The 285,091-nt window shown below is 41.2% G+C and overlaps 4 protein-coding genes and 1 pseudogene across 6 annotated transcripts; 2 read left to right on the top strand and 3 right to left on the bottom strand.

Moving 5' to 3' along the window:
* Positions 1 to 31,533: 31,533 nt before the first annotated feature.
* Positions 31,534 to 32,115, bottom strand: MSGN1 (mesogenin 1). The gene has a single exon (XM_060645984.3). It carries the CDS (start codon positions 32,113 to 32,115, stop codon positions 31,534 to 31,536), a length of 582 nt encoding a protein of 193 aa, XP_060501967.3.
* Positions 32,116 to 62,009: 29,894 nt separating this feature from the next.
* GEN1 (GEN1 structure-specific endonuclease) lies at positions 62,010 to 99,033 on the bottom strand. Of its 2 annotated transcripts, none has more exons than XM_078444961.2 (14): positions 98,581 to 99,033; positions 91,012 to 91,214; positions 90,145 to 90,331; positions 86,160 to 86,336; positions 84,671 to 84,781; positions 81,835 to 81,908; positions 79,523 to 79,614; positions 71,486 to 71,636; positions 71,147 to 71,183; positions 70,975 to 71,055; positions 69,449 to 69,579; positions 68,036 to 68,097; positions 66,524 to 66,664; positions 62,010 to 65,762 (listed from the first exon to the last, which is right to left on the bottom strand). In XM_078444961.2, the coding sequence occupies exons 2-14, from the start codon at positions 91,170 to 91,172 to the stop codon at positions 64,447 to 64,449; spliced, it is 2,721 nt and encodes a 906-aa protein (XP_078301087.2). In that variant the 5' UTR covers positions 91,173 to 91,214; positions 98,581 to 99,033; the 3' UTR covers positions 62,010 to 64,446. The 2 variants fall into 2 exon arrangements, with proteins under 2 accessions (XP_078301087.2, XP_078301088.2); XM_078444962.2 differs by having other exon boundaries at positions 91,012 to 91,187.
* A 136-nt stretch (positions 99,034 to 99,169) lies between these two features.
* SMC6 (structural maintenance of chromosomes 6) lies at positions 99,170 to 178,462 on the top strand. 2 transcript variants are annotated; one of them, XM_078444959.2, is made up of 27 exons: positions 99,171 to 99,339; positions 107,229 to 107,371; positions 109,525 to 109,642; positions 111,826 to 111,931; positions 117,968 to 118,104; positions 118,733 to 118,794; positions 122,185 to 122,265; positions 123,719 to 123,820; positions 126,671 to 126,790; positions 126,893 to 126,991; positions 129,777 to 129,923; positions 130,195 to 130,283; positions 130,464 to 130,628; positions 130,963 to 131,141; positions 132,487 to 132,691; positions 136,297 to 136,411; positions 138,300 to 138,460; positions 144,327 to 144,462; positions 145,892 to 145,972; positions 147,816 to 147,986; positions 161,855 to 161,992; positions 162,988 to 163,133; positions 166,702 to 166,827; positions 170,333 to 170,438; positions 173,166 to 173,318; positions 177,010 to 177,107; positions 177,955 to 178,462. In XM_078444959.2, the coding sequence occupies exons 2-27, from the start codon at positions 107,234 to 107,236 to the stop codon at positions 178,067 to 178,069; spliced, it is 3,294 nt and encodes a 1,097-aa protein (XP_078301085.1). In that variant the 5' UTR covers positions 99,171 to 99,339; positions 107,229 to 107,233; the 3' UTR covers positions 178,070 to 178,462. The 2 variants fall into 2 exon arrangements, with proteins under 2 accessions (XP_078301086.1, XP_078301085.1); XM_078444960.2 differs by lacking the exon at positions 173,166 to 173,318 and having other exon boundaries at positions 99,170 to 99,339.
* Positions 154,965 to 159,308, top strand: LOC132689374 (RAD51-associated protein 1 pseudogene; annotated as a pseudogene).
* A 6,227-nt stretch (positions 178,463 to 184,689) lies between the features above and the next one.
* On the bottom strand, positions 184,690 to 282,151 carry VSNL1 (visinin like 1). The gene is made up of 4 exons (XM_060649093.3): positions 281,835 to 282,151; positions 243,584 to 243,750; positions 187,469 to 187,684; positions 184,690 to 185,668 (listed from the first exon to the last, which is right to left on the bottom strand). Exons 2-4 carry the CDS (start codon positions 243,743 to 243,745, stop codon positions 185,471 to 185,473), a joined length of 576 nt encoding a protein of 191 aa, XP_060505076.1. The 5' UTR covers positions 243,746 to 243,750; positions 281,835 to 282,151; the 3' UTR covers positions 184,690 to 185,470.
* Between the last annotated feature and the right edge of the window lie 2,940 nt (positions 282,152 to 285,091).

Raw genomic sequence — 285,091 nt, 5'->3', positions numbered from 1 at the left:
GACATAGAAAAGCATCTGGACAAGCCATGCATTAACCTATAAGGGGTTCATCATCAGCTGACAACAGTACTCACTCCTCCATAGTTTCCAAAGAGACTCCCAGAGTCAGTGAAGACGTCTCAAGCAAATGTGGGCCCAATGCAGTTTGTCTTCTAGGTTTCCATATTCTTTCCTGCTCTGGACACTCCTTTTTAAGGTCTTTCTCTCTTATCCACTTACCCACTGTCCATGTTCTCCCTCTCCTCTTCCCTCCCAAACCTTTTCCTGACCCTTCGTTGTCTCTAAAATCCAAATGACAGAAACCCAGCTGAATGTCACCGCTGGAAGTAAGGGAAGTACTGATTTGCTTTTTAAATTGAAAAAGGTCTACGTGTGAAAATGAAGGTGTTCTCACCTCTGGCAAGAAGATGGTGAGTGAGGAAGCATTTGTAATAGTGGCTAACATTGATTCCATTGGTTCCGCTTATTGGCTTCCCTTTAGACAGCAGCCTGAGTGTCACTCCAGCCCATCTCAGGATGTGAAACACAATTCCCCCAAAGCGCCAGTGTTTTTCATGTCGCCCTGCACTCACAGTGGTCTCCCTCTGCTTGGAATATCCTTCCCAACCTGCAGCCTTCTTTGCTCAAGCAACTCACTTTCTCTTAGGAGACCATTCAGTTTCTAATCACTACCCTCTGGAAAGCACCCACCTACCCCCACCCCCACCCACCCTGGGTTGTGTACCTCCTCTCCATGCTCCCTCAGTGCCTTTAGCTTCTTGCTTAGGTAGCACCCACCATATTGAATTTTCATTGTTTATCTTCAACCAGGCAATGAGCTCCTTGAAGGCTGAATTTCTAGGACCTTTCATAGGGTCTGCATATTTGTGCAGTGAATTACTGAAGGCTCCATCATAGGACTGCTCAGCTCCATGTGCTTCTGATGGGAAGTGATATGCTTTATTTCTTCCATCAGGTAAAGAGGAAACATATAAACCATCACATCAATCTCTGCTTGGATGCCAGGCAGGTCAAGACTAAATGTAGTTGGGGCACCTGGTTGGCTCAGTCGGTTGATCATCCAACTCTTGGTTTTGGCTCAAGTCATGATCATGGTTTTGTGAGTTGGAGCCCTGCATGGGGCTCTGTGCTGGCAGTGCAGAGCCTGCTTGAGATTCTTCTGTCCCTCTCTCTGCCCACCCCCCACTTGCACTGTCTCTGTCTCTCTCAAAATAAACTTTAAAAAGATACGAAAAAAAAAAGACTGGATCTAGTTAATTAGCTAGAATGCTTTTATTTCAGATAATTGCTACAATGATTTCTCTTCTTTCACAAATTATTTGTAAGCTTACTTTAAATGTCCTGCTATATTATTTTTAGATTGAAAGTACCTTAAATATTTGTGGTGTTCAAGACCAAAGCTTGAATTCTAATCTTTCTCTGCCTCTGATCAGCTCAGCGATATCTCCTCTCAGGTTCTCTGTTTGGGTTTGAACAAGATGACCCCCAAGGTGTTTGCCAGTTCTAAAAGCCTTGCAATTCTATAGATAAAAGGACAAAATTTATAAATTATTAAAGAAAAAATCTCTGTAACAGAATATGGCTTAAGTCTTCAGGCGCAAAGGAATGCTCTTCTCAGGGAATTGGAGGTTTCCTCTGAGGACCCTTGAGCATTTCCCAAGATGAGTTCCATAGAACACCTGTGTCATGCTCAAAAGACTTTGGGCAAACACATACTGTGTTCCACTTGTCCATATTCATAATACACTTTAGCATAGTAAAGGCTCTGTCTATAAAAACACTCCAAGGGATGTGCTCATAATCTGGCTGCAACCTACCTTTTCAGTCACATTTCAAGCTCTTCACACTTTTCTTCCTGTCTCACTCATACCCACAGTCCTCCCCTGCCCTGATGCATGCATGGTCCATTCTTACATTCCATCCTGACACATTAGATCCATCTTTCCACTGTGCTCATTGTGTGCTCTCTGAGCCTTGTTCCTGCCTGAATCCTATTTCTAGAATGCCCCCTCCTCTGCCTGGCAAATGCCAACTTAACCTGCAGTATCATTATCACTAGTTCTTTGAAGCTTTCCTTGACCCACAAATCATATTTAGTTGTTCCTTCTACTGGGTCCCATTATACTTTGTACAAACCTCTAGTTACAGTCATATTCTTATAATATTGTCACCTTTTTAGATTGAGTCTTCTCAATTAAACTGTGGGCTCCTTGAGGGCAGGCACTATGTAGTATTATTTATCTCAGTATCTTGAGAGCTGGGTGCATTACAGATGCTCAGTGCCTACTTTAAGAATGAAAAGGTAGGGGTGCCTGGGTGGCTCAGTCAAATATCCAACTCTTGGTTTCAGCTCAGGTCATGATCTCACAGTTTCATGGGTTCCAGTCCCATGTCGAGCTCTGCACTGGCAACATGGAAGCTGCTTGGGATTCTCTCTCTTCCTCTCTCTCTGCCCTTCCCCCACTCACACTGTCTCTGTCTCTCTCAAAATAAATAAGCTTAATTTTTTTTTAATTTAAAAAAGAATAAAAAGGTGGATGAATGGTGGATGGATGGATGGATGGATGGATGGATGATGGATAGATAGGTGGATAGGTGGATGGATAGATGGATGAACTAAGGCCTTCAGACTTCAAGGAGAGTACAAGAAAGCAAACCCAGAGGTACCAAAGACCAAATGAGTCAACCTCATGGTTTTTCCTTCTTTTGGGGTGTTATACACCTATTTTAATAATCCTTCATTCCTGCAATGGAACTTAGGGTCTAGCCTTTATTTCCAACTAGAAAAGTGAACAGTTGCTGCATGGTAGAGACTGCTAGGCACAACTCCGTGATCTTTTCTGTTTCTTCAGTAATAATATCCCCAGTGGTCACCTGGATCATAAGGTGACGAACTCTTCCTGGTTTCCCTAGGATTGTCCCACTTTTAAAAACCTTAAAATCCAGGGTTTCAGGAACCTAACTAGTCCAGACAAACCAGGGTCTGGTCATCCCGTTTGATGGATGCCCAGGATAAAGTCTACATGTCCAAACCTGTGGGGGAGAACTTGCCACTAGGCGAGAGCACATGACTGAGTTCTTTCCAAGGGGGTGGTGGTGGAAATGGTCTATTCAGTCTCTGGGACGGAAGGAATTTTGTATTAAAATTTCTTTTGAAAAAATATCACAACTTTTTACTGCAATGGTAGGGTGACAAGAAGGAACCAAAAGATCTTTCTGGAGGAGCAAGGTGGAAAATCAGTGCCCTGCTGTCTGCTGGGAGAGCACTCTCTCAAATGCATCCTCCTCTTCCTCTTTAATTGCAGCTGCAACTACCCATGGATGTTGGGCAGCTGCAATGACTTCATGTTTCTTGCCTTTTCCTTTTTTTTCTCTTGGTCACAGAGGATTAAATCCCTCACCGTACTCAAGTATGGCGTATTGTCAGCAGCAGCACACACAAAGCCTCTTTCCTGTTTTTATTATTTATTTATTCCTTTATTCCCCATTCCACACATGCATTGCCAGCCCACTCTCCACAGGCAGCCATTCTAATGTGCTTATTGATAACCTTCTGTTTCCATGTGTCCTTGTACAAGGTTGCTTTGAATGCATGCATTTTTAATTTATGCAAATGGAATTTGTCCTTTATCTTAATCTTCTCGAGTGTTTCACTCCACACTGTGGTGGTTTTGACCTCCATCCTTATTGCTCTGTGTGCCTCTGGTCTGTTCCTCTTTTCCACTGTGCACATCGTCCCCTCCCCAATGACAGGTGCCCAGAATGCGCCACATTCTCCACCACCACCACAGCACTGGACTGGACAACCTCACAGGCGCCCCCTTATGGACCTGGGAAGAATGGGAGAGGTGGATACATACCCAACAGCAGGATTGCTGGTCATAGGGTATGGACAGGGTTGATAGAAATATTGAAATATTTATGTACTAGTTGGTAAACAGTCATGCCCTGAAGCTCCCTCAGTATCCTTCCTGTTGTCTCAGCTCCTTCTCCAGGATCCCCCAGAACTTCCCACCATCCTACAACTAAAGGGTCAATGCCTGGCCCAGCCAGAACTGACAGTCTTTCTAGCAGTTGTTAAATATTTTGACTCTTGCCCCTGAATATGCACATACTTGATTCAATGGTCCCATTCCTTATTTCTTTTTTTTAATGTTTATTTATTTTTGAGAGAGAGATAGAGCATGAGCAGGGGAGGGGCAAAGAGAAAGGGAGACAGAATCTGAAGCAGCCTCCAAGCTATTAGTACAGAGCCCAATGTGGGACTCGAACTCCCAAACCGTGAGGTCACGACCTGAGCTGAAGTCAGACACGTAACTGACTGAGCCACCCAAGCGCCCCATTCCATTCCTTATTTCTTCATAAGGAATGAACAACAAAAAGAAACCCGAGGGTTCAGTCCAGTCTCTTGTCCTATCCTTAAGGAATTCTCAGAGCTGCAGAAATCCTGCTGATGTTTCTATCTGGATTACCAGGCTTGTATCCTTCCCAATCCTGTGCAGAAATGTGGGAGCCAGCAGGCTGAGACCACTCTCCCGCTATCAGGGCCAACCCCTGAGGCAGCGTGCCAGCAAGTGAAGCACCCTTCACTCCACACCCTGAGTCTGACCCTAGCTCTGTTCCTCTCTTGCTGTGTGACCTGGAGTATCTCACCTCTCTCTCTGACCTTCAGTCTCCTCATTGTCTATATGCTCCCTGACAGGGTGGGAGTAGAGTTCAAATAAGATAATGATATGATATAGAGCAATATAGAGGAAAGAAAAAAAAGCCTCTTGGTATCCAACTCAGAGTAAAATTAGCTGTGTCACCTTGGCCCTCCCCGTGTCTCTCTTTCTCCTGTAGAAAATGGGGATAATTATACTGTATTGTGTCCCCCAATTATTATGAGATTCCATGTGCTGCCTTGACATCTTTGAGTGTCACAGGGCCCCCAAGGCTTAGTCAAGATTCCCCTGCTCTGGCCAGATATGTCCCCCACACAGTGGGGAAAGCCTCCCCTTTTGGTTCCCTGCTTTGGTTCTCCCCTTTGGTTCCCCTATTGACTGGACCAGTTGCACCCTATCTGGTCCTCAACCTAATGGGTTTTGCCTCCCTGCCAGCCTGTGGAATTGTTCAAAAAAGCCAATCGCATCCTCCTGCAGGAACCAAGAGTAGCCTCATGCTCTTGTCACTACAAAGTCTGCCTCCTTGGAGCCCCTGCTGGTTCCCCTGTGCTCCCAAGTGCTCCCAAGTGGCCCTGTGGGTTGTGGCGTCCTTCTCCTCAGTGCCCACCCCCAGGAGTACACATGACTAATAACCAGTTGTCAGTCTCATCTGTCCTGTGTCGTGTGTCATGTGTTCAAGGCTCATCCTGTTTATAGCAAGAACCCTCCTTCACCAACCAAGTGACTAGGAGGTGATCAGAATAGATATCTGTCTCAAAGAGTCATAAATCTGGGGCCTCCACTACGTCACGGAACTATTATATAATGCCATATACGGCCAATCATGACCATTCTTTTTTTTTAAGTTTATTTATTTATTTATTTTTGAGAGAGAGAGAGAGAGAGAGAGAGAGAAAGAGAGAGCACGCACAAGCAGGTGAGTGGCAGGGAGACAGGGAGAGACAGAATCCCAAGCAGACTCCACGCTATCAGTGCAGAGCCTGACTCAGGGCTCGAACTCACAAACTATGAGATCATGGCCTGAGCTGAGATTAAGATTCGGAGGCTTAATTGACTGAACCAGCCAGGTGCCCCCTGCAATTCCTTTATCTAAGAGAAAAATAAATAGTTTATTTGTGTGTCAGTGTGTGTATTAAGGCAAGTGATCCTTATCTCAACTGTTACAACAAATACTTCGTATTAATAAATATTACGCATACTATTTTATTTAGCTCTTGAAGATGTCATTAGGTTTTTTAAAAATTGAGATGCTTCATGATCTTTTTTCTTTTTCTTTTTTTTTTTTAGCTTCTGAAATGTCAAGCTTTGTGGTGGTACAGGATTGCATCGCAGACATTTTCACAACTTCCTTTAGGAGATCCAAATCAATGTTCGGGCTCAGGTCATTTTGTGACTGCAAAGTATGGAAAATTCTACCTTCTTCTGAACTAGCAGATAAATTTCAGGCCAGTAAATCTGCTGTACAAGACTTGGGCCCATGTGCACCCTCATTCACATACAAACACACTAAAATGCCCACACCTGCATGGGTGTGCACCTACTCTCAGGAAGTTACACATATGCTTCAAATACACACACAGCCACACACAGGTACACCCTCATATCCACTCTCCAGTGGCTCCCTGAGATTGCGGAGTCCCCACGTCTCTCCTTCATCAAAGCACTAAGCTCTTATGAGTTATTAATTTCAATAACCTTATATACTAGGCTGACGGTAGGATGCTGAGTCATAAACAGCAAGAGCAAGAAAGCCTGATAGTCGATCATTAGTCATGGAGGTGCACTCGGGGAGAGGCAGGAAGAGGGGGATCTCCTCCCAGACACAGTGTCAAGGTCAGAAGAAGAATCCTGATGAGCTGGGGGGTAAGTTGGTCATTATGAGGGCTCACCTTCATGGAGGACACTTCCATGAGAGTGTGAATTAAGCTTCTATCCAAGCCTTAGTTCTCTCTCCAAGGGTGCTCTTCTCGACAAGCTTATCAGTTGACTCAGTCCCTGCTTGTATATTTTGATGTCACTTAGACCTCAACTTCTGGCTCTGATCCCAGTCCTTTGAGAGGCTGCTCAGAGCTGCACATAGTGTTAAGGACTTTGGGAAACACAAAGAAGGAGAAACATAATCAATGCTCTCAAAAAGTGAGCATTCTATCAGATAATCAACTGAGAAATAAATGTTGAGAGCCAGCTCTAAAAATGTATGGCTAATTTAGGAGATCTAAAATAATGCTTACTACCTGTAGAACTTTGGGAATAATAATTTCTGCCCTCAGAAACTTGTGAGCTATTTATTCGGGGATATCTTCTGATGCTCAGCAAGTCTTTATTATTTTTTCAACACTTCCCATAGAACCCCATCCAAATCTCCCTTCTAAGCCTTGGAGTGTCTCCATCTCAACTCAATCCCCAGGTCTCATCCTTAGCACATGACCTGGCCACCTGCTGACTGAGAAGATAGAGGCTGTGGGAGGTGTGGTCCCTCACCTTCCATCTTGTCCACCTCAAAGTCTCTCTGAGGCTTCCACACTTTCTCTCTCTCCTGCTTTGAAGAAAGGTGCTTATACCGAAGTATTTAGGAGAGTCAATATAATGGTGACCAAGACATGAAAGACTATAGAGAAAGAGAATTTTAATAAATGACCACCAAGGAACAAATTATAATCCTAGAATGTCAGAGTGTAATGGAAATATGGAGTTTGGAAATATGTAGGTTTCAGAGGTATTTCCAGGGTCTACCACTTACCACCTATTTAGCCTTGAGCATGTGACTCAACTTTCATTTATTAATTCCTTCAGCCAACATTTGAAGGTCTATTGAGTGTCAAGTGTACTAACCATAGCTACAATTGAGGCATTATAAAATGAGGGGTAATAATAATACCAATTTAAAAGTTTATCTTGAGGCTTGGTGCCCCACCAAGCACAAGAAGGAATAGTAAGTGTGAATTACCTTCCACTTTCCTTCCTGGCTTATAGCACTCATGTTCCTATTCTGTATATAAAGAGGCATTTCTCATAAACAAAATAAATTTCCAGTTGGTTAATGAGAAGTATCGATATAAATCCCACATAAACTTCACACCCTTTTTTCCTCCTAACAATAAAGCACTAGGTTGTACGTAGCTAGTTGAACCACATTCTTATTCTACATAAACCATCCCAGGGACAAATCCTGCCAGATGATGACAGGAGGGACCCCTTAGGCTAGAGGCCTGGCAGCGTGGCTTCCAAATATGTTCTCCCTGACAATCAGAAGAGCTATGTTGTCATTCATTCATTCCCGCAGTCAACAAAGGTTTTCTGAACATTAATATTATACCAGGATCAGTGCAAAGAACTGGGATTCTTGAATGTGAATTTCAAGAACCCAGATTTAAAGGTGCAAATTTTTTTATTTTCTTTATTTCTCTATCCCTGATGGCTCTTGAGAACTCATTTCTGCTTGGCAGCGGAAAACAATATTGGTAATTCCAGGTAAATCTGGTGATTTCTAGAGTTAAATTCCCCACCTCCACCCCCTTCCCTTATTTTCTGAAGTATCTCTATGACCCATGGAGGGCTGTGTGTGCATCACCCCAGCAGTGGGGGTAAGTGAAGTATAGCATCACCATGGGCCTCTGCTGGACTGAGCTGCCCACTGAGTGATACTCCTCCCACCCCATCACACATCTCTGGTATCCATGTTTTCGCTGGGCCCTCAGTTGCTTGTTGAACTCACCCTGTTCCCTTGTGGACCTGACCCCAGCACTTTGGGGCCACCACTCCATCTCAGCATGCCTGCACTATCTCTGCAGGGTCTAAATCTCCTGGTCCCATTTCCTACACTACATGGGGCATGTGGCCCCTGTAAGGTACACCGAGGGCCACATTTTCAGATAGCTTATTCCGCTGTCACTGCTCTCAAAGGCCATGCTGGGAGCAGGTATCTCTATATGGCTTCAAAAATGGGCAGTGGTACCCTTGCTCTGGGGTTCTTCCAAATTTACGTGGACTTTCCATCTTCCTCCCCTTCTTAGGGCCTCCACCAGCTCTCTTAGATCTAAGTTCCAAGGTCTTCCTGCCATCTCTCAGCTTGCTCTATCAACTCTAGGAAAGCTGGTTCTTCATGTATTCCCTTTCCCCTCTACTGGCTATGCCATTTGTGGGGCCATGAAAAGAGCACAGATAGAGGTCCCCAGCGCCTTATCAGATACTCTTGCCTTCCTATTCTAGTTCCTTCTAACAGTATAAGGGAGCCTCACACACAGCCTAATGAACACAACTCATTCATCCAAGATGTCTGTAAGGCCTGGTTTCAAGCCTGTGTACCAAAGGGTTTTTATTTTCTCAGACATGTTATCGTCAGAGACCATGTTTAGGTTAATGTCATGGTGTGGTAGTTCTATGGACCATAAGATAGTGTAAATACAAGTCCCAAACCTAATTGTGAGAGTAGAAAAAAAAAAATTATTCTACCCAGAATCCAAATTGAAACAGACAAGCTTTCTTGTCAGCTCCATTTGTCGAAAAGTAGCTTTTTTTCCTTCTATTCTAGCCTTTTACTAAGTATGTAGTCGTCTGTGCTTTCAGGCTGTATGGAAGGGTAGTAGTTACTTTCTATGTTCATTGGATTTCCCAGGTTAGTCAGAGCAAAAGACAGGTTTGGGGGGCAGGTCTTGGAGACTGCCAGGGTGATCATCCTCCCTCAGGGAAAGAGAACAATTTAATCACATGGAATGGAGCCCTCTGTCTGGCCAGTCAGCCATTCTCTCCCAAGCTGTGTGTTGTAAGTGGGCCGTGCCAATGTGAGGCAGGCGGTGGAACCGGATTCAGATGGCGGTGGTGGCGGCCGTGGCAGCAGTTCTGACATAGCTGCCATGCTTCTGCTTTTTGCTCCTTGACCTTCCAGAATGCCCTTGATTCTTGCTCATTCCCAAGTGCGATCTTTTGGGCTCTCATGAACTCTGTGAGCTCTCAGGAAATTACTCTGATTAAATTGGTCAGTCGCATCTCAGTTACTAGCAACCAGGAGCACAATCGCACTCGCCACGAGAAAGGCCTATTTCCTACCCCACCCCAACACCCCACTATTCTGCATCTTGGAATCTTCTCAATGAGCAGTTTGCCAACCATTGTTCTTCCCTATCTTGGGTCGGTCTGAGTGACATAACTGTCACTGATGTGCACTCAGTCTCCCGCCTGGGTGATATTCCCATGGCTCCTTCTTTGATAGACCAGTCCCTTTGCCATTGCAGAAGCCTGTGGTCTCTGACTGGAAGTGATGGTCTGAGGGTAGGACTGGCAGGACAGGAGTCCTAAGCCTCTGCACCTACACCTGGCTGACGATAAATGCTAACATTAATGGTTACTAAAGTTGGAGCCCAGGGCTGCCCCCACAGCACCCAACTTAGCCTTGATATGGACATAACAACCTATGTCATTACTAAAAGCTTCACATGATGAAGAAAGTATTGGACTTTGCCTTTAGATGAGCTCCCAAAATTTCACAAATACCACAAAGGTTTTCTGCCATCTTCTCTAAGCCTTTGAAGTAGGTACCAGTGTATATTATGAAAGGCTCATGAAGGTCAGCGGACCTTAATGTGGAACCCTTGTCCAGCCATTCCAGTAGAGTCAGACTGCTTCTAACAGGTCTCTATTCATCTGTCTCCTGAGCAAGTGCAAAGGTGTATGTTCCATGCATCCCTTACAGCCCTGCAGACCCCCGGACAGACTGGCTACTGGTGAGAAACCGGGAATTCTAGCTTACTCTTTTCAAACCATCCAAACTCTCCTCTGAACACCATTCCTGATTTATTTAGTTCTCTTGGTTGGTGAGCCCAGTTCACCTGGTGTTGGAAGAATCCATTCCCAATCAGAGCTAACTCCCAGTTGGAAAACTCTCTGCCATTTATTTCTCAGACGTGCTGGAGAATTCACACTTGTCAGGAAGTGCCAGCCCTGTCTCCTGGGGCAGGCTACCACTCAGAGAACCATTTCAAAGGGCCTCCAAGTTCTTCTTTATAAAACACCGTATGCAAGCACAACCACACACTTCATGCTCCCAAGCATTCTCTCAACTAGCTGCTAGAACAGGGCTAGCACTCTGGAGAAGACCAAAATGAAGGGAAAAAATCATCATCATCACCATCATTCTAAGAAAAATGAAGCCTATTCCTTTCTTTTCTTCCTCAACCATGAATTCGTCTAGTAATACTCACACCTAAAACCTGACTCTGAGAGGCACATGGGTGGCTCAGTTGGTTAAGCATCCAACTCTTCATTTTGGCTTAGGTCATGATCTTCTGCTCATGAGATCAAGTCTGAACATCAGCATGGAGCCTGCTTAAGATTCTCTCTCTCTCAAGACAGATACCATATGTTTTCACTCTTATGTGGATCCTGAGAAACTTAACAGAAGTCCATGGGGGAGGGGAAGAAAAAAAAAAGAGGTTAGAGAAGGAGAGAGCCAAAGCATAAGAGACTCTTAAAAACTGAGAACAAACTGAGGGTAGATGGGGGGTGGGAGAGAGGGGAGGGTGGGTGATGGGTATTGAGGAGGGCACCTTTTGGGATGAGCACTGGGTGTTGTATGGAAACCAATTTGACAATAAATTTCATATTTAAAAAAAAAAGATTCTCTCTCTCTCCTTCTGCCCCTACCCTGCTTATGTACACACTCTTAATAAATAAACAAATAAATACATAAATACAAGAAAATCTAACCTTGAAACCACTGACCCACTGCCAAGCAGACTAGGGTATCCAAACCTGGGGACATTTTTAATGCATTTATTTTGTGTCCAATAACTCACACATATTTTAATTTTTCAGATATTTTGTGCTCTAGCATGAGTAGGGATGCATAGGAATTTTAAGACTCACATATTATGTTATTGGTTTTTTTTAACATTTATTTATTTTTGAGACAGAGAGAGACAGACCATGAACGGGGGAGGGTCAGAGAGAGGGAGACACAGAATCTGAAACAGGCTCCAGACTCTGAGCTGTCAGCACAGAGCCCGATGCGGGGCTCGAACTCATGGACCGCGAGATCATGACCCGAGCCGAAGTTGGCCGCTTAACCGACTGAGCCACCCAGGCGCCCCTATGTTATTGTTTTTTTAATATGTGTCCTTAAATTATTGTTTTCTGATAGAATGATTCTCAGGAAATTTTTTCAAACATTGCATGGGATGTATTTATACTAAAAAAATTTAACTGGGATATATGTATAGATATATATATTAGTCAGCTTAGCTACTATAACAAAATATCATAGGCTGGGTGGCTTCAATAACAGACATTTATTTCTCACAGTTCTGGGGGCTGGAAAGTCCAAGGTCAAGGTGCCAGCAGATTCAGTTCCTGGTGAGAACCCTCTTCCTGGCCTATATAAAACCACCTTCTTGCTCTGTCTATACTCACATGGCCTTTCCTTGGTGTGTGCTCTAGAGAGAGAGAGAGCTCTCTGTCTCCTTCTTCCTACAAAGACACTAATCCCATCACGAGTGTTACACCCTCAAGACCTAACCTAAACCTAAATACTTCCCAAAGTCCCCACCTCCAAATACCATCACAGTGGAGGCTGATGAAGCTTGGGAGGTCACAAGTATTCAGCCCATGGTTATTAGGGTACTACATACACACATTAATGTGTGTGTGTATACACACACACACACACACACACACACACACACACACACCTTTCGGGGTTTTTGCTAAATCTGGCAACCTATCTCCTACCAATGCATCCCCTGCATGGCCTCTGCCCACCCCCACCCCCAACTTATGCACACAAATCCACGGCCTTAGGGAACTGCTAGCATCCAATACCACCACCCTGGAACTTGTCCATGTTCCCTGTGTGACCATCAGTGATTCCAGTGGCTGCTCACGTCTCTGCTATATTGCTTAAAAGCTCTCCTCTCTCCTGAAGGAATCCAACTTTCTCTAAAACACCCATGTCGGATACGTGCATTTATAAGATTCTCTGCATAGGTCAGAAATGTATTGCGGTACCCGGGTGGCTCAGTTGGTTAAGCATCCCACTTGGGCTCAGGTCATGATCTCGTGGCTCATGAGCTTAAGCCCCACATCGGGCTCTGCACCAACAGTACAGAGCCTGCTAGGGATTCTCTTTCTCTCTCTCCTCCTCCTCCCCCACATGTGTGCATGCTCTCTCTGTCTCTCACAAAACTAAACTTAAAAAAAATTATTTCTCACGATTCTGGAAGCTGGAAAGTCTAAGATCAAGGTGCTGGCAGATTTGGTGTCTGTGAGAGCCTGCTTTCTGGGTCATAGATAGCCATCTTCTCTCTGTGTCCTCACACGACAGAAGGAAGCCAGGTAGTTAGCATTAGAATTGAATTGACTTGTAGGACATCTAGTTAGTGTCCACAGAGAGTTGGGGACTGGCTTGGAAGGGAAAACACACACATTTGGTGTCAGAAGTGGTATGAGAGTGAAAACTCATTCATAGAAAGTTCAAGATGGGGAGACAGGGATGAAACCACCTGCACTCCTGTGATTTGTTGTCAGAGATGCATGGTATCTCCATGCATCAAGCAGACACTCAGAACATAGCTCGGCTTGGGCCATCTTACAGGTGCCCCACGCGGGAGGGCTGCCCATCCGGCTCAGGGCGAGCACCAGCGAGAGGCCCTGAACTGGGCTCTGGTGGCGGGAGCCGGAGAGGAGGGAAAGAGTCAGGTCTTCCCTGTCAGGGGCTGAGCAGTGGGGCCCCCAGGAGCCAGCCCACAGAGGACATGGGAGCCCATCAATAGCAGCCAGAGCAACAGAGGCAGTCAGCAGAAAGAGGACCAGATCTGTGCCCTCTCAGGTAGATGAGCCCTTTATCCGTCATCCAGGGGTGTGCTCGCTGCAACTCAGCCCACCTCACGCTGGCTCACACCAGCTCACATCAGCTTGGGGGACTGCGCACACTTCTCCCCAACGCCACGTCCAGCAACATCGCATTGGCAGCTTGGTGGGACATTTATCCCACAGAAACAGGCAGATGCTACAAATCATGGAATCTTTTCTGGAGACCTGGTCATTATTTACCAGCACACCGCCGCCCCCTTTTTGCCTCCCTGCCCCAACTTTCTGCTGGATTGAAGACCAGAAGAGGCAGGAGAAGCAAAAGAGGAGGAGAAGAAGGGGAAGAGGAGGAAGAGGACGAGGAGGAAGAAAAGGAGAACATTCTCCCTCCTCCTTCTGAGGCTGTTGAGCATGGCAGTGGCCTCAAAGGGCCAAGGAGAACGGCTCTGAATCTCATACGAGTCTGGCATCATAAACTGGGTTGCACTAGCCTTAATAAAAGAAAAGAATCAGAGTCTATGAAATCCGCCCAGGACAAGGCTACTTGGAGGGACCCGGAGTCAGACACACTTTGGAATGGAGAGGTGTGATTGTTTCCCAGCACCCCCCACACCTTCTTCTCTAGCACCAACACCTCCAGCATATCGGGGCAGACAGGAGAGAAAGAGGGGGAAAAAACCAAGCATTTGTGTGTGTGTGTGTGTGTGTGTGTGTGTGTGTGTGTGTGTAGGGGTATGATTTGGGGTCTTTTCCTTGTTTTTAATGAACTGGCCACTGCTGTGGTCCTCTGTCAGTGGTCATGGCTCCTCTGACCCCCACCAACTGGCCAGCAATGCTCTTGTGTGACAAGTGTCCGATGTGGGTGGAGATGAGGGGTGTGCACCCCTCAGACAAGGTCCTTCCACACGTGCCACTCACCCAGGAGGTTCCAACCCAGATTGCCACCTCTCCCTTCCCCTTGCCAGCTACCTCCTTTTGCAGTTGAAGCCCCTCCCGTAGATGGCTGTCAAGGAGGGCAAACTTGCATGCCTCAGGGTCCTCCGCAGTATCCAGGAGGGCTGTGGGAAACTCATCCTTCAAGCCGCACCAAAGGGTGGCCATGCCTCTCTGCCATCTCTCCCCGGTGGCCTTCCTACTTGTTCAGGATGGCTCAGGACAGGACTGCAAGATCTCCACTCCGGCGGTCGCCCAATCTCACCTTTACCTAATGTCCTACTGAATGCTTGGAGCTTCCTGCGTCCGAGCTTGTGGTGGGCACTCGCCTCTGCTATGGGACTTGGTCCTTCCACTTTGGTTCCCAGAGATGCACAGGGGCCAAAGGAGAAGCCCAGTCAACCCAGGAAAGCAGAGGGGAGGCCTGGTCTCCCGACCCTGAGCCACACCACCTCAGACCTGAGATCGTCTTTCTCAACCCCAGCCTCATTCTAGCATGTCGCCTTCCCTAATGGAGCCAGCTGGTGTATATCGCAGGGCTTAGGGCACGTTTTATTTCAGTGGGGTCCTTCCAAAGACTAGGACTGTCCGAGGCCTACGCCACTCTCATCACCACCTGCGGTGATGCAGAGCCTCCTGAAACCCATTAGAGAGCCCCGGGCGCCCCCGTGTGGCTTGCCTCTGCCATTGCACCGACACAAGATTGCCGACTGAAAATTTTAAGGACTGAGAACCTTGCACACAGAAATCATCACATTACCATTCTGTTGTATTTACTTCCAGTAACCTTTCCATTTGCACAAAAAGAATGCAGATCTATAAGTCTCTTTTTTCTCATAACTTCCCAAGATAATTTAATTTTGCTACTCTTGGGCATTTTTTAATATAAAAAAATTATTGTATAAAACTATGAAGTAATTGCTGAACTACTGGAAATAATGACCTATATTACACTCAGTAATTCTCTCAACTGTCTGTATGTCTGTCTGTCTCTCTCTCTTACACACACACACACACACACACACGGAATCTCTATTCTTCCAGGTAGGAGTTGGGGATGGAAAGAGAGAAGGGAATTTCTTACATGTTCTCCTGAATGTGTATCCATAATTTGCCAGGTGCTTTTTACAGGAGAACATTGTGGCACAGGAAAGCCCTACTTTACAGATAAAGAACTTTAGTTCAGAAGAGTTAAATAATGGGGCACCTGGGTGGCTTAGTAGATTAAGCATCTGACTTCGGCTCAGGTCATGATCTCGCGGTTTGTGAGTTTAAGTCCCATGTCGAACTCTGTGCTCAGAGCCCAGAGCCTGCTTCCAATTCTGTGTCTCCCTCTCTCTGTGCCCCTCCCCCAATAATGCTTGCTCTCTCTCTCTCTCAAAAACTGAATGAACATTAAACATTTTTTTTAATTCTTAAAAAAAAAGAGTTAACTTCCCTAAGGTCACACAGCTGGAGGATATCAAGAGCAGGAATCAAGCACACCTTTCTATGACCCCAAAGCCCCATTACCTCTGAGATGTTAGACCTGCTGGACTAGAACTTCCAGCTATCCCTACCGAGGGGGTCTTCGAATCCCATCTGCTGGGACAGCTTCCAGAGTTGTCATTGCCGTTGTTGTTGTTCATCAATTTTACACATTCAACCAGAATGACTTCAGCGCCCCCACAGACCCCCAACAGGCACTGGAATTGCCTTCCAGGGGTCAGTCCTGGGTCTGCTTTCTCCTGTTCCCTAAAAATGCTCCTCCGTTGGCTTAGGGACGTTCCAAACTCTGGGAATTCCTCCCCAATCATGCTGAAGCACCCGTTCCAGCAGATGTGACCAGCCAGGAGTCCCAAACTGAGTGAAGAAATCCCTCTGTGTCCCCACAGTCCCCAAGCCCTGTTGGATGGCAGCCAGACCCTCCCAAGCCTGTGCCCAAAGTCGTAGTTCAGCAACCAGCGCCCTCATGGGAAGAAGCATCTTTAATGAGAAATCACACGGTGCCCCAGCTAGCAGGACCTCAGAGACCATCCAGCCTGGCTACCTCCTTGCACTTATCAGGACATAGAAGCCCAGCAACCTGAGGGGACTTGACCAAAGTGCTCAGCAGGTTAGGGAGAGAGGCAGCTCTGTAATTGTGGATCCTAAGAGAGTGTCTTAAATGTGAAACAGGTGGTGGGGGGGGCAAGGCTAAACTTCCAGTGTCTGGCGCATCGCTGGCAGCAAATTAAAAACCAGAGCCCGTAACACATTGATTGGGGACAGCTGCCCCCTCATCATCCACAGGGCTGTTAGAAAGGAACCACCAGGGACACCTGGGTGGCTCAGTCGGTTGAGCATCCGGCTTCGGCTTCAGCTCAGGTCATGATCTCATGGTTCTTGAGTTTGAACAGCAGAGTTTGTCAGTGCAGAGCCTGCTTCAGATCCTCTGTGTCCCTCTCTCTGCCCCTCTCCTGCTCGTGCGTGCGCACACACACACACACACACACTCTCTCTCTCTCTCAAAAACAAATAACCTTTAAAAAAGAAAAGAAAAAAGAAAAGAAGAGAAAATAAAAGGAAAAGAAGAGAAAAGAAAAGAAAAGGAAAGAAAAGAAAAGAAAAAAAGAGAAAAGGGACCATCAGCCATGAACTGCTCACTGAGCCTTCTGCCAGCACTGGATGCCCAACCCGGGTTAGCAGCTGAGCGTAGATAAGTCCACACAGAGCACTGAGGAGCTCATGTTTCCTGGGTGTGTCCCACCAGCCAGCTCTGCTTTGAAGGACATCATCAAGAGGATGTGACTGCTGGTTGACCCTCCAGCTTGACCTGGACAACCGGAGGCCCCCTCCCCTGTCCTTGGAATGTATGTGTGGCCCACCGTTCCTGCACTAGGAGCTGGTATTAAGGATGTAGACTTGAGAAAAAAATGTGTGGCTGAGAGCTTCTGGACAGGGTATGTGACTGAACCCGGTTAAGGCCTCTATATAAATTTTTAAGATCCTGGAGGATGGGTGTGGAGATCCCCTCATCTTGTGGTGCCCAGGAGAAGCCTCATAAGTTCTCTTGTGTAGTAAAACTACCATCTACCAGTCTGGAGTGGCCTGCCTCTTTCTTTGGTTTATCCCTGACGTCTGTGTATGAGGCCAGCTTCAGATCTCACCCAGGCAATTCCTGAGGATGCATACCAATGGCGTAGGGGCTAAGTTACCAGTGGGTGAGCCATGAGCAAGAAATTGTTTTATTCATGCCCATATTCCTGGTCTCTAGCACAATCCCTGGTAAATAGTAGGGTTTTCATCCATGACATATTCTTGCCGTGGAAAAGTTCCCATTCCGATGAGTAGAGATGTTTTGGTGTGCACAAACATATTGAGGGTTACTCATGCCCTGGCTGATTTCACCTAGTCTTGGCCAAACATCTCACGGGTCTTTCCTGGTTACCCATTTAATTTGTACATCTGACCAAAAGTGACAGAAAAAAAATTATTTAGTTATATATATATAACTATATAGTTATATATATATAGTTATATATATAGTTAGTTATATATATAATATATATATTACTGTCCATATATATATGAGTTATTCTAGCTCATTCTAAAGCTTTCCTTTTCTACTCAATAAAGCCAAAATCTTTTCAGCAGAGATGTCATGTTTAGCAAATAAACATGAAGGATGCTCTGTTAAATTTGAATTTCAGAGAAACAACGGGCAATCTTTTACTATAAGTATGTCCCAAATATTGCAATATTCCAAGCATCATCTGAAGTTCAAATTTAACAAGGGCATCCTGTATTTTATCTGGCAGCCCTACTTGGGCCTCTATGGAGTGTCTGTGGAACATTCCTAGTGAGCTGAAGGGAAGCCGTAGGAAAGAATCAGCAAACGGTGGCACCTCCTTGCAGGACGGCTCTCCTGGATCCTGTCTTATTGCTGGGAAGGGAGGAAGGGCAGCCGTAATGGTGTCTCCTGATGATTGCAAGCCCCACTGAGGGCAGTTCCATGCTCATAGGCCAAACAGAAAGCAGAGCTTGTCTGCAGAGATAAAAGGCCAAAAGGCTGGGCTTCTTGCTGTAACACGGCTCCACATCTTGTGAGATGAGTGATCCCACCGGGCTCTAACATTGGGGCTGAGAGAGGCCGCAGGACCTCAGGGTTCAGGGTTCTGACCATCTCTCTCTCTCTCTCTCTCAATCTCTCTCCCCGTGTGTGGGTGTGAGTGTGTGTGCGTCCGTCTCTCTGTGCATGTCTGTCCGTCTCTGTCTCTCTATGCATATGTGTCTGTGTGTCTCCTCCCCGCCCCCACCCCCTCTTTCTCTGACTGTTTGGTAAACTTCCCTCAGCACTTCTCAAAGCAGAGACAGGAAGGCATTCGTGTACAGACTTAATGGTCAGATCTGTGCTTTTATTGCATGTTAATTCATCTAGGAGCTTTGGTTTTCAGACATGGAGCTGCTACCGCAGGTAGGTGATAAGACTCTATATCCCCCTGGACACAGAGGGGCTACAAGTGGTATTCAGAGCCCCATCACCCCCCTTCACTTTGCTCCACACACGCAGATGCAGACTTCCTGACTCCGGAGGGGATGCATGACCCTGGAGCCCTGTGCACAGCAGAGACAAGTAAACGGACCTTTATGCAGTTGACGAGTTCAGCTTCGACTGCTCTGGATTCTCAGGGGTATGGTGAGTCATAGCAGCTCTGCTTGGTTTTCATTCTGTCAAAGGACGGCAGCTCAAACCTCCTGTTCCCCATAAATCCCTGGTACATTTTGCCTTTCTTAGCATTAACCAGCCCCATTTGCCATCTGTAGAGTTTTACGTCACTGGGACCTGCACCTCTGGCCATGGAATAATTGGTAGATGTCACATTTGGATGGATGCGTGCTTGTAAATAGTTGACTTTGACCAATAAGCAACAGCTGTTTTGGGGTGGCTCGCCCTTCAAAAAGAAGCTTTATATCTTAGAGAAACCACAAAACATTATGGAGAGCACTTAGACTTGAGTTTGACCCACCACCACTTGAGTTTAAACCCACCTCTGTTCTTCACCAGGTGTGTGGCCTTGAAGGGGACTGACATCAGGGTCGTGCTGTGAGCTGTGTTCACAGCCCCTGAAGCCCTCCAATTGAAGGTGGGTGAATTTCTAAATCTAAGAATATCTTTTCTTCCGATAAAAACAATGTATGAATTATGAATGAAAACTTGTAGAGTTTTTTTTCTCCCTCCCAAGATTAACAAAGACTGTTTTTAATGATAGGAACACTAATTGTAAAGCAGTTTGAATTTGTTATGAAATTCTTATTGCTTGACCTTGTGATACCCCTTAAAAGAACATATATATAGATTGAGTATAGAAAATATAAATATTATGGCATTGTTAAGGGAAGTTTGAAATCTCAGACTCTAAGATTGTTTAGACTATGGTCTCTTCATCATCAAACAGCCATTAAAATACTATTTAGTCAAAAAGGCTTTTAAATGACAAGAGGTGGAATGCTATTTGCAAATAGAAGCAGACGCTATTTCCCATAAAATTCTGAGACACACATTTTGCATAGAAAATGCAAATGGATTTATTTTATAACCACTCAGCAATACAGCTTAGACCTTACAAAAACAAACTTTAAAACAAATTGTCAGGATTCTAACTACTTGTGATTCTTGGCAGATGCCAGGCATTACTTTTACTGTTAGATCATTCTGCTCTAAGCCGTGCTGGATGGTTTTGTTGGTGCACCCAGCCGCAGCCTGCCTGTGGGTAACAGAAAGCGAGCTGTTTGGGGAACACTTGAATCTCTGGCTTTTTTAGCCTAGTGTACTCAACGGATCCCCAGTTGTAACCAGGTCAATGAAAGTTCTTCATTCAGGAAACCGAAAACTTCAGTTAGAGCTCGCTCCCCTTGAGGCATGCCTGACTTAGCCTTTCACTTCATCTTCTTCCTTCTCAGAAAGACCTTCCCTGTCGTGGCAAAGATAAGCCCCGAACAGCATGGGGTCCTCTTCTTCACCTCTAAAGATAAAAATGGCCATTTCTGTGCTTGGGGGTCCCCAGGCCATGCAGGGAGTACATTTGAACTCTAAACTATGCATCAGGCAGAGTCACGGATATACTGTTTCCATAAGGCTCCAAACACATCATTCAGAACAACTCACTGTAATTAGCAAAATTTATGTTATAAATCTTACTGATATAAAAAAAGTCATTAAGAACAATTAGGAGATGAAATAGGTAAATGCCAATTTCTCTGTCTTTCATAAGGCATTTAAACTCATAAGGCAACCTCTAGAGTATAAAACAGTATGGCCGTTGTCTAGGCAATGAGGAAAAGTTTTACTTTGCATTTTCAGTTTGTCCATACTGTTTGAACTTTTTTTTTTACTGGGTTACATAATCAAACACTTAAATAATTCTATCATCTCAAGACTGAAATAAAGGCAGCAGCTTCTTTCTGTGGTTGATCTGGGATCTCTGCCTCCAGGATGGATCATTTATAGTGAGCCCAGTCTCTGACATCATGGGGCCATCTACCCCCTACCCACTGGGGGGGAAAAAGATCATGTACTGCTAACTCTCCTCCACTAAGCTTACTGATATAACTTTTTGATAATTGTTTACCAGATCTCCTTACCTTGAGGGGAAAAAACTAGCATTTACTCCATCAGTCACTGTGCAGGAAACTTAATGCCATTTAATCTTCATACTGGCCTGTGATGTAAGCTTTGATCCAACATGTTACAGATAAAAACTTCATGAACTTTGTAACTTTGGAGACATTGCTATGTTACTTCACTAAACCACCGGGCTTCTCACTGTCTCGAGTTCTCAGACCGTGCAACCAGAGGCTCAAAGCTGTTCCTTTGCCTTGGTAGGCAGTCTGTTCAAAGCCTGGCTGGCAGAAAGGGCTGTCACCTTGGAGCCCAGGAGCACAGCCCCTGAGGTGCATGCTGGAGCCTCCCTGAATATTCCATTCCTTCCGCTCTTGCCTCTCTGCAGCCCAGGACCGGTTCTGCAGGATTGCCTGCTCACCCGGAAATAAAGTTTTCTGAATGGATCCCTTGTTTTGCAGCAAGGGGCCTCCCTGGCAGCCAGAACATCTGTCCGTGCCCTTCACAGTGAGCCTGGGCCGTGGGGCGGCCAGAAGCAATGACTGGATGTCTGGTGGCTCGGGAGACTTACCTGCAGTTTGTTGACAAATGGGACGGGCAGAGCCTTCCAAAAGAGGGGGAAAGAGCACCTGCCTCCAGTTCCTGTTTTCCTGTTTCTACAGAGATGCACTGCACTTCTGCTACTGGGTCCTTGGCACCGTGAGCCTGTCATTCCCCTGGTATTTAAAATCCACACACACAAACAAACAACAAGGCCCTAGCATTTCTCCGACACCTTTTGCTCCTTTTAAGTAGAGCCCTTTATGATGGCGCCTCTGGTCCCTCCAGCCCCCCAGGGGCCCACTTTGGCACCTCCAGCCTGGCTGGCCTGCTGCGGAGAGAGGTGGCCAGGGGGGCTCCAGAGTAGGATAGACCGAAAGGGCCTCCATCACAGGAACCGGGGACCCCGGGGAAGTGACCGGCGCATTTATTTGGTTTTATATATCTATTTCACCCCCTGGGATTTTTGAATGGGCCCTTTCCAAACAGGAAAACTGAAAGATCAAAAGGGGGAGGCATTCGTACTTCCTTAAATCGGCTGTAAACAGAGGACGAAATCTGCCCCTCCCCCTCTCCTGGAACTGATCATTTCTAGTGTGAATCACAGGTATTCCCTGTGTTTAGAACCTGCCCTAAGCAGTTATTCGTCCCTCGTGATCATCATTCTGTAGTTTGTACTTCCAGGTTCTTTGTCTGAATGAGGGTGGCTCCGCTGAGAGGGGCTGGGGAAGCTCTGTGACCAAACAGCCCTTTAGTAGCCACAGGCCCCAGGCAACTTGCTTCCCCTCTGGGAGCCTCATTTTCTCATCTGTAAAATGGGGATAATGGCAGTTACTTCACAGCCTTGCTGGAAGGGCTAGGAAGTGGCAGGCATGCGGTAAGCGGTGTATTAGGGCCAGGTGTTCACTGAAGTGAGTATTTGAGAGCAACATAACGCTCGGGTACAGTTTTCCAGAAAGCTGTCTTTTACACTGGCTTTTCCAGAGCTTTCCAAAACGAGACCTACCTCTCCCTTCCCACCACTTCTGGCCCCTCATTCACTCTGCTCTTCAGTTCTTCTAAGAATGCTCTACCCTCCACTCCCTTTCCACCACCCACCCAGCCTCAGTTCTCATATTCAGGAACCCCTTCAACCCCTCAGTCTGCGCTGCTCATCCCCAGATGAGCAGATACTCATCTCTAGGGTTCCTAGCAGACTCACTGTCCACGCCACAGTCCTTTCTCCTCCTCATGGAATCTGACTCCTCCACTATTAGGGGATAAGCTCCTAAAGCGCAGGGGTCCTGCCTCTCTCCCAGGTACCAGGTGCAGGCTAAGAAACATGCCATGAACTCACAAGTTCTTGTCCAGTGCATAAATTTATCATCATCACATACCCTGCCAGAATGAGCAAACAAAAAATAAAGGTATTTGCCCTTATTTTATAGCTCCAACCCCTTGGCTTGACATTTGGCCCTTCATAACCTGTTCCCAAACGCCCTCAGCCCACATGCCCAGGCGCTCTGCCTCTTGCCGATTCCTGCCTTTCTACCTCTGCTTTGCTGCTCTTCCTGTCTTGAAATGCCCCTCTGCCCTACCGAGATTCCACTTACCCATTGAGGTTCAAGTTCAATGCTGGCTTATCTACGAAGCCAGGTGCCCCCTCAGACAGAATTCCTCTCTCCCTCCCTTATTCCCATTGGTTTTGGACACCTCTTAAAAATGTTTTCTCTCTTTTATTTTTTGCTTATAATATGCTTATTTAGGTATAGGCCTATCTCTCCCAGATCCACTGAAACATCTTGAGAACAGAGACTGCATTTTGCCCTCACAAGGTTATTATGAGGATTGAACAAGACCGCAATGGTCAAGAAAGAACACAATGTTACTTGTGTTTAAATATGTGGCGCCTTGGTCCCCCTCCACCTGTGTGTTGCCACAAGGCCTGGTACTCAGCCAGACATGTATGGTTAATAATCTGTAGCACACAGACCATGAAAGAGACCTTAATTGCAAGCCGGTTCACCCAGTGCTGTCCTCACCAACGGGACAGGACGACCATTGATTGAGTGTAACCTGCCACCAAAGAAGTTTCCGGCTGTGTCTGCTTAGTCTCCCGGCTTCCCCTGCTAGGCTGGGCAGGTGTGGTGCAGAACAGAGGGAGGGGCAAGTACCGAAGGCTGGGGGTGCTGGGGAGACAGAGGGGTGAAGGACAAGGGTGACGTGGCCACACCCGGGAAGGAATTGTTTGCAGGGTTTGAAGGAAAGGAGCTGTGAGAGGCAGAGAAAACAGACACGAGTAGGAAGAAGATTGTAAGCATGATAACTGAGCACTGGATTTCTCTGTCACAGGTACGAAAAGCAGTACTGGCAGAAGTAAAACGGGAAACACTCGAGCATTTAGTGACTGAGCCACGTGGGACGCTGCCCATCGTTCACTCCGTGTGTGTGAGGTTCTACGCCCGTTGCTGTGCCTGGGCCCCGGGGAGCTGGCCCCCCAGTTAGCCCGTGAGTGAGGGGCTGCCCCCAGGCTGAGAGTCGGCTCCTCTCCGTGGCAGCTTGGAGGATGTTCGAGCCCCCAGCATCTGACTCTCCCTGAGCCTCCAGCCTGACCCTGTGCTTGGGCCAAACCAGCCCACAGAGGATCCCCCAAATCCTGCTGCTCGCACAGACCTCCGTGCTTTTACACATGTTTGTTAGTTTCCTTGAACTGAAGTTACTTACATTTTGTCTACTTTCTCTGCTAGAAGTAATTAGATGCACAGTAAAAATCGTGGGGGTGGGGGGTCCTGGGGATGCAAAATCTTGAATTATGAGGGAGAATAAAATTCTGTTCAAGGGTTTAGGATTTCATCAGCCTACCCTACCTGCGGATTTGGTTATTTTCTGAGTGTGTGCTGATTAGATTCAAAAATTCAGAAAGGTTTCAGGCAAAACCCACCTCGAAGAAATGTACCTGTTTTGAGAAAGATGCCTTTGGGGGCAGGCTTCAGGGCACAACTAGATATTCTCAGGAGACAGAAGCGATTAGCCAGAACGAGCCAGACTAGGATTCTGATGCTAGCTTTGCCGTTTATTAAGCGCTGTGATACCTTGTCATGATGAGCCTTAACCTCTTCATCTGTAAAAGGGACATGGCGGTCCCTGTTCAACTTCATGTGTAATGAGGTTTAGATTAGGGTGGAACAGGATGATGTAAGTAAAATGCTTTGTAATCACGAAAGCAGTGGGATGACACAGTGGAGTGGTGGTAAGGGCCAGGGGTGGAGCATGACCACCAGGGATCCAATCCTGGGTCTGGTGCCTCCAACTTGTACCATCTTAGATAAGTTTTCGCCTCTCTGTGCCTCAGCCTCCCCATCTGCAAAATGGGGACAACGTTAGTCCTTGTTTTATAGGGTCGTTCAAGGAGCTGTCTCTTACCTGATAAGGGGTTAAAATAGCTGTTTCCTATAAAGTGCTTAGAAGAGTGCCTTACGCGGAGTAAGCACACGGTAAATATTAGTTGTTGTGGTGGCCATTATTATGATTGCCGTTTCAGTTTTGTCATTTGGGGCGTAAAAGAAACCGAAGGAAAAGAGTGTGTAAGCTGTAGTCCCTATGAACAGGTATTACTTGAAATCTGGTTTATGATACCTCTGGAGGCATGCAAATACTCCCCAAAGTCGTTACAAAACTCCTACACACTTGAATTATGAAGGCGGATAATAATGAAGGAGCACCTGGGTGGCTCAGTTGGTTAAGCGTTGGACTTCAGCTTAGGTCATGATCTAGTGGGTCGTTGGTTCGACCCCTGCGTTGGGCTCTCTGCTGTCGGCACAGAGTCTGCTTTGGATCCTCTATCCACCACCCTCTCCCACCCCTTCCCCACTCATACTCTTTCTCAAAAATAAATAAACATAAAAAAAAACCCTCCCACACATTGTATCTTAAAAGAGAGAATCACAACCATGCTCCACATTGTGTAGGAGGAGAATAGAAAGGGAATCACAACTTAGAATATGCCCTGATCTGTATAAGTCCTGATGCATTCTTTGGACCCTGCAAAAGCACACTTCTTCAAACGAGAGCATAGGCTCATGGGAAAGACTTGACTGCAGAGACCGTTCTGGCGTGTGTGTGTGCCACACTGCTGGCACGCGGAGCCTCGAATGGCCAGAGGAAGGAGTCAAGCAGATCCAGTGGAACTCTGGGCTCTGCACCAATTATGTGACCCTGGGCAAGGTGACTTGACCTCTCTGATCCCGTTTCTTTATTTGCAAACTGGCCTAATAATAACCCTCCGCTATTGTTAGCTGTCAAAGTTAAAGGGGAAAGAGTATGTAGAGAACTTGGCCCTGAGCCTCGCACCTCGCAGGATGGATCCACAACTGGCGTTGGCTCTGCTGGGAATAGCCCGTGGTGGTGCTTTCCTCTTGTGACCCCCGCCCTGCCCCTCTGCCCTCTTCACTCAATGAAGGAAAACAGAAGTCAATAGAGTTCATTTGCAGAACTTGGCGGGAGGCTCTGCTAGGGGAAGGGCAGTCAATAGTTTCCAAACCCAAGAGGCAAACAAATAATTGCCTTTTCCCCCCACTTCCTCAGAAGTTTTTTGCTTTCTTCCAGCTCAGTTTAAGGGCCTTTCTGGAATGAAAATCCAGGCCAGTTTAAGGGCCTTTCTGGAACGAAAATATCAAGATCAAGTCCTTCCAGCTTCTCTAGGAAGCACTGCTTCAGCTTCAACATCTCATTTTTTTTTTTTTAATGTTTATTTATTTTTGAGACAGAGAGAGACAGACCATGAACGGGGGAGGGTCAGAGAGAGGGAGACACAGAATCCGAAACAGGCTCCAGGCTCTGAGCCGTCAGCACAGAGCCCGACGCGGGGCTCGAACTCACGGACCGCGAAATCATGACCCGAGCCGAAGTCGGCCGCTTCACCGACTGAGCCACCCAGGCACCCCATCAACATCTCATTTTTGAGGTAGCAGCCCCTCAGATTCTCAGAGAAGGACAGGAGGAGACTGCCAGACTCTGGGTGCCCTGAAGCCCGTCTGGGGTCCAAGCTCAGCCTGTCCCGCAGCCTGGAGTATGTGTAGGAATCAGATGACACCTTAGAGTTGGCACATAGAAGCTACTCTAACAGGACCTCAAAGGCAGCGACGCCAAAACTCACTTGCATGTGCATTTTCTTTTGCTGGTTTTTTTTTTTTTTTTTTTTTTAATATTCTAAAGTAAAGGCAATTCTGTCTACTTGTCAATTTGCGAAGGATCCCCCCCTACCCCTGCTCTGGCCTCTCTGCTGATTAGCTCGTGGCAGAAACGACAAGAAGAACAAAGAATCCTCAGCCCGGTGTGAATCGTGGAACACTTTATTGAACACAAATGAACAGAAGTGAGGTTTCCTCTGTGGTTCATCCTAGGTGCCAGCAAGGAAGTGAAAGGGATTTTTGAGGAAACATTTGGGGCAGAGGCAGAGGTTCAAAGGGAAATAATTCAGAGGACAAGACAAATGACAGCCTCTTCAGAAATGCTTCCGATGGTGAAAGAAATGAGGGTACCAGAGACGGGGAAGCAGAGAAAAATGGTGGAGAAGCCTGGGAGCGAGCGTTTGCCGAGAAAGCTCTCCACTGCCCAGCACACAGCATCCCAGAGTGAGCTGGAAGGAAGGGCCTAAGCTTTGGAGTTAGAGCTGAACCCTCCAGCCAACTAGTCAACCATGTGCCACTAATCGTGGGGCTTTGCGCTGTTTAGCTGGCGCAAATCTTAGTTTCCTCACCCTCAATATGGGATCAATAATGCCCCCTCCTGGGCTTGTTAGGAGGATTATGTGAAATAATAAATATGAAAATCTGAGGACAACATAACAGGCACACACAATCTGTGGTTCCCTATCCAAGCACCAGAAATAACTTACTCCTATTTATGAGCTTTGCCCGGTCAACTGCCCGTAAATGCTCCCTAGAGGGATCAGGGACCTGATCCAGCTATTTTCCCCACAAGGGAGGCATCTTCGTGGGGGCATTACCGCAGGCCAGAGGAAGGAGTCAAGCAGATCCAGTGGAACCGGCAAACGCTGGTACACAGCTGTCTCTGCCGGACGGGGCCCGGGCTGTGGAGTCTGTCTGGGGAGGACTGCAGCTGTGCTGGGCTCAACCGTGTCTGTGAGACAAGGCCCCACACCAGAAGCCCCCTCCCACAGAGCTCTCACCTTCTCTTCATGTTCCACATGCCTCCCCTCCCATGGGCACCTTGGAGTCCTGAGGGCAGGCCCAGCTAGTAGGTGAGTCCGTGGCTTTCCAGGTTTTTGGACAGTGAGGACAAGCAGTTCCTAACTCATCCACAGTATCTGGTCCCCAGGGCAACTGAAATTACCCAAGCTATTTTTATTTTTATTTTTTTTATTTATTTTTTTTTTCAACGTTTTTTTTTTTTTTTTTTTTTTTATTTTTGGGACAGAGAGAGACAGAGCATGAACGGGGGAGGGGCAGAGAGAGAGGGAAACACAGAATCGGAAACAGGCTCCAGGCTCCGAGCCATCAGCCCAGAGCCTGACGCGGGGCTCGAACTCACGCACCGCGAGATCATGACCTGGCTGAAGTCGGACGCTTAACCGACTGCGCCACCCAGGCGCCCCTACCCAAGCTATTTTTAAACCATTCTTTTTTTTTCTTTATTTTTTTGTTTTAACATTTATTCATCTTTGAGAGCGAGAGAGACAGAGCCATGAACGGGTGAGGGACAGAGAGAATGGGAGACACAGAATCTGAAGCAGGCTCCAGGCTCCAGGCTCTGAGTTATCAGCCCAGAGCCAATGCAGGCCTCGAACTCACAGACCACAAGATCATGACCTGAGCTGAAGTTGGACATTTAGCCGACTGAGCCACCCGGGCACCCCTATTTATAAACCATTCTTAATGCTCGATCTTGAAAAACTCAAAAGCCAAGAGCATTTGGGTCCCACTCTTTTCAAAACAGCAAGGAAAATAGCTAAAACTTGATCAAAGGCTAGACATCCCCTTCCCCATATTACTATCTTCCCTAATCTTCCTCCCCCCACACATTAAACCACACACACACACACACACACACACACACGCACACACACACAAATACATATACATGTGCACAAACATATACTCTCGCTACAAATGCACAGGGCAGAGTCCCTTGAAGAAAATCTTGATATACTGCCCAACACTTTCCTTTTATAAAGTACCAGCAACAAATATATGAGAAGCTGATGAAGGTTTGTAGACATAGAATGACATTTTAGCAACTGTCCCACAACCCACCATCCCTGATGACAAGATATATTTATTCTTCGGTTATAACAACACTAATGAGAAATAAAGTTATATCCCTTCTTTGTACTATAGACGAAAATAAAATGCAGGTATATTAAAGATACATATGTATGTTTTCACTCATATGTGGATCCTGAGAAACTTAACAGAGAACCATGGAGGAGGGGGAGGGGGGAAAAAGTTACAGAGAGGGAGGGAGGAAAACCATAAGAGACTCTTAAATACAGAGAACAAACTAAGGCTTGATGGGGCGTGGGAGAGAGGGGAAGGTGGGTGATGGGCACTGAGGAGGGCACCTGTTGGGATGAGCACTGGGTGTTGTATGGAAACCAATTTGACAACAAATTATATTTAATATAAAAAGATACATATGTAAATAACTATGAAAATATTTGAAAAACCCATAACATTTGGATAGCCTTGGAACTGGGAAAAATTAAGCAAAAGAAAAAAAAAACATAAGTCATAAAAGGGGGAGAGGTTTGACCATATAAAAATGAAAAGCTTCATAGAGCAAAAGGACACCACATTCAAAAGCATAAATATATGATACCATAAACATGGTGCTATGACAAAATGATAGATAAGGAGGAAATCTTTTCAATATGTATAATGTACAAAGAACTTTCCCAAATTAATGAGAAGACAAGTAACCCAGTAGAAAAATAGCAAAGAATATGAACTGACAAGTTACAGAAGAGGAAGCAAAATGAACAAAAGTCACATAAACTAAAAAACAACGCACCGTCTCAAATAGTAGATAGGGAAATTAAAATTAACATAACAGTGACATAGTCATTTTTTTAATCTATTAAGTATTCAGAAGGTTAGCAACATCCAGTGGCAGTGTGGGACAGCTAGTTCTGTTGCATCAGGTTTGGGACCCCATAAATAACTACAAACTTTTATAAAAGTCTTCTAATAGTATTTATTTAAATTTAAAATGTGCATATATTCTGATCTGGGCATCCCACTGGTGGGAAATTTCCAGGCTACGAAAAATTACCATGGATAAATATAATTGTCCGTGATGATTGCCATAGCATTTTGGGGGAGTAAAAAAGTGAAACAACCCAAGTATTATTCCAAAGGTGACTCTTAAATTATGTTAATACCTGTGCTCTGGCACGCTGACCCTCTGATCTCCACCCTGCTCTTCACATGTGTAACTCAGAGCAAATCTGTGCTTCCATTTCCATCTATAAAATCAAGGTAATAATGCCACTTACATCTCAGATTTATCTCTGTTAAATGAGAAGGAATTTACTATGTATTGCTAAGTAAAAAAAAAAAAGCAGTTTGCAGAACTCAAGGTATTTTTAAATGTATGTTTGCCTCTATTTATTTGTAAATGTTTGTACCCACAAAGGAAAAAAAGTGGAAAAGTTATACATTAAACTGTGAACACATATACTGCTTTTGTTAATATGTCATTTTAAAAAAAAAGAAAAATTTTAAAAAAGAGAGAGAAAGAAAAATCACCAATAGGAAAAGAAATGTCAGGAAACATTAACAGACTGTTCACTGGGGAAAAAAAAAGTATCAATTGTTAATAACCATTTGGAGAAAAAGGTAGCCTTAAAAAAAAGAAAAAAAGCCTTTTTAGTTCAAAGGTTTTGAGAATTTCCTTCACTCAAAGCCCCCTTTTGACTGCTTGTGCCACTCACATTAGCCAAGGCGAGAGTGCGTTTCACCAGCCCCCAGACAAGGCCCCCGTGAAGTAGGGATGTGTGTTTGTGTATAGGTGCAGGAGGGCTGATTTGGACATTGGGGGGGGGGGGGATATGCGGAGGAAGAATAAATACCTCTGGAGGGGCTAGAGACAGACTTGAATTCTAATCCCAACACTTCCACTCATCTATAGAACTAAAATAGTCTCTTACTTTTTTTGAACCAATCTCTCCATTTGAGAAAGGATTCCGCGAAGGGACTCCGTGACGTTATTGTCACTGCAGGCCTGGCCCAGGCCGTGCCTGCCCCCCACCCAGCCCTGCTTCAGGCCCACGCTGTGGTGCTGAGTACCCCCTACCTTCCTCCTCCTTCCTACCCGCTCGCTCATACCCCGGCATCGGGCGTGTGCAGCCTCCTGTCCCCCGCATGAAGAGAGGAGGGGCTGGCCTGTACTTCACTGTATCTTAATGAGGTCTGTCTGCCTGTGCCTTGCTATTTACCATGACGCTAATTCCTTCTGCATTTACGTGATTTTGGCTCCTGCAAAAGAAAAGGCACGGTTTTAGTCAAACACACACAAGTACACACACAAGCACACAGACAAAATAAAAACAGGAATGCTATAGCCCTTTACTTGATACACATCTTTCTAAATAAGAATCCAGGTGTCACGCTGGATGCTACACAAAATATGGGTTTAGTCGGCAACAGAAAGAAAGCTCCCACCACCAAAATAAGGAGAGAAGATTAATCGTGACAATTTTACTTTACGGACAAAATGCATTTAAAGTCATCGGCCCTCTAAAATACCTCGGACAGGCAGAGAAGGGCACAGCAATCTGTCTCTTCGAAAAGGCACCGGGCTCCTGAGAAACCATGAGAAAACGAGAAAATACCTGCTTGTCTGGCTGTTAAGTGTTCCCAGTGGGAATTCCCTCGGGACTTTTCAGACCACAAAGTCACCACGCTTACTGTATTAAAAGAATAACTACACGCTGTTGTTCCGTGAGCCAGTCCGGGTCTTGAAAGCTCTCCTGTCCCCTCCCAGGGGCCGGGATGGGTCGTGGTCCTGGAGTGGAGCTCAAGCGCTCTGGGGCCGAGGGTCTCGCCCGCCGTTGAGGAGGTCTGTGAGCTCTCCGATGTACTTGATGGTGTACTTCAGCGTCTGGATCTTGGTGAGCGGCTGGCCCCTCTGGCTGTAGACAGGTGGCAGGTAATTCCGAAGGGTGTGCAGGGCATCGGCCAAGGTCCTCATTCGGAGCTTCTCCCTCTCGCTGGCCTTCCGTCTCCGCTGCACGGACATCCTGACTTTGGCGCCCTTCTGGGTCTTGGGGCCACCAGCGCCCTGCAGATAGGCAGGCTGGAAGGCTAACACGTTGTAGTCCACCTCCCCCAGGCCACCGGTCCCACGGCCACCGCAGGCACCGCTGCCCCCACCGTTGGCACCTCCGTGCCCACAGGGCAGCCCAGCCACAGCTGGACGGGGAGAAGAAGCATAGGACTCCAGCGATGGAGCCGGAGACAGGCTCTGAGTGGGGGATGCCTCGTTCGACTCAAAGGGCCCTGCCCTGTCATTCCAGTCCCAGGACGACAGCAGGCCGGGGCTGTCGGAGGGGCCCAAGGCCTCCTCGAGGCCGAGGAAGGTCTCACGCAGGTTGTCCATGCCTGGGAGACAGCTGCAGAGAGAACGGCTCCCTGGCAAGTGAGAAAGAAAGTTCTGCCGCCAGCCAGGGCAAGCTCCCTTTTATGATGGTGGGGGAGAAGTGATAAAGTGGGAAAGAGGGCCGGGTGGGGGGAGTTCAAAGGAGACACCAAGGACCAAGATGGAAAATGAACTCTTCAGGTGTCACTTTCTCCTCATTGATAATTAGCATCTTCCAGCTAAAATGTCTTTAAACAAAAAGGCCTCCAAGAGAAGAAAAAAGGAATTATCTTGTTGTAACTAAACCAATTAAGGCTGCCTAACTAGACTTAGCATTGTCCTGTGGAACTCATTAATGAGGGAGCCAAAGAAAACAAACCTGGGGCAATTTGCAGCAAGGAGGTGGTGGCCCAGGGCCCTGGTGGAGAGTCCCAGGGTGCCCCAGAGGGCCACCATCCCCATTCAGCAAGACCTCCTAGACGTTTCAGAGCAGATGGGGTATCCTGGTGGAGAAGCAGCGTGGTGTAGGGACAGGGAACCCCTCTGGGTTTGGATTCCATGGCATGTCAAATGCGGACAATTATGACTCTTACTTCAGAAGGCTTTCCAGAAGACAGCACCCAGCAGACACACAGTGAATGCCGATTTCCCTCTTGCCTTCCTCTTCAGCAAATTTTCCTGAGTTGTGCTTCCAACATGCCCACACTCAGAATGACAAAGGCCAGCAGCTCCAGGAAAGCCAGAGCCTTAATGAGCAGGAAATATCCTTCCAGAAGCTTAAAGGCCTTGCTTTAACTGAGCAGATTGGGATTCCCCACGGCAAACAGACACCAGGCAACAGAAAACTCTTTTAAGGCAGGGAGTTTGCAGAATACCTGGCATTTTGCCTTCTGAAGGTCTTTTAAAAATCCAGGGGCAGAATCACACCTTGGTTTTTGAAATGTATAGAGGAAGTGTGAAATTAACTAGGGAGCCTGTTTTCCCCACGGTGGCTCCAAATGCCACCGAATGTGTTAAGTTGGATGGTCCTGCTAGTTTGCTTCACTTCCTACACGCTCTGAGAGATAGACCCTCGGTGTTGGAAAGGGGTCTCAGATTCCCCATTTGTCCCATAAATTTAACTTATTCTCCACGTAACTAGTTCTACGAATTAGTATTAACATCAGATCAAAGCGAGTTACGTAGCAGAGTAACATTTAACATGTCCCTTAACATGATTAAGTCCCTTTGCAATTATTGAAAAGAAATGCCAATGGTCTTAATTAGAACACTTACGGTATTTCTTAATTAACTAGGCCCAGGGAAGAAAAAGCGAAAGCAGCTAATCTGTAGAAGAATGCTCTTAAATTCACCACTTATTAAAGGACACTATTGTGAAGAATAAACATTAATGAAACATAGTAAGTGTGATAAATAACTTCTCTCTGTCCACCGCTGCTTTCTCTTCCTTCAGTTCTTATGGAAAAGCCTAGAATCTGCTAATACTATTCAAGAAACTTTATATATAACTAACCTTTATTTATTTATTTATTTATTTATTTATTTATTTGAGTCTCATTTTACAGATGAAAACGCTGAGGCTCTAAGAGGCTAAGAAACTCAGTTAAGGGGCACCTGGGTGGCTCAGTCAGTTGAATGTCTGGCTTCAGTTCAGGTCATGGATCTCTTAGTCCGTGAGTTTGAGCCCCGCATCGGGCTCTGTCCTGACAGCTCAGAGCCTGGAGCTTGCTTCGGATTCTGTGTCTCCCTCTCTCTCTTCCCCTCTCTTGCTCACACTCTGTCTCTCTCTCTGTCTCTCTCTCAAAAATAAATAATAATAAAACATTTAAAAATTTTTTTTAAAAAGGAAACTCAGTTAAGATATCCCTGGTAGCAAGGGGTAAAGCCAAGAGTCCTGGTAAGACCCCAAAGTCCACTTCTTTAAAAAATTCTGTTTTCTCTATTTTAGTTGTTTGTAGTAGAGGCAGGTGACTTGATGGGGTTCAATGAGATGGAGACTCTCAGTAGACCCAAGGTGGCTGTGATGGCCACTGACACACTAAGCTCTTAGCCCTTATATTCTAAACTTCACAGTTTTCCTTGTAATACTACTTCTGCTCTCAGACTCCAGAGATGTTGTTTTTTTCTTTCTATAGCTTCTTTCTAAAATTGCTTATTTCTTAAACTATTTTCAGAAATTTCATTTCCTAAATGAGACAGGATCCGTCAAATAGTTGGTACATTATAGACACTTGGTAAGTGTAGGCTTTATTCCTGTTGTGACTGTCACTCATGGTCAGACTCACCAGTATCAGAATGACCTATTCTGTTCTGGCTCCTTTACCCCTGACCCCAGACCCCAGCAGTGCCGCTCCCCAAAAAAACTGTTCTTAGAGCAAGAAAAGCTGCCTGGTTTCTATGTTTGTCAGTGTATACTCTCTGGTAAGAAATCAACCAGAACTAAACTTGCATTTTCCTGCTGGTCTCCATGAAGTATCCTAGGCCCCATCTGAGGAAAATGGTTGTGCAGGATGGTAAAACACCATTAGCACTTGAAGACCGTGGCTGGGCACGCGCTAGTTAGGTGTTTTTCTATGTCCGTTGACAATAAGGCAGAAAACTGGACGGTGCTATACGGGACCCAGTAAAACCTAGTTGAGTGTGTGGTGTAGTAGAAAGATGAGCCAGAGTTCATCCCCGTTCGAGCACATCATTCACCTTTTCAGGGCTCTAGGATTTTACTTTGTAAAAAGAGGATAATAGTATCTGTCCTGTCTTTTTGATGAAGAGCATCTGTAAAATAAGGTGTTTGGACCAAGGGATCATTAAACTCCCTTCCAGCTCTAAAATGCAATGAAACAAGTTACTGTGTGTGTGAGCTCGATTAAAAGCACCCACCATACCAGTGTGAAGGGACTTAGAGACAATTAAGTCCATCCTTTTATCTGCATTCTAGAGATGACAATGACTTGTTTAATGTCACATCAAAAGGCTGCGGCAGAAATGGGAACAGAAAGCAAAGTTGTGTGACTCCCAGATTTTTCTTCCCTAGAAAATAATGCAGGTTAAGTGATACATACGCTTTCATATCAGACTACATAGTTCCCACATTACTGAGTTAGTAGGATAAATATCTTTAAAAAAAATTTTTTTTAACGTTTACTTATTTTGAAGGAGAGAGAGAACGTGAGCAAGGGATGGGCAGAGAGAGAGGGAGACGCAGAATCCAAAGCAGGCTCCAGGCTCCCAGCTGTCAGCACAGAGCCCGTCGCGGGGCTCGAACTCATGAGTAGTGAGATCATGACCTGAGCTGAAGTCAGAAGCTTAACTGACTGAGCCACCCAGGTGCCCCAGGACAAATGTCTTAATGTGCATCTAAAGGTCATTCCCTCAGCAAACATTGATAAGATATTGTGACTATGATGGTAACAAACCTAAAAGAAATCCCCAACCCTGAGGCATGTCCCCAAGAGGCCTTGCAAAATTTCCTGGTCCTAGTTTCCAAAGAGTAATGTGGAGGTACAGATTGGCTCTCAAATACCAGGCTCATGGCAGCCTTTTGATTGTAGCTCTCCCCAGTGAGCAGGACCCACAATTTGCCACACAGATTAATGAGTGAGTGTCCCGATGTCTAATTTTCACCAGGATGAGCTTCTGAGGGGATGCCAGTCATATCCCTGATAACAGCAATGACAGAGGCATGGGCAACTAGGCATTTTTCAGTAGCCTGAAGTGGAGATTGTACAGGAGACCGTAGACTTTGGAACTGGCCAGGAAGCTAGGCAGAGCCACTTCTGAGAAACTGACAAACGGGGCTCAGAGAATCAACAGGAAACAGAGGGCAACAGACTGCTCTGATTCGTGAACCTAAAACCACCCATGGTCCCATGTCACTGCTGGCCCATAAGGCACCTCTGTGCAAATTAGAAAAAAAATACCTGGGCTTCTTTCAGTTCCCACTGACCTCCTTGGCCAGGCTCATTGATGCAGGGCTCAATCTCTGCCAAGAGTGGCCCTGGGAGCCCTCTGTGATGTGTCTCCTTTGCAACATTAGCATTTTTAGTACTTCAGTGACTGTTCAGATATTGTTGGACAGATAGACAGTGGCAGTAGTCGCAAGACTGTGTCCACTGGAGTCAGCCTGATCTTACGTTGGCTGTTGAGGAATTGTGATCTTGGAGCCTTTAATGAATCTCTTTTAGCTTCAGCTTTGTCTGTACAGTTGAAATACTAGTACTCACCTCATACCAGGTGTCTACACTGTAAGCTTTGAGTATGGCAACTAATGTTGCCATAGGTGTTAAACCCTGTTCAGTGAGCTGTTGATTCCTTGAATCAAGAGAAGTTATGGGCACCATATGTGGGACTATAAATACATCTCTCCTATTTTCTTTGGTGTCAACTCACCTCGGCTTAGAAATCAAATTTCTTGCCTTCAAATGAAGCTTTTTTTTTCTTTTCTTTTTAACAAAACCAATTTAGAGTTCTTCACCAAAGAGCAGTAGTTGCCCAGAGCCAGTGATGGGAGCCATCAGCTTCCTGTGCAGTCAATAAAGGGATGTATTGCCCATAGATCATTTGAAAACAGAGATAAACCTGACTGTAAGTTGGCCTGTGTTTTACTGTCACATTCCAGTGCCAACTCTAAACAATGACAAAAATAAAACAAACACTCCTAGCTGAGACGGAGCACTCCCACCACTGATCTCTCCTTGGTAACCACTGCCAAAGAGAACTTTAAACTTTGCTCAGAAGTTTGGAACTGTGACCCAAGATGCCCCAATCCTAGTCCTAGTTTTGACCCTGCTTTACTACGGAACGTTGAGTGAGTCACTCACCCTTTACGCGCTGCAGTTTCCTCCCAGGAAAGTTAGGGTCAACCTGTATACCGTGTTGTAAGAAGCTAAAAAGATTTAAAGCTGAAGCTTGCCATTGGGGAAGTGGAAAGGGCTATAGGAATATGTTAAGATGTTTTCAAGGTTAATAAAAGTTACTACGGTCACCCATGAAGTCATCCACTCTGAACCTGACAATTTTGCCATGCCACATAACACTAAGTGAATCAGCATGGAAGCAGGCTTTTTAAAGTCTATCTTGTGAGAAGTAGCGCTGTCCCCAGATCTTCAAGAAACATCGAGATGGAAGGTCTATTCCCCTTATAGCTTCCTAGACCCCTGTACCACATAAGGCAGTTTGGATGGACCGTTTACTCAAGACCAAGGGAGGGCTCAAGTGGATTTCAACTTCTCATGATGTTGCAGAAAGTCCTTCAATAGATCTGTAAACTGAAAATACTAATCCTGGAATCTAATTAAAATGAAAGCTTCTTTGTTGAATTCCTACCAGGTACTGAGAATTACACCTGTTTCTTTTAGATCTATTAGGTCATCTTAATTTTTCCACACTCTGTATGGTAGAGGTTATAATCCACCATACTTAAAGCTTACAATGTAGAGACCTGGTAAAAGTGTGTTCTCTATGAGCTAAGTATTAGTATTTCAATAGTACAGACCAAGCTGAAGCTAAGAGAGATTCATTAACGGGTCCAAGATCACGACTACTCACATGCTAAACATGAGGAACCCCGTGTTCAGAAAGGGACCCAGCGGACACAGCAAGACGACATAAAAGCAGTGTAGGTACCACTTAAGTCTGTATGAATGCCACATCCAGGTTCCTTCCACAGTAGACTCTGGCCCCCAGAAGCCATGTCACCCATGGAGTGTAATCACTGAGAAAATCTGCAAGATGCGGAGCTTGGTTCAAATCCCACCTCCTCTAAGAAGCCTTCCCTGCTTGCCTCAGCCCTCAGAATTTCTTCCTTCTCTGATTGACAGTCCACAGCTTTGACCCCATTCATTTGACACTAATATATACTGCCTGATGTTCTGGTTTACTATCCACATTAGTCTGACTTGCTTTCCCAATTATGTTGCAAGTCCCTTGAAGGTATGGATGATTATTTTGCTGGGCCACAACATGGTGGGTGGAGTTAAGAAGGTGACCATAAATTAGCCTATTTGTTTGTTTGTTAGTTTGTTTTTTGGTACATGTTGAGGGCCAAGCCCTGTGCTGGGTGCTGAGAACAGAAAATTAAATTAAGAAGCTTTTGTCTTCATGTTGCTTAGAGTATTGAGGGTGGAGATAGAGAAGTAAAAATACTGATAAAACAATGTATAAATGCTGTGATAAATTTAACCATAGGGCACAGGCATGACTGTATGTGACAGCCCCCAGGAATCCTCTGTAATGTGTCCCCATCACAAATTAGCACTTACAGTGCTTCACCAAACACTGGTGGGTGGATAGGAAGTGATTACTGTCCAGAGGAGAGCCACTAGAGGCAGACGAAACCTGAGTCAAATCTTATAAATATTCACACACAGATGAGGGGCACAGAGAAGAATCGGGAGGACTTTCTGAAAGACGTGATTTCTACAGCCTTGCTTTGCTTTTTAAGTAACACTCCTTCACGTTCTTAAAAGGATGTTCCTTTAAAAGCAGACCTGTCTTAGCAAGATGAAAGGTTAGGGGAGCTCCTTCTAGACACTGCTTGAAGGTTAGATGTAGCATGAATTGTGCAGGAAACCACTAACTCAGTGTCCACAGGGGGGCCAGTGGAGGCTGAGGTTGGAGAAGTAAGCCTTGTCCCTAAGGGTAAGGCACTTGGACCATAGCTGGCAGGTGACAAGGAGCTTCTAGTCCTCGTCATTAGGTTGAAGTGGAGGCAGACTGGGCCAGCCCAGCCTGGGGCCACCATACCAGCTGCTGGTGGAGATCATGCATAGAGGCCACGGCTGCACGTGGTATTGTTGTAGTTGCTTAATGTAGATTAACTCACATCAGTCCTCACAGGAACCGTACAAAGTAGGTGCCAGAAGCAGCCCTCATCCTGTTTTACTAATAAGAAATTGAGGCAGAGAGGGGTTCAGCAACTTGCCCAAGGCCCCACACCTAATGACTGGTAACCCCAGGATGCGAACCTAAGCATGCCGCCCGTGGTCCAGGCTTTTAACCTCTGGCTAAAAGGACTGAGAACAGCTGCAGGCATCAGTGTGATGGTCTCTGTAGGGCTCTTGAAGCCAGAACTCAAGCTTGAACCTCAGCTCAGTAAGAGAAGACTGGCTGGTTGGTGCCGTTCAGTCATGTCGCCAGGGTGTTCAGAGCACCGGAGATCGGCCCCGGGTCCTAGGCATTGTGGGGGCTGAGAAGATTCAGTAGGTTTAGACTTTCTGTCTTCATTCCTAAATTAAGCACCCATGGAACTCTTTTCTGTCCCAGTGAGTCTCATTCTGGTAGTCTAAGGGGGGTGTCGTGTACGTGTATGTGTGACCCGGAGAAATACCCCTTTCTTGGCCAGACCCAGGGATGATAAGAATAATAAATGTATTTAGTACTAAATGCCTCGTATGACTTATTTAATTTAAATCTTACAAAAATCTTCTCAAGAAAGTACTATTTTTGTTCCATTTTACATAAGAAAAAAACCGAGGCTTAGAGAAGTTGAGAAGTTGCCCCAAACCATGAGATTAAAACGTGGAGGAGACACGATCTAGTCCCGGGTGGTCTGACTCCGGAGCACCAGGCTCAAGGGGGTGATTTTACACCATGAGGGAAGACATGGGTGAGGAAGGGGTTTGGACTGGGCCCTTGTCACATGTTGTAAGGATTGCAGCTGTTTTACAACTTAGGGTTTATAGTTCTAAAATAGAAGGCATCTGTTTCTCCCTACCACTTCCCGGTACTTTCCCTGGCCTTGCACCATGCGATAATTTTTATCAAACAACAAGTAAGACTGATATTTAAGCATATTATCCTATAATTAAAATTTTAGAGAGAATGTCTTATTATTTTGTAAATAAAACACTTTTCCGTTTTAATGTTGATAATAACAGTGCTAATGCTTTCCTTTTTTTATTTTTTAAAAAAATGTTTATTTATTTTGAGGGAGGTGTGGACAGAGAGAGAGGGAGACAGAATTCCAAGCAGGTTCCGCTCTCTCAAAGCAGAACCCAACGTGGGGCTTGAACTCATGAACTGATCATGACCTGAGCCGAAATTAAGAGTCGGACGCTGAACCGACTGAGCCAGCCAGGTGCCCCTAATGCTTTCCTTTTCTGAGTATTTACAGCACCGAGTCTGTGCTAGGCTGAAGATGAGAGCCTGGCACACATCATCCCATGTAATCCTCGACAGTCCAGTGAGGTAGGCGTCACCCTCAGCATACAAGAGAGGAAGCCAAACTTAGACGCCAAGGACCTGGCCCAAGGTCAGCAGACGCAGCTTCTCTTTGCAAGGCCACACCTTCACCCAACAACTCTGTGGCTCGCACACCCTGGGTCAGCTGTGGTAACGCACCCACTCTCCTGCCTCCAGCTCTGTGCTCAGCACAGTACACTCAGAGTGCCCAGTTTTTTGTTTTTTGTTTTTTTTAATTTTTTTTTTTATGTTTATTTTATTTTTGAGACAGGGAGAGACAGCATGAACAGGGGAGGGTCAGAGAGAGAGGGAGACACAGAATCTGAAACAGGCTCCAGGCTCTGAGCTGTCAGCACAGAGCCTGATGCGGGGCTCGAGCTCGCGGACCACGAGATCATGACCTGAGCCGAAGTCGGATGCTTAACCGACTGAGCCACCCAGGCGCCCCCAGAGTGCCCTAGTTCTGACAGCTGTCCTTAGCCTTTGGGGTTCCTGCCTGCTCTGGGCTCCACGTACTCCCCTGACCTCTGTATATTCTTCAGTCCAGCCACAGCCACAGCCACAGCCACACAGATCCCCACTGGCCAGCGCAGCCCACCCCCAGACCTTCCTAGTAGGCAAGTGATGGGCCTAACCTTTGAAAACCATCAGGGCTAAGTTAAGAACCTGGATCTTTTCAACTCTTCACACAATCTTGGCACACAGCTGACGCTCAACAATAACAAAACAGATAATTCTTGTGAGGCAAAGGGAATATGGCGTGTGTATGTACACGTGTGTGTCTGTGTCTGTCTCTGTGTGTCAGTCTGTGTGTGTCTGTGTGTGTGTTAAAACACCTAAGTGCTATTGGATATCTTCTTATGTCCTTGAGCCAGTAAAGAGAAATAAAAGTAGCAATTTCCTACACAGCCCCTGTGTTGTCAAGCTTGTGAGAGTTTTAGCAAAGGCAGCCTGAGGTGCTTGGGAGAATTACTTTCCTGTCACTGCCATTACTTTCAAACGAGGGAAATAATAAGCATTTTTGGCTCTCCTGGTTTGAGTTTGAAGCTCATTGTAAAGCCAAAAACCCCCCAATATTTTGGCCTAACTAATCATAAAGCATTACACAAATGAACGAATAGATTATTTTCCCAGGCTGAGTATTTGACAAGGACAAGATAGCAGGAAAAAAGTAGAAACAAAATAATTTGGCTTATGTCATGGGAGAGATGAGAGACAGAAGATAGATGTGCTGAATTCCAGAAATCCCTTATTTGCAAATGACATATCAGATAAAGGGTTACTATCCAAAATCTATAAAGAACTTATCAGACTCAACACCCAAAAAACAAATAATCCAGTGAAGAAATGGGCAAAAGACATGAATAGACACTTCTCCATAGAAGACATCGCAAACACTCATGAAAAAATGCTCAACATCGCTCATCATCAGGGAAATACAAATCAAAACCACAATGAGATACCACCTCACACCTGTCAGAATGGCTAACATTAACAACTCAGGCAACAACAGATGTGGGTGAGGATGTGGAGAAAGAGGAACCCTTTTGCACTGATGGTGGGAATGTAAACTGGTGCAGCCACGCTGGGAAACAGTATGGAGGTTCCTCAGAAAACTAAAAATAGAACTATCCTACGACCCAGCAATTACATTTCTAGTCATTTATCCAAGGGATACATGTGTGCTGTTTTAAAGGGGCACATGCACCCAACATTATAGCAGCACTATCAACAAGAAGCAAAGTATGGAAAGAGCCCAAATGTCCATCACCATCAATGGATGAATGGATAAAGAAGATGTGGTGTGTGTGTGTGTGTGTGTGTGTGTGTGTGTGTATACACACACATACATACAATGCAGTATTACTTGGCAATCAAAAAGAATGAAATCTTGCCATTTGCAACTACATGGATGGAAGTAAAGGGTACTATGCTAAGTGAAATTGGTGAGTCAGAGAAGGACAAATATCATACGACTTCACTCATGAGGAATTTAAGAAACAAAACAGATGATCACAAGGGAAGGGAAGCAAAAATAATATAAAAACAGGAAGGGGGACAAAACATAAGAGACTCTTAAATATAGAGAACAGAGGATTGCTGGAGGGGTTGTGGGAGGGGGGATGAGCTAAGTGGGCAAGGGGCATTAAGGAATCTACCCCTGAAATCACTGTTGCACTATATGCTAACTTGGATGTAAATTAAAAAGTAAATTAAAAAAAAAAATTTTTTTTAAATTAAGCTTTTAAATGACTAAATAAATAAATAAAAATCAACTCCAGAAGTCCTTTAGAACAGAAAGATAAAACCCTTGTGTACTTCTTAAGCCATTCCTGAGGAGGATTCCCTGACCAGAAATTAAGTTTATCTCCAACCCCTTGCTAAGCCAGGTCATGAAGAACAACAGAATCCTCCCTCCCAAGAATTTGTAAGCCTTCCTTTCTCCTCCAGCACTCAAACAACCTGACCTCAAGATCCTAATTCATCAACCAACTTTATAGCCAAGTGCTGTGTGAATTTGCTTTGCAAAATCAGTGTAGATGGAAGCCAAGGTTGTGTGGCTTTGTCTCAGAAAGAATCCACTCCAAGTACCCATGTCCCTGTGGGGTCCCTAAACTTCTTTCTCTTTTGAAAATACGAGTAAGTATGTTCATTAGGGGGGGGTGGAATCCAGCCACCATGTCTGCACAAAATGGGCATGTAGGTGGAAGACAGGAGGGTTGTAGAGAGACATATGGGTGGAGAATCATCAGAACAGAGGAAAAGGGTAGTAAAAAGAGGAAGTGAAACTAATTCTCCCTTGAGAGCAATGGGCAAGATGTGTTGATTAATCCTTAGTGCAAGGGAATATGAGCAGTTCACCTTGGTTCAAAAATCTCATGTCAACATTTAGCCCCAAATAGCTCGGGTTTTCCTCACAGACCAGAAAGGGGAAGCAGCTTTGAGTGCTTCTCCACTGATTCGTCAGCAACTGGCTAGCAAGATGCAAAAAAAAAAAAAATCTCATGTGTTACATTTACACCTACTCCCCTTTTAAGTTGGATTTTTTATTACCACTGGTACTTGGGGTGGCGTTTTAATACCCATGTCAAAAAAGTTGAAAGCAATTTGCACTGAGGTTGTTCTCTAAGGATTTGCCTCTGTTCTTACCAGCCTGAAGAGCAAAAGAAGTGTGAAATTACTTCCTCAGTCCTCTCCAATGCCAGAAATTAAGATGCCGGAAGTCCTGGTATTAAAATGAATACTAAACATGTTTTTTAGGAAAATATCTGCCTAATGACCCCGCTTATTTTCAGAAACATTGGCCTCTCCTTTGGACCATTTTTTAATCCAGATTTCCCTACTTGCAAGTAGACTGGCACCTAAAAAGCAGATACAAGGCAAAGAATAAAGTAGGGAAAATATTTCTCATAAATATGAGGATCAAAGGAGTATTGTTCTGGAAAACTCATCCTGATAAGAAAAACACAAGCTTGCCATTGGGGAAATGAACAAGGGAGTGAATAAACAACTCACCAAAGAAGTACAAGGGGCTAATAAACAGAAAAGTTCACCTCAATAGTAATCAAAGACATGTAAATGGAAACAACAAGGAGAGGCCATTTTGCACCTTCCAAATTGGCAAAGTTGGCAAAAGGGTGAAAAAGTAGTCCTGTCCACACACTGCTTGTGGAAGAGTAAACTGGCTAGATTTTTAAAAAATATTTTAAAATATCCAGAATGCATTAAAAATTTTTTTAAAAATGTTTATTTACTTCTGAGAGACAGAAAGAGACAGAAAGAGACAGAGCATGAGCAGGGTAGGGGCAGAAAGAGAGGGAGACAGAATCTGAAGCAGGCTCCAGGCTCTGAGCTGTCAGTACAGAGCCCGATCTGGGGCTCGAACCCATGAAACACGGGATCATGACCTGAGCCAAAGTTGGATGCTTAACTGACTGAGCCACCCAGGTGTCCCTAGAATGCATTTTAGATTTAAAACTACCTTTGGCATATGAACTTTATTCTATAGAACCAAACAAAGTCACAGTCAAATATTTATAAAAAAGAATATTTATCATAATATTATGATAGTAAAAAATTTAAAACAACTTTGAAATCTAACAACAAAGGAGGCCCTCTCTGTATGATGGAATACTACATAGTTAACAAAAATCAGATTTGCAAGGAACACACAACAGAGGAGATATAATATAATCGTAGAGTTTTAAGCAGGGCATATAAAATTAATACATTGATTCAATTAAATGTTTGCATATAAAAATGACTAAGTGCTTGAGTGGTTGTTTCTGGTAAGAGGAATTGAGGGTATTTTTCTTTATTCACCTTACTTGCTTCGTTGTCTAATGGTTTGAAGCATGGTTTGAAGCAAAGACTGTCAGCCAGTGTTCCTAGGTTCAAATCTTGACCTTCTCCTTTTACAACTATGCGATCATAAGCAGGTAACTGGATCTGTGTCTCAGTTTCTCTGTTTGTGATATGGGGATGATAACAGTACACACTTCACAGGATTGTTGTGGAGATTAATACATGTAGAGAAATGGCATGATACCTGGCCTTGGATATAGACTCAGGAACCACAGTTGCCCTCAAGTTGAATCAAAGCATCTGGGTAGCACATTTACTCAAAAAGAAGAAAGGACAAAGGAGGAAGGAAGAGAGGAAGGGAGGGGAATTACTCTTGTAAAGATAATAGGACGCTGGCGAGTCGGATACAGTAAGGGTTGCCAAGTCCTTGTTGGAGCTCTATGTTCAGTATGCATGTCATAGAGTTCACATGCACACATTCCCACACTTGTATGATGACAAGATCACCTAGGGAAAGAGGAAGATTTATTTTCAAAAGGAAGATTCCCAGGTCCCTCTCCTGGAGATTCTGATTTGATAAGTCTAGGCTGAGCCCAGTCAATTTCTTTTTTTAATAATCAGGGAAGTCATACGCCGCTGATTTGGACAGACAAAAGACCTCCAGAGGGTTGAAAGCTACTGAGTCTGGCACCAGGAAGCCAAGGGCATGTCCAACGCTGGTCTCTTTGTCTAGAGTGTTAAATAGACATAAAGTACGGGACACAGGGAGCAGGACTGGGTGATGTCTAGGCCTTTAAGACTCCTTGACTTTTTCATGCTATTAAAAGCTTTCCTGATAACTTGTCTGTCTGACATTTAAGGCTGGTTAGGATGTTCTGGCCCATCCTGACCCTTTGAACTTTACGTCCCCCTGGTCCTCGGGCACATTCTCTACCCCACTCCAGGATGGCTCTACACTGTCCCCAGACCACAGTTTCTTTTCTTGACTTTTTCCTGGGTGTGTGTCACATTCAAATGTCCCTCTCCCTCCCTTAACCTAATTCTCTTAATCCCTTTAAGCCCGGTATAAGCATCTCCTCCAAAAACCTTTTGTGTCCTGTCCACCCCTCAGTGACCATTTATACAGACAGCCCAGTTCTGAAGGTTACCGTGCTGTCCTGCATTGCTCAGTAACTTCTTTCACTTGTCAAACTCAGGAACAAGGGCCTTGATCATAACTAATACACGAATATTGCTTTATAGCATGTAAATGGTTTTCCTGTTTATATCTCTGGAGCTTTACAACAACCACATGAGGTAGGTAGTGTTATCATTTCCATCGGAGAGTTGAGTAAACTTATGTTTAGGGAGGCTTTCTCACTTGCCTATGGCAAAACTATCCGTAAATGGCAGAATTACAAGACTATACCACCGGTAAAAGGAAGAGGGATTCCCCCATATGAATATTTCCAATGTGGAGGGTTAATGAATGGCCCTCTTTGTCATCCAGAGCAGGGGGAGGCCAAGCCCCAAGGCTTTAAAGAACAGCTGCATCTCGGGGCTGAGCCTGTGCCATCCACAGACTCAAATGGCAGGCTCATTATTGCAGCTGTTGCCGGCTTTAGGGAGCCACACAGCTGTTACCAGGAGATGGGCTCAAAGAGAACGGGGAAATAGAGCCCTGCGACAATAACTGTGCCTATGTGTGTGAGTGTGCATAGCGTTGTCCCTTCTCACAGCTCAAAAATGTTCTAAAGATGTCGTGTCATTATTCCTTACAGGAACACTGGGTTCGGCAAGTACAAGTGAGAAAGCCATCAGAAGGAAGGTAAGTGTCTTAAACTAGCCTTTCCTGGACATTCTGCAAAATGAAAAGCAGAGTCTTTGCAGGCTGTGCAACCTTCTTAATCATCAGCATTTGTGATAAGCCCTGCAGAAGAATGTTCTTGGCAGAGCTGAGGAGCCCTAGTAGTGTCTGTGCTGAGGAACAGACAATGGATTTGGAGATAAATGTCCAGCTCCCCTCCCCTCCCATGCCTTCCCCATGACACCAGCTGTTGACATCTTATGGATCTTATCATCTTTTTTTGATGCTGAAGAGACCATGCCTGCTGATGAGCCCATATTCTGTTTTCTCTTATTACCCATCTTACTTGTCCCTAAAGCTTCCCTATTCCTTCCCCACATTTCCCTTTCCTCCAGGCTGGACCTCCCCTTCTCACTCTTCCTTGGAAAACAGGCCTCTTTTTCCACTGCTAGGCCTTGGCCAGTGTAGGTTTTCTGCCTCGGGCGAGTGGTGCCACCCCAATTCCTATCCAAACCCTACGTGTTCTTTCTGGTCTACTCTGAATACTAGCTACCACCTTAGTGGCCACTATTGCACCTATCGTGTGTGCTATGCAGGCCAATACAAGGTGTGGTAAATGGATCTGTGCCCCACAAATGCCATCATTTTCCTTCTTTTCTTGCACCAGACCCCTTCCATCCCTCTCTGATCTACAGCACTGCTTCTCTAAGTGTGACCCAAAAACCACCTGACTCAGAATGTAGGCAGATAAGGTCCAACGATTTGTTTTTATAACAGACTCTTCAGATGAGTCCTCTTAAGAAAGCTGGATTTGGGAATGATTGGTCTAGCGGTTTGCAATCCCCATGGTTACCTACCTGGAGTCTGATCCAGTACAGAACATCCCAAGGTATTTCCCTTGTCAACGCTTGTCGGCCTTGTTTGTCCAACCCTCTCTCATTTCTGCAGGAGTGAAGCCTTGCAGGCTTCCTGTGAGCTGTGCACAGTCTCTCAATGCCATTCTTCCTGGGCCAGAATAACAACACCCTCCTTCACAGGGTATCACCAAGCTGGTTTTGCTCTCACAAACTCGCTTCCAGATTGGTTAATGCATCCAGCCTGCAACACACATTTTCTAAGTATTCTATCTATGATGTACCAGAAACCTCCCTATATTCTGGAGACATACCAGGAACCAGATGAGGTCCCTGTACCAGGGTGCTCATTTTCTAGAACAGACATCTATCTGCAGGGTACTAGAGGTCAGGAATGGGCTTCAGGATGTCAAATGCAGTGCACAGCAATGACCGTGTATGTGTCTGGGTATATTTTACTGGTAAGGAGGTCTATAGATTTCATAACGTTTTAAAAGTTTTGCATAACTCAAAAAGGCTAAGAGCTACCAGATGGATGGATAATGATGAGAGTACTTCTAAATAGAGAAGATGTCATCACCGGCAAGCTAACAAAATGATGCCAAATTGGGATCTTTAGTAACCCTGTCATTAACAGGTCAACTATTTACTCCAGAGTGGGTGATATCAAGATGCAGAAAAATTTCCTTAGGTATCAAGGCCCTTGAGGTAAAACTAAATGCCACAGTCTATCCTCCTGGTAGTTATATGTGGGTATATCTCATTTCTGAGGAGAATGAGGTTGGTATTGATGGTCAAGAAAAAAAAATTTGGTGGAAATAAGTTGTAAGTTATACCTTAAGAGCAGATGGGATTGGGCCAGGGCATGCTGGATAAAATCTGAAGTCGTTGGACCAGCATCATCTCGGACTCCTGTTGTCCTGAAACTTGGGCCCCACAACTATGTGTTTGATGGGCAATCATTCAGAAAAGAGTTTCCTCAGGAGCAGCTCAGTCCACACCAGAATCTATCCTGGGTGCTCAGGAGGGGAGATTTCTCCTTCTGTAGCCATTCTTCTGGAGAGGAACCTTACCGAGAGCCTCTATCATGAGTTTGGATTCTATCTGAAAAGAGCAAAAAGGATGCCTCAGACTCCCAGTCTGACCCCCAGCTCAGCACAATCTAGAGGTGTTTACAAGGAACTACAGTGGGGGAAGGGAAGAGGCATTCCCTGTCTGGATTGGAGATGGGATGGGATGGGGAGTGGTGGGGAGGAAGCTGCAGTTTGAGCTTTGAACGTGATCTCTCAACCTCAACAGGAAGACCCAGCACCAGCAACGACTTTCTTATGGCTCCCAATTTGACACTTCTCAGGCCCCCTCTTTGGGCGTGGGGGGGGGGGTGGATTTTCCAAGGAGGAAGGGAACTTGCAGAATCTTCTGACATGTACCGGACAACCTCACGATTCTGGGGGAGAGCCCACCATCCTTGTTTCCCAGGGGAGGCCCTATTGCTCAAAATCTGACTCAGGTTGCTGGTGAATGCTGGGTGATTTTAGATTACAGACCCAACCTCCATTAGTCCACAAAATGATTGCATTCATTGCTTCATTCGGCTGACTCTTCACTCTTCTGCACAGGAACAAATTTCCTAGGCCAGTCACTTCAACCTGGGTGTTGTTTGTGCTTTTCATCACACCCCTCCACCTGCTGTGGGACAGGAAGGGTCTGTGTTACCTGCAGTGCCCAAGTTCAGATCTTCTGATCCCACTAGGTACTCATTAAGAACCTTAAGTCAGTTATTTCTCTAGGCCAGGACTCATCTGTAACATGAGGACAGTAATTAATTGTACCTCATTGGGTTGTAGTGAAGATTAAATACAACAAACCACCTAGCACATGGAAGTGTTAATGTGATTTGTTTCTCTTACCTTTCCTTTTTTTTTTTTTTTTGAGTATACTTGACACACAATGTTACATTAGTAAAAGGTATACAACTCAGTGATTTGACAAGTTTACACATTACACTGTTCCTCATGAGTATAACTGCCACCTACCCACTTTTAATATAGCAAATATATAGTATTCTAATAAATCTGGTGCCGGTTACTCTGCACAAGTCATTGTCTGAATGTCTGTTTCTTGGATGGTTTTCGAGACCCCCTCCAGCTGCAAAAATGTAAGGGTTTGAGATTCTGAGTTTGTTTCCAATAGGCTTTCTTAGGGCTGGAGAGAAACTGCGTTCAGCAAACCCTATGAGGCTGCAGATGATGGTTCTAAACCCAGGCTTGCAGCTGTTGGGCCGAAGTGGTCGGTGCGAAAGATGAGTAGAAGCAAAGGGAAAGTTCTGAGCCCAAGAAGAGCTGCAAAGGAAAAGGCAGCTGCCAGTTTGTCCCAAGTAAATCAAATTGTGACATTTATTGGGCTATTTCCAGAATAACACCAGCAAAACTGGAATGCAGGATAATCTGTTCTGAGAAGGATCTTAGCTAAGCAGCCTGCAAGAACCACCCTTGTCTACTGGAGTCAGCCTGGCTTACTGAAAAGGTCATAGGTTGGGACATACAGACCTGGGTTTTAATTCTGTCTCCACTACTTATTGGTGACTGGAGCAGGATTTTTAATCTCTCTGAGCCTCAGTCTCCCCCACCCCTTAACAACAACAATAAAAGGTAAATCATAAATGAAGCTTGCAGGGGGATTGTGGGGGGTAGGAATTAAGAAAAGCACTTGATATATAGTCAATATTCAATAAATAGGAACTATGTGATTATGGGCACACCACGTCAGTGCACCAGGGTCCTCTGGCTCTGGAGCCATCACCATTTCTTTGATTTGTACCTGGGACAATGCACAGAATCGAGTGGGGGAGGAGGAGGCAGGCAAGTTTCAGGGGGTGGGTGGTAAGGGGGAAAAAGGAGATCAAAAGGCCTATAAATATCTGTCAAACTTTAAAATGCAAATCCCTTGCCTGTGTCCCTGTTGGGACCAAATCTTCCATTATCACCTTTCTGGGAAGATCCTGAGAGGAAAAAAAGGTTAAGCATAGTCTTTCCCTTCATGGAGTGTTTTGGTTTGTTTTGGTGTGATTTTGTGGTCAGGCCTGGATATGTGATAAACATTTTCATCCAACCCAGACCTGGAAGCATGAGTAGCCAGTTAAGACACTAACTGTACATGGGCTTCCTTGTGGGTAGACCATGAATTCCTCAAGAAAATTTTCTCTCCCTTACTATAGCCCCTGAAATTTGCATGATACCCTCTTGTTAAATGAATGGATGGATGGATGGATGGATGGATGGATGGATGGATGTTTATTCTGAACATAGTAAGTCATCTTTACTGGTTGGTGACCTAGTTCTCAAGGATCTCCTTGCTCTACACTTCACTGGGAGCCATGATTGGAGGTGAGGGAATCTCCTCTGAGGGAAAGCTACAGCCCTCTGACAAACTCTAGGATGGTCTCTGCCAATGGCCAGGGCTCTATGCAGCCCCATACCTGGGTATATATGATGCTACAGAGAGGCCTTGCCCTACCATTTGCGCCAAAGTGGTGGCCTCCTCTTATGAGCCCCTACTATTGGTGACTTATTTTTGGAGAAAGCATAAAATTCCAGATGAATTCCACAAAAAAAGAACTTCAAGGGTAAGAGAGCCAACAACTATCTGATACTCACTGTGTGCTAGCTCCGTCTCTCCCCTACCACCACCACAATCAGAAACACAGAGCCTCATTTCCTTTCCTCCTTTCCTCTTCCCTTGTTTGCCTTGTTTTCTTGTGAAATTGTACTTGTATATGAAGGGTGAGTGTTGTTGTTTTTGTTGTTGTTGTTTTTCCTGGAAAAAAGGCTCTAACAAATGTCCCTAGTCTGATATCCTAAAATACATGTCATTGATTAGACTCTGTCCTGGATAAACTCACCGATGCTAGGTCTTAACCAAGAACCCAATAGTCTTCTCTCCTTCTCTAAGTTGCCTCCACCATTCGGAGCTCCTACCAATCACTCACCTCTAGAAAGCCTTTAAGGACTGCCTGGGTCCTCACTGACCATTCTATTCTGCATTCTGATGCCCTCGGATGCCATTCCCTTTACCAAGAACTCAGTGGTATTATTTGCTATCCCAAGAACGCATAAGTGTCATATTACAACTAAATTGTAAACATTTTAAAGGGAGGGACCAGATATTATTCCTGCCTAGCCCATTACTGAATCTATCTTAAGAATTTAATTAAAAATTGCAGCATATTGGTGGTCAAAGCGTGGCCTTTTGCTTCAGGCAGATTTGGGTTTAGAGGTTCACTTCATCCATTTCATTCATTCATCAAGGATGCATTAAATGTGTGCTACATGTTAGGCACTGTTGAAAGCTTTGGGAATATAACAAAGAACAAGATGAAGTTTCTTCTCTTGTGTTGTTATTCCAGCGATAAGAACCAAACAAACCAAAAATATAGTGATTTGTGAAGAAAATAATGCAGAGTAAGAGGTAAGTATGAAGGAGTGCATGTCCAAGGGTGGGTGGAGTGGCTACTTAGCTAGCATGGTCACAAAATACTAGCTAAATGGTGATAAGGAGCTTACTATCCAGAGATCTGTGAGAATTCCAGGCATAGGGAAGAGCAATTTCAAGAGCCGGAATTTGGATAGAGTTTGGTATTTTAAGGAAATTAAAGAAAGCCAGCACCACTGGAGCAAGGTGAGCAAGGGGGAAGAGGTTGGAGACAAGGCTAGGGAGACAGGCAGGGGCCAGCCGTGGTGGACCTCATAGGATCTGTCAGGGATTTTGGAATTTATGCAGTGTCTTGGTAAGTTTTTACATGGGTGTGGGTTGGGGTGAGTGTTAGGTTGTGATTTGCAATTTCAATAGATTTAGCTGATGTGTGCGCTGTGAAGGGCACAAGTGCTTTCAAGCAAGGAGAGCAATTTGAAAACGCTTTTAGTAGTTCACGCAAGAGCTGCTGGGACCTGCCTTTGGAGATAGCAACACAATCGGGGGGTACTGTGTGGCTGCAGGCATGTTGCTTTACTTTCCTCTGTTGTTTTCAAGATCACTAAAACATGTATTTATCTGATTATAACAAGGCCTGGCCCACTGTAGGCATGGGGCACAAGTGATTAAAGTCAGAAATGAATGCTAAAAAGGAGACGCTCCTAACTCATGCTCTGCTGTGAACTTGCGGATGACCAGTCTTGCGGACAGTTGGCCCTGGTGGTTAAAGCTTTGAAGGAAGGGGGCGAACGCTCTGGGAGATTGTGTCCCACTTGTCCCTCACATCCTACTCCTTCCTCACACACCCAAATCCCCCAGTCTCCCCAAGTGTTGACTTTGATAGTTATTTTTTAATTCTGAAAATTAAAGCAACTTTCGTGATCGTTTCTTGAGTATCCACAATACTGCTTTTCAGGGACTCTGAATGACTCTGATTTAGTGGCTAGTTTTCTATAAATCCAATCATTATAGATCATTGCATCTCACTGATGGGTGGTTTCTTGAACAGTGCCACAGCCTTGGATAAATGCAGAGTATATAGAAGCCTAATTTTTACCAAAAAATCTTTGGAGATGGACTAGCTCTGGGCTCAAATCCTGGTTCTGCTGTTTACTGGATATTGACCTTGAATAAGTTCCTCGGCTTCTCTTAGCCTCATATATAAATAGAGGATAAAAGTGCCTGCCTTTCTGAGTCTTTGTGGGACATAATGGAAAGCATTTTAAAGACATCATTTGTGGTCCATCAATGGATTTGATATACCAAAATCAGTAATGCTAACTTTGTACATTAATATATGTCTTTCAAGAGGCCATTCATCGCCAATATGTAAATGAGTGTGAAGAAAGGAGGAAGTATCTTTGTTCTCACTATGAGAAGGAGAAGCAAGCCAGAGGCTGGGAAGGTAGCTAATCTCTTCAGAACTAGGACAATTACTCAGACCACTGCCTCTGAGGTTAAAGGGTGTCCTTTGGTCTGTTTCACAGGATGTAGACCTGGTTGTACTGAGTCCTTTGACACCTCACACAGAACTATCCCAGCTGTGAAGTCGTGGGGGTTTCACAGGGCCTGGACGGGAGATGTCTGTGTTTGGACAACCCTGTAAAATAAGCCTTCTGGGATCTGGCATCCACGGAGTCACCATTCTCCATGTCATAGAAATGCAAATGATTTCAGCAATAACGATTACACTGGAGCAGTTACTGCAACCAGTATTACTTGAAAACAAAGCAAAACAAAAAGGGAAAGGATGGATAGTCTACCTTCCCATGGACACTGAATAAGTCACTCATTTTCATTTTCAGATTCAAAGGGCAGACAGCCCTTTCCAACTTCACTCATGGCCAGTGAGTGGCCAATGAAGAGATTTAAGTTATGATGAGGTGAACACTATAGAAATACTTTCATTGGGTCTCTGATCAAAGAAGTCTAAATATGCAGGCAATTTTTGCCATTTGGGGAGGTCAACATTTACCTTTTCAGGTCTTGGCATAGAATAATGCTGACGAAACTCAGACACTTAACCTCTGTTAAAGAAGTTTTGCCATGGTGCTTACAAAGAGAACTCTTCTGAACATTAGCAAAATATTCAGTCATTCTGCCCACATAAGGGTCAGCCTACTTTACTGATGACTCTCCCCTCCACTGCCAAACAGGCAATTTATTGAATTTCTCCAGCCTGGAGATAGATACACCATCCATTCTGACAGTCATCAGAAAAGACTCCACTTTTTTTGGACTCTTACCGGGGCTGACTCTGCAGCACGTCAGTTTAAAGGCAATGTGGGAAGTCCTTGTAAGAGGCTAATGCAAGCTGTTAGCTGAGCCTGATAAAAGCTTTTCCTGTCTAAGAAGGTGATAAACATTGCCCAGTTAATCTGCAGATGAAAGGAGGCTGCCTTCAGTGATATTATTTATACTGTTTTACCCGAAGTGCTACCAGCACAGCAGAAACACTCAGCAGTTGGTTTAGCCTCTCCAACTTCAGAAAGTGAGGCATATCACCATGGCATCTTACAATGACTAAGGGGGACTAGGGATCAAGCTGATGAAGGGAGCCATCCAACCAGATTTGATCTTTCTCCACGGAGAGTGGAGGCACTAAGACCCTGAATTCACCACCAGGAAGTCCACACCCATTCATTGAAGCTTCCTGTGCCAGCTCCTCTGTTAGGTGCTACAGATTCAGAAGTAACAGGTGCTCGCAGCTGGTGCCACAGACAAAAATGCAAATGAATCAACACACACCTATTTGCAGGTAATAATTTAGAAGTTTATCAGAAATTGTAGGGATCCCTAACAAGCTATATAAACTTTTCTAGAGAAGACCATATTCACAGTGAATCTTGATGGGTAAATGAGAGTTGGTGAAGCAGAGAATCAAACTTTGTGCAGAGTTCTGAGAGCTACAAAAATAAATAAGACTTGACCTCTGAAAGAGTTCTCAGTCTTGCCTTAGAAAAAGATGGACACATTTTTAAAGAATACTGTGCCTCCTACATGGAAGGCACCCAACTAATATTTGTTGAATGAATCAATGAAATGTGATACCCTCATGGAGGTATGCATAGTTTTTTGGGGGGCACAAATAGAGCAACTAGTTTGGGTTGGAATCAGAAGTTATTACGACATTTGAGTTGGTCATTGATAGATGAAGGGAAGTCATCCAGCTAATAAGGAAGGAGCAAGGATTTCAGGCAGTGAGACATTCATGAGTAAAGACATAAATATATGTTTGGGGAATAACAAGTGGACTTAGGCAGCTAGAGCCAAGGTTCATGGCTGAGAATGCCTGAAGCTGAAGCTGGAGAGATGGGTGGGGGCCAGACTGCCCCAACCTGGTGAGCCAGGCTGGGGTTCTGAGACCATATTTTGCAAGGACTGTGAAGCCACTGCTGGCACAGGCTCCCGGTGGGAGGACCATTCACACAGCTAGAAGTTACTATGCTGAGTGCCGTTCCAGTGCTCTGTGAACAAAAAGGACTCAGCCCCTGCCCTCATCAAGTGTGTATTCTGGTTTGGAAAAGAAGCAATGAAAAAGGCCCTAGAAATGTTTATAATGTCAGGTAGTGCTAAGTGTAAAAAGAAGAAATTTTAGATGAGGTCGGGAAAGGCTCCTTGAGCGGACATTTGAGTAAAGAACTCAATGAAGTAAGGAAACATAGGCCATTTCATTCTGTAAGGAATTAGGAGACCTGAGTTCTAGTCCCAGCTTAAACTTTTTCCATCTGGGTGGTTTGGGAAAATTATTTTTAAACTACATAGGCTTCCAGCTAGCTGTTATACACAGAAAATCCTGTACAAAGTAGGTTCTCAGTTAAGTGGCTTATGTTAAGTGGCTGATAAATGATACACGAATTGCCAATTCTATTTGAACAAGCACATTATTTTTTTCCAGGATTGTAACCTTAGCTTAAATGCCATTATCTTTTAGGATCCCTTTTCTGACAATGCTAACATACAGACAGAATTTCCGTTTTCTGAAACCATTTCTCCCACACTCACACTGCTTCCTAGCAGAGTATTATGGTGTCCACATTTTTTACCTGAAGGGCAATGTTTGCTTACACTCAGCTTAAATCCAAATCTGAAAGTTTGCTCTCCTTCCAAATGATGGTAAGTGCATAGCTGACAGCCCATAAGGTGTCAATGGTGGCAGCCATTTTGCAATATCTACAATATGTTGAAACAATCTTATAGTATACCATTTACCACTGTGTCTGTAGGACCCAGAATAATGCTTGTCACATAAGTTGTTGCATAGATATTTGAATAAATGAGTTTCAAAAAAGTTAGGAAATGCCCCCAAATTCACATAGAAAATCTGGAGCAGAGAAGAAAATAGGCATGTCCAAAAACATGATCCATGTGACCCCTCAAAAAGCAGGGTCCTCCTCATTACGAGATGTGGAAGAAAACCCCCAAACTTAAAGACTGATCATTCAAAGCCCAGAGTAGTTACGCCAGAATAGGACCTTAGTGTGAAACCAGTTCTGGAATTCCGGTAGCTTAGAGGCAGCTCTTTGAAACTGGATTTTGGAGTAAAGCAAGGCCTCCCTAACACGACAGTCTATGAAGTGAGGAACACGTACACAAGCCATAAAAGTCTATATTACAAGTGACATCATAGACCAAATCAGCAAGGAACAGGAACAACATAGAAGGCTTTAAAAAGGATTGATAGAATCCGAATAATGAAAGAGGAGAAATCCTTCAGGAGGAGAAACTGAAAACTGACGTCCAAATTCATACATTCATGCCTATATTAGATATTGAGCAAAAGCAACCCAGATCAGTGACTCTGAACTAATTTCATTTCCAGCTTATAAAATCGCAAGTTAAGAACAGCTCTGGATGCTGGGAGTGAACAGATCAAGATAAGCAGGTCCCTGGAGGAATGTTTTAATAAGGATTACTTTTGCTTCTGAATATTCAAAATATTGCAAATATAGTCTTTACAGAGTTAAGAGAATAAAAAGCTTGTGAAAAACCTAGTTTGCACATAGTAGGTGCTCAAGAAATGTTCCTTTTCCCTCTTGCCCAGCAATTTTAAATTCACTGTCTTCCTCCTCCTCTATGACCAGGCTGGGTCAGAGAGGCACCTTCGGTACTTTGTGTGAATTGCTGAACTCGCATATAAACTATCCATGTGTGACTTATACAGTCAGAATCCTTTAGCATCCTGGTCAGGTTCTTTGCTACGTTTTGTCCTGTTCATTTTTCCCGTTGCCCTAAGATACCTTAGCTGGCTTTCTGCTCCAGATTCCTCATCACTTCTCCATCCTTGGCCATTTCTTTGCCTGCGTAGTGATTTGTTCCATGGACACTGGAGTTCCAAGTAAGACTCCACAGTTGAAATGTATTGTTCACCATAAGCATGCCGACTCTTACCCTTTATTCCAAGCCCAGGTTACTTCAACCTATTCCCTCATCCCCTGAAACATCTTCTGCTCGTAATCCTGCTCCTGCCAATCAAATTTCTGCCTATACTTCAAAACCCAGTCAATTCTCATGTTTGCTAAAAGAATCCTCCCTCCTCTGGAAGACTGGTATAGTATAGATTGCCTATTCCATTCATTCAACAGTTAATTCTGTGCTAGCCAATATAACTTATTCTTGTATATAAATATGCCACATTTCCCTATCTTGCTCTAGACTGTCAATTCCTTGCAAGTAAAAATTGGGTATTACGCCACCCTGTATTTCCTGGCAGTCCCTGGCATTTGAATAACTATTGCTGGGGTCAATCAATGTGCACTATCCAAGTGACTTCACTTGGAACCAGGTACCAGTTACAGCAAGACTTGGAACTACATCAAAGTTAAATGAAAAATAAGAGAAGAGAAACTTTCAAAAAGTTCAATAGTCCCAAACTCTGGAGAAAAGTAAATTTGAGACTATTTGACTTTAGTAACATGGAAGCCAAATTGGTGACTTTGACAGGAAAATGTAAATAACGAACAAAGATAAACTACCCAATTTCAAGACTTGCTATAAAGCTACAGTAATTGAGCCAGTGTGGTACTGGAATGATAGATCAGCAGAAAGAAGAGAGGTCAGCAATAGACCTACACTCATGGTTGAATGATTTTCAACAAAGGAGCCAAGGTAATTCAATGAGGTAAAAGGTATGTTTTTGTAACAAACTGTGGTGGCATAACTGGGTATCTGTATGGAGAAAAAATGTTCCTCAATCATTACCTCCTTTCATATGCAAAAATTAACTTAAGATGAATCATAGACCAAAATATAAGAGATAAAAACCATTAAACTTGTAGAAGAAAAAACAGGAAAATTAGTTGGGACACTGAGTTAGACAAAGACATCTTAAATAGGCTACTGAAAACAAAAATTAATAAAATAAACATCAAAGTTTAAAACATTTCAGTCTTTGAGACACACAGTTAAAATGAAAAGATAAGCCAGACTCAGACAAAATATTTGTTTTTTTTTTTAAATTTTTTTAACGTTTATTTATTTTTGAGACAGAGAGAGACAGAGCATGAACAGGGGAGGGGCAGAGAGAGAGGGAGACACAGAATCCGAAACAGGCTCCAGGCCCTGAGCTGTCAGCACAGAGCCCGACGCGGGGCTTGAACTCACGGACCGTGAGATCATGACCTGAGCAGGAGTCGGACACTTAACCGACCGAGCCACCCAGGCGCCCCTCAGACAAAATATTTGTAAAGCACATATCTAACAAAGGGCTTATATCTAGAAAAAATAGAGCCCTTATGATTTAATAACAAGAAGACAAATAACCCAATTAAAAATTGGCCAGAAAAAATTGCAATTTCATAAGAGATATATGAATGGGTAATATGGACATAAGATCTTCACGTCACCAGTTTTCAGGAAAGTGAAAATAAAGCCAAAGGAGATATCACTACACACTTACTAGAATGGCTAAAATGAAAAAGATTGACCGTAGTAAGTTTTGGTGATGATATGGTGTGACTAGGACTCCCACATACTGCTGGTGGGAACACAAAATGATTCTGCACCTTTGGAAAAGAGTGTGGCAGTAGGTTAACAATTTCAACAAATGCTGACCAAAGATCCCTACATCCCCAAACATCCCTAGATGTTTATCAAAGAGAAATTAAATGTCCATCTGAAGACCTGTATCTGAATATTCATGGTTATATTATTCATAATAACCAAAGTAGAAAAACCAACTTTACTTCTCATCAACTGATGGAGGAAAAAATGGCAGCATATTAACACTATGACATACTATTCTGCAAGAAAAGGAAGAGAGTATTAATATACACAACATAGATAAGTCTTAAAAACATGTGCTAAGTAAAAGTCAAACACAAAGACTACATACTGAATGATCCCATTTATAGAAATTCTAGAAAGGCAAAGCATTGTGAAAGAAAGTATCAGTGGTTGTCTGGGATCAAGGTAATCTGAGAGGGTTAACTACAAAGGAGCATAAAGAAGGAAACATGAGGACGATGAGACTTTTCTATAGCTTGATTATGGTGGAAATTATACAACTGTATACACTTAACCAAAACTCATCAGACTTTGCACTGAAAATGAGTGGATTTTAGTGTACATAAACTATACTTCAGAAAAGGAAAAAGTCAGTTAAGTGAAAAAGGAATTGAGTCCTTAGCTAGATCTCTGAGAACATAATCAAGATCATTAGCATGGGGTGTAGGATCAGGTGAGCAGTTCCAAACAAAATCAATTACTCTAAAGTAAAATTTCACCGTCATTGATGAATGGATAAAGATGTGGTTATACCTATATACCACATATATGGTATATACCTATATACCACATCTTCTTTATCTATATCTATCTATATCTATATCTATATCTTTATCTATCTATATCTATCTATATACATATATACAGAAAAAAATATATATAGTGTTACTCAACAATCAAAAAGAATGAACTCTTGCCATTTGCAACTAGGTGGATGGAACTGGGAAGTATTATACTACGCAAAATTAGTCGAGAAAGACAAATATGACTTCACTCATATGAAGAATTTAAGACACTAAACAGATGAACATAAGGGAAGGGAAGCAAATAATATAAAAACAGGAGGGGGACAAAATATACGACTTAAATATAGAGAACAAACGGAGGGTTGCTGGAGGGGTTGTGGGAGAGGGGATGGGCTAAATGGGTAAGGGGCATTAAGGAATCTACTCCTGAAATCATTGTTGCACTATATGCTAACTTGAATGTAAATTAAACAACAAATAAATTAATTAAAAAAAAATTCACCGTCATCTCCTTCAATACTAGTCCTGGAGGGGGCGCCTGGGTGGCTCACTCCACTAAGCATCCAACTTCGGCTCAGTTCATGATCTCGCAGACTGTGAGCTCGAGCCGTGCATTGGGCTCTGCGCTGACAGCTCAATAGTAGTCCCGGGTTGTGCAACTGTAACCTCAGAACATAGAGACAGCTGTACACAATAAGCTGTGCAATAAGGTCCAATTAAAATCAAAAGTATAGTTTCCTTGAAAAAAAATTAAATATGTACATCGTATGGGCATTTAAAATTTAGGTTACTAAAATATGTGAGTGCTAGCTCAAACTTTAAACTGTGGTTATTTTACCAGAAAAATGCCATTCTTGGCAAATACACTGTCAAGTTTTTCTAGTGTCTGGTCTTCGAAGCAAATTTACTATTTTCATGTGTACAGTAAATGCATATCATTTATAATTTTTTAAACTATTAAAGGATATTTGGAGGATTCTTAAAAGGAAACTTACAACAAAATCAATGTGTTTAAGAGGCACTCAGCTGATTTAGTTCACATATTTGACATTCCATAGTTTAGATGGCCTTAGAGACTCAAAAATGCTTCAACTAATGTACATTTACCAATAGTTAAAATCAAACATGACATTCACATCTGACATATCTCTAGGCATCTGGGCAAAAATACACATGGAGTGACATGAGTCATTAAAGAGTAAAACACATCATATTTATTGATATGGAATAATTTCTAAGATACATTAATATATTGGTACAGAACACCTCCGGAAGGATCTACAAGAAATTAGACACTGTGCTTGCCTCTAGATATAAGAACTGGAGTCTGGTCATTAGGGTAGAAAGCCGACTGACTTTTTCACTCTATACTTTTGGACTGTTTCACCTTTTTAATTAACCATTGAAATTCCTACCTTAAAAAATAACTTAAACATACACACACACACACACACACACACACACACACACACACACACAATCTGTTGAATTAGGCTTAGGTGGGATCCTTGAGAGCAGAGGACTGATTGCCTTTATTTAGGATTCCACTTGCCTAGGATTTTATATATAGTGAGTGCTCTACAAACATGACACTTTTCTAAAACAGGTAAACTTGATTCAAAGCATTTTATATATATATATTTAAGGAAATGTTCAAAAAAAATAAAATCACAACCTCAGAAAAAGCACAAAAATTCACAAGTATTCCAAATTTAATTTTAAAACATAGCATAATGTAATAAATACTAGATAAATAAGCCACAATTTCATCTCCAGTCTTAGGAAAACCTCTTTGTTACTCTGGACTTGTTTTCTAATCTATAATATAATGATGCCAGTGTATAAATGGGGAGGTTAGAGTATAAACATTTTAGATATTAAAGAGTTTGGACAGGTATAATGCTGTACAATTCATTTTTGTTTTTAATGTGTTTTTTATTGTGATATAATTAATGTGATATAATTCACATACCACAGAATATATCTATTTAAATCACACCATTCAATGGTTTCAGTAAATTCAGAATTTTGCAACAATCACTGCAATCAACTTTAGAACATTTTCCTTATCCACCCACTTCCCCAAAAAACCATCCCGTTAGCATTCATTTTCCCTTCTCCATCCTCAACCTCCCCTCCTCTCCCACATCCCCCATAGCCTTTGGTAACCATGAGTCTACTTTCTGTTTCTACAGATTATAGATTTACCTATTTACCTATTTGGAATTTTGTACATAGATTGAATCATACATGCCATCTTTTCCAACTGGCCTCTCATTTAGCATGCTTTCAAGGTTTATCATATTGTAACAGGTAGCAGTACTTCATTTTCTTCTTTTTTTTTTTAAAATTTTTTTTTTCAACGTTTTTTATTTATTTTTGGGACAGAGAGAGACAGAGCATGAACGGGGGAGGGGCAGACAGAGAGGGAGACACAGAATCAGAAACAGGCTCCAGGCTCCGAGCCATCAGCCCAGAGCCTGACGCGGGGCTCGAACTCACAGACCGCAAGATCGTGACCTGGCTGAAGTCGGACGCTTAACCGACTGCGCCACCCAGGCGCCCCTTCATTTTCTTCTTATTGCCAATATTCCACTGTATTGATATACCACATTTTGTTTACCCATTCATCAGTTGATGGACATTTGGGTTGTTTCCACTTTGGGGCTATTATGAATTATGCTGCTATGGACATATGTGTAAAGGTTTTTGTGTGGACACAGGTCTTCATTTCTCTTGGGTATATTTTTGGAAGTGGTTCTGCTGGATCATATGGTAATTATGTTTAACCATTTGAGGAACCACCTAACTTTTTCCAAAATGGCTGCCCCATTTTACATTCCTACCAGTAGGATAGGAGGGTTCCGATTTCTCCACATCGTCACAAACACTTGTTGTTATCCATCTTCATGATTCTGGCCATCCTATTAGGTGTAATGTAGTATCTCATTGTGGTTTTGATTTATATTTTTCTGATAACTAATGACTTTGAGTTTTTCCATGTGCTTACTGGCCATTTGTACATCTTCAGAGAAGTGTTTATTCAGATATATTTATTCGTTTTTTTGAGTCGTAAGAGCTATTGAGACACGTTTCCAGTTACAAGTCCTCTATCACATTTATCATTTGAAAATATTTTCTACTTTTTTATGGGTTGTTTCTTCATTTTGATGGTATCCTCTGAAACACAAAAATTGTTGGTTTTAATGAAGTACGATGTATTTACTTTTGTTGTCTGAGCTTTTGGTGCCAGATCTAAGAAATCTTTACCTAATCCAAAGTCACAAAGACGTATGTCTATGTTTTCTTCTAAGAGTTTTGTAGTTTGCAACCAGGTCTTTGATCCATTTTTGAGTTAATATGGTATGAGGTAGTGCTCAAAACTCATCCTTTTGCATATGGATATCCAGTAGTACCAGTAGAATTTCTCAAAGAAAACTGTTTCCCCATTGAACTGTGTTGGTACTCTGGTTGAAAATCAATTGAACATAAATGTTAGGGTGTATGTCTGGACCCTCAATTCCATCCCATTGATCTGTAGGTCTACCTTTATGCCATTATAGCACATTCTTCATTACTGAAACCTTATAGTAAGTTTGAAATCAGAATCAGGAAGGGCAAGTTCTCTCATTTCTTTTTTTTAAAAATTGTTTCATCTATTCTGTGTCCCTTAAATTTCCATATGGATTTTAGAATCAGGTTGTACTCTGGTGCAAATAAATCAGCTGGAATTGATGGGAGATTGCATCGAATCTGGAAACTAGTTTGGGCAATATTGCCATCTTAATATCAAGTGGTCTGATCCAAGAACATGAGATGTCTTTCCATTTATTAGGTGTTCTTTTTTTTGAACAGTATTTTGTAGTTTTGAGTAAAAATTTTACACTTCTTTTGTTAAATTAATTCCAAAGTATTTTATCCCTTTTGATGCTATTGTGAACAGAATTTACTTAATTTCATTAGTATTATTCACTGTGGGTATATAGAAATATAATTGATGTCTGCATATTGATCTTTTAGTTCTAATAGTTTTTAGTGGGTTCATTAGAATTTTGTAGATACAAGATCTTGTCATCTGCAAATAACAACAGTTTTACTTTTTGCTTTCCAACCTGGTTACCTCTAGAGTTTTTGAATGCTAAATAAATTTATGTCAAACTTAATATTTAGAGTTATTGAAGTTAATATTGTACAAATTCACTTTTATTTTTTAAAAAGAAAGGAAATAAAGTGCTACAGAAAGAAAAAAAAGAAAACAGAAAAGCCAATAAATTGGAGGAAAGAAACCTGGTTCCCACACCATTATTAATTAGCTGTGTGATCCTGAGCAAATTTCTAAGTCTCTTCTCATTATACATTCTATCTTGCAGATCTTTTTCCATTTGGCATACTGCGAACTCCCGGGGTTATGTAAGAAGTAGCTTTTCTCAGTTTAGTCAGCCATTATAACCATGATTTTTCCTAATTATTTTGAGCATCTTCCTCCTTTTCCATTTTTGCCCCTCATGAAAAGAATAAGATTAGCACAACTGGAAGAGCACCCTAAATGTATCTTCATATTGAGAGAAAATACAACTCTCAGGAAAAGCACAACAGAAGACATTGAGAAAGAGTAGGCAATTACAAAGAGTTATCCTCTTGGGAACAAGCTGAAATAAAAAAAACAAAACTTTAGAGGTTTGTGAACAAAATGAATAAAAGTGAGCAAATAGATGAAGCATTTTCCTAGTACTGTATTAACATTTTAAAGCTTTACCTAAAGAAAAATCAAGAACGATATAAAAATGGAAAAGTATGTTTTAGAAATGTACATTATCTGAAGTTTTTCTCACAAGGATCACCTTTTAAAACCAAAGTTTTAGGTAACGTCTTTTATTACAATTTTAATTAAAAATGGAAAAGAGTGTCTCATGACATACAGAAGCACATTACATTTTTATGCCAAATGCAGATTACGTGTTTATGGTACTAAAATACTACATTATATTTAAATATTTTTAATTTCATTTCAAGAGTTTTGGAACCTTAGTTTTAATCTTTGACATAAAGGAAGAGGACTACCCAAACAAGTACCCCAGTCACCTTTGTCCTTAGGACGCTGTAGAAAACCCAGAGAACCTTTAGCTGCATCTGGGAAACAGTCTTCCTTTCCAGCTGTGTCATAAGCCTGGGCACACTGTTCAGTTTCTTTAATACGTATTTTAGGATTATTCAACTTGTTGGCATCATCTTTCTTGAACGGGGCTGGATAATGCTTCTGAGAACGAGGCTTCATTTTTTGAGTTGTGTATTTAGCTTTCCCAAACACTGGGACACTTTCTTCATCAGAGGAATGTCTGTCAAGGCAAACACTCTTCTTCATTACACTTTTCTGAGTGGTTTGCACATCAACTTTTCTATTATAATCTAAAGCAGTATTTGATGGTCCAACTCTGGAGGTCTTTACTATTACTGGGTTATTGACAGAATAAGGTACAGAAGTATTCATTTTATAGTTTTCTTGAAATAGATAGTCTCCTTTTAGAACTTTAGATTTTCTAGATTCATTTTGCAAATGATTTCCTAGAAGATCCTCTGAAAGATGTGATTGACAATCAGAACCATCGTTAGCAATACAAGATTCTTTTATGGTAACTAGGGACAAAGTCTTCAGGTCGACATTTGGTTGTGCGTTATCCGGAGGATACGATGATTTTATACGTATTCGTTCCTTTAAAGGCAAATCTTGAAGATGTAAATCAGTAATGCCAGAAAGTAGATGTTCTTCAGTATCATCAATCTTTTGAAGATCCCTATCCAATACTTCATTAATGGCTGTGGTGCACCATTCTGATGCAAAGGACGATTGTTCTGGGATATTTTTAAAATTTTCAGCGATGGCTGTTTCAAGTTCTGATTTTAAACCATGAGAGGAAGTGTTTCTTGGAATAGCTGGAGAATTACTAAAAGAAGTACCTTCCCAGTCAATGGTGCTTAAGTGTAGGTCAGCGATCACCGGTACATTATAGGATGAGGTACTAGGTTGAGTAGATTCTGGAATTAGAGACTTACTGACAGCTGTAATTTGCTGCATAGGCAAAGATCCTGGAGAAAACATTAAATGTTCTTGTGTATTCAAACAAGGGTTATCTTCAGGTAAAAGCAAGCTATTCAATGATGCAGAAATAGATTTCTGGGATAATGGACAATGAGGGGTAATTTCCAAATTTAACTTGGAATTCTGCTTAGAAACGATGTCACATGTGGGGTTTAAAGTCATCTGTGACTGGAAATTCTTATTATCTGATTCTGGCCAATTGTTTTCTTTATGCTTAATTTTCAAGCCTGAAAAGAAAAAAAATACAGCATTATTAAAATCGATTTCATTTTCCCTACCTTGAGTAAATAAATAAAGAGCGCAGATCAGAAGTTTTCTGTATGAGCAATTTTTGCCTTTTTTTGTCTCAGTGTATTCCTAGAAACTATATTATAATCATAACAAAATAATTATTAACAAAATATTATAAAATATTTTCTTTTGGAAACAATGTTATAATTGAATTTTTCTCTCATCAAGTTCTTGGAAATAAAGAAAATGTATTTATAATCCAAAAGATGTTATACATACTAGCTGCTCGCTAAGTGGTTAGTACAATTACTATTAACACTTGGTTTATTTAGCAGTCACAGAGTAGAATGGTTTACTCATGGCTTTAAACGAAATATGTCAAGGGGTGCCTGGGTGGCTCAGTCAGTTAAGCATCCAACTTTGGCTCAGGTCATAATCTCATGGTCTGTGAGTTTGAGCCCTGCATTGGGCTCTGTGCTGACAGCTAAGAGCCTGGAACCTGCTTCAGATTCTGTGTGTGTGTGTGTGTCTCTCTCTCTCTCCCCTCTTCTGCTCACGCTTTCTCTCTCAAAAATAAATAAACATTAAAAACATTTTTTAAAATTTTTTTAAAAGAAGTATTTCAAGACAAAGAAGCAAGAGTATAATCCTAGCTCTTGATTTCATAGAACTTTCAGCAAAATATAGACAAGATAGATTCAAATAGAACATTAAACATTTGTGTGTGGTATAAACAGCTATCAAATGTGATACTTACTTTTTTGTTTCTTCCCTTTCATTTCTAAGTTTTGTTTTTGGTAAACAGCAACGATCTCGGGATAAGCTGCTTCAAACAACGATAATTCCTCTATTGTTTTTAGAACCAATTCTCCATGTTTATCTTCCATAGCATAATGTTCTAAAAGATTAAAAATGCAGTAAAAACAGCCTTAACTGAAGGTTTGTAAAATTCAATTTTTCTAGGTAACTAAATCATGAGCAAATCGACAATTCATTACAAATCTTGCTTTACAATATCTCTATTCTAATAATTTATTGATACTAGTGCAGAATTGATTTTCTTCTGCCTTGCAAGACCTGGAAAATGATTCCTTTCAAAATTAGAACTTTAAATTCTCTTGCTTTAAAGATGGTACTTACAGAATAGAAAACTTTGTTTAGATAAGGTTAGTTGGTTTGAATTCAGTAGGAGTGTTAAAATTTCCAGAAAAAGAGTGGGAACAGACAGTTTCCTAAAACCACAACATTAACTTTCTTTAGTGGTGGCTTCTGAAAAGAACAGAATTGAGGATATATTCAGGCTCACTGGACTCACAAGTGGCTGATACATGAAAATGAGAATGCTTGCATGTTGAATTTACAATAAGGTATATAAATAGTAGGTTAGGTACTTATGTTTATCCTACATGAGTTCAAAGCTGCATGAGAAGCCACACTATAGTGAAAATATTAGTTGATGAGTTTAAAGTACAAAGAGAGGAAACAGGTAACTTAAACTATTTCCTAGTTAAACAGCTTGCTTACATCTTCTCCCTTAAGCAATAGAACCTACAAGAACGATGCTCGATTCTGGACAGAGGAGATATACTGCCGAACTGGGTCAATGCTATTTTCTTTCCTGAAAATATACGACAGTTGGTGGAACTGTTCCTAAACAGTCTTCAAAATTCTTCAGCTATTTTCCTGTTATTGCTTAGAGTAGTTTATCTAGTTCTTTAAAATTTCATTCTTCAAAATCATCTACAACTTAAACTTTCATTGACAAATCTACTGCCTCATTTATTCACATATAGTCACACAATCTAACTTCAAAGCCAGACAGAAATGAATTTGGAATCACTTTCCATTTTAAATGATCTGTGCTTTCCCTGCCTTCAGTTTTGGAGGTAGCTCAGAGTTCACTGCGTTTTTGTCTGCAGCAAAATAAGAGTAATTTGACAACTATACATCCCCATAAAAACAAAACAGAGTAAAGAAGGAGAAGACAGCAGCATTTTCTTAATAGAAATCAAAACTGCTTCCATATTATATTCTTAAACATTACAAAATAAATGTCAACTTAAGGTATTAAAATAAAATTACTTGACATTTTTAATATTTACTATTCATCAAAACTTATTTAAATAGCACAGGTAAACTATGAAATCAATCCTCAATGAATGTGATATGTCTTTATTTTTTACATACATACATGTTTTATATATGTATACAATATTTGCTAAACATATATGATTAAATGTTACAAAGTTTGCCTAAAGTGAATACATACCAGGCTTTTCCCATTCTATTTCCAAGCAATGAATTCCATTTCTGATTCGGGTTTTAACAATTCTGAAAAACAAATTCTTCTAATGAGGTCCAACTGCAGTAGGTATTTGGAAATTTCCAATTTGTAGATTATTCAATTTCCATTGATTTTTATTCTATTTTTATAATATTCTAAAAATACTATAAAGAATTATGACATAGTTATTCCTCCGACTAGTTATTCAAAAGATAATTTTATTGTTAAGTGTACAGAGTTTGTAATTGTTTTACCCTATCAGATTTCATTATTATTCAGTGTTCCTCTTTTCCATAATAATGATCTTTCTTTTAAAGCCTATTTTTTGTTAATAGGGAAGTTTAATCCAGTTCCATTTATTGTGACTACTGATTTAGCTGGACTCATTCGTACATCTTATTTTGTGTTTCTGTTACCAAGCTTTTTCTGTGGTACTTCCCCTCTCCTCCTTCCTGTATTCTTTTGGTTTGACAATTTTACTTTCCCATTTTATGTATTAATTTTGAAGACAGAGATCGTATTTCTGGTGTTTTAGTGGTTACCCTTCAGTGTTTACATGTATACTTTGGAAGTTTTAGTTTATTATCATCATCATATATTAATCATCAAGCATTATGCAGCTATTTATATACATATTTTTCCAATTTATTAAATTAGCTAATACATTTTATTGATTTCTCTTTATTGATTGACCACTGTTTTTTGTTATCCACATCATCCCTCTAGGTTCATTTTTCTTCTTGCTTAGATACATCCTTTAACAGTGGTTTTAATGAGGATCTGTGATTTACTCACCAACCAGTAAATCATGCATTAATGATGTCTAGGTTGCCAATTATTTTTACTCAAAGCTTTGAAATGTTACTCTATCACCTTCTGGCATCTATTAGTGTCATGAAAGATTTGTGTTATCAGACTGACATTCCTTTGTAGTTTATCTTTTTTCTTTGATACTCCCCCCGCCAAACTTTCAGCTTGAAAAATTTCAAACCTTTAGAAAAGTTGCAAGAATAACACAATGAACACTCACATACCCTTCACTGAGTTTCACCAATTCTTAGTTTTTGTTCCTCATTCACTTTACATTTTTGTTCCCTTTCTGGTCCACTGAAATAGTTCTATGGTTAAGCTTGGCTATATCACTTTATGTTTATTTCTTTTAATAATCTGGTATCACTACTTGTTTGAGTAGAAAAGTGTGTGAAGGCACAAACTTACTATGTTAGGTTGACTATAAGCCCTGAATAAGCTCTTAATATTTTCTACTAGACCTTTACTCCAACTTTATATAATGGAGAGTTACACACCCCACTATTAAAGATATTAAGAAGATTATTTTAGATCATAAGATACTCAAATGGAAACACACAGACTTCTTCATTCAATTCTTTATATTACCGAATTGGCTGTAGTTGATTAGAATTCCTTCTACCAAGCTTTCTTTCTATCATGTCATAGTGGGTCAAAAGCACTAACAATTTCTCACATGCATAGTGACTGGGCCACTCCATTTTTTCAAGAGTAAATCTCTGTAAATATAAAACAAAACAAGATTTTGTTATCTCTTGGAGACAAACAGCACTTTTAAGTGGTATTATTTTTTTCCTATTGAATTAACATTAGTTAAAGCAGGATCAATGAGAATATTCATGGAAAGAATAAGGAGTTTCCTAAGGAGGCAACATTGCACAATGATCAAGTGTGAGGGTTGTCAATTTGAACCCTAGTATGATATTTCTGAGATGTTGGGTAAATTACTTAACCTCTTTTAGCCTCAGGATTTCCATCATAAAATATAACCCAGCTCAGAGATCACAAAGATTAAGTGAAGTTACATGTAATGGGTTAAATATCACAGCAAATTTTAATGTTCAATAAATGTTGGCTGCCATTATTACTACTGTGGTTGGTAGGGATAAGCAACAAGTAGTTACAAGTTACTGAACCACTCTGTTTCTCTGGTCACTGTATTAGGGGCTATTATAAATAATATCATTTAATCTTTTTTTTTAATGTTTAGTTATTAATTTTGAGAGAGAGCATGAGTGGGGGAGAAGAGCAGAGCAAGAGAAAGAGAGAATTTTTAAGAAAAAATTTTCAATGTTCATTTATTTTTGAGAGAGAGACAGAGTATGAGCAGGGGAGTAGCAGAGAGAGAAAGGGAGACACAGAATCTGAAGCTTGCTCTAGGCTCTGAGCTGTCAGCACAGAGCCTGATGCAGGGCTTGAACCCATGGACAGGACCATGAGATCATGACCTGAGCTGAAGTCTGACACTTAACCGACTGAGCCACCCAGGCACCCCGAGAGAGAGAGAATCTTAAGCAGGCTCCATGCTCATCGTGGAGCCTGACGTGGGGCTCAATATCACGACCATGAGATCATGACCTGAGCCAAAATCAAGAGCTGGACACTTAACTGACTGAGCCATCCAGGTGCCCCAATCTCATTTAATCTTCACAGTGACTTCATGAAATAAGTAATATTATTTCTATTTTGAGGATAACACATATCCAGGGTCACAGAGTAAGTGATACACTGTCCAAATTTAAAGTTATGTCACTGATTAAAAATCCCAATGTCCTTTGGTGAACACAGCATAATGTATAAACTTGTCACATTCCTAAGTTGTACACCTGAAATTAATGTAACCTTGTATATCAACTATACTGAAAAAAAAAAAAAAAAAATTCCATTGACCTTGTAAACTATACCACCTTTTATAACAACATATTCAATCCTCAAATTTTCTGGGTATGGTCTGCAAAGTATGGTTCCTATGTGGCAAAGGAATGAAAACTAGAAATAAATGCTGAAAAATACATGGGCAGTCAATAGCTGTTTTAAATCTCTTAGACCAAAGTGAGTATCCCTTATCTTCCTAGTATCCCACTACATACTATAAGCTAAGTATTTTCTGATACCTGAAACAATAATAAATCAGGTCTTTGGTACCTGATAACCTTCACCAACTTATCCTTGTTCAGAAGGAATTCTTGAATAACCTAGCAAGAGAAAATAAAATAGGAATTCAGATTTCAAACTTTTTAAAAGAACTTCTGAAATAAAACACACATTTGAGCTATTAGTTATTACCTCATAGAAAGGGAATCCCTCACAACCGCAAGCTTTTCTGAAAATAAATTATATACATGTTGTTAATATAATCAGGCAACTCAGCCTCTAAATTCATCTCATCCAATTTCTGCTCATTTAGTGAAAAATGTTCTTGGATAATATCCTAGTCTTCAAGCTTCTCTTTGAGTAACTATTAAATCACTATCTTCTGAGATAGCCCAATATTTGAACCAAATCAAAAAAAGGATTTTGTGAAATGTTACTAATCTAGACATGGGGGAAGATTATGTGGAAGTAATTTGAGTAGAGGTGTATGAATAGGTAAGGACAGAAAAAATAAGTTAAAAAAAACCTTACTTCTTAATGCTGTTCTCTACTGCACTTAGTTGTCTATCATGCTCTGCACGGTGCCACTCACAAGGACAGCAATATTCATAATCATGTGGTTCACAGTATCGATCAGTTTTACACAGTTTGCAACCATTACGTACATGATCCTTAGGTGAACCTTTACGGAAACACAAAGTATGATTTTCACTGTTTTTTAGATTTACTTTCTACACACTTTTTTTTTTTTTTTTTTTGCCCTTATCCAAATTTTTAAAAACGAATACTGCCTAGCAAAGTGCCTAGCATATAGAAAGGTTCCAATACATTTAGGTTGAACAGAATAATGAACACTACAGTAATTCTTAAGACAAAATAGATCCTGAGCTATTACACTTACATGACACTATTTTTGTTTCTATAAGTTACTCTTCTATCTGAAAGCATTAACTTGTAACCAGAAGTTACACATTTACAATAATCAACAATTAAAACTTTGTGGCTTATTTGGTAGCTATATGCAAGAAAAATGGGATATAATTATTAGCATTAAAAAAGATTACTTAATAGAATAATTCATGAAATGGTTTAATGAGAATATTAAAAGAGTATAACAGTTAATTACCTCTGCTAGTTAATTCAGTTACCTCACAGCTATTTTTATTCATTTATTCATTTATTTTTAAAGATTTTATCTTTTAATTAAAAAAATTTTTTTTAATGTTTATTTTTGAGAGACAGAGTGAGAGTGGGGGAGGGGCAAGGAGCTACAGAGGGAGACACAGACACAGAATCTGAAGCAGGCTCCTGGCTCCCAGATGTCAGAGCAGAGCCTGAGGTGGGGGCTCAAACCCATGAATCTCGAGATCATGACTTGAGCTGAAGTTGGACACTTGACCGACTGAGCTATCTAGTTATTCAGAGTTTATTTTTAAGCAATCTCTATACCCACTGTGGGGATCAAACTCACAATCCTGAAATCAAGACTCACATGCTCCACTGACTAAGCCAGCCAGATGCCCCCCTCTACAGCTATTTTTAAACTGCTTGGAACATGAATATACTATGAATGTGGCACAGGTGTGGGGCCCTAGCTCCCTTAGAACGAAAGCATGACCGGTCCAGGGAAGATGGCGGCGTAGGAGGACGCGGGGCTCACAGCGCGTCCTGCCGATCACTTAGATTCCACCTACACCTGCCTAAAGAACCCAGAAAACCGCCAGAGGATTAGCAGAAGGGAGTCTCCGGAGTCAAGCGCAGACTAGAGGCCCACGGAAGAGGGTAGGAAGGGCGGCGAGGCGGTGCGCGCTCCACGGACTGGCGGGAGGGAGCCGGGGCGGAGGGGCGGCTCGCCGGCCAAGCGGAGCCCCCGAGTCTGGCTGGCAAAAGCGGAGGGGCCGGACAGACTGTGTTCCGACAGCAAGCGCGACTTAGCGTCTGGGAGGTCAGAAGTTAACAGCTCTGCTCGGAAAGCGGGAAGGCTGGAGGACAAAGGGAGGGAGAGCTGCTGAGCCCCCGGACGGCAGAGCTCAGCTTGGCGGGGAACAAAGGCGCCAGCGCCATCTCCCCCGCCCATCCCCCAGCCAAAATCCCAAAGGGAACCGGTTCCTGCCAGGGAACTTGCTCCCTCCGCGCAAACACCCAACTCTGTGCTTCTGCAGAGCCAAACCTCCGGCAGCGGATCTGACTCCCTCCCGCTGCCACAGGGCCCCTCCTGAAGTGGATCACCTAAGGAGAAGCGAGCTAAGCCTGCCCCTCCAGCCCCCGTGCACCTTGCCTACCCACCCCAGCTAATACGCCAGATCCCCAGCAACACAAGCCTGGCAGTGTGCAAGTAGCCCAGACGGGACACGCCACCCCACAGTGAATCCCGCCCCTAGGAGAGGGGAAGAGAAGGCACACACCAGTCTGACCGTGGCCCCAGCAGTGGGCTGGGGGCAGACATCGGGTCGGACTGCGGCCCCGCCCACTAACTCCAGTTATACACCACAGCACAGGGGAAGTGCACTGCAGGTCCTCACCACGCCAGGGACTCTCCAAAATGACCAAACAGAAGAATTCCCCTCAGAAGAATCTCCAGGAAATAACAACAGCTAATGAACTGATCAAAAAGGATTTAAATAATATAACAGAAAGTGAATTTAGAATAATAGTCATAAAATTAATTGCTGGGCTTGAAAACAGTATACAGGACAGCAGAGAATCTCTTGCCACAAAGATCGAGGGACTAAGGAACAGTCACGAGGAGTTGAAAAACGCTTTAAACGAATTGCAAAACAAAATGGAATCCACGATGGCTCGGCTTGAAGAGGCAGAGGAGAGAATAGGTGAACTAGAAGATAAAGTTATGGAGAAAGAGGAAGCTGAAAGAAAGAGAGATAAAAAAATCCAGGAGTATGAGGGGAAAATTAGAGAACTAAGTGATACACTAAAAAAAAATAATATACGCATAATTGGTATCCCAGAGGAGGAAGAGAGAGGGAAGGGTGCTGAAGGGGTACTTGAACAAATTATAGCTGAGAACTTCCCTGAACTGGGGAAGGAAAAAGGCATTGAAATCCAAGAGGCACAGAGAACTCCCTTCAGACGTAACTTGAATCGATCTTCTGCACGACATATCATAGTGAAACTGGCAAAATACAAGGATAAAGAGAAAATTCTGAAAGCAGCAAGGGATAAACGTGCCCTCACATATAAAGGGAGACCTATAAGACTCGTGACTGATCTCTCCTTTGAAACTTGGCAGGCCAGAAAGGCTTGGCACGATATCTACAGTGTGCTAAACAGAAAAAATATGCAGCCGAGAATCCTTTATCCAGCAAGTCTGTCATTTAGAATAGAAGGAGAGATAAAGGTCTTCCCAAACAAACAAAAACTGAAGGAATTTGTCACCACGAAACCAGCCCTACAAGAGATCCTAAGGGGGATCCTGTGAGACAAAGTACCAGAGACATCACTACAAGCATAAAACATACAGACATCACAATGACTCTAAACCCATATCTTTCTATAATAACACTGAATGTAAATGGATTAAATGCGCCAACCAAAAGACATAGGGTATCAGAATGGATAAAAAAACAAGACCCATCTATTTGCTGTCTACAAGAGACTCATTTTAGATCTGAGGACACCTTTAGATTGAGAGTGAGGAGATGGAGAACTATTTATCATGCTCCTGGAAGCCAAAAGAAAGCTGGAGTAGCCATACTTATATCAGACAAACTAGACTTTAAATTAAAGGCCGTAACAAGAGATGAAGAAGGGCATTATATAATAATCACAGGGTCTATCCACCAGGAAGAGCTAACTATTATAAATGTCTATGCGCCAAATACCCGAGCCCCCAGATATATAAAACAATTACTCATAAACATAAGCAACCTTATTGATAAGAATGTGGTCATTGCAGGGGACTTTAACACCCCACTTACAGAAATGGATAGATCATCTAGACACACAGTCAATAAAGAAACAAGGGCCCTGAATGATACATTGGATCAGATGGACTTGACAGATATATTTAGAACTCTGCATCCCAAAGCAACAGAATATACTTTCTTCTCGAGTGCACATGGAACATTCTCCAAGATAGATCATATACTGGGTCACAAAACAGCCCTTCATAAGTTTACAAGAATTGAAATTATACCATGCATACTTTCAGACCACAATGCTATGAAGCTTGAAATCAACCACAGGAAAAAGTCTGGAAAACCTCCAAAAGCATGGAGGTTAAAGAACACCCTACTAACGAATGAGTGGGTCAACCAGGCAATTAGAGAAGAAATTAAAACATATATGGAAACAAACGAAAATGAAAATACAACAATCCAAACGCTTTGGGATGCAGCGAAGGCAGTCCTGAGAGGAAAATACATTGCAATCCAGGCCTATCTCAAGAAACAAGAAAAATCCCAAATACAAAATCTAACAGCACACCTAAAGGAAATAGAAGCAGAACAGCAAAGGCAGCCTAAACCCAGCAGAAGAAGAGAAATCATAAAGATCAAAGCAGAAATAAACAATATAGAATCTAAAAAAACTGTAGAGCAGATCAACGAAACCAAGAGTTGGTTTTTTGAAAAAATAAACAAAATTGACAAACCTCTAGCCAGGCTTCTCAAAAAGAAAAGGGAGATGACCCAAATAGATAAAATCATGAATGAAAATGGAATGATTTCAACCAATCCCTCAGAGATACAAACAATTATCAGGGAATACTATGAAAAATTATATGCCAGCAAATTGGACAACCTGGAAGAAATGGACAAATTTCTAAACACCCACACTCTTCCAAAACTCAATCAGGAGGAAATAGAAAGCTTGAACAGACCCATAACCAGCGAAGAAATTGAATCAGTTATCAAAAATCTCCCAACAAATAAGAGTCCAGGACCAGATGGCTTCCCAGGGGAGTTCTACCAGACGTTTAAAGCAGAGATAATACCTATCCTTCTCAAGCTATTCCAAGAAATAGAAAGGGAAGGAAAACTTCCAGACTCATTCTATGAAGCCAGTATTACTTTGATTCCTAAACCAGACAGAGACCCAGTAAAAAAAGAGAACTACAGGCCAATATCCCTGATGAATATGGATGCAAAAATTCTTAATAAGATACTAGCAAATCGAATTCAACAGCATATAAAAAGAATTATTCACCATGATCAAGTGGGATTAATTCCTGGGATGCAGGGCTGGTTCAACATTCGCAAATCGATCAACGTGATACATCACATTAACAAAAAAAAAGAGAAGAACCATATGATCCTGTCAATCGATGCAGAAAAGGCCTTTGACAAAATCCAGCACCCTTTCTTAATAAAAACCCTTGAGAAAGTCGGGATAGAAGGAACATACTTAAAGATCATAAAGGCCATTTATGAAAAGCCCACAGCTAACATCATCCTCAACGGGGAAAAACTGAGAGCTTTTTCCCTGAGATCAGGAACACGACAGGGATGCCCACTGTCACCGCTGCTGTTTAATATAGTGCTGGAAGTTCTAGCATCAGCAATCAGACAACAAAAGGAAATCAAAGGCATCAAAATTGGCAAAGATGAAGTCAAGCTTTCGCTTTTTGCAGATGACATGATATTATACATGGAAAATCCGATAGACTCCACCAAAAGTCTGCTAGAACTGATACATGAATTCAGCAAAGTTGCAGGATACAAAATCAACGTGCAGAAATCAGTTGCATTCTTATACACTAACAATGAAGCAACAGAAAGACAAATGAAGAAACTGATCCCATTCACAATTGCACCAAGAAGCATAAAATACCTAGGAATAAATCTAACCAAAGATGTAAAAGATCTGTATGCTGAAAACTATAGAAAGCTTATGCAGGTAATTGAAGAAGATATAAAGAAATGGAAAGACATTCCCTGCTCATGGATTGGAAGAATAAATATTGTCAAAATGTCAATACTACCCAAAGCTATCTACACATTCAATGCAATCCCAATCAAAATTGCACCAGCATTCTTCTCGAAACTAGAACAAGCAATCCTAAAATTCATATGGAACCACAAAAGGCCCCGAATAGCCAAAGTAATTTTGAAGAAGAAGACCAAAGCAGGAGGCATCACAATCCCAGACTTTAGCCTCTACTACAAAGCTGTCATCATCAAGACAGCATGGTATTGGCATAAAAACAGACACATAGACCAATGGAATAGAATAGAAATCCCAGAACTAGACCCACAAACGTATGGCCAACTCATCTTTGACAAAGCAGGAAAGAACATCCAATGGAAAAAAGACAGTCTCTTTAACAAATGGTGCTGGGAGAACTGGACAGCAACATGCAGAAGGTTGAAACTAGACCACTTTCTCACACCATTCACAAAAATAAACTCAAAATGGATAAAGGACCTGAATGTGAGACAGGAAACCATCAAAACCTTAGAGGAGAAAGCAGGAAAAGACCTCTCTGACCTCAGCCGTAGCAATCTCTTACTCGGCACATCCCCAAAGGCAAGGGAATTAAAAGCAAAAGTGAATTACTGGGACCTTATGAAGATAAAAAGCTTCTGCACAGCAAAGGAAACAACCAACAAAACTAAAAGGCAACCAACGGAATGGGAAAAGATATTTGCAAATGACACATCGGACAAAGGGCTAGTATCCAATATCTATAAAGAGCTCATCAAACTCCACACCCGAAAAACAAATAACCCAGTGAAGAAATGGGCAGAAAACATGAATAGACACTTCTCTAAAGAAGACATCCGGATGGCCAACAGGCACATGAAAAGATGTTCAACGTCGCTCCTTATCAGGGAAATACAAATCAAAACCACACTCAGATACCACCTCACGCCAGTCAGAGTGGCCAAAATGAAGAAATCAGGAGACTATAGATGCTGGAGAGGATGTGGAGAAACAGGAACCCTCTTGCACTGTTGGTGGGAATGCAAATTGGTGCAGCCGCTCTGGAAAGCAGTGTGGAGGTTCCTCAGAAAATTAAAAATAGACCTACCCTGACCCAGCAATAGCACTGCTAGGAATTTATCCAAGGGATACAGGAGTACTGATGCATAGGGGCACCTGTACCCCAATGTTTATAGCGGCACTCTCAACAATAGCCAAATTATGGAAAGAGCCTAAATGTCCATCAACTGATGAATGGATAAAGAAATTGTGGTTTATATACACAATGGAATACTACGTGGCAATGAGAAAAAATGAAATATGGCCTTTTGTAGCAACATGGATGGAACTGGAGAGTGTGATGCTAAGTGAAATAAGCCATACAGAGAAAGACAGATACCATATGGTTTCACTCTTATGTGGATCCTGAGAAACATAACAGAAACCCATGGGGGAGGGGAAGGAAAAAAAAAAAAAAAAAAAAAAAAAAGAGGTTAGAGTGGGAGAGAGCCAAAGCATTAGAGACTGTTAAAAACTGAGAACAAACTGAGGGTTGATGGGGGGTGGGAGGGAGGGGAGGGTGGGGGATGGGTATTGAGGAGAGCACCTTTTGGGATGAGCACTGGGTGTTGTATGGAAACCAATTTGACAGTAAATTTCATATATTAAAAAAAAAAAAAAAAAAAAAAAAGAACGAAAGCATGACCACCTTTAACACTGGTTTGAGAATATAGAAGAGCACATATAATTGATAGAAACTAAAATTGTCATTTTACAAAGTATCAAAAAACTACGGAATGGAATTTTATAAAACATCTTATAAAACTTTTATTTCTTCTATGATTTTGTCTCTAATTTAACAATGTTTCTGAACATATATTAAGACAAATAGATAAAGAATTTCTTTTAAAAGATGAGCTAATAAGATCTCCTAGTCTCTCCTGGGAGTGAAAGGTGTTTCTGATCCAGCATACAGTAATGACATCTTTTTTTTTTTTTTTATTTTAACCAAGACTAATGAAGAGGAACCAAGCTATTTTCAATAACAACGAACATGTATTAGAAATTAGTGTTAAGTCACTATCTTCATGCAATAAAAACAAATGCTTTCAGTTCGATATTCCCCTAAGACTTAGCAGGATACATTTTTTTGTTTAAATGGATTTCTATATTCAAAACGTAATTTTAACATCTAAGTAATTTGGTATCATAGTTTAAAACTTCACTTATCCTGTATTTATCACTTACATCACATTATTTCAATTAACAATTATTGAGTGCCTACTATTATATGTGACACACCTCCTGACGCCAAGAATTTTCAATCTACTGAAGAAGACAGGTATGTATGTGGGCATGTAAGAAGTATTATAAGATCAGGATGAGGTGCCTGGGTGGTTCAGTTGGTTAAGCCTCTGACTTCGACTCAGGTCCTGATCTCAAGGTTCGTGAGCTTGAGCCCCACAATGGACTCTTTGCTGTAGCAGAGAGCCCCCACTGGATCCTCTCTCCCCGTCTCTCTCTGCCCCTCCCCAAACGGCACATGTGAGTGTGTGCATGTGTGTGTGTGTGTGTGTGTGTGGGAACGCTCTCTCAAAATGAAGTAAAAATTAAAAACAAGAAAACCAGAACAGGATGTGGGTATCAGACACTTATATTCTAGAGATATCACCCCCTATGTCTGCTTACCTGGATGGGAACACACAGAACAATGGGCCAGTTTTTTAATAACTACTGGCTGTGGATCAGAGAAAGAAGGTTTTTCATTCCATTGAGTAAATCTGTAAAGGAAAATGATTTTAAAAGGAAAACAAAACAAAACAAAACAAAAACAAGGTCACCAAAATGCCATGCTCTCAAAGGTCAGGCTATTCTGTTCCCTTACCACCTGTCTCATTTTCCCTTTGCAGGAGATGAAGTTGCTGGCCCAGCGTGTGAAAACTCTCAGTCTATGTACCTCAATTTAAAAATGTGGTTCCAAAGACAACAGAATTGCAACAGGGGGAAGAGAGAATCAGATAGTCACAGAGGAAAAGAGAAGGAGGACACAGGAGGGGGAGGAGAGGGAGGAGGCAGGAGAGAGAGGAAGGGTGAGGGAAGAGAGAAAAAGAGTATGTGTATATGTGTTCACGTGTATACTCTTGTATTCATTTTTTTTTTTTTAAAGAATCCTAAGTTAGGCAGCAATACGTAGAGAGAATGAGATGTATATACCTGTTTGATCTCTCTTCTGTGTGCCAGAGTATAAAGCAAATAGAATCATGTACATGAACATTACCCTGTATCAGGAATTGGGAGCAGGGTAAAGGATAAAACTAAATAACTAAATAGAACATCAAACTTCTGGGTAAAAATTGGTTAAAAAATCTAGACCATTTGAAATTATCATTTTCTTAATCTCTTATGCAAGCAGCAAAAACATTACCTGTTAAATGAGTGATTTTAAAGAAAATGCTTTCTGCTAAAATGTCCACTGAAGAAAAAGTTAATTTTATTTTTGGCCAAAATTCTAGGTAACATAAAACCACCAAGGGGATAGTTAAGTATTCATCATAAAACATAAGTGCTCTGAATTATATTCCTCTGCTTATAGAAGTTAAAGTTCGAATAAAAAGCTGAATTATCTCTTTAGTACCTTGTGCAGGATCTGACACTAGGAGTTATTATTTGGCTTTTGGAATTTCTGATTCATTTATTACAAAGACCAAGTATAAGCTTGCTAAAAATTAGCATTAAGAGATGCTGGAGAAATACACAGAAACTTCAAATGTGGAAGAAAAAAAAAAACCCAGGGGGAAAGTCAGTCTAAATTAATCAGTTAGAATGGCACATAATGATAATGTAATTTTATGTAATGTAATAAAATGTAATTTTATTCTCTTCAAGTGTTCAAACATTTCATAAAATGTTGCCAAAAATACATACTTGCTGAAACTATTACAATAAGAATGATCTGTAGTTAGTCAAGTGCCATACCTTCTTGTTTTTTATTCTTTATATTATTCTTCACATTCCCAAATGATTCCAGGCCAAAGTATATCTTTTTTTTCCTGCTTTGGCATCATATTCACTGATACCAGTAATGGATATATTGAAGTCTTAGATTTATCAGTAGCTTTATAGCTTTCGAAGGAGCACAACAATTTCAAGTTTTTTTCATGGCCATTCCTTCTTGATTTCTACAACTTAATGTTTCTTTTCATGCACTCACCATCTCAAACCTATTGGAGGCCAAGACTGCTTTAAGTCTCCTAGTATCCGAGTTCCTTCTTATTCATTTGACACTTTATCACTAATATTAATTTAAAAATATATATTAAATAATTAATATTAACATAGACTGTTGCTTTCATTAAGTAAACATAATTCACATGGTTTCAAAACTAAATAGCACAGTTGGTAAACTTCCATATATTCTGTACCTTAATTGTCTTGAATCCTCAAATTGTATAGACTAAATCAATTAGAATTTATATATTACTAAATATGTGGCTATAGAAGAAAGGGCACTCAAGGAAAAATTTTGATCAAGTGTTACTTATTAAATATTTGCAATATGTCAGGCATTTCACTTATAGAGTATATGATATCAAAATATTTTATATAGAAAATACTTTTAAATAAAAATTATTTTACAGTTATGTTTACCTTTACTTGGTGGCAAAATAGTCTAAAATAGCCTGTGGTAAAAGCCCGAGGTTATAAATAAACACATTTGGCATCTTACTACTTGTGTTTGTAGTGACCTAATAATGAAAAAAATACAATATGGCTTAGGACACATACTTTCATCCTTTCTTTAAAAAAAACCTCACAATAAATAAAAATCAGTGATTTTGTTTATTTATTATTATTATTTTTTAAATCCGTGATTTTAAATGAAAATATAGAGGAGCTTAAAAATACAAAACTCTGTCTCAGAAAGCATAATACTTTTTGAAATATTTACTATTCAGTTCAAAAAGAATAAATGTCTAATGTCACAAGAAAGTTTTAGTTACCTTTGAAGTAAACTTTGCCCTTTCAAAATCTGTATAAGTTTTAATGCTTGCTCTTTTCCAACTCCAGGGACTCCCTTTCAGAAAGTGGAAAAGAAAGGCCAATGTTAATCACAGGGGAATGGAGAAATAAAGTATGGCATATCCTGCAGTCTGAGATGGTGCAGCTGACAGAATAAGGTAACTAGGTCACGATAGGAAAAGACGTGCAAGGTACACTGCCATGTGTAAAACAAAGATTGCAGAATAGCTCACCCTGTGACCTAGATTTGTAAGTAAAATAACTACTACATCATCCATTAATCTATGCAAACAACAAAGTCACAGGGTTATATACTTAACTGCTGACAGCATTTATTTTAAGGGAGGGAGGAAAAGAATTTTAGAAGGCTTTTACTTTTTATGTTAATTACTTTACTTTGATAATCTTTTAATTTGATCTATTTCAAGTTATATTTGTAATCAGAAAAAGCATGTTCATTTGCTTTGATGAACATTTAATATTTAAAAACTCGGATATCAAAAGAGAACAATGTTCTTCCAAGTTAACTCTTGAAATGAAAACTTAAGAAAAATTAAAACAAGTGTTAAGTGTCCAACACACAATAAAATGTCAATAAATGTATATCTGCAGGACAATTTCTTGTTTGAGTCGTCCAGTTCCTAGAGAAGTTTATGCATGTATCCTTATAAGCAGGGCTGCCATTTAGCAATGTGCACTGGGACAGACACACCAGTGTTAAAAACACTTCCTAATCGGTTAATAAATATTCATGGCACAAGCATCCTAAGTGCCTGCTGGCAAAGGGGTCTCCCCTCCAGTCTGAATCTCCTTCCCAACCCACTTAGAGTCAGGATCAGCTACTAAAAGGGCCACACCTGGCATAAGAGTGGTTCCCAGAAGTCTGTTTCATGGCCACAGCCTATATCTTTGCATACAGGTTGCTACAGATTTTGTATACCACCCTTCTTATATTAGCATTTAGCTACATCTTAAGTTTTTTGAAGGTAAATCATGTTAGTCCATAAGTCTTACAAATCTTTAAGTAGAACAATATAAATGGATAGTGGTTTCGTTACAAAGGATAGAAAACGTCAAAATAGCTAAGGTTAATGCATAATGTAACACCACTATAGCTAAAATTGGTTTCTGTGAGTTTAACTTTGCGAATTTTTTCTTACTTTCAACATTCAGCTGTTTCTAGACTTTAATTATTATATAGTGACATACGGGAAATAAAAATCTTCTATTTCAGAATGAGAACTATAATGAAATAATTATTTTTGTGTTATTTAAAAGTTTCCCTCCTCCTGCTTCCTTTAGTTACTACTTAAAAGAGTGATTTCTCTAAGTCAGTCAGAGACAGATATGGTATGTTTTCACTCATATGCGGATCTTGAGAAACTTAACAGAAGGCCATCGGGGAAGGGAAGGGGCAAAAAATACTTACAAACACAGAGGGAGGGAGGTAAACCATAAGAGACTCTTAAATACAGAACAAACTGAGGGTTGATGGGGGGTGGGGGTGAGGGGAAAGTGGGTGATGGGCACTGAGGAGGGCACTTGTTGGGATGAGCACTGTGTGTTGTATGTAAGCCATTTTGACAATACATTATATTAAAAATAAATTTAAAAATAGTGGTTTCTCTGATCACTGAGGACATAAGTTAGAAATGAGGGTTAATAATTTTAGTATCCTATTTTTTCCCTCTCCCCTAAGCTCTGATAAAAAAAAAATGTATATATATATACATGTATATATATATATATATATATACACATGTATATACATATATATGTGTGTGTGTATATATATATATATATATATATATATATATATATATATATATATATGTCATTCTTCTTTAGACTTCTCTTGGGGATTGGGGTGCCTGGGTGGCTCAGCTGGTTAAGCATCTGACTTCAGCTCAGGTCACGACCTCGCGGCTCGTGAGTTCATGCCCTGCATCGGGCTCCGTGCTGACAGCTCAGAGCCTGGAGCCTGCTTTGGATTCTGTGTCTCCCTCTCTTTCTCTGCCCCTCCCCTGCTTGCACTCTGCCTCTCTCTCAAAAATAAACAAACATTAAAAAATAAATAAAATTATAGACTTCTCTTGGGGATGGAATATGTAGTCTAACAAGGGATTCAGTAAGAATACAGAAATGATCAGTAAGGACATGATGACAGGACTACATACTAAGAACTACAAGACAAATCATTCAATATTTTTAAATATACTTAAGAATGGGGTTATCCTTGTAATGCTTAATTTATCACTCACCTATTAGTATACCTATTTGTTTATTGTGCATCTTAAATAAAATGTTTTCATGAATAAAACTCAGTGCAATGCTAAGAAGCAAGGAGGGATGAATGGCTTACCCCAATAATTATATTGCCTAGCAACAGTAATAACATTGAGCATGTGCAGTTGGAAAGCTGGAAGGAAGACTGAAAACCACAAAATAGACAAAACAGTGATAGAAACTAATATTGGTATGATATGAGAAAAGAGTGATCCCTACACATTTTTAAAAGGGTGGTAAAACTTGAATGTGAATCTCTTAGTCTAGAGTAAGTCTTAAAGTCTTGATCTTCAAGCTGTGGGACTAGTTACTATTCCATTCTCATTTGCAACATTCAGTGTCACAAGGAACCAGCTTTTTAATGCCACTTGAAATGCTGGTTCTTTTAGTTACTGAGTTGTTTATTATGCCTAAAATTATACTCTAAGGTTATTAATCATATAGCCATATTATTTTCATATTTATGCAGCATGTAAGACATCAAAAAAGATACACTGTGACCAGTAAGTAAATACCACAATCTAAGTGTACCTTGGGGAGATAATCACAGCCAAGTAGTATCGCCAGTCCGACCATAGCCTCTCTATCCAAACCTAGTTTACTCTTGATAGATGGCATTGTGTAACAATCAACATGTGGATCCTGGAAGAAAGTACGGATTTAGTTTCATCTTCAAAAAGTAAACATTTATACATTAAGCATTACAAAAACTAATTGGTCAGAGTTCTCTCTAAATGCTTAATTCCTTAAAGTTAAGTGGGAAAAATTGTGATCACCAGGATCTTCAGACTCCAACACTTCAATATCCAGAAATAAAGTCATAGTTTCAAAAATGGCTTAAAAAATAAACTATTATAGTCAAAATGTTCCTCTTCATTATTTTTGATGTTTTACAAAATATTTTCAATTTGCAAAATTACACACTGTAAAGTGTATATTATAAAAAGTAAACATTCCCAGTAAGTGCATCATCTAAAATTAACTATTATTGGGGCCCCTGGGTTCAGTCAGTTAAGCATCTGACTTTGGCTCAGGGCATGATCTCACAGTTCGTGAGTTCAAGCCCCATGTCTGGCTCTGTGCTGACAGTGAGGAACCTGAAGCCCGGAGCCCACTTCAAGTTCTGTGTCTCTCTCTCTCTCTGACCTTCCTGCTCACACTTTGTCTCTCTCTGTCTCAAAAATAAATAAACACTTAAAAAATTAACTATTATTAGTAGTGTAGCGCATATTCTTTCAAAAAACACTTTGACACGTAAATACAAATATTTATTATTAGCTATATTTTTAAGCAAAAATAGAATTATATGGAAGTGCTACTTTGTAACATGTTTTTGCTTGCTAATATATCTTTAATATCAGTAATACGTATCTTTTTAATGACTGCTTGTTATTACATTATAATGGACTCTGAGGCAATGTTTCTCAGTGAGCACACAATGAACATTTTCAGAGAGGTAACAGAATTGTCTGGCAAGAGGTTTTTAGCTTTCCGGGCTCCAATCTACCAAATGTCTGTTGTCTTGGCCAACTTTGAAAAGTTACAACCAAAATTTCCCCTGACCTCTCTGAGAACCATGGCTGTATTCAACCATTCCCTAGAAATGGGCATTTGGGTTGTCTGCCACATTTTTGTAATTACTAATAATGTTGCAATTAACATCCTCATACATCTCTTCTTGCATATTTGGAGGTGTTGTTGAAGATAAATTACTAAAAATGGAAATCTGGGGTCAAAGCAAAACATTTCATATGCATTTTTATAATATATTATCAAAACATTTAGAATTAAACCATGTGAAACAAATCAAGCCCTTAAGAGAGAAATGCACATTTCAAAGAAAATGAACTATGTGTCAATGATATTTGTAACAACAGTAAACATTTATTTCATTTAGCAATTGCTGTGTGCCAGGTATTGTGGTAATCATTTTACATATATTGTTTCATTCCATCATTTAATAATCCCTTTTAAAAAGGTACTTTGTGAAACAAATGCTGACAGAGAGAAACAAAGGTACCTTGGTATTCATAGAGAAATTCCTATAAACAGTCTGGGCTCCATATAGGAAAGCATCCCCATCATTGGTGAGGCAGCCGTCCACATAACCACTGGCATTAAGATAAGCACACATGGCTTCAGCTTCCCCAGCAGCTTGGACCCAGGGAATTCCTAAGCATTCCAGCATATCAAGGCACTGGAAAGAAAACGTAGGAGCAAGATATCTAAGCCCATTTTTATTGCTCTTTCTTTCAGTGTTTAACTGATTTCTATATGACAAATATTAACTATTTAAGTGTTTTACAAATTCTGATATTTAAGAAATAACTGGAAATTTGAATACTGAATACTTTATGGCATTACAGAATGATTGCTTAACTTTAGGTGTGACAATAAGAAATGTACTGTGGTTATGTTTTTGTTTATTTTTAAGAGTCTTTATCTTTTAGACAAAGATAATGAAATATTGAGACTGAAGCAATATTGTGTCTGGGATTTGCTCCAGAACGACATGGGAGAAGGGACTGAGTGGGGACATAGGTGAAACAAGAGTTGATAATTGTTTAAGATTGATGATAATTGTTTAATTACTTTTGTGTTGATTTAAAATTTTCCATAATGAAAACTTAAAAAATTTTAACTTCCATTAAAAAGTAATCCATATTCAGGATGCCTGGGTGGCTCAGTCAGTTAAGTGTCTGACTCCTGATTTTGGCTCAGGTCTTGATCTCATGGTACTCACAGTTCGTGAGTTCGAGCCCCACATTGGGCTCTGTGCTGACAGTGCAGAGCCTGCTTGGGATTTTCTCTTTCCCTCTCTCCCTGCCTCTCCCCCATTTGTGCTGTCTCTCTCTCTCGAAATAAATAAACTTTAAAAAAGCACTCCACATTCAATTAAAAATTAATTTAAAAATATTCAATTTGCATTTTGGTCAATGTTATCTCAAGATTAAAGAGAAATATCTTCTAAATGATTAATAGTTAATCACAGTAAGATTTAATATCTGCAAAATAACAAAAATTCTTCTCCCATGATGGGAGCTCTTCCCATGAGCTCTTCCAAAGAAGATACTATTATCCAATTTTACTTGAGACCTTAAGGTTCTTTTTTCTTCCTCTATCATGTCTGTACAATGAAACTCTCATGTTGTGGGAAACCAAGTAGGAGCCAGTTGTTGATTTGCTCCTAGACGTCAATTGTCTGTGCGAGCGATTTCTTTCTATCAATTTGCTGACTCATGAACAATCCTCTATGAGTTTTCCTTGCATTATGAGTTGAATCTGGATGAACAGCTTGTAATTTAGCCTTATAGCCTACTGCATTGTTTCTTGTCATTTTCACATTCCACATTGAGAAATACTGGGTATGGTGAGGAAAATGGCCTTTTTACCGGTAGTTTTAGAGACTGATAAAGTAAATATCATCCATTGCTTTAACTGATTGCTTGCATGCTACATTACATAATACAAACCTCTGCTAGATGTTGTCCAAGGTGGACAAGGTTCAAAAAGACAAAGTACTGTGTTAGAAAAAAAGAGTACTTTCCAGGACTCTGGCTGGGTGACTTTAGGGAGATAGTTTCATTACAGGGGTTGCTTCTGCCTTCCTTTAAATAAGAATTATCTTTTCATAATAAACAAAAGAATTTGGAAGTTATTTTAGATTCCTGCATTGTCATTCCAATTCTTCAAAAACCAGCACAGAATTTGGAAGACTGGTTGTAGATTTTGCTACCCTAAGTGTCTGTCACGTGGGGTGGTATTGGAGGAAGACTAATTTGTGTTTTCATGCTTATACCTAAGAGACTGCAGTGGGTTAGCAGGAAGTAGGGCCTAGAAACCGAGGGTACAGAAATATAAAAATGAAAGTTTTATTCATTCAGGCAATACTGAACACTCACACAAAATGCTTAAGGACATCACAATTACTACAATAAAGAAACAGAAATGGAACAATTTTCTCAAGAAGAGATGGACATCTTTTTGTTTTATACTGGGTATTAATGCCCTGAGTATACAGACCATGGATATTTCTAGGAACAGACTATACAAGAAATAATTAGAATCCAGTACAGATATTTTCTTCAACTACTGACAGTCATTAAGGTGGAAAAAGTCACCAACTGAAAACTATTTTTTAAAATCTTATGTGAATAGAAAATAAAATTTCAAGAAAAAATGATTAATTTATACAATATTGTTTAAAAGAAATGAACTTTTTAACCATAATTAAAAAGAAAACAGGGATATGAATTAAAAGCAAATATAATAAAAAGTTTATATCCTTAACATAAAGAAAACAAAAGAAAAAAATTTCTTGATCTTGGGGTTGTGAGTTTGAGCCCTGCATTGGGTATATAGATTACTTAAAAATAAAATCTGGGGCACCTAGATGGCTCAGTCGGTTGAGCAACCAATTTTGGCTCAGGTCATGATCTCATGGTTCACGATTTCGAGCCCTATGTTGGGCTTGGGCTTGGGCTTGGGCTTGGGCTCGGGCTCACAGCTCACTGCTGTCCCAATCCCACTTGGGATTCTCTGTCTCCCTCTTTCTGCCCCTCCCCATCTTGCACTCTCTCAAAAATAAATGAACATTTAAAATAAAAAAAAAAAATCTTAAAAAAAAGAGACCAATATATATTAAATATATATTATATGTACTCCTACATATTACATAAACAAAGAAATATCTTTGTTTTTATATACTAAATAATACAAAGATAAACCTCCTACCACCTGATGTTCTTTGGGTGTACTGAAACTGCTTATCTCATATCTGTGCTGATGGAAAGTGACTGGCGAGAGCTATAAAATCATTCCTAAACTTTGGTCTGTCTGTCTGTCTGTCTGTCTGTCTATCTATCTATCTATCTATCCATCCCACTTTGGGTAATTATGTTAAAATCTCAAATCACAAGAAAAAGCTATGTACACAAAAAAATCTTCATAAGTTCACATGTAATAGAGAACTGAAAAGCAAACCATATATGAAATGATGAGGGATGATTTCAGAGCTTTTTATAGTATTTCATACATGTTGCACAACCATTACAAGTGATGGATTTGGAAAGAATGTGGCAACAGGCATACAAGGGAATGATAAGTTAAAAGTCCAAGATAGAGGCACCTGGGTGGCTCAGTCGGTTAAGCAGCTGACTTTGGCTCAGGTCATGACCTCATAGTTGGTGGGATTGAGCCCTGTGTCGGGTTCTGTGCCGATGGCTCAGAGCCTGGAGCCTGCTTCGGATTCTGTGTCTCCCTCTCTCTCTCTCTGCCCCTCCCCCGCTAATGCTCTGTCTCTCTCAAAAATAAACATAAAAGAAAAAGTCCAAGATAAAAATCACTTGTGCACTATTAAAGGCAAGTTTAAAAAGTATATGCATTTGAAGAGAGGCAAAATAATAGTTGGTTTTTATTTTTTTCATTATATATTTCATTATAGATGATCTCTCCATTCCTTAACTTCTATAAAAATACATATTTTGTAATATGTAAGTATATTAAAATATAACAATAAGTACTTTTAAAAATTAGAAAGTCCTAAATATATATTCTATATATGAACTATCATTAATTCTGAATGAGTGAAGTATGAATTAATTAGATCTCTATTCTGGGAATTCTTTAAGTGCTGAAGATGTCACAACAGGTAACATGTATTAACTCCTTACTATGCAGTGGTTGCTTTAAATATCAGATATTTTTAATTTTTCTAATTTTCACCCTATCCCTGCAAAGTGCTACTTTCCTCATTGCACAGGATAGGAAATGAGGCAGATATAATTTAAAAATCTTGCTCAACATCTCAGAATTTCTATATGCCAGAGCCAGGGCTTGAACTTGGTCAGTTTCACTACAGAATATCAACTTGTCTCTATACACACTGGCCTTCTATCTACAGTAAGTTTAGTGAGTATTAAAGATAATTATATAACAACCTTTATCAGAGTAAAATGTACTCACCACTTCATATCACAATTATTGAATCATATCTAAATGCTCACCTCTTTTAAGACTGATTTAAAATGTGATCTCCCTGTTTTCTGAGACCATGTTTTTCCAGAAGGCCCATACCGAGTCTGATTCCTCCTGCTTATGACATCAGCTTTCAGCTCTGGGGGTTCCCCTTCCATAACGAACACCAGCTTTACATCCATTAGCGTTAAATATGAGATACGAAAAAATAAGTTCCTTAAATATAAAAATTAATAATATATTAATCTTCATACATTGATAGTGAAAGTCTACACAGCAGTATGACATAATGGCAAGAACATCAGACTAGTATCAAAAAGGTTACATACATGCAATAACATTTTATTTATTAATATTTTGCTTTAAGTGAACTGAGAAAACACTAAATGTTTTTAAGCAAGAGAGATTTATGATTGTTCTAAGTGCTACATGGAAAACAGTTTGGAGAAGGAGGAGGCCAGGAACTGAGGGAGGAAAACTCATGAGGAGGTCATTTCAGAACAGATGAGAGGATGGTGGCAGTGAGGTGGTGCCTCTGGACATTGACCAAAGTTTATGAACACATGGTATATTCTGGAAGTAGAGCTGGCAAGACTTTCTGATAGATTGGATGTGAGGAGGGGTCAAACAGAGAGAATGGCTCCCAATTTTCTGGCTTCTAGTCGCCAAAGCATCCTAGTGGCTATGTTAAGCAGGCAGCTAGGTCTTTGAATCTGGAGCTCAAAGAGTAAGAAGTACAAATTTGTGAGTCATCAATTTAGAGATGGCAGAGGCAGACATGTTAATATATTTTAAAATCTCAAAACGTAAAGCAACAATAAACAAAGTGGAAACAAAACCAAGATGTCATCTGCTGATACAATCATACATTTATATCCTAAGAACTTTTACTCTACCTGAGGTGGGGCTTCAGGACTGTTCCAATCATTTTTTTGACTGTCTGTGCTTCACATACCCAGAGACTCAGATCAACCGCAATGGTTTTCCCACGAAGATTATGCAAGTGGATGTGTTGTTTAACAGGCTCCAAAATTTGCCACAAGTCATTCACTCCCATTCTGGTGATTATCTGCTGTTATTTGAAACACACTTCAAAAGACTGTTAAAAGACACAGAAGCTCAGAATAGAAATTCAAATAATATATGTTTGTTTAGGATAATTCATAAATAGAGAATTTATTTATTTATTTATTTATTTATTTATTTATTTATTTATTTATTTCAGACGTCAGCCTTTCCTTTGTTTTTTCTTTTATTACGAAATGTATTGTCAAATTGGTTTCCATACAACACCCAGTGCTCATCCCAACAGGTGCCCTCCTCAATGCCCATCACCTACTTCACCTCCTTCCCACCCCGCATCAACCCTCAGTTTATTCTCAGTTGTTTTTTTTTTTTTTTAATTTTTTTTTTTTTAACGTTTATTTATTTTTGGGACAGAGAGAGACAGAGCATGAACAGGGGAGGGGCAGAGAGAGAGGGAGACACAGAATCGGAAGCAGGCTCCAGGCTCTGAGCTGTCAGCACAGAGCCCGACTCGGGGCTCGAACTCATGGACCGCGAGATCGTGACCTGAGCTGAAGTCGGACGCTTAACCGACTGAGCCACCCAGGCGCCCCTCTCAGATTTTAAGAGTCTCTTATGGTTTGGCTCCCTCCTTCTCTAACTGCCCCCCATCCCAACCCCAAGTCAGCTTTTCCAAATGAATCAAGAACATTTGAAACATTAACAATGGTGGTAACTGACCTACTAGCTACAAAAATACTGATGTAACTTTGGCTTTGTTCCAGCTGTTAACAAGGGATAACACAAGCAGCCATGGGCACTGGGGATGCTGTAAATCATATTTGTCTACTTGAGAATTCACTCCTTGATTTACATATCCAAAGCAAGAATAGGACTAGTCCCCTACCATAATCAGGAAAAATAAGAAAACAAAAGCAAGAAAGCAGGCATGTTAAAGTAAACTAAAGAAAAAAAAAAATCCCAAGGGGTCATTGCAGGAAAAGTCAATGGAAGATTGGGGGGGGGGGGGGGACAGAAAATGGAGAGTTGGAAGGATATGCGATATCTTTTTAAAAAGAGCTTTGGCTTTTCAAATTGCAACGCCACACATATTCATTGTAGAAAAATAAAATAAAGTCTTTTAAAAGAACAAAGAATTTTAAATCACCTATAGTGCCACTATTCAAAGTAAACTAATGTTAAACTCTTCTGTGTACAAGACATTTTAAAGACAAAAGTGGCTTGAATTCTGGTATTCTAGCTTAAGTATTTTCTACAGTTGTTTTTCTTTACTAAACACCTGTATCTCTTTTTCTCTTACTTTGCTATTATTTGATAAGAGTATTATGTAGTATTTGCAATGAAAATTCAGTCTGACTCTACAAACATAATCCAGATTACCATCCTCTGAAAATGACCTTAATTCATTCCAGAAACACAAAGTAGGATATAAAAAATATTACAAAAGGCTATCACCATACAAAATGCAAAACCAATGCAAAGCCATTCTAAATTTAAAAAAAAAAAAAAGCAAATTTTCTCAAATTGTACATGGCTGCAAAAATAAATAAATAAAGGCTGGAAGTATTGTTACTTTCTCTGCACTTCTCTGAATCTTAATTTTATAATGTGGCCAGTGCCACAGGTATTATTTTGTGCATTTATTATGAAGAACTGCACCAATATTTGCTGATATGTCACCTTACAAAGAATATACAGATTTAAATGCAAAGGATAAAGCATTAGGTAGTGAATGGTACCTCAGTGTTAATATTTTCTACTTCACGTAAGAAGTCTCACTGGTTGAATGTGGCATTGTGGCATCAATTCAGAGATAGTTTTATCTCTTTGTTAATGTGAAAAGTTGTAGCTAATTCTGGAAAGAGTGGGGACATATATATTTTCTAATTCATTATTATGAAAGGAAACAAGGCTTCTGAGTCTTAAACATCAGAATGCATAAAATTCAGAAGTAGCAAGTTTGAGAGGGAAGTTCTTGTTGACAGTTGCTTTTCTTTCGTGATTCAAGTTGTACACTGGAATGAATTGCTAACTGAAGGAAATTATGAGATTTTTCTCTCGGGCGCAACATTATAACTGATCATATTTCATTTAAATGTACCCCTGGTTCTAGCCTTCAAAATTTTAAATGCAGGTCGTCTTCTGATTAGCAAAAGCTCTCCCAGGAATTTAGGATATCTCTTAGCTGTGTGCAGATTTATATAAAAAGATATCGACCGTAGCACTGTTTGTAACAGTGAAACAATGAGCAGAACCAAATGTCCATCAATAGAGGAGTATCTTTAATAAATTATGGTAGGTTGAAATAGAACAGATGATGCAGCAAAAAAATGGGATAGATCTACATGTACAATCTCCAAGTTTTAAAGTGAAAACAGGTACAACATAGATTATATTTCAGGGATGACTATAGTTCAGGAATGGGGACAAGAATTACTCTTCAAAGTATACTCTCCTTTGTGCTAGTTTTTTAAATAATCATATGTATGTATTACTTCTCAAATTAAAAAAAGTTTTAAAAAATGTAGTCCTATCTGGAGCACCTGGGTGGCTCAGCCAAGTTAAGCATCTGACTCTTGGTTTTGGCTCAGGTCATGATCCCATAGTTTGTGAGTTTGAGCTCCATGTCAGACTCTGTGTTGACAGTGTGCAGCCTGCTTGGGAGTTTTCTCCCCCTCTCTCTCTGACCCTCCCCAGCTTGCTCTCTCTCTCTCAAAAAATAAACATATATATATATATTTTTTAATGTGGTCCTATCTGTAAAAGGTTGGGGAAATAAAACAAGAAATCTTTAGATGGTTTGCATTTTGCCTAAAAATTATGAGACCAAATATGGCTAGAGTTCATGGGTCAAGTCAAAAAGCAAAGTTCTGCAAATATATAATACCTGATATCAAATCTGACTTCAGTATGGCTTTTTTAGGGATGAGAGACTCACATTTTCCGGTTTCTATCATACCATCTAGGAGCTAGTCATGAAAACTTAGGCAAGGTGCATCCTTTCCTCTGGCCTTTCCAGTTTGCAAGTTCCTTCCTTTTTGTCTTACCTCTAAAGCTTCATTACATGATTTTACTAATATTACATAATATTATTCACTACATAATGTTACTAGTATATATGTAATGAACAAAGATTGCCATCTTGTGCAGTGTTGTTTACGGTGGCACACATAAGCATACATTTATGTAAAGGACTGCCATGCATATTGTATTCCTTCCAAAGGCTGTAGAAAGAAAAGAGACATTGATGAGGCAGCCTCTTGATTACACACTGTTGTCCTCTAAATATTTCAAGCACATTAGGAACGTTTTGCAAAGACTTTAATGGAATATTACTCACTAGGGCAGCCATGCCTAGAAAAAAGTAAGCTTGGAATTAATTCTACTAAAACATTAAAATTCCACAGATTGGATCCCTTAAGCAACATAGAGAGGGCTTTTAACTAAGCCCATAAATAGTATTTTCAGTATAATTATTATGCTTAAAACTGAATTCTTCATGCTATTTTATTTTCTTCTGTCAGAATAAACCTGGTTTAAAGGATGACCATCACAGTTATGTCACAAAACAACCAGCACTGGTAGTTGAACAGATACCTGTACCGTCTACCTAGAACATGTTTTAGTTATTCCTTTATTAAAATGGGAGTGAAGACTACAAAATATAACTACAGCTATTTAAACACAACTGTTAAGAACAATGTAGGCAAAAAGAAAAAGAGTAGCAGAATTATCTGTTGGTTCCAGAAAAGCAAAATCTGACTATCTTTGAGCTAAAGTGTTCTCTTCTCCAATTTTCCTGAGTTATGTGGTATGTTCCAGAAAAATGTCTCTTTCGTTGCCAATCTTTTTGGTCACCGTATTTTAAAATCCATCTCAAAGCTTTTAAAACCACTTTGATCCCTTAACCTACAGTCCCTGTGTATCTATTGAAATGGATTTGAAAAAGGTGAATCTCTCTTGTGCTCCCCAAGCACACTCCTATAAAGTAGTAATGCTCTCAGTTTCTTTCATAAGCATGGAAGAATTGCTGCTATTGTGAAATATGCCTTTTTGACCATTTTCTCTGAATGACAGGAATCAAGGGGACATTTTTATAGGAGCTAGACATGCCCCAACAAATCTTTTTTCTCTGAGTAACTTTACATTAATGAACTTCTATTAGACCTTCTTGAATTACTGCAAGGCTCTACACAGCCTTGACTACTTTTAACTACTACTACTACTACTACTACTACTACTACTACTAATGAATTAGAACTATGCCAAGCAACATGTTAAAAGGATTGGGAGTGGGCATGGGATATGGAAAGTGAGCAAAAGGAATTATAGGAAGAATATTTTTAGAATCAGTTAGAGGCAGACTACACCAGAAAGGACATTACTGCTGAGTGTCCTTTGAAGAGTCTATAATGAACTCTTCTAATAATATATAATGAACTCTCCCTAATAATATTTTTCCCACTTCATCGGACATCTCCACTGAGCTCTTAACTAGAACATCTAATTGCCTACTTTGCCCTCACATGGATGCATAACATGCATCCAACTCTTGATTTCATCTCTCCCCAGAACTGTTTTACTTATCTCTCCACAATATCCAGTTGCTTAGGCCAAAAACCTAGCCGTCCTTTTTGATTCTCTTTACTTGGGTCCCCAACACCCATTCCATCAGCAAGTCCTCTACCTCCAAAATATATCCTAAATCCCTATTTCTAATGATAGTCCCCCCCTGCCCTGCGTTTTCCTGTATACAACTGTAACAGTCACCCAACTGGCCTCCCTGCTTCTACTTTTTACAACCTTCCACTTGTATGAAAACGACTGTTTTCATAGAAGCCAGAGTGATCCTGTTTGAAAATCTAAAGCATATGCTTTAAAATCATCTTCCTGTTTGTACATGTTAATTTACTTATGCTGACATCTTATAGCCAGTTATACAATGCAAAAAATATTAATGTAGAATTACATTAAGTGTTCTACATGCAGTACATTATTTTAAAATACTATTTTTAGGATTATTTTCATTAGACCTATGATCTAAATTGGTTAAGTTTAAAATGCATGTTTTTTGAAAATCACTCATAGAAGCAGAATATATAAAAAGAATATCCCAATAGTTCTGAAAGGGCAAAATTATGTGAAATGTGTATTTTATGAAAAACACCACCACCACATGTTTTAAGAATGTAGTTAATACAAAATTTCTATTCTAATCATCTATTGTTTTCCACTTCTTTGCACCAATGCTTCCTCTGAACACTAAGTTGCAATGGGAAGATTGTAAACGTATGTAAAGTTTCAAAAGGGACAGAACGCAACAGTTTTTAAGATATTCAAGTGCAACTACACTCAAAGATAGAACAGATGGTTTCTGAATGAGGTCATGATCAACCTGATGAGGTTACTCTAAAATAGCTCAGCATTAAGTAAAATTTAAATACCACATATTATCAAACTCACCCAAAACTACATATAATTTTCCCTTATTTTTTAATAGGGTACAATTAAAAAAATTTGTGGTGTGGGATTTGGTGTCTACTCCCATATTTTATAATGTGATAATCTTACTGACATCAATCTGATCATGCAGTCAATATAAATTACATATAAATTCTCTTTAACATATTAACAATTGCTAAGAATTAAAGTGACACAAGAATACTTACATGAATCAAAAACATCAGAATAACGCTAGCAAATAACTTTATATAATGTATTAGTGGCTTCAATTTATTTAATTTACTGAAAGAGCATTAGACTTGGGATTGGAAACCTAGGATTTTGGTCTTGGGATACTGAAGCTGTATGACCTTGGAAGACATTTAACCAACCCATCTACAAAATGAGAGGTAGGAAACCAGATGAACTATAAAACTCTAATATCCTTTGAATCTCATGACCAATTTTGGGTCAGTTGGTACTAAAATAAAATCACTCGATATTCGTTAGTATTGCTTGACAGAAAGAACATGAATTTCTAATTTAAAGAAAGGGCTCAAGAATCCACTTCAGGTTAAAACAAAACAAATCCTTTGATGTAACCATATGGTGCCCATAAATCAATTTATGCTCCTAAAACTTCCTTAAGAGCTAATAAGCTTTTATTGGTTAATTATAAAACTGAATGAGGTGAGAAAAGCACAGAACCTTGCTAATTTCACTAATGAATCAAATTTTAAAGAACATAAACAGAGGTCAGTGGTTAGATTTATGCAAAATACACATTTTGTTAGGCCAACAGTTTTCCAATTTTATTTAAGTTTTAAGCAAAAACATTAGGGAAAAAACTTTGTAGCAATAAAGCAAAACATACTTTAAGTTTCCCAATTCTATTTCAAGACTGTTTTCATATAAAGATAGGCAAATAGTTTATTTAAGTACAAGACTGAATTGTATGGGTTTACTACATAATTTCACTAACTGATGCTAGTTTAATTTTCTTCAGTTTTATTTTCATATGAATTTAGCTTAAACTTTGAAGGATAATATACCCGGCTTAACTTATAGTTATCAATAAATCTTTATTAAATGTCCACTATGTACCAGGAACTCTAGATGCTAGAGATACAATAATGAAAGATAAAGCCCTGCATCTAAAGACCCCAGGAGGGCAACTGAGAGTAGAGATGAAAAGAGAATTACAACAATGTGTCAAGTACAGGCAGGGGTATTATGAGTGAGCTAGGGTTTTAGCGTAGTCTGACCAGGTCCTACTTTTCATGCAAGGGCCACACTGGGAATATGATATACATTTGATTATCTTTAGAGGCAAAAGGTGACTTCGATGGAAGGAATTTCATTACTGGGGATGAGAAATTTATCATCTATTTGGGGGTGAAGTGGGGTAGCGGTAAATGCCACTTTTTCCTATCTACAACGGGAGGCTGTGGAGTAAATAAAGTAGATTATTTAACTAGATCAACCCAACTCTTGAAGAGCTGTGTAAAGGCAGAAGAGAAGAGGTAGGTTTAATGACGGGCTGAGAACATCCCTGAAAGTTACGTCAAGGAACTTAAAACTTAATTAGTTCCGATATTTATTGGGTGGGTTTACAATAATAGGCCAGTGCGGAGGGGCGGGGGGGGGGAAGGCTGTAAACAACCACAATGCTTTCAGGTAATTGCTATTATGTATTTTCAGAGCACAACGTTAACAAGGAAAAAGGAACACTCCAGTACGACTTTGCCCGCTTCGGCCTAGAACCGGGCGTGGGCGTTTGCTCCATTGTGCGGGAAGGAAGGACATCCAGGGGCCATCCGCCTCTGCGGAGCCGCCAGCGGCCAGGCACGCAAGGCCAGAGCGCGGTCAGGCGGCTCTCCCACCGTACTCCCAGCCGAGCCTCTGACCAGGGTTCGCAGGAGCGCCCCTAACCCGGCTTTTCAAAGGAGCCAGAGGAAGGCGGGCAGGGCCGCCTCTCCACGGTCCGCGGGACTTACCCGGACAACCTTTTCTCCTTGGTTTTGGAAGACGCCCCTCCGTCATTTACTAGTTTGGCCTGAATCCTAACTACTGCGGCCTCCAAGTTTCCAAACTTTCTCTTCTAAAATAAAAAAAAATTTAAAAACTTAAGTGGAAAAAAAAAGAAAAGGAAAAGTTCTCTACCTTTTTCGCTAAGCAAAGACTAACGTCTGGGACTCAGCACCCCAACCCGGGAAGCCGCCACAATCACTTCTAATTCGGCGCCTTCTCTCAGTGGCCCCGCCTCTTCCGGGAAGTAACCGTCCCCTTTCCGCGACCAGTCTCTCTCTAGGCTTTTCTGGCTTTTAGCCGGTCGGCTCTACGCATGCTTGGAACTGTTGCCGGGGTACTCCGAGTTCTCTTCCCTTTCACTTAGGCAAATCACCCGGCCCCTCAAGTCTCGCCGCAGCCGAGCCCTGCGTGCCTACCAGCTTCCCCGCCCGCCGAGGAGCACTTCCGGCCCCTCCTCTTAGACGCTAGTGGCGCGAAAACCCTGAAACGCGCACGCGCGGGCAGAGCCCTGGCGGGAGGGGGGGGGCGGGGCGCAGGCGCGTAGTGTCCCGCGGTGGGCGCCCGGGCAGCTAGGCTCCTGCCTTCTCCCACCGCGGGCGCGCGGTTCCCGGCGGGCCAACGGTGGCCAGCCGAGGCCGAGACGACCCAGGGTGTCCTTAGCGTCCCGCTGCACCGCGACAGCCGCGCTGATCGTGTTCCTTGGGGAAGACTTCGACTTGTTCGAGGTAAGGTGAGGGCGCGCGCTGTCGCTCTCCCTTGCTCCGGATCCATCCCCTGTCGTTACCCCCTTAGCCGGCGCCCCACAGCCCACCTAGCGGCGGCTCGGTCAGCGGAGCTGCTGCGGTGTCCAGGGTATCCCCGCGGGCCCGAGCGGACCAGCCGGCCGGCGCGGATTTTCGGGCTGTCTCTGCGGGCGACACAGGTCCCCTGAACCGCGGGAAACTTGCCCGTTGCAGCTGAGCCCCTCCTCGGGCGGCTCCGCCGACGGGGCTGAGAAATCCTGGCCCTGGCTGTTGGACCCGGCGCCCGGCCCCAAGCTGCATTCAGGCTTAGAAGACTTGCTCGAGGGGATGGGGTCAGGAGGGAGGGTGGGCTCGGACTTCCGGCTCTTAGAGCGAATCTGATACCCTCACCGGCAGCTACTACGTCTGTTTACGAGATGTATGCAAATAGCACTTAAATTGGATTTGTTGTTAAATCCCAGCTTCATGACAACGCAGGCTGTATTATCTAGAAAAAGTAAAATGTAACGTTTGGAGGTTTTATGATGGCATTTCTTTTCCCCCTTGTGGAAATAAACTGGAGAAGAATCGCGACTGGGAATTGCGGAATACTAGAGTCAAGGATAGAGAAAGGGCTGTAGGACCAATACGACTTGAGATAAAACTGATAATTCTTGGAAAAATCAACTATTTTGTTTTTAAACCCTGAAGGCAGAATTTATGTGAGCGCTTATTACTTGGTGTATGTTTTGTGTATATTTCATTAACAGCGAGTGTTTTAAAGGCAAGGTATTCCGGAATGTATATTCTAAGGGGGGGAAAAAGCGCCCAAACTCCCTAACTTTTAGATGGCTGCTATATAGTCGTTTAAAGTAGTCAATAGCAAAATAAAAAAAAAAAAAATTCAGTATCCTGTACAGTGGACTGCAGGTAGTTCCACGGGCGTGTGGGTGGGAGGGAACATATTAGAACTTCTACTTAGATTTACTTTATCTCGTTCTAGTACTGTGTGAAATACACAGAGTGATAATTTTATGTCAAAATGTGTATTCCAAATTTCTTTTCCTGAATGGGTGGGCGTACAGAAAGTTTGGAGATCACTAGAATATTGCTTTAAAAAACATGTTTTTATATGAGAGAACCAGTGTTGAGTGACCCAGAGTTTATTGGTATCACCTCTTTAAGTTTTATTTCTTATTCTGTAATTGGAGGAAAATAGCTGTAGTACCCAATGGGCCAGATTCTTCAATATGTGTGTTAAATATGTAATGAATATAAAGCATTTAGTATTGAACCTGGCAGAAAAGTAACTACAAATGGTACATTAAAGTTGTTAAAGTAAGAATCTGTTTTTATTCCCCAAAGTTTTATTTTACTGAGTGTCTAGATGTAGAATTTTATATAAAACCTGCCTAAATCTCGACTTACCATTTTTAGACCTAAGTTAGGAAAATTAACCAAAGCTATACTTGACTTACTCTCAGGAATCAATAAACAAGTAACTCAAAATTTTACCATAGTAGTATGCATTATATTTAAGGCATAATTACCTGTTACACTTCTGTATACACATACACTCGTAAGTCCAGGTAACTGAGGGTCAAGTATAGTCACTTACATTAATGTTAGCATTTTGATTCACTAGTACATGAGATACATCTTTTCTCATTCAACATACTTTCCCTAGTGGCCAAATTCAAAATAATTTCTGTAGCTTTCTTAGCAACACTTCCAATTCCACCCCTACTGCAGAGTATATTTTACTGTCTATTGGCTTCACCATCTCAGTATCCTAGGATGGCTTCAAACTCAGTGTTTCCAAATAAAATAAATGTATTGTTTACTTCTTTTCTTTCCAGATCTGCTCTGTCTACTTATAATGGCATTTAGCCTTGTGTGAAGATTGTTTCCAAAAATGAAACACGAGATGGAATTTTATAAAGCCCAATTTTTAATTGGCTCAAATAGCAACATTAGAAGGACACATCACAATAGAATCCTTTTTGTAGTTTTTATACATTAACAAAAAATAGATAAGAAGATGGGTAGATTAATATCCAATTTCACTACCTATAAACAAACTCAGTTGTTCATGCCTGGAGGAACCTGGGCATTGAAGAGGTTTGACTTTGGGTTTTGACAAACTTGGGTTTAGATCTGAGCTCTGATAATTTATAGCTACACAGACCTGGGCAAAATGTCTTATGGAGCCTCAATATCCCCTTTTGTAAAATAAGGACAGTACTTAAAAAATGTTGGGGATTAAAGGAGATATTCAACAAATGTTACTTCTACTTCCCCACTTTACTCATACTTTTAAATCTCTTGATTTCTTCTGTTCCTTCATTACTGATATTGCCACTACTTTTGTTCAGTGCCCCTCATCCTTTCGAGGCTGTCTCTTTCGCCTCTATTCTCCCTCTCTCTTTCATCTTCCTTTTATACTGAGGCCACAGGGATGTTTCTAAAACATATATCTGAGTGTTCACATTTTATTATCTGAAATGCTGTGCTTAGTATTTCCCAGTTTTGCTGATCTGAGTTATTTGATAGGTGGACTTATGAATTTTTTCACTTAAATATTTATCATGTCTTATGATTTTATGATATATCTCAAGCAGTGTGTTTAATGAGTTCATTACATTTAAAATGAGATTGTTTAATGCAGAATTGAGGATGTTGGTGGCGGTGAGAGGGGCAGAATTGGGGATGAGGTAAACACAGTCCACTGCAGATTCAGATACAGCAGCAATTTGCCTTTATTTTTTTTTTTATTATTATTTTTTAACTTTATTTTTGTGAGAGAGTGTGTGCAAGTGAGTGGGACAGGAGCAGAGAGAGAGAGCAGGTGAGAGAGATTCCAAGCAGGCACTGTGCTGTCAATGCAGAGCTGGGTGTGTGGCTCAATCTCACAAATCTTGAGAGCACTGACCTGAGCGGAAATCAAGAGCTGATGCTTAACAGACTGAGCCACCCTGGCACCTCTGCCGTTATTTTTAACCTCTATTTCCTATTGATAATTTCAGTTCTGTTATGTCTGTTCTCACTGCTGTTAGTCCCTACTTGGATATTAATGAGAAGTATGAATTATTATATGGATCACAATAAAATCTAAAATTTAGGAATTTAAAATCCTGTTGAAGTGTATTTGATCCATTAGATTTCCAGTTCACTTATTTGCTATAATGAACTCTTGCTTATTGATTTTTCTTCTTGAACTTATTTTTTATTGATAGTTGCATATTTGTTACTATTCTACTCTGATTTGCTTCCTGTGAGGGAGAGAGATGTTCCTTAATTCTGACTTTTTTTGATTGTAAATAAACACATAATGAGCTTTTATGGATGTATTAAAAGTCCCAGAGGAGATGTTTTCCATTTTGTGTGTATATCAGAATATTAGAAGTATTTTTCTTTGCATCTGTTTTTATGTCTCTTTAGCCTTTTGGAAACAGTTTTATTGTATTAACTTGTATCTAATGCTCAGGACATTCATATGTGTTTTTAAAAATTCATTATCATTAAATTACAAAGTGATTCCTATTTTAAAAGGTAGAATCCTTTGGTGTCTGATGCATGTTACCATGGCAACCTAATAGCAAACTGCAAATCCTAGGCCAAGTGCAGCAAATAAAACACATCGTCATCATGTTGCACACCATCTTCTGTGTAGTACAGAATCTCACATTCATTGTAAGAAGCTTATCACATTTACCTACGTCATCTCCCTCCCCCAGTTTTACTTAAAAAACTGCCATTTTTTTAATGGTAAAATACTAAAAATCAGTCAGCTGATGTCTGAGCGCCTGCTTACTGCAGGATCATTATTGGGCATTAATAAAAACAGTATGTAAAGGGACATTTAATGTGGGGAAAACCAAACAGTAATGCTTCATTTTTGCTCTTCTACAATAAATAAATTATTGCTCAGTAATTAAGGAGATAGAGGACGGGTGGGAGAAAAGAGATATTTTGGGGAAAATAATGGCATGGTGATATTCCAGGAAATGTAAGTTAGCAACAAGCTGAAACTAACAGACATTGACTCTTGTTAAATAGTTTGAGAAATATGTTGGATTTTCAAGTTTTGACTTGTGTGAGAGATTCAACATTAACATTCAATTATTTATAAAAGAGATGTTGACTCTTATGTGATTGTGACTAATGCTAATATCATCTCAGGGATTTGTTTAGGTTAAATGTCCTTCGGATTATCTAATACACCTTTTAGATGGTATTTGTTTTACCATGATTTAATTCTTCATTGCCTTCAGGATAAGATAAAGGCCAAGTTTTTAAATGTTATTTATAACGGTTCTTCTTTAGAATCTCCTAAGATTTTGTTAGAAATGAAGATTCTGATTCATTTGATTTAGGAAGGGGGCTGAGATTCTGGATATCTAATACATTTCCAGGAGATGTAAATGCTACTTGCTGGTCCTTGGACCACACATTGAATATCAAGTCTGTAAGTTATTTGATGGTTGGCTTCTTCTCTGCTGCTCTAACTTAATTGCTTGCTAGCTACGCCTTATAATTTATGGCATCGTGTCATGGATTACTTACAGTATCGTCTGCACTAAGCAGTTTGCAGACTGTGGCCCAGGGACCCTTGAGACTCTTTCAAAGGGTCAACAAAGTCAAACAATTTTCATAATAATAGTCAGATATTATTTGCCTTTTTCACTCTCATTCACTTATGAGTGAATGGAGTTTTCCAGAGGCTATGAGACGTGGTGATGTCATTGCTTTGAGGACTGACAGAATGTGTACATGTGTGTTCTTTGGCTTAACAGTTTCTCGGTTTTAATTTACAGTATGATAGATATTGATAGGCGTAAGCAAAAAGCTCTTTGAGATCCTTAGTACTTTTGAAGAGATTGACCACATCCTTTGAGAACTTCTGCCCTATGGTATTAAGCTGTAGACACTAAGACTCAGAGGTGTAGAACTGTACCAGAGCTCTTTTCTTAGCCATAGTGACTGCTGGTATGAGTGGGAATTTTGGCTCTCCACATGGTTTTCGTACGCTTTTGGGGGGTGGTCTCTTTACCTCTCTGGGTGGTAGTAAAAGGTCTCATGAGACACCATCCAACCGGGAGTGGGAGTAAGTAGCAACCTATTACTGCCTGATCAAGGTGGACACCTAGGCTCTCTAGGCGGGCTCCATGGACACCCATTATCATGACTCCCTATTTGGCCTACGTAACGTTCTCTGACACTGGCCCAAATGGGATATGGAGATGCCTTCTTATGGCATTATAAGGTCCAGGCTACCCACTTGACCTTTGCTAAAGTGTGTGTCATTGGGGGAGTAGAAGGAGGCGCCACAGTTTTTTTTCGTGGTTTTTGGCTGGAATAGAGCAATTATTGTCTAAAAGCTTTCTGTGCTGTCAGGCTGCCTGGTCCTTTGGCTAGAGAGAGGAAGCTTTTATTAGGTCTTTTTTTCCCATGCACCTGTTGGTATTTCCCCAGTTGCTGTCTTCTCCAAGTCTGGGATATTTAAAGCAAAACAAAAACTCTGGGAACTTACCTTGATGTCATTCCTTGGGTCCTGAGGTTCCTAGCCAATCTACTTCCTTCTCATTCAGAGTTGTCTTATGTTTGTTTTATATATGATTTCCAAAGTTTTTAGTTTTACTAAGCAGGAGAAACAGGGAAAAGTGTATCTATTCCATTTTCCTGGAAGTGGAAGTCTCTGATTTCTTTTTTAACTTGGCATTTTGGGAGAAAGAATGAGAGATTGAACTCTAGACTCACACTGAATATCCCTAAAATTTGGTTGTATAAGAAATATGAATAAACATTAAAATATTCCCATTAAAGAAAACCCTTGATTTGATAAAGACCTAATTTTTAGAGAAAATATTTCAAAATTTAATTAAATATAATTTGCATGAAAGGAGTCATGACTACTGATGAGGATTTTACAAAACATAAGGTAATCTTGTCTCGTAAGTGTGAGGGTTCACATTATATCAATGTTTTGAAAATAAAATTACAGAAAAATTGATTCAAGAGGTTATTGTAAACCTGTTAAAACCAGTATACAAGAAAGAAATGTAAATGATTTCATAAAGTTAACTTTCAAACTTTCTACTTACTAATAGCTCTACTTTCTAATAGCTTTCAGCCTACTTCTTTCTTAAGAAAAAATTTTTAATGTTTATTTTTGAGAGAGAGAGACAGAGTGCAAACGGGGGAGGGGCAGAGAGAGAGGGAGACACAGAATCTGAAGCAGGCTCCAGGCTCTGAGCTGTCAGCAGAGCCCTGATGCGAGGTGGGGGTGGGGCTCAATTTCATGAACTGCAAGATCATGACCTGAGCTGAAGTTGGACACTTAACCAACTGAGCCATCCAGGTGCCCCTAGCCTAGTTCTTTCTTACTTTCAAAAAAACATTTAATGTGTCACGCAGTTGAAGTGATTTCAGAGCATTAAAAGGATGGGAAAACCACTTAGTTCATTTAACGAGGTATACATTATCAAAATAACACAGCCTAACAAAGATAGTTCCCCAAACCAGTTCCTCCATAATATGTATAGATATTTCATATTTCTGCCAGATCAGTTCTGTCAGTATAATTTTGGAAAGCAGTGGATTAAAAAATTAAACACATATATGGATATCTCTTTCTCCCTTACCCTCCTTTTGTCGCTCACATACTTTCTCTAGAGGCCCCATTCTGGTTCCTACACATCTACTTCATACTCTCTTTGGAACACCACTCCACTAGCCCCCCACCCTTCTGACACACACACACACACACACACACACACACACACACACACAAAGACTGCTTTGTTACCCTGTGTGCATATATCATCACATATGGCTATCATCTGTAGTGAGGACTGACTGGAATCCTTCAGTCCGAAATCAAGAGAGAGAAAACCTCATTTACTCTCTTGCTGCCCAGGTACCTGGTGCAAACCTGGTTGCTATGGTATACAGTCCTTGGTGGACTTAGGTAGAGACTAGAACCATTCTACATATTCTTTCCTTGTATCTTAGACATTTTTGATTACCTATGTTATGGATTTTCTCTCCATTTATTTAGCAAATAGTTATTAGGTGCATATCATTATAAGTCTTAAGTGTATTTTAGAGAGAACAATGAAAGTAACAATCAAATGACTCATAACATTTAATTTTAATCACAGACCGTCAGCTTTGACTTGAGGTGCAGTATTTATATGTTCAAAAAGTTTAGTCTGATTTTAAATACATTAATTTTCTAGGCATAAATTTTATAGTACATTGGAAAAAATAGCATGGCTTGTTTCTTTAGGGAACAATTAAGGGAAACTACTGATACTAGGCAACATGGCTTCAAGATATACTTCTTTGGGAAATTAATTTAAAATTAATGCTTTTATCTGAAAAATTGGATGATTGCTTTGGAAAACTTTCAGAAGACATTATGGCATCTCTATTAATAGATCTAGGAAACTAGAAAACAGAGTCTCACAAATAAGAGTTTTTACCTTTTGTGAGTTTCAGTAGTTAAAACATTTAGGGAGGCCCATATCCATAAAATCTTGGCCGTGAATAACTCTGAAGTAAAATCAACTAGTGTGGCATGTGCACATGATTTTAAAAAGCCACAACATAAACTTTTTGTCTTATACTTCTGCAGGCTAGAAGTCTGCTGCAGCGCCGAGCGCTAAAATCAAGGTGGCGGTAGGGCTGTTCCTTTCTGGAAACTCAAGGGGTGAATCTGTTTGGTTGCCTTTCCAGCCTCAAGTGGCCGCTTGTGTTTTTTGTCTCATGGCCCTCTTCCTCTGCACAGATGATATGTTTATTTTTTTTAACTAAAAACGAATGGACGTAGTACTTAAAACTTAAGCTTTGTCTTATTTTACTTCATTGTTACTCTAATACATGTTCAGACCTGATGGCCAAAAGAAAGGAAGAAAATTTCTTCTCTCCTGAAAATGCCAAAAGACCAAGACAAGAAGAGTTGGATGACTTTGACAAAGATGGTGATGAAGATGAATGTACGGTTTCTTTCACAAATGGTACCTCTACTTTGGTAAGTGCAAAATTTTTGGATTGGCCTGATTCTCATGTTTGGCTTATATGTCATATTCTTGATAATTCAATGTCAGGAAAAGCAGTATAGTTTTTAAAAAACTAAGGTAAAATAATGTAACTAATTCTGAAGTTTATGTGAATTATTAGAAACATTTAGGAAAACCCTTAAAACAAAGAGCTTATTCTTTGGAAAGATCAATAAATTTGGCAGACCTCTAGTAAGACTGACAAAGAGAAAAAAAAAGAAGGCATTACCAATAACAGGAATGAAGCAGTAGGTATGACCACTGACCCTGCAGGCTTCAAAATGACAATGACATGACAGATGTTCAACATCATTTATTATTGAGGAAATGCAAATTAAGAAGACCACAATGAAATGTTACAACACACCCATCAGACTGACTGAAATTAAAAACAACGACAACTTCAAATGCTGGCAAGGATACAGAGAAACCGGATCATTCATATATTGCTGGTGGGAATGTAAAATGATACTGCCACACTGAAAAATAGCTTGGCTTTTTTTTTTTTTTTTTTTTTAATTTAACACACACCTGTCTACCACATAACCCAGCATTTGTCCCAGAGAAATGAAGATATACTTTCACACAGAATTCTATACATGAATGTTTATAGCAGCTTTATTTGTAATAGCCCAAACTGAAACAACCCAGATGTCACTCAGTGAGTGAATGGTTAAATACTGTGGTACATCCATACCATGAAATACTAGTTAGCAGTGACCTCCTGATGTAGGTGACAATAGACATTTCTTTTTTTTTCAATTTTTATTTTTTTAATGTTTATTTATTTTTGAGAGACAAAGAGTGTGTGGGAGAGAGAGACAGAGCAGGAGCAGGGGAGGGATAGAGAAAGAGGGAGACACAGAATCCGAAGCAGGCTCCAGGCTCTGAGCTGTCTGCACAGAGCCTGATGCGGGGCTTGAATCCATGAACTGTGACATATGACCTGAGCCAAAGTCAGACGCTTAACCGACTGAACCACCGAGGTACCCCACAGACATTTCTATAACATTTGTGAAATGACAGTGTTCTAGAAATGGAGAACAGATTAGTGGACTGGGGGTTCAGGTGGGAGTGGATTGGGTGGGATGTGGATCAGCTATAAAAGGTGACCTAAGAGATCCTTGTGGTGATGGAAATGTTCTGTATCTTGACTGTTATCAGTGTCAGTATCCTGGTTGTGATTTTGTACCACAGTTTTTAAGATACTACCATGGGCAGAAACTGAATAAAGAATTCATAGGATCTCTCTGTATTATTTCTTACAACTGTATCTACAATTAGATCAAAATAAAAGTTTATTTTAAAAAACCTTCAACCATAATTTCTGATATTCTACTTATAAAAGGATATAAATGTTTCTGGTTTTTAATAAGATGGCATCCAAAAGAAGACAGCCAGGGAGTTTTTAAAGACTTTATTTTTTATTTATTTATTTTTTTAAAATTTTTTATGTTTATTTATTTTTGAGACAGAGAGAGACAGAGCATGAACAGGGGAAGGTCAGAGAGAGAAGGAGACACAGAATCTGAAACAGGCTCCGGGCACCGAGCTGTCAGCACAGAGCCCGACGCAGGGCTCGAACCCACGGACCATGAGATCATGACCTGGGCTGAAGTTGGACGCTCAACTGACTGAGCCACCCAGGCGCCCCAAGACTTTATTTTTTTTAAGAGTTTTTAAATGTCCCCTGGGGGACAGCGTCTGGATGTATTTTTGATTGGCACAACTTAGGTAGATGTGTGCTTCTAGCATCTACTGGGCAGAGGCTAGGGATGTTGTTAAAATTCTCAAAATCGCAAAGCAGCCCCCCTCCAACAAAAAATTACCTGACTCAAAAGGTTAGTATCGTCCATATTAAGAAACTATGTAATACAATTATTAGATCCTTTAAGGACTTGAGAATGAGTAGTTATTCATTGAAGGTTCCCATTTAATTTCATCTTACTCATTGAAGTTAAGATTATTCACTTATTATATAACTGTTTTCTTTAGTAACACTGCTGATCTTTCTCCAAATGCTTGGATGAGTATAATGAGTTTATTAGACAGATTAATAATTGTTTTCTCCCTCTGTCTCTTGCTCTCTCTCTGTTTTTTTTTTTTTTTTTTTTTTGGTTAATAGACTGCAGCAGAAGTTGGAATAATTGAGAGTATTCAGCTAAGAAACTTCATGTGTCATTCAATGCTCGGACCCTTTAAGTTTGGTTCTAACGTCAACTTTGTTGTTGGCAACAATGGAAGTAAGTGCTTTTGCCCTCCTTACTTTACTTTGAGTAGTATTTTGAAGTTAGAATGCACTAACTTTTTAAAGTAGGTGATTGTGCATGCTGATAAATCTAAGTTTGGGATCTATAAACTGTGGTCATGAATATTTTCAGTATTTGCTGCTATTCTGTACTTTAAGAAAAAATAAGTTAACTCTAGGTTCATTATTTATGTAGTAGGAATAAACATTTCCTACTTATTGTTTTGACTCCTTTTACCTTGGTGTTCATACCATAGAAGAGTGGACAAGCTAGCCTCATTGTGATTAAGGCAGCCCTGTGTCTTACATCTATTAAATGTTATAATGGAGCACAAGTATAGTGCCATGGGAATCCAGACCAGAAAGAAACTATTTCTCACTGTGGCCAATGAAAGCTTAAGGAGGAGGTGGTATTTATGGTGGCACTTGAATGAAAATTATAGATTCTTTAGGCCTCATTGGGGAAGAGGAGGCTGAGATGTTCCAGGCGAAGATTGCTTATTACCAGAGGTTTGGAGGGGCAGAAATAGATGTGCATGGATGATGGTGAACAGCCTCATATGGCTTTATCATATCCTACATGGTAGGGAGGGGCAGAAGCTGATGCTGGAGGGGCCTGTCGTAGGTGATACTGGTGAGGATCTTGAATGCCACGATAAAGATTTTGGTGTTTTATTCAGAAGTCAGTGGAGAACCAATTACAGTTTGTCAGTAAGGGATGACATGGTCAAGATTTGTGAAACAAAGTGGCCACATTGTGGAGAATGGATTAGAAGGGGAGAGGCATGGAGGTTAGAAAGACCAGTTATGCAGCTTTTGTGATGGACCAGCCAGGCATGAGCTGTCGACAGCTTGACTGACCAGTACATGGAGAGGAAGCTTGCCAGAGTCTATGGCTGGTGACGGTGCTAGAACAGGATAGTAGGTGAATGCAGCTCCACATTCTGCTTAGTTGTTCTTTGTTTCCCCTGCTGTATATTCAGTCCAGAGGAAAGTGTTTTCAGAAGGAGAGAATGGACAGAGGGATTAGTGCTACTGGGAGGTCCCACAGGACAAGAAGTAAGGAAAAACTTGTGGGTTCTGCAATTAGGTCTTTTCTTCTTTTTTAACTTTTGAAATAGTTATTTTATTACTAAAACTTAGAGAAGAAGAAATAATGCAAATAGTGGAGGCAGTGAATTTGGAAACGAAGTTGAGATTTAGAACAGAGACTTGAAAGGCATTCGAGTAACTAAGTCAGGTTAGCCAGTGGTGAATTTTGGTTAATTTAGGGTATGTTGTGGGAAATGATGGGCTGGTAAGAGTTGATTGAATTGGTTGATTGTGGAGTTCAGAAAATGATTGCATATTCTGGGTAATTGTTTAGATATTGAAATTTCAGCTTGTGTTATTTTATATGTTAGAGTCAAAAGAAGTATACTTTTCAGAAAGTTAGCAAATGAATAATCAAATTAGGAATAAGAGTTGTCAAAATATTACATAGAAACATTTATCTGTATGACTGATGATTTTTTTTCATATTGAAGTTCATTTATTCATTCAATAAATACCAGAGTGCCTATTATGGGCCACTATTGGCTGTATCACGTTGAATAAACCAGACAACGTCCTGTCCCTGTGGAGCTTGCTTGCATTCAGCGGTTGTTAAAAATAGTTTCTGGCTTCTGTGAATTTGTGGAAAAGTAAATCATACCTAAATTAGAATAAAATGATAATTTTATTATAAAATTAATTTAATTTATTTAAATTAATTTAATTTATTATTAAATTTATTATAAATTATAAATTATGATAAAGATTAGATAAATTCAGTACCTATGTGTAATTAAAAAGATAACCTCATTTAATAGGCTGATGGACCAAGATGAAACAATGAGCATTTTAGGTTGGAAAGATATCAACCTTTTTTTTTTTTTTTAATTTTCTTATTAGTGGCAAAAATTTGAGTCCTGAATTATACTAATTTTTTTTCTAATTGCAACAGCTAAATATTTCATGATATCTACAATTCTTTTTTTAAGATTGCTGAAAGAAAATGGTAATCGAAGTGTAACACTTCATTTCAGGGTTAGAACTAATTTACATTTTCATTCAGAAATCTTTTTACATCAAATTGTGGGAGCCTCTTCTTTTCTCTCTCCTTAATGAATGTGATTTCATCAACACCTGTTTCCGTAGGTGGGAAGAGTGCAGTGCTCACAGCTCTCATAGTTGGTCTTGGCGGAAAAGCAGTCGCTACCAATAGAGGCTCTTCTTTAAAAGGTTTTGTGAAAGACGGACAGAAGTAAGTGTTTGCTTTCTACATGTATTTTCCAGTTCCTTAGTAAGAAGCGGCTGCTTTAGATTCCCAGTTCATGTAAACATGATAGGAAGTGAATTGGCTTCCCAGAACTGAAACGGAAGAGTCCCATCTTTCCATTCCTTTCTTTTCTCCCTGTTGCCAGTATGGCCCACTGTTGCCTGTTCAGCTCTCCAGAAGGAAAGCTCGCGTAAAGTACTGCCATGTGCCTGCCCTCTTACACTCTTGTTTCTATTACCTTTTTGGAGGAAAGAACAAGCAATGATGAATCTATGTACTTCTGTTTATTTTATTTTATTTTATTTTTTTAATGTTTACTCTTTTATTTTGAGGGAGAGAGGAAGTGCACACAGTTGCACGCACAAGCTGGGGAGGGGCAGAGAGGGGGGAGAGAGAATCCCAAGCAGGCTCCATGCTGTCAATGCAGAGCCTGACATGGGGCTCAGTCTCAACCATGAGATCATGACCTGAGCTGAAATCAAGAGTTGGACACTTAACCAGCTGAGCCACCCAGGCGCCCCACTATGTACTTCTACTTAAAGAGATATTTATAAACATTGGACTTTCCTTGCTCTTGATCCAAACCCAGCCTGAATAAGTTCATGTTGGTGTGTTACAGGCAAAAGCAGAGTCAGCAACCAGCCAGGGGTCCCCGCACAAAATTTCTGCCTCCAGTTCACTAAGAATTCCAAAAAAGTATTCTAGTGTCTTTGATTTTCTGTCCTTTACTCAGGTGGTTTGCAAGTGGATTTGATTTGAGGACTACACCCACACGTCTGTTTGTGGTCCATCTTGACTCTTGGAAAATGGTCATAAAACTGCCTTCATTCACTCTACACCTGTATTTCTTCTTGATATAACTTGCCTTCATGTAACTTCATATAAATTGCCCAATTTGGATCATCATAGACTTAGGGCCTTTTGCCCATTAGGAGCACTCTTCAGGCCGGTCTCCTTATTCTTATTACTGCCTCGAATAACTCCGAAGGGGTCCTTGCGTCTCCTAAAAACTAGAAGTCCCAAACTGTTCTGCTGGCTCGCAGAGTGAGGCTGCTCCCATTGCTCAGTGCTCCTTTGCACACCCCATGCCCAGAACTTCTGGAACTTTGATAATTAGCAGTGAGATCTTTTTTCTCATATAACAGACTTTCCTTCTGCTCAATGTTCTTTCCGTTTAACTTCAATTTTATTACTAAAAAACAGAATAGGGACGGGATGTGAACCAGGATTGCAGTTTTCTCATGTATTTCTCAGAAAGCTGTAAGAATATTAACCCAAGCCGGGGTTCCAAGTGGACTCAGGAGAAGGGAGGTAAAGATACACGGAAAACATTCCCCATGCTGTATGGCCGTGGAAAATAACTATTCGGTAACAATTCTCCAGCATATTTTCTGTCTCTCCTTATCTTATTTGGGCTGCAGCTCAGCAAGGTCTTCTCCCCCTTCCATAGTCCGCAACCAAATGATCTCTGAAATCAAAAATTAGCTATTCTAACCTTTTTAATGGCTCCAGCTCTGTTTCAATTCATTACACTTAACTATACATTTCTTAGTTGTCTAAACAGTCACCTAGCCTACCTAGTCAGATAACACATTGATCTTTCAGATAGAAGCTTCAGGAAAAGAAATAATTTTTTTCTGTAGCCCTAATTGTTTTATATCTCAATAAATAATTTTTTGTTTTTTTTGTTTTGTTTTGTTTTTTTCCATTTGAGAAGTATCTGGACCAAAGCAGAAACTTCTTTCTGAGACTTGTCTTCAGAATACCATTTTTAAAAAGAAAGGAAAAGGCCAGCTTACACAGATCACCAACTTTTAAGGACACAGCTGCCTAGAGGAAATTAATATATTTTAAATAGTTAATAACAGTTAAAAGCCTTAACCTGAACTCAGTCTCCTTTTTACAGACCTTGACTGAAAAAGTAGCTTAAAAACAGCTTTTCCAAACCCACTACTATTTCCCTAGTCATCCCCTTCTGTTTAAAATACTTGATATCTGTGAATCTCTTCATATTTTATAATCTCTGATTCTGTCATCATTTTTTACAGATTCACCTCATGGAGCTTTGCAGTTCTAGTCTTAAGTCAGTTCTACATCTAAGATTTGCGTGTCTGCTCCATTTTCCCTGAAGGAAGTCTGTCTGGCACAGGTTTGGGAGAGTCCTCAGGACTCTCCTTCCCTCCATGTCAAACATTACACTCCCCGTTGGTAGCACCTGGGCTCAGTCTTGTCTTGTTTGGGGTTTTAGCTCTCTGGAGCAGTCTTGCCTAGTGAGATTTGGAGAAGCCAGAGAACCCTGCCCTGAGACACTCTGCCTGGGGGTCACCTCTCTGTCGGCTACCAGCTCTTTACAGTGGTGGTAAATTAATTCACCTAATACAACTTCTCCCATGGAAACCTCTGTCAGTGCCCCAAGGTCTCATGGCCCTCACTATTCAGGTTCTTTTTGAACATATTTAGTTCACTGTTCCCTCCCTTGGCTTTCTAATACTAGCCCTGGTTGCCTTGGCATCTGACAGCTGCAGCATTGGGAGTGAGTTATGGAGGGACAAAAACTCTTACTCCTGCTGTACATTGCTGATGTATTTAGTCAAGGCTACAGAACTTAACTGCAGATGAGCTGGCTATTCAGAGACAGAGCAGATGCATCATATTTTTGTATGGTTCGTGCCTTGTTCGTGCCTATGTTCCTGCTGCTTCCAGGTACCTCTGTGCAGATAGACTTTTCCAGGGTTGAGAAAGAAGCCAAATTCTTTCTGTGGCACTGCTTGTTTGTGATGTCATTCTAAAAGAACTCTTCACTTAAGGATTTCCTGTATTTACAGACATTGGGTTCCCTGGCTCTTGACCCAAATTGAGAATTAGCCACATTAGTAGCCGAGGAGACAGCAGTTAGTGCCCAGCAAAGGTGTCCCTGTCTCCTGGTACAGTTACTAGGAGGCTTTTCTCTTAAACCTTAATTTTTTGAAAAACTTGCTTTTCTTTATTCAGTTCACATCGCAACAGAATACCAGTGCCTCCGAAGTTCTCACAATACTAAAGGTAGCTATTAAATACACAGAGTAGCTAGGAATGAAAATAATAAAATATACGTTTGCTAATCAAGAGAGATGTTTGATGATTCAGAGAGGAAACATATATAATCACTTTATTTTTAAAATGTTTTCATGAAGTACATTCACTTAATATAGGTAAACATACGAGTTAATGAAAAAAAAAATTTTATTCTGTATTGTGGGCAGCTGCCCTTCCCCTATTACACTTTAGTTAACGGTTTTCAACTTTGACTGTTCATTAGAATCAACTGGAGAGCTTTTAAAAATTCCATTAATTGGGGCACCTAGGTAGCTCAGTAGGTTAAATGTCTGACTTTGGCTCAGGTCATGATCTCATGGTTTACAAGTTTGAGCTCCATGTCGGGCTCTGTGCTGACAGCTCAGAGCCTGGAGCCTGCTTCAGATTCTCTGTCTCCCCATCTCTACCTCTCCCCTGCTCATGCTCTGTCTCTGTCTCTCAATAATAAATGTTAAAAAAAAAACCTCCCATTAATTACAACTTGTCTGGAGTATATCTGTCCTAATTGGGTATTTCTGATTTAAACACACACACACACACACACACACACACACACACACACACACAGCACACAGGGGCGCCTGGGCGGCTCAGTTGGTTAAGCATCCAACTCTTGATTTCGACTCAGGTCATGATCTCATGGTCATGAGATCCAGCCCCGTGTGGGTGCTGGATGTAGAGTCTGCTTAAGATTCTCTCTCTCTCTCTCTCTCTCTCTCTCTCTCTCTCTCTCTCTGCCCCTCTCCCGCTCATGTGCGCTTGTGCACGCACGCCTTCTCTCTCTCTTTAAAAAAAAAAAACAACAAAATACACACACCCCAGCCCACTTAGGGTAGCTTTAGAAAACGAGATTTAGGGGCGCCTGGGTGGCTTAGTCAGTTAAGCGTTCGACTCTTGATTTCGACTCTGGTCAAGATTTCACGGTTTGAGTTCAAGTCCTGCATAAGGCTCTGCACTGACAGCACAGAGCCTGTTTAGGATTTCTCTTCCTCTCTCTCTGCCCCTATTCTCTGCTCTCTAGCTCTCTCTGAAAATAAATAAATAAACATTTAAAAAAAAAAAGGGAGATTTATTGTAAAAATTCAGGGATTTGTATATTAGAAGCTGCAGGAGCGAAGAAGTATAGTTGGGTCTCATGAGTAACTGGTACTCAGAGACCTCAGAACCAAGGATCTTTTGTCTCTGGGCCTTTCTTTTCTGTGTCTATGGCTTTTTCTCTGTATTTTTGTTTCTAGGCCTCTGTCTGCCTCTCCCTTCCTTTGGGTCCATGCGGCAACCCTTCTGTTCCACCTCCCTCACCCCCTTGTATAATGGGCTGTACCGTATTGTGCTCCCTTCCCTCTGTCTCCTTATGACAGGTGTGTGGGTTTGTGAGGAGTGTGTGTTCTCTACCTTACAACTTAGCCAAGTCTTCATTACTCTGTGTCTTTGTTTGTGCAGTCATCCAGTCATCCACGTCTAACTGTCTTAGTCTTTGGGGCTGTGTACATTCTCTGTGTCTGATTTACTGCCAATATCTGTGGGTGTGTCTCTTTCACTTGGTCTAGGTGGTTTTCTAAGAGGTTATCTGTTGTGTGCTCTTGCTTCTCTCTGTAGCCTCTGCACATGTTCTGCTTGCTCATCCGAGTATAAAGCCCCAAATTGGTTTCTCTAGTCCTCAGAGGCTTCAGGGAATCACCAGCTCTTAACGTGGTTGTGCCTTCATTTGAGTTTGTTTTTAAAACTTCATTGTGAAATAATTTAGATTTATGGAAGTGTTGTAAAGATAGTACACTTTCCTTTATACCCTTCATCTAATTTCCCTTAATGTTGACATCTCAAGTAACTAAGGTTACTCTTTCTGAGTTTGAATCAGATTTCTATATTTAGCTCCATCCCTGGAGGGCAGGGTGAGGACTGATCAGGCTACTAAGCCCTGTCTTTCTGCTCAGGCTCTGGTGAAGAAGAGGGTGACTGGAGCAGGAGGTAACAAAACCCTTCAGTATGTCTACTGTAATATCAGTTTACAGTGAAGTTTATCTTGAGTATTTTTTTCTGCATTTCCTGCAGATGGGAACAGTTTGGGAATCTGATTATAAATTCATGAAAACAAGTTCTATTAAAGATTTCATTTAATTACTAGTTAAAGCAGTTTTGCGTTAAAGGGCTTTAGCATTTTGGGAGATGTTCACCTGAATCAGAAAAAAATATTGATTGCTTTTACGTTTAAGGAAATTATGAGTGTGTATATAGTAATATACTTCCTTAACACTTTTTGTTTTTCTACCAAGTCTTATTTTTTAAAAAAAAAGTAGAAAAATAAAGATTGATTTTTTTTTCCTGTATAAAAATGTGCATGGCTATAAATGCTCTAAACTTGTTTAAAACTTTAAAAATAATTCCTTTATAATATCAATAGAATTTCAAGAAATTCTGAGCTTCCGTTTACATTTCTTGGTATCAAATACTTTCATTTTTTTATTGCCATACATTTGAAAGATGAAAGTTGCTTCATTTGATTCTAATGTTCTTGGAAGATGTTATTATTTCCCCATAATTGTTACTTCATCATTCTTAAGGGATTGCTGTCAGCATGATGCTTTATTTTATAGTCAGACAGTGTAGTATTCCATGTTGCCTATAAAAGGTGTATAACTTATCTGCATGATTTGAAACAACCAAAATTTTAACGGGTTTTATGTGACCGTGGTATTTCTGTTATGGATAGAAGAGTCAGTATTTCCACAACTCTTATTCTCTCTTTTTTTTTTATTAGGCGTGGTATATTTATTAGGCGTGGTATATTCAGCATTATTCTGTAGTAGCCTATCAGCCATCAGCTACTGGTATAAAGCTACTTTTCAAATGAATTAGGCAAATTATTTTGGAGGTTTTGAAAATTCTAGTAACCTAGTATTGAAATTGCACTGTACCTTCATGTGACTTACCTTAACCTTCTTGCTTTAGCTCAGCAGATATCTCAATAACATTAAGGAACAGAGGAGATGATGCCTATAGAGCAAACGTGTACGGTAACTCTATAGTTGTGCAACAACACATCAGCATGGATGGAAGTCGATCTTATAAACTAAAAAGTGAAACAGGTTTGTTATGAATGTCTTTTCATTTCATATAAAATATTAGTAAATGTTCAGTTAAACAGTGAAGTGATTGCTTAGATATTCATCAAAAGGGCATTTCTTCCTAATCTCTTGAAACCTTTCTCATGTCAGATCATGGGTTGGTTGCATGTATGTGTACATGCACATGTTTATGTACATACATATATACACAGAGTTGTTTCATCCCAGGACATTGGACAGCAGAACCATGATTATCAGAGTTTGGGTCCACTTGAAACAGGCTGTGCCATTTCGTCCTCACCCGCAGACCTCCTTTCACCCCTGTAGTTGCTAGCACATGTGGAAAGATGTGGTTCGCAAAAGGTGGGGAAAAGGTTCGCAAAAGGAAGAGGAGGCAAAGAGGTAGGTGAGAAGGAAGAGCAAGCGTTTAGCTAATGGGAAGAAGAGAAGCACCATCATGGTGTCCGCGCTTCTTCCTCTGCGTGCTTGGGTCATGATTACCGTAGTGGCCAGCTCTCTCAGATGCGTGCGTATTCTTGATGACATCACAAAAATAGTAATGCTTATATTGGTAAATAATTGCTTCATTTTTCTCTGTATTTTTGCCCTAAAAACAGTCTGGTCATTTGTATGTGTTTCTCTTAACCAGGCACCGTGGTTTCTACTAGAAAAGAAGAGCTGATTGCAATTCTTGATCATTTTAACATACAGGTAATTGCTAAATCTGCATTCCTGATTGATGCAACTGGTCACTTTTTCATAAGCTGTCATTTGCAACGTCAAAAGAATTCAGATGGGCTCATATGAGTAAATTGACCACAGGAGGAACATGTACAACTACTGTTAGTGACATTGCTTAAAATTTGCTAATTCAGCAGGAGTTTTCAATGCCTAATATCACACTCGTATTTTGACAGAGCAGTCAAGAACATGTAGTCTGCACCAGTATGGGATAGAACTGATGTTCATAAAAGCTATACAGTTTCTTTGCTTTCTGTTGCCCTAGGCTCCCTAAGCTCAGTTGCTAAGTCATTATAGAAAGGAAATTTATTCCAAAAAAATAAAGCATTTCTTTATGTATTTTGGAGTTCTTGATCATAACTGCAGGAGGTGTGTCAAGTCCTTTCTGCTAAGATAACTTTGAGTAATTAGAAATAGAGCATGTAGTCTTATGATGTGAGCACTGGAATTATCCTGGGCGGTCATCTGATTCACCTATATTTTGTAGGTGAGGAAGGAGCTAGAAAAAGTAAACGTACACCTACAGTCGTCTAGGCATGCTTGCTGGTAGAGCCCGGATTGGGATCCAGGCATCCCTGTTACATTCTGATGTACTACCCTGCCTTATTCCGGGACGAAGAACACCAAGACTAGTCACCAAGGGAAAAGAACAATTACAAGTCTAGGTATCTTTGCCAGTTTGGTTCAGAACAAAGCTATCCAGAAAAACTTTCTGTGATGGTAGAAATATTCTGTAGTATGCTATTCAGTGGGGTAGCCACTGGCATCTTGCTCTTGAGCACCTGAAATGTGCGACTGAGAAATTGAGTGTTTGATTTTATTTAATTTACTTAAGTGTAAAAAGCTCCATGTGGGTAGTGGCTTCCATGTCAGGCAACAGAAATTTAGAAAAATACTTATTAAAATCTGAAGAAAAGCAGACACATCAAATAAATTTGAGGCTAGAATGCAGGACAATTTTAAAGCAAAATCAGGAAAACCAAACGTATATGGAATCATAGATGTTTGGGAGGATCTTGGAGGGCATCCAGTAGATTTCTCACACTCCGTACTTACCCTGTGTGGAATCCTTCACTCTTCAGCAACTACTTCTAAGTGGATTGTGATGGAGGAATCACTTCTGCCTGAGGCTTCTGATTCCTTCTGTGGACAACTCTATTTATCAGAAAGAAAAATTATGGGAAAGTTGAATTAAGCCTGTTCTCTAAGTTCCCGCTTCCTTGGGGAATGTAAAAACATGTTTATTTCTTTTGAAATATGTAAAGATTGTTACAACTCTTCTAGTCCTCTTCTAGTATGATGCAGTTACTAAAGGTTCATTTATCAAAATATAGAAGGTCTAGAGCTGCACTTACCTGTATAATAACCATAGCTACGTGCGGGTATTAAGCACTTGAAATGTAGGTAGTCCAAATTGTGATGTACTATAGTGTGAGAGACATATGAGATTTTGAAGAGTTACTGCAAAGGAATAATTCAATTTTTATATAGGTTATATGTTAATTGATATTTTAGACTAGAAATATATTAAAATTGATTTTCCCTGTTTATTAATATTGCCACTAGCAAATTTAAAATTATCTGTGTGATTTGCATTATGTATCTATTAGACATTGGTGGCCTAGAATAACCAAGTGGGAGGAGAATATTTAATGTCTTTAAGTACCTGATTATTTTGTCCCCTGTGCCTATTCTTCTTATCCTTTCTCTGAAGTTTACCCGTTTGTGCTTGCCTTTTGCTTGTTCTAGAGTCTCGACAGGTAAAGCTACAAGGTTCTTACATAATCCCTAGAGTAGGGTAGGAACTAGGAATCCCATTTCAAAAACAATCAAAAAGTTGTAGACAAAAGAATGTAAGTTTTGGTGAAGTTAACTGATTCAAAGTTGGTTAAAATGTCTTGTCATTAAAGACTAGAACATTAGGTCTTGTTTTTAAGAAGTCAAATGGAATGTGAAATGAAGATATAGGGCAAACTTTGTAAAAAATATGGGGCAGTCTGTGTGGCCTACCTATATAATAGTAGTGATAAAAATAATAAAAAGTGGCATGTAGAAGTTTGGTTTTTGTTTTTTTAATTTGAGAGAAAAAGTGGAGAAAGGGCAGAAGAAGAGAGAGAATCTTAAGCAGGCTTCATGCCCTGTGTGGAGCCCAATGCGGGGCTCAATCTCACCACCCTGAGATCATGACTTTGGCTGAAATCAAGAGTCAGACACTTAACCAACTGAGCCACCCAGGCACCCCTGTAGAGGTTTCTTTATAACTGCATAAATGGTTTTGTTATCTTAGAAGACCCCACATTTTACAGATGGTAAAATGAAGGAGTTTAAATTTTTTTTCATTTATACTGGTCCTGCATATTCCATAACTTTCAAACCGTATTATTTTCTAGTATGTAAATTATTTTCTTATTAATGCCAAAGACATAAATGAGTAATGACCTTGAATTTTTCTGAAGCAAGTTATATGTTTTTTAAACTTTTTCACCGGTACTTTGATGAGTTACTGTACTTTACTGTTACTTTAACTGTACTTTAACTTGCTAGTTACAGATAGTTTAATTCAAGCAATAGCTTATTTTAAATGACTCCTCCTCCAAAAGGTAGAAATAACTCCAGCATTTCGATTTATTTTATAATATCTTCATGAAGAAATAACAAATCTGAAAGAAAAATAATCACTACTTGTCATCATAATTCCTATTAGAAATAACCAAGTTGGGAGCTGCCTGGGTGGCTCAGTCGGTTAAGCAGCCAGCTCTTGGCTCAGGTCATGATCTCACCGTTTGTGAGATTGAGCCCTGTGTCAGGTTCTGTATTATACTTGAGATTCTCTTGCTACTTGGGATTCTCTCTCTCTCCTCTCTCCCTGCCTCTCCCACTGTGTTCTTGCTCTCTCTCTCTCTCAAAATAAACATTAAGAAATAACAAAGTTGGACCTTTTGTATTTAGTTGGAGAAACTAACTTGCCCAGGGCAACACAGGGGGTGAGAGACAAGAACCCAAGTCAGCTGGGAGCTTTATTCACTGTTGTCTGATTTTAACCAGTAGCATAGGAGTGATATTCTATAAAACAGGTGAAAGAAGTAACAACTTTCTAATAAAAATACTTCTTCAGAGATTTCTTGTGCCCTCATATAGTGGCAGAAAAATTTTGACTATGCTATTTATTTTAGTATCATGAAATATTGAAATATTTTCCCTACATTAATAACTAACATTTTTTCTTTGTGTATTTACCCTAATACCCTAACCTTAGCCTTCTTGATGACGCCATGGGTGAATTGTATTCTGTATTTCAGTCGGTTTATCTTAAGTCGTCAAAATGAAATAATCAGAAATAATCTTTCTTATTTATTTCAGGTGGATAATCCAGTTTCTGTTTTAACACAAGAGATGAGCAAGCAGTTCTTGCAGTCTAAAAATGAGGGAGACAAATACAAAGTAAGGAACACCAAAATAAATATGAATTTATCAAAAAAGAATATATTTCTAGATTAAGCATATATACTGAATATAACTTTTGCTCATGTTATAAATACTGAGTTTTTAAAAAATGTTTATTCTTTTTTTTTTAAATTTTTTTTAACGTTTATTTATTTTTGAGACAGACAGAGACAGAGCATGAACGGGGGAGGGTTGGAGAGAGAGGGAGACACAGAATCTGAAACAGGCTCCAGGCTCTGAGCCATCAGCCCAGAGCCCGACGCGGGGCTCGAACTCACGGACCGCGAGATCGTGACCTGAGCTGAAGTCGGACGCTTAACCGACTGAGCCACCCAGGCGCCCCAAAAAATGTTTATTTATTCTGAGAGAGAAAGAGAATGATCAGGGGTGGGGGGGGGAGAGAGAGAGAGAGAGAGAATATTCCAAGCAGGCCTAGCACTGTCAGTGCAGAGCCTGGTGCAGAGCTCGAACCCAAGAGCCATGAGATCATGGCCTGAGAGGAAATCCAGAGTCAGAAGCTTAACCGACTGAGCCACCTAAGGGTCCCTTGAGGTTTTTTTTTTGTTTTTTTTTTTTAAAGCCATTGATTTATAGTAATAGTGTAGGGCTAATTTAGGAAAGTTCTAAGTAGGTATGATAGAAATGTAATTTTCATGGTAAATTCTTGCTTTCACTCTTTGGCTCTGAATTCTGAGAGAGAACGGATTATTCTAAAATTAATCTTTGGGGCGCCTGGGTGGCGCAGTCGGTTAAGCGTCCGACTTCAGCCAGGTCACGATCTCGCGGTCCGTGAGTTCGAGCCCCGCGTCAGGCTCTGGGCTGATGGCTCGGAGCCTGGAGCCTGTTTCCGACTCTGTGTCTCCCTCTCTCTCTGCCCCTCCCCCGTTCATGCTCTGTCTCTCTCTGTCCCAAAAATAAATAAAAAACGTTGAAAAAAAAAAATTAAAAAAAAAAAAAAAATAAAATTAATCTTTAAGAAAATTAAGAGGAATGATTGGTCATGCATAACAACCTTTAAACTTAACTTAAATTATAAAACTAGCCAAGTATTTGACTTCTACTAAAACTTATGCTGTAACTTTTGAATGGATTTCACTATTTCCTTTTCTAAAAATTTAAGATGTGTAAAGATCAAGGATATGGATGTTTTCTCTTTTTTTCATACTTGCTTAAAGAATGAAAGAATAGTGAACGTGAGTTTTTAAGATGGTATTATTATCACACCAAAAGTGTTTTCTTACATAGGCTTTTAAGAGTTCTTTCAAGTAAATGTGTAGATGTGAACAGAGTAAGTGAAATAAATTTGGGGTCTGAAAACATGTTCTTTTGTGTATATGTGTACTTGCTCAAGATTGTTTTTAGTGTCTTTTTACATAATTAGTCCACAATTTTTTTTTTACAGTTCATGGAAGTTTACAGACTCCTAATTGTGTTTTCCTTATTGATACAGTTCTTTATGAAAGCAACCCAACTTGAGCAGATGAAGGAAGATTATTCGTACATTATGGAAACAAAAGAAAGAACAAAGGAGCAGATAAATCAAGGAGAAGAGGTTTGTAAACACTTGATGCAAATATTTTTGAGGTCAAATTGCTATAGTACCTATAAGATAAATGGTACTGTAAAATTACATACTTATATATAAATACGTAGCTATAGAAAACTAATAACACTTTCATGGTACTCTATGAAATATACGAAGGGTGGTTTTTATATTCAGGGTATTTTATTAGCCTTTACTTTGTTATGTAATAATGGGCATGTACCCATTTTCCTCTGTTAAGTTATAAACTAGAGGACAGGGCAATATTTTACATACTTATGCCTGGATATATGACTTACTGGTTCTACAATAAGGTATCACTAATTCTCACTATAAGTCGTTTGAAAACGGTAGTATTTCTTATGATGGCAAAAGAAGCACAAGCCTCAAGCTGATATTAAACGTATTAAATGCACATGTAATTATATATGGTAGATAAGTATTTCATCACAATGGTAAATTGTTAACATTCATTAAGCACTGATAGCTTGGTGGCAACTGTCACATCTGTACTTGCCAGGTTAGCAGCTGTGCATATCTGTGTGAATTTGAAATTACTCAAGCCAGCATGACTTACTTAAATTTGTTTTTACATCTGCTGTATTTTGTTTTTATACTTTCTTCTTCAGATTCCTGAAGATCCAACCTTCTGTCTGATAATCAGAGACCTCAAAGTCATAAGGCTTACGTTTGAGCCTTTCGTCCAGTACATTAAGTCCACCAATTTTTGTGTGATTCTGTATCTTATTCTTTTGTTAGTCAGTTTCATACAACCAGTTCAGCTTTCAGCTGTTTCTTAGCTTGTGCTTTTGACACAGAATTGTACTAATGATTGCTCCAGGTCACCTTTAGTTAGGTGTCACACTGGCCCTTTTACTTCAAGTTTTCAGGATTGCATATGTAAAATTAGGTCTGTGGCTGTATGAAAACTTAAAAAGCAAGGATGGGTATATTTATTTTTATTCCCCACATTGTCCCTTTAAACCGCAGGTATGTGGTAGTGTACAAGGAGGCACTGTAAACCACAGAATTAATACAGCACATTTTCTTGGAGTATCAGTGTTATTGGGGAAAGGAAATATTTGCATATTCAGAAAAAAGTAAAAGTATATGTTACATTTATTATTTTTAAAATAATAAGTCAGGACTTTGAAGAAATTTGTTTGCTTTAGACAGTGGGGGGGGGTTAAACACCCACTCTCTCCATGGTATACTTTGTTATCAACTAGTAAAGATATTTTAATTATGAAGTTAAAGAAGCACTTCCCTATATCATGTAGCAGAGTTCCGTATGTATAATGTGCACTTAATAAGAACTTTTTTCTAATTAATTAATTAAATATTAATTAAATATCCTGTATTCTTAAACTCTGGATTTAAATAGCTAAATCTATAGGAAGAACTTTATATTCTCAAAATAAACTCCGAATTTGAATAACTAAATCTATAGGAAACAGTATGTGAAGGTTAGAAACTAGAAAGCATTCGGCCAACAAATAATAAGTTCCACTGTGTGCCTCCTGGCATTGTGCTTTGTCCGTGGCCATAAACAGCCAATATATACCAGGGCTTGAGGGCTCGTGGGGTCATAGACCTAACTACTCAGCAGGAACCAGATGGTAAATAACTGAGTATGGTGGTCACTACTAAAGGACTTATTTGTGACTGGGTTTGTGCAAAAGCACTTAATAGGGTATTAGTGCTGGGGTGTAGGGACTCGGGAAGGGTGGATTTGTTAAGGCTTATGTCTAAGATGAGAAATGAAGGATGAACAGTGCCAGGAGAGGGATGGTGAGAGGAGGGAAGCAGTCTCCAAGAAATAAAAATGATAGTGGAAGGGAGTCAGTGAAGAGGATAAAGTGGAAACAAAGATGAAAAGATGGGATGAGAAATGAAGTAATTTAGACCTCCCAAGAAGGCAGAAGCAAGTGGTCGCATCCAAAAGGTATAGATAGGGGGTGTAGCTCAGGGGTAGAGCATTTGACTGCAAAAGGTATAGGTAGATGGGGACTGGACTCAGTGTAATGAAGGCCCCTCCTCTTCAGTGTAAGGAAGCTGTGACTGCGTTAGGTTTGTAGATAAGGCTATTGGAAGTTGGAGTTTCCATCTGATGGCCACTAAATTCCCTGAGGTAGGAGGCAGGGAGAATCAGTGAGGATTAGCACAGGGGCATGTGTGTGAGGTGTGAAGAGAGTGATAATGGATTGAAATAATCCTGGAAATTGGGAAAGTGACTTGTAGGGACACCCTTGTAGATCTACAGTGTGAGGCCCTGGTTGAAGATGGTCAGCACCAGTGAACGGGAGAGGCCATCTATCTACCCTGGTGTACAGAATATGAAGTCTAGGAGCTACTTCAGAAGCTGTTCTAATGTCACTCTGTCTGATATTTAATGATTTTATTTACTGTTAAGCGAGAACTTAGGTTTTAAAAATTGTAGCTTACTTAGCTTTTAGGAATAAATGTCTTCTACATCTTCCATTATCTTTGGAAAGGGTGCTGGGTATACGTTGCCCAGAAGAACAGACCATTCTGTCTCTCAGATATGGTGTCAAGAGAAGCGGGAAACTGAGTTTTGTGATTTGTCTGCACTGGTGAGGTCTTAAACCCTTTGTTCCTTTGATCATCATTAGAATAGTATTTGGCCATTTTTATAGTGCAGAAATTAAGAAAATAGTTGTACCTAGTCAAAGCATATCAAAGAACCAAAAGTATTTTTATTTTCATCTTAAAAGAAGACATTTCTTTGCATATCTTTTTTAATACCATTAAGGCAGTACACTTAAAAGAAATACATTTGTAAAATGTCGTGTCTTTCTAATGTCAGTAAGAAATATTTCCTTTTTTTCTTTTTTTAAGCGACTTATTGAACTAAAACGCCAGTGTTTGGAAAAAGAAGAACGTTTTCAGAGTATTGCTGGCTTAAGTACAATGAAGACTAATTTAGAATATTTGAAACATGAAATGGCTTGGGCAGTGGTAATTTTTACTTAATTACTTATTCACTTATACTTTTAATATGCAGAATATATTTGGTTACAGTTAGTCTTCTACATGATTTACTGTGTAATTTCTTTGTAGGTCAATGAAATTGAAAAGCAATTGAATGCTATCAGAGATAATATCAAAATCGGAGAAGATCGTGCTGCTAGACTTGACAGGAAGATGGAAGAACAGCAGGTAATTGTAGTTTTTCTACTACAGATTTGGTAGTTTAATCATACGAGATTACTCATATTAGACTATTTTAAAAGACTTAACAAAAGTAGAAGTGTCAACCTATATATCTGTCTGTGTGTGAATTTATTACCTAATTTATTAGGTGAATCTGACCTAAACTTTTGTTCAAGGACTATTGTGGCAACTCTCTTTTTTAAAAGAGTGTTGTATTTGGACATGATCAGCCAGTTGAGCCCAGTGATGTCGCACTCTGAACTCGTGCTTGCAGACAATGGTACTTTGTTACCAACTAGAGATGCTACAGCCTGAAGCTTTTACTCTGGGTTCATTAGCAGTGGCAACGTAAGAAGTCTTGAGGTGCTAGGATAATAGTGAATTAGAATAGCATTAAAGTTAAGTATCATGAAGTGTAACAATTCAAAACTGAACACAATACCCAAAGACTGCTACCATAACTTACAGGGAACTGAAGTTTAGGGCCCAGAACCATCAGAAGATTCCATGTAGGTAGAACACATGTGGGACAGGTTGTTAGGTCTATAAAGTTAATTTCAAGCCGAGATCTAAGAGCCCAAGTGGAAACTATGCTATTTATGTAAGATTCAAGAAAAACCACAAGTCTTCCACTTGGGCCTAGAGGTAGAAGTTGGTTGAATGGTAAATAAAAGCAGTAATTCTCTGTTGGGGGTGTGCATGTAGACCTTTTTACCATATAGCAGATCCACTCTTTATACTTGTCTTTTCGTTCTTTTTTTTTTTAACAGCTTTATTAAGATATAATTTATATACCATACAATTCACACATTAAAAATTTACGCTTGAGTGGTTTCTTAGTATGTTCCCAAGGGTATGTAGCCAGCAGTGCAGAATTCCTCACATTGTCATGCCAGAAGTAGAAGTCCTAGCCTTTTCTTTTTTATAGATGCCCCATCTGCTCAGTGTGGCTGGCCTAACCTCATAGTATTTTGTTCTACTTACAAATTTTTGGCCCCCAAGCTTAGTTTGTAGTATAGGACGTAATATCCCCCACCTTGCTTTTTCCTGTCTCTCCTCCAGGTATGCAGATATGTTTTTTCGTTTTAAGAATTATGACATTAATCCATCAAAACAGAGATAGATATGTAAAAATAACAGAAATAAGCTGAATTTCGTACTCCCTCTTCAGGTAGTAAATGGAAGTTCAACCCACCTACTTTTCTTACCTTGGATTTTCATTTCTGCAAGAATATTCTAGAATTGTTTATTTTACCAGATTTTCCTCAGCCTCACTTCTTAGCTTATCATAGTAGAGGACTTTAGGTTACTTTTCTCTTTAGATAATCTCCAATCTGAAAATGGAATCCAAGGGTGCCTGGCTGGTTCAGTAGGTAGAGCATGCAGCTCTTAATCTTGGGGTTGCAAGTTTGAGCCCCACATTGGGTGTAGAGATTACTTCAAAATAAAATCTTTAAAGAAATAAAAGTAAAAATAATAAAATAAAAATGGAATCTAGTCTGAGTAATAGATGTTCACCTTTTTTCAAATGGGAAAAGGAGGATCTTGAGGCTTCATTATATTTCAGTTCTATAGGCGTTTGCCCCACTTAAGCATTTGGGCACTTTCTGGAGGGTAAGAACAATCTTATTTTATAATTGTATCCTTCCCATCATGTCTTACACAAAACCTCTCGTGTAGTGTATGCATGGTCATAGATTATAGAATAACTATTGAATGGAAGGATTGCAAAGAAATAGTGTCTACTATACTATCTGGCTCTTGCTGGAAAAAGTTTGCTGATCCCTGATCTAATAGTTCTCTTATTTGTCCCTTCTAATCCATTCCTTTTGTCAGTGCCCTGCTTTGGTTTCTCATTCCTTTTTGCATTGGAATATTAACTCCTTACTGATGTTGTTTCCTGTAATTTTCCCTTCACCCTGCATGTGCTTTCAAAGTGATCTAACATACAGATTTGGTTAATGTCCTCTGTCCCTGTTGTCTGGAGGGTTAAGTTGTAAGCTGATCGTTAGGAATTCACACTCTTTGACTGTTGAGGCTCAGCTCTCACCACTACGTTCTTAGTTTAAATATTTTCATTTCCCAAAGTAGGACTAGTGCCTTTCTACATGCTTTTCCATCTGCCTCTAACACCTTTCCCCAACTTTTCTCCAGGGACATTTTGATTAATCTTTCAAGTCTCAGCTCAAATGCTACTTCTGCTTTGAAGGCATTCTTGACTTTTTTGGCAGACCTCTAGGTTCTTTCTCTGTGCTTCCACAGTTCTAAATAGATATAGCCTACTTAAGCTTTATTGCGTCCAAATTGTATGATCAATTTCCATATCTGTTCTCTGATAAATTGTGCCTCTCTCCCACTTATTGTGTTACCTGAAGACCATTGTTACTGTATCTTTGTATCCCCAGAAGATAGTACTTTTGTTGGATAAAGAAATGTGGAATTAAAATTATATTTTAGAGGGCACCTGGGTGGCTCAGTTGGTTGAGGATCCAACTCTTGCTTTTGACTCTGATTGTGGGATCAAGCCCCGTGTCAAGTTCCATGCTGAGCATTAGATCTCTCTGTCTTCCTCTGACCCTCTCCTCCTCTCACACGCTCTCTCTCTCTCTCTCAAATAAAAAAATTATATTCTAGTATTTTATATAATTATGTTTGCTTACCTGATGTCTTGAGATTATTTAGTCAGAGTGAAACCAAGTTTATTATTGGATGTGAACTATATATAACTTAAAATTTGTTTCTGTTTAGTGAAGAAAATTAAAATACACTCCAAAATGTTATTTTCTTAAAGGTTAGACTTAATGAGGCAGAAAAAAAATACAAAGATATTCAAGATAAACTAGAAAAGATTAGTCAAGAGACAAATGCACGGGCACCAGAATGTATGGCACTGAAAACAGATGTTACGGCTAAGAAAAGGACCTATAATGAAGCTGAGGTGAGAGAAATTTTCCAGCCTGAAATATTGAATACTATGTATCAAATACAAATACTGTCCACTTACTTCTAAAAGGAGGGGTTTTATAATTAAGTAAGATCTGTGTTGCTTACAGATTTTAAAAAATGTAAGTTTCATGTGGCCATTTATGTACTTTGTTTTAAAAATATATTTCTGCATATATTTAGCCTCTGATTTGAAGATTTGGCAAAAGTGGATTTGAATAGGATATATATATTTATTTTATCAAACTATGTCTTATTTTTTTTAGGTTTTATATAACCGTTCTCTAAATGAGTATAGAGCATTAATGAAAGATGATGAACAGCTTTGCAAAAGAATTGAAGAACTAAAGAAAAGGTAAGATGGTTACTTTGCATTGCGCATGATTACCTCATTTTATACAACAGTGCCCTCAGTGAAATGGAGTATCAGATTTTTCCATACTATTTCTAAAGGAATTTTATTACATTGCTTTGTGGTTTTCTAAACATTCAAGTTTTTATATAACATTTTCTATTTTGGATTATTTACTGTTAGTACCGATCAATCTTTGGAACCTGAACGATTGGAAAGGCAAAAAAAAATATCTTGGTTAAAAGAGAGAGTAAAGGCCTTGCAGGATCAGGAAAGTTCAATCAATCAAGAGATTGAACAGTTTCAGCAAGCCATAGAAAAGGACAAAGAAGAACGGGTGAGAATTAAGTAAGTTTCAATATCCTTAGGATGATTATTTTTAATCACTTGAAAATCATGTAGTTTGGTGTTTATGAAGACAGAAAACATGTTTCATTGTTGGTTCATGTACTGAATAAGGTGTGTGTGTGTGTGTGTGTGTGTGTGTGTGTGTGTGTGTGTGAAGTTTTGACGACTTGTGATGATTTTTCTCCAGTAACGCAATCATTTTCAAATAAATCTGCCTTTAGTCTTTTGGGTAGCTGGGTCATTCACTGGTAGGCAGGTGTTAGGGGGGAAAGGCTGGATATTCCTGTATAATTGTAGCACATATTTCTTCTGGTTTTTTGCTTTTATTTTGTAGGCGGGAAGAACTAGATGTGAAGCATACACTGAGCTATAATCAGAGGCAACTGAAAGAACTGAAAGATAGTAAAACCGATCGACTGAAAAGATTTGGGCCTCATGTACCAGCTCTTCTTGAAGCAATAGATGACGCCTATAGGCGTGGGCGTTTTACCTGTAAACCCATAGGCCCTTTAGGTATTTGTCACCATTTGGTCAGGACACAAGGAACATTAGAAATAAGGTTTTATTTTCAGGAAAGGTTCTCTTGAATCTAGTTTTAAAAGTGTTATCAAAGGGCTGTGTAATTATATGTGGATTTTAATCGTATATATTTTAAGAAATAATAACAAAAATCACTTTAAACTTTATAATTTTCCTTTTGTATCTTTAAAGCATAAAATAGCCAAAAGCAAGATAACTTAGGATAAGTAACTATAGAGTTGAATAATCTGATTCAGATTTTTTCCTGAATGAATGAATAAATGAGTTAACTAATTTGAATATAATTGATTAGTTGGAAAATCCAGTGACATCAAGATAGAAGAATTCTCACCACCTGAGTTTTGTGTAACTTTTATAAAATGACTTATCTTTTCTTAGTTTCTATTTAGGATTTTTTCTAAGTCCTTTTTCAACTGGAAAACCTGGGTTTATTTCATTATCCCCATATATACAGAAGATTAAAAATATATACATGTCTTTTGAGTTCTCCTGAGAAATTATCTCTAATTCTGTAATATCATTAGGGGAAAATGATGCTGTAAAGATAAATATATATATTTTATTACTAAATATATTTACTGTGGAAATGTGGCATTACATACTATATTATGGTGATGTCTCTTCATGTAAATGATATGTACCTCTGTACCAGGATCTGTTTCAATGGATGAGGCATTTCTTCTCTGTTTTTATTTATTTTTTTATTTTTTATTTTTTTTTATTTTTTTTAATTTTTTTTAACGTTTATTTACTTTTGAGACAGAGAGAGACAGAGCATGAACAGGGGAGGGTCAGAGAGAGAGAGGGAGACACAGAATCTGAAACAGGCTCCAGGCTCTGAGCTGTCAGCACAGAGCCCGACGCGGGGCTCGAACTCACGAACTGTGAGATCATGACCTGAGCCGAAGTCGGAGGCTTAACCGACTGAGCCACCCAGGCGCCCCTCTTCTGTGTTTTTAAATCCTAATGTTAATCAGTTTTACAGAAAATAATAAAGGATCTGTATGTAAACCTTTTGGTTTGATATTCAAAATGCCATTCAGAGGCTGGAATAGTATCCGATTACATAGAAAGGCCTCTGCTGATTTACATTGGAATGAGTGGGACAGTTCTTTTCATAGGATTTGATGAGTTGTCTTTCCAGTGTATCCAACGGATAAGTGGGGATTTCCCATTTAGTTAACAGAAGATCTGTAATGTCATCTATACTTTATATGAAAATATTTTGAAGTCAATTATAAACTGTTATAAAAAGATAGTTACATTAATATTTCAAAGTAAGGATTTATGGGCCTTTTAATAATTTTCTCACTTTTAGGAGCTTGCATTCATCTTCGGGACCCTGAGCTTGCTTTGGCTATCGAATCTTGCTTAAAGGGACTTCTGCAAGCCTATTGTTGCCATAACCATGCTGATGAAAGAGTCCTTCAGGCACTGATGGAAAAGTTTTATTCACGAGGGACCTCACGGCCACAGATAATAGTTTCTGAGTTTCGGAATGAGATGTACGATGTAAGACACAGGTAAGGTATCACTAGTTAAGTGCCATTTCTGGAATTGCTTAATCATGTCCAAGATCAGAAAGAATTAAAAAAATTTTATGTTAACCAAATATGTAGTACTGACTTAATGAAATTTCATTAAGCCGCTTCTTTAATTTCAGCGTAGGCACTGGAGATGCATAGGTAAATAAGACCTGCTCCCTGGCCTTGAGCTCCTTACACGAGGTGTGTTGTGGGAGCCAGAACAGGGAGAGAGATGCAGTGTGGCATAGAACCAATGCTGAGGGAAGTGATACAGACCTAGGCAAATTAAGGGGTATGTGGGGGGTGTACTAACAAAGAGCTTCGACACTCATTACTCACGGTTCAACTCTCAAGGTGCTTTGCAGATCCCTTAAAGAACCGTGGTTGTTTTCTTTGATGACCGTAATAAACCTCAAGGGCCCAGTACCCAAACTGGCCTCTTTGCTAACTGCTGACTAGCTACTCACTTTACTTTTAAATATAATAACATATTTTCTAATTTAATCTTCAGCTTTGATAAAATCAGATCACAAAATGCAGATGTAGTTCAGATGAGAAAGTAATTACACATTAGATGTTAGTAGCTAGATTAGGGAAGAAATTCGAGAAAAGAGGACACAGGATTAGTCTCCTGAACTGATGAGTTTGTCTAGTGACAGACAAGGGTTAATTGCTTTGTGGGCAAATAGAATTCTATGTGCAAAACGTATGGTGGCACGGCATCATAAATTATTCTGCAAAAAAATAGCGTGTGCATTATGGATAGTAAGGGACAGATTAAAAGTGTTATTTAGGACAAAATCAATAAACCCTGTCACTTGAATGTAAGAAAACAAAAGAATTGAGGATGCCTTCCAGGTCTCTGGCTGGAGTGAGTGCCTAGCAGGTGTGTGCTTCAGGAGAAGTACAAGGAAAAAGTGGATTTGTCAAAAGAGGATAAGTCCTGTTTTGGAACTGTCCATTTGGAGCTTTTAGGCTAGGTATAAGGATTTGGGAGTTGGAGGTGAAGTGTTTTCTCAATCTGCAGAAAAATTTGACCCTACATTAGTTTCTAGCTTTGATTCCTGATTTCTAAGACCTGATAAAAGTGAAATTTCCAATGTGCTACCAGACAGCATTGCTTATGGTAAAAAATGACCCCTGACAGGTTAGTTGCATCTGAAGCGGGAGAACTCTGAACACCTGGTCTTCCAGCGTGGTGACTCGTAATTGGGAGTTTCCCTACGGGGACCTTGGAAACTGCCCCTGGGGGATGGCTATGAGAGATTGACTTCTGTGAGGAATATCCTCTTTCACTGGCACTGTCATTTGGGGACCAGGACCTTGGGTCCTGAACTGTCGGGATGGCTCCGTGAGCTGCTGTGAGGACTGCCATGAGTAGGAAAGCCTGGTGCTGCCCTACCGGCATGCTGTGTCCCCAGAGATTCCCCGGGGATTGTGGCTCCAGGCTCCTAGCAGCATAGCACATCCTGGGAGGTGGTGCAGAGTGAGAGCTACGTTTGTGGAGCCTGAGGTCACTTCTCAGAAGTAGGTGAATCCATGTGCTGAGAATGAGGACCTCACCAGTTGGGTAGGTTTGGGAGAGTGAGAGAGGAAGCTGAACCAAAGTCTACTCAGGATTCAGACACCTGTGGTAGCTGCAGGATTTTTTATTTTTTAATAGGTTTGAGTAGAGAGAATGTGTACTGTTGGATTAATACTGCATTAGAATTTTTTAGAGTGGGTAGGTGTTGCAGGAGAAGAGAGAAGCAGTTGAGAGTGCTGCTGGGAAAGTAGTTCATGACTGGCCATGCGGCTTTGGCTGGAGAAGGAAGCAAGTGAGGCCTGGGAGAAAACCTGTAGGTGGGCCGCAGGAAGTTAGCAGATTTGACAGGCATGGTCAGCCAGGAAGGCTGTAGCTCGTGGTAACAGTGGGAAGTTAGAGTAATAGAGTGGCTCCAGAGTATGACAGAGTCCGTGTTTGCCTTTCGGAGTAGTTGGGTATTATGTTGAAGTTCAAGTTGGTGGGGTACTAGAGGAAGTTGGATGTTACTTTTAGGTGTTGACAGAGTATTGACAAGTTGGGTACATGTAATATTCTCTCAACTTTAGCTGCCTTACAGACGTTTTGGAGGGATGATTTTCTTGTGAAGAACTTTATCAGTATATATTGTGGTTCAAATGCTAAATTTTAAAATTGTCCGTGTTATTTTAATGCAGAAAAGAACAGTGAAACACTATTGGAATATTAGAATGAATAAGGAATATTAGGCTCATATTGAGGAACCTCAACAGAGATTCCCCGGGAAAGTGCATAGCTTCCCAGGAGATACTCGGAGTAGTTTCCTTTCCTTTGCAGATGGCCTTGTTCCCTCTTTTCAGAGGAAATAGAGGATATGGAACTGCTTAGCATGCTAACCACCCACAACCTGGTCTGCGTCTGTACGTCTTCTCCCACTCAACAGGAGGAGATGCTCTTTCTCTCTAAAGCTGTTTATTAATCCCCGTAGGCTCTGAATTACATGCTTTCTTCCCTGATTTGTGAACCATTTCTTTTCATTACTTCAACTCTCTCCTGAACTTTAAATGTTCCTACTCCACTGACTTCTCTCCCCTTTAAACATCTTAGGTCAGTGGTTTTCCTCCTCCATCTTAAGAGCAAACTCACTGGGGCACCAGGGTGACTCAGTCGGTTGAGTACCTGACTCTTGATCTTGGTTCAGGTCATGAACTTACAGTTCACAGAGTCAAGCCCCATGTAGGGCTCTGCACTGACAGTACTGGCTCTCTCTCCACCCCTCCCCCCTGCTCGTACACTCCTTCAAAATAAATAAATAAACTTAAAGAAAAAAAATTCCTTTAAAGGGAGAGAGTAATATTATCAATCTCATATAGTTACTCTGAGGATTTAAGTGAGCTAATATTTATAATATTCTTAGAATGCCTAGCACATAATATAAACGTTTGCTGTTTAAATAAAATAAACCTATTACAAATGTTCTCAAATGTTATCAGATATTTTCCATTGTTATCTAGAGTCACACATTAAAAAGGCATATACATAAGGGGCGCCTGGGTAGCTCAGTCCATTCAGAGTCCAATTCTTTTTTTTTTTTTTTTTTTTTTTTAATTTTTTTTTTTTTCAACGTTTTTAATTTATTTTTGGGACAAAGAGAGACAGAGCATGAACGGGGGAGGGGCAGAGAGAGAGGGAGACACAGAATCGGAAGCAGGCTCCAGGCTCCGAGCCATTAGCCCAGAGCCTGACGCGGGGCTCGAACTCACAGACCGCGAGATCGTGACCTGGCTGAAGTCGGACGCTTAACCGACTGCGCCACCCAGGCGCCCCTTTTCTTTTTTTTTTTTTTAATTTTTTTTTTTTTTTTTTTTTCCAATTCTTGATTACATCTCAAGTCATGATCCCAGCATCCCGGGATGGAGCCCTGCATCATCGGGCTGTGTGCTGGGCATGGAGCCTGCTTAGGATTCTCTCTCTGCCTCTCCCTCTGCCCTTCCCCCACGCGTACACTCATGCGCTCACTCTCTCTCATCTCTCAAAAATATATATATATGTATAAAAGTAAAGTTTGATAAGTTGATATTTCTATACTTTTGTGTTCTAGAGCTGCTTATCATCCAGACTTTCCAACAGTCTTGACTGCTTTAGAAATAGATAATGCAGTTGTTGCAAACAGCCTGATTGACATGAGAAGCATAGAGACGGTGCTTCTGATCAAAGTAAGATAAGATGGTTGCTGTATTTTGTATTATTTTTCAGTTTCCAGAATTGAAATTGGTTATATAAATTCCTGTTCCCCTTCTGTATTCTGGAGTTATTAATATGTTTTACCATGTGCTTTTACCTCATAGAACACTATAGAATAACATAGAACTGGGTGGTTTGTGCATTTTCTGCCTGAGAACTTTTTTAACTTTTGGCTATTCTTCAGTAAATCATTTCACAAATACATATTATTTTGGTGAATGATGCTATAATTTTGTTTTTGTTTCTTTCTTTCTCGATTTGGTTGCCAGATCCGTTTTTTATTTACCTTTACAGATAAGTATGTTATTATTCTGTTTTTTAAACAAATAGTCTATTTGATATTTCATGAGTTCTTTTTCTTAAAATTTTGAAAGTATCGTAAAATAAGTCAATATTTTTCATTTATGTATGTATTTTTATGTACTTGTTGGATTAAATCACCAAACTGTGTTTCATCTATTGACATAAATTTGCTGAGAAGGAACAAGGAAATTCAAAACAGAGATCTAACCAAAATAAGCATAGTAGAGTTTGTTTTTCTCATTATTGGAAATTGAGAAGTAATGGTGTCAGTAATTTAAATGTATATATAGTATATATGTTGCAGAGTAATATTGTAATTATTTGTGGGCTTGGCTCCCTCATATTTTAGAAGGATACTTGAGGGGCGCCTGGGTGGCTCAGTCAGGTAAGCATCCCTCTCTTGGTTTCCACTCAAGCCATGATCTCGTAGTTTCGTGATTTTAAGCCCCACGTGGGGCTCGGGCTGGCAGTGAGGAGCCTGCTTAGGATTCTCTCTCTCTCCCTCTTTCTCTGCCCCTCCCCCACTCATGCTGTTTCTGTCTCTCTTAAAATAAATAAATAAACTTAAAAAAAAAAAAAGAAAAGGATACTTGAAAGAAAATAATGAAGTCCTCTTGTCTGTCACTAGAGGTTGGCTAGGCCTCCATTAAGTCTAATCCCTTTTTTACTTCTCTCTAGGGCTTAAATATTTCTAAGCTTCCCCACGTAATTCAGTATACCAATCTTTTACTGTAATTTGCTGTTCACTCACATCTTTCCAGGCTGTAAAAGTCATTTAGAAAAGAAAAAGATTTGTATGAACTGATCTAAAATGAATATTCCCACATGAAAATGTACATAAAATAATTTTTAATTTTAAACGGATTAGAACTTAGTTTGTCATAAAGCATTGTTTACAATGCACTATGGTGTTCTTTTTTTTTTTTAATTTTTTTTTAACATTTATTTATTTTTGAGACAGAGAGACAGAGCATGAACAGGGGAGGGTCAGAGAGAGAGGGAGACACAGAATCTGAAACAGGCTCCAGGCTCTGAGCCATCAGCACAGAGCCTGATGCAGGGCTTGAAGTCATGAACCGCGAGATCATGACCTGAGCCGAAGTCGGACGCTGAACCGACTGAGCCACCCAGGCGCCCCTCTTTTTTTTTTTTAAAGTTTGTTTATTTTTGAGAGATAGAGCAGGCACGTTTGAGCAGGGGAGGGCAGAGAGAGAGGGAGACGGAATCTGAAGCAGGTTCCACCCTGTCAGCAGCACAAAGCCTGATGTGGGGTTCAAACTCACAAACTGTGAGATCATGACCTAAACTGAAGTTGGTCTCCCAACTGACTGAGTCACCCAGGCACCCCTACTATGGTGTTCTAAAGACTCTCAGTAGTTTTAATTCTTTGAATCTTGAGTTGTTTTTGAAATTCTTTTTTTTAACTTTCTGGAATGATTTTATTTATTTTTAAATAAAAATACTTGAATCTTATAATGATAGGTAGCATTTTGAAATTGTGCATCAGAAAGGCTATGGCATAATTTGAAAAATGTATTTATCCCTCTATTTTTTTAGAGTAATTCTGTAGCTCGTGCAGTAATGCAGTCTCAAAAGCCACCCAAGAATTGTAGAGAAGCATTTACTGCTGATGGCGATCAGGTCTTTGCAGGACGTTACTATTCATCTGAAAATACAAGACCTAAATTCCTAAGCAAAGATGTGGATTCTGAGATAAGGTTAGTGTCAGTGCAAGCTTTACTGTGGTATTCTGACTGCTCCCTGTGGTATTCTGTCTGCGCCCTGCAGTGTGCTTCCTTTCATATTACTCTAGCAACAGTTATTTCAGGGAAGGATTGTGAATATTTTCGGGCTTCGAAGATCATTTAGCTGGATGTAGAATTCTGGGTTGATGGTTGTGTCCCATCATCACTTCGACAACAGTATTTTGGACGGAGAACACAAGTGTGTTCCCTTGACCAGCTGGTCTGCACATCGTTTACTGCCTGTCTGCATGGAGATGAGAGCTGAACCCAGAGTGTCCGTCAGCTACACCACTGTTCTGGCGTTCAGCTCTGACTCTGCTCAGTGAGCGTATAGGTGTGCTGGTTTACATTCTGGCTCAAGTTCCCTGTTAACATCTCTTACTGTATTTTGAGTTGCACTGTTCTAAAAGGATCAGTCGGCAGAATTAGAACATACATCTAGGAAAACAGAGCTTCCAGAAGAGACTAAGTGAGAAGTTGAATGACAAGCTAGTAAGTGTATTCAATGAGATGCACAAGCATGCAGAAAGGATTTTTGGTACCAAAAAGCCATGATTTTCCAAACTAATTCAGTTGATGAATTGATGGGTTTTGGAACTGAATTAGTGACCTGGAAAACCTTCAGTAGAAGAACTAAAAACTTAAGTAAAATAAATATCTAAGAAAATTGAGTAAAAGTGAAAGTATTCTAAGTAATTTATATATGTAGGGGAAATGAGAGTTTCGTCAAAATAGGTCTTGTTTTCAAATAATATTAGTCATTTTTATGTCATGAGAGCAGCATAAAGAAAAATAGCTATAATAGATACCAGAACATTTGGTAAAACTTCTTTCTTAGCAACAGAGAAAAGTTGAATGACCAGCAACTTGGTGTCATGGCACTGAACGCACATTTTGTATTGACACCAAGTCTTTCTGACGGGATAGATGTGGGAATGTGCCAGTATAAACGTGACCTGTAAAGTGGTAAGTTTTTGTCCATTGTGCCATGACATTTAAATCAAGCCTTCCTGATTCTTAACTGGGTAAGACTAAATTATATGGTATTCAACAGACACGAGTGTAAAATATATAAAAATACCGTAGTGATGTTACTCTGTATGGCTCACACTTTTCTTTCAATAAAAATTGCCTCATGTATTTATGTCCCAAGTGTTAAAGAAAAAAAAAAAAAGGATGACATTTTTGGAAAAGATTGTAAGTATGCCTCAGCAGCAAATTGGGATCTCTGATTCCAGCAGTTTATTTTATTTTATTTTATTTTTTTTGCTTTTGTGTATTCCGATATTTTAGTAATAAAGGTTTCGAGTTGATATTTGGCTTCAATTTTTAGCTAATGGTATTTGTACTAATGTGTAGTGGACACATCATTTGTTTTAAAAGTCAGGTGAACTGGGTTTTCAAAAATCGTTTCCCCTATTAAATAATATGGGAATCAATAAACTATTCATTGTAAATATGCGAAGTTCTGCGTATGATGTTCATTTAAATAAATCATACAGAGAAAGACAAATACTGTATGATTTCACTTACATGTGGAATCTTAAAAACAAAACAAACAAGCAAACAAAAGAAAACAAACTGATGCATAGATATGGAGAACAATCTGGTGGTTGAACAGTGTCTCTGCAGAGGGATGAGGGGTTGGGTGAAATAGAGGAAAGGGATTAAAAGGTACAGACTTCTAGTGGGAAAGTAAGTCATAGAGATGTATAGTATATTAATATTAATATGTTAACTTTGGTAACAGATGGCTGCTAGATTTTGTGGAGGTCACTTTATAATGTATATAAATATTAAATCACTTTGTGGTACACCTGAAACTAATGTAATATTGCATGTAAACTACACCTCAATTTACAAAAAGAGAAAGAACAGCTAATAGCTTAAAAAAGCCAAGCTTAAAAAAAAAAAAAGGACAGAAGGAGAATATACCAAGTTCTAATGATATTTAGATGACTTTTGTGTCATCTGTTTTGACCCAAACCAGTATATTTGCAAGTTTAAAAAAATTCATTAGTGTTTTTTAAATATAGAAAAGTATAAATTGGGAAACAAAAGTAGCTCATGATCCTGTTTCTCCATAGTCCTTATTGATATTTTAAAAAATAATTAGAAGAGGGTCACCTGGGTGGCGCAGTCATTTGAGCGTCTGACTCTTGATTTCGACTCAGGTCATGATCCCAGGGTCCTGGGATTGAACCCCACGCTCAGCATGGAGTCTGCTTAGGATTCTCTTTCTCTCTCTTTCCCTCCCCTGCCCACCCCCGCCCTCTGTTCACATGTATGCTCGCTTGCTCGCTCTCTCTCTCAAAAATAGATAGATAGATAGATAGATAGATAGATAGATAGATAGATGTATGCTCGCTTGCTCGCTCTCTCTCTCAAAAATAGATAGATAGATAGACAGATAGATAGATAGATAGATAGATAGGAAGGAAGGAAGGAAGGAAGGAAGGAAGGAAGGAAGGAAGGAAGAAATCTGTGCATATGGTGAGATAGTCCAAGAAAGAAAGATAGAAAGAAAGAAAGAAAGGAAGAAAGAAAGAAAGAAAGAAAAAGAAAGGAAGGAATCTGTGCATATGGTGAGGTAGTCCAAACAGTGCAGAAAAGTATACAAAGTGAGACCATTCTCATCTCTCTTTCAAAAGTAAGGTAACAGTTTAGCAGTTTCTTACACGTGTTTTCTTATATGTGTTCCCAAAATAGTTTGAATCCTTGTACGGTGACTTAAATTAGACATAATTCGCATACTATAAAATTCACTGTATTTTAAAGCATACAGTTTAGAGATTTTTATTATATTCATAAGGTTGTGCAACCATCAGTGTAAGCTAATTCCTGAACGTTTTCTTTACACCAGAAGGAAAACCCATACCCATGAGCCGTTATTCCCCCAATCCCAAACCCCCTGGCAACCACTAATCCACTTTTGGGTTTGTCTTTATGAATTAGTCTGTTCTGGATGTTTCATATAAATGGAAACATACACTGTGCAACTTCTTGTGTCTGGCTTCTTCCACTTAAGTGTGAGCTGTGTGTAAGTATGCATATGGTTTCTGTATCTTGCTTTTTTTCTACTCAGTGTTAAATCTGGTTAGTCTTTCCATGTCAGCACATTTAGAACTACCTCTTGGTAGTTCCCCAGTAGTTAACCAGTTCCCCGTTGATGGACATGAGAGTTATTTGCCATTTTCTCTTCTAACAGTGCTGCAGTGAGAACACACATACATGGATCTTGGCATAGTTTTGAAAGTGTATAGCTTAAATTCTTAATAGCTAAGTAAAAAGATATGTGAATTTTTAAGTTAGTTAATAGCTGTTGCCAAATGACTGTAATGGATGTATTACTATACAAGTAATGCTTTGATTTTAAATATTTAATAATATTAAGCAATACTAATATTTTTAATATGTACAATATTAAGTGAGCTCTAATAGTTATTAAAATAGATAATTCAACACTTTCATTTTATTTTTATGTAAGTTGACCATTTAATAGTGATTGCTAGATGACTCCAGAAAGATTCTCCAGTTTCCCATCATATTAGGAATACATGAAGGGTGCTTCTCTATACCCTCGTCAGCTCATCACTGACAGATTCCTGTTGATGAAAAATGGCTCTGGAATTTAAGTGAAGAGATTATAATTTATTTCAGTTTCATAATGAACAGAGTGGTTTCTTAACAGGGAAAGGGTTTTAAGTTTTAAGTACAGGTACTGACTTGGTTTGATTACCCCCGTGTGGTTTCCCATGATGAAAGTACAAAGCAAGGAGCAAAAGAAATTGTAAATTAACTCTCAGAATAATTCCATTGCAGTAACTGCTTACATACAAGATCATTAAAAAAAAAAATGTACCTGTAGGTTTTTGAATTTTCAAAGTATTTTAACAGCTTAAATATAATTTTCCAAAGTTTATTTTTCAAATTTATTCTTTCCTTTGTTCTTTAAAACAGATATCTCATGTATACTTACTGTGCCAGGCCCTGATCGAGGCACAAGACATGGCACAAAATAAAGAACAAGAAATTCCCCATCCTGGAGCTTAATATTAGGAAGGGGGAGATAGACTAGATGAAGACTGTAACTAGGCCAAGTGCTATGGAGACAAACACAGCAGAGTGAGGGCTGCAGACCGAGGAGTGTACTACTTTGGCGGTTCCGGGGCGTGTGTGTATCCCACACAAACCACGTGCACGTGCTCGCACATTTCATTTAGTAGCACAGGTTTTCCGCTCCGTGGAAAAATTAATTAAAAACTAAGGAGGAACACTGTATGAAAGTATGTAACAGAATTCGCCCTCCCCTGCAAAAAAAAGTTGTATAATTTAGCCGATTTGTTCATATAAATTATGTTGATTGCTTAAGTTTATTCTAAATATGCAGGAAATTGTTTAATAACAATATTATTGTTATTTCATCGGTGCTTATTTCATCGGTTTTTATTTTTGTTTTAGACTCTAGGTTTCAGAGTTTGTTTACTTGGTAAATATTTTGGTTTTTTAGCAAAGTTACTGTTAATAAAGGTCTAGATTTATATATGATAAAACAAATATTTCTTACTAATCTTGAGGAACCATCTTAAGTTTTTGTATCTGGCCCCATTTTTACCAGGAATACCATCATTATTTTCCTTCTTTCTTCATTTTCATCATTCATTCGGCTAACATTTATTGAGTTGTTTTCTAATTTTGAGGATTCTGGCAAGGTAGTGCAGTTAGAATATTTCATCAAATTTTTTTTTTTTAACGTTTATTTATTTTTGAGACAGGGAGAGACAGAGCATGAACAGGGGAGGGTCAGAGAGAGGGAGACACAGAATCTGAAACGGGCTCCAGGCTCTGAGCTGTCAGCACAGAGCCCGACGTGGGGCTCGAACCCACGGACTGCGAGATCGTGACCTGAGCCGAAGTCGGACGCTTAACCAACTGAGCCACCCAGGCACCCCAGAATATTTCATCAAATTTAAGCTGCTCTGTTATTAAAAAAGAAAAAGTGCTGTTATGTCAACCATGGAATGGAAGGTGATTTCGGAGATGCTAAAATGTGGGAAACATATGCATCTTATCAACTCGAGACCAGTTTTTAACTGCAAAGGTGGTTCTCTCCCACCAGGCACACGATTTTGGGAGATAGGTGCTTGGGTCAGTGAGGCAGGAAGAGGTGACTTCTGAAGACAGTGACCGCTGTCACGGAGACGCTTTAAGACGCTTTATAGCTTTGGCCTCTACTTGCTTTTCCCTCCATCCCTTTTCATTGTCTTCTCTCCATCCCTCTCACTCCCACACATTCAGAGCATTCATCTACCAGCAGTAAAGGTTGAGCTGTTGGGTTTATGTTTCACTGCTCTGTGCTTCTGTGTCTGTCCTTCTGTCTTCTCTCCTAGTTGGTCCAACTGAGGAAAGCTTTAGAGAACACAGTTCAGTTGTCTCCCAGACTCACTCCTCTATTTCCATAGTTCTGTGGATGTAAAGTGTCCTGTTCACATTTTAACGTTACAGCTTATTTCCTGATTTTTCTTTCCTTTTAGTTTGATTCCTTCACATCAAAATTCTGTTTCCACTTCTGCCTGTCACTGTGCATGATGTGTGCCACACAAATCATGTCAAAAATATTTCTTAATGAAGTGAGAGAAATATGACTAGTTTAGATGTCTTTTGAAATCTCTGTATTTTCATGTTATTAATAACTTGGTAGGAATATAGAACTGGTTTAACTGGATAGAGTTTTGCAAATAAACTATCACAAATAAGCTCTCCTTTGTAAAGATCTAAAGTATTTGTAATATTCAGAAACAGATGTGAGGTGTTTTTTTATCCTCTTGTTTGTGTCTAGTGACTTGGAGAATGAAGTTGAAAATAAGAAGGCTCAGATACTAAATCTTCAGCAACATTTGTCTACCCTTGAAAAGGACATTAAACGCAATGAAGAATTTCTTAGAAGGCGCCAAATACATTATAGAGAGTTAAAGGTAAGGAAAAAAATGTCCTTTTGTTTTGCTCAACTTACTTCCAAGTTTTGGGGTTTTTTTTAATGTTTTACTTATTCTTGAGAGAGAGAGAGAGAGACAGAGCATGAGCAAGGGTGGGACAGAGAGAGAGAGAGGGACACAGAATCCAGAGCAGCTCCAGGCTCTGAGCTGTCAGCACAGAGCCTGATGCGGGGCTTGAACTCATGAGCCATGAGATCATGACCTGAGCCAAAGTCAGACGCTCAACGGACTGAGCCACCCAGACACCCCCCCCCCTTTTTTTTAAATGACTTCCAAGTTATTTTTAAGAGCCTACCATTTATTTAGTTAGAGGAGCAGTTCACAAACTTTTTGGCCTCAAGCCCCTTTACAGCCCTAAAAAAGCTTTCATTTATATGGGTTTTACCTAATTATTAAAAATTAAAACAAACTTTAAGAATATTTATCGGTTCACACACACACACAAAAAACCCAAAACTCATTATGGGGTGCCTCAGTGGCTCAGTTGGTCAAGCGTCCAACTCTTGATTTTGGCTCAGGTTGTGATCTCATGGTTCGTGAGTTTGAGCCTGCGTTGGGCTCTGTGCTGACAGCTGTCAGCACTGCTAGGGATTCTCTGTCCACCCCCCCCCACCCCCCCACCCTTTCTGCTCCTCCTGTGCATTCTCACTCTCTTCCAAAATAAATAAATAAATAAACTTTAAAAAAAAAACAAAACTATGTGTTCACAAAAATAATGTTTTGATGGAGAATAGCTATATTTTTCCAAAACCAAAAATAGTGAGAAACTTGACATTTTTATATTTTTGTAAACCTCTAATATCTGGCTTGATAAAACTCAACTGAATCATCACATCAGCTTCTGCAGTCAGTCTCTTGCATAATTACCCATCATATAGTTGTAAACCTTTTGCACACTCGTGAGAAAGTGATAGTAAGGGTGAATAATGTAGTGCTTTTGTGAAAATAGTTTTGACCTCATGACCCCTTGAAAGAATCTCAGAAGCACCGGGGCATGCTTGGATTGTACTTTGTGAAGCAGCGTATTGAAGTAATCTTGCCATAACCTCCACCTTTCAGAAAAGGGTTTTCTCAATAGGGTCAACACTGTCATCATTTTAACGCTAAGGAGGAGTGTTTACATCCTTTTTTCATGGGACTGGATTAGCAATAAGGATGATCGTGACAGACTTTATACGCAACTTCCTTTTGTTCATTCAATACTAATGTGTCTCTGTCATTTGCCACAAAATACATCCTTTCTGGGGGGCCCTTCCTTCCTTCCTTCCTTCCTTCCTTTGTCTACACCCAATGTGGGGGCTCGAACTCACAGCCCTGTGATCTGGAGTCGTGTGCTCTACCAACTGAGCCTGCCAGATGCCTGTTTCATTTATTTTATATTACTAAAATCGAAATACTTTTCTTTCAGGTAAAAATAACAGAAAGTATTTCTGAAATTCGGGAGCTTGAGAATATAGAAGAACACCAGTCTGTAGATATCGCAACGTTGGTAAGATTCTTTTCCTTGATTTACATGTAATGTTAAAATACAAAACTGTCAGGGGCGCCTGGGTGGCTCCGTTGGTTAAGCGTCCGACTTCGGCTCAGGTCATGATCTCGTGGTTCGTGGGTTCGAGCCCCACATTGGGCTCCGTGCTGAGAGCTCAGAGCCTGGAGCCTGCTTCATATTCCATGTCTTCCTCTGTCTCTGCCCCTCCCCCGCTCACACTGTCTCTCTCTCTCTCTCTCTCTCTCTCTCTCTCTGTCTCTCAAAAATAAATAAAAAATGTTAAAAAAATTAAAAATAAAATGAAATACAAAGCTGTCATTTAGGTTAATAACATCTACTCTAAGCTTTTTTTAAAATCCTTTATATTATGCTACCTTTTATAATTGCTATCTTTATTTCCAAATAAGGTCAACACTACCTGGCTTGTAGCATTCAGGTTCCTTAATGTTTTGTATGTGCAACTTGCATGCATGATAATTGATTTTGTCTTCTACTACATGTAATAAAGCTATCAAAACTTGAACAGCATGCTTCTAAACAGTGGCCTTTCAAACCAGACTGCCTAGCATAGTTTTGTTCAGAGTTAATCAGTATTAATATTAATGGATATCTTTTAGTCAGTTGCAGTTGATATCTTCATTGTTGAGGTTTTTTCCCCTAAGAAATTGGTTCTCATTTTATCACACATTTGTTAGTCTTTTATTTTTCAGACAACTGTTTATTACATTCAGCTTAGCTTCTCTAAGTTACAGTAAGCAGTGCAGTAGATAGATTACCGTCTTGTTAAAATGAATAAATGTTTGGGGCGCCTGGGTGGCTCAGTCGGTTAAGCGGCCGACTTCGGCTCAGGTCATGATCTCGCGGTCTGTGAGTTCGAGCCCCGCGTCGGGCTCTGTGCTGACAGCTCAGAGCCTGGAGCCTGTTTCAATTCTGTGTCTCCCTCTCTCTGACCCTCCCCCGTTCATGCTCTGTCTCTCTCTGTGTCAAAAATAAATAAACGTTAAAAAAATAAAAATAAGGGGCGCCTGGGTGGCGCAGTCGGTTAAGCGTCCGACTTCAGCCAGGTCACGATCTCGCGGTCTGTGAGTTCGAGCCCCGCGTCAGGCTCTGGGCTGATGGCTCAGAGCCTGGAGCCTGTTTCCGATTCTGTGTCTCCCTCTCTCTCTGTCCCTCCCCCGTTCATGCTCTGTCTCTCTCTGTCCCAAAAATAAATAAACGTTGAAAAAAAAAATTTTTTTTAAATAAAAAAATAAAAAAAATTAAAAAAAATTAAAAAAAAATGAATAAATGTTTATTGAATGTCCACTCTGCACCAGGCACCATATTAAGTGCTGGGGGATATAACAGTGAACCAGACAGATAAAGTCCTGGCACTGATGGAGCTTTAAGCTAATGAGTTATTTGTCTTCGTTTTTTATTAGTGATCTTATTCTCCATTTTTTATTTTTCTGCTTTAATTCCTTAGGTTTCTTAAAGGTATGGGCTATGTCTTATTTTTGTTTACTCAGTATCTAACATACTGTCTAGCACATGATAAATATGTATGCACACTGCGTTTTGAAAGAAAAAGTAACTAGATAAAATAAATCTTACTTATGATTATGACCTCAAGCACAGTATAGTTTCACTTGTCTCCCATATGTAGTCTTTCTTACTGTTGAATCATTTTCTACTTTCTGATTTACCACCAAGGGTATGAAAATTTGCTAGTGCTCTTTGTATTTGTCTTTCACTGGATCGCCTGGATCCTGTAGTTTCTCTTCTCTCAGAATCATTTGCACTGTTTTTCTGTTTCATACTTAAGTATTTTAATTAACTCCTTATGTTCTATAAATGTGACCAGGAAGATGAAGCTCAAGAAAATAAAATCAAAATGAAAATGGTTGAGAAAAATATGGAACAACAAAAAGAAAATATGGAACATCTTAAAAATCTGAAAATAGAAGCAGAAAACAAGTATGATGCGATTAAACAGAAAATTAACCAGCTATCAGACCTAGCAGAACCACTTAAGGTATGTTACTGTTACTCTGTTGTTATATGTGTATTTTATGTTTCAGCAGTGTATCCACACTGTACTTGCTAGATACCGCCCTAACAGAATTTATGGTTAAATGTAAATGCAACCAAATAAAATGGGATACAAACCAAATTTTCATCAGTAGGCCAATTAGAATTAAACACTTCTGTTCATGTCTTTAGGAAAATAAGTTGCTAAAAATTTCTGTTTCTCCTAGATTACAGCTTTTGTTTCCTCTTTATTTTGTGATGATTTTTTTTTTCTTCCTTGTTTAGAACCAGAAGCAGGGATATCTTGTCCATCCACCCTGCTTCTGTGCTCACCTACTCTGTTGTCTCTCTTGGCTTTCCTTCAGTAATTCAAGGATTAGTTGTATAAAAATAGTTACAGATTGGGGGCGCCTGGGTGGCTCAGTCGGTTGAGCATCTGACTTCGGCTCAGGTCATGATCTCACAGGTTGTGAGTTCGAGCCCCGCATTGGGCTCTGGCCTGACAGCTCAGAGCCTGGAGCCTGCTTCAGATTCTGTGTCTCCTTCTCTCTCTGCCCCTCCCCACTCACGCTATCTCTCTCTCTCTCAAAAATAAACATTATTATTTTTTTAAAGTGGTACCTGGGTGGCTCAGTTGGTTAAGTGTCAGACTTCAGCTCAGGTCATGATCTCACAGTTCATGAGTTAATTCGAGCCCCGTGTTGGGCTCTGTGCTGACAGCTCAGAGCCTGGAGCCTGCTGCAGATTCTGTGTCTCCCCCTCTCTCTGTCCCTCCCATGCTCATGCTCTGTCTCTCTCATGTCTCAATAATAAATAAATGCTAAAAAAAATTTTTTTTTTTAAAAGTTGTAGATTAGATTTAAAAGCCAACTTGAAATGGCATGCTACTAAATTCTTGTTTATTGACATGTTTCTATTATGTTCCAGGCTGAATTAAACTGGTCTTTTTTAAAAAAAACTTTTTTTTTTTTTTTTAACACATGCTCTTTGAAACCAAATTTAGGGAAATAAAATTATTTAACAATTAAATAGTATACCTTTCCCTGTTTAGCTTAGTTATCAATAGATTATTGTCATTATCATTTTTACAAATAGCTCAATTGTTCTCAGAACTTTAAATGTTATTTATAAGAGTCTGAGAAGAAGGAATAGCATATTTTAAGAGGCCGAGGCATCTTGGGTGCCTGGGTGGGCCAGTTGATTAAGTGTCCAACTCTTGGTTTCTGCTCAGGTCATGATCTCACAAACTGTGAGCTGAGAGCACAGAACGTGCTTGGGATTTTCTCCCTCTCTCTCTGCCCCTTTCCTGCTCAGGCTCTCTCTCTCCTTTTCAAAATAAATAAGCTTAAAAAAAAAGAATCTGAAGGGGGTATGCTGAATCAAAATGGATTTAGGTATTTTAATAGTTTAAAAGAATTGTGCATGTAAGGTTTACTCTACTTGTCTCCGTTGAAAATTTTGGAAGACCTCACTTAGAGTTGGGAGAATATTAAAGGAAGGTGCAGCATGTGCTGCCTGCAAACACCCTGTTTGCGGTGGTCTCTCTGGAGGTGCTGCCCAGGAGCTGGGGTCCTGCCTGCCTCTGTAACCCAGGGTGGCTTAACTCTTTTCTGTTTGCGATACGAATGAAAAATCGGAAAACAGACTGATAAGTTAACTGATGAAGAAGAATATAAAGTTTAAATATTAAAATTGTGAGGAAGAGAAATGTATTAAAGATAATATTGAGAAAAATAATTAAGAAAGCATTTGCTACATACAGGAAATAAGAAAAAGGCAAAAGGATAAAAAAAGACAAAATTAGTTTTTAAAAGAAAATGATAAGAAGGAGTAAGATAAATATTAAAATCATCAAGAATAGACTAGGTAGAATTCAGAATTCAGGAATTAGAACAATGAAGTTACAACAAAAGTAAGATTAAAAAAATATTTTAAATGGGTAAGGGATTGAACAAGGTGACTTAAAATCAAAATGATGAAATATGTTAATCTAGAAAAAGTAAAATTGCACCTAAATTATTCATCCCAGACAACTTAAAATTCAAAGCAAGAAATGAAGAAGAGTAAGCTGTATTCTGTTCTTGTAGGTATCTATCTCTAGGCTAATGCAACTCCTGGGATTGGGAGTTTGAATAAGTTTAAGAGCAGAAAATATGGGCAGAATGCAGTAAAGATTCTTGATCTTAGCTCTTTGCCCTGGCTGCAAATAACTGAAAGCCAGGAGGCGAGTCCTTCGGTGAACTTGCATGCAGTCAGCTGGTAGCCAGGAGGCTTTTCCTCCTCAGTATCATGTCACATTAGCCATCCATAACGGCAGGACCAACAGGATATGGCTAACAAAATAATTTAATTCCTGAGACACTGCCATCGTGATATATTAGCAGCTTCGAGATGTCATCTGCTTGCTTGTTGGACAGTTGTTCATTTTGTGTCAAGGGTGGTGGGGGTAAAGTACACTGTTTAGATATATAGTCATGAAATTTTGGTATAAGGAATATTTTTCTCACTTTAAACAGTCTGTTTTGATTTACACTGCGAATTTGATGCTTCAGTTTTAGTTGCAAGTTAAATTTGTCAGACAAGGAGTGTGGCCCACATCGAGCCTACAAAGGTAGATGGTCTGCATTATTGGAGTAGGAGGCTCTCGGTTTCCGATATAGGGAGTTTATTTGGATCAAGGGTGACTGTACTTTTAAATATTCCAAAGTAAGAGGCACCCGGATAGCTCAGTTGGTTGAGCGTCTGACTGCGGCTCAGGTCATGATCTTGCAGTTCGTGTCTTGGAGCCCCACATCAGGCTTGTTGCTCTCAGCACAGAGCCTGCTTCAGATCTTCTGTCCCCCTCTCTCTCTGTCCCTCCCCCACTCGTACTCTTTCTCTCAAAAATAAATAAAACATTACCAAAAAATTCCACCTGGGTGGGCTAGTCGGTTAAGCATCCCACTTCAGCTCAGGTCACTTTGATCTCACAGTTTGTGAGTTTGGAAACCCGTGTCGGGCTCTGTGCTGACTTAGAACCTGGAAGCTGCTTAGGGTTCTGTGTCTCCCTCTTTCTCTGCTGCTCCCCTACTCATGCTCTTTCTCTCTCTCTCTCTCTGAAAAATACATATTTAAAAAAAAACAAATAAAATGTAAAAATTATAAGATAATATTTCATAGGTTTTTAAAACCTCATAATTAATATAGATTTATATGAAGCAAGTGGCAGTAATAATGCTGTAGCAGTTTGTCCAATGTTGCCGAATAAAACTGGTTACTTAGACATCCAAGAGAATGACATTTTTTGAGGATTATGTTCCTTCTATCACCCCAGCCTATTTTTAAAAGGCTGTAACTTCTTAAAGCTTAGAAATGCTATAGGTTTAGGGCTACATCAGCCTTTAATTTTAGACCTAATCCCTCCTAGTTCTCATCTAACCCAGGGTGAATGTTAACTGTTCAAATCTCTTGATCTTCATGTCATCAATAAGATGAAATGAAATAAAATACTCTCTTGCTTCCCTTTTAGTTTTAAATGTGATGGTACCTAGGACATAAATTTATTAAGTACATAAGAGAAGTCTGTTATGATAAGTGTGGAGAAAGGGAGAGTAACATCGTATGAGTTTCTTTTCATCCTGTTTTATGAGTTAAGTGTGTAACTTTCCACAGTTGCCAGGAGGGAAGATTAACCAGCACAAACGTGGCCTGATATAGAGAGTTTGTTTGGATCAAGGGTGATTCTGCTTTTAAAAATTCCAAGATAAGGGGCTCCTGGGTGGCTCAGTTGGTTGAGTGTCTGACTTTGGCTCAAGTCATGATCTTGCAGTTGGTGAGTTTGAACCCCACATCAGGCTTGTTGCTTTTAGTGCAGAGCCTGCTTCAGATCTTCTGTCCCCCTCTCTCTCTGTCCCTCCCCGACTTGTGCTCTTTCTCTCAAAAATAAATAAAACATTAAAAAAAAAATTGCGGGCGCCTGGGTGGCTCAGTTGGTTAAGCGTCCGACTTTAGCTCAGGTCACTTTGATCTCATGGTCATTTTACCCCTCTGGCTCCCTGAAGCAAATATGGGGACTGTTTCAAAGTTCCTACCACAAATGATTAGAAAACTTAGCATTCAACCATCCTCTTTCATAAGTTACTCTATTTTCTAATTGTAATGTCTCCTACTACATAAAACATAAAAATTCAAATAAACTGCTTGAAGTAAATGAACAGCTTATCTCCATCCTCCGTGGAAGTTTTACTAGAACTCTTATAATCAGACATCTACCATGGGTGATAGTTATTCAGCAGTGTGAACAAGATGCAGTAAATTGTGTTCTTATGATGGAGGGTAGCCTAAATCCTGCATTATATGGGGCAAATGTTTTCAATTTTTAAGATATTTCACAAGTTCTTTTCCTTTTTGGGATACTTCCACATATTCTGTCTTTCATGATGCTGTTATTGCTGTCTTAGTTTGTGTTTTTTCTCTGTTTATAACTGTCACTCTTGAGGCTGACCATGATAATCACAGTGTGTATGACCAATGCTGGGCCCAAAAATCAAACCAACAACTGAGTGGAGTTTAATTTGGTGGTTCTTAAAATCAGGATATTAAAAAAAAAACAACAACATTTTATTGAGATATAATTGATGTATAGTAAATACACATGTAAGTGTACAGTTTGATAAGTTTTGACGTGTATAATCTGTGAAGCCACACAATTAGAGAAAGGAACATGTCCTTCACACTCACAAGTTTCCCCATGTCCATTTGTCATCTCTCTCTCCTTACCCGTCCCCCTTGTCCCAATTACCAATCTGCTTACTATTTCTGTATAATTTCTGTGTAATTCTACACATTTTGTAGAATTATATATAAGGGAATCACACATTATGTACTCTTAATTTTTGGGGGGTTTGACCTTTTTCAGAACATAACACACTGTCTAGCACATAATGTCTATACTATGGTTTGAAAGTGAATAAAATAAAAATTATTCTTTTTGACTATGATATTCATATTTTACTTGAATCAGTAATTCACTCCTTTGTATTGCTGAGTAGTATTCCATTGTATTTGATATATCATTTTTTATTCATTTACTTATTGATGGACCATATGGGTGTCCAGTTTGGGAGCTATTACAATGAGGAATAGTGTAGAAGTCTTTGTATATCAAACTAAATGAAAACACTGTCTGCCAGTCTGAACTTTCTTTTGGTGGTTCTTAAATCAAGAGCCATTTTAAAAATTGAGATTCATGGATTCCAGGCCAACTAAAATAAAATCTCCAGAGGTGAGTTCTGGAAATCTGTGTATTTTTTTAAATGTCCAAATTGACTAGAATGTAATCTGTTAAGAGAGCTGCCATAATTAATGGCTATGTGCATATATCATCTTCTAAAATCTTTCACCAATCTACACATTCTCTGAAGAAATTGCGTGTTATATGTATAAGGCATATAAGGCATCCCCTAATATAAGGCACGTTTCCATTTTCACAATAACCAGGGAGAATGTGTTTTGGCCACCATTCACATGAATTATGAGGGGGAGTAAGTAAATGCAAACTTAATGACAATCAGTTTATTAACTTTTAGCTATACGTGAATTCAGAATCACGTAAGTGTTATATTTAATGTTTAGAAATGCTAGAAATACTGCTTGGTTTGTGTTCACATTTCATGAACTACTTTTATGTAACTTTTCACATGTGTCCTCAACCTTGACATCTTTATCATGACAGAGCTATATTTTGAGTAATTACAGTAGTTGAGTAACATATTTTCTAGAGCTCCTGATCTCCTCTTTCATCTGTATTATTTTACAAATAGTACTTTTGAAAATGAGTCTTTTAACTTACAAACAGTAAAACTCACTCTTTGGGCGTACACTTAACATATTTTGACAATCCAGAATTGTGTACCTAACACCTCAAGATATAGAACAGTTCTGTCGTCCTCCTCAAAATTCCCTTCTTTTGCCCCTTTCTAGTTAAACCTCCCCCACCCTTAACCTCTGGCAGTCATGTTCTCCATCGTTATTGATTTACCTTTTACATAACATCATATAAATGGAATCATATGGTCTGTGATCTTTTGAGCCTGGCTTCTTTCATGTAATGTAGTGTATTTGAAATGTATATGGATGTACCACAGCTTGCTTATTCATTCACCTCTTAAAGGACATTTGGATGGTTCCAGTTTTGATGGTTATGAAGAAAGCTGCTATAAACCTTCAAGTGTAGGTTTTTATGTGAAATGAAGTTTTCATTTCTCTTGGTTAAATACCTAGGTGTGGGATTGCTGTTAAAAGCCATAATCATCTAGTTTTTCTTTTTCTTTTTTCATTAATACGGAGAATAATATTGATTTTATTTTGCCAGCTATTAAACAAAGCTTGGCAAACCCTACATGATCATCATTATTTTCCTTTTTATAAATGATTCAATTCTATTTGCCAAAAATTTAGTGAAGATTTTTTTTAAAGTTTTTACTTAAATCCCAGTTAACATAGAGTGTAATATTAGTTTCAGGTATATAGTATAGTGATTCAACACTTCCATACAACACCTGGTGCTCATCATGACAAGTGCACTCCTTTAACACCTATAATCCATCCCCCACCCACCTCCCACCCTTCTGGTAACCATAAGTTGTTCTCTGTAATTAAGAGGCTGTTTCTTGATTTCCCTCTCCCCCCACCCCACCTTTGCTCATTTGTTTTGTTTCTTAAATTCCACATATGAGTGAAATCATGGTATTTGTATTTCTCTGACTTATTTCACTTATCATAATAATACTGTCTAGCTCCATCCTTGTCATTGCAAATAGCAGGATTTCATTCCTTTTTTATGATTAATAATAGTCCATTAGTCCACTGTATATGCATATATGTATGTATATACATATACGTAAAAATATCTCACAGCCTCTTGAAGAGTTTTGACCCATGTTTATTCATTAGTCTTTGATTCTCTGTGATATGTTTGACTTTTTTTATTATGGCTATATTGGCCTTATTAATTTTTTTAATGTTTATTTTTGAGAGAGAGAGAGCAAGCAAGCGAGCATGAGTGGGGGAGGGGCAGAGAGAGAGGGAGACAGAGTCCAAAGCAGATTCTGCACTGTCAACACAAAGCCTGATACAGGGCTTTAACTCACAAACTGAAATCATGACCTGAGCCAAAGTTGGATGCCCAACTGAGTGACCCTGGTTCCCCTATAAGTGGCCTTATTGAGTGAGTTTAGAAGTGTTCCCCTTCCCTCTTCTGAAAGTTTTTGTAGATTTGGAATTACTTCTTTTTCACATGTCTAATAGAATTTACCAGCAAAGCTATCTTGGCCTGTAATTTTCTTTGTGGACAGTAGTTTCTTTATGAATTCAATTTCCTTAGTTGATACTGAGCTATTTAAGTTTTCTACTTAGGGACTATATTGTTTCATTGACATTTATCACATGTATTGAACATGTAGTTCATAATTTTTCCTTTTTGTCCTTTATAAATCTGAACAACAGAGAGAAAATAGACTAAACCAAAAAAAAAAAAAAAAAAAGATTGAAAAATAAATAATGCTTTAAAGACCTGTGAAATTATATAAAAAAGATATCTGACATTTGTATCATTGGAGTCCCAGAATGAGAGGGCAAAGAGGACAGGGCTGAAAAAGTACTCCAAGAAAGAATAACCACACTCCTCTCAAATTTGGCAAAAAGTCTGAATTTACAGATTAAGAAAGTGAGTGAACTCCAAACAAGATAAACCCAAAATAATCCACCATAAAACACATAATAGTCAAACTTCTGAAAACTAAAGACAAAAAAAAAAAAGTCTTAAAAGCAGCAAGAGAGAAACATCACCTATATGGGAAAAAACACTATTTGAATGATAGCCGATTTCTCAACAGAAACCATAGAGACCATATGGAAGTAGCACATTTTCAAGTATTGAATGAAGACACCAGCCAACCCAAAATCTAAGTCCAGCATAAATATCTTCCAGCAGTTAAAGAAAAATTGAAACATTTTCAGATGAAGGGTAACTTAGAGAATTTGTTGCCAGCAGACTTGTTTTAACAGAATGGCTCAAAGTTCTCTAAATAGAGAGAAAACAATAAAAGAAGGAATTTTGGAACACCAAGAAAGAAGAAAAACAAGTTAAACATACAGCCAAATTCAGTAGCCTCCTTCTTCTTTTCTTGAATTTTTAAAATGTTCAGAAAGCAAATGAAATTATAATATCTGAGATGATTTTAAAATATGTAGAGGAAAGGGGCGCCTGGGTGGCTCAGTTGGTTAAGCGTCCGACTTCGGCTTAGGTTGTGATCTCATGGTCTGTGAGTTCAAGCCCCGCGTCGGGCTCTGTGCCGACAGCTCAGAGCCTGGAGCCTGTTTCAGATTCTGTGTCTCCCTCTCTCTGACCCTCCCCCATTCATGCTCTGTCTCTCTCTATCTCAAAGGTAAATAAACGTTAAAAAATAATAATAAAAATAAAAATAAATAAAATAAAATATGTAGAGGAAATATTTAAGACAATTATATTAAAATAAGGAAGCCTGAAAAGCTGGAAAGGAAGATTTATCAAACTGGTAAAATTATGACTTGTAGACTATGTTGTGGAATATATATAATATAAATATATAATACCTGGAACAACCACTAAAAAAGCTGTACACAGAGATACACTCAAACGTACTAAAGACAAATCAAAGCAGGATTCTAAAAAATGTTTAAGTAACCCACATGAGGCAGGAAAAAGAAGTTAAAAAAAATGAAATCACAGATTTAAACCCTGATGTATGAATAATTACACTAAATGTAAATGGCCTAAATTAATCGTTGAAATACACATATGGGCAGATTAGGTCAAAAACATGACCAGACTATAAGTCCATTCAAATGTAACCTATAGACAGGTTGAAAATAAATAAATGGAAGTTTATATATCTTGCAAATGATAATCAAATGAAAGTAGGAACACCTATATTAAAATCTGATAAGGTACACTTCAAAATAAAATTACTAGAGGTAGAGAAGGACATCATATAATGACAAAAGGGTTAATCCACCGAGAATACATAGCAATCCTAAATGTATGCACCAAACAGCAGAGCTGCACCAACCAGATGAGCTGCAACATGTGACAGAATTCCCTCAACAATTGATAGGGCAGAAAATCAATAAGGATTTAGAAAACTGAACAGCACCATCAAACTACAGGACCTAATCAATGCTTAGAGAAGACTACCAACAACAGTAGAATACACCTTATTTTCAAGTGCCTGTTTCATGTATACCAAGATAGATCATCTCCTGGACCATTAAAAACAAAACAAAACAAACCAAAAATCCCAACAATTTAAAAGAATTGAAATTATATAGTGTGTTTCCTAATCATAATGCAGTCATACTAGAAATCTTTAATAGATCCTCAATTAAAGATCTTTTAATAGAAAGATAATCTCCAAACATGTGAAACTAACATCCTTTTGGGGTACCTGGGTGGTTCAGTTGGTTAAGCGTCTGACTTCGGCTCAGGTCATGATCTCGCGGTCCGTGAGTTCGAGCCCCGCGTCAGTCTCTGTGCTGACAGCTCGGAGTCTGGAGCCTGCTTCAGATTCTGCATCTCCCTCTCTCTCTGCCCCTCCCCTGCTCACGCTCTGTCTCTCAATGATAAATGTTAAAAAAAAAAATATTAAAAAAAAAAGAAACTAACATCCTTTTACATAACCCATGGTCCAAAGAGAAAGTGTTGAGAGAAATTTTAAAATATTTTGAACCAAATGAAATGAAGATGATTTATCAAAATTTATGGATAAATACAGCATTGCTGAGAAGGAAATTTATGACACTAAACAATTCATTAGAAAAACAATATACAGACTGCTGCGAACAAGAAATTCAAAGCTGCACGTTTTCAGCTTTGGAGGGGGCTATGGTGCTGCCTGTGATACATAAATAACCGGTCAATTACTCAGTTTGAGGGCTTTGCAACCACACCTTTAAATAAGAAACCCAGAACAACACCAAAGGAGTTAAAACTAGAAACAAGGAAACCAAACCTGAAGAATCTCCAGAAAGAAGATATTCCACTACAAAAGAAAATCTCTTAAAAAAAGGATGACTTTAGATGACAAGCTCTACCAGTGAGACTTAGAAGTCAGTGAAGGAACTTCCAACAGTCACCGTTGATGCGGACAAGGCGATAAAAGCATTGAAAAATGTGGCAGTGGCAAAACTGAAGCAACGAGTAAGTCCCTGTGTATCTCCAGTTGCAGTGTAGCCAGTGATTATTTAGATTTGGATTAAGGTTACTGGGGAAGATGATTTTCATGGTGTTCAAGGGAAAAGAAAAGCAACATCAAAGGCAGTGATACAATAGAGGAAGATGGTTGGGTTGGAAGGCTGTAATGGCGATAGTGCTAATGACTCTGAACCAGACTTTTGCAAATGGTGAAGAGTCTGATTTTAGTGAGAGGGAAGATAATGATGAAGTCTTCACCAGGGGGAAAATAAAGTCAAAGAAATTAAGAAAAAAAGAAGTAAAGGTTAAATCCTCAGTTGAAGAAGAAACGTAAATCCAAATATAATTCTTTGTAAGTGACTTCAGGAGACTCTGCTCCAGGTCTGTGAAATCAGAATCTCAGCCTTCATCCAAAAAGGTTTCTTTGTCTTTAGAGGCCACTGGGAAACCATTCCAAATACGTAATCCATCAACTGAAAGCTGAAAACCTAAGTGGATCCCACCAGTGATACCTGGAAGCAGCAGCAGCAACAGTAGCAGGAGCCCACTGGCTCCAAATCAGAATCTCTGCCTTGGCTTGTCCAGATTAGTATGAGTTAAACCTTTACATCCAAAAGTCTCTAGTAGCTGAGTGTGGTTGTAAACAAATATTTGATTAAGAGGATCACAGAGTTACAGGTCTGTTTGACTTGTATTTATATTTAAGGAAGTTATCATAATATAAAGGAATCCTTTAATGTCATAAAAATTGCCTCTACCTAGTCTGTGATGATGTTCTCTGAAGCTATTCAAGACTTCAGTAAGAGTTTTGTTTATATCTTGTAATACCATTTCCTTCTGATGAGCGTATTGTATTTTTCCTATGTATGATAAGTTGTTAAGTGGTTGCCAGTTTGACCTGGAAGAAGTTCACGTTGCATGCTGTTCTTTTCTAGAAACATGGTGTTCCTTTCTAGCTTTGTCTAATTTATGGCACCTTAACCTTAACTGTTCAGAGTTTGCCTGGCAAAAGGAAACATTCCCACTTTTTCCAGGAGACATTTCTGAAGTCTCACTTAAGCTACATTGTCATTTTTATTGCAAAGATATTTCATGTTTTAGCCAAATATTTTTATAGTAAGAATTCAGGATTATTTTACACATTAAATCATTGCTTATATGACATATGTCTCCTCAGAAATAGATGTTCATTGTATAGCAAATAGAGTTTCATAACATTTTATGAAGCTGTTGTTGTCAGAGCCTTTAATAAAAGTGAAAAGATTTTGATAGGCTTTTTTCCTTGATACCATTACATCCATGTGTCTCTGATTGTCTACATTTCATGATTAAATGAATTCATTGCAAAACCAAACAAAACAAATTATAATATACATATCCTTTTTATGTATTATTCACAGTGGCCACATGGGGCTTATTTTGGAGATGCAAGACTCTTTCCATCATATTAATAGGCTAAAGAAGGAAAATCATATATCAATCAGTGCAGGAAAAGTATTTGATAATATTCACCCATTCATGATTTTTTAAAAGTCTCAAAAAGATAGAAATAAAGAATTTCTTCAACAGATTAAAGACCTAGTTAACATGAAGACAAACCTAGTTAACAAACCTAGTTAACATGAAGAAAGTAAAAATGATTGTCTCACCACACTTACTTAATGTAGTTAATATTGGAAGTTCTAGCCAATGCAATATGGCAAGAAAAGGAAATAAGATTAAACAGATTATAAATAAGATTAAACAGAAATAAAACTGTCTCCATTTGACATGCCATGATTCTCTACTTAGAAAACCTCAAGGAGACTATAAGAAAACTCTTGGAACTAATAAATAAGGTCAGCAAGGTATCAGAATACAAGATAAACATGCAAAAATCAATTGCATTTTTATACACTAGCAATGAATACATGGAGGCTGAAATTAAAACAACACCATTCACAGTTCCTCAAAAGAGATGATTTGACTTGTGTCCTATACAACAACTTGGCAACCACTGTTTCTGCTTCTATAGATTTGCCTATTCTAGACATTTTATGTCAATAAAATCATACAATATGTGGTCTTTTGTGACTGGCCTCTTTCACTTAGTATAATGTTTTCAGCGTTCATTCCTGTTCTAACATGTTATCAGTAGTTTGTGCCTTTGTATTGTCTAATGAAACACAATCATATATCACATTTAATTTATTTATTCATCAGTTGACAGCCATTTGGGCACTGCTGCTATGACCATTCATGTACATGATTTTCTTTTGGATAGATACCTAGGAGTAGAATTGCTAGGCTACACACTTATCCTATGTTTTGAGAAACTCTGAAACTATTCTCAAAAGTGCACCACTTTATATTCCCACCATCAACATTTGAGTGTCCCAGCTTCTCAACATCCTTGCCAACCACTGCTTGCTATTGTATGCTGTTTCTATTTTAACCATGCTGTTAAATGTGAAATGTTCTTGTTGTGGTTTTGATTTGCATTTTCCTTATGTCTAATACTGTTGAGCAAATTCTCATGTTTTTATTGCTCATTTATATATCTTCTTTGGAGAAATGTCTGATCAAATCTTTGCCCTTTGTTCACTTGCATTGTACGCCTTTCTTGCTGAGTTTTAAGAGTTTTGTATGTATTCCAGGGATATATTTGATGTTTTTGGTGCTGTAGTGAATGTTATAGATTTTAATGTTTAAAGTGTTCCAAACGTAGAAATATTACTGATTTTTATTTTGGCTTTGTATCGAGTGAGTTTTCTAAACGTATTAATTTAAAAACTTTTCCTTTGAAATTTCTTCATAAATAATGTCCCTTTTTAACTGTGGTTTTACCCTTCCTTTCTGATCTTCACTGCTTTTTATTTCTCTTTTAACTTTTAATCGAATTAGCCAGAGCCTACAATATAGTGTTGAATAGAAGCAATGGAACTAGACATCCTTGTCTTGTACTTGATCTTAAAAAGAAAGCATTTAATCTTGAAAGTAATGGTTAGCTGCTATTTATGTTTTAATTGTTCTGGTTCCTATTTCCTCTCTTTTTTTTTCTTTTGGAATTAACCAAGTGATTTTTAGTGTTCCTTTTTTTAAATCTCTTCTAGTAGTTTTTTAGCCATAACTCTTTTCTTTTCCAGGGGTTACTGTGCATTATAATATGCATCTTTTACCTTTTCATAGTCCACTACTCTTTATTTTTAAGGTGATCTTGAGATAGTTTCTTTACAGTTAAATTTTGTGCCAAAATTGTGAGGTTATATTTCCAGAATGATGACTAAATAATTTAGTGGTAAATCTCTTTGCATCCTTTTCTCTTCCACCCTGACTCACCTTTTTAAAACCCAGTCTACCTCTGTAAATATCCAACACTTCTTTGTTTTAGGTTCAGGCTTAATGTGGCTTTCCACAAAACTACCTTGTTTACTAAAAAAAGGTCGAAAGCACCGTAACATATGGAGGCTTCATGTTAGGATTTGAATATAATAATGTGACTTCTTAATTTAGGGAAACCCCTCACTTCTATTCATACACTTGGATATGAGCTCTGACACTTGGCTCTGCAAGCAATATAACCCTGTCCACTTTGTTGAGTTGTCAGTTAGTTTTATACCTATGCTGGCAGTTTTTTCAAAACAGTCTTTTCTTTATAGATTATTTTGGCTTTATTCAAACAGGATGAATTAAACCTTGCTGATTCTGAAGTGGACAATCAAAAACGAGGGAAGCGGCATTATGAAGAAAAGCAGAAGGAGCACTTGGATACTTTAAATAAAAAGAAACGAGAACTGGATATGAAAGAAAAAGAACTGGAGGTTATCCATCATTTTTCTTTTATGTTTTGTTTATAACCTTAGTCACAGCTGTTCAGGTGTTTTCCTTAATGTCAGATTTCCAAACATAGACCAGCAGTCCGATGACTGTCCACTTCATGTAGCATAACAGGTGCTTCAGTGTATCAAGGAAAGGAATAGTCTTGGAAACTCTCAGGGTGTGGACACTGAAACAGACCACTTACCACAAAGAGGACTTTGGCTTGGTCTGCAAGGCTGATCTCCTGCCTCTTGAGTGATTTGGAAAATGACTCGCACTCAGCTAACATAGCTCCTGAAATGCCCAGCTTGGCAAGTGATTAGCAGCTTTATGTCAGAAAAAGGCACCTCTTCCTTTGGGTGTGGGCTGGGCTGGAATTCAGCCCCTACTTACTACATACCCTTGTTAACAGCTGTCAGCAGCAGCCCTGTTCTGCTTTTAGAGAAGCTGAGGGCACTGTTGCTCTAACTAGAAGAGATAAATTCTAACTTTTCTTAGGAGAATGCTTAAATTCTGATCTATTATCTTACTTGTTTATGACTTATTATATGGAATGTTATGAATATAAACTACTATGTGTAAAAGTGCTTTGGGTTTTTTATTTATGAATACAAAGATCTTTTTGTTTGTGTTTTCAGTACTATTTGGTGTTCAGAGGCCATCCTAAAACATACAGAAAGCTGTCTGACCTCGCTCATAAAAATGCCAAACTTTTCATTACTGTTACTTGAAATTTGTTTCCCTAGGAACATATGGAGCTCTTATAAATTATTAAAGTCATGTATAGTAATGCAATTTTCTGTTGAAGATTTATAAATGAGTCTAGACTAGTCTCAATATAAGGTGTAAAGAAATAACATTGATACTAAATGTAACTAAAACACATCTAAAATTCTGATTCTAAGTTCAGAACTTTACTTTGTGTTTGTGGACACAAGTAGTACAATGAATTATGTCAAAGACAAGTTTTAAAGATACTAAACATCTGTTACCTTAGGAGAAAATGTCACAAGCGAGACAAATCTGCCCAGAACGGATTGAAGTAAAAAAATCTGCATCAATTCTGGACAAAGAAATTAATAGATTAAGACAAAAGATACAAGCTGAACATGCTAGTCATGGAGATCGAGAGGAAATAATGAGGTACGTGGTTGGTAGCTTTTCTACTTTATTACTCATACATATTATTAAGACATAAAAAAATCTATGTTTATAAACATAGTATTGCTATGGGATATAGCTACAGGTCAAACTAGTTTTTCATATGTGTCATTAATAATAAACTTTTTTTCTTCTGGGTCGAAACAAAACTCATTATGGAGTGATATTTTAACATAAATGCCGTTTTATACCTTTAAGATTCATATAGACAAAAATGTTCAGTTTCACAAGCAATTAAAAGAAATGCAAATCAAAACTATTAGAAGCCATTTTCATATATGTCAGGATGATAAAAATAGTCTCATGTCAGGGAGATTTCAGTGAAATAGATATTTTCATATTACTGGTAAGAATGGAGGCTCTACTATAGTTAAAGCACAGTTTCTCAAGCAAGAGTACCTTGGTCTGAACTGTAATTCTACTACCTACGTATGTTACTTTTGTAAATTACCTAATCTCTCTGAATCTTCATTTTCTCATCTGTAATGTGTAACGTATGTGTACTTACAGTTATAGGGTTGCTATAAAGATTAAATGAGTTAGTCCATGATAAAACAATATGTAGGGTTCCTAAAATGTTAGATGTGATTATGATTAAAGTTTTTCTGAAAAGTGTTAAGGCAGTTTGTCAGATACCTTCAAAAATTTCAATTTGGCCAAGTAATTTTGTTATAATCCAAAATCAGAAAAGCATTTTGTGCTGAGGTATGTTTATTGTAGCGTCATTTATAAAGCTGAAAAATTAGGAGTTGTGTACAACTGTAGGATGCTGATTGAATTATGGAGAAAATTACAGCTATTACACTTTATGAAGAGCTTTTCCTAATACAGTAGTTCAGGAACAGGAGTGATCTCAATCCTGTTTTCAAAAACAGTGGGAAACAATGGGAAGAAACACAAAAATGGAAGTTTTTCTTTAAAATAGTACCTCACATGTTTGGTTTTTAAAGTATAATCTCCAGTTTAGTTTTTTCCAGAAAACAGTTTCTCTTCAGTCCTTAAGTACTTGGCTCCTCATGTGGGCCGTGCGGGAGGTCATGGGGCAGTACCCGCGGGCCCAAATCGGGGTGGGGGTGCTCAGCCCTGAGGGGCCTCAGGAGAACGGTGCCAGGCTCCCTTGCTGTGAATGGCCCAGCTCCCGCAGGACGCGGTTTCACACACCGCTCACGAAGCATGCAGGCGTCCAAGACACTGGCTTCGGAAATGTCCCTGATGGCAGTGGCCCCTGCTTTGTTCTGAGTAACCACCTTCTTCCTGGCCTTGTCCCAGGGTGCAGCAGATAGGTAGCAGGCAGCCGCGGCCCTGTGTGACATGACCATGATTAAGTCCTTCTCCTCTTGCTCATCTTGGAAGCCTTGGACTTGAGAGAGTGTTACCTCGCATGTTTTAAGTACAGTGTAAAGGAGAGGCCATGATAGGTGTTGACTTCCTCTCTGGTCTCATCATCTGCAGCACTTTTCTCTCTTTTTATCTTGATAAATTAATGTATTAAATATGCTTTCGTTGCTTACGGAAGTGCAAAGTGGTGTATGTTATTTTCATTCTTGCCAGATAGAAGAGGTAGCACACTAAATAAACAAACTGTTTTACAAATTGCTTTCTTTAATGTATGTTTTGGAGACTTTTTTTTTATCAGTACATAGGCATTTTCTTATTGCTTTTTATAATTACATGGTATTTAATCATCTCCTGATGGGTAGTTGAAGTCTAATCTGCTGTTATAAATGGTGGCACACATGTGTCTTATTGTGTAGTCAGGGTTTTTTAACAGGATTAACTCCATGTTGGAAGATTCCACCCCCCCACACCCGCCCCCTGGACTGTGCGTGTTTGCACTTCCATCGGCCATTGGCATTGGCGGTGTATCTGAGGCTGGTTTCCCCTCAGCGTAAACAGTGTGTGACAACCTTTGGTTCTTTTTGCTGACAGGTAGATTTCCTTAAGAAAAGAATATAGCTCAATGTAATTTTAATTTCCATTTCACTTATTGAGTCTGAACATCTATTTATGTCTTAAGGACCATTTATTTATATCTTTTTCTGTGAACTTTTTATGTATTTTCATTTTTCTGTGATTTTTTTTGGTGTGAAGATTGTATTTTACCTCTTTCTGAAGGGCTGTGTAGCCGTTTGAAATTCTGTTTCTCCTATAATTGCTTCCTTAAGAATGGCCATGTGGAGTAATGTTTGGTTTTTGCATGTTCAGAACTGTTTGTCTGTAGCTTTTGAATTTGAAGGATAGTTCAGCCTGATAGAAAATTCTTTTTCTCCTGAGTATCTGTTTCTGATGAGTCAGAGTCCGTGATCCTTTTCTTGGTGTACGCTGTGGTTTTTTTAATCTGTAGGTTTATCTTATTTCTTAAAATTTCTTTTTTTGTATTTTACTTTTAAATAGTTCCTGTTCTCTTGTTTACTGTCTTTGTTTAGGCCTTTGTTGCACAGGTGTTGTATGTCCTTTGTCTTCTCTAGTTATTTTGTCTGACCATGTTATCTTTTTTCCCCAGTTTTTTGCTTTTCTCTTTCCCGATCTCTGTGTCTGTCAGTGTTTTCTGCATTTGTCTCTTGTCTCTTGTCTCCATGTGGCATCTTCTCACTTTGTCTTCATGTCCCCTGCCCCATCGTGGCTTCTGCAGGTTCCTGCTTACCACCTCCTCTTAACCCGCTTATCACCTTCTTTTGTTTACCTGTCTGTTCTCTGAGTGATTTGTCTATTGCAGTTCTTTTATTTCTGCTTTGGGGCATCCCTTCCTGGTAGCACTTACCTCATATTCTGTTTTGTTTTAATTCATGATTTTCGATTATAGCTTTTGTCTGCTTTGTAACCACGTTGTACTAATGTGCTTTCTTTGTTGGGAGTGTCCTCTGCTCTTTCCCAAGCCTTTTTTCTATAAATATCTGCATGTGGATTCTGTGCTTGTGCCTTTTTTGTTAGTCATTTTTTACTTGGATTTTCCTGGACTGAGCATCTGAACGAACGTGGGGTGGGTAGCTGTGGAGCCTTGGCCAGGCCTTTCAGACTTGGTCAGGACCCGTCCCTCCCCTGCTGTAGCAGTGAGCGGGCACGCTCTGTGATAGCACTGCTGAGTGGCCATGCCTTCTCTGCCTCTTTGACCTTGTCTTATTCAGACTGGGCTTGGCAGATGCTAACACTCACCCTGTGTTCTCTGTTCCTGCACTGCCATCTGTCACTAAGGGAAACATTTTTTGCCTTCCAGTGTGATCACTTCACTTTTAGAAGGTGTATATTTGCTGGCATTTTCTAAGATCTGCCACTCTGGGCCCCAGCTGGGCACTTCCCTCACTTACTTCCTCTGCTTTCTGCAAGGCCTGGACTTTTCTCCTGCCCAGCCCTGCTAACAGCTCTTCCACTTTAGGGCAGCACATGCTCATTCTGGGGGTGTATTGTGCCTGGAGACGGGATACCTGCAATCGCTGATCCCCTGGGCATCCCTGCACTCTCCCTTCCTCCCATTAAATATATCTGAGATTTTACTTTTCTTTGTGATTCTTTGAATGGCATTTATTGACTTAATATTTTGTTCATAAAATAGGCTGTACCAAGAAGCAAGAGAAACCTATCTTGATCTGGATAATAAAGTAAGGACTTTAAAAAGATTTATTAAATTGCTGGAAGAAATAATGACTCATAGATACAAAACATATCAACAATTTAGACGGTAGGTGCATTTAAAAATATTACCACGTATATAATTTTGTACTTTCATTTTCACATTGTCCTTTATAAATAAAATTCAGTTGAAAGAACTTTATACAATCCAGTTAAAGAAGAAACTGCAGTGCTTCCTGTATTGGTTGATACATAGGGTCTTATGATTTAATCAGAATTCTGGCTTAGAAGGGATTTGCGTAGTGGGCTTATCCACTTTTTCCACTATTAGATCCCTTTACTAGATAACTCGAGATGGCTTGTTCAGTCACTGCTTACGTAGGTCCTTTGAATAGGAGCTCACTGGCTTTGAAACAGCCTCTTTTACTTTTGGACACTGTATGTTCTTAAGGGATACAAGTTTTGATGGGACCTGTTGAGGCAGTATCTCAGTTTACGATCTGATTGAATGATGTGGCTCCATGGATGTAGAATCTGTTTTGTTTACTGCTGTGTCTCTAGGACCTACTACTGTGCCTGAAATATAATAGGAAGTTGATAACATATTGGTTCAAAGAATGAACACAGGATCAGAGAAATGTATGTACTACCTAGAAATATTCATACTCTCAGGGATAGATTGCCCCCCCCCCCCAAAAAAAAAAATTCAAAAACAACAGAAATAAATCAGAGGATAGGTTGTAGGAAGGGATGGCTCTTGACCTACTGGTATCCAAGGCAGTCCTAGTCTTTTTCCACTTAACCTCTGTTTTCCCCAATGGTATTCCCTCAGTGACCTGCTTTTTACCAGTCTTTATACCCAAACTCCATAATCCTGAGACTATAGAATTAACAGAGTGCTTTTTTTGTTTTTTAAGTTTATTTCTTTATTTTGGGAGAAAGAGAGAAAGAGCAGCAGAGAGAGGGAGAGAGAGAATCCCAAGCAGGGTCTGCACTGTCATCACAGAGCCCGACGCAGGGCTCGATTTCATGAGCCACAAGACCATGACCGGGGCCGAAATCAAGAGTCAGATGCTCAACTGGCAGAGCCACCCAGCCAGCCCCATGAGACTATAGAATTAAAGAAATACATCTAGTTCTAGTGCATATGAGGAAACTCAGATAATTCCATAAAGAGAAATAGGCTTTGCACATTTGGCCCGTGTTCCTTAACTAAACTATAGGTTAGTTTTTGAAATGTGTGCTTCAGGTTTTTTTTTTAATATTTTTTTTAATGTTTATTTTTGAGAGAGAGAAAGAGAGAGAGAGAGTCAGAGCGTGAGTGGAGGAGGGGCAGAGAGAGAGGGAGACACAGAATCCGAAACAGGCTCCAGGCTCTGAGCCGTCAGCACAGAGCCCGACGCGGGGCTTGAACTCACCAACCGAGAGATCGTGACCTGAGCCGAAGTCAGACGCTTAACCGACTGAGCCACCCAGGCGCCCCTGAGATGTGTGCTTCAGTTTTGTAAGCATGTTATTAGGACTTCAGTTCTGTAGGATTTATCTTTATCTTTGTGAGGCTGCTTGTAAGTTCCATTGAGTGGGACCAGAGCAGCCTTTAGTCGCAGGCCAGCTCTTTCCTACCCGTGAGGCAGCGCCCTTCGGAGTCCTCCACTGCAGCGTACCTTGTGAGGAAGGAAGCTTCTGCCTGTGGGAGCGTGAACTGTTCTGGCTCTGGGCAGTCTGCGGGGATCACTTCTGCTGCTTTGGGGTGTTGCTTGCTCCAACCTCACATACGCAGGGAGAGTTGTCAGCTTGACACTAGTGCGCCCTCTGTCCACCCTGTGTCTAGCCTCAGCAGTTCTCCCTGTGCTGCACTCTCTAGGCTTTAAGAACCCGAGTGCCTTGGCCTCCCCAGACTCCCAGCTCCATCTTCTCAAACAGGGAAAGCTCTGGGCTCCGCCTGGGTTTCCGCCCCCCTTCACTCTTTCTGTAAGTAGTGACTTGGGACATCTAGAAGGCCCAGTTCATTTGCTTCCCATATTTTAGAGATCACTTTGACTGGAATTGCCTGCACTATCTGATGTCCAGTCTGAAGACTTATTTCATTTATTTTGTACAATGTTTTGGTTGTTTCAGGCTAAGTAAATCCAGTGCCTACTTCTGCCTCTTTTCCGGTAGCAGTAGGATTTGTTTTTCTATTGTATTTAAAATATTTTCTGGGGGGTGCCTGAGTGGCTCAGTCGGTTGAGTGTCCGACTTTGGCTCAGGTCGTGATCTCGCAGTTCGTGAGTTCAAGCCCCGTGTCAGGCTCTGTGCCAGTAGCTCAGAGCCTGGAGCCTGCTTCGGCTTCTGTGTCTCCCGCTCTCTCTGCCCCTCCCCCACTCACGTTCTGTCTCTCCTCTCAAAAATAAATAAACATTTAAAAAATAAAATAAAATATTTTCTGTAAAAGTATTCGTCTTACAGTCTATTACCTTGATATGTTTCCTCAGCACCAAAATGGCACCAAATGGCAAGAACCTTGCCATTTTATGAGGACAATCTCTCTTAGACATCCCATGATGAATATCAGTAGTGAAAGAAAGAAATGTCAACACAAAATTCTGAAAACCAGCTAGCAGTCTTTGCTGTGTCACAAAAGAAAACTCAAGCTATCGGTATTTTCTGGGATGGAGATTTAATGTAGTTTAGGAAGGGAATTAGGAGAGATAATAATAAACTGATAGTTACTCTGAAGAAGCAAGCCTTAGACTCATTAAGGAGCAGAGTTGTTAAGAAAAATACCAAGTTTCCTTTCATCTAGATCTTATTTTCTAAATACCATTCCCTCCTTGGAGAAATGGCTGATTCCAGAGCTGGGCAGGGAAGGTAAACGTGAGCCTCTTGCTACGCCAGAAAGTAAGGAGGTGCTTGGAAGAAACATAGAGTCATGATAAAAGAATGTAGGAAGCAGCCTGAAGAGGCTCCCACTGGCGAAACCTGGGCCTGCCTGTTTGAGGGCAAGAATATGGTAATCCAGAGAATAAAATAAGAATCTGTGACTCCATCCCGATGAATGGAAAAGTGAATAAGTAAATAAATAATTGAGAAAGAAGGGAAAAGTTTTCCTTACAGTGGAATGTCATGTGATTAATGGAGTCTGCATTGTGCCAGGCTGTGGGTAAAGTATTATAGGTACAGAATGATTGAGCCCTTTTTTGTCACCATAAAGTTAAGAGGAGATAAGCACATGGATAGGCGATTTATTTATTATCTTAACACTACTAAAGTTTAATCTCTCGAGGGCAAGATTCATGTCTTCTGTATTAGGGTGATATCTCATGTAAATTGCTTGAATGATTGATATATTCATATGGACTCGCTGACCTATATTAAATGTGGGATAACATCTTTATTCATTTTATGATGTTTGTTTATTGTAAAAGGAAATGAAGTGGTAAAAATGTGGAGACACAAATAAAACATAAAGATGGGGGGGAAAATCTTAGAATCCTACCTATTAAATGGGCAACCAGTGTTAACATTTCGGCATATCCCTCTCTGGTCTTACATGCTAGTTTAAAGATCATGCTGAATATACAGTTTTTATATCTTTATATTCTTTTTAATGTGCCCCATTTCTTTATTCCAAGATGTTTGACTTTACGATGCAAATTATACTTTGACAACTTACTATCTCAGCGGGCCTATTGCGGGAAAATGAATTTTGACCATAAGAATGAAACTCTTAGCATATCAGTAAGTATCTTAACTCTTTGTATGCTAATCGTTAGAATTAGCTGCTGCATTTCTTTTGATAATACATTAATAGTTTTAATCTATTATCTTTGGAAAACAAAAGAACTTACTTTTAAGGCTGGTGTTTGCCAGAGTGTTGAAAATTAAACTGATCACTAGCTAATGCTGCCGTTGTAGCGTTAGGTACATCCCCCCTGAAAACCACTATGAAGATAATTAGGAAATTTATTTTCAGTGACAAAGGTTTACCCTCTTTCCACTCCACAGGTTTCTTTTTAAAACTCATACAGCATTTTAAATTATGTGGGATATTATAGAAAGTCCATATTCTCTGGAAGCCACTATAAGGAATCCAAGAAAGGATTTCTCAGAAGAATGTTCTACCCCATGTAATTGTCTGCACTTACTTATTTCTGAATGCGTCCATAGATCTAGCCTCAGTTGGATAAGCAAAGCCACCGTATTCAACTTTGTGGGGTCTGTGTTTGTGGATCCTTCATAGTTGCACGCATTGAAAGAGGAAGTATGGGATATTGCATTAAAAATTGTGTGGCCAAGTCAAGAGCAACCAAATAATTGGGGCAAAATTTTTAAGTAATTGCTTACTGCTCTTAGTTGCCATAAATTTGTACTTCATTTTTAAAAAAAATTATACTTCATTTTATACTTAGGATAAATAATAATTTACAGTACATGTATATAAGACTCATCTAAATTTTTAAAGAATAATAATAATTAAGAGAAAGAATGACTGTGCATTTAAAAATGGTCAAAAGGCTTAAATAGAAGCTTCATAGAGTATCCAAATGGTGAATAAGTACATGAAAAAGTGTCCAATATAGTTTTTCATCAGAAAAATACAAATTTATATCATAAACAATGACTGTCCTGCTGCTAGCAGTGTGACTAAAACTCAACGCCGATCATATATTATGTTGGTGAGACTGTGGGCTTGGAACCCTCATGCCTGGCTAGTGGGAGTATAATTTGATAGAACTAATTTGGAAACCTGTCTCACAGTGTCTGTGAAAGCAATTCTACTCTTCAGAACTCTTCTAAAACTGATAAACTTCGTCTGATTGAATGGTGATGATTAAAGTCAGAATAGTTGTTACCTTTTGGATTTCATAGTGCCTGGGAGAGAGCACCGGGGATCTGCTGAGATGGTAGAAATGCTCTAGGTCTTGATCTGAGTAATTACGCAGGTAATTGAGCAGAAAACTTAAGCTTTATGTTCCTCACTGTATATGAATTAGACTCCAATAAAAATGAAAAAGAGAAAATATTAGGAGTGTTTGGATAATTTATCCCCAGAGCTAATTGTGCAGGACAACTGAAGCTATTCCTTCTGCATCATCATCCCTGTTATTCAAAAGAATATTACTGTTTTAAGAATCCTTAAATTCTCTAGTCTTCATTTTATAAATAAGGAAACCTAATTAGTAATTTAAACCTAATTAGTAATGGACCAGGGGTAAAATTTAGATCTCCACAATTAGTCTAGGGCTTCGTTTATTAGATTGATGTAAAATGCAGTTTGGGAGCAAAAGACAGTATCTAGTTACTTAGTTCTTGCTTTTATGTGGGGTATTTTGTTTGGTTGGGTGGGTTTGGTTTTTTACTACTCAGTTGCTTTTTCATTTGGATTTTTACAGATTCAGACTTATGGATAATAAATGTAAAATGTCAGTGTGTGTAACTTCAGAATGTTTTTATAACCCTTTGATAGGAATGCTACTTGAGAGGTGATTTTTCAAACAGTGGAAGAGAAAGTATGTGAAGCTACAGGTCTGCTAAAGCACATGATAAAACTTTATGATAGAAAACCTGATGGTGCTCTGCTTTTTTACCTTGTGGGTATGGTATATATGTATGTCTGGAATTCTATCCAAATGAAAATAGAATTCCTTCTAAGTTTTTTTTTAATGTTTATTTTTGAGAGAGATTGAGACAGTGCGAGCCAGGGAGGGTCAGAGAGAGAGGGAGACATAGAATCCTGAAGCAGCCTCCAGGCTCTGAGCTGCAGCAGAGAGCCCGACACAGGGCTCGAACCCACAAACAGTGAGATCATGACCTGAGGTGAAGTCGGCTGCTTAACCAACTGAGCCACCCAGGCACCCCTCTAATGTTATTTTATACTGTCTTCCCAGCGTACTGTGTAAAAGAGTTTGTTTTTAATTTTATTAATTGCTTTTTTTATTGTCCCCATTTGAATCTCTTTTGGAAGAGATTTTATGTTTCAATCATTGCTGCTTTTCTTCTTTGGCCAGTGTGAGCCTCTAAGTTGGTCCTGTTGCCTTTCTGACATTCAGTAATTACTTTTAAAGAGGCTTAACCACTAGATGTCACTGTAATTCAAGTAATGTAAGATTATCTTGGCACTTAGAAATGTTGGAAAAAAGAAATAAAGAAAACAATCTCATTCACAAGACCAATAACAATAAAATATTTAGGAATAAATTTAAGGAAGTGAAAGATCTATACACTGAAAACTACAAGACATTGATGAAGGAAATTGAAGAAGACACTAATAAGTGGGAAGGTATCCCACAGTCATGGATCAGAATTAATATTGTTAAGTAGATGTCACATCACTAAATGATTTTATTCTTTTTTTCTTTTTCTTTTTTTTACTATAAATTCATTCTTTCTAATTCTAGCCAATGTTTTTTGTAAAGACTTTAGTTGACTTTTGCTGTACTTTGTTTCTTTGTTAATTCTTGGCAGGTTCAGCCTGGAGAGGGAAACAGGGCTGCTTTCAATGACATGAGAGCCTTATCCGGAGGAGAACGTTCTTTTTCCACAGTTTGCTTCATTCTTTCTCTGTGGTCCATTGCTGAGTCTCCTTTCAGATGCTTGGATGAATTTGATGTCTATATGGTAGTGTGAAATTTTGAATTCTGTAATCTTTGTTGTTGGAAATGTGTATTTTGAAAGGAAGCAATGTTTTGTTTAGTTTTACCCACAGAAGGGATCCTGCCTGACACTTCAGTCCGTGATAGGTGGTAGGAAGGAACAAAGAGTTTTAGTGTTCTCCCTGCTGCCCTAGAGACCCCATCCAGGCCGTCAGCGTCTTCCCTAGTTTATTTCCATCTTCCGTTTTAACACAGAGTTACAAGCAATTCCTTGTTTGGACGAACGGCAGCCACTGCTGATTTTCTCCCTTTCTTCACAGCTACACTTTTTGGAAGAGCAATAGATATAACACAAGGGGCAGGAACATTTGACTTCGAAATTAAAAACCTAGGATTAAGACTTAACTTACCCGAAGGACTTGAGGCAAACTATTTATCCTTTTGGGGGTCTCAATTTCTTCATGTATAAAATGATATTACTCATCTTTCCTACCTCAGAGGGTTATGGTGAGACTCCAGTGAGGTCTTCCGTGCAAATGCACTTACAAAGGTGGAGGCACGGAGTAGGCCCTCCCAAACCGGCTGTTAACCGGCCTCTGTATGGTTCCTGGCTCATTCTCTCTAAACCCACTATAATCTGGGTTTAGACTACAGTACTCTAGCAAAACTTGTTTAGCAAAGATCACAAATGAACTGTTAGTATTATTTTAATTCTGTGAAGGAGTTGACACCACAGACCTATCCTGCATCTCTTATAATGTGCATTCTGGCCAGCTTCTGCTCTCCTCTTTCCTGGTTCTGGTGTGTTCCAAGCTGCTGTTCTCCTGAAATGTGTGAGGTCCTCTTTGTCTGTTTTTGATACTGTTGTTGATTTTCCTGGATACCATACCCTGCGTACGTCTTCACACTACGCCCCCCCCCCCCAACCCCCCCCCCACACACAAACACACTCTAACTGCCACCAACACTACCACTTACATTTGGATACCAGCAAATCTGAGTGTCTCATCCTGGCCCCTCTCTCGCACTCCAGACCCATATGCCCAATAGTTTCGATGTCATCTGGCATGACCACGCCTCACACTCAGCAAGTCTTCCACTCAGAGCCTCTTCCTTTTCCTGAATCCCCTACCTTGATTGGTGGCCAATAGCCATTACCCGCCCAGTTACCTTGCTAGGATACCTTTGATGTATCTGTGATCCTCCCTTCCTTTTCATTTGCCCGTCACAGTCACATCTGACCTTTCGAGTCTCTGCTCCTTCCTGTTACTTGTCCCTGTCTCCTCACCCCCTGCCTGTCATAACTGCCTCCTGTACAGACGCCCAGACTTTAATCTTGCTTCTTCCTTGGTTCCTCCCTCACTGTTTTGCCAGGTTTATATTTCTAAAATGAATCCCATCATGGTCACTCACTTGTTTGGAACTCTGTGGTGGTGAATTATCTGGGATAAAGGTTTAGTTCTTTGGGTATCTGTGAGACCCTTCCTGATGGAGTATCTACCCACTTTGTGGCTTTCCTAACTACTTACGATTTTTAAACACTGCGCCTCTGCGTGTTGTGCCCCCCTTTGTCTACTCACCTTTCAAGGCTTGGTTTGGATGTCACCTTTATGTCACCTTTGTGAACACCAGGCAGAATTAGGAACCTCTCAGAACTCCTTTTTCACCACCCTACACCAATTCACACTGTTATTTTTATTTTTTATATTATAGAATATATTATTATGTAATTTGTACTATATACATTTACTATTACATAGATTTTTATACATTTTCATTCTGTTGCCATCTCCTATTCTCATGTCTGAATCTTCTACCAAATTATACCTTTTTTGGAAGTTACCAACTATGGCTTGATCATATTTCTACCTGTCTGATGCCTGGCCCATAAGTATTTAGAAAATGCTCATTCATGGAGCATTTTAATCCTGTTTAATCCTTCAGTGTCATTTTTTTCCCTGTGATAACATTGCTGCGATTGCTTAGAAATTCTTCTGAGAATTGGCTTCAGAGCTAAGTCACAAATCGCAGAAGATGAGTGTTCTTTCCATGCAGTGATTTTGTCCAAAATGCCATTTTGCAGCCTTATCTCTTATCTTATTTGTCAAATTTAATTCTGTTCTTTCTCTTTTAGAAACTTAGTGGTTCTTTTTTAAAAAAATTTTTAGTGTTTATTTATTCTTGAGAGAGAGAAAGAGACAGAGCACAAACAGGGGAGGGGCAGAGAGAGAGATGGAGGCACAGAATCCAAAGCAGGCTCCAGGCTCCAGGCTCTGAGCTGTCAGCACAGAGCCCTACGTGGGGCTTGAACCCATGAACTGTGAGATCATGACCTGAGCCAAAGCCAGACGCTTAACTAACTGAGCCACCCAGGCGCCCCTGGAAACTTAGAGGTTCTTAATCAAAATGGCATTTTGCCCCATTGGACCTATTCAGAAAAATGTACCTAAGTCCTGAAAACCAATTGGAAGCAAATGCATACATTTTGGTGGTTTGGCGACCTTGTTATCAAATGATAGGCCTCCTCAGGGCAGTGTTTTGAAAGGAAAGCATTCTACTTGAACAAGCTCTCGTTATTTTTGTTAACTTTAAGTTAGGTTGCTTTACAGATATGCCTGAGGGAAGAATTTATATAATACAAGCCATTGAGCTATGCAACCAGGATGTTAGTAACCTGTCTGCCTCCAAAACAGTGTGTTCTTTTTTTTAAATTATTTTTTAATGTTTATTTATTTTTGAAAAGAGTGAGAGACACAGAACACAAGCAGGGGATGGGCAGAGAGAGAGGGAGACAAATAATCCAAAGCAGGCTCCAGGCTCTGAGCTATCAGCACTGAGGCTGACGCGGGGCTCGAACCCACAAACCGCAAGATCGTGACCCGAGCCAAAGTCAAACACTTAACCGCCCCCCCAGGCGCTCCCCAAACAGTGTGTTCTTAACCACCATGCTGTACTGCCACATAAATTTTCAAATAGACCGTTAAAAATATATGCCTATAATAACATTTGTTTATGTTTTCAACTTTTCAGGAATTTTCAAGGTAGGGAGCAGTACTTTGATTTTTTTCTTTCTCTGATAATTGAACTCAGAAAATGTAAGCACACAGTTTAATTTAGTTTCAAAACCTGTTATAATGAAAAAAAATTAATTAAAAAAGCCCTGTTATAATGAAGCATTATTTTTCTATACACTGGTATGCTATTTAACTTAAAGATTGAATGGAGGAATTGGTTTGTAAATTTACATTGGTTCAAATTGTACACATTGTAGAAGGTGGTGGGGCAGGGTCAGAGGTTTTAAAACACCTTAATCATTGAGGGACATTTTGACAGAATTAGTAACTTTAGAGCTGGTCATTTTTTATGTTGTTCTCCTGAGGTATTAATTATTATTACTGTACAAATTAGATTCATTTTGTAACATTTAGTTGTGTCTTTGGGATATTTGTTGATTATTTTAATTGCTAAATATATTTGAGGGAGGGAGCTATATTTACTAAAACAATCTGACTATAGAAATTGCCTGGAAGAGACAGGTATTGTTATTTTCCACTCATAGTTTTGGATATTATCTTTCCCTGTAAGAATAGTTTGGCATCATCAATAAGGTAGTAGATGATCCCTGGATAAAAATGCAGGAGTTGGTATCAGCCAGCAGAATGCTGCTTTTGCAGGAACGTGATTAATGCAGCAGGGACCCTAACTTTTTTCCCTAGGACATGGTTAACCGGAGAATTGCAATGGATATGATACTCAAGATGGCGGACTCCCAGCGTTTCAGACAGTTCATCTTGCTTACCCCTCAAAGCATGAGGTAACTTCTCAAAAATTCTTCTGTGAATATATACAGCAAGATATAAAAGGGGAAAATAAATCTCTTATAATCTAAATTTTTAAAATGCAAACACATAAATCACCAATATTAAGAAATAAATCAGTTCCTATGTCAGGAGATCTAAGATAATTTTTCCTTTTTAGGTACTTAAAATTGTGTTTTTATTATCTCCCTTCCATAACAAAACCAAGTTGATTGAAATATGAGTACTGACTTGTTATTATTTCCATTTTGACTCTGTTCCTTTGTGATTATCATGACCAACTAATAAAGTAATTTAATTTTACTAATTCTGTTTAGACTAAAGACACGATTCAGGATTTCCCTAGTCTTGGCTCTTTTCCCGGTGACTTACGGCTACCAGTCTTTCTAAATAAGGAGCGCTCCCCTGCTGGCAGTCGGCATGGTGTCACTTAGAGTTGATACTCTGCCTCTAAAGCGGTCACTTGGTCCTAGGGAGATTTAAGTTTGTGATTGGGAATTTTCAGGTAGACAAGATTTAAGTTTGTGACTGGGAATTTTCAGGTAGACAGAATTTCCTGGCAAGACAAGAAGAACAAGAGTTAGAAAGAGCTGGTATATAAATCTCATTTTCTTTTTCTTCTAAACTGAAAGCCCGTGGCATTTAGCAGGAAGTTAATTTTTAAAAATGAAAACAAATTATTTCTTGATTGCAAATTATATTTCTCCTAGAACTCCTGATATTCAACATATCCCACATTAGTAGATAGGGTAGATTTGTGTTTTCATGAGGTAGGAGTAGAATTTGTTTTAATGTGAAAAAAATTTCCTAGACGTTTTGAATAATTAATTTTATTTCCTCTAGTTCACTTCCATCTAGTAAACTGATTAGAATTCTTCGGATGTCTGACCCTGAAAGAGGACAGACTACGTTGCCTTTCCGACCTGTGACGCATGAGGAGGAAGAAGACCGGAGCTGATCTGTAGCTGCTGGTGCCACGGGCTGCATCGTCACGTGGAAGATTTGTAAAGGGAAACAGTTCAGGAGTCTGTGATGAAATAAAATGAAACTGAAGATATTCCGAAATAAGAGAAGCTCCTTTATACATCCGGCCCGAATAAAGTATGTAAATAAATCTAGAAAGCCTACTACAACCAGCAATTTAAAATTACTGTTACTTTACTTTGAGAAAATTAATTTCATAGTACTGGTTTTAAATCTTTTTTTTTTAAGTTTTTTTTTTAACCATCTACTTTTATAGATTGTTTTTCAGAAGTAAAATTTTGTACATATGTACATGTACATATCTGTTTAGTTTGGGTTCATTTCTATGGTATTTTGTAAGAATTAAAATAAAAGTTTGAGCACCTGATTATATTTAGTTTTGTTTTCCCGAATATCACATTCTCATCGCAGGTGGTGCGCAGGTGGTCTGGGGACGGGGACCAGTTTACAGTGGATTTATTGTCTGTCTGTGCTTATTAATGATGAGGGGCCTGCACAGGAGTATAAAGCTTTGGTCAGAATCCCTGTACAGGTCACTTTGTATCATTAGAGATACAGCTATAGATTTGAGCTGTACTTTTAATTACTATATCTCGTTCAAACTGAGGATGCCCTCTGTCTGTATGGCACTTTGAAGGAGCCCTGGAACACCACAAGCTCTGACACAGTGCCTTTCAGAGTCCCCTGTCGTCCACCCAGCTAAGCGTCTAACCCATGTCACAACGGGATTGTGACACAGCACTGCACCCTGACCTGCAGCCTGTTTGCCTGGTTTACGACCCCTCAGTCCGCTGTCTGGGGCTCCTGGGCTCTGGCTCAGCTGAGAGGACCCAGGCTGGGAAGAAGGTCTGGGAGAACTGGGGGCCCCTGTGGAGCAGGAAAGCAGCCCAGAGCCAAAGGCCAGCCTGTTAATGGGAACTGACATCAGTGCTATCAAAGACCTCTCCTGATTTTAGAGCTGGCCTTGGAATGATAAAATCTAGCATATTGTAGGAAATGGTATTTATCAGCTTTTTTTTTTTTTTTTTTTTTTTAATCTTTTTTAAGAAGGCATGAATAGGACTTCTGCCTGGATTCTCTGTGTTTGATACTAGGGTAAGTGCTAAAGTTTTAAGACAGACATGGGTATTCAAGAAGCACTTCCTGTATTGCCAGCAATAAATATTTATGTAATTGAAAAGGACGTATTTTAAGAAAAACGGTATTTTAAAAAACAACAGCACTTCTATTGTTACTGAGAAAAAATGGATTTTGTTTTTTATTTTAGGGAAGGGAGGCTGATTTAGCCTTAATGTGAGATCAGTTGGCAAACTGCTTTTCTAATCTAAGAATTTATAGAAAGAGGAGATGTATGCTGAAAGTTTTAAACATCCCCCATAACCATACAAAGTCTGACCTTTTAAAGTTATGTTTATAACTAATTTGTATCAAAACAATTTTTTAACATACATGTGCTTTTTCAAATTAAAAAAATGAAGAATATACCAAATGCATAAACTTAGATTAGCTAAATAATTTTTGCATCTAAATCCTTACGATAGTTTTTGAATGTTACGGTTCTGAGTGCAGAGTGGGAAGTAAAATCCTCAAGTATCTGAATATCTTTTGCTAAGAGCTGAAGATTATTCATTGCTTTAGCCTCACAAAGTTTTGGTTTCAACTATCATAAGTGAAAATAATCTCGATGTTCTAATTAATAGTAACATTGATTAGTTAGAATAAAAGAAGAAAAAAATTAACTATATGTAACTTCTAAAAATAAAGCTTAAAACGTGTATGTACGGGGTGACTTCACTACATCAGAGGGTTCCTCGACCTCTGGTTTATCATCAGGGCTGAACTGAGGAATGAAATCCCAGGAAACAAGGGGCACATACTCCCTCTGACTCTTCAATCCTACCTTCTCAAATCCGCGGGGTGGACGTGATTAAAACCAGTCTCAAGATGACAAATACGATGAGTTTTAGTAAACCAAGATATAAATAATAGTTACTCAATATTGAAGATTACACTGAAGATTCAGTCACTGCCTTCTTGTTTAAGTATTTTCACTTCTCCTGTTCTCTAGTGCTGCTTTTTTTTTTTTTTCTTTCCTTCACATGTCTCCAAAATGTCTCAGTTCTGAGTAAGAAACTATTGTCTAGGACTTGGGCCGAATCAGAAGTGTTTTCGACTGGTGGAGCCCCAAGGATCCCGATTTCCTTTGTACAGGCAGGTGTGGCACAACTTAGTACGAAGTATTGTGTCCCGAGTCAGTAATGTTCCGGTTAGATTTAGGACTTGGTTTTACGTCAACACAGATAGATGTACCTCAGCCAGCTCAGACTTTCTGGAGAACTGGTTTGAAACTTAGAGTTGTATGAGTTCATAGGGTAACAGATACTTCATGACAGGAGCTAAATGGCTGTGGACTTGAAGATCCACCAAAACAGTATTTAATAGGAATAGCTTTTGTTTAAAGAGTGGTAAACTAATAGGGTAGATATAAATTCGCTGTTTCTTTGAGTCAGCAAACGAAATGTTCTGTCCTAATTATATATGATATTGATACCTACCCTATTACATTTTGGCCGGGGCATCTGGATAGAGTCCATAGAAACAACTGTGGCCTGAGAACACTCACTGATCAGCAAGCTTAGAGGGCTGTTGTTCCCTGATTTTCTGCAGTATACGAATGTAGAGATTAATTCATGCAAAAATGATGAAGTTCCTGCCATGTGCTTATAGCACTTTAAAGCACAGGGGACACTCCTATGAGTAATACCAAATCTGCCCTCATGGAGCTGAAAGTTATAATTTCCAGGTAACTGTAATTGCTTGCATAATAAAGCAGGGTAAGGAGTTAACAGTGGAGGGGAGTGGTATCTCAGAAGCCCTGTTAGGGGAAGACTTTGCAGAAGGTATTTAAGCAGAGCCTGAAACGAGTGAGAGAACGAGCTATGGGAAGACCTAGGGCAGCAGTTCCAGACAGAGGAAATGAGGGCAAAGGCCCTCTTGCGAGAATGAACTTCGTGTCCGGGAATCGAAAGGCTCATGTTGATACAGCTTCATGAGCAAAGGGGATGAGGTTCAGAGGTAGGCAGAAGAAAGATCATTTGACGTCTAAGGAAGTTTTCAGACCTGGTCTAGTGAACCTATTTAAAGACTCCTCCTGGCTGCCGTGGGGATAGAGTAGGGTTTGGGTCGTGGTAAACAGAAAGCAAGCCCTGACGGTGGTCCAGGTAAGAGGTCATGGGGACTTGGGCCAAAGTAATGGGGGGAGAAGCATTTAAATTTGAGATCTAGAGGCAGTGGAGTTGCTGGTAATACTGGGGAGTTGTGAGAGAAGAATCAAGGGTAATTGGCCTGGGGTGATACGGTGCCTTTCACAAGGACAGCGAAGGAGCGGACAAGGAGGCCAGCACACTGCTACTTGATGAGGAAAGTCACACTGGCGAGTGTGAGAATGGAAAACTCCACTTAAGAGTCTGAAGATCTATAGTTCACCTGCAAGATGCTGAGAAAAATCCAAACTGTGTGCCCAGAATACTGGAGAAACGTAATTGCTTGCAAGAAAGGACCTACGGGAACCCTACGCTACTGTATTTAGAGGCTCTAATTGACTATCAGTTTCTCGCCATAGCCCTACACATCCTCTGCCGTAGGGCTCTCTGAACACACCTGTTTAAGCATGTGTTTTACTTCTTGACATTATTTCCAACCGTGTGGAGAAAATTCTGCTCTTTAAGAAAGAAATTCAGAGACACCTGGGTGGCTCAGTCAGTAAGGCATCTGACTTCAGCTGAGGTCATGATCTCACAGTTTGTGGGTTTGAACCGTGTGTCGGGCTCTGTGCTGACAGCTCAGAGCCTGGAACCTGCTTCAGATTCTGTGTCTCCCTCTCTCTCTGCCCCTCCCCTGGTCACACTCTCTCTCTCAAAAATAAACATAAACATTAAAAATTTTTTTTTAAAAAAAAGAAAAGAAAGAAGTTCATATTATTCATCCAGAGACTGTTATCCCAAATGAGTGAATTATAGGAAATACGATTTCTTCAAACAAAAGGATTCCCTTGTAAAAAGCAAGACATGGAATCATATTCCCTTGACTCTGGATGGGTTTTTGACTTTCTTGTCACCAGTAAAATGCTGTCTGTGGAAGTGGTATTTCATGACCTGGGGTCAGGTCAGAAAAAACTATGAAACGTCCAGCCTCTTAGGACTACTTGAGCTGGAGCCTGAACCACCATGAAAGTCGCTGAGGCCACCGCGGTGTGAGAAAGCACAAACTGGCCCCAGATGTGGGGGGAGCCCTGAGATCATGGGAAGAGAACCCCCGGCTGCTCCAGACCCCTGTGTCAGCTCAAGCTGCCACAGGCCTGCAACTGCAGGAGAGACCCCGAGCCAGAATCCTCCACACCTCTCTCAAACTCTTGCCCCGCAGACCATGGAAATAGTAAAATGATTGCTTCTATCTCAAGCCACCAGGTGTTGGGGGTGAGGTGTTGTGGAACACCGGTGACTGAACCACTCCCATTACTCCCCACCCCCAATAACTACTCCGATGTGATATTTCCTTTTGTTTCAACATGACTTCAGTGTTCTTACCATGAGAATGTGTTGACGTTTATATATTACACCCTGCAAGAGATTTTATTTCTCTTTTCCCTGTTCGGCATGTTGCTGTGTGTGCATTGTTGCTTCTGGCCACTGTGTAGTATGCCTAGGATGCATCGATCACACTTTACCTACCTATTCCTCCAGCGATGAGCCGCCAGGTTGCCTGCAGTTCCCCCACACGCTGTCACAGACATCCTGGGACACGACCCCTTACGGCGCCCTGTAGGTCTGTGAGCACTTCTCCGGGCAATAAACCCAGAAGTGAGCATGCTGCCTCCCAGAGCGCCCGCGCACTTGCTCTAGCCAAGCTCAGCTGCACCCGTCTACACTACCGGTGCCGTGTTCACTTGCTGGCCCAGTCCCCACATTGTATTTACGATAAGAACGAGTCGGGCTGCTGGAGGGTTGGGTTTTTTTCTCTCTCCATAATTGCTCTGAACATCTCGGTGGCTCCCTTCCTTCAGGTCTTCCTCTACATGTCACCTAACCACTCAAACAAGTAGTTACTGCTACGTGCCGTCGCTGCCCATCCTTCTCAGCTCATGGTTCTTTTCTTCACTGTTCTTACAGGTGGACGTGTGTGTGTGTGTGTGTGTGTGTGTGGTGTTTGGGTATCATTTGTCTCCCCCCGTGAGAAGGGCGTTGGGTGCGTAGGATGCAGCCAATGAAGATTTGCTATGAATGCATAGCCAGAGTCTGACTTAACCGAGTACCATTCTAAGGAGCCTCCCCGGCTCCTCACCCCACCTCCCCGTCACTTAGTAGGGGGAGAGAATATCAGGGGGCACCGAGGCTCTCCCATCTCTCCCTGCCCCCACTTTGGACTCACCAAGCACAGGGGCGAAGGACATTCTATTAGCACTTGGGACGGTTCTATCAGTGTTTCAGGTACCATCGGCGTCCCGAGTGTTTGTGGTGAGGTGTGCTTGCTCACAGCTTCTTGTTGAATGGCTGCATGAAATCGTTAGGCCCTGGTCTCTGGTCTGACTTAATGATCCTAAGACAGACAAAGGAAGAGTACTTAGAGAAAAAAAAAAAAGGCACGGAATAAAAAGTGAATAATATATAGCACTGCCCTGTCTGATACTGTAACTATTAGCCACATGTGGCAAATAATTAAAATGAAAATTAAGTTCCTGAGTCACATTAGCCATATCGAAGTACTCAATGGTTACATGAAGCTGGTGCAGACGTACACATTTCCATCACCCCAGAGAGTTCTGTTGCACAGCCCTGAAGAAAAAAACAGCTCTAGATACTTTCTGAAAATCCCAACCTGCCTTTAGAGTTCTTGAGGGAATCTTTTCCACCTGCCTTCCTCCGGGCTAAAAGGGTCAGCATTTTGTTCTATCATTAAAAATAACAACCAGTATACTTTTGACTTGGAAAGATAGACGTATTCTTTCCTACGGGCTACTTTTGGAGGACACTTAGCTGGCTGCATGTGTCGTCCACATGGTTCTGAAGAAGGTGATGTGTCCTGGGGCACCTGGGTGGCTCAGTCAGTTAAGCGTCAGACTTTGGCTCAGGTCATGATCTCGCGGTTCGTAGGTTCGAGCCCCTCATGAGGCTCTGTGCTGACAGCTCGGAGCCTGGAGCCTGCTTCGGATTCTGTGTCTCCCTCTCTTTCTGCCCCTCCCCCGCTCATGCTCTGTGTCTCTCAAAAATAAATAAACATTAAAAAAATTAAAAAGAGAAGAGATGATGTGTCCTCAGCACCCAGTCATGTTGAGATGAAGCTTATTTTCACACAGTGAGCATTTGTTGAGAACAAACAAGCTTTATGTTTCATTTCAACTTTACATAGCATGTTTTTTGCCCTGCTTTTGAGGGCCAGGATGAAGAGTTGGAAAGTTGCTGTCATTTGGTGTCATTAATTCTCTGAATTCCGAAGTTGTGTGTTTAAGAGGGTCGATTTGGTAAGTTGTTGCTACCTGACCCTTGATGATTATGAACATCAAATTTAAAATTACGAAGTAAGAATTGAGGGAAAAAGTCAAATGTTATAAATTTATTTGGGACATCTGTTGCCACCTCTTTGGATGCCTTTGAAAATTCAAGCAGAAATCAATACACTTCCAGGTTTGTTTGGTTTTTTTTTACTTTCAATAAATAATATCTTTGTGTATATGTATATATAGATAGATATACTTAACGAGTCATTTAGCAGGATTTTTAAGTTTTATACTGCATTAATTCCAACATAGCTCTTTCCAGATTGATAGGATGCAAATGAGGTAAGAATTAAGGCAAACCTAAAAGGCATGCAAATGTAGCACATTTATCTCCACTGATAATACAAGATCTCGAGTATGGACCACACAGAGGAGCCAAGGCCCCTCCACATGTCTGTCGGTACTATTTTACAGGAGAATGGTGACACAGCTTATATTAAAGTTACATTACCGTGGGGGTCTCAGTGCTACTAACATGTAATCAAGGAGACACGAGCATTGGCAAAACATGAACAAGAAACCATAGAACTCTTTGCAGCACATTTCTGCCCAGGCTTTAGGGGAGGAGGGTTTTTATGAAATGATGTTACACGTATCACATCGTGGCAGGTTGTTTGTTTTATAATATATGCTTTTAAAATTCATTAGCAAATGACATTCTCATGCACACAAGTGTTTCAAACACAAGAAGCAAGTCCATTGATAGGTAGTCCAAGCAATATTTGTGTAAGTGTGTGTGTGTGTGTGTGTGTGTGTGTGTGTGTAGCTGCAGACTGAATGGAACATTGAGACTTTTGTGCAGTCCATAGCATTGACCTCAGCTCATTTCTGAATGTCGCACTGCAGAAGTAATACAATGGAAGGGTCGCTCTTTGCAGCTTCTTTGAATTCATCCAGTGTAATCTGGTCATCTTTGTTCTTATCCATCTTGCTGAAAATCTTGTCTACTCGCTGCTCAGGCGTGAGGCCGTCCTCATTCATTTTCATCATGATCACAGTGCCTACCATCTTATAGATAGCCTTGGGAAAACCAGAAACAGAGCGTAAAGTTCTCCTAGGACATGATAAAGAATTTAAATTTACTTCAAAGGACTCCTTAAATCGTTTTAAATAAGACAGAGATATAATCAGATATGTGTGTCTTGTCTGACTCCCAGGTTTCTGGCTGGAGGAAGTGAGTAGAAAGAGTGGCTCCGTGGTAAGCACAAGAATAATGGATGAGGAATCTTTATTCAGGAGGAGAGCGCTGAGCTCTGTTTTAAACATTCTGGGATTGAGGTGCAGGTGAGCACCAGCCCTTGAAGATTTAAGAAAACAGAAAATGTGGTCCCAACCAAGAAGGAATTTATAATCTACTAAGATAACTGAGCAAGGCAAGCCAGTAAAATTTAGTCCAGAAAGACGACACTTTAGGGAGATCTGTGGATCAAGGACTCTGTTCATAAGGACTTCCAACTGTCCAGTTCAATTAACTGTACACAATTATTTCTCAACGTGAGAATTTCCTAAATAGAAACAACTTTTTTAGGAAACTGCCTGAAAAAAATAAATGCCCTTCCACACAAAGACTTGCAGGTGGGGGCGCCTGGGTGGCTCAGTCAGTTGAGTGTCCAACTTCGGCTCCGGTCATGATCTCACAGTTTGTGAGTTCGAGCCCCACGTCGGGCTCTGTGCTGACAGCTTGGAGCCTGGAACCTGCTTCGGATTCTGTGTCTCCCTCTCTCTCTGCCCCTTCCCTGCTCATACTCTGTCTCTCTCAAAAATGAATAAATGTTAAAAAAAAAAAACTAAAAAAAAAAAAAGACTTGCAGGTGGATGTTCATAGCATTATTAATAATAGCCAAGTAGAAACGACACAAATGCTCAAACAATATGATGTATCTGTACAATTGAATACTATTTTAGTAATATAAAAGACTGAAATACTGATAAGTCTTACAACATAGATTAAACAAAAAAGGAAGTCATTCATAAAGGCTATAGATATTTATATTGTATGGTTATATTTATATGAAAGGCCAGAAACCCAAATCCACAGAGAAAAAGAAGAGTGGAGTTTTCTGAGTCTGGAATAGGAACAGGCAGGTGGCATGAGGGGTCTTACTGGGGGAATTAAAATGTTCTAAAATTAGATTATGGCGATGGAGGCTTACTTTGGTAAATTGTACAGTTATAATGGGTGAATTTATGGTTTGTAAATAATAACTCAAAGTTTTTAAAAATGTCAGTTAGAAAAAAAAAAAAAATGCCAGTTAGAGCCACGGGCAGCATCTTACATCCACCAGAGGGAAAGCTGGTTTGAGGAAGAAGGGGACATCCAGCAGAGCAGAGCTAAGCCAAGGGCATAACTGAATCTGGGCCCAGCGGCTTGGATCTGTGACTTTTCCCAGCGCTGCGCTGAGGCTGACGCAGGGGGACAGGGGTCGAGAGAATTGAAGGCCTGGCATGCAACCAGCAGGGCTCCTGGCAGGGAAGAAAAGCAGCTGCCACAGCCTACGCCCCAGGAAGCTTCCTCCGGGGGTCTCTGCCTTACTTGCCCGTCGGCCAGCCAGGGAGCCTAGCCGCCCACCATCCTGAAGTCCCGCTCCGGCCAAGTCCACCCCGAGTCCTCGCCCTGCCCTGCCCTCGTCCGGAAGGCCAGCCCCGGCCCGCGGGCCCGCCCCGCCTCCATAGGGTTCCCTTTGGAGGCCCCGGGTGCCCCGCCTCACGCGCCCTGCCCAGCCCCGCCCAGGTCCCCCGAAAGCCCGACCCCGCCCTCGCCCTCGCCCTCACCCCCCACCCGAAGGCCCCGGCCCCGCCCCTCGAGGGCCTCCGCCTCACCTCGATGATCTCCAGCATCTCCACCCGCGTGATCTTGCCGTCGCCGTCCAGGTCGTACATGTTGAAGGCCCAGTTCAGTTTCTGCTCGAAGCTGCCCCTCGAGGTGATGGACAGGGCGCAGATGAACTCTCGGAAGTCGATGGTGCCGTCCCCGTTCTTGTCAAAGGTTCGGAAGGCGTGCTGGGCAAACTTGGAGGCGTCTCCGTAAGGGAAGAACTGCAAGCAGAAGGCACAGGTTCAGGTGCCGGGAGGGCCCGAAACCTCAGGCCGGGGCGCGGCCCAGGAAAGCCTAGACCGCGGGCTGCACCGGGCGCTCTCGTGGGCTGTCGTGGGAGGGGGTGTGACCGGCGGGCCTCCTGCCTGGGCCAGCGCTCAAGGCCAAGGGCAGGCGTCCATCAGTGCGTCCTCACTCAGACGCCTGGCTGTTTCTTGTGGGTGAGGCTGGGGACATGCCTTTGTGGTGGCCAGGCCCTCAAGCCCGCAGCTAGCGTCCCTCATCCGTGGCTTCCCTGGCCGCCCTCCCACAAGTACGAGGACCGAGGCAGGTAGCAGACTCCTCTCCCCACACGGGGTGGTGCTCCATGAACTCCCCCTTTCTCCCTGTGGATGTCCAGGTTCACTGCCTCGTGGGGCCAGAGCAAGGTTGCCCAGACCTGGTTTTTCCTGCCCCCCTGCCCGGCTTCCTATCCACACTCCCTCGATGAGGCTCCAGGGTTTCACTTCTTTTTACAGGGACTTTTCTTTTGTAGAACAGACATTTAAAACCCATTAAAAATAGAACATGACTGGGTTTATTTTTGCAAGATATAAAGAGGTTTCTTTTCAGAGCCAACAGTTGGCAAGAGTGCCGTAGGGAGACAAAGAATGGACCCAGGAAGGAAAGGAAGGGCAGACCCCAGAGGAGGTAAGACCATGGGCAGTGAGGCAGGGGTGTCGGCCCCACTGATACGAGTCTAGGCCAGTCACAAACAGCAGGCAGTTCTGTCGCTTGACCCTCTGTCCCAGCAAAGCTGAAGGACATTCTCTAGGTGGAGGGTGGAAAACAAACCAACCCCAAATCAAATGCAAAAACAAACCATGTGCTGTTTTAAGGCAGAAAGGGTATATACATGTTTCTGGGTGAGCAAATCCAGCGAATACAAACATGAAAGCAGATTTCTGAGGATGTCACTGGTCTCCCTGCTCCTTCCTACGTTTTGCCACTTGTGACTGGAACAGTCTGGCCAGCCTCCATGCAGATGGCCTGCTTCGTGCCCACCTGGGGCTGTCTCCCTTTGGGAGTTTCTCACTATGCACCCTGCCCTTGGGTCTGCTGCCCGCAAATCCCAAAGGTGGAACATTTCCCTCCAGAAATAAAATAGGTCTTTCCATATAAGATGCAGAGCTGACTGGGGCTTGTATTTCAATAGCACTAACTTCCGGACACTGAGATCTGTTCTGCTTACTATTGTGTGCAAAAAATCACCCAAGGGGCACCTGTGTGGCTCAGTCGGTTAAGCACCTAACTCTCAATATCAGTTCAGGTCATGATCTCATAGTGTGTGAGATCAAGCCCTGCATCAGGCTCTGCGCTGACAGTGTGGAGCCTGCTTGGAATTCTCTCTCTCCTTTGCTGTCTGCTCCAACCCCACTTGCTCTCTCTCTCTCAAAATAAATAAACATTAAAAATTTTTTTTAAATCACCCCAAATCAGAGTGACTTAAAACAACAATTCTTTCATTAATCTCAGAAAATAAAGATTTGACAACCACTTCTTCTTTATTTTTTATTTTTTTTTAATGTTTATTTATTTTTTGAGACAGAGAGACAGAGCATGAACGGGGGAGGGTCAGAGAGAGAGGGAGACACAGAATCCGAAGCAGGCTCCAGGCTCCGCGCTGTCAGCACAGAGCCCGATGCGGGGCTCGAACTCATGGACCGTGAGATCATGACCTGAGCCGAAGTCGGACGCTCAACCGACTGAGCCACCCAGGTGCCCCAACCACTTCTTTTTTAAGCAACCAACTTATCTTTCTGAGGCTATGGAGGACAACTTTATCCTTTGCTCCCTCATTCCCTACACACATTATGTCTCCTATCCTTCGTTTTTCATGATCCATCAAAATCCACTGAGGCCTTTTTCTGGCCCAGCCCTGTCTTTGGTACTGGGAAAGCAGAGATCAGCACCTCACTGCCCCCAGGCTCTGGTATTTTGCAGTTAAGGGGGGAACTGAAAATGAAGGTCATGTTATCAGAAAAGGACTACAACGGAAGAAGGAACAAGACATTCCTAATGCTAACGAGCGCATGGTTACTTTCAAGAGGGGCGCCTGGGTGGCTCAGTTGAGCATCCAACTTTGGCTTAGATCATGATCTCGCAGTTCGTGGGTTCAAGCCCCCGCATTGGGCTCTCAACTGACAGCTCAGAGCCTCCTGGAGCCTGCTTCGGATTCTGTGTGTGTCTCTCTCTCTCTGCCCCTCCCCTGCTCACACTCTGTCTCTCTCTCTCAAAAATAAATAAAATGTTACATATATATAAAAAAAGACTGTGTGGTTGGTTTCAAGACGGAGAGTTAAGACAGAAAGGCTCCTGTCCTCTGTCGCGGGCTCAGCCTGTTTTCTCTCCACCCCCCAATGCCATCAGAGGCATCGTAGATACCTAAGGATGGGCTGCCAGGTGCTGACTTTTGAACTTGACCTTGACAATTTCTAAATAGGTAAGTTTAAGCCACATGTGCTCTGAACTGTTTGTTGACTTAATGATGCTTCTGACACCAAATGTGTGGGCTTTGTTTTGGTTTAGTTTGGTTTTTGGTTTTTCCCTACCAGCAGCCAATTCTCCAATTTTCTGGACATTAACCTCGTCCAGTTGAATTCAGTTCAATTCTGACACTAACCCCTGGGGAGTCAGTGCAGACCCCACAGGTGAGTCAGGGTTCAGTCCCACAAGACTGCGCCCACTTCAGATGCCAGTGGCATGTCCCCTGCTGCCACCTGTAGTTCTGATAGACCTGATGTAAACTCAGGGGGATCCCACAATGCCCTCCTTCAATAATTTGCTAGAACAACTCACAGACTTAAGGAAGGCACTTTATTTACTATTACCAGTTTATTTTAAAGGCCACAAGTCAGGAACACCCTGGGGGAAGAGATGTATAGGGCAAGGGGCGAAGGCACGAGGAGGGAGTGCAGAACCCTCTCCGGGCATGCCACCTGTCCAGCACCTCAGCGTGTTCACCAACTTCTCAGACCTGTAGTTTAAGGGTTTTCATGGAAGCCTCATTACATAGGCGCAGTTCATTCAATCACAGGTCAATGAAGATTCAGTTCCATCTCCAGCCCCTCTCCTTTCCCCAGAGGTAGGGTGAGGGCTGGACTACAAGTTTCAACCTTCTAATTATGCCTGGGTCTTTCTGGTGACCAGCTCCCATCCTGAAGCTGTCTAGGGGCCCCAGACAGCAGTCATGTTATTAGCATACAAAGGCACTGTTTTCACTCCAGAGATTCCAAGGGTCTTAGAAGAAGCTCTTGTGTCAGGAACTGGGAACGAAGACCAATTCTGTATTTCTTATTATATCACATGTGCCGTGTGCGTGAGTGTTCTTCACCCCTTTCTGCTCTTTGCTGATGTGTTTGCCTTGTGGTCAGGAGTCTTGGGCAGAGCTGGTACCTGTGAAATGGCCTAAGAGCAGAGCGGAGTGAGCAGATTCCCACTCTCCTTAGTGCTGTGCATCCACCAGGCTTTCTATATGCAGTGACTTGAGACCACTGCGTATTTTTCAACATCTGTGTGGGTTTCTGGAAGTGAAAGGCTTTAACTATCATTTCTTATAGCATACTTTAAAGTGAAGGGGTATCTGAGAGTTTTGTCTAAAAATAGCTGAGAACTTGAGGTCAGTATATTAAAAATTAATTTAGATCTGAAAATTGTTGAGGAAAAAATCAATTGGGCTATAAAAGTTACATGCGCCTTGCAGAAGGCCTATTTACTGACTTTTAGAGCCAATGCGTTCACTTCAGAAGAACTGAGCGTGTGCCCAGGACCCCTCACGTATCTGGACGGTTTGTTCTCTTTGGAAAATTCATCCTATCGTGTTCTGAGCTCTTTGAGTTTTTCTAATCAGGGGAATGCTCTTTCTTTTGATGAAATGATTCAACTCTGGATGTATCATCACAGGAAAAGCAAAGCCATACTCTTCAATCTCTTTGGGAAGAGATCAGGGTCTTGAACTCCTATTCACTTCTGGACTACGATAGTACCTGAGAAATGTAAGTATTTTTTGCATATTGTTGCTTGCAATGTGTTTTATTTTTTAAAGTCAATGTGTTTGCTTGACCGACTGTATTATATGGTGATGTGGAAATAATTTTCAGTGGCATGAATAATCTACAAGTCTCTTTATATAATAGATAAAAAAACTTTGAGGTTAAAAATTATATATAATGTATGAATATAATAATATTTATATAACATAGACATATATTTTATGTATCTAAATATATAAAATATACTAAATAAATATATTTCACTTGTATCTTAGTCCATTCAGGTGGCTATAATAAAATGTCACAGACTAGATGGCTTATAAACAGAAATTTATTTCCACAGTTCTGGAAGACAAAGTCCAATATCAGGGTCAGTCTCTGGTGAAGGCCCTCTTCTGGCTGCACACTGCCAACTTCTTGCTTTGTCCTCATGGGAGGAAAGACAAGGGAACTGTGTGGGGTCTTTTTTATAAGGGCACTAATCCCATTCATGAGGGCTCCACCCTCATGACCTAAGCTCCTTGCAAAGGCCCACCTCCTTATAGCATCACCTTGGGCATTAGGTTTCAACACATGAATTTGTGGAGGGACACAAATACTTAGTCCATAGCAATTTGTTAGCAAGAAGATGACTCTAGCTGTGAGAAATTTCACAAACTGTATTAGATGATTGAATATAACCAGTCTTTGATGAATTTTTAGTGTCTGTTTTATGTCTATATACATACACGCTTAGTTTTTCTACTTTTGATCACAAATTTTGTATCGAGTATATCTTGCATTTCCATTAAAAGAAGAAAACCATCTGGGAAGCAGCTGCAGATGGTCAGTTGATCCCCACTGACTGAATCAGATACCGGAGTCCTTCCGGTGACTTTGGGAATTGTGTGGTATGGCTCTTGGAGGCCAAACTGGTGAAGCCTGGCACCTCAGGTCAGCCTGCCCTCCTGAGGGTGCCTGAGAGAAGGTTTGTCTTTGGAGAGCAGGGTTTGGGGGTGGAGCAGGGCCTGCTTCAGCTGCTGGCCGCAGAGCCCTAGACTCCATCCTGAGGGTGGGAATTGCACTGTCAGCTCCAGTTTGGACAAGGTGTCTTTGGGGGTGGAGGTGATCAGGCCAGTCCCCCAGGCAGGTGGAAGATGATGGCTGGCCAGAATGGTTCACCGGACAGCGACAATTTCTTCAGGGACGCTGGAGCTCTCTTCCCCGGGTCCAGTGCTTCCCCTTGCCAGCCCACAGCCCTTTTGCTCTGACACTTAGGGGCTCCAAGCTTACTAGTGGGAGACTGGTAGAAGGTGGGGGGCAGAAAGGGCCCTCTGTCCCTGACTACTTCCGGCCCTGCTGGTGAGACTCTGACCTCAAGATCAGTCTGTACACTAAGCTGTCCCTGTCATAACACAGGGGCAGTCCTTTGCCCCAGTTGCGCTCTGAGAAAGCTCTAGAAGTTGCTGGCCTATGGTGGGACCAGGACCCAGCTACCACGTGTAGCATGATACCCACAGGAAAATGTCACCATTTCTGCTCTCTTCCTGCTGAATGACAAGGAGGAGGAGCATGTTTGTGTCCTATGGCATTCGTATTCCCCTGGACTGATTTCTGGAAGTTCCTGAGATAAGTCTTCTGGGCCACACATCCTCCTTTCCTGTTGACTTCCCCTCCCAGGATGCCTGGAAATGAGGGCTGCCATTGTACTGGCCACCAGATTGTGGGGAGCTGCTGCAAAGGAGAGCTGCACCCACTGTGTCTTCTTTCTTGGTGGGGGGGGGGAGCAGAAAGACCAGGACCCCTCCACTTGGACACCCAGCAGAGCCCAGACAGGTGGGCACTGTCTGATAGCAGGGGCTGTCTGTCTTCAGGGCTGGGTCACAGGGAAGCTCACAGGGCCCACTCTTCCACTGCAGAGGAGAGCAGGCCCAGAGAACACCTTCTCCTCATTCAGTGATTCCTCTTCAGGGAGGTCCTGATGGGTTAAGACTTCCTCTGCTTGTCTTCTCGTGCCACCTCTCTGGTGGACATTCCATTTGGAGGATTGAATATAGCTTATCCCCTTCTCTCCCTTCTACCTCCACCAGAGACCTGTCACCTCCCATCAGATTCTGGCCATAGTCCCCTAATTGCCACTGGTCTCCTCAAGGTCGAACACCCGAGCAGCACTGATCTTCCTACAGTGTGGCTCTGATTGTGTCATTTCTCTTCACAGAAACACCTAGGGCTTCCATATCTGACCCAATAGGTGCCTTCGATCCTGCGTGTCCTGCTTTGGGCTCTGCTCTCCAGAGGCTCGCATTTGCAGAGTTGAATTCTGAACTTGGAACCTTGCTGTTGGTGCGCTTCATGATTGCCCCAACCTGCAAGCACGTCTCTCTCATTCCTCTGTTTTCTGCCTCTGCACCCCGGCTGTGTTCCCAGGTGCCACCACACATGCCCCCTGCTTCCATATTTTATATGCCTTCCTCTGCATCCCATCTCATCCTGGCCAAATGGAGAAATCCCACCTTTTCTTTATGTCCTGCTCAAATGCCCTGCCTCTGTGGAAACTTCATGACTGGACTGAATCTCTCCCTCTGCTTGTGCTTCACTGATTTCTAGATGAGTTTTCCCAAACCCTCTGTCTTAGACCCTGGTCTGCACCTGCTGTGTCCCTCTTGGCGTGGGAGTCCCGGAAGGGCAGCCACCACATGTGTATTGTGGGCCTGTAGCGGTGCTTAGTGCCTCCTGAGAAGGGCCCATTCCAGCGAGCACAGACACTGCGGTCTCACACATCTTTGTACCTGCATTTATGTCACTCTTGCATCTGTGAAATGGGTGTGCTGAGTTAACTAAATGCTTTCACGCTCCTGTGAGGGCAGGCAGAGTTTCCTGCCACAACTGAACAGTAGTGAAAACCATGACATCACTAGTCAAATGTCAGTGCTCTGTTCCTAGAATTCCCTATCTCCCTTTGCTGCTCAATTTTTTCTCCAAAAAGCTGACCACCATACAACATATTTCAATTAATTATTTGATGTCTTTCTTTCTCCGTGAGAAATGTGAACTCCGTGAGGGCAGAGAGCTTTGGCTGCTTTGCTGTTTTGTTCCTTGCCTAATCTCTGCCTAGCAGTGCTCAATGACTTAGTGAATGAAAGAGTGAACCAATTTCTTTTTAAAAATTGATTTATTTTGAGAGACAGAGAAAGTGAGATAGGGGGAGGGGCAGAGAGAGAGGGAGAGAGAGTATCCCAAGCAGACTCTGCACTGGAGCGGGGCTCCAACTCACAAACTGACATCTTATCTGAGCCAAAATCAAGGTGCCAGAACTGATGCTGCCCTGCCTAATAACTGCACTGCAGGGTTGCAACTGGTGACACGTTCACTGTCTCCTGGGATCCTCAAGACAACCCAAAGGGATGATTTGGTTCTTTTTCACTTTTCCTCGGTAACAGAGAAGTGGGTTTTTAGGCAGAGGTTCAGCACTGTCATTCCTATTTATTAGGGGATTATTTATTTGATATCAGTTACTAAACTGTAAATCCCCAGAGTGCAAAGCCTGTTTGTTGTATCCATAGCACATACCATGGGTCTGCAGGTGACAGGTGCAAAATACAATCTCGTTGAATGACCAAGTGAAAGAAACACTTGTAGTGCCAACTAGAGGTGTTCAAGCACTGCTGCTGAAAACAGCCACCACTCATTGGACATTTATTAAAATCTAGCCAGCTCTGTCCTCTAGAACTTCTTGTGAGGATAACAATATTCAACAACTGCACTGCCCAAAATGATAACGACTAGCCATATGGGTCAACCACCGTGAGGTGCTGGGAATAAAATTTTAAAAAGACACTGGGGCACCTGGGTGGCTCAGTCAGTTGAGCATCTGACTTCGGCTCAGCTCATGATCTCACAGCTCTCTCACAGCTCGTGGGTTTGAGCCCTGCATCGGGCTCTGTGCTGACAGTTCAGAGCCTGGAGCCTGCTTCAGGTTCTGTGTCTCCTTCTCTGTGCCTCCCATGTTCATGCTCTCTCTCTCTCTTTTTCAAAAATAAATATTAAAACAAATTTTTTTTAAATGTAAAAAGACAGAGCATTGAGGGCATTGGGGGAAGAAACCTTTGAAATGTTACTAGTGTAACCAACAAACTGCATGTTTTAATATTATTTAACATACATATCAATTTAGGTAGCAATGTGTGGCAACTGGCTTCTGTATTGAGTAGCATGATCTATGCTCTGTCATAAGCTCTCACAATACCCTTGTCAAGCAGTAATCCTCAGCTCCACTTCATGGACAAGGAAACATGGGCTCAGAAAGGTCCAGCAAACCCCTAAGTTAATTCTCTTTCCACTGTGTCAGCCTACTGCAAGTTTATGCAAAGGAGCAGTAAGAAATGTACACATCTTCCCAGAATAAGAACATCCAAAACAGAAGGTAGAAAGGTCAGGGACAGATTGTCATCTATGTCAACATTTGTTGGAACGCTTTCATGATTATCATACAGCACTGGAATGAGCTCAGTTCTAATACTTCTCATGTGTGTTACTTCATTCGGTTCTTATAGCAAAACCTGCCATCATAAACTCTGTGTGGACCAGGAGACAAGCTTGAAAGTTGCAGGCATTTGTCCCAGGTTCCTAGCAGAATGTGACAGGTGGATCTGGTCATTTCTGCTACATCTTGCTGTTTCTCTTTGTCAAGCTGAGGAAATAAACCTAAATCCACATTTATGAAGCAACCGTATTTGTTGCATTATGTAATTCTTTGCTACCTTCCATGTATGGGCTTCAATCCCTGGCAGTGGGTATTTGTCGCCACCTTCTGACAGCATGTGTGTACTGCATGGAAATTACTAAAAGGATGCTGAGGGATATTTTTAGGACTCATTCTTTAACTCAGCATTTACTGAGCAGTTACTGTGTGTCAAGTATTGTGTTAGATACTGAATAAAATATTAAAAAAGACCTAGAGCATTAAGGATAATAGAGGAAATAGATACGAAGCAAACAACTACATAAATAAGTGTAAAATTACACTCTGATCCATCGCAAATGTATAGAGCCACAGCCACTAATGGGGATGGTCTTATGAGTTTGAAACTTAACCAAAAACTTACTGCATGGTCCTCTCCCTGCACCCTAATATGCAGGCTTCTGCCAGTTCATTGTTTCTTATTCATAGTTTAGGAATAGTCTCAGAGTCTGAAACTTTCCGGGATTTCACAAACCTGGATTATACCCAACTGTACTACACACCCTTCTTCTGAACCAACCAACGTGCAAAAGAAAATCCCAGGAAATCCTTGAGGACTGTCTTTCCTCAGAGAGACAGTAAGAAACTCTCCATCCGTTAATCAGCTTGCTCCAAAGCCACCAGAGGCTTTTCCCTGCAGATAGAGGGCCAAAGCCCTGCATTTCTTTTCAATATTCAGTTGTGAATATTAAAAGGTTTGTTTCTTTTAATAAGTGGTGAATGAGCCCCAGACACTTCGTGCTGGATATGCATGGTGTCATTTGCCTCTGCAACCCCAGGGCCCCTCCGAGTATGGCACAGAAGGCTCTTTGGTGGCTGTATTAAGAAATAGCCTCAGAACACTGGCTTCCAGTCCCTTGGGTAGTCTTTCCTCTGAACCCTCCACTCCAGTCCTTTGCACTCTTTTGCTGCCTGCACGTCTCATCCTTCCAGAAGCTGTGCTGAGTGCAGAGAAAGCACCACAACGTTTCCCATGAGAACCTCGCCCTCTCCCAGTGGACACTGGTGCCTGCCTCAATGTAACGGAGGATGCAGGTCTACTAGAGGCTCCCCTGCCCGACATTCAGGTTGAGGGAGGTTTTACAGCACAGCCGTGGCCCACTGTGACAGCTGATATGCTGTGTCAAGAGTGGTTGGCGGCAGAGCCGCTGGGGAGGACAGACTCTCCAGGGCTCTGCTCAGCTCCCGGCTGATGCTGATCAGTTCTCAGGCCTCAGAACAGATTTCTTCCCATTAGTCTGCCTGAAATAGAGCTCACGATGGGATCAAAGAGCACAAGAATATTCTTGGACGCTCCACCGCTCACGGTCTTGGAGAGGTCGGCCATTCAATCTCTCATAGGACACCATCCCTTTAAAAATGTCTCACTCAGGTCAATTCTGTTTTCCTTTGTTTGCAGCTGTCAGAAGCCTATGTTCTCTGGCTAATGTACCCACAAACACAATCCCCTCCCCAAGGGTGGAGTCTTCTTCACTTCCCCCACCCCCGAAATAGGGCTACTCTACCTCAGGTCATTTGCCCTCACCTCTGCTGGAATGAGCCAGAGGCTTCTAGCCTCCTGTGGATCCCTGGCTCAGTGCCCACCTCTCCAGGTCCTGCCAAGCGGCTACCTTTTCATGAGGGTCTATCAGGGATCAAAGCCCTAAGGCCTTTTTCATATGCTACCTCAGCTGTTCTTCACCAAGTTTAGGACTTGAGGGGCATTATTGTGGGTTAGGTCATACCACTAAGGGGAGGTGGGCTGGTCTAGGCACACGGGCTCTGTCTGAGGAATGCCGCCTGTCTGCATAGCTGCTGAATCTGCCCAGCCTTCAACTCCGAGCTACGATCCACCTCCTCACCAGGATCCAGAAAGGTTCTGCCTCTCTCTTCCCAGCCCTCCGCTTCTTAGTCCCCACACAGTGTTCCCCCTGCCTTGTGCTGTGCTCACCGGAGCCCTGCCTTCCTGTTGCGGTCCTCAGCAGGACTGGGCCAGGCCACAGCAGGCCTGTGGGAAGGAGGGCACCCACAAGGGACAAAAGCGGTAAACATGCTACCCCTCGCATAGGTTCCGCACTTACCCTTGCCTCCCCAGGCAGCAGAAGGGACCTGGTGGGATTTCTGAGGCCTACGCGGAGCTACTCACTCTCAGGGCAGGCAGATGGGGGCTATGGCCCCTGACCCTGGGGTGGGTGCTGCTGTGGAAAGAAGGAGATGTGCCAACCAAGCCCAAGGATTTCCGGGACCCTGGCTGAGGCCCAGCACCATCCTTTCCCCCCAGGGATGCAGGTGTGGGCTCCTCTAGGAAAGCAGGACCCACCACAGCTAATGAGAGGCAGAGGTGGGATGCAAACCCAGTTCTGTCTGACTGTGTGATGTTGGACACCTGTTAACCCATCTGAGACTCAGTCTCCTCATCCACCAAATGGGGAACAGTGATCAATTCCTATTGTGCAGGATTGTTGTAAGATTTACTGGAGATGACAGATGTGGAAGGTGCCTGAGGTCACAAGGAGCTGGGACCCTGGGTGTTGGAGGGTCCCTCCTCCCTTTTCCCCTCAAGGCTGCTGTGATATATCCCATACCCTGATGCACCCAGGTGAGCAGGTGGTTCATAGTGGGGTCTCAGTGCACACCCCCCAGACTGCTGGCCCAACTGGTGCCCTTAGGGTCAACTTGGTGTTTGGTGTTTAGGCTCCTCACATTCATGTAGCCTCACCCAGGACTAGGATCCTTGCCTCCTGGGCTGCCTCACCAGCCCACATTCTCTGCCTCCGGTTCAAATGCTCCCTCCCACCCACTCCCAGGGCTCTGTAGTCCCACCTGCCCACAGTTCTGGAGAGAACCTCTTACACCCACTTAGTCATGTCCACTTCCTGTACACACCAGTTGCATCTAATTGTTCCCACAAGAAGCAGCGGGATTATCCCCAGGCCTCTGGGCCTTTCCAGGTCTGGTCCTTGCTGCCTGTCCAATGTCTGCTCCACCGGGGCCTTGCTGGGTTCTCCAGCTGCCATCCTATTGTTTCTGTCATCTGAAATGCTCCTTTTTTGCCCTGGCCCAGTCAACACCTGTTTGTCCTCAGACCTGGATTCAGTCTTCATTTTCTCAGGAAAGACTTCTCTGAACCTAGGTCAGAATTCTCCATTAGGTACGTGCACATCGCTGAGATCCGTGGTAACCATCATCCCGTGTTCATGGGATTGTTTGATTAATAACTTTCTCCCCTAGTGGACTGTAAGCTAAATGGGGCAGGGAATGGCCTGGCTTTTCCCAACAGCTATAATCCCTGGTGCCTAGTATGGGGCCAGGCGCACAGAAGGTGTTCAGTAAGTATCTGTTGAATGACCTAGAGACTCAGCACAGCGGGGTCTTTTTCGAGCCTCCAGAGACGGCGGTAAATGCATACAATGACCAGTAAAAGAGCTGAAATATGTTCTGAAGATTGTTTTAAGGCAGCTATGCTAAAGAAGGCTCACCATTTGGCCTTAAAACATGTCACTGCCATTACTACTTTAGCTGATGATTCATGACAGTATGAATCATCCCCAGAGAAGTTCACGTACCTGGTCACGTGGATAGGAAGAGGAGAGAGACACTTCCCCTTAATTAGAAATGGGGAGTCCAAAAGCTGTTTTCTGCCAACGTGTTCATTCAACAGATACTCACAAAAGCCTAATTGGTGCCAGGCTCTATGCTGAGCTCTGTGTGGGCAGGAGGGAGGCTGAGGAGAGGCAACAAAGAATCAGAGTAAAATAGAAGAACCGGTCTCTGCCCCAGAGCAGAAAATGAAAGGTAGATGCAGCCCAGAGAGTGAGCTGCCTTCCACACATAGGCTCTCTGGGAGGAGGTTAAAACACACTCACCCCACGCCACCCCCAGATCCTGAGGTCACTTCTGAAAGCTGCCTCTTCACTTGTCCTCCGGGTGACAATATCCATTTTCTGCAGTCATGGCTCCTTCAGGGCTCCAGGCTTTATTACAAGGCAACCACTAATAACTCCTGGTTCCTGTATAACTCCATCTATTTGAGAAGAAAATTAGTCCTGAGCTAAATTTCTAGAGAAGGGGGCTTTGCCTCTTGGGTCAGCGGAAGCAATTTTTTTTTTTTTTTTTTTTTTTTTTTTTTTTTTTTTTTTTTTTTTTTTTTTTTTATTTATTTTTGGGACAGAGAGAGACAGAGCATGAACGGGGGAGGGGCAGAGAGAGAGGGAGACACAGAATCGGAAACAGGCTCCAGGCTCCGAGCCATCAGCCCAGAGCCTGATGCGGGGCTCGAACTCACGGACCGCGAGATCGTGACCTGGCTGAAGTCGGACGCTCAACCGACTGCGCCACCCAGGCGCCCCGGAAGCAATTTTTACCTATGTCCTAGACCAGGTTCTTCTGTTTGCATTTTGACCCTGTTACACTGTCCCAAGAAGGTCAAGAACTCCCAGAGAAGTTCTGTTACTTTTTTATAGAGAAAAACACTCAGGCAGCAGAAATCCAGATTCCTCACTAATCTTCAGATCTCCTTTGTTTTAGAATTATCGCTAAGAGAAAAGCCCAAATAACTTCTACTTTAAGAGAAATGTTATGGGGCGCCTGGGTGGCTCAGTCGGTTAAGAGTCCGACTTCGGCTCAGGTCATGATCTCGCGGTCCGTGAGTTCGAGCCCCGCGTCGGGCTCTGTGCTGACAGCTCAGAGCCTGAAGCCTGCTTCCGATTCTGTGTCTCCCTCTCTCTCTGACCCTCCCCCGTTCATGCTCTGTCTCTCTGTCTCAAAAATAAATAAACATTAAAAAAAAAATAAGAGAAATGTTATGCTTTGCCCTTTCTTATATCAAATTACGATCTGATATACTGTAGGTGCTTTATAAATGCTTAAGATGGATAAAGGAAGCAACCTGTTGCAGAGGAAAGGATGCTGGGTTGAGTGACAAGGTGTCTGGGTGTGACTAAAGCTAAGCCATTCTGTCTCTTAAGACTTCCATTTTCCTTTAAATAATATAAAATGAGGCAATAAATCAGATAAGCCTCAAAATTCCTTTTAGCTATACTATTTATTTTTCTGATTCTGGAAGTAAAATCTCAAAAAAAAAAAAAAAGAAAATAATGAATTTGGCAAACAAATGGTACTTCCATGATTTTTCACTTGTTGTTAACCAAAGCACCTGTCCTATCATTCCCTTGTATTTGTATGTCTTAATTACAGGATCAAACTTTGAAGGGTGAATATATCCACATCTATACCTGCATTGGTAGCAATATCTATGTATTTGTATCTCTACCTCAATAACTCTGCTCCTGTATCTATAGATATCTATATCTCCATACCTAGATCATACCTCTATCTGTATAACATCTCTCCTTATCTCTATCTATCTCTATCTCCTTCTCTATATATTTATTTCTATTTCTACCCCTTTGTCATATCTCCACCTCTATTTCTGTTGAAAGTTTCACAGAGCCTGATGGATACTCACTGGTTACTCAGACTTTAAAAAATCAAATGAACTCTCTCTACTTCAGTCTAATATCCCATTCACATTACAAATTGGATCAATGACATCTTGATTTGGGGCAAGGGGGTTCCTCTAGTACTTCTCTTGCTGATTAATCTTGAGCCACCAACATAAATCAGTCCACTGTTAGCATTTATTACAAAATAGGAGATCACCAATAGTAAATTACACTCTGGAAACTGCCATGGATTTCCATCTAAAGGCAATCTGTCAGATTAGAGAGAAGATTGTTTTATCAATTTAAAAAGGAGCTCATCTTTGAAACTAGAGAAGGGGTGAGGATCTTTGAAGGTGTTTGAGAGAAGGCTGGTTGCCATGGGGAAAACTGAAAGGGACCCCTCACTCGGTATTCTCTTCGATTACTCCGACTGAAGTGGGTACAGCAGATTTTCCAACTGGTTCTGAAACTGGTTATTTGTTTCATCTCCCCTACTCCTAGAATAAAGTGATCTGCTCAAGATCGATTCCCATTTTACCCTACATTCAACTCACTTCACAAGGTCATAGTGACAGTGACAAGAATGTTCAGCCTGACTGCATCCCAATTAGAACCCTACTGGCATGCCATAGGCCACCAGTCTGCAGCCCTGGAGAGAGAGCTGTCTACAATACAGTGGGTGACAGCAACAGTAGCCCGAGCAAGGGGAGCTCTGTCTTCAGAAGCTGAAGTTTGTAAGAAATGAATATATACAGGGCCACTGCCTCAGAGGATGTACCCTTCATTTCCTGGAAAGGAGGAATCTTCCCACCTACTCTAAGATGGTCCCCCAAATTTATTACTGTCCCCCATTACTGACATATCTATAGCTGCTACCCCATCATTTCAGTCCCATGTACTCCCATCACTGCCACCTGAGGGATAGGAAAAGGTCTGGCTGCAAAAAGACACACAAAGGAGATACATCCTGCAGAGAAGGGAAGGTGCCATGTGGGGGTGTGAGCTTTGTGCTCAGAGGGGTCTGGAATTGAATACCAGTTCTGCAGTTTACTACATGTGGGACCTTGGGCAAATGGTTTTAAATCTTTTTCAAAGCCTTAGTTTATTCATATGAAAAATGAGCTGGAGGTGGGGGAGTATTGGCTGCTGGGCTGGAATCTAACAGGAAGGACACTGGAAATGAGTCAGGATGCCTAGGACTGGGCAGTTCTATTAAAGAGGTGCCGTGAACCTGGGCTCTCTTTCTCTGGATGGGCCCAGTTACGATGGTCTCGGATTAAGATGATGTGTGTAATAACTCCCGCACATAGTACTTGGCCCACCGTAGGCACTCAGCAAATGAAAGATGCTGTGATAGTATTATTTTGGGTTTTGCCAAGGCTGTGCCCTATATGCACCGAGAGTATGAAGACTGAGGAACACTATAAACATACATATAAAGGAAATGATTTCCTTTTATTTTTTTATGGAAAAAATATATTGATCAATTAGTCAATAATCACCTAGTGTGTGCACCCACCGTGTGCCAGGCGCTGGGTTTGGTGTTGAAAAGGATGCAAAAAAGTGGAAACTGTACCTCGGGAGCTCAGCCTGGTTAGGGCAGCAGACATGGAAGCACACCCAGAGTTCATCAGCAGTGCCCGGCAGCCAAGGAAGCACACAGCCAGTGAGGGGGTGGGGTTGTTGGCCCTGCCTTGCAGAAGGTGCAAGATGCATCCTGCGGTCTCTAGGTCGTCCTTTTATTACCTCAAGCCCATACAAAACCAGCATCAACCAGAGTCCAAATTTGCTCAAAACCAGTAATCCAGCTGAGGCAAAGAATTTTGTAACATGAGAACTACTGCTCCCTTCCAGGGCAGCAGGGCAGGGCACCCCAGAATCCCCCCCAGCCCCTTGGCAGAATGAAAAGCCCAGACTTTTCAGCGGATCCTTGCCGAACACTGCCAGCTCTCTAAGGTCCAACTTTGCTAAGCCCTAGAGGCCTGACTCCAGGAGGGAGTCCTGTGTACCTCAACCTCCTAGAGGCTGCAACCTGGCTGAGGGACACATGAAGGTTCATTTAGAAACACCAAGAGATGCGCCAAGAGCCAGAACTCATGGGCACACACAGCAGGAACATAAAACCCACAAAGGGATGGCCAAGCCCAGGCACCTGACCCCACCATTTCTTATCATCCCTGCAGAGCCTCAGAACAAGGGGTGAGCCAGCCTTTGACTCAGTTTCCTGGGAGGATCCCTCCTCTGCTGTCTCTCCGCCCAAACGCCTGCTCCTGATTTTCCTCTCCCAGGGGCGTCCCCCCCGGCAAATGTGATCTGATTCTGGGTTCCGTGGTCTAGAAGGACTGCTTTAGAGATTAGATTTTCGGGCGCAGGGGAAGTCTCTGGAGGGCTTGCCAGTAGAATCCTCCCACCCTAATAAGGACAAAGGACAGGGACCACAGCAGTGGGCAACCTGGGCTCCCGTGCCAGACCTGGAGCTACTCTTCTTTCTGCTCATGTCCTCCAGGGCATGAGCCTGGTGCAGACAACAGAGTCCAAGTTCCCACTGTGCCTCTTATTGGCTGACTGACTTTAGGAGAGGGATGTGGCCATCTGGGCCTGTATCCTCCTGTGTAGAATGAGGGAGTTGGCTGTCTGTGAGCCCTGAGCCTTCTATCAACTCCTATGATTCTAAATCTGCCCACTGTCAGCATTATACTTGACAAAATATGCTGATTTAATTAAAATTTTATAGCAGTTACTAAGTGCCAGGCATGGTTTAAGCACACTGTCAGTATTTAACAATGTAATCCTCTAACAACCCTCTGCGTAGGTACTATTGCTGGCCCCATTACATAGATGGGTAAACAGTAGCACAGGGATATTATGTTAATTTGTCCAAGATCACATACATAGTTAGTGGCAGAATTTGAATTCGTTTGGCTCTAGAGTTTCTATAGCCACTGAGCTACACATCTCTGATCTAACACAGGAGCACAGACACCAAATCTCAGTCTGCCTCCCCACATACCAGCTGTAGACCATCTGCATCCATGAAGTTAGATGCAGCAAAGAAACCGGGCAGGTGAGGTCTGCATTTCTTCTGAAGCTCCCGATGAGCCAAGTGGCTCAGAGATTGCTTAGGGATTGCAGGCTTTGACCTGAGCCAAGCATTCTTGACTTAACTGCGCAGCACCATCCAAGGTGAAAAACTGCCACATTGACTGTGAGGCCCCAACCAAGGGCCTCCTTTCTGTGCTCAGAGTATCCCTGGTAAGCTCCGCACTGTGCTGGGCACTGCAGTGGGTACAGAGCTAACCGGACAGTGTCCTGCTCTCAGTGATGTGAGCCAGGGCTCAGCTTCCATGCTAGTGGGTCTCCTGGTGGTCTTGTTAAAATGCAGATTCTGATTCAGCAGGATTGGGATGGAGCCCATGGTGTCTGCATATCTAACACGTGATGCAGGCGCTGGTGGTCCACAGACCACACGAAGCAAGAATGGAGATACCAGGCATGTGGGATTTGAATAAGGAAGCCCGGGCAGCCCTGGGGAGGGGAGGGGAGGTATGCTGGAGGAAGCAGGGTTCTGAGGGTGGCAGGAGGGTACATAGGCACCAGTGCGTTTGTGGGGAGTCAGGGGGCAGCCTATGGGGGGTGGCGTGGGGAACAGAAACCAAGAGCCAGCATGGGGAGACGCCCAGTGGGTCTGCTGAGCCTGCCTAGGGTGATTCTGCCGAGTGACAGACAGCAGGCTGGAGGGGGCACTGAGCCGGGCTGAAGAGACTCAGCTGATTTCAGCCCCAAGGAGCCTCCTCCTCCAGCCCTAGATGTCTGCATCAGATGAGGCAGCAGTCCTGGCTCCTGACAGGGAAGCTCTCCTCCCACATTTCCATATTTATCTCTGCAGGGAAAGCAGAGAGCAGCCTTCTCACAGGCTCCCAGGGCTGCCCTCCGCCAGGCTCATGAATAAAGATGCTGAGACTCTCCTGGGAGAGTCCTCCTGGCCTTCCCTAGAGAGAGGGGGGAGCACAGGGGAGCAGAGGGCAAGGCAGGGCAGGAGATGCTGAAAAAGGATGGGTCAGCCAGCCCTAGCTGAGGGAATGGGAAGGAGGCTTGGATCAGGGTAGGGGTCTACAGATGGTACCTGGAACACCAGAAATGTGTCTCCTCTCAGTGCCTCAGTTTCTGTGCCTGTAAATCAAGAGATTGAACAAAATGGCTTAAGGCTCCTCATTCCAGGTCTGACTTTCTGTGATTCTATCATAAAGAAAGGCTGATGCTTTATGACAGCCAAAGGACTCTCCGAGCGCACGGCCTGTTACGAATCCCTCGGAGAGGAGCCTTGTCCAATAGAGAGATACTGTGAGCCACATCCATTATCCAAAATTTTCTAATAACTACTAAAAAAGTTAAGAAAGAAAGACAAGTAAAATTAATTCTAACATATTTTATTTATACCACTGTATTCAAACACATCAAATTATAACATTTAAACATGTAATCAATATTGACGTGATTAATGAAGTAGTCTACATTTTTTTGGACCAAGTCTTTGACTTTGGTGTGTGTGTGTGTCCTACTTATGGCACATCTCAATTCCCATGTAGGCTGCTCTATGGAACCCTGCAACCCGGGACAGCATGGACGATGCAAATGGGTGCTGAGGCTCCGGCTATAAATGAACTTCAGGAAGATGTATACGTCACTGAGCAAGCGTCCACTTGGTCAGGGAAGCAGAAGGTTATGCGTTCACTAGGAAAGCTGTCTCTGAGAACACGTTGTAACCTCTCAGGCCTAGACACTAGTTTCTCTTCCTGTTCTTGGACACACCAGGCTTGTAGGCCAGTGAGGGGCCCCTCTGGGCCTCCTGCTTACACGTGGAGCTTGGAACGGTTGCACAAATCCATGTTTCCACTGCAAATCCAGGTGTCTAATGCCTCCATACCTTGGTAACATCTTCCATGCCTCTGGAATCTTGGCTGGTATTTCCCCTTCCTGGGTACCATGTACCAGGAAGTGCCAGTCATCACACGGATTTTGTACACTATTTCTGGAATGTTATTCTGAGGAGGAGCTCTCTCTAGCAAGTCCTGACCCCCCCCCCCCCGCAAGAGAAATCAGTATTTTTTTTTCTTCTCTGAGAAGCAATAGGAGAGGCGGCTTGGCCTAGAGGAATGAGTGAGGGTTCTTGGAGCTCTAATGACCGCCATTAAACCCTAGCTGCACTTCCAAAGTGGCCGCGTGGCCTTGAGCTGGGCACTTTGTTTCTGAGCCTCAGTTTTCACCAGTATGAAAAGACCAAGCCCATGTATGATGGATGCAATTGCTGACATAAAGCACTTTGTACAATGCCAGATATGTAGAAGACTCTTAAAAATGGCAGCTTCGATCTCTTCCTGCCCTAGGATCATGGGTTCCTTTTTTAAAATATTTTGTTTTAAGTTTACTTTTATTTATTTTGAGAGAGATAGAAAGTGAGGGGGGGCAGAAAGAGAGGGAGACAAAATCCCAAGGAGGCCCTGTGCTGTCAGTGCAGAGCCCGATGAGGGACTCAAACTCAAAAACTGTGAGACCATGACCTGAGCTGAAATCAAGAGTAGGATGCTTAACCGACTGAGCCACCCTGGCGCCCCAGGATTATGTATTTCTATGTTTTGGAGTGTACTGTTTGTGCCATCGCCAACAACAAAGTACTTTTATCCTGGAGAAGTGTGATTTACCATGTGGTGGCTCATACCCATATGCTAGACATTGTTTTAAGTCCTTTTACCTGTTTTAACTTAATTCTCAAGATAGTCCTGAGCTAAAGCTCATAGATGAGGAAACCAAGGCACAGAGAGGTTAAGTAATTTTCTGAAGGTCACACAGTAAATGGCAGAGCTGCGATGTGAACCTAAGAAACCCACCTGCTGAGCCCCATTGCTGACCTCTTTTGTCTTGTGGCTATACCAGAGGCAGGACTCCTTGGGGAGGGGATTTTGACCTTCAGCTCCAAAGGCAAGAACTGCAAACCAGTGCAGAAGCTTTTAGGGCAGCCAAAATGATGACCTGAACCCAGATCCTGCCAAGGCAAATCCCATCAGCAGGTACTTCTGGATTTTTACATTTTGCCTGCCACCTGTTATCAGCCATGCCTGAAGCTTCTCTGCACTTTCTGTTGTGATTCTGTTTTCTAGAGCATTGTTCCCAGCAGACCTCTGAGGTTCCTGGCCCTGTAGCAGAGCCCCGACTGTGCTATCTCTGGAGTGTCCTGGAGCCCCTCCTGGAGACCCTTCCCCTCCTGAGGGACACGTGTGGTTGCAGCAGCCAGAGAGGCATGTGATTCCTGGCTCTGCCCAAGGGCGTGTTGCTAAGCAGCTGGTGCACGTTGAGATGTGTGGAAGGAAACCCTCATGGGACAAAAACAAACCCTCATGTGCCCAGAGCTGCATGCACACGTGTGTGTGTGTGTGTGTGTGTGTGTTTGGGGCAGAGCCAAGCCAAAGCAGCACCTTCCTGCAGCAGGAGCCCAGGATGATGTGGGAGCAGACTAGTGAGGGGATGGAACTCAATGATCTCTAGCAGGGAGGTCCCCATCTTCTCTGTGGCAGTTGTGCTCCCAGCAAGACAAAACCAAATACACAAAACATCTGTCTTGCTCCTCTCCCATCACCTACCTGACAGCCTTGTTCTTGCTTGGCTAATCCTGGTGTCCAAGCAGAAGCAAAATGAGGGTGTGGGGGGAGGTAAAGGGGCCGTGGGAAGTCTGCCTGCGACTCATTTTTCCCACCCATACGTTGCAGGGCATCTTCCCTGGCCTGGGCAATGCCACACATCCCCGTTTTACTTGTTGCTCCTTCCCTGGACAAGAGGGAGAGAAGGAAAACTGTTCTCTCTCCTGGTCAAGTGCAGTACAAAGCCAGCCTCTGGTCTTGCCATGACTCCTTACACACTTTATGGGTGCAAAATGAAAAAGTGGGCCCCTTGTTTAAAAATTACGAATTTCAGGATGCAACAGCAGAGCATTGAACCAAGAACAAGGCCCTTCTCGCCTGGGGCCCTGAGCAGCAACACGGTCACAGCCACGAAGCTGCCCGGAGTGAAGCTGGCCGAGTGTTGTCTCCACATTGCATTAGCATGAGCCAGTACATATGCAGATCTAACCCTTTCTTTCTTTCTTTCTTTCTTTCTTTCTTTCTTTCTTTTCTTTCTTTCTTTCTTTCAGAGTGGGAGAGGGGCAGAGGGCGAGAGAGAGAATCCCAAGCAGGCTCTACACCCAGCACAGAGCCCGACTCGGGGCTCAATCCGACAACCGTGAGACCATGACCTGAGCTGAGATCAAGAGTCGAACACTTAACTGACTGAGCCACCCAGACACCCCTACCTGCTGAAAGTTCTTTGACGCCCTCCCCACCACAGGCTCCCACAACCCATGATTAAAGCCACCCTCCTAGCCAGTCACTGGAGGCCCTTCTGGACCTCTTGGGGCCTGCAAATCGCTCCAGCTTTATTTCCCAACCCACACCTTGGGCACTCTGGGCCTGTACAGATTCCTTGGCAATCCTTCCAAAGTGCTCTTTCATGCTTTGCCCACACTTTTCTCTCTGCCAGGAATATGATTTTTCTCTCTCACTCCTTGTTACCTCCCATTAGGTCTTTGTCACTCAGTTCACGGCTCACCTCCTCTGAGATGTCCTCCCAGACTAGTCGTTCCTTTGAACCCCACTGTCTCTCATACCTAAGCTCTGCCTGTGTCCATGTGTTCAGGACACTTGCTACTCATCATTGTAACCATCTGCTTGTACCCCTGCCACCAACTCTGCTATGAGGTCCTTGAGCGAATGGCCATGCGTGGAACACAATACTCAATAAATCTCTCTTGGCGGACAATGGGTGAAGGTAGCCCCCCACCATGTCTTTCATATGCAGCTCTTTTCTTACTGTTATATTAAATTAACCAAGAGATATCATTTACATGCTGATTTCTACATTTCTCTCATAATTCTCCAAAGAGTGATCTGTCCAATGTACTGGGAATTCATTGTTGATATTTTTTAAAGTATTTTATTTTCATTTAATGAAAACAGCAATTTTTTTTCTGACTCTAAAGATAAAACACATTTGTAACAAAATTAAGAGATAATGATAAGGAGTTATTATCCAAACACCTACCACTCAGAGAGAGCCACTATTAACAGTGAACATTGTTCTAGACGATCATTCACTGATTCACTGAACAATGACTATGCTTCATGCATTCAGGATACAGCAGTGAATCATAACCACAAAAAGCCTTTCCTTCCCTCTGGTCATTGTTTACGTAAGTGCCTATGTACAGTTCTGTGCACACACACACACACACACACACACACACACACAAGCTTGTTGTTTTAACTAGTATTCATTTAGTGCTATTTCCTGAAACTCTTTTTATGGCACTGACTTTTCATGTATGACCCTCTTTTTTATGATTGATATGTTTCGTAATTTGTTTAGCCAGCTCTTAACTCTTAGGGAACTGTTAAAAATTTCATTATTATCCATACTTCAGTGAACTTTTCTTTTTATTCGTCAAATTGTTCTGTCATCTCCCCAAATGGATTGTTGGTAAAAGAGTACACAAATTTTAATTTTGATGCATCGCGCCCAGTGACATTCTAATACCTGGTCGTCAGAGTGCTGATCTGTCCCACATCTCAGACTGTGCTGGGCGTTAGCACTTTCCCTAGTTTCTCCTCTGATAGAAGAAAAAGTGTTTTGGCATTTCCCTGATTTCTAGTGAGGATGTATATATCTTTTGTATATATCTTTTGTAATCCCTTCGGGAAAATCATAAGCAAGCTTGATTATAATAGTTTTGTTTTGTTTGTTTCTTTCCTCTGCTACAGAGGTTTACGTTTTCAGGTAAAGTCTGTTGGTATTCTCCTAACTGGCTTCTGGTTTTGGTGTCACCGAAAGGCCTTCCCCACCCTGAGATTCAGGATATTCTGTTTTCTTCGGATTCGATCTCTCTCTAGCTCTCTCATTTCTCTTGGAATGGTCACATTTATTCTGTGACTCTAGCGGCTACACAGGATTTCACGAAGAGTCCCTTTCTCCTTGCTGGTGTGAGATGCTGAGCTCAGGCTGAACGCCGGATCTGGCGTGTGGGCCAGTAATTCTCTTTCTGTGGCTGTCAGTCAGCCCATTCTTCATCAACAGCACAGTGCCTTCATTATCGCAAGCGTATAATACACTTTCATAGGTGCCAAGCACCCCCTTCCCTCTTTTTTTTTCATTATTGGTGAACATATATTCTCCCAGAGGAACTTCCAAATAATTAGGTCAAGTTGCAAAACAACCAGACAAAGCAAAACCCAGTGAGGTTTTGATCACGATTGCTTGGAGCTGCTGCATTATTTAGGGAGAGCTGGCGTCTCTGCAATTCTAAGTCTTCCTATCCAAGAACTTGGAGCGTCCATTTGCTTATTTATGTCTGCCCAACTGATCAGGCTTCTGGAGTGTGAACAGCCATCTCCCTTTCTCGCAGAGCTGTGAGCCCTGAAGCTCTGAACAAATAGATCTTCCTCTGGAGAAACTGCCCCAGCCTAGGTGTTGGTAGCGGTGGCCCAAAAGACCTTTCCTGAGTGAAGTGAAAAGGTGCCAATTCGCGTGCATGTCCTGGGGTAGACGCTTTATGTAAGCATCTCACTGCATCTTCTGGCCGACTCTGGGAGTGGGTGGTGTTCCTGGTCATGGAAGGAGCTGAGGGTTTGCTCACCTGCCCAAGGCTCAGTAGCTAATGCTCTGGGATTGGGTCCTGGATCTGTCCTTCTCCGAGCCTTTCACTAAGCCACCCTGAGCATGAAAGAACCTAATAACAGCCTGAAAACCCAGCCTGGGGGGTGGGTAAAGACTCAGAGGAGGGAGGCAGGCTGGCCCAGAAAAGGGGCCAGGTGGGGCGGAGACCCAAAGGAAATATAGAGATGGGAGACAGGTGGGGACGAGAAAGCTTTGCCTGGCTCTGATCCCCATGTTGAAGGCAGGCATTATTTTTGTCTAGTGGGAACCAGGAGTTTTAAAATACAGACAAGAAAAGAGCGGAGGCTCTGTGACCACGGGGGAGACAGGAGTGAAAGCAGGTGGGGCAGGGGATAGAATGAGGGTGCCAGAAAAGGGCTGAAAGCCGCCGGTGGAGAGAGTCGACTCCTGAGCCCTGGCTCCTCAAAGACCCTGGCAGGGCTGGACACCAGGCAGGAGGCCGGGCTTCCTGTTCAGGTCTGGGGACAGCCTGCCAGCGAAGATCTGTTTTAAAATGTCTACATGCTGTACGTGATACAAAAACAATCTTCAGCCTTCAAAGCAGCTGGTACATTTTCTTAGAGATATGTTTGCCTGCCTACCAGTCTGCTGCCTTGCCGGGCCTCGGTCCGGTCACTTTCAACTATCCAGAGATTTTGATAAATTCTACTGCCGCTGTGAACTACATCCACCAACAAGATCCTCTCTGGAAAGACAGCTGGCATAAAAACTACTTTAAAAATAAATATTGTATATATTATACACTCCTCGTATTTACACTCCCCTCCGTGTTCTACTGAAGTGCCTTCTCTGGCTGACCCTCGTCAACCCAAGGACCTTGGGCGTAGCGGTAAGGTCTCTCCTGCGCCCCAGAGGGAAGCAGCCTGCGGGAGGCGCTATGTCACTTTGAATTTCTCTTTTCATGCCAATTAAAAGGAGGTATTGTAGCAAACTGAAACCCACAGCTGAACACTTGGATGATCGCAGTCCTCACAAATCTCTTCTCCCCCTGGAAGAAAATGACTTCCCCACACCTGCTTTTCATCATCACCCAGGGCACTGATGGTGATTTTTCCTAAAAAGGCATCTTCATGTCACTTTTCAACATCTCTCCTGCCCCTTCTTGCCCGGACGAAACAGTGTAGCCTCCTGAGCCTGGCATTCAAGGGCTTTCAAAATGGGGACTGCTTTCTCGTCACAACCCTCTCCTCCCTGTGCTATACCCCAGACATGTGTAATTATTTGTTTTCATTCATATCTTCATATGCTGCCATTGCTAAATGGATAGACAAATATTAGATATCTAATATGTGTCAGACATGGTGCCAGACCCAGATGGATACAGAAAGAGGTAAGATGTGGCTGTTGTTCTCAACAGCTCACAATCCATTATACGTCTGCTTACAGTACAGGTTAGAATCTCTCTCGCGGATCTGTGCTTTCTTAACCTGCTATTTATACTTCTCTTAGGGTATTTTATCCTATCAGGGTCTTATTTAATAGCTATGTGTCTGTGTCTGCCCTGCAGATTGGGGTACCTTACCAAGGAGAAAGGCGATCTCTTGTTTACCTTTGTATCCGTCAAAGATTGGAGCAGGGCACAAGATAGGTGCCTCCTTGAAAGAATGAATAATTGAATAGGCCCTAGAAGCAATTTCAGGTCTGTCTGCATGTAAATATGGGTGAGTGTGTGAAGTTTGCTCCTCTAACCTCCTGGAGCAACCCTGAGGCTGCCACACAGCAGTGGTGTGGAGAAGGGGGCCCAGTTTGGAGTTGCACGGACCCAGGTTTGCACGCTGCCCATGAAGCTGGTAGTATGCAGCATTGTTGAAATGAGGGTGGGACTGCTGAGGCAGGCCAGGAACAGTAGGCCTGGGACAAAATAGTCCTTTATTTCTTTAACTGCTGCTAAAAACCCTTCTCGGGACTTACTCCATCCTGAGTCTGTGCGGTAAGCATGCTGGATGCAGTAGGCCCTGGCAATGATCAGACCCAGTTGGAAGCAGGGCTGGCTTCTGAGTGCTATACTTCTTCATCATGTGAATAAATTCATGACTCTTTCCAAAGCCTCTTCTAAGAATCCTAGTGACACTTCTGGCCAGTGATAGACTTTTCTTGGTGTTCTGGAATTATGACAAATCCCCCAAACTGGGAATCAAAGGCATTAACCCCTCATTCTAACTTCACAGAGCTGCTGGCAGTTGGGTTAAGCCATATGCTGATGGGATTGATTACAGGGTGCTAATTCCAGGGGCACCTGGGTGGCTCAGTCAGTTAAGCATTCTATTTCAGCTCAGTCATGTTCTTGTAGTTTGTGAGTTCGAACACCACGTTGGGTTCTGTGCTGACAGCTCAAAACCTGGAGCCTGCTTCAGATTCTGTGTCTCCCCCTTTCTCTCTCTGCCCCTCCAAAAATTAAAAAAGAAACAAACAACACACACACACACACACACACACACACACACACACACAAACACGGTGTTAATTCCAGAACCAGTCCTGCATCCAACCATGGTCTCCAGGTCAGCTGAAAGAACCTGTCCCCCTCTCTCCTGTGCAGGAAGGGGGTGGGTGAGTGATTCCCCTCCCCGAAGCCAAAGGGGCTCCAAGGGAATTACTGCCAAGGGATGCTGGTTGGCCAAGGAAAGATTGGCCTTTCGTTCCATAGATGGCTACTGTGTGGCCAGTTGTTTAGTGACCCCTGGGTGTTCTGACTGGGGAAGGGAATTGGAGTGAAATGATGTGGGGAATGATGCCTAGGCTTGATGCTCCCATTCCAGGATGCTTCCACTTCCAAGTTCCTAAGGGGGGTGGATGATGGGTCCTGCATGTGCCCATTTGGCTGAGAGTTGGGTAGGGACCGTGTCTGACTGGGAGTAAATCCTGAGTCTGTACAGGAATGCAGCATAAAATCCACAGCTCCCAAGGGGCAGCAGATATCAGATGGCATAGCTAGACGCTTCCTTCTTATTGATGGGACACATTGGAATCCAGTCCTCAGGAGCCCTGAGAAAGTGAGCTAACTTAGATGATCAGCCACAGGAGGACTGTAACTTTCCTCCTTCAGTGAAGAGATGGCTCCCTTTTCTTTCTTTCTCCCTAGCCCAACACACTGGGGGAGTGGAGTGGCCAGGAGGGGAGGCTGGAAGGGTGGTGTGCCAACAGTTGGTCATTGGTACCTCTCACCCCTGTCCCTAGAAGCTGCAGCCACAGAGAAGTCAGCCTGTTCTGGAGGAGGCAAGGGGAGCTCTGACTTAAGCTGGAGACAGAATATCATCAAATGAACAGGACTGAATCCTAAAGGTCTGAAATGAGCCTGTCTTAATAACCGAAAGTGACTGCAAACTTAGGGAGTCTTGCCAAGACTCCGTCAAAGCAACCACCACACATGTCAGAGTAGTTTGCCACAGCTTGGTGACTGCGTGAAGTTACAAGAAAAAAAAACTGCTTCATGTTTGTAAGTCAAGGAGTCGAGACTTTTCAGGAAACCTGTTTTCTGGTACTGAGTCCCATTATAGCTACTGCTGTTCTGGTAACCAGGGTATTTTTAATTGAGCACCTGGTTACCAACCACCGTAGGAGACACTACACAGAGGTGTTCTTGTCTAATAATCTCAACTATACATTTGAATACTACTTGTTGTAGTAGTTGCCTATTGCTGCTGTACCACACTACCTCAAATCTGTTGGCTTAAAATAATACAAATGTATCGACTTGCGCTTCGGGAGGTCTGAAGTTGGCCATGGGTCTCCTGGGATAATGTCAAAGTGCTGGCAGGCCAACATTCTCCTTCCTCCATCTTCAAAGCCAGCGATGGCCAGCAGAGCCCTTCGCGCATTGCGTTTCTCCGTCCTCCTCTTCACTTCTGAGGCTGCTTGTGATTACATTGGGCCCATCTGGATAATCCAGGGTTGCCCCGACTTGAAAGTCAGCCCATAAGTCACCTGAGTTCCAACTACAACTTTTTAATTCCCCTTTGCCACATAATGTAGCATTTTCACAGGCTTTAGGCATTAGGACGCCGGAAGACGTCTTTGGGGGAGGGCATTATTTTGCCTTCCACCTTTGTCATTCTCCACATGAGGCAAAATGCACAGGAAGGTGAAGTGACCAATCCAAGTTTACTCAGTTCATAAACTGAAGACCAGTGGCTAGTTTGCGATTATCCGCGTCTGGATCCCTGAAAGCACTGGATTTGACATCTATCAGCCAAAATAACTCTGGCCTTAACCCAGAAATAAGTCTGGGAGACATGAGTGAGTTCTTCCTTTCCTAGGTGGTTGCCTTGAAGAAATTGGTATTTCTAACCAGGTCCTTTCGTCCTTGTGCTAATATGCCACAATGGATTTCTTCAGGAGCATTCCAGTTGGCTCTTGGCCTTCGATTTGTCCTGTGGTGCTTTGGACATACACTACCTTTAATATGTATATGGTCAACCTACAGATCCAATAGGTATGTCCTTACTACTTTCATACTTAGAAATCACCCACACTCAGATAATGGATTAACAGCCACTTCTCTTCCCTTACCATTTTTTTATTATTTAATTTAAAGAAGCATCTCCTTAACTTATCTGGAATTTATTTTGTGTCTAGTGCAAAGGGGGGATCCGAATTGATTTTCCATTCTCTCCCCACAAAAACAAACAAACAAACAAACAAACAACCAGCTGTCCACACAGCCAACAGTCAATGAGGGCATCTGATCACATGCTACATATAAATGCAGGGGGCTCCGGCTTAGTTGTTCAGGAATTTCTCTATGGTGGCACCAGCACCAGGGCCATACTGTTTTAATTACTGAAGGTATAAAACATATTTTCGTGTCTAACAGAGAAAATATGACATTTGCTTAATAGTCAGTTGTTCTCAAGTATTTATTCTTCCAAAGAGACCTCAGAAAAATCAAAAATTGATGTTTAATTACACAAAATTACTTACAGAATAATTGATATCACTATAATATGTAATTTTGTTACCCAGGAACACTGTGTTTCTATTTACTTACATCTTCTTTTATATCCCTCAATAAAATTTTCTTTATACAAGTCCCACATTTTCTTTCTAAAGGCTACTTCTAGGTATTTTATTTTACTGCCATAATAGTGTTATCTTTTTCTAATATATTTTCTGATTATTTATTAATGGTATATTGGAAAGATAATGACTTGAATTTTTAACTTATATCTAGCCATTTAAAATCAATCATTATTAACCTATTTTTTTTTTTTTCTGTTGGTCCTCATAGATTTTGAGGGCATACATGGTCCTTCAATAATGAAATCTCTCAATTTCTGATACTAAGTGGATGGAGGAGAATTTCCGTAACAAATTAAATAACAGTGGTCAAAGATCAAGAGTGTCCTTTCCTCAGTCTTGATTTTAATAGGTGTTTATTTTAAGGATGGTGATGCCAATGTAGGTTTAAGACAGCAAACCTTCCTCAAATTAAAGATTTTTTTTCCATTTTTAGATATTAAAGATTTTTTCTCTTTTAGAGGATGCTGTTGCTTTTAAATGCATTTATCCAAATGATTGCGTGTTTAAAACATATTGGCATAATTCTATTATGAAGTATTTATAGTTCTTTTTTTTAAGTTTATTTATTTATTTTGAGAGAGAGAGAGAGTGAGCAAGCAAGCATGAGCAGGGGGAGGGACAGAGAAAGGGAGAGAGAGAATCTTAATCAGGCTCCTCACTGTCAGCCCATGTCTCGATTTGGGGCTCGAACTCACCAGGCTTGAGATCATGATCTGAGCCAAAATCAAGAGTTAAATGCTTAACTGACTCAGCCACCCAGGTGCCTGTATAGTTTTTCTAATGCTAAACCATCCTTAAACTCCTGGAGGGGAAAGCTTACTTGATTGTGGCCAATGATTGTTTTAAAATACTTTATGAGTTACTAGGGTTCATTGACAGTTTTCCTATCCATGTATAGAGGTAAGACTGGTGCTAGATTAAGAGATGAGGAGAGAGAAGGCTGAATGTTTTGGGAGACCTCCGGCTTTGGCTTCTGATATGGGTGGGGCCCTCTATCAGGGAGGAGGCAAGGAAGGGACCCAGGAGAATTGAGCAGCATGAAGAACGTGATGAAAACCTCACCTACTCAATTTACCCTCTCCTACTCTGACTATTCAATGTCTTCATAGCTATCCAGAAGAATCCAGTCTAAACATCAGTAGCCTCCCCAGACATTGCTGGTTTCATGGGGCTGCATGTTCAATGAGATGCCCTGTTAAGTGAGGTGCTGGATATTGTTTTAAGAAAGCTATGCTTCATCAGCTTCATTCTCAGATGTCCAAATGACCAGGGTGCCCATGACTCACCAGGATGTAACACAAGTCTATTATGATTTTATTATTGCCTTATTCTACTCATTAGCATTTGATTACACAATGATTCTCTTATTTTATTATGCTTAGATGTGAGATTATAACTGCATTCCTTAGAAATGATGTAAAATTCAAATAAGCCTTTCCCAGTGAGTTTAAATTGAGAGGTTTCACTCTACTCATTTTTTTCCCCTGAATTTATTAGGGGGTTACTCTGTGCTTTTTTTACACAAGCGAGTGAAGATTGTGTGAATTTTGCTATTTTTTATTATACACCCTCTTTCATTTCTGAGCCTTGGAACCTATTTGTAATGTCACTAGATAAAAGACAATGGTGGGTGTGAAATTTTTTTTTCCTCAAAAGATAGTATCATGAGTAGCATACTGCTCACCTACCCGCCCACTTTCCCGGGGGAGCAGAGATGATTACATTCTTCAGTGGCCCCTTGGTTTTAATTAGAGGCTTGATTTGTGGATGAGTGATCCTACGTCAGGGAAAGTAGTCCTCTACCCAGCAAACCTTCTGCAAAAGGCAAACCTTCCCAAGGGAAGAGGCGCAGCTGCTCTCATTTCCCGCCTGGACCACCTAGTGGGCACCTACTGGCCAGCCTTCCTGCCTTTAGCCTGCTCCTCTCGCTCTGCCAATCCATTGTCCACACTACTGCCAGAATGAGCTACTTAAAAATAGAAATTTCATGGAGTCGTCCTGCTTCATTAGCTTTTCATCACTTTCTGGAGTAGAACATCCAGGAGAGGGGCCCTGCTCACCTCTCCAGGGTTATCCCATTTGTATAGCGGAGTCCTCCCTGCCTGATCTCATGCATCAAGCTCTAGCAAAACAAACTTTTGTGCTCCCCAATGTACCCCCGCCCCCCCCCCCCCCCCCCGGCGGTGTACAGCAGATAGTTCCTTACCTTCGTGTTCTCCCTATTACACGGAGAGCTTCCACTCTAATGCTTTCTAAATGCCCCAGGCATTTTCCTACGGACACTTTGGGACTCAGCTCGGGAAGGAAGCTTGACCTCAAAGCTAGGTTGAGTGTCCTTCCTCCATGCTGTTAACACCCTGAATGTGACTCCAAGATGGCACTAGCTGTGCTATTGTAATCACTTAAGATGGACCTGTAACACCCCTGTGGACCGTGAGGGTAGGGGATGCATCTAATTTTTAATTTTTTTTTTTAAGACTGAGACTAATCCATCTTTGAGTCTCTGATGTCTAATACACATCCTGGTCATAGTAGGTGCCCAATAAATTTTTATTCTGTGAATGAATAAGTTTCCTCATTTTTCAGGTGGGGAAATGCACAACCAGGGAAGGGCAACCAGTGCAGTAAAAGGACCACCAGATGGGAATCAGAACAGGGTGTTGTAGTATAGTTTCTGACCTGGTTACTCTACTTCCTTGCCAAGAAGCAGCCTTTTCTAAAAAGGCAAATGTGATAAAGTCAGCCTATTGAACACATGGAGGTCCATGCCCAAATGCTTCTACCAGATGCCCAAAGAGTGGAGAATACCTGGGGCCTCAGCAAGGTTACAGCTCCTGAACTGTAAGTTTCACATTTTATTTCACATTTTCTTGAAATCTGCATTATGCTCTCCAAAATGTCTTCCTTTACAAATTGAAATACTCAACAACCCCAGTGTCCATTGACAGATGAACGGGTAAAGAAAATGTGGTATATACATGCAATGGAATGTTATTCATTGCCCCAAAATTCAGAAAGTCTACCCTATGTGACAACATGAATAGATCTGGAGGGCATAATGCTAAGCAAAATAAGTCAGTCACAAAAGGACAAACACTGCCTGATTCCACTTATATGAGATATCTAAAACAGTCAAACTTTTTCTAGAAGAAGAAACTAGAATAGTGGTTGCTAAGGAATGGGAGAAGGGGTAATGGGAGTTGCTGTTCAAGGAGTATCAAGTTGCTGCTATACAAGATGAATAAGTTCTAGAGATGTGCTTACAACATAGGGCCTATAGCTAACAGTATGGTATTGTGCAGCAAACGCTTATTAAGGTGGGTAGATGTCATGTTACACACATACACACAAAAACAATAGCAAAGGGGCACAAGGAAATCTTGAAGATGTTTGATACGTTTACTACCTTGACTGTAGTGATGGCTGTATGTTTATGCCCGAACTTATCAAACTGTATATATTATATACATTAAATTTGTGTGGATTTTTTGTGTATCAATTAACCTAAATAAAGCTGGAAAAATTTGAAACATGTTTACAATTAATTTATAGTTACCTTACTCGACCACCCTTCAGTCTTCAAGTAAATTTAGCATTCTGAGAAGAAAGACCCTGGTTACCCTCTGCCTATGCCCAGCTCACTACCATCCGGGAAACTAGGCAGATATAATGAAAGAAGAGGAACAGATATGGATCCTGGATTCAGAGAAGCCTGGATCCAGTTCCAGGTCTGTGACTTATTGGTTGTTTCACTCTGAGGAAGTTACTCAACCCCTTCGGGCATCAGTGGTTGACTCCACAAAACTGGGGTGATGGCACAGTTCCATCAGTGGAACAGCTTGGGTGGACACCAGCAAATTGCGCTTACACAGTGGGTGTCTAGTGCTCTCTCCCTTCAGCCAGACCATCAGGTGCTCTTCACAGCTTCTCCCATCCACCACCACCTCCAGCTTGTTTAGAAATGAGACAATAATTTCCAGTCACAGTTGGTCTAAAGTGCTGGGAGAATTTTGGGGTGACATAGTGGAAATCATTCACACATACTTGAGGCCATTCCTTCCTCTGCCTCCCTAACCTAAACCCAATGAGCCAATTCACTGAGCTTCTCATGTCCAATTTCCCCATGTGTAAATTAGGATAATTATACCCTCCTTGCAGAGCTTTAGTGAGGATTAACTGAACTAACTTGTGTAAGAATTTAGCAGAGTGCTTATCACATATTAGGTAGTGAGTATGTGGGAAATTTATTAGGTTATTGAGGACCCACATTATAGGAACCGGATGGAGTAGGCAGGAAAATGCTGTCCCCAAAGGTGTCTACATTCTAATTCCTGAATGCTATGAATATGTTCCTTTACATGGCAAAAAAGACTTTGCAGATGTGATTAAACTTAGGACTTTGAGATGGGGAAATTATTTCTGGATTATCCAGATGAACCTAAGGTAATCAGAAGCGTCCTTAAAAGAGTCAGAGGGAGAGATGTGAGAAGATGAGCAAAAGAAGAGATTTGAGGAGGCAATGATGCTGGATCTGAAGATGGAGGAGAGGCCATGAGCCAGAGCCTAGATGGTAGAAAAGGCAAGAAAACAGACTCTCCCTAAAAGGGACGCACTCCTGCCAACATCCTGATTTTAGCACAGAGAGACTCATTTTAGACTTCTGACCTCTAAGAACTATAAGATTATAAATTTGTGCACTCAGTTTGTAGTAATCTGTTAGGTAGCAGTAGGAAACTGAAACACCAGGTGACTACATTTTCGAACATTGATAGAAACAATGGCCACCAAACTCCTCTGATCACTAGGTACTATGACACTAGCTGCCTTCCTCACCTTCTCTCATTCCCCCAGTACTCCTTCCCCGGGTTAACGATACTGTCAGGGGCTGAGAAGGTGTTACCATTCCTGAAATGTGCCACTAGGAACCACATCTCTTCTTTTCTGGGCAAAGGTAGAGGGGAAAAAGTGCAGGGATGTGTGCGTACCCACACATGTGTGTGTGCGTGTATGTGTGTAGATACGGACATCTCAAAACGAAAAAGTGTGCCATACAATGGGGGCAATAATTCAGCCCTGCTCAACTCAGGACGCCCAACCTGGCAAGCCAGGATGAATGGCAGTTGCCATGGAAACAGCATCCCTTGGCTTCTGCCCGCTGCCTCCTTAGCACAGCTCTGCCATTGTGCAATCCAGTTACCTAACCCAGTGCTCAGCAGCTCTGCACCCTGACAGGGTCTGGCATATCTAACTAAGCGTGGGGCACTTCTGCTATCTCCCCCCTTTCCACAATAACTTCATGGACTCAGGAAGCCAGGAAGTGTGAGAACAGGGATGGGAGGCTGCAAAGTACAGTGGACAGAGCACTGGATTCAAGATTGCCTTGTTCAAATCCTTTCTCTCCTCTGAGCCCACTTTCCTCTTTTGTACAACGAACAGGGGGCTGGCCAGGATGACTCATGAGAGCCTCTCTAACAACTGTGAGGTGACTTTCATGGGAAGATGATAAACTGAGAACAGGAAGAGGACAGAGCTAAAGAATGGTCAGGTTGACGGCTATTTGTCTGTGTTTCTGAAAACCAGCCTTCCCCACCAGAGGGAAAAGCCCCAGGAGCAGTTAGGTGGAAGGAAGCCGCTCTCTATGTTATTCCTTGACAGAGGCATGCCCTGTTTCACAGTGAACGGGCCATGAATCCACCTGCCTGCTGTTGAGCTCTGAGGGTGTTGCTTCCTTTATTGTTCCTCGGGGGCCATATCATGGCTCTTAAGCCCTGCCGCTGGCCAGGAGGGACTCTGGGGCCCAGGTCACACAAAGCAGGAGGCGCTCCTCAAATCAACCTGATTAACCAGCTAACTTTTCTAAGGATGCTCCACTAACTCCTGACCTCCAGTGCTAGTGTCCAGCAGGGAAGTTGAGAATACACACAGGTAACTGCAACCCGGGGTCTACATGGAGCTCATCTTGGTCAAGATCACCTGTTTAGAAAGCAAATTCACTTTGCCCCATCAGCTCGTGCCACCTACCCTTGTACCACCAGTCAGCAGTGGGGTGTTTGGAGAAGTTCCATCCTTCCCCATCTTTGTGGGACTTGTTACAATGATGCAGAAGGGGTCTAGGGAGTCAGCAGCCTTGATGGGGCAAGGCTACACTATGCCATTTCATAGCACTTCATGATAAATAAATTGGAGCTCATTAATTAAAAATGAGAGCCGACAGGAGCCAGAGCTGGCTACAGGGCCACCTGGAGTCAAGGGACTGTGTGTGGCTTGCTTGGGCTTCACTCTGTGATGATGTTCGCAGTAGGTGAGTGCCTTGTTCCCTTTACCTGGACCTCCCAAGGGAGTATGTCATAGACCAAGGGAACAGCTTGAGTACAGGGTTGAGGTGCAATATTGAAGAATGTTTGATGACTGTAGGCAGCCCTTAGGAATAGTGCAGTGAGGTTATCAGGTCCTTTGGCAGATAGTCTGTCACCTATCTACTGTCCCTTCCCCAATTTTTCACTAACTTGGCTTTTGTTCACAGCATCAGTGTTCCCACCCCAGGCAATAGATGATGATTGGACTAAAACCAATAATAGCAATCCTGTTCTTTGCTTGTCAATTTTTTATTTTTAATTTTAATTTTTATTGTTTGTTTGTTTGTTTGTTTGTTTGCCAAGAAATATAGTTTAGGCCAAAGAGACCAAAGAGTTAAGTCTGCTGACGGTAAGTGGGGTGGAAGCATTTCTTGGAGATGTTTTTATTTCTTGATATAAAGGGACTGATGCAGCCGGTACCCTTTCCCTTTCTCTGGCAGACTCAAATGATGATATGCTGCCAGATGGCTGCAATCAGCTGAGATCCATGAAGGTAAGGCCAAGAGAATCCCACAGATGTTCAGAAGTCATGATCTAATACTCAACAAATGGCCATCTCCAAACTTCCTTTTATGTGAGAAAAATAAACTCCTGTTGTTTAAGCCACTGTCTATTGGATTTCGAGTTATTTGTAGCCAAGTAAGTGACACAGGTCCAGTGCAAGGAAATGGAATTTGTACTTTCTCTAGTTGGAAAAGCCGCCCCACCTCCATAGGGGAGCTTTTGTTGTTGCTTCTAAGGTTAGTTTAAAATAAAAGTCATACATGTGTGTTATGAAAACTTCAAACAATAAAGAAGTATATAAAGTAAGGAGTGAAGGGTTCCCTCTCACCAAAACTTCTAGAAACTAAACACTATGAAAAAGGAAGGATGTGGGGAGAGATGTGTTTCTATGCTATACATATGTCTATAAAGTGTTTTGCAATTGGTCTTTTTCATTTAATGAGGTAGCATGGATCCAGGTTTTTGAGGAGGTAGGATATCATGGGAGCTGTACTTAAGGAAGGTGAAGTTGATACGTAATCATTAATCTATTAGCAGGGCATAAACAAATCAGACAAAACCTCCCCGGTGGAAAGGAAAATGGGAAACTGAGATTTATTGGTGACTTCCTGAATGGAGGCACTATGTCAGGCATTTTGATTCAATCCAGCTCCTCTGAGAGATTATTCTCATTTTACAGAGGCTCACTTAGAATCTGAACCCAGTTCTTTCTGACGCCAAAGACCTTGGTTCCTCTGTTTCACCAACAAGGAGGTTTGCATTTTTCCATGGGTGGCCTGTTGTAACAGCCCTCATGTTCTAGTGCCCACAAAGCATCTTTCTGGTGGGTCCTGCTGGGAAGCTAAAATGCTCTGGACCCGATCCATGGGTGCCCCCTTTGGGGCTGGCCAAAGCTGAGTGAGTGAGGCAGGGACAAACTGGCAGGGGTTTGGAGGCAAAGGAGGATAGGAGAAGAAACCAAAGGAAGTGCCATGTGGAGCCCATCAGGCTGGCTTCCTTGCCTACTGCTAACTGAAGCTCTTGGGAAAATGACAACTGGCAAAACTCACAGTGAAGGGTAATTATGCTGTCAGAGGCATCTCTGATGCTCAGGGCTGGGAAGATCTGCCAACAGGATTCATTGTAAATATGTAATTGCTGAACGTTGTTAGGCCAATGTTTGCCCCAACTGGAAATCTGACAACAGGAAGCCAAAGTTTTGATGCCCCCTCCTATGCTGCCACAAAAACAGAGGTGGTAAGAGAGACCACCAAGTCTTCTCCTGCCTTCAGCTATACCCAGGGGGCTTTGCCCGCGTGAAAGTCTCTCCTGATGTCATGCCCTCTCCACCACTGCCCTGGGGAATCCCACCCCAGTTCAGAGACCAGTTCTAATTTGACCTTTTCCAGAAGTCTTTTCTGACAGCCCCCATCTGTGCATGTTTCCCACCCCACCCCCACCCCATTTCCCTTTACCTTATGGCCTTAACTATTTATCTTTTGTCACTTATACTGGGAGCTTTTTGGAGCATGATCTTACCTGAGTTCGAGTTCTTAATCACCCTAAAAGTCACTTAAATGCCAGGAGGTACGTATGTTTTTATGGAATGAATGAATAAATGAATGAATGAAGAACTGGTCAGGGAGACATGTATCCTTTGCTTCTGGGCAACAGGATGGAAAGTGAGAAGGTGAAAAAAATAGGCTTTGCACCAGTAGCTCTGTCTGGCTCAGGGGAAAACCAAGCATCTTCCCACATAGGGTCCCCCTTCCGGGTGGGGAAGAAACCTGGGCATTAAGAGTGTTTACCAAGAAGGAGGGATGACTGGGTGGCTCAGTCGGTTAAGTGTCCTGCTTTGGCTCAGGTCATGATCTCATGGCTCATGGCTTTGAGTCCTGTGTTGGGCTCTCTGCTGTCAGCACACAGCTTGCTTCAGATCCGCTGTCAACCCCCCCTTCCCTCTCCTGCTCATGTTCACTCTCTCTCTCAAAAAATAAATAAACATTAAAAAATTTTTTTTTAAAGAGTGTTTACCATGAAGGAAACATTAGGGTGAATGTTCCAAGAAGAGTCCTTAGAGGTAGTTTAGTCTTGATGCCTTTTGTGGTGAGAGAACAGGCCAAGAGACGAAAAATGTCTTGTCTGAGGTCTCCCAGGGACAGTGGTGGGGCTGGAACTAGAACCCTTATCTGCTAACGTCCAGCCCAGAGCTCACTTGGCAGCCCAGGCTGCTTCTGTTTACTATCTTATGGTCATCATCTGGATTCGACCATAATGATATCAGGAATGTAGACATGTGTATAATTCATCAAATGTTTTCCAAAAATTTTACTCTACTTGTCAACCCATTTCTTTAATTGTTCTCTATGATCCTTATTTTTGACCTCAGTTAATGTTTTCTGTGTACTCACTAAAAATCCCTGTTGAAGATTCGAGAGGTTACTCCTGCAGCTGATACCATCACAGAGCCATGTTCTTGTTTGTTCCACTTAAGTTGGCCTTCCTGGCCATTGGTAGACCACAGTGGATCATGGGTGAAGGATGCTGCACTATACAGTATGAGCTACCAAAAGCAAAGGAAGATAGGGGATAATTAGGAACAGTGAGGGTAGTGGACTTGGGGGTGGCCTAGGGAGGAAAGAGAAGGAAGTCAGAAGGCAGGATGTGGAGGAGTTGGGGGGAAGAAACGGTATCACTGGACTGTGGTCATTTGTGGCATGGTTATGTGTCTTACTCATCCCCTAGCATTGAAGACTGTGCCTGAGCCTGGCTTCAAGAAGGGTTTTGGGAACTCTTTGTTGACTGAATGAATGAACTGTAGAATGGGTAAACCCACCTTCTGGGAAATGAAACTACTGCTGTCATCCAGAATAGTCTGTCCCTGTTTAGCATCATACTAAAGCCTAGTGGTACCTTGGGATGCATTTCAAAGTCATCCTGGAGCCTTTTCAAAGTATAGATGTTGATTTAACCTCCTTTATGTTGAACCAGGAGAGGGAGGGGTGGACCCCATCTGGCATGTGGAAAGTAAGAATGCATACCCTGAGATTAGGAACTATTCTTTTAGATTCTTCCAGTTTCCCCAACCTCTTCTGGAGATGGCCTTGCAGTGGCTATAGATTCATCTCTGTAATATCTAGGGTGATTTATTCAGTAAAGTTTGGTGGGGCTGAATGTCTATAAGGATTTTCCCACATTCACTCCTAACCCTACCCCAGGGGTCTCTGATGAAGGACTGATGGGATGTTTGTGGGCAAGGAAGGGGACTTTTATATTGGGGAGCCACTTCAGAATGGGAGTTCCTTGCTGGTCAGTCCCCCAACACAAGGCACAGGGATCACACAGGTGTCAAGCACCCTCTGGGGCCACCCTCTGCTTCACTCCTAAGGGTTGAGAGCATTAGCCCCATAAAGGATCACATTGTAAGGAGATTCTTCTGCTGAAGGAGCCAAAGTCAAGGAAGGAAGAAACTTCCAAACACACCCATTCCTTCTCCACCCTTGGCACACATTCATACCTATCTGCTTGGAGTGAAGAGTTAGGCATGGCTTGTCTAATTCTCACCCCTCATGGCTGACAAAGTCTTGCCCTGCATTGCCTACTCGTATGATGTGATGTGAATTTTAGCACACAGAAAAGGTCCTTTCCACAGGTCTTGAAATCTCACCATTATTATTTTGGCTTTCCTAATAGGCTGCAAATTCCTTAGCATGGTATACAAATTAAGTCTAATCAGTCATTGGTATGGGAGTATAAATAAATTAATTAGAAACATTTGGGAGAGGGGAGGGCAAGGGTAGAAGAGGGCGTCATGGGGTAAGGAGCTATGGTGTAGAGAACAAGGCCCAGGAAACACAGTTGGCTCATTTCACACTTGGAGCCACCACTATCCTCTTCAGAATAATCCTCCAAACTTTGTCCTAGCCAGGAAGAAGTCCACCTTTTGGCCCAGTTCAAGCCCCTTCCTAGATGAAGGCTTCCTGGATGAAGTAGCTGTACATGAGCATACCACAGAATATTTTTCATATGGCATGATCATCCTTCATTTTACCTCTGTGCAAGCATGGTCTCTCAACATAATTGGAATCCCTACAACAGAGCTGTGTGTCAGGCATTGCTATCTCAATCATGTAGATGAAGAAACTAAAGCTTATATAACTTGTTCAAGGTCACACAGTAAAGGTCAGAACTGGGAGTTCCAAAATTAAAACTTATACACTGGTATAAGTTTTCAGTGGTTGTGTGACCTTAGACATGTTACTATTCTTTGTGCTCAGCTGTCTCATCTGTAAAGTGGGGACACTAATGCTACCCAGTACAAAAGGCTGCTGTGTGGTTAAAATAATCAATATACAGAACATACATGGAATTGTGCTCATACATAGTAAATGCTACAGAAGTATTTTCTATTATTATTGATCTTGTTATTGTTAATATTCAGTATTGCTTCTAGAGGATCCTATCTCCACTGTTTCTCTCATAGCATTTACTGACACACAGCAGGAAGTCAGTCGATATTAACTCCCTTTCCCTTGTCTTTCTGAAAATTGCCATCAGGATCAGAAAAATATCACAACCGCTTGTTTTATGGAACAAAAATTTCCATAATCCATAGGAGAAGCAGCCAACAGTGGCACTACTACATCAAAGCAAGCAGAGTTCAAGGCCTTGAGATGTGGCCCTCGCCTGGCGAGAGTTCAGAAGAAGATTCCTTGGAAACGCATAGTAGATACTGAAAGCCAAGGCCCTGTCATCGAATGCTTCCAGTCCCACATCACTGACACATTGCAGTCCAATGTCATGTTCTCGGTCCTCGACGGGCTTGTTCTGATAAAGGGCTGACTAATGGGCAGGAAGGGGAACGTTTTGCCAACGCGCTTCTTTCCATTAGATTACGGATGTATTTTTAGTGTGGCTGAGAAATAGCTAGGATCTTGACTTGCAAGATGATTTTGGACTAGGAAAAAAATCTTAGCCAAAAAAAAAAAAAAAAAAGATTGCAAATGCTTGCTGCTATTGGGAGTTCCATGTTTTCATTGCCACCTAGCTCACTATGTTAAGATGGGGCTCAAGTATGATTTCTTCTGGGTAGTTCCCTTAGAGCCTCTTCCCAGCACTACCCATTTTTCACGGAACCTAGCACAACATTTACCTCAAAGTATCACCATTTCCAGTTTCATTGACAGGCTCCCCCATCAACTGAACAGCTTGAGTGAGTAGCCATGACTGTTGGTTCATTTCAGTGACGCCAGTTCTTAATTTGAGAATGTTGTAGAGGAGATGCTTGATAAGTTTAATGAATAAATGGATGGATGGATTAGCTGGTTGGTTGGCTGGCTGGCTGGCTGGCTGGGTGGATGGGTGGATGGGTGGATCAGCTAGATGGAAGGATGGATGGATGGATGGATGGATGGATGGATGGATGGAATACAAAGACCAAGAAGTCATTCTGCACTGGTAAATCTTACTATGAGCGTGACTACAGATCCTATGTCTCAGCATCTCTCACCCATTGTTAAGTGTTTGTCCCTCATGATGCTACATTTGCCTAATGCCACCGCAGGCCTGCTTCTCATGTTGTGCTCAAGTCATGTAGGCAAATACATGCCTCTGCTGCCAAACTGATACCAGGAGAGAAATGCCAGCACTAATCATTGTCCACCAGTCCACTGCACACCCTGTAGAGGCACCTCAGTGGGGACAAAGATTCGGGGAGTAGGTACAGGAAGAGGGCAGAGCTACAGGGGTTAATATTTTAGTAAATTATGGACAACAGTTTCTCATGTTTAAAAAACAAACTCCACTGACTGACACATATGTAGTGACCAATTGTTGGTACCTTTATGGCCACAATTAAACTCTCTATTTAGTTGAAGTTTCCATCAGGCCCCAGTACAACAGAGTGAAGACCTGGGGAGGTTGTCAGGCCCAGGGCAGGCAGCAGAGTAGAGTTATCTTGGCATCACTTACTCTCAGTAAAGAAGAATTACACACACAGAGTGAGTCCATTTCTGCTTGTCCTGGCCTCAAATCTCATCCACAGAGAAGCTCAAATGGCACCCCAGCTGTACATCTTGCACCTGACCTTTAGAAGAGAGGCTGTTGACAGACACCCTCCAAAAATGTACCTTCTGGGCAGAGACTGCTAGCTGTCTTCCATCTAGCTTTCTCTCCTTTCAGAGTCCTTGACTTCTTAGCTAGGCACATGGCCATCCCAAATTAAGGCTACTTTCCCAGTGTCCCTTGCAGCTGGGTGTTGCCCTGAGACTAAGTCCTGGATATGGCTGAGGTGATGTGTGCAATTTCTGGGGCTTGCCCTTAAAGGGAGGGATATATTCTCCCATTCCTTCTGTCTTGTCCTTCCCACTAGCTGGAAGGTGAGACTGTGGTGAGCTACTTGGGGTCATGTGAATCAGAGCAATGCCCTAGGAAGGGGCAGCAGGAGAGAAGGGGATTGAATTTCTGATGGCTGCAGAGCAGTGCTGCAAAGCTGCCTTGGACTTTCTGTGAGAGAAAAACAGTCTTTAGTCATGCTGAAACCACATGAGTCTGTCATACTCAGTTGAACTTTTATCTTAACCTAGGCACCCTCATACATAAATTGAATATATACATGTGTATTTGTGTGTATATGTATAATATCTCTCTCTCACACACTCACTCAGCAGGATCTTCATTTTCAGTTATTAATTCTATTGAGTTTGGTCCTTCAAGGAAGGACTTCAAGGAAGTCATTCATCCATTTGAACAATAAACGTATATTAACATATGTCTCTAACACAAAATAATTGGGCATCTTCGATATCTTTGAAACCTTAAGAGGAAATGATAAGACTGATTTTTATGAAAAGGTCATCCTTGCTTGAGATATATCACGTTAATTCTCTATTAGCTGGAATCCCTAGTTACCCAGGACATTCTTCATTAGTCTGGACACCAAGATTTTTCTATTCAGGTGGCTGGTTCAGGTGGCTAATGCAACCCACTCCCAAAGTCCCCCCATTGTCCTCATCCTGAAAGCTGAATGGACAATGACCACAACTCCTGTCATCCCTTAACACTCCAAGACATCCCCTGGTTTTGTCTTATGTAATCTGTCCAAAGCTGGCTGAATCCTCATCTAGTGAGTTACCCCAGCAACCCAGCTGTGTTGTCTTGAAAGATGTCTCTGGGCACCGCTTCTGAGTCCACAGGAGATTTGACTGAGGCCAAGCCGTAAAGCCACAACCTATTAGCTCTAACAAGGTGTCATCATTTATTGTGTGCCTGGTAGACATGTCACATTTTTTAAAAAATATGGATAAAAATAAGTCCTACCTTGACTATGCAGTGAGATTTACTTAGAAAGCAGGCACAGTCATCTATTTTCAGAGACCATCTATGTCTTTTATGATCTCCCTTGCATTTCTTCTAAAATCCTTTCAGTTTTCACACTTTTCTCTGATAATCTCATTCCAAACTGAAACGTCACCAGCCTAATTTCCAAATCATCAGCTAGCTTTTTCATATAAGACATCTCTAGTTTTACATTTTAGCCTTTCATCTCCTCTTTGGGGAAATAATATTTAAGGAAGTCCATGGACTACTCTTGCTGGCTAGTGCCTCACATCTTCCTAAGAAAATTAGCTAGCCACTTGACTCTGCGAGTGTGATCCTGATACGTTATGTTGCATCCTGCTTATTTAAGTATTCTACATCAACATGGTTCACTATGAATCTCTGTGGGTTTATTATTCTGGATAACACACTATAAAAGGCTTCCCTCTTTTCAGTTATTCTTCAGATTGAATTTCAGTTAATCTATAAGAGAGGGCCTTTTATTTATTTATTAACGTGTTCTGTCAACCAACCAATTTTTGTCTTTGATTGCTGGGGATACAGCAATGAATAAGATACAGTCTCTGTCCCTGTGGGTAGCTATACAGGAAAACTGCTAGAAAGCCAAGTGACCTATAGTACAGGGACATTCATGTTTAGCAGAGCTCTAACAGGGACAGCCCCCCTCGACTTCTAGGATCTTGGCATTAGAAGTGAACTTAAGAGGTCATATGGCTCTCTACCTCATTTTACAGAGGGAGAAACTGAGGCTGTGCCTACACCTCACCTTCTATCTCTCATCCCCTCATTCTCTTCTTCTGAGCAATACTGAACTTCTGTCTGTTGGACATGGAGTTCACTCTCATATCTGCCTTTGTACTATATTTTATTCATTTCTAGATCTCCAGAAAAAGTAGCTGGTGGGGCTCAAAAAATGTCTCATGTGGTCCCACAAATGTTCTGAGGGAGATAGGGTGGGGATTACCAGGCTTTTCAATAAACTGAGAGTCTATGACTCAGAGAGGTTGGTAACTGGCCCAGAATCATACAGCTTGTTAGCAGCATTGTCCTGACCAGGACTGGGGCTTCTGCCTCTCATTCTCATCTTTCTTTTATTAAGTAGGATGCTTTCTCCTACAAGGAACAGAAGACCAACTAAAGGTGGCCTAAACCATAAAAAGTCAAGTATCCCACAAAACATTTGGTCCAGATACTGTTTCAGGACTGATCCCACAGATCTTGGATATCACCAAGGGCCCAGGTTCTTTCTATCTTTCTACTCTACCATGTTCAGCTTGGATGCAATATCTCTCTTAAGTGTTGAAAGTTAACTATAGTTTCTTCAGGTATCATATGCACAGCACAGACACCAGCATGCTAGTCTTTTAATGAGTGAAGAAAATATTTTACACTACCTTCCTAACCCCCCAGCAGATCTTTTCTTAGATCCCTTCTCACTAGGATAAGGTAACATGCCCACATACTATATGCAAAGCAGGCTAGGAGAGTGTTTACCTGGATTCTTAGCTTCTACAGTGGGAGGCTGGCCACAACCAGAGAGAAAGAAGAGAGGAGAGGAGGATGGCCATTGGGTAGATGACCAATCATGTTTGACACCTCTATTTAATCAAGCCACCCCTCCATGTCTCTTTAGGTCAGTGCCACCCATTATGGGCATGATCTCATAATTTGTGGTCATTAAATGTACTTGAAGAGGAAGTTCCAATTCTTCATGGTGGGTGGGCTTCTCCAATCTCATAAGATAGTCAACCCACCAGGTTTTCCACTGACCCAAGTCCAACACAGCCAACAAGAGCTCTCACACTGTCAGACTCTGCATCATTGGCCCTCATGAGTACACTGGGAGGCAACAAAAGTAGGCCTTCTGTTGTCTGATGGGGAAATATGGACTTGGAGAATGAAGAATTATCCACAGCCCAGCAGCAGGGGAGCAGCAGAGCCAGGATGCAGACTCATCTCTGACCCCATACCTCTTACTCCTTCCCCCTGCCATACTCCAGCTGTAAGTCATCTGAAACCACACTGGTCATTTATTTGAATGTTTTTTTAATTAAAGGCTATGCTTAGAAAAACCACACAAACCACCCGTAAGAGCAGGGATCAGGCCACCTGAGATTTCCATCAAGGATCCACCAACCTCGTAAAGAGCACTAGCAGTAGAGTCCAACTGTCTGCATTTGAATGTTGTGTGACCTTGGGAAAGTTATTAACCAGCTTGTGCCTCAGTTACCTCATTTGTAAAATGGAGGCAATCGTAATACCTTCCTCATACACCCTTGTGAGGATCAAATGAGTAATATATTCAGAGTGCTATGCTTGGAACAGAGCCTGACACTCAATAAGCATTCAATTAATGCTGGATATTATCACCTATTTATTATTCATCTGTGCATCTAGCCACCCTCTGATTTATTCTAGAAAGGACCTAAAGTGTGCTTAGTTTCTATGGTGTTTTATGTTGTAAAGCCAACCAGCACGCCCCCACCAGGTGACTGTGGAAACATTGTGAACCATACTGATAAAACAAACCATTTATCTTTATTTTCAAATCAAAACATTTGTGCATGTGACAGTCCCCTAGAGCAGACAGTAAACTTGATTGCACAAGATAAAACCTTCTCTGCCACCTGCCTTAATATCTAGTGTTGGGATGCTTTGCCTCAAATGGGATCCTGTCCCTCTGGGTCAGCCCTCAGTGGGGGCTATGCCACCCGACCCAGGGACACTGTTTGGATGCTGTGTTCAGAGGATGTCATGTTCTCCCATAGCCCTTCTCTGGAGTTAATGTAACACCTTCAGGCTGTTCGTGTCTGCTGCAGAGAAGCGCAGGGAGGGGTGGACTGGCTCAGCTGGCTCACCTCCCCAACCGCTGGGAGCCTTCCCTCCAGCACCTGTGCCTGGGGCAGGCTCTTCTCTTCCTCCCTTCTCCTCTTTCCACACAGGAGCTGGACCAGACTGGAAGGCTTACAAAGGAAACCTGGGGAAGGCTGGTTCTCATGACTGAAGGCCAAGACAGCTCTCTGCAAAGGGAGGGACAGTCCCCTGGAGCAGATGGCCACTTGAGGCCTCACAGAGCCGAACAGACCATGAAAGATTTCTGATGTAGAAGCACACGGTGAGGCCAGTGTCCTCACCCTGTGCTCCTGTCACCAGTCCTCAAGGCTCCAGTACTAATGAGAGTGACCTCATTGAGCATTCATTGAGCACCTTTAATGTCAAGCCCTTGCAAGGGACATGCAAAGAATCATTTAACAGCTTCAGAAGCTGAGAAAAAAAAAAAGGGAGGGGGGTGGAGTGGAGGGCCCTGTGCTAGAACTCTCAGCTCTTTAACCATCCCCTCTCCCCCCAGTTCAGACTGCTGTGTCTGGCATCAGGGCTGCCTTTCCACAAAAGAAGCCACCTTTTCAGTAACACGTACATATCCTAAGCCACTCTAAGCCACTCTCTGGGTCTCTGATAGAGGGATCCAAGCCCAAAATGATAATACGCATAACCTTACCTTATATCTTTTTGTCATTTAGTAGTAAAATATATACACAAAAACACAGGACAATACCTAGCTTGCATTTTTCCCTGAAAACAACTTAAACCACACTAATAACACCATCCATTTGTCTTTAGTTTCAAACCAAAACATGTTGCGCTCACTTTTTAGTTGAGAGAAAAGGAATTTCATCTACAAGGAGGGGGCAGAGGGGCCTGACTTCATAGATGTAGCTGATTGCACAGACCAGGCCTCCTGGCCTTCACGGAGCACCCAGCGTCGCTGTTTCCACCCCAGGAGATTTAACAAATTCACCTTCTTCTCAGCAAGTCACCACCAGCTCCTCTCTGTGACAGAAACAAAGACCCAGGAAAGTCTTGCTCCCCTACGAAGTAGAGGGCCCCCAGCCAGCAGCTCTGCTTGGAACTGGACCAGGGTGAGAACTGGACTAGCCTGGGGGGTGGGGTCAGTGACTGGCACTGAAGGGAGGAGACGGAGAGGCTGCCTGGGCAGACAGGTTACGTGAAGTACAATTTCAAAATGTCCCTGAGCAGTGTCCCGGTCATTCCAAGATCAGGGTCTTGAGACCTGAGAGAGTGTTTTCACCTGTCTAAGTTCTTCGGGGGATCTCAGCACCCAGCTTGCACATCACCCTTCTTCTCCTCCACCCAGGAAGCCTTGCCGGACCCTCCCTGATGCTGTGACTCCCTCCTCCTCCCCTGAGCTCCCAAAGCTCTCACTGACTCATATCCTACTTAGCTCTCCGCATTTGGCTGTTTGGGAGGCTTTATCTCCCCAGACAGCATGGGACTTGCTGGTTGTCTCTGTGTTTAGTCTTGTGCAGCACAGACAAGGTACAGACAATAAATACCCACTGAATAACTCAGCCAACCTTTTCTAAGTTGTTCGCTTGAGGGCACACTGTGAGCTCCTGCAGCCTTACTCACTGAGTCACCAAGAACACTTACAAGGGAAATGAAAATGAACTGCTCGGGCCTGACACTGTCGTTATGTTGTTTTAAGAAGCATACAACACCAGGTCACCCGAACGTCCATGGTCATCTAACACATCTTGGCAGGAAACCATCTGTTTGCTTTGTCCACAATATTCAGGACTTCAGGGCTTTTCTGGCTCTTATTGACCTCTGTATTGGGCCCCACTCACATCTCCAACCTCACTTTTCCTGTGATACCTGTTTGGTCACTTGACATTTCAGCCAACACAGCAACTTGCTGAGTATGTCCCATACCATCCCCGGGTCTCCCTGCCTTTGTGCCTTGCTTAGATTGTCCCTCCTCTTAAGGAAATCCTTAAGAGCTACAGATCCTACCTATATTTCAAGGTATCTTGAAATCTTCACTGAAGATACTTATACAGAAATTTGCTAGGCTGGATTATCTGCACTGGTCTTGGGACAAATAGAACTTTCTCTGTTATCTTTCTGCTATCTATATAGACTGTTCTGCTAGGCCTTTAAGTGAGTGAGGCAATCTGACTCACATTATGCAACCCCATGGCTCTCGGCTACAAATTTGTTATAGATACCACTTGATAGTGTTTGCTGAAGGTGGGAGACTGCTAATAGCTTCTCCGGATTACTATCTGCAGACGGATTCTCTTACATTAGAGCTAATGAGGCCCTTGGATATTTTGTAGGTAGATTTAGCCCTATTTTGCTGCTGACCTCCTCCATTTCTCCCCCATTTAGGACTGCATTTCATCTGAGATGGGAAAAGTGACTTAGAGCTCAAGACAGGACACGATTCATAGCAATATTAGGTGGTCACAAGGATGGGGATCCAAGCTCTGTAACTACCTTTAGAGAGAAATGCCAATGGTCCAAGACCCATTCCAAGTGGAGACATGAGAGCAAATAATCAACGACAGTGAGCATTCTTCTAGCAGGCATTCAGTGGGCCACAGGAAGGTAGGGAGGAAATGATTCCCACCAAGATGGGTCAATGGTATCAGATCAAACCCCTGTCACCCTTTCAAAGGGTCAGACAAATCCACTGTAAAGCAGTTTTACAGTGAGAGGTCCGGACATGATTTTGTATCTTCAAATCCAATTCTGTAATAGAAATGGGCTACTTCTGCCTCTTTGGCTCTATTTCCAATGAGAAATGCATTGTTCTTTAACAATTAGCTGCAGAGAATTGCTAGAGGGAGAATAGGTCCTTCTGGCTTGAAACCTCCATAATCAGGCTGGAGTTGAGGCACAGCATCTGGGGCGTTAACTGGAGCGATAAAGAAACAGCTCCATCTTGGACTCCTCCCCCCCCCCCCCCCACTCCCAAGGGCTTCAATTTCCTCCTGTGTAAACGTATCCTGAGGGCAGAGAAGTTGAGGTATCATCTAAGAGCATTCCTTTGGATATCATGGCTGCAATGGCCATTGATATCTTTCTAACTGACACCTGCCCTATCATTGGAAAGCAAAATCCCAAGGTTTTTATTTTGGAAGCCATCCAAAATAATTTCACACCCTGTGAGACAGGAGAAGGTTATCACTTCTACCCCTCTAGGATAAATGCTCTCTCCAATGCAAGACGCACTGGTAGCCAACTATTCCCTGAGACAATCTCACCATAATAAAATGCTTTAGAGCCTCACATGGGACCTTGCTTTCCCAGAACTACAACTTTATTGTCATTTCTTCCTCAAGATTTCAGTCCCTAACTCTTGTTTTCCACATTAATTCAAGCTGAAGTGCAGCCTCAATCATGTTGGCAAACATTCCAAATGGAAATGAATTCCCAGGTTCTCACTAAAAATTGCAACGTCCTCACCAGCCCAATCTGGATGACATTTTGTGTCTTATGTAATGTCTATTTCCCGAAGGAATTAAAATGTTTCTGTATATAGTTCTGCCCGACAAATTTTTAATAAGGCCTACCTACTCCTAATTACCTCTTAGGAACAAGCAGTCTGAATCCCTGAAAACTGATCATCCAAAAATCTGTTTTGAGCCAAGAGTTTTATTTTCAAAATTGATTGGAATCAGATGTTGAGAAGCCATAATAGCCAGCTCTGTCACATTTTCTTTTGATAAAATATATGGGGGAGCCAGCTCTTGATGTCACAGCCCAAGAGATTGGGCAATCTGGCATCTGGAAGCCCTCCCACGCCCATGTGCCTGAGCTCAAGCCACTGCTGAGCCTCTCCAGGACAAGATGATTTGCTGTTTACAAAGCACTTTGGTTGTCTCTCACATTAAGTTAATAGCACTCAGAATAGTCTCCCCATTTGACAGATTAGGAAACAGAGAGTAGTGTTTTGTTGATTTATTTAACAAACCTTTAAGCATAAGACTTTCCCAAGTTCACACGGCTAGTGTATGGCTGAGGCAGGTACACATCCAGGCTTCTGGTTAAACGACACCACATTTATGTGTAATCAGGCAAAACACCAATAGCACTGTAGGCTCTGGGGGATGGAGAAGGGCTCTTGCTAGTGAGGTGAGAAAAGCTTGCATAGTTGTGCTTTAAAGACATAATATCCTTGTGAAAGGAGGTGGGGGGACCAAAGTCACAGGAAAGCAGAGGAAGAGACTCTTCTGCTTTGAGAATGGAGAGATCAAGGAAGGCTCTCCTGGGAGAAGCTTTCGAGCTGTTTGTTCTGTTTTGTTATACTTTTGTTTCAGCCTAATATACTCAGTCTGTGGGCCTCCTGCCAACATCATAGGAAGGGGCTCTCAAACACAATAATCATTTTTTATTCCAGCTTTTTGAATTCTGGTCAGTGGGATTCTTGAGTTTCCAGACAGACCTACAGATTCTTATGTCCAAACCACCTTTCTTTCGAGGATTAGCTTCAATATCACCTTCCCTGCCAGCCCTCCCTGGGCCCAGAGACCCTTCCTTGTCTTTCATGGGCCTCCTCACAATCATAGATATATTTATATATGAAGCCTACACTCACCTATCAGGTTCTTGAGGGCAGTCCAGACCACAGAGGCCCAAGGGAAGGAACCCTGACATTCTCGGTGGATTCACGCCTACACGGTATCCGGCACATAGGTGTGCTTAGGAGAGAATAACAGGGAGGGATCACATTTTATCTTATTGGGGCCTTCCCATTTTCATTTCCATGGGGCTCTGAATAAAACACAAATTAATTAAGGTCCCCAAATCAGGAAAACTTCGCCTGCAAACTGGAAACCAATTTAACGAGGTGCAGATAAGAAACTTGCATTCTTATTTTCTGCCAGGTAAGTTCATTTGAAAGTATAGTTCAAAAGGAGATGTTTCTCCCTTTGTTAGTGTGTAAGACACACTAACTCTGCTCTGGTGGGAATTAGAATGTCAGCCTGACAGTGGTTAGAAGCATCTTTGGTGATTCTTCACCTTTCTTCAGACTACCGAACACTTTATAAATCTGATGAAAGCTATCCCAAAAGAGTATACAGACTTTTACATACCATCTCAGCATGTACAGAATTCCAGAAGCCAACCCAAGGATACTCCCAGGTTAAACTCTAGGCCAGCACTTCTCAGCAAGTCCATCATGGATTTTCTCCATTAGAACTGTCTGTGAGGTCTTACTAGAAATCCATTTATTGGGGCTCTGTCCTAGGCCCAGTAAAACAGCAACACTGAGGAAGGTGTTCATCAATCTGCTGATTAAATAGCCCAAGTGATTTTGATACACATTCAAGTTTTTTTGTAATTTTTTTAATGTTTGTTTATTTTTGAGGGGGGGGGGAGGGGCAGAGAGAGAGGGAGACACAGAGTCTGAAGCAGGCCCCAGGCTCTGAGTTGTCAGCACAGAGCCCAATGTGGGGTTCGAACTCACAAACTGTGAGATTATGACCTGAGCCAAAGTCGGATGCTTAATCGACTGAGCCACCCATGTGCCCCAATACACATTCAAGTTTGAATTGGTCATGGATGTAGATCAGTTTTTTCATTTGCCAAGTCACTTGTCCAAAGTCGCACAGTAAACAGGGCAGAATGAAATGCAAATGTTTTATTTCATATTCTATAAAACAAAGATTTTATACGTAAAATCTTACATTTATATGTTTGCATATAACTTCCAGAAAGCATGCCTTTTTCTTCTGATACTGGTTTTTAGGCATAAGAACACAATTTGCGAGTTAAGTTCTAAAACTCTATAAAGAATTATAGAATATGGTTTTGATACATCATTAACTAGAAAAATCTTCCTTGGTCTATCAAAAGATCTTTATCATAAAACATTTAAGTGCTCCAGAGTCTGTGACATCATTTCTTTTTATTTGTTTTAATACATGTCTCTGAGTAGTTGTGTCAATAGAGTTTTGGTGAGTAGACTTACATTTCCAAAGCTTCAGGCCCAGAAAATTTCTTATTGAATGGGATTCCATCAATATTTTTTTTTTAAGTTTTTTTAAACGTTTATTTTTGAGACAATGCAAGAGACAGAGTGCAAGCAGCAGAGAGGCAGACAGAGGGGAGACAGAATCCGAAGCAGGCTCCAGGCTCCGAGCTGTCAGCCCAGAGCCCGACGCGGGGCTCAAACCCACGAACCGCAAGATCATGACCCGAGCCAAAGCCAGACGCTCAACTGAGCCACCCAGGCGCCCCCATCAATATATTTTTGTAAAATAAACATGGTACCAAGGTTGAAAAAGGTAAAAAAAAAAAAAAAAAAAACCAAAAAACTATCTACTCAGACGTTTTATCTTCCAAAAGGCTAAAAGTTTGCTTTTAATCATTGCATAAATTAGCTTCTTATTTTAGTATTTCATTTTGAAATTAACCTCTCCTTTTGCCCCACCAACAAGCATTTATGTCATTCTGCCTTGTATTGGGCTTAACTGTGTCCTCTCAATTAACCTGTGAGATCCTGGAGGACAGGCAGGACCATCCATTAGTCATTTCTGTATGTCTTCACTACAAGCTCCCTGAGAAGGAGATACACAGTCAGCATTTAATATAATTCACTCAACAAACGCTTACTGATGTTTGCTCTGTGGCAGGCTCTATCCTAACCACTGGGTCTCATGTTGATTGAAATGGGGTGACTATGGTCTACAGGACTAAAGAATGAGCCTAACAAGGAAGACCCGTGCCCAGACCTGTGTTTTGCGAAGCTCGCTCCTGCAGCTGTATGTTGGAGGGGCTGGAGTGGGCTGATGGGGGCTGCAATGGAATCCAGTCATGAGGCAGGGCTGTGGGCTGCGGGGACGGTTGGCAAGCCCATCTTTAATACGTGTCCTACCTTCCCTCTTTCTATGACACCAGGCCTCATTTTTCTGAACCTCAGTTTTAAACATTTTGAAACATGGACTTAAGGAAGGGGTTCCTTTACATTTTGGATGCAAAGGCTTCTGAAGTTGAGAGTTTGTGGCTCTGGGCCTTGCAGAGGGGCCTTTCCCATTATTTTGCTCCTCCCCACACCCTGAAAAGAGTGGTTCTACAGCAGCCAGGTGTCTCTCCTAGAGCCTGAAATGGGTCATACTGGTGACCGTACCCGCACCAGGCTGACTACCCAGACAGGAGGGCAGCGGCCACAGGCAGAGTTGCTCGCTCAGCCGGATTCTAGGATGTCTCAGTGTCCACACTGAGACACAAGGAACTACAGAAACGTGCCTGTTCACCAGGGTAAGGACCGTGACTTGCCAAATATTTGCACTTTTCAGCAGCATTAAAGGAAGTTTTTTCTGTTAGCCCCTCTCTTGAGCCTCATTACACAATCCACATCTTTCTCTGGGCTTCTGCCTTCTAGCATATCAGAGCTGTCTTTTTTTTTGTTTTTTTTTCTTCTCCTCTCCCTGTGTACACGGCATATTTCCTCTGTGGTTCTGCTTTGTATGATGTCCTTGGACAACTCTGGAAGGACAAGAAGACTTTGCTTGCTTTCTATTTGACAGAAGAGCATAGGCTGAGTTTGAATATGGTTGTGAAGAGGCTGCCAGGAATCTAAACTCCACTCAGAAAGTCATATATTCTCTTCTTGGAATAAAAAAGTCCATTCTGGGGTGGAGTGAGAGAGGTGGAGGAGGTGGATGATGTTGGTAGATATACATCAGTTGTACCACAGCTGAGCCGTGTTTAATGTTTATATGCCCCCCGCCCCCCATCTTGAGGCTGGTGCTCTTCCAGTGCTGAGTACTTTCAGTGTGTAAATGAAATACCTCATTTCCTGCATTTCAACTCTTTCTTCAAAGGCAAACTGCTCTCATTTGAAACAAATAGTGAGGAATGTGGCACACAGAGCTTTCTTAAACACAGTGACAGCTTGCATGACCTCCAGTGATATGAAAGTAGCTTTGATAAATCTCATTTGTCTGTACTTCCCTTGGGGCTGAGAGTGAAGACAGTTGTGAGGCTCAGGCTAACTCCTGGGTGATAAAATGTTAGAAGATGTGACTTTCAAAACTATGGAGAGTGGTCTAATCACTTAAGAAAATGCAAATGATCCCACTTCTCTGCAAAAGCAATTTATATCAATTGAACAATAAATGCACTTCTCAGCACCTCTACCTGAAAGAGCTCTACACGATAAAAACTAATTTCTTCGATCTTAGAAATGGCACAGTGATCTTATGATATACACACAGGCCACCCTAAGGGTACCTTTCGACACACATTTAAGGAGATAGTTTTGTATTTACCTGCGGCCCCCAGCTGCTCAGCTTTGTATTAATGAGAATTCTGTGTCCCTGACACTCATCAGTGGTCCTTACAGGGTTATTGAGCTTTTAATCATGCAATAAGCACCCATCTGCAAACTCACCACCCGAAACCGCAGCTACAACATAGATACAATCTGTATCTACCCCTGTGGCCCTACTCCTATCCTGTCCCTTGCCTCTTCCCCATTGGATGTGGCCACCAGTCTGGATCCCGTATTCATCAATCTTGCTTTCCTTTTTATATGATTTTATTGCATTTATTGGTAGTCTTGTAAAATATTTTTGTAACCTTCTTTGTGTTTAATTTAGAATATTTTAAGACTCACTTTTTGCACTTAACGTTTTGGTGTCACTACAGATCAACTGTTTTGACTGCTATGTGAATACATCACAGTTTATTTTCCACTCTCCCTCTGATGGGCATTTGTGTTGTTTCCCAGTTTTGCTATTGTGAACAGTGCAGCTATGAGCATTCTTATACGTGTCCCTGCTTGTGCAAGGATGGAATTGCCAGACCACAAGCTATGTGAAACATTCAACTTCAGGAGGTAAAAACAATGCCTATACAATCATCCTCCACACATATATTCATGCGGATGGTTCAACTGCTCAAACTGATTGCTACACTTAAAGGATAAAAGCAAGGTTTTCTATTTGGTATTTTAGTCAGAAAAAGTTAAAAGAAAAACAATGCATTTTTTCCACAAGCCTAACGTTAGATAAGTGTATACAAAATAGAATGTCTTAGATCCTGCCAAATCTAGAAACAATACAACTGATAAACTCAGACAAACCAAAATAATACCATTGCAGTAGAAATTATGCCTGCCATGGAACAGTTTTATCTAATGTCCAGGGTAAGATTCACTTGTAAACGGTACAAAATGCTGAGTTAAGAGTTCATTTTGTAGACCTTGATGCCCAAATGTATACCGGACCTCCCTACCCCTTTCCAAATGTGCTGATGTGGGAATCTAGGTTTTTTTCTTATCTGCATATAGGAAGACACCTTGTAGTGAAAAAGGGCCCAGGTACTTTCTCTTTAATGGAGAGAGGTGCAGATACCTTTAACAAGCCAAACAATAGTATAATTAACAGCTTGTCAACAATCATCAGCAAACACTGTATTATCTGAGATTTCTACTGTTCCTTCACCCAACACTGTCATCTTCTGAACTCTAGTCAGTGTTTTGGCTGAACAATTACTCTTCTTTTTTTTTTTTTTTTTTTTTTTTTAAATTTTTTTTTCAACGTTTTTTATTTATTTTTGGGACAGAGAGAGACATAGCATGAACGGGGGAGGGGCAGAGAGAGAGGGAGACACAGAATCAGAAACAGGCTCCAGGCTCTGAGCCATCAGCCCAGAGCCTGACGCGGGGCTCGAACTCATGGACCATGAGATCGTGACCTGGCTGAAGTCGGACGCTTAACCGACTGCGCCACCCAGGCGCCCCAACAATTACTCTTCTTATTCAGAAACTGCTTGACTTACGTCTGGAAAAAACACACCCCTTTGCATTTTTAAAAATGTCCATTTTTTCCTTTTGGTTGGAAAACCACCAGGTTGAAACAGATAGGCTACTTGGAGTTGTAATTCCATAGGAAGCTACATTTCATGAAGACTGCATTTTGTGGCCTTAAGAAAACAAGAGGTAGAAACCATTTACCTTCACGTAGAGTTGCTGAAATTCCTCGAGGTTCAGCCTCCCACTTGGACAGTCCTTGAGGAATCCTTTGTACCACTGCTTGAGCTCATGCTCGTTAAACTCTGTGCTCTTCACCAGGTCCTCCATCACTTCAGGGGCCAGTTTGCTATTCTGTTTCCCCATTCTGCCTGAAGGAAAGCAAATTAATGCAATTAGCTGTGGTCATTTCAAGCTTGATTAGGAGCCACGTCAGAGTCCTGAGCAGCCCTTGGTGGGAACTCCCTCCCGTGTGTCAGGTCAAAGTCCCCCCAAGTCTGCCTCCTTCTATTTGGCATTCCAGTAGGGAGAGGACAGAACAAGACTCTTCTCACAGCTCAAGAGGCAGCAGAGCTCAGCCTTCCCCGTCACGTGTCCCCTTTTACATGGCATAGATCCTACAAGGAGAAACAGCCATCCTTGTTTTTGCTATTCATGTAAAGTACATGGGAACTCTTTATGCCCTCTTTTTCTGAATTAAAATCCATTAGCACTTGCTGCCTAGGTGCCTAATGCTACATGTAGTTTGTAAGGATATTAAATGGGATTGTTGACACACGCAACGAGAAGGCTTTATAGCCAAGTGATCACAAACAGACTTGGGAAATCTGATCAGCAAATAACAGTGCATAAAATACATAAAATAATGTTACCTATATCAGTTATGTGCCAGGTTATTGACCGTTTGCCATGTATGTTACTTAGGGCAATATTAATGAACTGTTTTATCTTAAATTTCTTCCTAAATAAAATTATGTATATAATATATATGTTACACATATAGAATACAACTAAAGTATATATTATATAATAACCAAATATATATTATATAATAACTAAATATATATTATATTATATTGTATTGTATTATATTATATATGTTATATAATAACTAAACTCTTTCAGATTTACTGTGATGGCTAATTAAGAAATAAGTAGGTAAACAAAGATAAACAATACTCCAAAATTAAACTATTTTTTGTATTAGTGCCAGAAAATTGAAGGTGATTTTTTAAAATTTCCCTTGAATGTTGTTGTTTTATAACAAAAAAAGAATGAAAACCAAGCTTAACCACAGATTGATTTAAAAAGCAAAATTAAACTGAAAATCTGAAGGACCACCAGAATAAGGAAAGTGCCACAAGATCTTCAAAACCCTGATGCGGGAACTGAATTAGGCTTTGAAAATTTTACCCCAGTGGATCTAGGCCTTCAATGTTCTTGAGACAAATTCTCTCTCAGGCTCCAGGCAGGTCTATACTTGCAATCACCCAGAAAGGGTAATCTCAACACATGCTTTGTTGGGGCTTTTTTTGCCTCCTTCTACAACAGATTCCATACCCATTGTCAGTGACCTGCCCTAACATTGAAAATCCTTTCACTGTAGTGAAACCAAACCACTCTTGCTACTTCCAGGGAAAGCTTCCTCCTCAGCATCATCCCAGCTGGACACAGTGAGAAGATATCATGAAAATGGCCATTTTTCTTCCAAATTCTTCTGTTTGAGCAAAGGACCGAGGAGCAGCCACTTTGCTCTTTTATTGTGGAGCGTCTCGACTGATTTTGGCTCTTAATTTCAAGCTCCATGTCTCTTATTAGCAACTGTCTCTTAATAATAGGTTACTGTGGGATTCCACAGCTGGATGTGGAAATCAAGTTGGGTACTCAGGTGTCAAGTGTAATTAAGCTGGGTAAGAACACTCTAATCCATGGTTACCCTGCTAATCGAAAGATGTATTACCAAACTTTCAGGACTTCACTTTGTTGTTTGCAGTAGAGAATTACAAATTTTCATTTCTGCACTAGAATCTCACCTAACAATAACAGCTGCTGAATACGGAGGGTTGGCTGTGGGATAGGCACTGTGTTGAGCATTTTACCCTCGATCTTTGGCCCTATGACAGCTCTGCAATAAGGATTAGGGCAGCTCTCTTGTACAAGATCATACAAGTAATGCGTAGCAGAGCCAGATTTTGAACATGGATTAGTAAGACTCGAATGCACAATCACAGACAGACAGGTGGATGGAAGGCATTTCAGAAGGAACAGGAGGGGCAAAAGCAGGAAAGCTCGCAAGGCTGAATCAGTGCCTCTTGGCGCTGAAAGAAGGGATGAGAGAGGGATCAGTCACTTTGCCAGGCCCTAGTTGGGAAAAGACTGTTAGAGTTTACCAAAACCACAAGCCAGAGTGGGTCTGTATTAATGATGAGAAAATGGATTAAGGGTTATTAAAAACTGCCTTCAAAAATGCCTTTAGAAGGTCAACAGCGTGTCAGCTTCTCTCTTAAGCAAGGAAGCGTGGATTCTCCATGGATCATTTATGTTCCTGCTGACTGACTGGGGAGAGGGTGGTCTCACACAGGGAACACTGTCAGGACCATGAATCACCATTTTGGAGACTCAAATGCATCACTTCATGCTTCTTGGTTATGGGTCATGCTCAGCATTATCACTTAGGTGTGCCTGGCAGTAGATGGGTTACAGAGAAAATCAAATTCTGGCCTGGCTCAAAGCAGCATTGCCACTGCCTTCATCACGCCTTGTTTGGGTTCATGATCCTCACCGAGATCTCTGACCCCAGCCCACCTTCTGTATGGCTGCTTGAATGAATTTCTAAAATACAAACCTTGCTCTCTGAGCCTCTCCCTAAAACCGTCAATACTTCCCATTGTCTACAGGATGCAGCCCTATCTCCCTCGCCTGGCACCTGTCCTGCCTACTCACATCCTCATTTTCTGCCCATCTGTCTTTTCACTTGCTCAGCAGACTTCTTCTCTTTCTTTAAGTAGCCTCCGCTCACATGCTACCTCTTCTGTGAAACCTTTGCTGACTTTCCAAGGCTCGCTTAGGCATCCTTTCTCAAAGGCATCTCCACTCTCTTGTAAAAGCTTTCATAGTCATTATTCATTACTCATTATCCAATCTACTGGATTGTTAGTTTCTTGGGAAAGAGGACTGTCTTTTATTTATCTTTGCATCCCTGCTACTTCGTACTAGGTGCTCAACAAATAATTTTTAAGGGGATGAATGAATGAGGGGCACAGTGGAGTCCACAGTCAAGGACCTTGGCACTGGCCTTCATCAAGTTGTGGTATTTGGTATGTTTCTTTCTGGGAAAGTCAGTCTCCTAGTAATGTATATATGAAAAGAGTCAATGCAATCATAAGTATAAATATAACATGCAGGCAACAGATGGGAAGAATGTTTCATTTAACTGTTTGGAAAATGGCCTGCCCCCCACCCCCGTCAGAGACCATTTTTTTGTTGTCTTCGTCACTAAATTTTGAACATCTTCAAGCCAGAGCTCATGTCTTTTGTCTCAATATTCTCAGTATTTGGCATAAATGTGGTGCTTAGTAATATCTGATACGTGAAGGAAAGCATTGGGTTAACACTCCCCACCTATACTACCCTCGTCCTGGGGCTGCAGTGATATGGGCCAGTAGTGTCTTTCATTATGGCAGCAGGACAACAGAAAGGGTAAAAATGACAGTAAAGCTTATCATATTCCCAATAAAAAGATTTCATGACATAAATAACATAAAATAAAATATTCCATGTGTGGGGGGGCTGCAGGTTATCCCAGCTCTGTTTCTAGTTCATTCTGTGATCTTGAGGCAAATCCTTTCTTCCTCTGTTGCTCAGTTTCCCCATTTGAAAAACAAATGAGTTGGAACACATGACCTTTAAGGCCCTTCCAACCCCATCATTCACGGATCTGTAGCATAAGTTCTGTAAACATGAAAATATGAGTCACGGATTTGAAGTTGGCTTGTCTTGAAAGAGTCCACACAGGTTGGTTTTGTGGATTCTTTACCTGGGAGCCTGTTGGTACTTGAACATTTGTTGCCTAAGAAGGGAGGGCACAGGCACTTGAGTGCATTATTTTAAAGTTGGCATTCCAGGCTATTAAGACAGGCATAGAACAGGACCAGTGATGGGCACCAGGAATGGGCCTGTGGGTGATGAAAGCCCAGCACCAAATTGCAAATGATACCCGGAAAAGACCATGTTTTCATACTCTACAGTTTACAAAAGTCTTCATGTGGCAACATTTACCCACGCAACAACCCAGTAAGAAAGAGATTATTATCATCTGCCTTTTACTGATGAGGACTTTGAGGCTCAGGGAGAATGAGTACTTCGCCTTAGCTCAACCAGCTAATAAAGCTTTGCTCAGAATACATGTCGTTCTCCAGAACCCCACTGGTTTCCTGATACAGGCTGTCATATTCTCTTGCCTGGATTCTGCAGCCACCTTCTAACTGGTTTTCCTGCCTTTAGTTCTGCCCACCTCTCTTCCACTTCCAGCCATGTCTCCAGAGCAGAAGAGGCAGAACATGAACGAGTGCCCTTAGAACAGATCTGAGAGACTCCCTAAAGGAGGAAAAGACCACCAGGGGAGGTAAGGAGCACCCATGGGCATTTTTCCTCCACAAACCCTTTGGGTCCGAGAGAAGATTGAAGTAGTGCGCGTGTGTGTGTGTGTGTGTGTGTGTGTGTGTGTGTGTGTGTGTTGTGTGTTGCCCTGAGCTGGTCCTTTACCCACTCTGATATCTAAGTCCAACCTCCTAGAACACAACAGGGTCATCTGTGTGCAATGAGGCACACAGAACAGCAGGCCTGGCTTTTCACAGGTAATCTGGCCATCAGCCTGGCTGAATCCTGGCAAGATTCACGCAAAGACTGGGGGCTGAGAGAGAGAGGCCCAGCCACATATGCAGATACACACAGGGTAAGCATACCAGTGGGGAACGAGGCCTGGAAGCAGGGCTCAGAGCAGAGAAAGAGCTTTAGAGGCTCAGTTGGAGGCTGATGGAATATAGCCATGTGTGGAAAGAGTCTTAAATGGGAGCAGAGCTCGTTGTAGTGTAAGATTACCTGGGCCAACTTTGAATACATCAGGTGCTTTCTCTAAGCCCTGGGCTCCTCACTTGTACACTGGAATAACTAGAAGAGACGGGCCTTTTCATGCTTAGATTCCTGCCCGGATGGCTCTTTGTTTCCCTTACCACCTGTCTAAACTTGACTCCTCCTGCAAGGCTTGGTTCCATTGCTGTCTTCTCTTTGACACTTGACAAGTTCCTACCACTCTCCCTTCTTCTTCTTGATAGCATAGTTTGCATCAACAATGACCCTGGCCTGGTTAGCTCTGGGCAGCTCAGCTCGGCAGACAGGTATAGGTGTCGTCTACAAGAAAGGTTCTGTGCTAGGCATGGTGGGATATACAGAGAAGATGTGGTTCCAATCTTGAAAAGCTCAGAACTGGATGCAGGAGACCTTCATGCCCCTGGGGATGTGGGATCTGATGACATGACTGCCCAGAGCAGAGACCTATGGAGCACTGGGGACAGAGAGACAAATGCCCACCAGATCAGGCAACTTCACCTGTGGGTGGTCTTCAGGTGACAGCTCTAAACTAGAGTTCCCCAAATGTGCCTGAGTAAAAGAATCATCCTTATCTAGTGAAAAATGCAGCTTCCTGGGGTGCCTGGGCGATTCAGTCAGTTAACCCTCCAACTTGGGTTCAGGTCATGATCTTGCAGATTGTGAGTTTGAGCCCCATTTTGGGCTCTGTGTTGCCAGTTCAGAGCCTGGAGCCTGCTTCAGATTCTGTGTCTCCCTCTCTCTCTATCCCTCCTCTACTTATGCTCTCTCTCTCTCTCTCTCTCTCTCTCCCTCAAAAATAAATAAACATTAAAAAAATTTTTTTTTAAATGCAGCTTCCTAAGACCCTCCTTTAGAAGGAAATCTGTACTTTTAACAAGCAACGCATGTCAACTGGGGGAGCAGTGATGAAAATCATGAACAAAAATCAAAGTAGATGGTCTGAGGAGAAGACACACAGAGCAGCACAGACATAACCTAAGTTCTCGCTAATGGCTCGCGCTCTCCTTCTGACACCCCTGATGTTGTTTCAAGATCCTGCACTGGGACTAACATTAAGAATTTAAAAATCACACAACTAGGGAAGACCAAAGTTGAAAAGATTTGTCCCTGCGTTCTTCTGCTTTTAATCCCCTTGATTTTAGGTTAGAGAGCTTGAGAATCTCGAAGATCACGTGGGCACCCAATGGCCGAGTGGGGATGAGAACACTGGTCTCCTGACCCGGCTGGGGGATCCCACCCTCCAACCCCAGCAGCACGCCGTCCTCAGGCCAAACACCCAAAGCTTGCAAGCCAGGATGCACGTTTATCTCCCAGCTGGGTTGCTGAAACAATCTCCATCACCACCTCCCTGGGATGCTATAAACAAATGACAGGAGGTTGCTAGTTTCCAGAGATGGTTAAAGCAACGCTGAAAACCATGCCTCAAAGTTGCCCAGCACATTGTGTGGGGTTTTCTTTTCTAATAAGGACAATTATCTGACACAATGGCTCTTTCTGCCTCTCTCCTCTGTAGCCTCCTCAACAGAGTATTCTCAAGCCTCTAGCAGCATCTCCCCAAAGGCAGAGTGTGGATCCCAGGCTGGCCTTTCTTGCTATCTCTGGGGACCCCCGCAGCTTCAGAAAAGGGGAAAAATGCTTTCTTTTGGCATTCTTTGATGACTTTACCTCAAGCCCTGAACCTCATGGGATTACAGCTCAGGTCTGGCCTGCAAGCATAAAACAGGTAAGGTTAGGAGGGACTGAATCCCTGGGGACTCAAGATAAGGCATGAGTACTCATTCGATCTGTAATAAATGAGGAAAAACATTTTGATGGCAGTGGCAATGGCACCATCAGGGCAAATGACAAGAGTTCCAACCCAGAAAGGATAATAAATACATGGAGGTGAAAGCAGAAGTGGGTCCCAGGGATCAATCATCTGATCTGACCCCTATGTTTTCTAGAAGAGTCCCAGGAAGGTTAGGGGAATACAGCAAGTCTGTGACAGTGCCTAGCAGCACCTTGGCTACTAAGCCTGGGTAAGAAGACTTGGAGGCTGCTATAATGCCCAGGTCTGTGACCCTTGGGTGCTGATTTGTGTTGAAGGTCCTAGGCCCTGCAGGACTAGGAAGAGCCAATCTATGTCCCTGTCACCAGGCTGTGAAAAGTGGCCTCCCTCTCTAGGCCTGTCCCAGTTGTTTCCAGCCAAGTTGCCACCTGAGCAGTCTCTCTACCGCTCAGGGGTGGAGTCTGAAGTTTCCTAGGGCCTTAGCTGGGGACAGCCCTGACCCGGATGGGAGCCGCTTGTGAACATTAGCCCTTGGATCTGACTAGGTGGTTCCAAACTAAAACCCACCTGGTAACAAGGTGGCCAGGTGCTCAGGGACTCTGATCTACAAGGTATCAAGTGGCCTAACTGGCTTTGGGGGTCCGACTCAATTACCTTCTTCCTCCTTGCCCAGGCACAAAGAGCATCTCTTAAACATCTGGGAAGTGTGGCTAAACCCGAAGCCACACTTGGCGCCCCGGTGTTGGGCTATAACTTTGGAAAAATTTCTACTCAGACTCAGTTTCCCTTTCACCCCCTCTTACAAGTTCTTTTCCTTTTCTATTGGGATACAATGTCTCTTTTATTTTTCACTGGACGTAGTTTGGCGGGACAAAAATAAGTATCCTGGGGGCAGACCTGGATCAAATGATGTTCCTGCTGCATAGAGAACATCTATGGTGTTCTATGATAAGCTACTCAGCCCACTGGAGCCTCAGTTTACTCATTTGTCAAATGGAAATGATGAAATTTGCTCACAAGGTTGTTATGGGAATTAATGAGATAACACTTTGAATTATTTCCCACAGTGCCTGCCACATAGCAGATGTTCAACAAACAGTAGCTATTATTATCTTTATCATGGGACCCAGCAGACTGGATGGCTCCAGAAGATGGGGAGAGAGACATTTCATGATTCAGGCCTCGATATCTAGGCGTCACCTTAACCCTGACATCTCGTACCAGACCTGGTATGTGTAAACAGAAGTACACATACTTGGCACTTGGGAAATTTTACTGTGGTCCTGCTTCCTGCTTCTTCTCCTCCAAGTAAAAGTGCTTCATATCCAACCTGACAGAGGGAAGTCATCTGAGGACCCCACAGCCTTGACTAAGCATCAACTGTTGAGTGAAGTTTCCATCTAATTCCCCACTCACCCACTGAACAGAAGTGTAAGCTGATTAATAGCTGGTAACCTTTCATCTGGGAGTGTTTCAAGCAGCCACCCACTTTTCTGCATCTTATTTTTACTTCCTGGTACATCTTTCTCCAACCATTCTATGTGTTCTGAGCATTGATTTCTATGAAAGGAAACAGGCCGTCTCCGGCAGTGTCAGAACCTCACTTAGTTCTGTGAGGTAACAGAGGAAATGCTTTCATTAATAATCACAGCCTTCTGTCCAACAGATTGTGTGCTAGGTTGTGCTGCCAGGTCCCAGTGGGGAAGGACCGTGGCCCTTATCTCAGAGCAGCAGGGAGCTGCGGGAGAGAATCACAGAGCAGGGGCGCCTGCGTCACCTGCACATCACCAGTCCCCGGGCTGGGAGCAGCCTTGAGCATCAGCGGTCAGGATAGACATCCAAGTCCTTGCTCTCAGAAGTATCTGAGATATCTATCCTGATGGGAGAGTGACATGTCCAAGTGTCTATAGGTAGTGGCAAAGTCACTCAAGTCTTCCGATTCTCAGGCTGGTGGTCTTTCCTTTCTGAGAGCTGTTTGCACTTACTGTGTCCCTATATTGTTATTTCTACAATAATTCTAAAAAAATAGTTTAACTCATGCGGGTGGGTCTTAAATACAGAGAGTTTGAAAGTCTCAAACTTATAGAAGTAAATGTTCTATTTGAAGGGAGAATGACACTAAAAATTCATTCATTCATTCAGTGATTCAAGAATCTTTTATTCAATATTATGCTATATTGCAAAGATAAAGATGGCTTCCAAATCATCTCCAAGGTAAGCTTTTCCTGAATACTAGATAATATCTCCATCTGCCTGTTAGACATTTCCACCTTTGTATCCTACAACCATACCAAACTCAATATATCTTCCTGCGCTCCTCTCTCAGTAAATGACCCTGCCATCTGCCCAGGGTCCATTCAGAGCCTGGGGGTTATGCAGAGTTCTACCTCTCATCACATCCCTGTATCCGACCAATCATCAAGTGAAATAGTTTGTAGATCCTACTTCCTAACTTTCTTTCAAAATCCATCAGCTTCTTTCTTGCCACTACCTTAGTTGAGACTGCCATCATCTCTCACTTTTATCATTATCCAAACTTCCAAACTTGCTTCCCATCGACAGTCTTGCCCTCCTGAAATCCATCTTCCACATAATAGCCAAATGACCTTTCTAAAACACCAAATCCAATTATGCCACTGTCCTGCTTAACCCCTTTAGTGGACTCCCATTAGCCTCACCCTGAATCCAATCCGCAGCAGGCTTTCCAGACCACTCACCTGGGCCACTGCTGCCCCACACCCAGGAGCTCTTCAGTTTCACCCCTGCCCGTGATCCAACTTGCTGCATCAACTTGAACCTCTGGTTGTGTACTAGCTATTCCTTTGGCTTTGAGGGCAGTTCCTATTAGCTCCCCTTTAGTCTTCTAGTAAATTCCAAACCATGTTCTAGACATAGATGAGACACCTCATCTGGGGTGACTTCACTATCTGGCTTCCTCTTTTACACCCTGACTCTTGTATACACTGCTGTCACCACGCCACCTGCCAGGGCATGGTCGCTGTAAGGCACGTCTGCCCACCGTAAGGCACGTCTGCCACCTCCCTAGACCCGGGCTTCCCCAAGGGCAGAGTGATTGTCAGGTTAGCTTCAGATTACACTGAACAGGTGCCCAGGAAATGTTGTTGAATCAATTAATTACGATGTGATCTCTGTCAACAACTAGCTAGAGCTTATCAGCTGAGCGATAAGAGAGAACATATGAAACGGAGATCAAAGATGAATGTGCTAAGTGCCATTAGGGAGACACCAGCAACGTGGAGAGAGACAGGGAGGGAGGAACAAAGAAAGAGGGAGGTGTGGGAGGGAACTCTAGGGAACCAGTAATAAAACTACTTTAGGAGCTGAAAAATTGTGTGAAGAATTATTTGCAAAGTAGTCCTTCAAAATTATCTCAAGGAAACAATCACAAAAATCCAGGATGTATATACTAGGATGTTTACTCCAGCATTGTTTAAAATAATTTTAGAAACCCTACCTTCTAAGAAACAACTTAAATGTCCGTCATAGAAAACTAGTTAAATTGATTTGGTTATAACCGCACAATGGAAATTATGAAGCCATTAGAAGTAGTAATAGAGATCTCATCTAATGACATACATTGGTATTGATTTGATGTCATTTATTTACATTAAAACATGTGAATATACAAAACAACTATGTATTTTTAAGGATAAACACTTAACTGAGGACATGTATTAAACACAGTAGAATGGAAGAGGAAAGTGGGAGTACAGAAAATAAAAAAAAATATTTATAATAAAATCCAAAAAGGGCTTTATATATACAATGATGACAGTGTGCCATGAACACAGGAGTATGATTACCATAAATGTGCACTTGAGGTCCAAAAAAAGAAAGAAAAGAGGAGAGAAGACATTGCAATAGACTGTTAAGTTAGAAAAGCAAGTCATAAGACAGTATGTGTATCACCTTGCCTTTGCTTTATGCAAGCTTTGCTTTATGCAAGCTCAAGCTTGTGTGCACAGAAACTTTGGGCAGTACATAATTTACATCAAAATCTTAACAGTGGTTATGACTGCTGGTGGTATAATGGTAATATTTCATTTCTTAATATCTTTCTGAACTTTTTATAATGAGCACATGTAACATTTATAATCATAAAAAATATATAAATAATCTCAACAAACAAAATGTCTTTTGTTCAGAAAATAGTCTCAGGCATCCTGGAAAGGGAACTTCCAAGATGCTTTGAATTAATGCCACTCCCTTTTCCAACAATCGATGCAGCAATATGTCAGGGTTCACTTCCAGACCAAAGACCACTCTGAGGACTATCTTGGGTAGCTCTGGGTGAAATGATGAACATGGAGGAGAGGCTCAGAAGAACCCTGAATCTGCCACCTTCTCACCCATCTCAAAGCCCTAGAGAAGCATTGATGGGGAGACAAAGTGTGGCCAGGTCAGAGTTCCTGACCCTCAGGATCTATCATGTCAGGAAACCTCTCTGAGGCTCAGCTCTACCATGCGAGACTGATGATGATAATATCAATCTTGATGTGTTATCACAAGGTTTAAATGAGATATAAGATAGAAAAGAGCTTTGTAAATGCTAAAGCACTCTCCAGTATTCATTATAATAACTGAAATTCAAATTCAAAAGATAGAAAAGATGATGATCCCAGAGATCATCACTTATGGCTGCCTAAGGCTGGATTAAGATTGTCTAATGAGGTCCAGAGAGATCTACTTGAAGGTCAAAGGAAAGAGGTAAGAAGGTGAAAGGGAGCAGAATTTGCTACCCCAATCTATGCCTGTTCGGTGTAGGATTATTTTAGGCTGAGTATTTTTAAGAAACAGAAGACATAGGGCAATCTCTAACAGATGAGTAGAAGTTACCCTTCTGAAAGAGACATTTATATTCATAAGAGAAATCTCCATTTGTAAGGGTGTCTCACTTTGGAGCTTCAAGGGGGAGATGACTAAATCTCTAGAAACTCTGTCAATGGAGAAGGCAACTGAATTAAATGTGCATAACAACCATACCCTTGTTTACTGTTTTGCTTGACAGACCCCCCAAACTGCCTTCTGTCCCTCACATTCTATTTGTGTTTAGCTGGAGATGATATTTAAGGTGATGATTTGGTCCATTTTGGTTTTCCTGGGTATCTCCTTTGTATGCAAGAGGTATACATGTTATCAGACTTATGTTTGTTTTCCTCCTGTTGACTTGTCTTTTATTATGGGGGGCCAGGGGTGGGAATCTTAGCCAAGAACCTGGAAAGGTTAAGGGAAAATTATTTATCCTCCCCTACAAAGGCTTTGGAAACAGTAGCATCACTGGATGTGTCTGTGGATCAACCTTCCTTACCTTCTTTCCAGGAAATAAGGAAATGGTGATTCACAGTCTTCAACTTGGAGCTGTTGACTATAAAGCCAACTGACATTCTCAGGAAACGTTTTCCAGGGCCCTCCCAAATAGCCTGTGTGGACTGTCTGCTTTGACAGGTTGGTGGACCACGACTTTCCCTAATGCACAGAGCTGGGTTCAAGTCCCAACTCCACCAGTGTTTCCCTGTGTGACCTTAGCCACAGTTGGCTTCCATTTTGAGCTTCGGTTTTCTCATCTCCAAAAATTCTATCAAAGTTTCCACCTCACCTAATTCACTAGGTCATTGTAATGGACAAATCTTATAAATGGTAAAATTGTTTCTAGCTCTTAATCTAGGGCACTTTCTGGACATCTCAGGAAAGAAAACAAGATCCCGATATATGGAAAGAAGTGGGTTTATTAGGCAGGGGAAAAGAGAATGAGTAAATTGCAAATCCTAGCACGAAAGAGAAAAGACATCTGTTGACAGGCAGCCAATAGAAGGTTGACAAGCTGGAGGAAGAGGGAGGCAACCATGGGCCCCTTCTTGGAGCTCTGGGAGGTGGATGGAAAGGACATATTCACCAAAGGTTGCTAGAGGAGTGCTGACCCTCTCCAGTGAGGTTCCTGTCTTTGCTGTGTTTCCAGTTCTGAATTTTGCTCACCCTGTCCTTGCTGGGCCTTTGTGAAGTATCCAGCAAGGCTGGAACAAAGCACTTTATTGTGGTGCTTGAAAAATATCTTGGCTAAAAGGGACAATGCCAAGGCTGAGTGGGCTAAAATTAGACCTTCCGGTTCTTTTTGACTTGGCAGTTGTGTGCACAGGCTGCTAACGTGGCATCCTCCACCGGCCTCCCTCCTGGCCGGCCATGTGCCTTTTGAGAGCACAGGTAACATGTGCTGAGGGAGAGGAAGTGCTGCTTCCTCTGGCACCCTGTGGGGATGACAAATGCTTCTGGGCTGTGTCACTGTCACTTGGAGCAGTATGTTGAGTAATAATTTGAAGGGATATGTTTCCCCATCAGCCAATTTGCATATTGAATATTAAATATGAATATTAAATAAATATTGCATATGAATAGTCAATCATATCTCTACTTCCCATTAATCTAATGCCCTTCCACACTGAAACCAAAAGGAAATCTCAAGACATATATATCATATTATACATTTGAAACTTTTACTAACCTTTACCTAAGAACTTACAACTTCACCTATGTAACCAAGGCAGAACCCAAAGAATCAGTCACAAGTAGCTTCTTCCATCATGCTGTGCAGTGATGGTATCTACAAGGAAGAGCATAGGCCTAGGAGTTAGAGAGGGAGATCCCGAACCCTTGCATGTCCATTAACTTGTAACTTTGGGCAAGTTCCTGAACCTTTCCTATCCCGTTCTTTCAACTTTAAGTTGTGTATGTTAATAACTACCTCAAAATCTTAAATGAAACACACAAACAAGCAGACAAACACAAAACAGAAAGAGACTCATGAACACAGAGAATAAGCTGATGATTGCCACAGGGAAGGGGGTGGGAGGATGGGCCAAATAGGTGAAGGGGATTAAGCGGTACAAATTTCCAATTATAAAATAAATAAGGCATCAGGATGAAAAGTACAGCATAGGAAATGTAGTCAACAATATTGTAGTAACTTTGTATGGTGACAGATGGTAACCACACTTACTGTGTAATGTATATATCATTGTCAAATCACTATGTTGTACACCTGAAACTAATATAATATTGTATGTCAACTGTACTTCAATTAACAATTTTTTAAAGAGTTAAATAAAACAATAAATCTATATGACTAACATTTTAGCAGTAATAACCATAGCTTATATTATCACTTACTATTGTGTTCATGGATTATGCATTTCATCTTTATAGTAATTTAATGAAGTAGATATTACTATGCCTTCATTCTACACTCAAGGCAAATAAGACTTGGAGAGTTTAGGAAACTTTCCAAAGGTCACACAGCAAAAAATTGGTGGAGTTTGCACTTGAACCCTGCAAGGCTCTGATCCACTGTTCACTATTCTGCACTGTTAAAGGAGATGAGAAAGAAAAAAGTACTTTCTAGAACAGAAACTGTTATTTCAATATAAGGTTCACCATTCTCTTTTCTTGCCTGGGTGTTGCCCTGATCTATGCATTTCTTTACTCAAGTGAGGCAATTTCCAGTACCTAGAGGCTAGGTTGTTTCTTTCCCAGTTACCAGCTTCTGGTCCTTGGGGGCTGGGGAGGGGCTTGAATGCTTAATACAATTGCAGCAATTGAAGGAACGGAGGATGTTTAACCAGAAGAAGCAAAGACTCAGGAAAGGAAATTTGAGCTTTCCTTGAATAAGTGAAGGATTTACTGGCACAAAAATAGACCTATAGATCAGTGTAACAGAATGGAGAGTCTAGAAATAGACTCGGCTATACATAATTACTTAATGTATGATCAGGGAAGCTTTTCAGAACAAGAGGAGAAGGGAATATAATTTTATAAGTGGTGCCATCATCTTTTGATAGCAATTTGGTGGAAAAAATGTAAGTCAGAAGTATGATAGGGAAAAAAGGATAAAATAGGCAGAGAGGGAGACGTTGGGACCTGAGGCCCCCAGAGGGGAAAAACAAGTATTTTAGAACAATGCTGGGAGGGTTTGACTACAACAAACTCCCTGGGGGGTAAGGTTCCTCTTAAGTATGCAACAGACACCATCTACTCCCCTCTCAGGTTCCCCTCAGGAATGTGACAAAAGACCTAACTAAAAATAAGTAGTAGACCCTAAAATGTATGACCCACAAGGAACTTAGACCATAGACCATAGACCATGCCTCATACAATGCAAATGAGCCAATCAAAAAGGAATGATTAGGCATTTAGAGTTACCCACCCAATAAGGGTAGAACCTGAGAAGGAACAAAGGGTAAGGGAAGAGGGAGCCAACCAGAACCTTACAAAACAAAGTCCCTTGCCTATAGTCCGCAGGCTTTCACCTTCGAATGCCACCTCTCTGTAAAGAGAGCTTTCATACTGGTCTTACTTTCTGAACTTATGCTCAAATTCTTACTTTCTAATCTTATACCTTCATAAACTTTAGTCTGCCTCTCATCTTGTGTCTACCTCTTCATTCTTCGAAGCGGTGAGACAACGAATCCGGGGTATTGAGGTAAAAAAAAAATATCCTGCAACAGAACCACACTATGTACCATCTTTTAAAAAATCATTAACATTCGGAATAAACAGCTAAATATAAAAATATGTCAAAGAAAACTAATAGAAACTGAAGATACGCTAGACAAAATGTTAATAGCTATGTGTATCCATACACATAGCTTTATATGCTTTATATGTAAAGCAAATTCCAATTATTAAGGGAACCGTTAGATGAATGATCAGAGTGTACATAGAAAATTCATACCAGCATAAACACAAATAGTAAACAAACCCAGAGAAACATGTTTAACCTATTTATTAAGGTCAAGTTAGACTTTCTAAGCAAAAGCAATGACAGAAACTATAAAAGGTAAGATTGATAGATAGAACTACATAAATTCAAAGTTTAGGGAGTCTAAAAACACCAGAAAAAAATAGCAAACGTCAAGTGGAAGAAAAAATAGGCAACATAAATGTTTTTTAAATGTTAAAGGTGCTTAAAAATAATTGGTTAAGAAGGGCGCTTGAGTGGCTCATTTGACTTTGGCTCAGGTCATGATCTCACTCATGGCTTGTGGGTTCGAGTGCCGCCTTGGGCTCTGTGCTGACAGCTCAGAGCCTGGAACCTGCTTCCAATTCTGTGTCTCCCTCTTTCTCTCTCCCTCTCTTGCTTGTTCTCTCTCTCTCTCTCTCTCTCACATTCTCTCTCTCTCAAAAATAAATTTAAAAAAGCATTAAAAATTAAAAAAAAAATAAATGGTAAGAGAATTTGATAGAAAACTCAACAACCAACAAGAACAGAGTATGAACAGAGATGAAATCTCAGTGGCCAAGTCCAATCCTACAAATAATCAAGCACGGTAAAACTGCATGTTCCTGCAACCCACTTAAAAATAGAAATGAAGAAACAGTAAACAGCAACGCTTTTGATACCAGGGGTACCCATCTTAAAGAAAAATTCCAAGAGGAAAAAGTTATACAAAGGGATATATTTATTACAGCTTTATTTAGTAATGGTAGAAACTCTAGTTTTAGGGAAATAGTAAATTATGGTATGTTGACTCAATGGAATATAAAAGCATAAGTACAAGTTTGAAACATGGCAAATTACTTATGATATGCTAAGTGCAAAAAGTGGGCATACAACATTGAATACACATTATAATTACAACTATTTACTGCAAAAAAATGAAGTATGTTGTTTTCCTCTTTTCCTCCTTACAAATCAATAAAAAGTGCAGACTATGTGCAGAAATCATACTATGTATCTATCTGGGCATGGGGATAAATAAGAAATGCTTGCTTAGGGCTCCTGGGTGGCTTAATTGGTTAAGCATCCGACTTCAGCTCAGGTTGTGATCTCATGGTTCATGAGTCTGAGCTCTACGTTGGGCTCTGTGCTGACAGAGTGCAGCCTGCTTGGGAGTCCCTCTCTCTCTCTCTCTCTCTCTCTCTGCCCCTCGTATATGCTCTCTCTCAAAATAAATAGATAAAATAAAAATAAAAATAAAAGAAGTTGCTTGCTTATTTCACGTAGAAACCAATGATCCAATGGGAGAGAAAAATAATTTGCACACATTTAGTTACAATGTATAATATGGAGCGATAAGGACATCCCTAAAAATGTAAAAGATTCTATGGTAGCACATTCATGCTGAATAGTGAAAGATCTCCTCTAGGTTACTATATTAACTCACATTAAAATATGAGAACTTGAAAAGATCTCTGTAAAATCTAATTAATCGTCCTTATTATAAAGTTGAGAAGGCTGAGGTGCAGAGAGAGAGAGTAAACAAATAGATCTTAGATCAATGCTTTCCTTTTCCAGATGAGAACCTGAGGCCTAGAGAAAACATAAGCTTCTTCTAAGAGTGTAGGGAATGTCTGTTTAAGATCTAGTTCCGGAGCCACATCTCCTGACCACAAATCCAATGTTCTCTTCAAACGCAGCTTTCACCCAGAGTGCATCAACGAAAACAGAAGGTGACAGAAGAAACGGGCTACTTGTCTTTTAAAGAACTTTGAGGATAATGGAGGATACAGTGGTAAGACCTCATCTCTGTCTCAGTAATTCAGGGGAGAGTCATGAGTTTACAAGCCCAGTCAGACACTTAGGAGGCTGTATATGCTTCTCCATTCCTTGTACCCTAGTCCTAGTTAGTCAGAAATTCTGCCTTGACTAACTCTATTTTATTTTAAACTCTACTGGTTTTTTGTCAACAACTATGTAATTAGTCTTTCTGCAGTCTCTACCCTTCAAATTTATTCTTCACACTGTCACCATACTGTTATTACTAGAATAAATATCTGACCACTTCAAGCCTTCAGTGCTTCCCTGTTGCCTAAAAAGGATGTATAAATTCCTTCAAAGTACCCATAGAGGACACCATGATCTTGCTGGTGCCTTTCCTTCCGTTTTATCTCTCACTACTTTGGTCTTACACTTTGAGACTCATGCTCACACTGAATTTGCATTTTCAAAAATGTTTCAATATTTTATCAGATCTCTGTTACCATAGTAGGCACTTACTGAATGGACAAATGAATGAATAAATGAGATAAAGGAAATTTAATAAAGACATTTCTTAATGATATTGATATCTTGGCTAATTAATCTTCTCTATCCATAAGCTCAGTGAGGTTGGGTATTGTGTTTGTCCTGCTCACTGTTGTATGCCCAATATTCAACAGCTGAATAAATGAATGAATGAATGGATGGATGAATAAAACTGTGTAACAGAGATTTGTATGGTTGTTATGGAAGGGCAGAGGAAACAACCATATTTGTGGGAATTAAGGAGAGCTTCACATGAGAAGCAATCTTTGCAATGGTTGGATAGGGATTGTCAGGTAGAAATAATAGACACATTGAGGTACAAAAGAACATGGCATGTTCACGGATCAAGAAATACTGGAAGACAGCTGGAAAGCTTCAGGTGGACAGGATAACCTAATGGAAAGAGTCAGACGGAGTTAGATTCAAATCCGAGAGTTAATTCTATTTGTGTGACTTCAATCAAGCTATCAAAGCTCTCATAGCTTTCATTTTATCTTAAAACAAACTGTAAAAATTGAAGATGAGATAATATAGAATACTGAAAATTGCATCGCTTAGGACAGGAGCTCTTCCACTTTCTTCCTCTCCCTTTACCCCCTCTCCTCTTCCTCTTAGTGTTAATTCTTTGGTTTAGCACAAGTATCTTGGCCTGCTCTTGTCACTAGGTAAGACTAAGGGCCTCTTTCAGATCTAAATCTAAAAACCATTCCACAAGATGTTCTCTGTGGGCAACCAGCTCTTATCTGTATATCTCCCTTATCCTACTGCATACATCACGCTAATGCCAAATAAGATGTTTTGACTCCAACTCAGATTAAAATAAGAAGGGCCAAAGGAACAAGAAGGAATTAATTTGCTATCTGGTCTCTAAAGTTTTTTGCTCTTTTGCTGTCTGAAACCAAATAGTTTGGCCCCTATTTAACTCTCAATAGGGAGACTTTATAATTTATTGTCCAAAGAGCACACTGAGAGTGAAGGAAAGTGCTATTACTTCTACCAAGACAATAGGTATTATTCAGGACTATCTTAAGCAAATTGGGGTGTATTGTCACCCTGCCTCTCCAACTTTACCACCTATCAATCTCCTTTATTTCCTATGCTGCAGCCCTAGGGACTCTGTGGCCTTCTCTCATACACATCACATTCATTCGTCCATTAAGGCCTTTGCATTAGTTTTCTCTCTCCTTAGAACGCTCTTCTTCCAAGATCTTTCATGGCTGACTTCTCACCATTCAAGTCACTGATCAAATGTCACCTTTTGAGTTCTTCTATTCAAACTATTAATACTGTTAACAGTAATTACTATTAATAAGTAACTATTAATAGCCTCTTCTCCAACGACTATCTCACTACTTTGTTTTATATTCTTTGTAGCCCGTAAGACTATCTGAACTTAGCTAAAGTATTCATTAATTTATATGATTATTTATTGATGGTCTTTTTTCACTATAGAATGTCAGCTCAAAGAGGGCAAGAACCTGGCCTGTCTTATTTATCACTCTTTGTATCTAGACCAGTCCCAGATACTAAGTAGGTACTTAATAGTCATAAAATGAGTATCTTAACTTTCTATAATTTTTAAACATAAACTTCCTTTCTTGATAGTGACAGTGATTTATAGTTACCATATGAATGTGTTCATTTCACACATCAGTGCAAATAGGTTGTATGCCAAATTGTTTGAAGGAAAGGTCAACTTTAAATTCCCCTATCTGCCTGCTCACGAACTCAATAAGGATATGTAACTCAGCAGAGTCCTTAATTATTTCCAACTTCAGGAAACAACTGAAATAAATAGCCTTAAGTCATATTAGGGCTACAGTGTCACTTAAAAAATGTTATTAATTGTGTTAGGTTTGAATCAGACAGTATCCTAGGACCAAGAGCAAAATGTGGGTTACCACTCAGGAAAATTACCTGATGCATACCATAGCTAAACCATCTATTCTTGGTATTCTGGATATTTAAAAATTATAAGTTGTTTTTCTCTGTGTTTCTAGAGTGCTTTTGGAGGTTTTTAGAAATCAAGATGGGGGCGCCTTGGTGGCTCAGTCAGTTAAACGTCAGACTCCTGGTTTCGGCTCAAGTCATGATCTCACAGTTTGTGGATTCAAGCCCCATGTCGGGCTCCATGATGGCAGCACGGAGCTTGCTTGGGATTCTCTCTCTCTGCCCCTCCCCTGCTCATGCTCTCTCTTTCTCAAAATAAATAAATATACTTTAAAAACTTTAAAAAAAAGCAAGATTGAACAGTGGAAAGCTCAGTTTTATTTGGTTTATTTGGTGTTTATTAGTCTTACAATTTGGGGCAGTTAACTAATGTTTCTGAGACTCGGCTTCCTCATCTGTAAAATTGTAAAAGTATTGATCTATATATTCCATTTGCATTCGGAAAAAGTTTTATAATAATACCAAACCATAGATGGATTCATTTAAAAAATCTTGATGCCAAATATAGTCAACCATTGGTGTTAATAGATTTAACATTTCAGAATTTGACTATTCTATTATGGGCCCATTAAATGAACCAATTTATAACTTTCTTGGAACATGAATGTGAGACATTCTTGGTGTACGGCTGGTGTGTAGGAATAAATCACCCAGCTAAGGCGTGATTCTCCCAAGCATCTACATCTCAGTGCAGTCCTCTTGAGATTCATTCTTCCACAGTAGGCTCTCTCTTAAGGGATTAAGAAACAAGACAAAAACTAAAAAGCTATGTTTCTTTGTAGAAAGTGTCTCCTTAAAAAACACACCTGCTCTACTGGGGAGGGAAGTGAGAAAGAGAAGTGAACTATATGTCAGAGAGACACTCACTTTAGAGATATGCCAAGATATCGAGGCATATCCCTTCATCATGCCAGGTGTCTGAGACTGAGCAGAAAACAGTCCTCCTCAAACATTCCCAAAGAAAAGAATATTTATGGGAATTCTCAAAGGTCCACCTAAATGTCACTCTATTGAGGGGCACCTGGGTGGCTCAGTCAGTTGAGCATCCGACTTCAGCTCAGGTCATGATCTCATGGTTTTTGAGTTTGAGCCCTGCGTTGGGCTCAGTGCTGACAGCTCAGAGCCTGGAGCCTGATTCGGATTCTGTGTCTCCCTCTCTCTCTGCCTTTCCCCCATTTGTGCTTTGTCTGTCTCTCTCTCAAAAATAAATAAAATGTAAAAAAAAAAAAGGAATTTAAATGCCACTCTTTGACAATGAGTAAAAAAGCAAAAAGAAACAGAAGTTTAAAGATAGTTTGGGGGAGCCTGGGTGGGGTCAGTTGGTTGAGTGTCAGACTTTGGCCCAGGTCATGATCTTGTGGTTTGCAAGTTCGAGCCCCACATTGGGCTCTGTGCTGACAGCTCAGAGCCTGCTTTTTTTCTCTCTGCCCCTCCCCAGCTTGTGCTTTGTCTCTATTTCTCTCAAAAATAAAAATAAAAAAATAAAAATAAAATAAAGGTAGTTTAACTTTATACTCAATATTTCAAGTTTCTAGCATATTAGTTATTAATGACTAGTGAAAAAAATAGCATCTTTGGTAATAGGCATCAAGCCCCTTCAACTGTCAATACTCTTCATGCCAGGAATTTAACTTAAGGAAGTGATCAGTTAGGTGCTCAAAGATTTGGGCAAAAATGAAATTAGATGCCAACCTTCCAACTGATCACAAAATATATTCCAATGGATTAAAACCCAAATTAACACAATATGCACAAATCATGGTAAAAGATTGATAAATAAGACTACTTCGAGATTAAAAACTATTTTTAAGACAAAATAAACCATGAATAAAGTTAAATAAGTAATATGCAAGGAGAAGATATCTGCAATGTACCTAATAACAAAGAATTTTTATTCAGAACATATGAAGTATTCCAAGTAATGAATGAGAAAAATACAAACAATACTATTAAATAATAGGTAGAGCATAAAACTAGATAATCAATAGAGAAGAAAATCTACATGGCCAATAAAGAGTAAAGAGATGGAAAATTACAAAGAACAATTTTTTCCAATTAGTTTGATAAAAATAAATTTTGGGGGGTGCCTAGTTGGCTCAGCCAGTTAAGCATCTGACTTTGGCTCAGGTCATGATCTCATGGTTTGCGAGTTCGAGCCCCAGGTTGGGCTCTGTGCTGACAGCTCAGAGCCTGGAGCCTGCTTCAGGTTCTATATCTCCTTCTCTCTCTGGCCCTCCCCAACTCATGCTCTGTCTCTCAAAAATAAATAAATGTTAAAAAAATTAAATATATTTTTAAAATATGCTGATACCAATTGTTTGCAAAGAAGTATGAACTCTTTCTAATATACTATTTGTGGGAATATTAACTGGTACATCTTCTTTGGAGAACAATTTGGCAATATCTAATACAGCAGAAGGTGCATATAGAACATGATCTAGCAATTCTATTTCAACACATACGCCCTACAGAAACTTACACAAATATCCAAAGGGATATGTGAAAAAGACGCACACTGTAAGTTTTTAATAGCAAACACTGGAAAAAAAGTCAGAGCAACCTAAATGACCATAAAATAGGAAATGGATAGGTAATTGGAGGTATAGTCACATAATGAAGTACTGTATAGTAGTTAAAATGAATAAATGATATCACATGAATAAAAATTGCGATCTAAATTTTTTTTGAGAGGATAAGTAGGAGAATGACACACAGCATGATGTCATCTACTTAAATGTCAAAGAGCAAAGATGATACTATAGAGACATGTATTTAGTAAAAAGAATAAGCATATTCGTGAAGAAAATGCATGCTAAGTTCAATAGAATGTTTCTGAGGAAAAAGAGAGGTGAGTAGAACTAAGAAGAGAAATGAAGAGAATTTCAAAATATGAGAACATATTAATGGTTGTGAATTCTAGGCAGTAGGACAGTGGATACTTACTATATTATTATCTGAACTTTAATGTGTGAAATGTTTCACAATAAAAAAATAGTATGTTTTCTTTTAAAGCATTTGGAATTCATATTTCTGTCTAATTCTGATGTTTTCCTAAGGACTTTACATCACTGATGGTTAATTAATCAAATGGCTTGGGTGTCATTTATGATTTTGGATAATGTTTTCCTCCAACTCTTATCATAAAGAGTAATCACATTCATTTCAAAGGAAACATGTGGCAGAACGCTGAAGAGAAAATTGTGCCATCCTCTAAGAATTTTACCCATTTAAAGCAGGTCCATTTTCGGTTTAGGAAAAAATAGTTCTCTGATCAATGCTGCAGTGAATACAAGGAGGCATATATCCAATGGAACATCCACTGCTTTAACCACATCAAGGTAGTTTTGTGCTCTGTAATCACTTGCTTACTTGCCTGGCCCCACTAGATTCTTGGAACCCTTGGAAGAGGGGGACCCCTTCTTACTCATCAATGCCTAGGCCACATGGGCATCCAGTAAGTGTTTTGAAAAATGATTTAATACAATTTCAATTTCCATCTTGAATAGGGATATTGAAACACTGTTGTTTAACCACATTTGCAAGGCAACTTGAGAGGCTCTGAGAGACTCAAAGTTGGCACAAGCGTGACTCTTTGAGTCACCTGGTTTCTTGCCATTGTACTAAAACACACACAATGAGGCCGTAATGGCTTATAGTTGCTGCTGTTTTTGCTCCAGAATCCTATGCATGAGGATTGGAATAATTTCTTAAAGGCCTCTCTGAACACCCTCGTGAGATGGTGTAATAAAGTCCACTTAATAATAAATATGCATTTCTGTGCCAAAACGGAACACATCTTTGGCCAGCTATGGTTTCTTTCAGCTTATAGGCTCTGAAAGTGTATCTTAGGTCAGAAAGACTCAAAGAAGACACAGAGGAGGCTGCCAAACCACATACAAATTCTATTTAACAATCAGAAGTGTGGGATAGAACAAATGAGAAGACAATCTTCATTTTCCTTTTTTGAAACCTCTCATTTCTAATTCATTTTTTAAAATGTTACTGTATTAGGGGTGCCTGGGTGGTTCAGTCGCTTAAGCGTCCAACTTCTGCTCAGGTCATGATCTCGCGGTTCACAGATTCTAGCCCCGCGTCAGATTCTGTGCTGACAGCTTAGAGCCTGGAGCCTGCTTGCTCTTTCAGAGATTTGGAATGGAAGAGATTTGGTATCAATCCTTCATCAATAGTGGGTGCAGAGCTAACCTGCAGAGAAACCGTCAATGGGGACAGACTCTGGATTCTAAATCTAGGGCCCAATTTATGCCAAAACAGACAGAATACCTATTTATATAATCTCAATGTCCTGTCTAAATGCCATCATTAGGGAACAAAAATTTACTCTTTGATTTCTAAAGAATGTGCAATTGTTAGAGACCATATTAGCATTAGCTTTGCTTCTTAATGAAAATTTAAAAAGTTTATGATCGACTTAAAGATAAAATTTGGTTTGTGGATTGCTAGAATGAAGTCTGGAAGTGGAAGAATGCATTCAATTATTTAAAAGGGTCTGTGAATACATATGAATGTTAGCCTTAGAAATGGAATAGTGTATCTTTCACATATCATTGTATTATTTTTTAAATGTGTGTCAATGCTATTGCTATCAATAATGTAAATTTTAAAGGTGAATTTTAAACATTATTGAATTCATAGTAGTTATTTGTCCCAATGTGTTCTTTCAAATCAACTAATAATGAAATTACAATTACTAGCCTTGGGAGTCTGAAAAACTTGGCATTACAGAGAAGTCCTAGAAGTATAAAGTAGTGGTAAAAAAGATGGGGAACACCTGGTACAAAGTGTAGACTAGAAGAAGCCTCAAAAGGCTTGAATTAAACCTCAACAGACTCCAATAGCAATTCCACAGGCTGGGAGTACTGCAGACCCTGCTGGCTGGTGAGGGTGTTTGGGGTGAGTCCCATGTTTTATTCTGACGAGTGTACCTATTTAGAACAATGTAAAGGGAGTGTCATTTTCTTGATTAACTTTTGGGCTGCATTCTTTTTTTTTTTTTTTTTTTTTAATGTTTATTCATTTTTGAGAGAGAGTGTGAGCGGGGGAGGGGCAGAGAGAGAGGGAAACACAGAATCCCAAGCAGGCTCCAGGCTCTGAGCTGTCAGCACGGAGCCCGACACGGCTCGAAATCATGAACCACGAGATCATGACCTGAGCTGAAGTTGGACGTTTAACAGACTGAGCCATCCAGGTGCCCCTGAGCTGCATTCTTAAGAGACAAAAAAGAACAGACACTTGGCATATGTTTTCCATCTGAAGAATTGTACAGTTCTCTACACAGTTGCTCACTAACACAGTAGCTGACTTTCTTCTCCATCTCCTCACAAATAGTCATATTCCTATATGATCTACCTCCTAAACATCTGCCAAATTTGTGCAGGTCTCTGAAGCTGTGCTGTACCACTTTAGACCAAGCCAACATCACCTCTCACCTGGACAAATACAACTGCCTCCAAACTGGTCTCCCTGATTCATTCTCCAGAAGGATCATTTGAAAATTTAAGTCTGATCAAGTCACTTCCTTTTTAAAATCCTTAATAGATTCTTACTGCTCTCATGATGCAGTAAAAAAAAAAAAAAAAAAAAAAAAAAAAAAAAAAAAAAAAAAAAAAAAAAAAAAACTTTTAAAAAAATCCCTTAACATTCCTTATAAGATTCATCGCAACCTGGAACCTGGCTGTTTGCTACTAATTTTGCAGCCTCACTCCAGTTTCTTACCAGGTTCACTATCAAATCCAGCTCTTTGCACATGCTATTACCTGTGTGGGGAGCACTCCTTCTATACCTTTCCTGAACTGGCAAATTTCCACCCCTACTTAGGTATCCAGCATAAATCTCACTCTGAGTCAGTCCAGGATTCCTTAGACTAAGTCTCTTTGTTATGCATACCCACAGGAGCATAATCTTCCCCCTTTTTTTCAGACTAATCAGTTTTTAATCACCCATTTGTCATGCCTTTCCATACCATAAGCTCCATGAGAGAGTCTATCTTTTTTTGCTTCCAAATTTTTTCAGTACAGGGTTTGGTACATAATAAGCACTCAATGTCTGTTAAACTGGATTAGTCAGTTACTGTTTGTTGAGCTGGATTAACTGTCATATTCTCATAGAAGAAACTTGTGAGCCCCAAAGAGACAACCTAAGAAATCCATTGAAAACTAATTTGCTCTTTCACACCCAAAATTCTTAGAACAAAATCTATCCTTCTTGTCATGACCTGTATCCCATTCTACTTGCATGCTTTCATCTGAATCTCAGCTATGAACCAGGCATTATGGTCCAGAGGATACAGAAACTTATCTTCTAAAGTTCACTAAAAAGTATTGAACACTTCCACGTTAATAACATCTTTTAACATAGTATCTTTTATGTAATCAAATATGCCTACCCTTTTAGAGTTTTTGGATTGCTTATTTCCCACTACATCTAGGTTACAAATACATCTCCTGGACTTTCTGCTAAGCCTTAAAAAAAATTGAAGTCTTTACTATATCTGGAATACGTTTATATAGTGTGAGATGGATATTTCTATCTAGGTAGATATTTCTAAGTAGACAATCAGGTGTTTGTCTTAAATTAGTTCCCACTAAAGTAAAATGGCACCCTTAGTGGTATTTCATAAAATCCCAAAGAAAATGAGCTATCTCTGATTCTCTATTTTGTTCTCTGGTGTATTTGTCTACTCATATGCCTACACCATCTTAATTTGATTACAGTGTTTATATGTTCTAACATCTGGTAATGCAAGACTACTCTATTCTTTTTACATGATATTCAAATTTGACATGATATTCAAATTTTACATGATATTTGAGGATGCAGTGTTCAGATAAACTTTAAAACCAAGTTAAAAAAACTTAAATGATGCCTACAATAAAAAATCCTGTGGCATTACAATTATTATATATTACAAATCCATGATGTCTATACCTTACCTTATATGATGTGTTCATATTGTCTTTTCATTTGTTGTTATCATATTTTCTGTTCTTCAATAAGATTTTATAGTTGTGCTCCCCAAGGCACTTTGCTTTTCTTAAAACTTTTAATCTTAAATATTTTATCATCTTGGTTGCTATTGTATATAGAATATTTTTTCCACTTTTCATTTCTGAATACTTTTTTGGTAGACTAAAATGAAAGAAGTTATTTGTTTTTATAATTTATCTCATGTCTAAACTCCTTATCAAACATTTATTGTTTTTTATTTTTCCTTGAATCTTCCAACTTTCTCTATATACAGCCAGCAAAAAATAGTAATTTAATCTCTTTTCCAATATTGAATAGCTTATTTCATTTTCTTATCATATTGCTTTTGCACAAGTAAAGAACAATAGAAGTATTTAATCCTTTCTGAGACAAGGCGAGGTATAAATATATGGAGACAAATCTGTATCTATTCCTGAGAAAATGGCTCAATGCTAGATTTTTGCTGTATAACACTTATATGACTTTAAAATTATGATAAGAAAATGTATGAGATTTTCAGTAATAGTAGATAGAGCTGGAAGGCTGTTAGTAGAGACATACTAGCTAATCCTACTAATTCTACATATAATGAGACTAATGCCCATCAAGAGAAAGTGATTTAACCAAGATGAAAAGCTAGAAGCAAAGCCCAGGCTAGAATATGAAGATTTCTTGACCCCTTGGACAATGTTCTTTGTAAAAGACTTGGCGATTCTCACTGGATTTCCCTGGAATCTATTATTTGAAACACCTCAAAATAAGTCTTTCTGTCACATTTTCTTATAGCATCATGTATTTTTCTTCCAGTGTACTTAATCTTATTTGTAATGTTAAGCTATTTTGTGATTATTTAATTTATGTTTCTCTAACTAGACTCTGATCTCTATGAGGGCAAGGATTATGGTTATTTTAGTTCACCCTGCATGTCTACTGCTAGGCAAGTGACAGATATTCAATAGGTATTTTTTGAAAGAATGAATACATTGATGAGTCAGAGAGATAGTACCTCATATAGAAACAATGTAATGAACATAAAAACGACAGGTGAGTAGTCACAAAGGGCACAGATCTGTTCTGGATCTTAGAGTTATCACAAACCACATGGCTTTAGGCAAATTACTCAATCCCTGTACCAATTTATTCATCTAAAGTAGAGATAATACCGTCTCATTGGATTGCTGTGAACATGGATGAGTAATATGCAAGTAAAGCAAAGAACCTGGCAGAGCCCTTTGTGTAGAGGCATGGGATATGCCAGGCACGTTTACAAACACTGCACACTTCAAGAAGTATCTCCTTCTCTTCCCCCTTCCTTGCTGGGTAAACTGTGACATCATAAACATGATGTGAACATCATCAAGTGTAGACTATGTTATTCACAACTTGTATGTTATACCCTACGAAATTGAGACCCATATTTATTTTCACATGAAGAAATGAAAACTCAGAAAAATTTAATTGATTTTTCCAGGACTTTGTATTGATGATGACTACAGCACAGCTGTGACGCCTAAAACACAGCTAATGCCACCTACTTTTACGGTCTTTCCATTATGTACTTCCATTTGTGTCCTGCTAAAGCAGCTTTTCCAACTGGGTTCTTCAGAAGGCAAGGAGATGGTGATAAGTGTAATTTAACATGAGTTCCCTGAGTAAACATTGAAAACATAAGGTCCAGCAAAGCTAAACAGACTCTGGGATCTTTACAAGAGGAACTCTCAGACTTACATCAATACACACATGCACTAGGAATATCTAAGAGTGGGATGCAGGAAGCATGAACTCCCTCAAAAAAAGTTTTCACAAAACTTTTTGTGGGGAAGTAACTATCAGTGTTTTGGAAATATTTCTTTAAGGAAACAAAGTTTGGGACTCCTGGGTGGCTATCAGTTAAGCGTCTGACTCTTGATCTGCTCAGGTCATGATCTCATGGTTTGTGAGTTCAGGCTCTGAGTTAGGTTCTGCACTGACAGTGTGGAGCCTGCTTGGCATTCTCTCTCTCCCTCTCTCTTTGCCCCTCCCCTCAAAATAAATAAGTAAACGAAAAAAAAAAGAATAGGAAGGGCATCTGGGTGGCTCAGTCCGTTAAGCATACGACTTCGGCTCAGGTCATGATCTCGCAGTCTGTGGGTTCGAGCCCCGCGTCAGGCTCTGTGCTGACAGCTCAGAGCCTGGAGCCTGCTTCAGATCTTGTGTCTCCCTCTCTCTCTGCCCCTCCCCCACTCATGCTCTGTCTCTCTCTGTCTCTCAAAAATAAACAGATGTTAAAAAATTAAAAAAAAAAAAGAATAAGAGGAGGATCTTAAAAAAGAAAGAAAGAAAGAAAGTTTAAAATGTCCTTACTACCAAATTTAAACCACCCTCCCTTTTAACTCTGCCACTTCATCTACAAGGAGGAAACTTTCAATAGGCCTTTCTTTTAACACCATCTCATAAGTACTGATTTGGTATAAAGCTATTTGCTCTGAAATATTTCGCTTAAAAATATAAAATGATCTATGATGGTACATTAAACTTACTGTATACATATCATGTATGCGTGTATAGGCATTGCTCCCTCACTCCTGCTTTGAGACCTGTTCTCTGCTCTTTGTCAATGTGCACCAGTGTGCACTTCTACAAACACTCAACAAACGAAGGCTCTGATAGGCTACTCCTGATTCAAACATGTTCTACAACATTAATTGTGTGTACCACCAAGGCTTCCTTTCCTGCCATTTACTGGGTGTTACTTGATAGATATTTATTTGATGGACAACAGATGGACTAAGTGATAGCACTAGGCCTGACCAAAGAAATGACGTCAGGGTGTCATGGGGATGTGTCACAGGCACTCTAAGCACCTTGGAGGAAAAGATGAAGGAAAGAGAAGATAGAGGGCAGAAGACAAGTAAACATTGGCAGATGCTCTCTGACATTATTTATGAAGCACACCGTAGGTCATTGGTGTGGGAAAGACTGTTCATCAATTGAATGTTGGTCATTGGAAGCTTTGGGAACTTTAGCAGGAGGGACGTCTTAAATAAATGGAAGAGCTTTCCCAAATGGATGCAGAACACAGGTCTATGCTAGGACGTTGACTGAGTTAGAACAAACATGCTTAGAGCAGAACACTTACAACAGGAGACTAGGAGAAACAGTGGGATGCAGACTGAGGAGAATGGCAAGAGGGCAGGTGGAAGTCCGAAGAGGGAGCATTATTTACACTATGCTAAGCTCTTTTAGGTGGTATGAGTGTATACACCTGTACATATGCATATCTGCACATACACATACATATGGTCTTTGACATCCCTATAAAGTAAATATATTAATCCCATTTCACAAGTGAGAAAATGGGCCCCCCAAATTAATTAACACCAAAAGTCCTGACCAATTCTAGGAATGATCTAAGACTCCCCTACTATACAACAGACCCTCAGAACGATGTGTGACTTTTACAGATTTCAAAAGGAGAAAACGTTTCTCCTTTTTAACCACAGATTAGAAATATACTTGAATTTCCCTGGAAAATGAAGCAGGAAATATGGGGAGAATTGAGAAAAAGCTGAGATGAAAATGGCTCTTAGAAGACCTAAAGACAGGGGCGCCTGGGTTGTTCAGTCAGTTAAGTGTCCGACTCTTGATTTCAGCACAGGTCATGATCTCACGGTGATGAGATCGAGCCCCACTTCTCTGCGCTGAACTTGGAGCCTGCTTTGGATTCTCTCCCTCTCTCTCTCTGCCCCTCCCTGGCTTGCATGAACGTGAGCTTGCTCGCTCTCTCCCAAAATAAATGAAGAAACATTTTAAAAAGAGAAGAACTAAAGACAATAATACCATTTTTGAAATCGTGTGTGTGTGTGCGCATGCAAGTGTGTGCATGTGCGTGCCTGTGTGCACACCCACACAGGCACAGACAGGCTGGAAACAAGTTTTCAGCTCGGTAGGTAAGAAGGATTGCTTTTCTTATCATAAAAGCCCTAGGAGAAAAGAATAAAAGAACAGATCACATAAGAGTCCTCCCACACATACACAAAACTGCAGATAGTACTGAACCCTATATATATTATGGTTTTTCCTATAGGAAAAATACCTATGATACATAAATACCTATGATAAAGTTTATCAGTTAAGCATAGTAAAAGATTAACAACAATAACTAATAATATACTAACAATACACTGTCATGAAAGTTATGTGAATGTGGTCTCCCTCTCTCTCTCTCAAAATATCTTATTGTCCTGTACTTATACTTCTTCTTCCTGTAATGATATGAGATGACACAATGCCTATGTGATGACATGAGGTGGGGTGAGTGACACAGGCATGTATGTGACTTAACATTAGGTTACTGCTGACCTTCTGATGAGTGTTCAAGAGGATTGAAAGTTTCTGCACCTGGGTTGACTGGGGGTAACTGAAACTAAGGAAAGTGAAACTACAGATAAAGGGAGACTACTATGCCTTGAAAAACAATTATGAAATGTATTCAATAAGGAAAGAAATGTAAAAATGTGCTACCAGTTCCATATTCTGTTGGGCCCAATTATATGCTGCTATTACATGGCAGGGGGATGACAGTAGAGAAAAGGTATAATGGAAGGAGATGCACTGAAAGAAAGAATAAGAAAAATGGGAAGGTTGAGGTCTCAGTGTAGGCATTTCTTCTAGAAATTCTTTTCTATGCATTCATGCCACTTTCTATTTTACCGACTTAGTAAATTGCATTTATCTGTCTTCCTCATTAGGCATAAATTCCTTGAAGGCTGGGACTGTATCTTATTTAATGTTGATTCCACAGTGACTACACAGTACTTGGCACATATACTCCATGGATACTTGTTTTACAAGGTAGGCTAAGCACTGTTCAGTGTTCATTGTTCTTAAGAGCTCACTTCCTCGCTCAGACGTTCTACTACGAATGTTGGTTCTACTACAACTCAGAGACTAACGTGTTTCAGGATATTGATTTCTGATGGAGATAATGGTAATGACAATAATTGACAATAATAACTGTCATTTATTGCATTTTCTTTTTTTAGTGTTTATTTTTATTTTTGAGAGAGAGAGAAAGAGAGAGCATACACGTGAGCAGGGGATGGGCAGAAAGAGAGGGGGACAGAGGATCTGAAGTGGGCTCTGTGCTGACAGCAGAGAGCCCAATGGGGGACTCAAACTCACAAACCATGAGATCATAAGTTGAGCCCAGTATTGGATGCTTAACCGACTGAGCCACCCAGGTGCCCCGCATTTTTAATAATGAAGCATTATATTATATCTTTACATATGTAGTCTTTCATTTTCTGTTCAAAAATCCCGTGATTACTATTTTAAGTGGAAACTGAGGCTGACAGCTTGAACCACTTATTCAAGGTCTTTGAACTAATAAGCTAGTGGAACTGGGGGATTTTTATACCTAAGTGTGTCCAGCTTGAAAACTCTTATTTTTATTTCCTATCATAATTTCTTTTGAGTCAGTTAAAACCTTGGTGAGGGCTGAGGAATTTTCCTATTCACAAACGAAAGAGGAGTAAAGATTAAGTGGATGGTTCTGTCTTTCATAAACTCATAACACCACTTGCCAAAGAATTCTAACAAATAGAAGTTGTTAATTGAAAGTCTGACTTGCACGGCACTATTTGATGCATTAAAATAAAATATATTCATAAGCATATCAACTTCACTGATAATGCCTAATGAGCCTCCAGTGAGACATTTCACTCACAATTTAAGATTCGGTTTCAGGGTGCCTAGGTGGTTCAGTTGGTTGAGCATCCAACTTCGGCTCAGGTCATGATCTCATGGTTCGTGGGTTCGAGCCCCACGTGAGGCTCAGCACTGACCATGTGGAGCCTGCTTGGGATTCTCTCTCTCTCTCACCCTCTCTCTCTCTGCCCTTCCCCGCTTGCTCTCTCTCAAAATAAATAAAAAAACTTAAAAAAAAAGATTGGGTCTCAAGAAATCAGAAATAAACACACTAATCACAAATTAATAAAACCAATACAAAATATAAAACACCAGAGACTTCTGTAGCACCAGAGCCTAATATTTTAAGAAATTTTCAATTACAATAAAATATGAAACAACAGAAATATTAGGGTCTAGTTTTTTGAGTTAAAAAAAATCCACCCAGGCTCCAAAGCCCATTTAACATGTTAGTGATTTGCAAAAATCTATTTACATTCAGCTCCTCAAAAGTTCAGAGCCTGGGGTGCCTGGGTGGCTCAGTCGGTTGGGCATCTGACTTTGGCTCAGGTCACGAACTTGCTTTCATGAGTTTGAGCCCCGTGTCAGGCTCTGTGCTGAAAGCCCAGAGCCTGGAGCCTGCTTCGGATTCTGTGTCTCCCTTTCCCTCTGCCCCTCCCCTGCTTGCACTCTGTCTTTCCTTCTCTGTCTTAAAAATAAAGATTAAAAAAAAAAAAAATTCAGAGCCTAAGAGATAATAAACCAAATCCAAACAAAGGAGATAAAAAATATTTAAAGTGACAGATTTCTGTTGTCAGAAAAGTCCCTATATGAACAAGAATAAAGAAAATAAGAATTCATTCTATAGATCTGTAATAATAGCAAGTAAATGTAACTGCTATGTTAACACTTTGCCTGTTATGAGTGATACTTCATAAAATGAGAGCCTTATTTTCTATAAAAAGTTCAGCAATTATTTTATCAAATATATTGAGCTTGAAGGCCAGTTGATCAATGAGAGTCCTCCAAGTCTGAATTGTAATTTAGAACAAGAGGAAATAGATTGTTCACCTGAAAATAATCCAACAAATGGTTATAAAAGCAATAAATTGTCTTAAAAAAAAACAGTTGGTGGTTACACAGCAGTTCATCTGCGTTTGAAGTAGAGTGAAGTAAGGCGGTAGAGAAATCCAGAGAAAGCATAGGAATCATGACAAATTACCCAACTTGCATGCTTTAAGTTCGCTGATAAGGGTATAGAACATCTCTTTAATGTATTCACAGGCACCTTATTATTAAAGTGTCAAACCTCTGTGAGGATTCTTGAGTAACTTGCTATTCCATTTCTGTTTCATTCATTAAATAGTTTCTAAAGCACCCCCAAGTTCCCCATTTATGAAGTTCTCAATGAACCAGGCTGGGAGCAACTCAAACTATTTTGACTCACTTAAGAGAGCACATGTTACCATTAGAAACAAAATGTAAATGAGAAATGCACTATTGTGGTCCCTTCACCGTGTGAACATGTTAAAATAATTCCATAGCTCAAGGGACCCATGATCTAAGTAGTACACATAGCTACCATAGTCTGAGTTTAAATTCCCTCTTTGACTTATTAATACCAGTTCTTGTAGATAGGTACAAATAATTTATATTTTTACTTCTTAAGAGATAAAAATTATGCGTGGATTAAAATGAACTCTTGAAGGTATTATTATAGTGCTTTTATATCTTTAGTGAAAATAAATTATAAAATAATATTCAGTCCAGATTTTCCTTTCAGTAACATAAGAATATTGAAAGCAATGTTAATTGCGCAATGTTTTTAGTCAAAACAATTTAATTTCTTAATGTAATTAATTAATAAGGTGCTTACAACTGATTCTTGGAACAGATATATAATTGACATATATTATAAAGTACTATAAAAGACATTGTACAAATATTGTGGAAATATTAAAAAGATCATTAAAATATACACCCTTGTAGACTATGCTTTCATATTGTAGATATCTCTTTAAATGAAAATGTTCCTTGATATCCTATGTTTTTTATGTATTGGAGGGATGGATTAAGTAATTTATGTGGATCCCCTTCAGTTCCTACACTGTATTAATTATGTGAATTAACCATTGGGAGAGTAGAAATATCAATCATGTATTAATTTGTGTACCATTGGATACTTCAGGAAAATTAATGCATTTATATCTACTAAATGTAACTGAGATGGACATTGTCAATTTCAACCTTAGACTAAACTGAATGTGATCCTTCTTTGAGAAGAGTCTTCCAATCTTTCTAAATAATTACTAATCTAAGGAGCATAGATATCACTCAGTACAAAGAAACAGATCTTTAGAAGGACATTAAAAGGTATTGCTCTCGTGAAGTAGGATAACATTTGTTTGCTATTGACATTATACTGTCATTTTATGAAACTCCCCAAGGAGGTCCTCAGCAATGTTTGTAATCCATACCTGTATGCAACCCCAACGGAAAACCTAGAGCTTGCCCAGGACAACATTTCTAATCCAGTTATCCTGTTGCAGAACGAGATTCACAGCACAGCAAACTGAAGCAGCTTGGCAGCTGCAGGTCTCTGCATAGGCTACCTGGTGTTCAGAATAGCCTGGGCACGACTATTTTCAGAGTGGGATAGTAAGACCAGGTGACATCTGACCCAAGAGTATTTGTTAGGGACAGACTCTATCCAAGACAGAGTTCATCCCAATTCAACAAAGGATTACCATGAGGGGAGGGGTTAAATTAAATGTTAATTGGTGACTGTGTTGAGACACTCACCTCCATGCTTCATCAAAAACTTCCAAGAGTATTTAACTTATCTTTCAAAGGAGAAAGAAACAGACTGTCTTCCTCAAGCCTTCCCTAATGTCTCAGCTTTTTTTCAGGTAAGAATTCCTGGCACTTTCCCAAAGGGTGCATCTGTGGTGGCCTTGGTTATGTTTCTGAGGGCCTGGGAGATTTCTATTTCTTCAAAAAGGAACAGGAGGGCCTGGATTATCTTTAAATGGCCCAGAGCTGTATTATCTGGGCATTCAGGAGAGAAAACGAGGGAGCAATAGAAAAATCAAGCGAGAGGGAAAGATAATATAAAAAGGAGGAAAGAGAAGAAGGCCCAGGTAGGCAGGTATCATTGCCTGCTTTGCAGTCCCAGTGCTGCAAGACAGAGAAGGAGGCTGTGCAAGGGCTTGCCAAGCCCTAAAGGCTTTGCAGGCGGCACTGCCGTCCTCTCTAGCGCCCACTTCAGGTTGAGCCGCTCAAGCACTCTTCCTTCGGTCTTCCGCCCCCCGCCCCCGCCCCTCCCCTTCTCTGCAGGTGGCTGCATCTGGAGGATTTCCAAGAAGGCTGGGGACAGTTAGGCATCTTGGATTTGGGTTCTGCCTTCTAGGAGCCAGGGGAGAGCTGGCAGGGCCCATTGTGTGTTTACACTGCAGTCGCCTCACTCCGCGAGGACCCAGACCCTGCAGCTGCAGCAGTTTTGGAAGATGTAAGACAGGCAGAAGAGTGAGGACGGCACCTGCAGTGTCTCTGAAGCCTGGAGTCCCTGAAGGATTAGAGCATGGAGGAGACAGAGATGGGTCTGGGCAGTCCTTGGACAGGAGCTTTGAGTGATGTGCCAGTTCTCTCAAAAAAAAAAAAAAAAAAAAAAAAATCCAAGGATTCCAAAGAAACTAACTGAGATGCAGAGGCAGCCAGGAAGGGCAGGTTACACAGTGAATAAGGTGGGTAGATGGTAGGTGAGGGGCAATAGAAAAGAGATAGAAAGAGACCTTGCAAGAAAGGAGAAATGACAATAGTGTGAAGAGGAACCTTGGGACTCTCTTGAAGATGTGCTGGGGACCAGACAATTATTTATCTAAAGACTTTAGCGATGTCACTGAAGATGCTAAAAGTATAGAGAGAAGGGAACATTTCCACTCAACATTACTCTGTAGTTGTTTATTTCATAGACTAGAAGTTAACTGACATTTCCCTAGCTCCCTAGCTTCTGGGCCTCAATGGCCTCATCTGTAAAACACAGGGTTTGAACTAGATACTTTAGAAGGTCTCTGTCTGGTACGTCTCTATGACTGGCAGCCCATGAGCCAGGGTATCTGATACTAAACACCTCTAAGATTTCGTACCAGATCCCCCATTCTTCCTGCACTACCCATTTATCAATGCAGTGTAAAAACTGCACGATTCATGAAGCACATTCCAACTCTTAGTGAGGACGAGGAGTATGGTTCAGTTATGACAGATGATTGATCCTTCTGCCCTGGGGTAAGGAAGAGAAGAACAGTGATTTACACCTTGGGTTTCCACGGAGAGAATATTCTCGAATTTTTTATTTCAAATTTTATCCATGTAAAGAAATTGCAAATTCATTTGAGGAGCTCAAAATAGTTGGACTGACTAAAGGGCCAATGAGCCCTATAATGATCTGCCTTATTTGAAGGAAAATTTATTTCATTACAGAAACTGAATCTGCTTCTTCCATGGAAATCCATCCAGCTCACTGGCCATGCTCTTCGCTTGCCTGCCTGCCTCATGCCATTCTGCCAACTGCTTCAGTGCAGCATTTTCTGGAGTTATTAAACACCCAAGCTTAATGAGAGGGCACTTATGGGTGAAGTATTCAATGATGCAGGACCACCTCCCCATCACCACCACACGCAGTTTAGGTGGAAGTGGGGGTCAAATATGTTTTCACAAGAGTTTCATTTTTAATTTGTCTCAGCCTGAAATTCCTTTAAATTAAAAACAAAAATTAATATGGAGAAATACAACTCCTTTGCTCTTCTTGTCTTCAAGTGGGATGTGACACACAGATAGTATCCAGTTGTGTTTTCTACACCCACTAACATTTCCATTTCATTCTAGTCTCCAAAATATGGGCAGGAGCACAACTCTAGAAAAATGGATTCCCACTCTCGAATCTCACAGGGCACAGATCCATCCGTGCAGTGCTGAGTGCTCGCCCAGAACCTCACCATTTCCTCTGTCCCTCCACCGCCATTCACCAGTGCCCCCGGTTTCCACAGTGGGTTTGACCTTGCAAAGACCCTGCTTTAGTTCCTGGGCACGGAACAACCCATTTTAACTCAAAACACAAAACGACCTTTTCTCCTTTAAAGAAACACCACCGAATGTAACACATCTGGGCTTACATTTCTCAACCCCGCATTCCAGAATGGGAATACGGGGTGCAGAGGCAGGCAACTAGTTTGGGTCTGACAGCTTCCATTCAGAGAGGCTCTGGGTCTCAGACTCTGCTCAAGACAGACGGCTGACTATGTGGTTGAACATCTCCCCTTTTTTGCTCATTCACCATCATGACGAAGAATCAAAACCGAAAAATTATCTACTCATTTCTCAATACTAAGAGATGTGCTTCTTTTGCGCGTCGCTCCGTGGTTCTAAACACTAACACCCCGCTTGGAAACCAACCCCTGTTTCCACACCATCTCGTCTACTCAGTTTCACTTAGCAAACACCTTCACTGCTCTTCCCCGGTGAGAAAAATGGTGCACCAAGCTCACGGATGGCAGGTTGGTACTTGACTGCAGCCGCTCAATAGTTTTATCAGCAACCGGAAAACTTCACAATCGGTCAAACAGCTACTTAAATGTGTGTGAGGAAATCCGCTTATTTATAGACTTACACTAAAAAAGCACCTCTGTTTCACCTATCTTAAATCTAGCTTCAGACAAACCCCCAAACACGCCGCATATAAACACTCCTCCTTCCCCCACCCCCATCATCCCCAAAGATCCCCCTTTGACTAACAACACATTCAGATGGCCAGCCTTAACCAAAGCAACTGTCACCAGGCATTTGGACGCTCTATGCAAAGTATGTGACAATAGCCAAAGCATCTCTCAGACAATTGGCTGTACTACACATGCAGAAAAGCAACGAAGATTGCATTTTCCACTTACAGTTATAGCGCTGCGCACGGTCACTTAATGAAAATAATAAAACTCAACAGTTCTTTATATATATGTATAATTCAGATAAACGGTTAAGCCGTCTCTGTGTGTGGTTCTCTCGCGCTCTTTTTTTCTCTGGAGCTGTAGGCTGCTTAAATCCCTCTTGGATCGCGCCTCGCAAGCCCAGCCGCCGCCGCAACAAGCTCGGGTAAGTCTCTGCTGCAGATTGGGAATCCCATAGAAAACCTAGGGTCCCTGGAGCTGGCTGCGCAGGCGCGCGAGCCGCCGCCTCTCGAGGCACCCCCTCCCCTCTCCCCTCCTCCCTCTTCCTCCAGCTCCGCAGCCCCAGCGTGGAGAGAGCTGTGGAGCCGGTGACCAAAAGCAGCCTGGCGTTGGCGCATGCTCAGTTGGAGGGGCTCGGAGTTCCCGCGGATGGATTCCAGGTCTCCAGATTTTAGCAGAAACTCAAAAGGAAAGTACGGAGGAAAAGGGAGCTAGGCTACCGGAGCAGCCTCCACCTGGACAGGCGGTAGGGAGAGCAAGTTGGGCTCACCACGCCCCGCTGTTATGGAGTCTGGTGGTGAAGGCGAAGGCCAGAAATGGGACACTTGGAGCCTGCTTTTCCCAAGGCTCTCAGCCAAGGCTCCCAGGGGACCCCCGACCGACCCTTTGTCGGTCTGTAAGATGACAGAGAAAACTGCAGAAATCCTTCTCTCCAAAGGAAGTATGTCCCCAGAGCTAGCTGTGACCATACCTACCCGGCCCCTGTGAAGGAATAGTTACGGTGGGCACTTTGCGTGGGCCATTGCATCCTAGGGTCTTATGCTGTGAGGACAGTCCTATCCAGAGCGGTTAGAGAAATGTGTGTTGAAGGGAGCTGGTTCCGAGACTCCTTGCCCTGTGTGACCTTGGACAAATCATGCTAACCATCAACAAACATTTAACAAGCGCCTTCAGTATGCAGTTAATAAATATTTATTGACTATGCTCGGGGAGGGGGTGGTAGATGGGAGGGAACAAACCATCCTTGGAATCGAGGATTAAGGGCTTGGACCAAGCGATATTATAGTGCCCCCTTTTGTGTCCATTAAGGATGCATGTGTTTGCTAGCCCTCCCCCGCTCCCCACTGTCCTGCCAAAGCCTAGAAGACTTGGCAAGGAGTAGTGTCCAGTAAATGTTTGGTCGCCTCCCTACCAGGAAAGCAAAAATTCCCAGATGTTTCCAACCTGATCAGTTTTCCTCAAGTGTGTATGTTTGCACATTAATTCATTCGTTCATTCAAAAATTATGCATTAACCAACTACTTAGTATTAGCCACTTCTTTGGGGATACATGAAGCGAATAAAACCCCATCCTGAGGTTTACATTCAGGAGGGAGTTTTATTTTCAAGAGGGGAGGCAGTTCTGGAGGCACAGTGAAGATCCAAGTTCTCCTTAAATAGAGACCTTTACAATTTCACACACCTTACCACGTTCAGGAAAACTGCAGTGTTACTTAATCTTTTGGTTCTGAGGACACCAAGAGCATCTCTCGTGGCAAAAGAGCTCGAGACAGACAAATCTCCGTTGCCAGGAGGGAGCTGCTCCTGGCTGCCAAGTCGGGGAGTCCAGCTGGGAATAACTTGAGGCCACTTAGAGAAGACCAGGAGAAACTCCGCCCCACCAGTGCCAGGTGAGGACCCCCAGTAGTGACACCTGAGCCACAGCCTGACGCTCAAAGCCGACCTGGCCGCCCCAGAGCCCAGGAACGCGCTTTCTTGGGCCAGTCGCCTTCTGCAGTTTGCGCGGAGAGGGGAAAGCTAGCGGGACTCTCGGGACACCGCTCCAAGAAGTCCCTTCCCGTCGGGGCTCTTCCGCGGGGTGCTGGCGACCGCGGAAACCCGGAGCGCGGAGTGGCGCGGAGCAGGGCGCGCGCCCGGGCGCGCTGCGGCAACTGAGCACGTTGTGAGTCTGGCGAGCGCCAGCTCCGCGCTCCCGGCCCGCAGTGCGCACTGCGCAGCGGGACCGGCCGAGAGGTTCCGTCAGTTGCTTGGGATGGGGTGGGGGCAAAAGTCAGCTCTGGATGAGTCGTTCTGGTTGGCTTCGGAGACATCTCCAAAGCTTTCAGAGTAATTTCTCATCTTTTGTCGATTTCCCCTACTAAAGCGTTTTACGCTGGGCTCTCTGGTTTCTCTCTCGAGAACAGCCTCAGCACTGCAATCTGCATCAGCCAAAGGAAGGGGTCAGGATGCCATTTCTCGGCGTGAAAGAGACAGGCCTATTGATTGCGCCCTGGCGATCTCTTTCGCGGCATTGTTCGGGTTTAGATAAGTTACTTTCAAGTTGTGTTTAGGAAGAAACGAACCACTGATACTTCAAACCTTGTTCTGTTGTAGGGGAGATTTGATTTAGATGCATGCGCTTTTGTGAAGCAGCTTTTGTCTAATTGGGCAGACAGAATTTTTAAAAAGTTTTATTTGCACTGAAGCGTCGTTTGGCGTCCTAAGGCGATATCTTGATTTTTAATCTCCAGCTATTTTGCAGCTTTATTTTCTTAAGCTCTAATGTTTTGTTGTTGTTAACTTTTTTTTTTTTTTTTTTTTTTTTTTGAGATGCCCTTTGGTCGAGTTTTATATGCAGCATGAAATCACAGTAAGGGAAGCAAATTCTAAAAGACACCAAAGGGATATTGTTTAAATTACAGAAATCAATTCCCCTTTTTAGGATAGTGGAATGAACTTGAAAAGAAGAATGGCAGACATTAAAAAAAGAAGAGAACCCTCTGTTTCTTTAGGCATTTGCAGATGTTTCTGGTGACCACAGAGGAGCAGAGGTGCCTGGTCCCCCGCTCAGGCGTAGAAGGGACAGGAATACCACACTCTGCTGAGTAAAGAATGCCATTGCCATCAAGCTACAGCGGTTGTTCTATTAAAGTCTCCTCCGCAACACTGGATGGCAACACTGGATGGATAGCGGCGTCAGCTTTCATACTCTCTGGAGATTTTTGAGAGTTAGGGGGGGGGGGGGAGGAAGGTGCTGGAAAGAGGAGTTTTGGGGTTTGTTTGGCTTTTTTTTTTTTTTTTTTTTTGGAATATCTAGTAGAATCCTCACTTACCCAGAAACAACTGGGTAGCCATGTTCCTTTCCTCTGTTTCAAATTATATTGTTTTCCCAGGTAGTCTTACTTCCACTTTACTCATTCCCAGATTTAAACAAACAAAACAAAACCAAGAATGACTTTTTAGGTGTACACAACTTAGTTTAATATTGCCATCCACTTTAATGG

This window comes from Panthera onca, chromosome A3 (assembly GCF_046562875.1).
Source record: "Panthera onca isolate mPanOnc1 chromosome A3, mPanOnc1 haplotype 2, whole genome shotgun sequence".
Classification (NCBI taxonomy): domain Eukaryota; kingdom Metazoa; phylum Chordata; class Mammalia; order Carnivora; family Felidae; genus Panthera; species Panthera onca.
The sequence above is the reverse complement of the archived record's forward strand: the minus strand, read 5'-3'. Positions and strand labels throughout refer to the sequence as shown.

Coding starts and splice junctions, on each gene's coding strand:
- GEN1 (XM_078444961.2), bottom strand. CDS start 91,172: ATGGGAGTGAATGACTTGTGGCAAATTTTGGAGCCTGTTAAACAACAC. Junction 79,615..81,834: donor GGGCAAAGTTTACTTCAAAG/GTAACTAAAACT, acceptor TTTCCTTTACAG/ATTTACTCAATGGAATGAAA. Junction 66,665..68,035: donor AATAGAATGGGAAAAGCCTG/GTATGTATTCAC, acceptor TTAATCTTTTAG/AACATTATGCTATGGAAGAT.
- MSGN1 (XM_060645984.3), bottom strand. CDS start 32,115: ATGGACAACCTGCGTGAGACCTTCCTCGGCCTCGAGGAGGCCTTGGGC.
- VSNL1 (XM_060649093.3), bottom strand. CDS start 243,745: ATGGGGAAACAGAATAGCAAACTGGCCCCTGAAGTGATGGAGGACCTG. Junction 187,685..243,583: donor TTCAGCAACTCTACGTGAAG/GTAAATGGTTTC, acceptor TTCTGCTTGCAG/TTCTTCCCTTACGGAGACGC. Junction 185,669..187,468: donor AGATGCTGGAGATCATCGAG/GTGAGGCGGAGG, acceptor GGTTTTCCCAAG/GCTATCTATAAGATGGTAGG.
- SMC6 (XM_078444959.2), top strand. CDS start 107,234: ATGGCCAAAAGAAAGGAAGAAAATTTCTTCTCTCCTGAAAATGCCAAA. Junction 107,372..109,524: donor CAAATGGTACCTCTACTTTG/GTAAGTGCAAAA, acceptor TTTGGTTAATAG/ACTGCAGCAGAAGTTGGAAT. Junction 129,924..130,194: donor GGACCTATAATGAAGCTGAG/GTGAGAGAAATT, acceptor TATTTTTTTTAG/GTTTTATATAACCGTTCTCT.